Source organism: Chlorocebus sabaeus, chromosome 26 (genome assembly GCF_047675955.1).
Source record: "Chlorocebus sabaeus isolate Y175 chromosome 26, mChlSab1.0.hap1, whole genome shotgun sequence".
Taxonomy (NCBI): domain Eukaryota; kingdom Metazoa; phylum Chordata; class Mammalia; order Primates; family Cercopithecidae; genus Chlorocebus; species Chlorocebus sabaeus.
The window spans coordinates 2859517-3147874 of record NC_132929.1 but is presented as its reverse complement, the minus strand read 5'-3'; the positions used below and the strand labels follow the sequence as shown (position 1 = coordinate 3147874).

Below are 288358 nucleotides of genomic sequence, written 5' to 3'. Positions count from 1 at the left end.
GAATATAGTCTGAAATTGAACATCAACTCACATAACAAGAATTCTGGGGCAGATGGTTCCAGGTTTGGTTCATCTGCAAACTTATTTCAACAAGGGTTCAAGCTCTTTCTGTCTTTGGCATATGGTCTCAGCAATTAGTTTCATCCTCTAGTGCTCCAACTTGTTAAGGTTTCAGGCAACCTAATGTAAGCACAACAATATGCTGTCTAAGGGCGACACTGGAGCTGTGTGTGTGTGTGTGCGCACGCGCACACATGCGTGTGTCTTTGTATAAAAATAGAAATGCTTCCATTACACTTCTTTCAGGTACCATGGGCCAGGATTAGATCCATGTCCATGCCCTGGCTACAGGAGTGTGGAAGTAATTATTTGGTATTTTTATCCTCTGTGGTAGGAGGTGGCCTCTGACCGCTGGAAAGAAGTGAATGGGAAGATGGATAGGAGGTAGGCAATTAATCTTGTCCTCCCCACTTGGAAGATCACAGGCTGACCATGTGGTGGCGTGGGGCTGAGGAAGATGGTGGGGAGAGTGCGGCCACTTCACAGAGAGTTTTGTGTGTCAAAGGCGTAATCCAAGAATCATTCTGGTTCACTTAAGGACCTAAACCATCAGTAAAGTGACAGAGACAGAGCATTTCTGCCTCTATAGCTTCCAATGGTCACTTTCAAGAACCTATACTGGGGGTAAGATGGAATATTCTAGACTAGAGAGGGATAAGCTCTCTGACCAGTCTGTACAAGCTCGTCAGTTACTGGGCTCTGCAGTGTGTTCCACTGGCCTGCCTGTCCACGTCTGTACCAGCACCACACCATCTTAACAATGATGACTTTATAAAAGTTTGTAATAAGCCCAACTTGTATTTCTTCTTCTAGAGGGTCTGGGAAATTTTTGACTTTTTACAGACTGACATAAATTTTAGAATCTATTTGTCAAGGTCCACAAAAAACCCTTTTGGAACTTTGATTGCGTTTTCATTTAATGTATAAATTAGTTCAGGAAGAAACGAAATCTTTATAACATTTTGTTTTAAAACTCACAAACACGGTATCTATTTAAATCATTTTAGTGTCTCTCCATAAAGTTTCAAAATTTTCCCATAGTATTTTAAAAACACATTTCATTAAATTATTACTAGGTACTTACTCTTTTATGGTTTTGCTGTTAATGACGGTTTTTTAAAAGTATTTTAAAATTATTTCTTATAGAAATAGAAATACAATTGATTTTTATTTTTACTTAATATACAACAACCTTATTGAACTCGATTAATTCTAATATTTCATCTGTTATTTTTCCATACATAATCATATCTATAATGTCTTATTTATTTGTTTCTAATTCTTATATCTTTGGTATATTTTTCTAGATGGCTAGTACTTTTAATAGATACTTCAATAAAATGTTAAGTAGAGGGTGATAGAAAGCACCCTTACATCCTTATTATATTCACAATTTCAAATAGAAAACTTTCAATGTATCACCAATAAAGATAACATTTGCTGTAGGTTTTTTCTGTGTGTGTGTTTTTTTCTTTTCTTTTCTTTTCTTTTTGACACTGGGTCTCACTCTGTTGCCCAGGCTGGAGTGCAGTGGCAGGATCACAACTCCTTGCAGCCTCGACCTTCTGGGCTCAAGCAATCTTCCCAGGTCAGCCTCCTGAGTAGCTGAGACTACAGGTGTGCACCATTACACCCAGTTAATTTTTTAAATTTCTGGCAGAGACAGGGTCTCACCATGTTGCCCAGGCTAGTCTTGAGCTCCAGGACTCAAGCAATGCTCCCGCCCTTGGCCTCCCAAGGTGCTGGGGTTACAGGCGTGAGCCATGATGCCTGACCTTTGTAGGGTTTTTGGATATTCCTTTTTTATCAGGTTATCTAAACTTTTTCCATTTCTCATTTTCTAGAGGTTTTTAATCATCAATAGATGTCAAATTTTAACAAATGCTTTTCCCATGTCTGTTGGGATTTTTCTGTTAAATGATCATGATAAGGGGTAAATTATATTTCTTAGTTTTCTATTGATTAAAGCAATCTTGCATTCTGGACACAAACTCAACTTGGTATTGATATACTTGTATTGTCCTTTTTATATATTTTTGAATTTTCCTTGCTATAATGTTGTATAAGTGTGGGTGTGTGTGTATTCAAATGAGGTTGACTTATATAATTTTTCTGTCAGGCTTTGGAATCAAGGTTATGTGATCAAAAAGTCAACTAAAAACATTTTCAAAGTATATACTCTCCCACCAATCTTTGTGTAAGTAAGATTAAAAGAATAATTTCAATTTGTGCCTGAGATTTTCATTATGTGATGATTTTTAAATTTCTGATTTAATTTATTCAATGATATTAGGACAGTTCAAGTTTAGATGTTCCTCTGTCCCTACTTTTAAAGAATAAATTGGTTGTTAAATCCATAATCTTGATCAGACTCAGGGGTTTAGATTTTGGCAAAAATACATCATGGCGGAGTTGTACACTTCCTGCAGGAGGCACAAACATCTGTGTAGCTCTCTCATTGTGATGAGAGATGCCATTGGTGATACTTGCCTAGACCCAGCAATTTACTGGTAGTTACAAAATTATGATAATCTAAGTATATATTTTGCTTCTTCACATCCTGGATGGAATATTTCAATACAGAAAAACTTTCTGGCTATTATTTTGTTACTGTTATGTACAGTTTGTACAGGAAAGGCAGAACCAAAACTTTCATTCTTTCCCTTTATCACAAAATAATTAATTGCTCTTCCTAGCATCAACCAAATGACACCAGAGTTTTGCTATTGTCGTATTATCTTTATAAATTAATGGATTAATAAACATATTTGCTTTGTTTTAGTTTGTAGCATGATTGCCCTTATTAATGCTACAATTTCTCGTCTTGTCCACCAAGTGTTTCTTTAGGTTAACTCCTGAATCCTTTTGACACAACCTCAAGAATCTCTCATAACTTCCTTGTTTTCTAATGATATGGGTTCATCTAACACATTTCCTGCTCCAGAGCCATAAAAGCCATTTCTCTAATGAGCCCTGGTCCTTCTATTGAGAAATGGCATTTAGAGACCACAATCTGGGGATCAGAAGTGCTCATGGTTAATGGGTTGTCATTGTTTCTGTACCATTTCAGTGGAAAGGAGTAGAAATATGTGTTTTGTTTTTTCTTAAAGATGTATATACATCACGGATTCATATAGACCTTTCCAATTCAAATTTAACACTACAGAAGTTTTACTTAACCTCATTGATCTTACTTCTTTATCTTCTTTTTCTGTACGTAAAATTCCCACTAATCTGCTTTTCCCCAAAACTACATCTGTCTTGAATGTTAGCACTACTAAATCCCAATTTTCCAACTACCTGTCTGTGTTTCATTTACTTCGTTTAGATTTCGATTTTTAGAAATTACTTTTATTTAGTTTTGTCTTATGATTGTAGAAAATATATGGTTCAAAGCTAAATTTATAAAGCCTACTAAATTGAAAGAAATCTATGCTTTATTTTTTTCACTTTTGTATCAGTCTATTTTGTGTTGCTATAACAGAATATCTGAGACTGAATAATTTATACAGAAAAGCATTTTATTTTATGGCTCTGCAGGCTGAGAAGTTCAAGGGGGAATGGTGCTGGCATCTGCTGGGCTTCTGGTAAGAGTTTTCGTGCCAGGACAATACATAGTATAAGGTCAAAGAGGAAGTGAACATGTGCAAAGAGGGCTCAAACATGAGGAGGAACCTCCCTTTATAACAACCTACTCTCCCAGGAACTAATTCATTCTCATGAGAACTAATCCAGTACCATGGGAGTGAGAACTCACTCACTACCTCAAGAGGGGCATCAAACTATTCACAAGGGATCTGCTCCCATGACTCAACACTTTCCACAAAGCTTCACCTCCCAACACAGCCACACTGGCAGTTAAACTTCTACACGAGTTTTAGTGGGAATAAACCACATCCAAATGGGAAAGAATCACTCCTCATCATTTGTGGATTCCATATTTGCAAATTTGCTTACTCATTAAAATTTATTTACAACCCCCAAATCAATACTAGTGGCACTTTGGTGGTTATTCATGGCACAAAACAGTAAAAAATATGTGTCATTCAACCCATCCCAACTGAGGTGGAACAAGGCAACATTCTGCATTCTTATTTTAGCTCTCATATTGCAAAAAGGGTCCTTTAGTGAGTCTATTAGTGCCACATTTTTTGCATTTTGTGCTTTTCTGTTGGTGATTTCACTGTTTAAAATGGCCCCCAAGCATAGTACAAGAAGACTGTGACATACCTGAAAGAAAATCCATGTGTTAGAGAAGCTTTGTTCTGGTATGAGTTATAGTGCTGTTGACAATTAGCTCAATGCTAATAAATCAACCATACAGTACATTAAGAGAAAGGAAGAAGAAAATCTGATGCTTTATATATATGACACCACTCCGGAAATGGGCTAAAGTAACATCTATATGATGTGATGAAGCTATGGAAAAGACAGAAAAGTGGTTAAATTTATGTTTTCATGAGATGATGACAACGAATTTTAAAAAAAGCATAGTAGGCAGGATTGTGTTCAGTTGAAAACCAAAGGAATTGGAATTGGAAAAGTCAAAGGCTCATGCTACTCAAGGACAGGAAAGTAGTAACCCCTTCTCAGCTAGTGCTGGCTGGCTTGCACATTTCAAAGGGTGATATGGTGTGAAAAATGTTAAAATTGCTGTTGAGGTATATGAAGCAGGTCCTTCAGATTAGGAAGCTGCAGAAGAATTTTTATATGTTGAATGGGAAAAGGGTTATGTGGAAGACTGATGAGACAACAGGCTCATTTTACAAGGATGTTGACAAACAAATCTATAAACTGCATGTGATCTCCAAAGCCCCTGACTTGAAATCATTCAAACACCATGCGATTACTTACTTATTAGAAATGTATATATAATAAGGCACTTTTAAACAGAAATGCACATAAAACAAGGTTATGTATTGGTTGGTTGACAATAACGTTGTGACCAGAGGCTAACAAGAATCTCTGCATTTTTCCTAGAAGCAATGGTTCAGTATTTACTAATTCAGTTTTCTTGGTCGCTTTATAGAAGATAAATATCATGAATAACAGAACAATAAGATCTATCTAAACTATCATCCATCTATCTATCTATGTATCTATCTATCTAGTCTGATTTAGACCTTACAACAGGGATCCCCAATGCCACCCCCGGTTGCAGACTGGTATCGGTCCGTGGCCTTTCAGGAACTGAGAGGAGGAGGTGAGAGGGGGTGAGCATGACTGCCTGAGCTCTGCCTCCTGTCAGATCAGCAGAGGCATTAGATTCTCACAGGCGCACAAACCCTGTTGTGAATTGTGCATGCAAGGAATCTAGGTTGTACACTCATATGAGAATCTAATGAATGCCTGTTGATCTGAAGTGAGACAGTTGCATCCTGCAACTATCCCCTGCCCAGCTCCTTGTCCATGGAAAAATTGTCTTCCACAGAACTGCTCCCTGGCGCCAAAAAGGTTGAGGACCATGGCCTTACAATGTATCCTGGAGTTCACTCCCTGACAATATTCCTTTTAATCGCAGCATAGCATTATACCTTGTGCATGTACCATAGTCTATGGGTCAGGAGCTGGGTGTGCCAGTCAGCTAAGACTGCCCAAATCCAAGTTCAAGGTCTGAGGCTCCCTGTGCCACACAGATGACTCAAAACCAGGTTGCAAGTACCGGCATGGTTGGTTTATGTCCACTTCACCCTTTCCCTGCGTGTCGTTGGCCTTCAGAGTCCTAGCTTTATGTGAGCACGGTGTGCCAGTAGCCCCATTTCAGGAGGCCTGAGCATTTGACTTTCATTTCTTCTAATCTGATTTCAGTTTTCCTGCTGTTTCTTTGTTTATAGAGGAAATCCTCAGGGCAAAATTCGCTTTGAGCCTTCAGCTTATTTTTTCTGGCTCTTGTCTTCTTTCAAAGTGTAGTCCTGTGATTCTTCACTCTCATTGGCTCTTTGATGCTTTTAAGATGATACATTTTAACATCTCCCAGATATTTTCATTCTTCTCAGAGCAAGGATTGGTCTGAATTACCCAGCCTGCCATTACTAGAACCATTTGTTACTTTTACAGTTGGGGAAAGAATTAAAAAGAAACGTCCATGCATATTTGGGAGATCAGTGTCAGTTTTGACTTATGGATAGTGAACCAAGAAAAATATAATGTCAGTATTTTTGTCCTTTGGGAATAAAATAATTTTCTTTCTCATAGCATAAGCCAAGCACCTTGGAAGCTAAAACGACTATGTATGTCTCAGAATGCTCCCAGAGCAGTTAATGTGAATGGACTGTGATTTGTGGGGAAGGATTATGAATCTTTTCAGAGACACCTTTCCAGCCAGCACACCCACATCTCATTATCCCAAGTCACGGGAAAGGTTATGGAAGTAGTGTGGTCCCCAGCGCCTGACCTTCACTTCTCCAGTTCAATACAGCAGCAAGAGAATTAGCAGATAAACACATGAAAGAATCAGCAAATGAAGGAACAAAACAAAGATCATTGTTTTCTTTTTTTAAAATTTTCCAAAGTTTTTTGGGTTTTTTTGTTTTGTTTTGTTTTTGAGACAGAGTCTCACTATGTTGCCCAGGCTGGTCTTAAACTTCCAACAAAGGAATCCTCCCTCTGTGACCTCCCAAAGTGTTGGGATTACAGGCGTGAGCCACCTCACCCGACCATGGACCATCTGTTTCCAGGCCTGAGCTTGATAGGAAGCTCCGTGCTAGAATATCCAAAGACAATTTAAATCAGACTGTGGACGCAATTATCACGCGCCTGGTGAGGTGCCTCACTTTCTACACGGAGGCCCATTGCAGGAGATGCTGGACCTCCAGATCCTAAAATCAGGTAGATGACCTCTGCAGATCGGGCTGTTCCCAGGAGGGCTGAGCGCAGCAGTCAGAAGTTAGCACGGAGGGGAGAAGGCGGCCGATGGGAACAGCACTGACAAGAGCCTGTGGCGGGGCCGGCCCTTCTGTCTGCACCAGCCCTGCGCGCCGGGCTGCACAGCAGATGCCCCAACGCGTCTTCCAGACCTCGGCTTCCACACTGTGACGGTTCGCGAGGCTGACGGGCGTGGACGGCGAGGGGTCGGGGAAAGTGAGAACGTCAGGATCGTGCCTGTCTAATTAGAGCGAAGCAGGGGCCCATCTCGCTGTGCGGTGATTCCGTATGTCAGGCCGGGCGGCGTGTAGACGGCCCTGAGGTTGCGCCGTCTGTCTGTGCGAACAGGCGCTGCTCCCCGCGCAGTGCTCCAGCTGCTGTGGCTGCCGGGCTGGCGACGGAAACGGAAACAGCAGAGGAAGGCGGTGCTGACGTGTGCGCGGTTTCTCCTTGGGAGGAAAGCCCTCCTGGTGTTGAGGGGGTATTAGTGTGGGGGCCATTCTCTGCAAACCAAGGGCCTGCCGGGTGACTCCTGCTGTCAGTCCTGAAGCCACGCTTTGTCACGACGGTATGAAGAAAACCGCCCTGCCCAGCCCCGCCGAGAGCACGCAGCTTGGAGAATGTTTCTGAAATCCAGATTCTCAGATCAGGTTCTGAGCTGGGGAAAGCCCCGCGTCTCTGGACAGCTCTGGTTTCCAGAGTGAAGAATCCGTCTCCTATTCGCAGACACAGGGGTCTCACTGGGCTTATTCACTGGCCAGCAAGCCCTTGGCTTTTCCCGGCTGTCCTGGGGCTCCAGAGCCTTCAGCAGGCCTCCCCGAAGGACTGGCCGCTGGGTCCCAGTTCCTGCTCCACCAGCAGCGACTTTGGAGGCGTCCCCTAGCAGTGGGACTGCACTGATTCCAGACAAGGGAATATACCCCGTGCGACTGACGCTCCTCACTTCCTCAGTCACCACAGGTCCTCCTCCATCTCTTCTTCTCCTTCTCCTTCCTCTTTCAAATTTCAGTTTATTCTCCTTTTCCAGATTCCATTTTATTGCCAACATCAAACTCTTCTCAGACTTCTGGCACTTCTTTGGAAAGGCATAAAAGCCTAAAAAGGAATTAAAAACAAACAAACAGACAAAAAGTCCAGCCCAGTTCCTGCCTTGCTGTGTTTCCTGTTCCTTTGATTAAGAAGGTGGCCGGCACAGCTCACAGAGGTGCGTTCTGGGTCCTCAGGGCCAATGCGATTTCCTCCTGAGATAACATATCTGGGCCAGTGTTGAAAATTTACTTTTTTTTCTATTAAGAAACTCTTTCTGGAATTTGTGCCTTGCTGTATTTGGCAGCTTTGATGAATGTTTTTTTTTTTTTTTTTTTTTTTGAGAGGGAGTCTCGCGCTTTCGCCCAGGCTGGAGTGCAGTGGCCGGATCGCAGCTCACTGCAAGCTCCGTCTCCCGGGTTTGTGCCATTCTCCTGCCTCAGCCTCCCTATAGCTGGGACTACAGGCGCCCGCCACCTCACCCGGCTATTTTTTTGTATTTTTTAGTAGAGACGGGGTTTCACTGTATTAGCCAGGATGGTCTCGATCTCCTGACCTCGTGATCCGCCTGTCTCGGCCTCCCAAAGTGCTGGGATTACAGGCTTGAGCCACCGCGCCCGGCCTTGATGAATGTTTTGATCATCTGTTCTATTGGTTCTTATAATTTGCTGTTTGTGTGCCTGGATCATTCCTTGCAGACACCGCCCACTTTGGGAGTATTTTCACAGGTCCAACGAGGTCTATACAGGGTTTCATTGAGATCATAGTCTTGGAAACTGAGCTGCTTCATAGAGTCTATTTACTTGAAGAAAAAGGTGGCCTTCACGGAAATGTGACTTGATCTTGTGATTTCTTCCTTATTATTTATAGAGATTTCACCACACTTTATATTTACTTTCCTTAAAAATTATGATTATCCCAAAAAAGTTAAACATAGAATTACCATATGGTCCAGCAATTCCAACTTCTGCGTATATACTCCAAACAATTCAAAGCAGGAACTTGAACAGGAATTTGGCACACCCTTGCTTGGCAGCAGAATTCACAAAAACCAAAAGGGGGGAAGCAACTCAAGTGTCCGTCAATGGATGAATGGATACGCAAAATCTGGTATATCCGTAAAAGGGAATATTATTAAGCCTTGAAAATGAAGGAGATTCTGTCACATGCTGCAACATGGATGAACTTTGATGACATTATTATGCTCAGTGAAACAAGCCAGTCACAAAAGGACAGATACTGTATACGAGGTACCTAGAGTAGTCAAATTCACGGAGACAGAAAGTGGAGTGGTGTTGCCAGGAGCTCGGGAGAGGGGAATGGTGAGTTATAAATGAGAGTTTCAGTTTTGCAAGAAGATTTCTAGAGATGGATGGTGGTGATGTGAATGTACATAATGTCACTGAACTGGTTAAAATGATACATTTTATGTTTATATATATCTTAGCACAATAAAAATGTGGTTAATTTGGACTTGTATACATTAAACCATGCTCTACCTACAGAGCAAGAGTTTGCTCTGGAAGGGAAACGCACAGAGCCTTTGTAAAGGGAGGGTTTGGGGCCTGCCTGTAGGCACTGGGTTCCTTTTGTCAGTACGTCTACATTTGTATACAAGCATTAGCTTATCTGTATTGCCTTGAAAAAGCTGCTGAATAATTTTTTCCACTGTCACAAACCAGCCTAAGAGGCCACTGCTGAAACTCTCTGGACCCCATTGGTTTTTTATAGTTTACAGAAAATTAGTTGTGTTTTGTTTGTTTTCATTTTTGTTTTGTGTTTTTTGTAGAGATGGGGTCTTGCTATGTTGCCCAGACTGGTTTTGAATTCCTGGGCTCAAATGATCCTCCTGCCTTGGCCTCCCAGAGTGCTGGGATTACAGGTGTGAGCTATTGAGCCCAACCAGGAAATTAGTTTTTATATGCCTAGAGTACTTATTGCAGCACCAAAATAAAGGGTAAATTTTGAGTGGACTTTGATTGTGCTTCTTTAAGTAACCTTAGAAGGCATCAATGTAGAAAGAAAGAGAAGTTTCTGAAAAAGTTTTCAGCTTAGGGTTTATTGCTAAAGGAACTTGAACCAAAGTGCCAGACTGAAGCTCCAGGGTTATTCTGACCCAAAGCGTCTTCAGGGCATATCAGAAACATGTTAACTGCTGATATTCATGGATGGTTTAGTAAAGTAACCTCATAGTATTGACACCCAGACAAAGATGAAGGAATAAGGAGAGCCCTTCAATACAGTTGCAACATGACTTCATGGTATTTCTAGAACTATTGAGTCCGATTTGGTATGTTTTCAAAGCTTGGGAAATATTTTAAATAGTCAAGTTAAAGTACACTTGATGAAAATGTTTACACTAAACCTAACTGAATCTTTTCGTCTGACTTCTGGTTTATAGAAAGCACAGGGAAGAGAGCACCAAATTAAATGACGCCACAGATGACACTGCCCCATACAAATCCAGAATGCGGGCATTTCGTGAAACATTGTCCTGGCCTCTTCCAACATCATCATCAAAAGGGGCTAAGAACATGCAACAGCCAAATGCAATCTGTGAATCTTGGTTCTTTCCGTGTTTTTAAAAATTTGAGCCATAAAATCATTTCTGAGACAACTGGGAAAATGTTGATATATACCGGATATGAGATGATATTAGGAAATTGAGGTTAATTTTTAAAACTGTGATTATGCTATTGCAGTCACAGAGGAGACTGTTCTTTTTCCTAGAAAACACATGCTGAAGCAGTAAAGTGTCTTAACATCTGCTACTCAGTTTCTAATGATTCAGCAAACACACGGATAGTTGACTGGGGGTGGTGGCTCACGTTTGTAATCCCAGCACTTAGGGAGGCCAAAGTGGGCAGATCACTTGAGGTCAGGAGTTCGAGGCCAGCCTGGCCAACATGGTGAAACCTACCTCTACTAAAAATATAAAAATTAGCTGGGTGTGATGGAACGCACCTGTAATGTCAGCTACTTGGGAGGCCGAGGCAGGAGAATCACTTGAACTTGAGAGGCTGAAGTTGCAGTGAGCTGAGATTGTGCCACTGTACTCCAGCCTGGGTGACAGAGTAAGACTCCATCTCAAAACAAAACAAAACAAAACACACACAGATACATTAGGCAGATGGAGAGGTAAATATGACAAATGTGGAATGTTGGATGCTGTTGTGAATATGTGAACGTTCACTGTAGCAATCTTTCAGCTCTTTTTTATGTTTCAATTTTTTATACGAAAAATTTGGGCAGAAAATTAATATTCAAGTTACTTTTGTGTAGTCAGTCTAGGCTACAAACTTCTTGCTAGGTAGACAAGTCCAGGTTTGTTCTCTGGCCTCCTGAAGAATTTTTTTGCTGATATACAAAGGAACACCAGGAAAAGAAATTTAACTTGAGCAAGAGAAGGGAGGCCCATAAGAGAGTTCCAACACTTAGAACTGAACCTCAGCATGGAAAAGAGAATTTGGAATGTGGAAATGTGGGGTGCTACTCGCCTTGCTCAACTTGTCCTTTGAGTCTGGGTGGAAGGAGACTCTAACTGAGTCATGTCATTAAAATCTACAGAAGACTCAGCACCCACCATTGCTGGAAACAAGGGAGGAAGGCCCCGCATGGTGACTCATGTCTGTAATCCCTGTAATCCCAGCACTGTGGGAGGCAGAAGCAGGAGGATAGCTTGAGGCCAGGAGTTCGAGACCAGCCTGGGCAACAAAGTGAGATCCCTATCTCTACAAATACCGTTTTTTAAAAAAAGTAGCCAGGCAAGGTGATATGCGCCTGTAGTCCCAGCTACTGGAGATACTGAGGTGGAAAGACAGCATGAGCCTAGGAGATCAAGGCTGCAGTGAGCTGTGATTGTGCCATTGCATTCCAGCCTAGGTCACAGAGTGAGACTCTGTCTGAAAAAATAGAAAAAAAAAAAAAAAAAAAAGCTTTGGCTGGGTGCAGTGACTCATGCCTATAATCCCAGTGCTTTGGGAGGCAAGCAAGGCAGGAATGCTGGAGTTCGAGACCAACCTGGTCAGCGTGGCAAGACCTTAGTGTAGAGGCTAGACTGGGTCTCTGCAAACCTGCACAGGACCTACACTAAGACAGTCTTGTGACTGCTGTCAGGGTCCTTTTATACAAGTTAAGCTTTTGTGTTAATTTTACTTCAATTTCTCATAAACTTCTACCCTGAAAAAAATATATCTGGGAGAGTGTCATTTGTCAATAAGAATGGATAAAAAAAATTTTTTTAAATGAAAGTGTGATCTTGATTCTTTGAGAAACCTGTTGCACCTTTAAGCCATATGGTGTGCATTCTTTCTGCCCTGCTCTCCCTTCCTGCCCCTACTTCTCTGACCTAGTCATCCTTTCAAGGTTCCCACCCTGTTTCTGCTCTCTCCAGCTTTCTATCCTGGCCTATGGACTCATCTCCTGCACCCCTCCTCCCCAGTCTATCCAGCCCACCACATTCAAGCAGTCTTTCTCTGGTGTAATACCAACCATGGGTCTGCTCTCCTCCCCTTTTTTTTTTTAGCTTTATTGAGGTATAATTGGCATACAAGAAACCACACATAATTAATGTATACAGGCCGGGCACGGTGGCTCACGCCTGTAATCCCAGCACTTTGGGAGGCCAAGGAGGGCGGATCACGAGGTCAGGAGATGGAGACCATCCCGGCAAACACGGTGAAACCCCGTCTCTACTAAAAATGCAAAAAAATTAGCCGGGCGTGCTGGCGGTTGCCTGTAGTCCCAGCTACTCAGGAGGCTGAGGCAGGAGAATGGCATGAACCTGGGAGGCAGAGCTTGCAGTCAGCTGAGATTGCGCCACTGCACTCCAGCCTGGGCGACAGAGCGAGATTCTGTCTCAAAAAAAAAAAGAAAAAAATTAATGTATACAATTTGGTGACTGACTTATTTCACTTAGCATAATGTCTTCCAGGTTTATTCATGTTGTCACAGACAGTAGACTTTCCTTCTTTTTTTAAAGGCTGGATAATATTCTATCACATGGATATACCAATTTTTCTTTATCTGTTAATCTTTCAACAGACATTTGAGTTATTTTCATATGTTGGCGATTGTGAATAAAGCTGCAGTGAACATGGGAGTGCAGCTATCCCTTCAAGATCCTGACTTCAGTTGTTTTGGATGTATACCCAGAGGTGAGATTGCTGGATCATATGGTAGTTAATTTTTTGAAAAATTTTCATACTGTTTTTCATAATGGCTATACCATTTCACATTACTATCACCAGTATACAAACCTCACTAATATTTATAAATATTTTTATGATAGCCATCCTAATAGGTGCAAGATAATATCTGATTGTGGTTTTGATTTGCGTTTCCCTGCTGATGGGTAAAGCTGAGTATCTTTTTGTATACCTGTTGTCCATCATTTGTATGTCCTCTTTGGAGAGATGTCTATTCCAATCCTTTGTTCATTTTTTAACCAGGTTTTTTGTTTGCTTGTTTTTTTGTTTTTGTTTCTGCTATTGAGTTTAGGAGTTCTTTATGTATTTTGGAAATTAACCCCTTATCAGATATATGGTTCTCAAATATTTTCTTCCATCGTATAAGTTGGCTTTTTACTCTGTTGATAGTTTCCTTTGCTGTGCAGGAATTTTTTAGTTTGCTGTATGCCCACTTAAGCTTTTCCCTCATGTTTTCTTCTAGAAGTTGTATAGTTATATGGTTTCAGATATTACGTTCAAGTCATTACTCTATTTTGAGTTAATTTTTGTGTTTCATGTAAGAAAGGGTACAATTTCATTATTTTGCAAGTGGAGATTCAGTTTTCCCAACACCATTTGTTTAAGAGACTGTCTTTTCCCCATTGTGTATTCTTGGCATCCTTGTCAAGAATCCATTAGCTATGTATACCTAGGTTTATTTCTGGGTTTTTTATTCTTTTCTATTGATCCATATGCCTATTTTTATGCCAGTATCAAACTGTTTTGTTTACTGTAACTTTGTAATGTATTTTGAAATCAGGAAATGTGATTCCTCCCACTTCATTCTTCAATATTGCTTTGGCTATTTGAGATCTTTTCTAGTTCCATAAGAATTTTAGGGTTTTTTTTTTATTTCTCTAAAAATACCTTTAGACTTTCGTTAGGGATTGCATTGAATCTGTAGATTGCCTTGGCAGTATGAAAATTTTAACAATATTAATTATTCTATCCATGGACATGAGATGTCTTTCTACTTATTTCAATCTTCTGATGAATTTCTTTCATCAGTATTGACAGTTTTCAATACAATTCTTTCATTTCCTTGGCTAGGTTTACTCCTAAGTGTTATATGTATGTTAAACATATATTATTTATAACATATATATGCTCTGTTATAAGATTGTTTTCTTAATTTTCTTTTTGGATAGTTTGCTCTTAGTATATGGAAATACAACCGATTTTTTAATGTTGATTTTGTAACCTGAAACTCTACTGAATTTGTTTTATTAATTTTAATATTTTTTGTTGATGCCTCTAGGGTTTTCTATGTATAAGATCATGTTATCTGCAAAGATTGACATCTTAACTTCTTTCTTTTAGAATGGCATTTTATTTATTTATTTTTCTTGCATAATTGCTCTGGTTAGGTCTTCCAATACTATGTTTAATGCAAGTGGTGAGAGTGGGCATCCTTGACTTGTATTAGATCTTGATTATGATGTTAGTTGTTAACTTTTCATATATCGCCTCTGTTGTTTCAAAGTAAGTTTCTTCTACACTTATTTTGCTGAGAGGTTTTTTAATCATAAGTGGACACAATGTTGGATTATATCAAGTGCTCTTTCAGCATCTATTGAGATAATCATGTGGGTTTTTTCTTTCATTTTGTTAATATGGTATATCACATTGATTTGCATATGTGGAACAACCTTTATATTCCAGGGATAAGTCCCACTTGACCCTAGCATTTTATTATTTTAATGTACTTTTGAATTTGGTTTGCTATTATTTTGTTGAGGATATTTGTATCTGCATTCATTAGGAATATTGGACTTCAATTTTTTTCCTTTGGTATATGTTGCCTAGCTTTGGTATGAAGGTAAAGCTGGACTCATAAAAGAAGTTTGGAAGTGTTCCCTATTATTTCTTGGGAGGGTTTGAAAAGGACTGGTATTAATTCTTCTTTAAATGTTTGGTAGAATTTACCAGTGAAACCATCTGGTTCTGGGCTTTTCTTTAAGAGGTGTTTGATTACTGGCTTATTCTCCTTATTTGTTATTGATCTGTTCAGGTTTTCTGTTTCTTCTTGATTCAGTCATAGTAGTTGTATGTCTCTAGGAATTCATTCACTTCTTCTAAGTTATCCCATTTGTTGGTTTGTAATTATTCACAACAGTCCATTATAAACTTTTTTTTTTTTTTTTTTTTTTTTTTTTTTGAGGCGGAGTGTAGCTCTGTCGCCCAGGCTGGAGTGCAGTGGCCGGATCTCAGCTCACTGCAAGCTCCGCCTCCCGGGTTCACGCCATTCTCCGGCCTCAGCCTCCCGAGTAGCTGGGACTACAGGCGCCCGCCACCACGTCCGGCTAGATTTTTGTATTTTTTAGTAGAGACGGGGTTTCACCGTGTTAACCAGGATGGTCTCGATCTCTTGACCTCATGATCCGCCCGTCTCGGCCTCCCAAAGTGCTGGGATTACAGGTTTGAGCCACCGCGCCCGGCCTCATTATAAACTTTTTAACATTTCTGTAGCATTGGTTGTGATGTCTCCTCTTTTATTTCTAATTTTATGTAGTTTCATCTCTTTCTTCTTAGTTATTCTAATAGCTTGTTAATTTTATCTTTTCAAAAAACAAACTTTAGTTTTGTCAGTTTTTTTCTATTGCTTTTTTGGTCTGTATCACTTGTTTCTCTTCTAATCTGTATTATTTCTTTCCATTTTCTAATCTTACACTTAGTTTGTTTTTCTTTTTCTAGCTCCTTGAGGTTGTTTACTTGATACCTTTTTTGTTTTTTAATGTAGGGATTTATTGCTCTAAACTTCCCTCTTAGTATTGCTTTTGCTGTATCCTGTAAGTTTTGGTATGTTGTGTTTTTGTTCTAACTTGTGTGTTTGCATTTGAATTTCCCTTTTCATGTTTTCTCTGAACCCATGGTTGTTCAAGAGCATGTTTTTGAATTTCTATGTTTTTGTGAGTTTTTCTGACATCCTTTTGTTACTAATTTCTAGTTTTATTCCACTGTGGTCAGAAAAGGGACTTGGAATTACTTTAATCTTCTCAAATTTGTTAAGATTTGCTTAGTGACTTAGCATATATTCCATCCTGGATAATGTTCTGTGTGCACTTAAAAAGAATGTGTATTCTGTTACCGTCAGGTGAAATGTTCTGCATAAGTCTGTTATGTCCACTTGGTCTACATGTTGTTCAAGTCTGCTGTTTCCTTCTTGATTTTCTGTCTGGATGATATATCTATTATTGAAGTGGGTACTAAAGTCTCCTACTATGAAGGACGGTTAACATGGCTTCAAAGGGTAGTGGAGGTCTGCGTGGGGAGGCTTGGATGGTCAATGGGTACTAAAAATGAAAAAAGTGAGTAAGACTTTCTATTTGATAGCACAATAGGGTGACTATAGTCAATAATAACTTAATTGTATATGTCAAAATGACTTAAAGAGTGTAATTGGATTGTTTGTAACTCAAAGAATAAATGCTTGAGGGGATGGATACCCCATACTCTATGATGTGCTCATTTTACATTGTATGCCCTCACCAAAACATCTCATATATTCCATAAATATATGTATCAACTATGTATTCACAAAAATCCAAAAATATAAAAATAAAGAAAAATTTTAAAGAAATAAATATGACCTTAAAAAATAAAAAAGTATCCTACTATGATTATATTACTGCTTATTTCTCCCTTTAAGTCTGTCAATATTTGCTTTATATATTAAGTGCTTTAATTCTGGGTGCATATATATTTGTAACTGTTATATATTCCTGTCGAATCAATCCTTTTATCAATATGTGATGTTCTTTGTTTCTTATCACTGTATTTGACTGAAAGACTATTTTGTTTAAGTATGGCTACCTCTGCTCTCTTAGGGTAACCACTTGCACATAGAATGTATTTTTCCATTCATCATTTCTGTTTATGTGTCCTTAAATCTATGGCTGGATCTTGTTTTTTTTTTTTTGTCCCATTCAGTCACTCTACATCTTTTGACTGGTGAGTTTAATCTGTTTACATTTAAAGTGATTATTGAAAGGTAATAATTTACTATTGTCATTTTGTTCATTGTGTTCTGTCTTCTGTTTTGAAGTTTACTTGTGCCTCTCCTCTTGCCTTACTTCTTTGTGGTTTAAATTTTTTGCTGTGATATGCTTTGACTCTTTTCTCTTTATCTTTTGTGTATCTTCTATAGAATTTTTTCTTTGTAGTTACCCCATGAGGCTTCCATTGAACTTCTTATAGCTATAAAAGTCTATCTGATGCTGATAAAGACTTAAATTCAATTATATATGAAAGTCCTACCCTGTTACTCCTCCCCAACTTCATATTATCTATTTCCAAGTTTCTTTTTATATTGTGTATCCATTAATGCATTTTTGTGGTTTTAGTTATTCTTAATACTTTTGTCTTTTGACTATTTTGCTAGGGTTTAGGATGATTTACATGCCACCATTATTGTATCATGATATTCTGTGCTTGTCTATTTACCTTTTACCAGTGAAATTTGTAGTTTAATATGGTTTAATGTTGTTGTGTAGCCTCTGTTTCTTCAACTTGAAGAGTTCCCATTAACACTTCTTGCAAGGTAGTTCTAGTGGTAACAAATTCCCTTAGTTTTTGTTTATCAGGGAAAGTCTTTATCTGTCCTTCATTTTGAAGCACAGTTTTGCTGGGTGTAGTAGTTGTGCTTAGCTCCTTTTTCTTTCAGTAATTTGAACATGTCATCTCCTTTTATTCTGGACTGCAAAGTTCCTGCTGAGAAATCTATTGTTAGTCTTATGGGAATTGACTCGTACATCATGGTTGCTTTTCTCTTGCAGCTTTCAAACTTATTTTTTCTTTGACTTTTGACAATTTAATTGTAATATATCTATGTGCAGATCTCTATGGATTCAACCTTTTTGGAAATCTTTGGTCTTCATGAATCTGGATATCCATTTTCCTCCCCAGATTTGGGAAGTATTCAGCCATTATTTATTTAAATAGACTTTCTGCCCCTTTCTCTTTTCCTTTGGAGATTGCCATGATGCACATGTTGTTTCACCTAGTTGTGTCTCTTAAGTCCTGTAGGCTTTCTTCACTCTTTTTAATTTTTTTTTTCTTTTTTTTGAGACTGAGTCTCGCTCTGTCGCCCAGGCTAGAGTGCAATGGTGTGATCTCGGCTCACTGCAACCTCCACTTCTTGGGTTCGAGCAATTCTCCTGCCTCCTTCTCCTGAGTAAACGGGATTACAGGCGTGCGCCACTACGCCCAGCTAATTTTTGTATTTTTAGTAGAGATGAGATTTCACCATGTTAGCCATGCTAGTCTCGAACTTTTGACTTCAGGTGATCTGCCTGCTTCAGCCTCCCAAAGTGCTGGGATTATAGGCATGAACCACCACACCCAGCCCACTCATTTTTATTTTTTTAATGCTCCTCTGACTGGGCAAATTGTGTTCCTCTTAATGAAGTTTTAGATTGTTTTTAATGAAGTTTTTTTCAGTTTCTGTGCTCTACCAGGTGTTACAGCCTCACTCCTGGGTTCATTAGAGAGGATTTGCTTTCCAAAGCAGTGAGACACTGCTGTACACACAGGAGTGTGAGCACAGACTTAGGACCTGGAAAGTTCTGTGCTGGAGATTCATTAGACCAACACATGACTTCACTCAATTATGTGACTGACTAATGAAAAATTTATGAAAAGGAAGTTTAGTTTATGCTCCTGGTGTCCCTATCAGTGATTACAGCCATGGCTGATATTTTAATCATAAAGGATTTAAAAACCAAGACAAACTTCCTCCTTCCCATAAAACACTTCTCATTTCCCTTGTTCTGCTCTATCATTTTTCAAGGCACTGACCACCTCCAACACACTGTATAATTTACCATCTGTCTTCTCCCCACAAGAAATAGATTCATGAGGAAAGGGGTTTTTCTCTATTTTTGTTGTTGTTCACCAGCGTAACTCAAATGCCTGGAGCAATGCCTGGTGCCTGGTAGCTACTTAAATGTAGCTGGCTGTTCGTATCCACGGGTTCTGCATCTACAAACTCAACCAGCATTGAATTCAACCAATTACAGATCAAAAATATTTGAAAAAATAACAATACAACTATAAAATAATATAATTTCAGATATACAGCATAACCACTATTTGCATGGCATTTACATTATATGAGGTATTATAAGTAATCTAGAGATGATTTAAAGTAAATGAGAGGATGTGCATATATTATATGCAAAAACAGTGCCATTTTACCTTAGGGACTTGAGCATCCACAGATTCTTGTATCTGTGGGGAGTTCTGGAAACAATCTTCTGTGATACTGAAGGACGATTATATTTCTTGAGAAAATGAATGTATAAAAATGTAAACTAAGTGTTTAAATACCTTTAGATGCAAGAGCTCCCAGACTCTGGCCACACTCGGAAGGATACCCCATGAATACAGAGTGGCCATCCAGGCATCTTTGCACTCATAGCTTGGCCTAGGGAGGGGATCCAGCTGGCAATGCAGTTTGTGATTATGGCTCAGAGGCAAAAGCCAATGGAGCCTGGCATTGTGGACGGTGAAGACTTCCAACAAAGGCAGACACATGATCAGTCCCTTCCCTGGGGCATAGCTAACTGGCACTGGGTTCTTCTTAATCTGCATTAATGATGCAGATTAATGATTTTAGCAACATGTATACTAAAATTACAATGATGCAGAGAAGACTAGCTAGCATGGTCTTGACAAGAATGACACATTAATGACAGTCCGCATTACTGGAAAACTTTGGAAAACTGGAAAACAAAAAAGATTTTTATCTATCAAGCACAGGAACAAGAATGCCCAGTGCTTCTAGCAGCTTTCCTCTCCTCTAAATGTTCGTGCTGTTGTTTTCTTTTAGGACCTCCCTCATTTCCTCTTATGGATACTGTTAGGCAGTTTTTCAGTGAGCTTACCCGGCCCACCGCTCCACATTCTTACCCTGTCCAGCTTGAAAGGCTGGTGGGACAGGAGCACAAAGAGAGATCCAAGGCCATCCTTTTGCCCTGAGGGTAATGGCATGTGGATTAGGGAGCAGCTGCCTGGCGATTGGAGTGGCGGAGCACAGAAGTGCATTCCTCCCTGGGGATCAGTGGGGTCATCTGCCCTGCCTCCGGTGCACAGGGATCACCTTCTTCAGAGATGGCGGCCCAGTGGGAGTCAGACTCCCTCTCCAAGGGAGCATTCCCTCTTCCTCTCCTCCAACACAGAGAAAAGAATAAAAGTACCTCCATCTGTGTGAACCGGGATAACCACCCTTGTCCTTGTGGATTAACTACCCACACAGTGTTGAGTTTACTCAGAGATATGCTGAGTCAGCTTAGCCTGGCTTGGGAGGGCCGACTGTGCTAATCTCATCTCAAATATGCTGGCAGTAACCTCACATTGTGGCTTGAAATTGACCACAGCTGGTGTATTTACACCATGGATATTGGCAAATTCTGCAAATCAGAGCCGGTTTCCCAGAAAGCCACTTGCTAAAGACATATTGGCCCACGGCCTGTTTATACAGCACACGAAGTGTACTTGGTCTCACGGCCTGCCCTGTTCAGTGTCACATTACGGATAGAGTGACCAGGAACTGGAAGAGTACACCGTCCATGATTATACCAGGGCCACAGGCATAGAGTAGGACTCCTATGGGAGAATGTGGATGTGTGGTCACTCTAATCGTGAACTCTTTGCTAGATTTGAAATTATTATTCCAAAACATAATTATCTGTTGGCTGTATAACATTCCTTCATTTGGAAATTTAGAGGAGTTTTTTATTCTTCAACTGTTTGCAAATTTTCCTAATGTAAATGATATTTCAATAAATGTGTAGTAGAATAAATTCCTGAGGGTATATTTCTAGGGTAGAGGGTATAAACATTATTAAAACTCCAAATACATTTTGCCAGTTTGCTTACCCAGAAGGTTAGAGGCATTTCCACTCTCTCTGTAGTCAGCCCAGTTCACCAAAGCCTTTCCAATACTTGGAATAAGGACAGAGAACATTTTCTAACCACCTCTAGCTCCTCTCTGTGCTTAGTCAGCTTTCCAACTAAACTGAGTATATTCTAGGAACACAACCAACTCTCTTCTCTCTGGCCCTCATCTGCTCCTTTGCACCCACTGTTCCCTCCACACAGAGGCTGTGGCTCCAATTCCTCTCCTGTAAATCCTGTCTATTCTAGTTTTAGGCACGAATCCCAAAGTCATGATTAAAACAGTGCACTTGCCAGGTGCGGTGGCTCACTCCTGTAATCCCAGCACTTTGGGAGACTGAGGCAGGTGGATTACCTGAGGTCAGGAGTTCAAGACCAGCCTGGCCAACATGGCGAAATTCCATCTCTACTAAAAATACAAAAAATTAGCCAAACGTGGTGGTGGGCACCTGCAATTCCAGCTACTCAGGAGGCTGAGGCAGGAGAATCATTTGGACCCGGGAGGCAGAGGCTGCAGAGAGTCAAGATCATGCTACTGCACTTCAGCCTGGGTGACAGGGACTCTGTCTCAAAATAAATAAATAAATAAATAAATAAATAACAGTGCACACAGACACATACTCAAGTGTGTTTATTTATGACAAATTAGAAACAACTGGAAATGTTCAAATATAGGGATTCATCAAATAAATTATCATATCTGATGACAGAATAATATGCAGTTATGAATAAAGATTGTGCAGACATAATTGTGCACATGAAATCATGCTCACAAAATGGTCACTGGAAAAGAATATGTCATCAAACAGAATATTAGGGTGTAATCTCGTTTCTGTGTATTTAATTCAAAAGAAACTGGACCTAAAAATAATTTAAAAGTTTTTAATCTATATTTATGACTTTTCGACAGTGAATTATTGACAATGAATTATTTAGATAGTGAAAAGGCTTTGGGGGAGATTTTCACACGTGAAAAAACTCCTACCGATACATCAGGATCCATTCAAATACTCCCTCCATTGGAGGAATTGGGGAAAGCAGCTATGACAGCTCCTTTCTTTGTATCTTGGTCAGTCTTTGTGGCTCTTTCTGGATCCTCATATGTTAGCAAATCAAAAGGTGTTGGCTTGCTTGTCTTGTCTTTTACCGATTCTGTATGTTTTTGTTTTTACTTTCTGAGATAAGAGTCTTGCTCTGTCATTCAGGCTGGAGTGCAGTGGTGCAATCTCAGCTCACTGCAGCCTCTGTCTCCCACGTTCCAGTGCTTCTCCTGCCTCAGCCTCCCGGGTAGCTGGGATTACAGGCACATGCCACCACACCCGGCTAATTTTTGTATTTTTAGTAGAGATGGGGTTTCACCATGTTGGCCAGGCTGGTCTGGAACTCCTGACCTCAGGTGACCTGCCCACCTTGGCCTCCCCAAATCCTGGAATTACAGGCGTGAGCCACCGGGCCCAGCCTTGATTCTGTACATTTTAAAAGAAAAAAAAAATGCTCCATCCCATTTTTGCTCAAGAATATGCTGGTGCTTCCAGTTTGCTGCAGAGTTTCAACAAGTATTTGATAAATTGATAAAATTTAATTTTCCTGGGTGGCCCACACCCTAGTAAAAACCATGTTTGCTGGAAGGCTTGGAACACGTGTGTGAGGCAGTCTTAGGAACACATCACACACACACAGAATCATGACACCGGTGAGTCCCGGACGGCTGTGTTGGGTGGAAAGCTCATTGCTGGCTGCTTCCGGGGTTTGTGTTGCATTTTCCATGAGCAACCAGGGCCTGCTCTAGCATGTGGGAGGTCTTAGTGCAGCCAACACAACAGGCAGGATTGTTGGTCTTGCCCAGCACAGAGCACACTTGGTCCCATAGCTTCTGGGCAGGGATCAGATGAACTCATCCAAGAAAGCCGGCGCTGAAGCCCCAGCCAGAGGAAGCATGATCTGATCACACAGGATGCCACTGCACTGGACATCTTCTTAGTTGTACTGAAATCCCAGAATTGACCAGTCCCTTGTGCCTCCCACGCTCTGCTGGGATGGAAACTAAGCCAGCCAGGGCTAGAATCAGGATGAGGGCAAAAATCTCGTTGGTCTTATCTTTAGGATTGACAAAATATTTGGAAGCTGTTTGACAACTCTTTGCATATAATAGGCATTTAATACAGTCTTAATAAAAGGAGTGTATCAAATAAGAAAGCCCAATGAAAATCGAAGCATGGTTTCATAATTTGACTTCGGAAGTATCAATGCACCAGCCCCAGGGATTTGGGTAAATCTGGGCTGTTGTCTCCTCTCTTATTATTGGGTAATTTTCAAGCTCCTTTCACAAAGCACTGCAACCTTGATGAAGAGGCATTTCATGTGTGCAGAGAAGCTGGGAACCTTGGCGGTACTTCTCCCCTCCACAGGACTCCCAAGGCCTCTCAGCAGCCTCCTCCCAGCAGGTGGGTGTGGCTATCCCTCCCCAGAAACACCACCCACAGCCCCTGAAGCAGTGTGATCCCGGAGAAATGGGGCTGTGGCCTGACAGGCTGGGGCCGGCTGCCTCCCGGCCATAAGAGCCTGAGGCTTCTCCTACTTCCTGAGACTGTGTGAGTGGCAGTGCTGGGCCCAGGGCCGTTGTGAGGATGAGAGGGAATTCATACTTTTCCAGTTGTAACCAGTGTTTTTCCTGACACCCAGCAGAACCTGGAGCTCCCAGAAAGCCTGCCTGGTCCAAATAGGGAACTCTGTGCTTTGTGCCGCAGGCTCCGCACGTGCACACATCAGCCATGGGCAATTGTGAATGTACACAAAGGGTGGCAAAGCAAAGGCTCTGCAGCAAGGGGCGATGGCCCAGGGAAATGCATGGGAATCTTCACTTTGGTGGGACCCACACAGGAAAAACTGCCGGGTGACCAACCCTCCTGTCTTAGATCTGCTTTGCAGCTCTGAGCTCTGAGCGTGCAGCAAATCCTGAAGTACAGCCCTCTTCTGTTGAAACCTGCCTTGTAGCAGAAATATTTGTGGATCCTCCTCTCCACATGGGCAAAGGCCACTCCCCGGGGACACCTGCATCTCTCTCTCTCTCTCTGCCTGAGGCTTTCCCTTGGATTCCCCGAGGGGAAAATCACAGGCACATCATGCGGGAAGCAGTTCTCCACCCACTGAGAAGGGGGCTTTGGTGGCCCCAGCCAGGGCCAGCAGCAGGAGTACGAGGCCTGTGCAGGTACACGGGCCCAGCACTGAGAAGGGCCCTGCGCCTGGTTCAGTGTTCTCTGCTGTCATTGACCGTCTTGAAATTCTTTGTTGTTTTATGTCTGACTAGTGCTTTGTAAGTGAAGCCCGACGGGGCACTGGAGCATGCATGTCCGCAGAGGAGACTGGTGCAGTGTGTGTCCCGGATGCCCTTCCTTGCCCTCTGATTGCTGTAGAGCATTGCTGTGCCCCAGGAGCACGGAGTTTGCAGGGCCTGTGATGCATGAGAGTTCGGAGAGCCAGGGCAAGCCCAAGGTCAGTGTGCCATGGCTGTGACGGAGCAAAGGGGATGTGGATGCCCCCACACTTTCCATCACACCTGAACTCACTCCCAGAGCAGAAGGAAGACCCGGCCAAGCAACCCTATCACATCCCTTCCCACCCATATCACTCCCCTGAATCAGCCAATCACTCCAGCTGACACCAGCAAGACGGGAAAGGGAAAGTGGGACGGCCACTGTGCCTTTCCCTCTCATCCTTCCTTCCTTTCAGGGAGAAGGATCCAGGCGTTGTCGCCAGGAGACTGGGATGATGAGATGGGTGCCCGTGGAGAAGCGAAATAAAATCAGATGAGTGAGTTTCCCGCAGTCATCGTTCTGGTAAGAAACATACGGACATTCTGACATGCAAAATACAAATGGTATAATTTCCTTGACTCTGCCTAGGAGTTAAATGTTGATAGTTGCTGCCATTGCACAATATAAAGATGAATGGTGAATGTATGCTCATAATTTAAAACTACTTCTCACTGCTTGGTTGGAATAACTTTGGGTGTGTTCTCCATTGTGGATAGAGGACCCCAGGGAAACTGGGCTCCAGCCGTCCCTGCAGTTACTTGCTGGATGACACCTCCTGCTGCCTGTGTTTCCGCCCCCACTTGCAGTCTTCCTTGGGATCACCTCCCCAAAACAAGACTTGCACCAAATCCTTGAATCAGCTCTTTTTCCACGGAATCGATTGAAAGCACCTGCCTGCATTGGCCACCGCGGTGCAGGGGCTGCTGGCAGGAGCGCTCTGTGGCTTAGCCTTGGCGGGGGGGGTCATCACCGGCAAGGCAATGGCGGGCTCACAAGTGCCTCTGACCAGCTCTCCCTGGGGCTCACTCTTTCTCAGACAGGTCGGAAACTGCAGTGCTTTTTGAAGTTTTATTGATATTTTGAAGGAAAATGTTATGTTGTTAGTTTTAGAAATGTTGAAACCAATGATCAAAATATTTTTTCTTCATGTCAGACCATCCCCAAATAAATACCTTCTCATCATTTCACCAACTTGTGGAATTTGTTCTGTAGACACCTGGGGGCCTCATTTTCATGAGGCCCGTGAACTTCATGGGGCAAAGACAACACGAAGCCCGGAGCCTGTGTTGAAAGGGTGGACCTGTAGTGCCAGGATGCACCTGGCCACACCACACCTTCTCTCTGTTCCTTGTCATAATTCTTTTCTGAATTGCAAGGCCTTCCCTACAGTCAAATGGCAATGAGGAGGTGGCATTATCAAGGGAGAGGATAGACTGCTGTCCTTAGGTCAGGGGCATTTGTCCAGGGAAGCTCCTCTGTTGCAGTCTTAGCTCTCACATCAGCACTGAATTATTGAGTGACCGAGGTACAGTCATTCTCGGACAAAGGTCACTGTCAGGACAAAGGTACAGCGACACCTCTCTCATGTCGGGAATCAGAAGACGCAGTGAGCTCCAAGGCCATACCGAACCTTCACAGTCGAATCCTGGTTGAAGGGAGGGCCAGGTATCCTAGGTGGCTCTACTTCACAAATATGAAATGACAGAGATGCCGCCCTTCCTGTGTCCCCGAGGAGCAGGGGGAACACATTTCAGTCAGAGAAGGTTTTGCTCTCACTGGTGACACCAGAGCCCCATCTGGTCCTAACAGCTTTGACCCTCTGCTCTCTCTTTTGAGCAAGCACTGCAAACACCAGGACAAGCTGTTCCAGAGCACTCACCGGGTGAAGGCACAATTTTCTGGCTCTATCCTCACCCGACCTCTCTCAGAGACTTCCTGGAAGTCCCCAGGATACATTCCCATGGCACAAGACCCCTCCTCTGGATTCGTGGGGTGCCAGCTTTACCCTCTCTCCTGATCTGGTTCACGGTTGGGTCCAACTTGTCATTACTGTCATACTGACCCTCCTGTGCTTCCAACCATAGAGGGCAGATCACCTTTCCAGAAAAAGACTCAATGCAGCCTTCCTTCAGATAAGTTCTTTGCTTTGCCTCCTCTTTGGGAGAGATTCTTGGGCCTCTTGTAACAGGGGGAGTCCCCGCCCCCTACCTGGAAATAGCCTCCCGGGATGATTGACAGGCTTGGAGTGGGGCACATGTCACTCCCTTGTCATAGCAGCCACACAAGCACCCTCGGGGCTCAGGACAGCCCAGGGTCCACCCTACTCAGTCAAATGCCCATGCTTTCTCTGAGATACTCTAATGACCTCTGAGAATCACTAGGATCGTTTTTAAAATTATTCCCCAAAAGAGAGAAAAGTGGGGAAAGAATTTACCATCACAAATGATCTGTCTGTCACAACCCGGTGTTTGTTTCAAATGAGGATATTTTTTGGAAGATACGGTCTTAAGAAGACTTTGGCCTACACTTCAATGCAAAAGACAGGAGAAAGCAACCAAGAGTTAGAATAAGACTGTTGGGGTCCATGTGTTTCCTAAACAAAGGAATGAACACACAAGACAACACAAGACAAGACAAACATGGCGGCCGCCTCGAATGGCACACTCTGCTTTATTTTATACAGTCCTTTGTGGAATGATGCCAAGTCACAAGACACATTGTTGTTTTTCTGACCTTTCCCTGACTTTCTGGATTTTCAAGATGTTTACACATAAACAAGCCCCCAGGGTCTGCTGTTAGCAGCTGGCTCCTTTGTCCTCCCTGTAAACAAGGAAGGAATGCCCTGCTTCGTTTGCAAGAGCAGGACTTATCGGGAATGTCTCGTTTGAGAGCACGTAGTCCTCTACATAAGACCTCAGCTCTGAAGTAAAATGCGTGTCTGCGAAATCTCCAGGCAATCTCGCGTTCGGAAGTGTCGCGTGGTGCCTTTCTTGCTTGCCCTTGTGTGGTGGCTCCACTGATCTTCCACGTGGACGGCCACCTTTTGATGGAGCCTCACTGGGAATTGTCGAGGGATAAGAGCTAGAAGGGGAATATGAATGTGAGCTCCACAGTCTAAGGGTCACCTTTCATGGTTCGTATGGTTCATATTTTTCTTTTCGGTCATCACATTTTTATAAATCACCTGAAAACATTAACATTGATATAATTGCATTTTTAAAGTTATGTATCTGAAACTATTCATTTTTAACTAATCATTCATGTATGATTTTTAATAACCTACTTGAGAAAACAAGTAGGATTTTAAAACAAGAAGGATCTTTTCAAAGATTCTTCTTTTACTCATTGTCCTATTATATGTCATCTATTGCTTTATAATAAATTACCGTAAACTCAGGAAATAGAAAAGAACCCACGTTAAACATCGGAGCGGGTTCTCCCGATAGCCATATCCTCCCCCCCCCCTCCCCCCCCCCCGCCTCCATGTCAGGCCTCTGAGCCCAAGCCAAGCCATCGCATCCCCTGTGACTTGCAGGTATAGGCCCAGATGGCCTGAAGCAACTGAAGAATCACAAAAGAAGTGCAAATGCCCTGTCCTGCCTTAACCGATGACATTCCACCACAAAAGAAGTGAAAATGGCCGGTCCTTGCCTTAAGCGATGATATTATCTTGTGAAATTCCTTTTCCTGGCTCATCCTGGCTCAAAAAGCTCCCCCACTGAGCACCTTGTGACCCCCACTCCTGCCTGCCTGAGAACAACCCCAATTTGACTGTAATTTTCCTTTACCTACCCAAATCCTATAAAATGGCCCCACCCTTATCTTCCTTCGCTGACTCTCTTTTCGGACTCAGCCCGCCTGCACCCAGGTGAAATAAACAGCCATGTTGCTCACACAAAGCGTGTTTGGTGGTCTCTTCACACAGACACGCATGACACTCCACCCAGCTCTGAAAAGCTTTTCCCGGTGCCCTCATCACCAGCCCCTCCCCGGCACTCCTCATTCACTGGTTCTCTACCCCACTCCCCACTGCCCTCAGCAAGACCCTGCTTTGTAAAGGCTTGGGGACTTCATACGTGTCTCTGGTTTCTCCAGCTACTGGACAAACAAGTCCTGAAGGGCAGAGACGGTTCTTCAGCTTTCACTGTCACACGTCTGAGCACAGTCATAGATGTACTCCTTCTGGCAATGAGGAGTGGATGAGGCAGGTGTTTAGGCTTGTGCATTTGTAGGCAAGACCACCACAGTGCCTGGATGTGCGAGGCAGCATTTCAAGCCAACAGAAACTCAGCAATGGTTGGAGAAAGTCCAGGAGGGTCAGGCGAGCGAAGACTGAGTTACTTGAAGCTGCTGCGCACAGCCTGTAGGCAAGCGACTGACTCTGACTCAGAGCCCAGTAAGTTCTGGTTCATCTTCCAAGGTGGTGTGGGGAGGGGGTGACTGTGGCCCTCAAGAGTCCCTTTGCAAGGCCTCTTGCCCAGACTTGAGCTGCACAACACCAGCTTTTAGGTAGTATAATTTTACAGAGAAAGGTTCCTCTTGATATGACCGTGGTCTTGAGTTCTGTTGTCCTGGCTACTGTCTTGGGCATAGGGAAGGGCTCTGATTTCTGGGAAGAAGCCAGACAAGAAGAAGGAGAGCCCAACTGTAAGGAGGACTTGGGTCTCAGGCATCCTGGCCTGGAGAAGGAAATCTGCATCAGCAGCTCGGTCCAAAGGAAGCAGAGCTGGAGTTCCCAGAGAGGAACATCGCCTGGAGGAACCGTGCTAGGCGTGGAACCAGTGGGCGTGAGTGTTTTCCACTTCCGGTCCAGCTTGTCTCTGGGGCTGTGGTGGACTGAGCCCACAGCCGAGGACAGCTGAGCTCAACTCTGGGGAGCACAGAGGCATGTACACTGCCACAGGCATGCTGGATTTGGTTTGAACAGAAGTAGCCTCTGTTTTGTCTTCCCCGTGTTTCTCAGCATCACTACAGTGGAAGTTGTGTGAGTATGAAGCACACTGTTCTTCAGCTCTGCACAGCTCGCTGGGGACTCCGGATCAGCCGGGTCACCCCTGTGGCCTCAGGCCCACGGCCCATGCCATGAGGGGCTGCTCTCTTCCAGCTCAAGGCGGCGATGACTCGGAAGTGCAGACAGACAGGGTGTTGACTTTGAGCCCCCCAAGTGGCACCGGGCAGCTGAGGGGAAGGCTACAGGCTCATGATGATGGCCGTCTTCCCCGCCTGTTTAATTTACCAAGCAGCAGGGTAGAGTCTCCGAATGGAGCAGGGCGGGGAGAAGAGGTTTGAAAGGTCATCACAGTTTGAAATTAGCCTAGTGTGGCTGTGTATTATTTCATTTTCCTTCTTCTTTCTCAGGCAGTGTGGAGGGAGGCTTTGAGAAACACCAACTCATGTTGCTGAGTTTTCAGAGAAAGTTAATTTCTAGAGGAGACATTTCTAAGCATGAATGAGGACACAGAGAGTCTTGGCCTTGCCCTCCCCACAGACGCAGATCTGCCTCTCTGAGCCGTCTCGAGTGGGAGGAAAAGTCCATCCAGGGCCAGCTATGAGGTGTGTCTGGGGCCTCCATGGACTGCCCCGCAGGGCTGTGTCTCCTGGCTTTAAAGAGGTTATGTTCGCATTTTGGGAGGTGAGGCAGGTGGATCATCTGAGGTCAGGAGTTCAAGACCAGCCTGGCCAACATGGTGAAACCCTGCCTCTAATAAAAATACAAAAATTAACCGGGTGTGGTGGTGGGTGCCTGTAATCCCAGCTACTCAGGAAGCTGAGACAGGAGAATCACTAAAACCCGGAGGCGGAGGTTTTAGTGAGCTGATATTCCATTGCACTCACTCCAGCCTGGGCAACAGAGCAAGACTCTGTCTCAAAAAAAAAAAAAGAGGTTATGTTGGTTCCCCCATGCACCCCACACATGTGGGCTTGCTCTGAATCTTTCAGAAGCTGCCGCTGTGAAGTTTCCATTCCAATGCAGAACTAAGATCATTCTCTGGTCCAGATGCTCCGAGTGGCACAAATCTGAAGACAAGGAGGGTGGATGGTGGTAAATGAAGATTATAGGAGGCCATTCTCATGGACTAAGTCTAGAAATCGAAATAGAATCAGCCATGCCCAGCAAACCTAAAGTAAGTTGTTATCTGACCTTCTGCAAAATCATGAGTGACAGCACCCTGTTTCCCAAACAGACCAGTTTCCATCTTCTATTGACAAGGTCATGAAGCTGCCTCTGTGTTAATCCTCAACTGAAGTCACCTGCTGGCAACAAATAGTTGTTTTTTTATTATTCTGCCTCCTTGTCCTCATCTTATAAGACAAGTAACTGTGAGATGACCAATCTGCTTTTGTCCTTGTTTCTGCCCTCTTCAGCTCTTCTCTGCCTCCTCTGCTCAGCTCACTGGAGCACTGATCCCGCAGTATGGAATGAGGTGTTGCCCAACTCTGGAATTGCAAATAAAACCAGTTGAGATCTTTAAACTAAATTTGTTATAATTTTGTCTTTTGACAGCGGCTAGACTTTAACCCATGGGTGGCTGCTGCTGTGAGCAGTAATTCCCTTTTTCTGTCTGATCACTGGAAATAAACAGAGTTAATAGTAATAACTGGCCAGCCGTGGTAGCTCACACCTGTAATCCCAGCAATTTGGGAGGCCAAAGCACGGTGGTCCCAGCTAACTCGGGAGGCTGAGGTGGGACGATTGCTGGAGCCCGGGAAGTTGAACCGACAGTGAGCCATGATTGTACCGCTTGTACTCCAGCCTGGGTAACAGAGCAAGACCATGTCTCAAATTAAATAAATAAAAAATTAAAAGCAAAGACAAGGAATAAAATGTTAATGAATCCAATAAAAAAATTGTCCCGGGTGCTGTACTCCCCCTGATTCCTGGGAATGACACAATATTGAGTAAATGTTCAACTTCAAGATGAAATGGTGAGGTTTACCTTGAGGAATGGTGATGGAGGCTGGTGAATATTTAACTTTTTCTTTTAACTTTTAATTTAGGTTCAAGGGAACATGTGCAGGTTTGTTATATAGGTGAACTCATGTCACAGGGGTTTGTTGTACAGATTACTTCATCACCAAGGTACTAAGCCTAGTACCCAATAGTTAGCCTCCAGCTCCATCCATGTTCCTGCAAAGGACATAATCTCATTCTTTTTTATGGCTGTGTAGTATCCCACAGTGCATATGTACTACATTTTCTTTATCCAGTCTTACCATTGATAGGCATTTAGGTTGATTCCATGTCTTTGCTATTGTGAATAGTGCTGCAATGAACTCCGAGTGCATGTATCTTTAGAATAGAAAAACTTATATTCCTTTGGGTACATACCCAGGAATGGGATTGCTGGGAATTTACACTCCCACCAACAGTGTATAAGCATTGCCTTTTCTCTGCAACCTCTTCAGCATGTGATTTTCCTGACTTCTTAATCATAGCCACCCTGACTGGTGTGAGATGTTATCTCATTGTGGTTTTGATTTGCATTTCTCTAGTGATCAGTGTTGTTGAGCTTTTTCTTCATATGCTTGTTGGCCTCATGTATGTCTTCTTTTGAGAAGTGTCTCTTCATGTCCTTTGCCCACTTTTTAATGGGGTTGTTTGTTCTTTTCTTGTAAATTTAAGTTCCTTCTAGATCCTGGATAGTAGAGTCAAATGCATCATTTGCAAATATTTTCTCCCATTCTGTAGGTTGTCTGTTTACTCAGTTGATAGTTGGTTTTGCTGGGCGGAAGCTCTTTAGTTTAACTAACTCCCATTTCTCAAATTTTGCTTTTGTTGTGATTGCTTTTGGTATCTTTATCGTGAAATCTTTGCCAGTTCTGATGTCCTGGTTGGCATTGCCTAGGTTTTTTTCCCAGGATTTTTGTAGTTTAGGCTTTTACATCTAACTCTTTAATCCATCTTGAGTTGATTTTTATATATGGTGTAAGAAAGGGGTCCAGTTTCAATCTTCTGCATATGGCCAGCCAGTTATCACAGCATCATTTATTGAATAGAGTGTCCTTTCCCCATTGCTTCTTTTTGTCAACTTTGTTGAAGATCAGATGGTTGTAGGTGTGTGGCCTTATTTCTAGGTTCTGTATTCTATTCCATTGGTCTATGTGTCTGTTTTTGTACCAGGACCATGCTGTTTTGGTTACTATAGCCCTGTAGTATAGTTTGAAGTCAGGTAATGCGATGCCTCCAACTTTGGGTTTTTTGGTTTTTTTTCTTAGGATTGTCTTGGCTATTCAGACTTTTTCTGGTTTCATATGAATTTTAAGATAGTTTTTTCCAGTTCTGTGAAGAATGTCAATGGTAGTTTGATAGGAATAGCACTGAATCTGTGAATTGCTTTGGGCAATATGGCCATTTGAATGATACTGATTCTTCCCATTCATAAGCATGGAATGTTTTTCCATCTGTTTGTATCTTCTCTGATTTCTTTTAGCAGTGGTTTCTAATTCTCCTTGTAGAGATCTTTCACCTCCCTGGTTAGCTCTATTCCTAGGTATTTTATTCTTTTTGTGGCAGTTGTGAATGGGTTGTGTTCCTGATTTGGCTCTTGGCTTGATTGTTGTTGGTGTATAAGAATGCTAGTGATTTTTGTACACCGATTTTGTATTCTGAAACTTTGCTCAAGTTGTTTATCAGCTGAGGGAACTTTTGGGCTGAGATGATGGAGTCTTCTAGATATAGAATCATGTCATCTGCAAACAGGGATAGTTTTCTGTCTTCCTATTTGGATGCCCTTTATTTCTTTCTCTTGCCTGATTGATCTGGCCAGGACTTCCAAAACTATGTTGAATAGGAGTGGTGAGAGAGGGCATCCTTGTCTTGTGCCAGTGTTCAAGGGGAATGCTTCCAGCTTTTGCCCATTCAGCACGATAGTGGCTGTGGGTTTGTCACTGATGGCTTTCATTATTTTGAGGTATGTTCCTTCAATACTTTGTTTATTGAGAGTTCATTAAGCGATGTCAAATTTTATTGAAAGTCTTTTTTGCATCTATTGAGATAATTATGTGATTTTTGTATTTAGTTCTGTTTATGTAATGAATCACATTTATCGATTTGTGTATGTTGAACCAATCTTACATCCCAAGGATAAAGCCTACTTGATGGTGGTGTATTAACTTTTTGATGGGCTGTTGGATTTGGTTTACAAGTATTTTGTTGAGGATTTTTGCATCAATGTTGATCAAGGATATTGGCCTGAAGTTTTCTTTTTTGTGTGTATCTCTGCCAGGTTTTGGTATCAGGATGATGCGGGTCTCATCGAATGAGTTGGAGAGGCATTCCTCCTCAATTTTAAAAAATAGTTTTAGTGGAAATGGCATCAGCTTTTCTTTGTACATTTGGTGAATCAGTCTTCTCCTGAGCTTTTTTTGGTTGGTAAGCTATTTATTACTGCCTCAATTTCAGAGCTGATTATTGGTCTGTTCACAGATTTGATTTCTTCCTGGTTCAGCTTCAGGAGGGTGTGTGTGCCCAGGAATTTATTCATCTCTTCCAGGTTTTCTAGTTTGTGTGCGTAAGGGTGTTCATAGTAGTCTCTGAGGGTTATTTATATTTCTAGTGGGGTCAATAGTAATACTCCCTTTGCTGTTTCTGATTGTTTTTATTTGCATTTCCTCTCTTTTCTTCTTTATTAGTCTAGCTAGTGGCCTATCTTATTATTATTATTATTATTTTAAAACTAACTCCTGGATTCATTGATATTTTGAATGGTTTTTCATGTCCCAAGCTCCTTCAGTTCAGCTCTGATTTTGGTTATTTCTAGTTTTTTTAGTTGTGATGTTAGGTTGTTAACTTGAGGTCATTCTAACTTTTTGATGTAGGTGTTTAGGGCTATAAATTTCCCTCTTAACACTGCCTTAGCTGTGTCCCAGAGATTCTGGTATGTCATATCTTTGTTCTCATTAGTTTCAAAGAATTTCTTAATATCTACAATAACTTCATTATTTACCCAAAAGTCATTCAGGAGCAAGTTGTTTAATTTCCATTAACTTTTACTTCATACATTTTTCCTGCTGGGTCTCTTTTTATAAGAGGCATGCTTTACTTTGTTAAGTTAAAAAAAATAAAGAAAATTGAAGAGAGAGAAATAAACACCAATTTTGAAAAGAAAGAAGAAAAGTTGAAATGAAGGTGATTAGGCATGAGGTGTGGAGGGAGATGAGACAGCCAAGGGCCAGGGAAGACCGAGAGAACCTCTCTGGAGTCAGAGCTTACATGGATCTTCCAAGCTCTAGAACCCAGTTTGTAAATTGCATGTGCATAGCACAAGGACAGCCTGAAGTGCAACTTTGTCAAAACTAGGGGGTACAGAACCTCGTGACCCCCATCACCACAAGGCCATGGGGTGTTTGTTCCCAACAGTCAGGCAGCCCCAGCTGGCACCCATCCCTCCTCCTGGGCAGCGTGGCTGAGGGCACATGGTAACTGGGAAAGTCCCCAGCCCAAAGGCCGTTTTGAATTAGGACCAGCCAGTGGTGGCATCAGAGATGGACCCACCTCCACAATGGGCAAGTGGCATCATTCTTTGAATAACTGTTATTGAGTCTTTATTAAGAGAGATGTAATTGGGCACCGGAATTCACATGTGTGGGAGAAAAAGTTTGTGTTTATCTGATGACATGGTCTGGGGCCTAAAAGCTTTAATTAGCCACTATTTACAGTTCTTCCTGAGCATAAAAAAATCCCAGGATTTCCCACTAAAACTTTGGCTTCCTGAATACTCTCTTCATCCTAAAGTGGAGGAGCCTGGCGTTCTGAGGACAAGAAAAGAAGAAATGGGATGTGATAAGTAAAGCACTGGGCTTTCAATCCAGAGGCTTCTAGCAGCTGCTTTGGGACATCTTCCACAAGACACAGATGCCTTGTTCTAGATCTAACCCAATCAGCCTTTGTCATGGCCCCGGGATGTGCTGTCCAGAGTCCCTTCGACGACGAGCTCCCTGCCCAGCTCCAGGGAGTGCTGGTGGCAGGTGGCTTCCGGCTGCCAGACCCTTGAGGGCTGCCTCTGCTTCAAGCCAGCTTACCTTGTCCGGGGATGCCTCCCTCCCTCGGGTGGCCCACACCCAGTGAGGGATCCAGGTGTCCATAGGAAGGCCTGTCCATCTCTGTCCACCTTAGAAACAACACCAGCTAGCTAAGGAGCCCCCTAGGGTCAGCTAAAGCCACTTCCGGGTCACCCCTCAGCCCAACTTCCCCTGAACAAATCCTGCTTTTGGCTCCTCCTCCCATAGTGTTGATCCCCTAGTAAGCACCCTGTGTGCCCAGCTCCATCTCAGCATTGGCTTCCGGGGAAACCGGACTGTGACAACCATCTGACCTAAAAATGTTCAAAGGCAGAAGACTGAGGAAGCACAGAGGACTATGAAGCACAGGACTATGTATATATGCAAAAACATATCCAATATATGAAGTATATTTATACCAATGTTTAATGTATAAACATAAATATTCAAAATATGTATTTACATATACACACATATTTAATTATTTAAGTATTTTTAAAGTATTTAAAATATTTACTAGGAGCTCTCTTATCTAATTCCTGTGAACCCAGTAGTTAGTAAGCGTACAGCCAAAATTATTTAAAGTAGAAAATCATTATATATAAGCATATATATTTATATATACTGCATGCACATATGTATATATGTGATGTGTATATGTGTGTGTCTATGCAGGCATGTGCAGGTATGTGCGTGGGCACACATATGTGCATCACATATAAGCATATTCACATATATGTGTACATGCATATGTATACATGTGTGCACATGTGTATGTATGTGTATGTGTGTACATGTGTGCGCATGTGTCTACATGTGTGTGTATAACATTTTATTTTCACTTGAAGCCTAAAGACATAGATGTACATGTGGGTCATCTAGATCTATATCGACTTCCTGGTCAGAGCACACAGTTGTAATACGTTGTCCATATTTATCAGTTTCAACTGATTTAAAGTGACATGAGAGCTTAAAACTTTTGGACAGACTCTAAGCGTGGAATTCTTATGGAATTTTACTTCCCTCCATTTGTTAGAGTTTCTTCCCACACACTTAGTTGGACGTAATGTTTTTTCATGATTCACCTTTATTGAGTCTTTCCAAAGATTTGAACTTCATTTTCATAGAAACAGTAACTCTTCCCCACTCATATTGTCACGGGATTAGGTAATATTTCACTAAATCATGCAGTAACACTATCTGGGCGCACTGGGGCCGGGCACCAATGCCACCAACTCTAAGGCAGTGAGCATCTTGATGGGCCAGGCGTGCGGCTTGCTCGCTGGCGCCCAGGCCCTCAGCTGCAGCCCAGGAATTCCCTCGAGAAGGTTCAGGAAGCTGGGAGAGCCCTGCCAGCCCAGCAAGGCCATTGTGGAAGGTCCTTTAGGAGAGCTTCTCCTCAGTAAGTGTAAATGCAAAATGTTGAACGTCTAGCCACTGCGGCGTCATGTATGTTTTTAAGAGGTACACACGGTCACTCCCGTCACGCAGCACGTATCACCAGGTTCCTCTGTGCTGGGTAGTGAAAATACAGCCCCCAGAATGCAAAGTCCTTGCCCTACAGGGACTCACCAGTGCGCGGCACCAATCTGTAAATAGCTATCCCAAGCAACGAGATAGGTGCTATGAGAATGTGCAGGTGAGAGAGACCGCCTGTGCAGGCAGGGCACAGGCCAAAGGGAAGTGACATTTATTTGAGGCAAGTCTTGCAGAATGAATTTGAGGCAGATCTTGCAGAATGAGTAGGAATTATCTAGGTGAATACCTGGGGGAGGCACCTTCCCAGCCGGTGACATTTAGGCAAAGCCACTGATTCGTGGAAGAGTTGAGCTCTCTCTAGGAATGGTCAGCAATTCAGTGTGACTGATGGCCAGTGCGTAGAATCAGAGAGGCGGGAAGCACAGAGGCTGCGGAGGGAGAGGCAATGTGGACGGCGACACTCATGTGTTTGTATATTTATGTTCTGCTCATATATTAATTTTCCTGTGGAACAAACAGTAATACTTTTTTTTTTCTTTGGATAGAGTCTTGGTCTGTTGCCCGGGCTGGAGTGCAGTGGCACCATCTCGGCTCACTGCAACCTCTGCCTCATGCATTTAAGAGATGCTTCCGCCTCAGCCTCCCAAGTAGCTGGGATTATCGTCACCCAGCTAACTTTTGTATTTTTTGCAGAGATGGGGTTTTGCCATGTTGGCCAGGCTGGTCTTGAACTCCTGACCTCAGTTGATTTGTCCCCCTAGGCCTCCCAAAGTGCTGGGATTACAGATGTGAGCCACTGCGCCCAGCCAACAATGATACTTTTTAACAGATTTTTAGAAGTTTTAAAATTTTAATTATTATGGATACACAGGCACATTGGATACATGTGACGTTCTCATACCGGCATACGGTATGTATCAATCACATCAGGGTGATTAGGGTACCCATCGCCTCAAACATTCATCATTTCTATATGTTAGAAACATTTCAATGCCACTCTTTTCATTATTTTAAAATATACAATAAATTATTGTTGACTCCAGTCACCCTGTTGTGCTTAACTGAGATTAAATGCAGGTCTGAATAAATTCACCTGGAATTTATTTTGCATGCTAGAAGGCAGGCATCAAGTAGCTCATCAGATTTTCCAGCACCATTGGTCGCATTGTCTTCGTTTGTCCCCACTGAGTTGCAGAGGTTGGTCTGTCATGTGTCCTGTGACCTTGGTTCTGCAGTTTCTACCTTACAGGATTCCAGGGGCATTGCTTACATCACAGTCCCCAGGCTGGGCCGTGAGATGCCGTTGCACCCTATGAGAATGATGACAGTGACAAAGGCCAACCACACAGGTGAGGGTGAGATTGGGCAGGACTGAAACCCACACACGGCTGATGCAAATGTCACAGGGAACAGCCACTTTGGAGAACTGCCTGGCAGCCTCTTAGAAAGTTGAACATACACCTACCGTGAGATCCAGCCATTCTGTGGTACTTACCCAGCAGAAAAGAAAGCATAAGTTCATACCAAGGCTTTTACACAAACGTTCTCAGCAGCCCATTTGCAATAGCCAGAACCGGAAACACACAGTTTTATCCACATGATAGATGACTACTCAGCAATAAAAATGAATCAACCACTAATACGCTTAAGTATATGGGGAAAAATAAATCTCAAAATAATTACACCGAGTGAAAGAAGCCAGGCCCCTGCCCCCAAGAAAGGGGAGGGTGCTGTACGATTCCACATATTCTATAAATTTCTAAGATGTATATAAAATCCTAGAAAATACAACTAATTCACAGTGCCACCGTGTAGATATGGCAAAACCCATCAAATTGTATACTTTACATATGTGCAGTTTATTGTATATCAATTGTACCTGAATAAATGGTTGAGAGTGTGTGTAATCCATGCAGGTACCAGAATAAAGCTTCTTGATCAAGAGGTGCTTTGGAATAACAGTCATTTTAATTTAATTATTTAGTTTATTTATTTAGAGACAGAGTCTCACTTTTTTCGTGCAGTGGCGTGATCTTGGCTCACTGAAACCTCTGCCTCCTGTGTTCAAATGACTCTCATGCCTCAGGCTCCAGAGTAGCTATTTTTTTTTATTTTTACTAGAGACAGGGTTTCACCCTGTAACAGGCCAGGCTGGTCTCGAACTCCTGACTTCAAGTGATCCACCCACCTCAGCCTCCCAAAGTGCTGGGATTATGGGTGTGGGCCACCATGCCCTGCCAGTAATTTTAATTTTAGATTATATAATAGAAATGGATTCTTGAATCAACGTGGGAGAGGTTGAACTTTCTCTAATTGTTTCCTGTTTCAAATTAGAAAAAAAATCTTTTTCATGGATAGCATAGAGAATTTACAAGAAGTTTATGTGAGTTTCCTGGGGCTGTTGTAACAGAGCACCATGAACTGGCGGGGTTTAAACAACAAACACTGGTTGTCTCACAGTTCTGGAGGTTGGAAGTCCAAGGTCAAATTATAGGCAGGGTTGGTCTCTTCTGAGGTCCCTCTCCTTGCTTCACAGATGGCCACTTTCTCCCTGTGTCTCTTCACCTATCCTTCTCTCTAGGTGTGTCTTAGTCTCTTCACACGGCATTCTTTTCCTGGTCACATTACCAGTCATATTGGACCAGAGCTCCACCCTCCTGTGGCATGACCTCATCCTAACCAGTTATCCACAACTGCATGTTTCCGAGTAAGGTCATATTCTGAGGAACCGGCTGTAGAACTTCAATATATGAATGGGGGGCAGTGAATCCAACCCATAGCAAAGTTCTACCTGATATTTTCATTCTTAAAAGTCATCGAGGGGTTAGGTGTGGTGGCTCACACCTGTGATCCTAGCATTTTGGGGGGCCGAGGTGGGAGGATCATTCCAGACCAGGAGTTCAAGACCAGCCTGGGCAACAGAGTGAGATCACCATTTTCACAAAAACAGAAATTAAAAACTATTGAAAAAAATAGAACAAGAAAGAAACGGGCACCTCTGTTTCTGCAGTGCTGTACCTGGAAATCCACCAGGAAGGGAAAGAGTTTTCTGTGCAGCAGCTCAGTCCACCTCCTTGCGCTCTGGAGAAGATTTTCTCTCTGCCGCTCTTCGTTCTGCAGCCTGGGGTGCAGGTTTCCGCCAGGCTGACACTTCAGTTGCCTGCTTTGTTCCCTTGGGCGGGGCCTTTGTAAGGGTGGCACCTGTGCATGCCACGGTCTGCGGGGTTCTGGGGCGTTGCTGCTTTATTGAGGTTTGCTGGTTTGTTTCCATCCTTTCCTGACCCTCCTTTCCTTAGACTAGCATCAAGTTGTCCACATGAACTGAACTCACCAAAACTGGTGTGAGAGATCTGCTGGTAGCAAGCCTTAAGCCTGTCCTAAACAGGCCTTAAAGAAACCGGCCATAAACAGCATTTCTGCAGCAATGTGACATGTTCAGGATGGCTATTACGCACACTGCTAAAAGTTGTTGGTTTATTGGAGCAGGGCAAGGACAAGCTGGCCTGCCCAGAGTGGAAAACTGCTCAAACCACAAACAATAGCAGCAGTGGCCTGTGCCTTAACAACATGCTTTGCTGCAGATAATCAGCCAGAGCCTGTTTCCCTGCTCCTCACTAGGAATGCTTTTAGTTAATCTGTAATCTATAGAAACTATGCTCATCACTGGCTTTCTGTTAATAAATATGTGAGTCAAACTCTGCCTGTGGCTCTCAGCTCTGAAGGCGTCAGCCCCTGATTCCCACTCTGCACCTATTTCTCTGTCTTTGTCGTAATTCCTCTAGCGCAGCTGGGTTAGGGTCTCCATGACTGAGCTGGTCTCAGCAAGCAGCGCCCAATGTGGGGGCTCGAACCTGGGTCAAAGGGTCGCCAGAGCGACGGTTGGAGAACAGCTGGAGGACACCCGAGTACTCTTAAGCAGTCCCCATGGGGAGTAAGAAGGGCAGCTCGAAGCACCAGGGTAACAATGGGACAAGGGTCAAGCAGGCACGAGGCTTATTTGAGTCTGCTTTGGCAGCTCCTCAGAAAAGCAGGAGTGAAGGTTAGCACTAGCCGATTCATGCAGCTTTTCAGTGCATTACAGAACTATTGCCCCTGGTTTGTTTCCAGACCAAGGAACTATGGATGTAGAGGTCTGGAAAAAGGTAGGCAGCACACTGAAAAAGGCATATAAGGATGGTGCTGAGGATATTCTTCTGTCTGTTCAGGGTGGGCTCTGGTTCGCTCCACCTTGGAGCCTTCCACACAGATGACGAGGAGGAGGAATCAGGAAGAAGGAGAGTGTAACGAAGTAACAGAAGAGGTGACAGAGCAGGTTTGCTTGCCAGCTAAAGCAGCAAAGGAGGGAGAGGTTTGTCCCTACCGCTCCGCACCCCCTCATTGTTTTGAAGAAAAAGAGTGGCCTGACCCTCCAGATCTTTCTTTTCCGTAGGACACTGGACGAAAAGTAGTTGCCCCAGTGACTATTTGAGCAGCCCCTCCAGCGACCGCTCTCGGTTCTATTCAGGCAGGAATCCAGCAAGCTAGACGAGAGGGTGATATGGATGCTTGGCAGTTCCCTGTTAGAATACACCCACCTGATCAACAGGGAAATATTATACTACATTCGAGCCTTTTCCTTTTAAATTACTTAAATAATTTAAGCAAGTTAAGTTCTTCTGGACCAGGTTCTCCTTTTGTAATGGGACTGTTAAAGAATGTTGCTGTCTCCAGCGGGGATGGTAGGATTACTTCTAGGAAGGTCTAGTTTAAATTTAAAAGGAGTACAGGTACAAACAGAAGTCATTGATTCAGATTACAATGGAGAAACTCAAATTGTTATATCTACTTCTGTTCCCTGGAAAGCAGAGCCCGGAGAGCGCATAGTACAGTTCTGCTTGTGCTGTGTGTGGAAATGGGGAAAAGTGAAACTAAACCAACAGGAGGATGTGGAAGCACAAATAAACAAGGCAAAGCAGCTTATTGGGCAAATCAAATTACTGATAAACGTCCTACCTGTGAAATAACTATTCGAGGAAAAAAATTTAAAGGTTTGGTAGATACAGGAGCGGACATTTCAATCATTTCTCTACAGCACTGGCCGTCCACATGGCCAATTCAACCCACTCAATTTAACAGAGTTGGAGTTGGTAAAGCCCCTCAAGAGTATCAAAGCAGTTGTATTTTGCATTGTGAAGGGCCCCATGGACAACCTAGGAATATTCAACCAATGGTAACTTCTGTACCTATAAATGTATGGGGAGAGATTTATTACAACAATGGGGAGCACAAGTGTTAATTCCAGAACAATTATACAGCCCTCAAAGTCAGAGTATGATGCCAGAGATGGCGTGTGTGCCTGGCGTGGGATTAGAAAAACATTTACAAGGGTTAAAGAAACCGCTTCAAGTGGAAGGACAGAATTCCCACCAAGGTTTAGGATGTAACTTTTGATGGTGGCCATTGTTAAGCTTCCAGAACCTATACCTTTAAAACGGTTAACAGATAAGCCAATTTGGATAGAACAATGGCCACTGACTAAAGAGAAACTGGAGGCTTTAGAGGACTTAGTTACTGAACAATTAGAAAAAGGACACATAGCTCCAACATTTTCCCCTTGGAATTCTCCAGTTATCGTAATTAAGAAAAAATCAGGTAAATGGAGAATGTTAACTGACTTAGGGTCATTAATTCAGTTATACAACCTATGGGGACATGACAGCCAGGATTGCCTTCTCCTGCTATGATTCCGAAAAATGACCTTTAATAGTCATAGATATAAAAGACTGTTTCTTTACTATCCCCTTAGCTGAGCAAGGATGTGAAGGGTTTGCATTTACAATTCCTGCAGCCTGCTAAGCATTTGCATTGGAAGATGTTGCCACAAGGCATGTTAAACAGTCCAACAATGTGTCAGACGTATGTAGAACAAGCAATTGAACCTACTGGTAATAAGTTTTCACAGTGTTACATTATTCATTATATAGACGATATTCTTTGTGCTGCCCCCACTTAGGAAATATTACTCCAATGTTATGATCACTTACAAAACTCGATTTCTCATCACACCAGTTTAATTATAGCTCCTGACAAAATTCAAACTACTCCTCCTTACTCCTACTTAGGGACCTTAGTAAATGACACTACAATAGTGCCACAGAAAGTAACCATACGTAGGGATCAACTAAAAACATTGAATGACTGTCACAAATTACTAGGGGACATTAATTGGATACGACCTGCTCTAGGCATTCCTACCTATACCATGAGTAATCTATTTTCTATCCTTAGAGGAGATCCTAGTCTCACCAGCCCTCGACAATTAACAAAGGAGGCTGAGGTTGAGTTACAGCTGATTGAGAAGCACGTGCATAAAACTCAGATAAATAGAATAGATCCAAAAAACACTTTTGACTTGTTGATTTTTCTGACTCAGCATTCACCTACTGGTGTTACTGTCCAAGAGCAGGACTGGGTAGAATGGCTTTTTCTTCCGCATGCTAATTCATGGACTCTAACTCTTTATTTGGATCAAGTTGCTACTCTGATAGGAAATGGGAGAACTTGAATTGTTAAATTACATGGCTATGACCCTGGAAAAACTATTGTCCCTCTTACAAAGGCACAAATATCACAAGCCTTTATAAATAGTCTTACTTGGCAAACCTATTTAGCTGATTTCGTAGGTATTCTTGATAATCACTTTCTGAAAACAAAATTATTTCAATTTTTAAAATTAGCTAATTGGATTCTCCCTAGAATAACTAAATTTAAACCAATTGAAGGTGCTGAAAATGTTTTTACAGATAGGTCTAGTAATAGTAAAGCTTCTTTTCTGGATCAAAAAGTAAAGTTTTCTGGACGCCCTATACTTCAGCTCAAAAAGCAGAGCTCGTAGCTGTAATTGAGGCACTGACTGCTTTTGAGATGCCTGTCAATGTAATTTCTGATTCTTCATATGTGGTTCATTCCACACAGTTAGTTGAAAATGCTCAGCTATGATTCCACACAGATGAGCAACTGATGACTTTATTTACCTAGTTGCAAACAGCAGTCAGGAGTAGAATGCACCCCTTTTACATCACTCACATTAGGGCTCATACACCTCTTGCAGGACCCTTAACTGAAGGGAATCAAATGGCTGATCTCCTAGTTGCTACTGCAATATCTAATGCCAGACACTTTTACAGTTTGACTCATGTTAATGCCTCTGGTCTCAAACGGAGATACAGCATTACCTGGAAAGAAGCTAAAGCTATTACCCAGCGATGCCCAACTTGCCAAATGGTACATTCCTCATCTTTCACAGGAGGAGTTAATCCTCGAGGATTGGAACCTAATTCTCTTTGGCAAACAGATGTCACACATGGTCCCTCGTTTGGGAGACTAACTTCTGTACATGTATGTGTGGATACCTTTTCTTACTTTGTCTGGGCTATATGCCAATCAGGAGAGTCTTCTGCCTGTGTTAAACGTCACCTTTTGCAGTGTTTTGTGGTGACAGGCATTCCAGCTTCTATTTAAACAGATAATGCCCCAGGCTATACTAGCCAAGCTCTAGCTACATTTTTCTCTATATGGAATATTAAACACATTGCTGGTATTCCACATAGCTCACAAGGACAAGCCATTGTGAAAAAAAATGAATCTCTCCCTAAAACAACAGTTACAAAACCAGAAAGGGGGAACAGTGGTTATAGGACTCCACACATGCAACTAAATCTAGCATTATTAACTTTAAATTTTTTGAGACTGCCTAAAGGCCAGATGTTATCAGCAGCTGAACAGCATCTACAGAAACCAGCTGCAAAGACAGAAGCAGAATAACTGGTTTGGTGGAGAGATCCAATAACAAAAAGTTGGGAAATAGGTAAAATAATAACTTGGGGTAGAGGTTATGCTTGTGTTTCTCCAGGCCAAAACGAGCAGTCGATCTGGATACCACCAAGACACCTGAAACCTTATCATGAGCCAGATGCCAAGGAAGAGATTTTGGGAGGGATCCGAGGACACCCCCGGTTGCAGCCAAGTCAAGACTGACAATAAGGCCTCCTTTCCTGTTTGTAGTGGGTGATTTAAATCTTGATCTCCCTAGATCAAGTGTTTTTTTGAGCTATACTTCAGCTCAAAAAGAGGAGTTTTTTGATATGACTTGTCAAGAATGTAGATTATTTTCTTGTGTGAATTCTTCCTTGTGTAATGCTGATCATTCTATTTTAGTGGTTAAGAGCCCAAGAAGGAGTATGGACACCTGTAGAGCTTTCCCATCCTTGGAAAGCCTCTCCTTCTGTGCATGTTATTACGAAATTCTTCAAAAGATTTTGAGGTGCTGTTGGCATTAAATTGCCACTTTAATTTTAGTCATTATGGGATTGATTTGCTGTTACAGCTACTGCCGCGGCAGCTGGGGTTGCTTTGCATTCCACAGTTCAAACAGCAGACTATGTAAATAATTGGCAGAAAAATGCTACTCCGCTGTGGAATTTCCAAACTAATACAGACCAGAAACTAACTAATCAAATCGATGATCTCCAACAAACTGTAATGTGGCCAGGAGATTGAGTAGTTAGTCTAGAATGTAGAATGTAGTTACAATGTGATTGGAATACTTCTGATTTTTGCATTACTCCTCAACAGTAGAATGAAACAGAGCATGAGTGGCAAAGAGTTAACAGACATTTAAAGGGTCATACTGGAAATTTATCTTTGGATATTGCAAAACTGAAGGAGCAATTATCTCAAGCCTCTCAGGCATATCTGATGCTAATGCCAGGAACTGAAGTGCTTGAAAGAGCTGCAGACAGATTAGCAGCTATTAACTGGTTAAAATGGATCAAGACACTTGGAGGCTCTGATTTCAATGGTGATTGTGCTTTTAATCTGTGGTTTTTGTCTTTGTATAGTCTGCAGATGTGGATCCCAAATCCTGCAAGAAGTAGCCCACTATGACAAAGCTGCCTTTGCCTTTACCCCTTTGCAAAAAAATAAATAAATAAATAAAGGGGAACATGCTGGTAGCAAGCCCTAAGCCTGTCCTAAACAGGCCTTAAAGAAACTGGCCATAAACAGCATTTCTGCAGCAATGGGACATGCTCGTGATGGCTATTACACACACTGCTAAAAGTTGTTGGTTTACTGGAGTGGGGCAAGGACAAGTGGGCCGCCCGGAGTGGAAAACTGCTCAGACCACAAACAATAGCAGGAGTGGCCTGTGCCTTTACAACATGCTTTGCTGCAGATAATCAGCCAGAGCCTGTTTCCCTGCTCCTCGCTAGGAATGCTTTTAGTTAATCTGTAATCTAGAGAAACTACGCTCATCACTGGTTTTCTATTACTAAATGTGTGAGTCAAACTCTGTTCGTGGCTCTCAACTCTGAAGGCCGTCAGCCCCCTGATTCTCACTCTGCACCTATTTCTGTGTCTTTGTCTTAATTCCTCTAGTGCCACTGGGTCAGGGTCTCCACGACCAAGCTGGTCTCAGCAGAGTTCCGTATTCAAGGCTGAGTTGCTGTGAAGGTACAAACTCTTTTAACATCAAAAAAAGGGAATATCCTGCGAGGATCAAAACTCCAAGACAGAGTCTTGAATTTCAAAGCCTAAATGGTGTGTCTTTGGGGATAGAGAGAACTTTTTCCTTCACGTCTTTCACGTTCATCGTTACACATTGTTGCCCAGGGGAGCTTGCAGACTCTGAGCCCGCCCTGGCCTGTGGGAGCAGGAGGAATCTCTGGTTTGGGTGCTGAGGGTCCTCAGCAGGGTGAGTGTGTTGGGGAGATGAATGGTTGGCAGAACTGTCCATGGGCTTTTCTTTTCTGCCACTGTCCTCACTGCGGTGTCCTTGGGGAGGCTGTAGGAGTCATGGGACCGGGGACCTGCTCAGCTATCCGACCGCTGGCCCCACCACACACAGACACTTGTGCACAGGACATCACACATCCCAGGGATTATAACATATTAATTTTACCAACTCTTCCTTCCTCAGCATACAGATGTCCTTCCTGCCTGCAATTAGCACTTCCCAAAAAATTGCTAAGCCGCGTATCTACCTGCCTTCTCTTTACATCAACCCACACTTCTACTTGAATATTCTTTTTTCCCCTTCAATTTTTATGTTAAGTTCAGGACACATGGGGAGAAAAACACATACTGAATATTCTTTTTAAAAAACAAAACAATCAATACGTGCTATCAAAAAAGGAAGCTACCGCACTTAAATAAAAGATGTTGCCCACGGAGTCCCTAAAATTGTCCTGTGCGTCTGCGGTTGGGTGCGCACGGAGTCCCTAAAATTGTCCTGTGCGTCTGCGGTTGGGTGCGCACCACACTCTGCGAAATGGCGATGCTGTGCCTCTGGCCCTTCCCTGGAATTTGCAGCCTCTCATGAGGAGCCCTTTGGAATGACAGGGAAACAAGCATGTGGACATGCCCTAGTCGAGAAGTGTTCTTTTAGTATCTGCCAATTGAGAAAATACATAACATCCAAAGCTACTGTTCAGAAAGAATTCACCTTATGTTAATGAAACAGCAGTGCCTGCCTGCAGGCACCCTCCCTTCCATCTGCACAGGGCCTGGTGCACTAACTAATTTGAAGCCACTTTGCAATCTGTGGCTTCCTGGGGTCTGCACACTTACAGCTGGGAATCCCTGGTTTAGAGGAAAGAGCCAAGACCCTCTTTGTTCCATTGTGTGGACTTCAACATTTTGCCTTCTAGCTGGTTTTAGGTTCCCCTGACTCTGAAACAGGCATAAAAGCCCCCGTTTTTTCTTAAGCCTCACAGTCATTATTTTTGTGAAGACAATAGAAAATACTCTTTTTCTAGCCTGGGCAACATGGTGAAACCCCATCTTTACCAAAAACACAAAAATTAACCGGGCACGGTAGCACTCACCTATAGTCCCAGCTACTGGGGGGTGGGATTGGGGGGAGGGCTATTGAGGCAGGAGAATTGCTTGAGCCAGGGAGGCAGAGCTTGCAGTGAGCCAAGATCATGCTGCTGCACTCCAGCCTGGGTGACAGAGTGAGACTCTGTCTCAAAAAAGAAAAAAAAGAAAAGGAAGAAAGAGGGAAAAAAAAAAAGAAAAAGAGAAGAGAGAAAGAAAGAAAGAAAGAAAGAAAGAAAGAGAGAGAGAGAGAAAGAAAGAAAGAGAAAGAAAGAAAGAACAAACTATTCTTAAAAGGAGAAAAATAGTATTTCTAAATGCAAATTGTCAATATAACCCTTTCCATGAAATCTCAGAAGCAGCTAGGACTCCCAGGAGATGAAGAAGAGAGAAAATATGAATGAGACCGACACGGGAAGGCCAGTGATCAGTGATGGAGACACCGGCCACAAGGGCCCTGGTGACTCAGCTCCTTAATAATCACCAGGTCGAGGAGCCTGGGAAGTTGAGACCACGTGTGATGTGGAGGAAACTTGGCAGCGCTGGGCTTGGGCGCCTGGCTCCAGGCACTGAAGGGAGGGCTGCAGAGATCACGGGGAGAAGCCATTCCTCTTCTCCCAAGGCCAGTCTCTGTTACTGGGGAAACGGGCCAGGGCTGCCCTTGAAGTCCTTGGAAATCACACCAGGAATGGCCTGATCACACTGGGCAGGAGGGAAAAGAAAAGGAAGCCCACGGACTGGGCGGAGAGGGAGAAAGCCTGCCGCAAGGCCTGCAGGGCAGGAGGGGGCTTCTCATTCCCCCCAAGCTCCTAGAACAAAGGAAAGCCCGCCCCACCGCCCTCTCTCAGTCCTGTGTTCTATTTAAATCCTGTGCCCGTTGCAAGACTGCATTCAGTCTGCATGAGCCTTAGTGTCATAAAAGCCGCCTCGCACCGAGGGGACAATGTCCAGAACCAAATAACTGCAGGTGAGCAATTCTCTGTATTATACAAACTGGGACCAAAGATGACTTTATAATAATGGGAAGTGACAATCAGGCAGACTGGGAGGACCTTATAAATAGATTATAAGGCCGTGGTGAGTTTATTTTAACTTAAAAAAGAGAAAAAAAAAACCTTTTCTGGTACACCATAGTGAAAATGTAACAGTGTCTGGATGATCTATTGCAAAAAAAACATGATCCTTTCTTTCTTGATTTTTTTTTTTCTTTTTAATTCAAAAGCCCCAACTTTCTGAGTTTCCATGTTGAGGACAAAACTCCTTTTAGAAAAATTCTAAACTGGGCAAGTAGTGAGGCCCTGATTAAAATGGTGGCTCATTTGGAAAAATCCAGAAAACAGCCCATTTGCTCTCCTGATGTCATCATCACCAGCAAGCATTTCTTGAGCTTTGGTTTGATACACAGACTGGGCCCAATAGAGCTGGTGGGCATGGAGGTAAGGCCGGTCCTCTGCATCCCTGAAGAAAGCAGGCTGTATATGCACAACTGTGCAGGCAGCACACTGAGGACACAGTGGATCCTTTGGGATGTCTTCTGGGTTTTCCACTTTGGGTCAAGCAAAAAGGCAGCAGGAGTATAGAGAGCTGGCTAGTTCCTTCCCCTATGCGAAGACCCAGTGAGAAAGTGCCGTCTGTGGACCAGACGATGGGCCCTCACCAGACACCAAACCTGCTGTGCCTTGATCTTGGACGTCCCAACCTTCAGAACGGGGAGAAATACATTTCTGCTCTTTATAAGCCACTGAGTTTATGGTATTTTGTTATAGCAAATGGACTAAGATAATGACTTAACACTGGAACAAGTTGTCAAAGGTGTAGTGTGCATGTGTGTGCATGTGTTTATGTGTCTATTTGCATGTGTGTGTGTCTATGTGTATCTGTGTGTGTGCACACGTGTGTGTGCATGTGCGCTGTGTTTTGAGATGGAGTTTCACTCTTGTTGCCCAGGCTGCAGTTCAGTGGCGCGATCTCAGCTCACTGCAACCTCTGCCTCCTGGGATCAAGTGATTCTCCTGCCTCAGCCACCCCGAGTAGCTGGGATTATAGGCGCCTGCCACCACGCCCAGCTAATTTTTTTGTATTTTCAGTAGAGACAAGGTTTCACCATGTTGGCCAGGCACAGCCCAACTCTTGACTATCCCAGTGTCTGCTGGGCTGTCTTGCAGGACTCCAGGGTCCTATGACGAGCTTTGTGCAAAGGACTTCCACAACCAAGCACGAGCAGATGCTCCAGTGATGACGGTCTTAGAAGGTTGCAGTTGGGCTTTGCTGATAGAATCTCCATTCCTAGAAATGTTTTTCAGAACAACAACAAAACCAATAATCTGATTAAAAGGTGGCCAAAGGACTTGAATAGGCATTTTTCCAAAGAAGACATACAAATGGCCGACAGGCATATGAAAAGGTGCTCAACATCAGTGATCACCAAAAGGAAATGCGAACCTAAACCACGATGAGATATTACCTCTCATTAGAATGGACACTCAAAAAAGTGGAAAAAGTGTGGGTGAGGATATGAAGAAATTAGAACCCTTGTATACGGTTGATGGTCATGTACAATGGTGCCGCCACTATGGAAAATAGTATGGAGGTTCCTCAAAAGGTTATGAATAGATTTACAATATGATCCAGAAATCCACTTCTGGGTATATACCCAAAAGAAATGAGAGCAGGATCTGGAAGGGATATTTGCATACCCTTGTTCACTGCAGCATTAGGTATAATAGTAGAGAGGTAGAGGCAACCCAAGTGTCCACGGAAGAAGAAGTGGATAAATAAGATGTGGTCTAGCCATAAATAGAATATTTATTATTCAGCCTGTAAAAAGAAGGAAACCCTGTCGCATGCTACAACATGGATACGCTTTAAAGACATTATACTAAGTGAAATAAGTAAGTAACGGAAAAAGACAAATATTGTGCGATTCCACTTACATGAGTTATCCAAATTAGTCTAATTGGGCCAGGCACGGTGGCTCATGTCTATAACCCCAGCACTTTGGGATGCTGAGGCAGGAGGTTCACTTGAAGCCAGAAGTTTGAGACCAGCCTGGTTAACATAGCGAGACCCCATCTCTAAAAATAAAATTTTTTTAAAAGATTAAAAAGTAGTCTAACTCATAGAGACAGAAAGTCAGGCACTGGGAGAAGGGAAAAATGGGGTGTTGTTCAACAGCTATAGTGTTGGTTTTGCAAAATAAAAAGGTTCCAGAGATCTGTTGTACAACAATGTGACTATAGTTAACACTATTAAACTATACACTGAAAGATTGGTTGAGATGACATATTTTGTGTTGTCTTTTTTACCACAATCAAGTTTTTTAAAATTTAAATGCACAATGTGGTCTAAATCAGACATAATATTTTGGCTATATTTGAATTTATAAAATCAGAATTAGATCCCTAAATCTTAAATTTAGCCGGATAAAAAAATAATAATAATAATAGATTCCCTAATTTTAATAAAACTTAGGAGTGGTAAATTTAAATTTGGAAAATTTTGTCCACTAACTTAATTTTATTCTGCTTAATTTGAGGGAGGAAAAAGACTATTACCCATTCTAGTGGCAGATATTTTGCTCAAGTTCTCAGAAACCAGCTGAGAGCCGAGATAGGGAAGCCTTGATTTAGGGCAGGAATTCTCAACTTGCCAGGGGCCACCCCAGCTGTCTGTGGGGAACCTAGGCACACAGGCATTTTTAAACATCCTGGTAATTCTGACTGGCACTCAAGATTGAGAATCACTGATTTCCAGGAGCAGCATCTGCTCCTGCTTGGTTGTGGAAGTCCTTTGCACAAAGCTCATCACAGGACCCTGGAGTCCTGCAAGACAGCCAGACAGACACTGGGATAGTCAAGAGTTGGGCTGTGCCTGGCCAACATGGTGAAACCTTGTCTCTACTAAAAATACAAAAAATTAGCTGGGCGTGGTGGCGGGTGCCTATATTCCCAGTTACTCAGGGGGCTGAGGCAGGAGAAGGGTGGCAGAGGTTGCAGTGAGCCAAGATCATGCCACTGCACTCCAGCCTGGGCAACAAGAGCAAAACTCAGTCTAAAAAAAAAAAAAAGAGTCGGGCTGTGGAAAGAATGCAGGAGAAGAGGAGCAAGAAAAGAACGCCTGCCTCCACAAACATCACACATGGCTGTGCTGGGGCCAGGTGTGGCAGAAGAGAAGCTCACATTACCCAGGTAAGGGGAGACCTGTGGACAGAGAGGGGAAGGAGAAGAGCGCCCAAGCATCCTGGGTCCCTGCAGCAACGTCACTCTCACAAGGGATGGGTTAACTAGGAATCAATCTTGTCTCCAAATAAGGGCTCTCTCGGAGTGTTTTTTTTTGTTGTTGCTATTGTTTATTTTAGTTTAAATTCTGGAACTATGCAGAAAAATGTAGTAATTCTTAAAATGCCCATGGATTTGTCACCTTTATAACATTTTCCCAAGGCCTCATTCTAAGTGGTTCTAACAAATTCAACACCAGGTACAGAATTATTGCTGTAGCCCATACACATATACATCCTATTCCTTCCACAACAGAGTGTGAAATCTTTAATCATCATGAGTCACACAGCAGCTCCAGGTCTTTTTCCCTCGAGGCCCCTGGAGGAAGGAGGCGCAGTAGATTGGATCTGTGGATGAGCAGATACATTGACAGGTGGCGCTTCAGCAAGATGACAGATCTCCCAGGGCAGCCGAAAGCATTCAAGTGCTGAAAAATTAAGACGCCTTTTCCCTTGATACCTGCAAAACAGTTTATTAATCATATTGTTTTTACTTTTACTAATTCCTCTGACCGTGAGTGATAGGTTTATGCCATTGGACAAGTGATATTGCCCCCCAGAGCCTAGAGGCTGCTGTCTTCGGATGAATGTAAAGGCTAAGTGGATGGGTGGGTGGAGAGATGGAGAGGACGACAGGCAGAAGGATGGATGGATGTATACATGGATGCATGCATAGGATGGACACATGCATACATTCATACAAGCCTTCACACTCACACTCATCCTTCCATACACAAGAAAGAGGGATAGGTTGCTAGGTAGGTAGGCAGGTAAACAGATGAACAGATAAATTGCATTTGTACGGTCCACAAAGCACTCCAGCTTCACATGATTTTACTCAATCTTTGCAGTACTCTTGAACAGCTACTGTTATAATTACTCCTAATTTGTAGATGAGAATGCCACATCTGGGTTAAGTAACTTGCACAAAGATCACACCACTCACAAGAAACAAAGCAAGGACTCAGACAAGAGATTTGGTCCTTCTGCAGGCCCTTAAGAAAGGGACCCTGTCCTAAAAAATTGTTTCTTTATCTCTTCTTCCCAGATGCTCTCAGCTACCAGTGAACTACCCTGTCCACAATCAATGATGAGGTTTACAAAGAAGTACACCTGCACAAGGTCACATCTGCTGATACCCACGCCAAAGGATTAAGAACTCAAGTGAAGTTGTTCGCTAGCAAGTTGGTGGTTGACAAACGGAAAATAAGGAGAGAGCTTCAGACTGCCAAGGCTGCCTGTGTAGGGGAGAAGGGGAGGGTCTTCAGGGTCATAGGGCTGGGGACGTTCAGAACTATGATAATGGCCTTTTCTTGACCACTCACTCATCTACCACCAACCCTAGCAGAAAGACAGAGGAGGTGTTTCTCCATCCCTGCTGCTTCCTTATTTATCCCAGTCTAAATCCTTGACCAAGTAGGGCTGGATACCAGGATTGAGATGTCACAATTATAAGGGGGGTTCAAGGAGGGGAAACCACAATACTTCATCTTCTCTTGCCGTTATCTTTTTCTGTTAAAAATATGATGCTTAAAAAGTACGTAAACATCTATCTATTTATCATTTACTTTGAAATTCAGCCTTTGTTTTAGCCAGAACCAAATGCTGACATAGCATTCTTCTCCAGGCTTAATATGACGTACTCACTTAGGGAAGGGCTGGGAAGCTATGAACCTTCTGAAATTAGATGAAAGCTGTGTGCATATGCAAATTTTCCCAGGGACAGAGATTATCACTTTTATTAGATTCACAAAGGATCTGTGTTAGAGACCCTGGGAGGAATTAAACACCTCTGTGAGGATAACCCGTAGCGCTTTGCTGCACTGTCCTTGGAGGCTGTGCTGACAGTGACACCAGTGGTGACTCCCCCAGGGCCCCTCGTGGAAAGTTAGAAATGAAAGCAGCTCAAATAAGGAAGCCTGACTACCGAGTGAGGCCAATGGGAGAGAGAATTAGGTAGGGGAGGAAACCTCTAGACTACAGCAATTATCAATCAGCATGGGGAGTTGGGAGTCTGAAGAAAAGTTGGGAGTCTTTTTCTAGAAAAAAACAATTCTTTAAAAAAGTAAGGATTCTTCTAGAGGATGTGTACTTTAGAAGATAATTTGGCATGGCTTAGTGTCTTAGTGTGCTCGGCTGCCATAGCAAAATACCCCAGACGGGGTGGCATAAACAACAGATATTTATTTCTCACAGTTCTGGAGCCTGGAAGTTCAAGATCAAGGTGCCAGTATGGTCATTTCCTTGTGAGGACTCCCTTTTAGGTTGCAGACAGCTGCCTTCTTGCTGTGTCCTCACATGGGGAGAGGGGGGATGTGGGTGGGAGAGAGAAACAATGAGCAAACCTCTGGTCTCTTCTTATGCAGGCACTGATCCCACCACGAGAACCCTTCCCTCATAACCTCATCCAAACCCAGTGATCTCGCAAAGTCCCATCTCCAAATCCTGTCACACTGGGGCGTAGGGCTTCAACATCCACATTTTTTGAGAAATGATTCAGCCCATGGCACCTAGTAAGGTTAAAGATACATAGTGATGGTTAATTTTGCGTGTCAACTTGACTGGACCGCAGAGTGCCCAGAATAAACCTTATTTCTGGGTGTGTCAGGGAGGGTGAGTCCAGCACCCAATCCTTTGAAAGCCTGAATAGAACAAAAAGGTGGAGGAAGAAGGAATTTGCTTCTTTTTTCTGGCTTCCCGGCTTGAGCTGGGACATCTCATCTCATCTATCTCATCTATCTCATCTCGTCTCATCTCATCTCATCTCATCTTCTCTGGGCCTCAGACTGGGTAGCACCATCAGCTCCCCTGGTTTTCAGACCTTCAGGCTTGAACTGAATCATACCACCTGCATTACTGGGTCTCCAGTGTGCAGACATGAGGTCACGGGACTTCTAACCTCTATAGTTGTGTGAGTGAATACCTCATAATAAGTCTGTCTATCTATTATCCATCCATCGACCCATCCCACTGGTTCTATTTTCCTGGAGAACCCTGACTAACGTATGCACATAGGTTGCTACCCAGCAATTCTGACCCTCTATATATGCATTAGAGACACACCCGTACACGTGACCTAACAGGTGCATTGAACATTCTCAGCAGCACTGCTAGCAACAACAGCAGCAGAATGGACAGACACACGAGACACATTCACACGGGGGACACTGTGTAGCAGTGAAAAGAAATGAACCACATCTCCAGGCATGAGCCAGGAAGGATCTCACCAATGTTGGGCAGGAAGAACTGGCTGCAGAGGATACGTACAAGTGACCTGGTTTATACGAAGCTAAAAAATGGGCACAACTGAGTACTATATTGTCTGTGAATATACATATGTGGGACAGGGCTTCCAAGAAAGCCAAGGAAACAAGTAACCAAGCTCAGAGTATTTCCCTGGGGATGGGGTGGCAGGCTGTCAGAGGAGGGCACGTTGAGTGGGGCGTCTCTGGTATGGGTAATGTTCTCTGCCTTCAGCTTGGCTCATGGGAATGTAGCAGTTTACTTTATCATTATTTTAAAAAATATATGTGTGTATACATATATACACACACATGCAGTACAATACATATTTACATAATGTACATCACATATACCATATATCATATACAAAGCATAACATTCTTGTATGCATATTTCTTTTTTTAAAATTTCTTTTTTTGACACAGAGTTTTGCTCTTATTGCCCAGGCTAGAGAGCAATGGCACGATCTCAGGTCACTGCAATCTCTGCCTCCCATGTTCAAGCAATTCTCCTGCCTCAGCCTCCCGAGTAGCTGGGATTACAGGCATGCACCACCATGCCTGGCTAATTTTGTATTTTTAGTACAGATGGAGTTTCTCCATGTTGATCAGTCTGGTCTTGAACTCCTAACCTCAGGTAATCTGCTCGTCTCAGCCTCCCAGAGTGCTGGGATTACAGGCTTGAGCCACTGCACCCAGCTTGTATGCATATTTCAAATTTAAAAAGAATCTCATTAGAAAAACAAAATGTCAAAAATAAAAAAATTAAAAATTCTCGTTAGAAAAACAAAATAAAGTTTTAAAAAAGGGAGAATCAATAAACATTACAATAGAGTCACGCAATGGAATACTAACCAACAATAAAAATCGCATTACTCATATGTATTAACAGCATGAATGAATCTCCTCATAACTATGCCAAGATGCACACGTCTCACCGTGCTGAGCAGCAGGCACAAAACAATGTATGCTCCACGGTTCCGTTGATACGAGTTCTGGGACAGACATAACTATGGTGATAGAAATCAGATCAGTGGTAAGTGTGGGGAGAGGAATTGATGAAATGGGTGAGAGGGAACCTTCTGGGCTGATGGAAATGTTCTATACCTTGTTTAGGGTGGTGGTGATGTGGGTGTGTGTTTACATTAAAAACCCAATGAGCTGTATTGCACATTTAACATCTGTGCATTTACCTGCATGAGAATTATACCCCAATACAAATGAAAGTTGGGGATGAGAGTTTAGCTCCTCCTTTGATTCTGCTGACAACCTCAGGCCTTGGGCCACCCAAGGCTTGGAGAGGGAGGCTCTAGGACTGCTGGGAGCTGGCGAGGGCCGGACCATTGGCAGCTTGGCTATGGAGGGCAGGTGGGGGCTTCAGGCCAGCCAGGGTGTCACAGGCATAGAAGGTAAAAATGGCTGTCCCAGCAGCCTTCTCTTCTACATCAGAGCTAAGCAGAGTGGACAAACTGACTTTTGCCCCAGGATGAGGCTTCAGGGTGGCCGATCCACTCTAGAACAAGAATTCCAGTTAGGAGCCAGAACTGGGTATTGCAAGTCAGCCCCCAAGAGTGGAGGAAGCTTTGGGTTAGACAGAGGGCACACTCTAGGGTAAGGCAGAGGCTCCACTCCAGGCCTCAGCGCCTGGAGCAGCTGTCTGATCCTGAGTCCTCTTCCTCATCTGTGCAGCAGAAGCACTCACCGCCAGGCTGATGTAAGGCTCGTAGATTACAAGGAGAGGTGCCCCAAGGATTCAAAGCTCAGGAAGTTACAGCTTTTATTATGATTGCGCACGACCTGCTGCACCCCTTTCCTTGCTTATTTTCTTCCTGTGTCATATTTGTCATCCTCATCTTCTTCCGCTTGTCTTCTTTCTCTCCTCCTCCTCCTTCTCCTTCATCTTCTTCTCCTTCTCTTTCTTCTCCTCCTCCTCCCTCTCCCCTCATGTCTCTTCTCCTCCTCCCCTCCTTTCTCCTCTTCCTTCTCCATTTTCCTTCTTCTTTAATTGCAGCTCCCAAAGGCATTCAGCATACACTTTTGTTAACGGAAAAAGCCAACTCCGTAAAGTATTTTAAAGAGTTTTATTCTGAGCTAATATCAGCGACCATGGCCCAGGAAACAATTCTGAGAAAGTCCACCTGAGGTGGTCCGGTTACAGTTTGGTTTCATACATTTTAGGGAGACAGAAATTATAGGTGAAATAATAAATTCATGCATAGAAGGTACACATTGGTTCAGCCTAAAGACACAGGAGCTCTTGAAGCAAGGGGGTATAGGTCATAAGTGGATTCAAAGATTTTCAGATTGGCAATTGGTTGAAAGAATTAAGCTTTGACTAAAGACTTGAAGTCAGTGGAAAGGAATGGCTGAGTTAAGATAAGGGGGTTGGGGGCCAAAGTTCTTGTTATGTAGAGGAAGGCTCTTAGGTGTCAGCCCTTGGAGAGAATAGATGGTGAATATCTCCTCTCAGATCTTAAAGGTGTCAGGCTCTCAGTTAATCTCTCCTAGATCCGGGAAAGGCCTGGCTGCATTAAGGGCGATCTTCTACAGATGCAAACTTTCCCCACAAAAGATAGCTTTGTAGGGCTATTTCAATCTGTCGGCCTTGTGGCGACCATTTCATTTATTTTTTAAAATTTACTTTTATTTTTAAATTATTCTTACAGACAAGGTCTCACTATGTTGCCCAGGCTGATCTCAAACTCCTGGCCTCAAGCACTCTTGCCACCGAAGCCTCCCAAAGTGCTGGGATTACAGGTATGACCCACTGCACCCAGCCAAAAAAAATTTTTTTTTTTGCCTTTTTTTAATCTTTTCTTCCCTTCCTCCCTCCCTCTCTTCCTTTTTCTCTCTCTCTTTCGAGACAAGGTCTCACTCTGTCACCCAGACTGGTGTGCACTGGCATGATCACAGGACACTGCAGCCTTGAACTCCTGAGCTCCAGTAATTCTCCCACCTCCACCTCCCAAAGTGCTGGGATGACAGGTGTGAGCCACCACACCCAACCAGCCATTTCAGAATGTGTCAAAGAAATATATTTTGGAGAAAAATGTTTTGATCTCCTTCAGGTCGGCTGTCATGTGACACTACACCTGAGTCAGGATGGAAAGTAAGCCACATCATACTGGGCTAATAGACACCTGTCTAACGTGATTTCATGGTGTGTCGGGCATGACTGAATCCCTGACTTGCATGACTTCAGGTCTTGCTTATAATTTGGTATCTTACTGGCACAAGAGTCTGTTTTGCCAGTCTTATAATCTCTATTTTAACATAAACGCCAAAAAGCAGGGGGTGCAACAGGGTGTGTCTGACCTCCCTTCCCGTCATAACTGGGGATTCAGTTTCTCAAGTTTCTCTGGGGTTTTCTTGAGCAATGAAGGGGGCCCGTTCATTTGGTTGGAGGGCTTAGGATTTTATTTTTGGTTTACAATTTTTATAAAACAAGTAAGTCGATACACCCTCCCTGTATTTGGTTTCAGAAGTTAAAGAACAAAAAAGACTTTGTATAAGACTGAGAAATAAAATAAAATAAAAAGTCCCACAACCAACTGGACGGAACCTCCTCTTGGCCAAGGGCCCCCCAGAGAAAGATAACTGATTTCCTGGCTGCCCCTCCCCTCCTCTCCCCTCCCCTTCCCTCCCCTGCCCTCCCTCCTTTGTCATCCAGGTTGGAGTGCAGTGGTGCGATCTTGGCTCACTGCAACCTTGCGCCAAGCAATTCTCCTGCCTCAGCCTCCCGAGTAGCTGGGATTATGGGTGCACACCACCAAGCCCGACTAATTTTTGTATTTTTGGTACATACGGGGTTTCACCATATTGGCCAGGCTGGTCTCAAACTCCTGATCCCAAGTGATCTGCCCACCTCGGCCTCCCAAAGTGCTGGGATTACAGATGTGAGCCACCGCACCTGGGCACAACCAACCAGCATTTCTTCCTGAAAACAGACCACCAACGGCGGACTGGCTCTGGCCAGTCGAGGGAGGATGCACAGTGAGGAGGGGTCTTCTCTTCACCTTTTGACGTCAGAGGTCCAAAAGCTCCACCCCCGGATCATGCTAAGAACATGGGTCCTATGGAGAGTCACAAAGCTCAACTACACATGCGCACATTTCTTCTTTCATATTCATGACTCCTCCCATGCTTACTGAATATGCATATCTGGGCACGCTGCTTAGCATAAATCCCTGACTTCTTATTCTCACTCTCTAGGTGCCCGTTCTGGCTTCTGGCCAGAGGCTACCCTTCTCGGCCTGTCAGAATGACCACCGCGCAGGCTGCAACGCTGTATGAGAAAAAACTCTCCTTTCCAAATGTATGAACCTTGTCGTTCTTCAGTTGACTAGACAAAGCAGGCAGGTAGAAGGGAAAAGGAAGAGGAACTTCACTTTCATTTTTATAAGCCGTTTTTCCTGTTCATTAAATCTAATTCAGAAAATGTCAGCTGAGTACCTCCTCTAGCTTGGGCACTGTGCGAGCTTCTGGGAAGCAAACATGAATCAAATGCATTCCCTTGCCTGCCTCCCAGAGCTCGCCGGCTTTTGTATTATAATAGGCTCGAAAGCTTCTAGAATAAACCTTGGTGAAGAAAACAATTGTTATGTATATCATGCAATTTCCCCTTAATTGATCCATTATATAAAGGCAGAATTTTTATATTTTGAATAAAATTAGAAACAATCCATTTGGTGGGCCAGTTTTAGACTAACTGATGATTTCTGAAAATAATTTCCGGAGGCTTGAGAAGCTGGTTAGTCAAATTGGACAGAATATAAAGTTTTGAAAACAGGCCATGGTGCCTACTGGGTGGGGGGGGTCTTCTTGCACTCGGCAGGTTCTTTGTGGGCTGATGGTGAAAAAGAAGCTGCTCTCGCTCTTGCAGAAGTTACAGATGAGAAGGGGACACATGAAGGAAAGTACTCAAAGCGATACAAGATGAACACTGACGCTTCAAGTGTGGGCAAGGAGCTAGGGCAGCATGAGGGGAGATCCAGCCGTTATGGAAACCTCAAGGGGAGAGGGAGCTTGAGGAATGAGAGGGACTTTGTTATGAGGTGAGGATGGGGCTAGCAGACATTCCAGGCAGAGGGGACAAAGCTGAGTGCCGGGATTAATTTTATGTGCCAGCCTGACTAGTCACAGGCTGCCTAGAGAGCTGGTACAACACGATTTCTGGGTGTGTCTGTGAGGGTGTTTGAGAGACTGGCATTCGAATCAGTACATAGAATAAAGTGGATTGCCCCTACTAGTACAGACAGGTATCATCCCATCTGCTGAGGGCCTGAACAGAACAGAAAGGGAGAGGAAGGGCAGATGGGCTTTCTTTCCTCGAGCTGGGCCATCCCTCTTCTCCTACCCTCGGACATCAGTGCTCCTGGTTTCCGGGCCTTGAGACGCAAATAGTGAGAGACAGGACTAGCTGGATTTCCTAGGCTGACTAAGAATTCCTAAGCCTAGCTGGGGAAGGTGACCACACCTACCTTTAAACACGGGGCTTGTAACTCAGCCCACACCTGACCAATCAGGTAGTAAAGAGGGCTCACTAAAATACAAATTAGGCTAAAAGCAGGAGGTAAAGAAAGAGCCAATCATCTGTCACCTGAGAGCACAGGGGGAGGGACAATGATTGGGATAGAAACTTCAGGCATTCGAGCCGGGAGTGGGGGGCAACCCCCTTTGGGTCCCCTCCCATTGTATGGGAGCTCTGTTTTCACTCTATTAAATCTTCCAGCTGCACACTCTTCTGGTCCTTGTTTGTTCCAGCTCAAGCTGATCTTTTGCTCACTACCCACCACTATTGTTTGCTGTCATCGCAGACCCTCAATTGACTTCCACCCCTCCGGATCCGGCACGGCGTCTGCTGCGTTTCTGATCCAGCAAGGTGCCCGTTGCCACTTCCATTTGGGCTAAAGGCTCACCATTGTTCCTGTGCAGCTAAGTGCCCAGGTTTGTGCTAATCAAGCTGAACACTAGTCACTGGGTTCCACGGTTCTCTTCTGTGACCTATGGCTTCTAATAGAGTTATAACACTCACCGCATGGCCCAAGGTTCCATTCCTTGGAATCTGTGAGGCCAAGAACCCCAAGTCAGAGAACAAAAGGCTTGCTGCCATCTTGGGAACAGCCGCCACCCTCTTGGGAGCTCTAAGAACAAAGACCCACCCGTAACAATAGGACTTAGACCACGGCCCTCCAGTTCTCCACCTTTGGTCTCGGATTGGGATGTATGCCATCAGATCCTCTCAGGCCTTCAGGTTCGAACTGAAATGAGACTCCCAGCTTTTCTGGACCTCCAGCTTGCAGCAGGCAGGCCATGGGACTTCTTGGTGTCCATAATCACATGAGCCAATACTTCATAATGAATTTCTTCCTATATCTATATAAATGGGATATATATGGAGATATATATATATGGAGATATATATATGGAAATATATATGTATGGAGATATATATATATGTATATCCAATTGGCCTTGTTTCTCTGGAGAGCTCTAATACACTGAGACATCAGTGACTTCTCAGTCAGGGCAGGCTAGATAATGCTGAGTAACAGACAACCCTAAGGTTACCATGGCTTAAGGAAGCAAGGTGGAAGTATCTCTCATGCTCACGTCATCTTTATTGGCAGTGGGCTCTGCTCTAGGGTGTCTATCAGTGTCCCTAGACACTGGAACCACCATCTATGGCATCGCTGTCTCCTTGGTCTGGGAGAACCCAGGGAATCACATGCTGCTCTTCAAAGCTTCTCTGCAGAAGCCACACATGTCCTTTTCACTCACATCTTAGTAGTCAAAGCAAGTAACATGGTCACACCTAACTTCAAGGGCATGGGGTCCTGCCGTCCTGCCATATATACAGAAGGGGAGGAACCGCTATAGATGAACAGCCTCGAAGCGTATTGACCGTTCACGGTGGGTGTGAAGCGGCCGGGGTGGTTGGAAACAGGCGTGGTGAGATTGTGAAGTGCCCTGCCAGGCTCCACAGTTTGGACCCTGGAGCTGTGGAAGGCCTCTGATCAGCACAGACTCAGACACAAGGCCCGTGTAAGCTTCGGAAAGAGGATGCTGGTGGTGGCCTGGAGAGGGTCTGGGCAACCAGGGACAGGGAGGAAGATTCTGCATGGACTGCGGGACAAAGTGGAGGAGAGGTGATGAATTTGAGAGGTATTTCTGAGGTAAAATCAGTGGAATTTGGTGAAAGACTTGCTCTGTCAAGAGAGGAATCTAAGACGGGGTGGAGCATTTTCAGTTGGGAGATGAGGCCATTGATTTTATGACTAACAGCAACAGTTAAGCAGAAACAGAGGCTCCAGGGAAGACAAACTCGATCTGGGACGCTTGGGGTTTAAGATTCCTGGGGCATCCAGGACATTGCGTCTCCTCCACACACACGGCAGAAGCCCTGGAAGCTAGGTTGAGAGTTACCTTGGGGGCTGCTGAAGGGCTGGCAGTGGGTGGGCACCGCAAGACAGAGGGCACAGAGTGAGGGGGAGGCTCTGGCTGGAAGCCGGGCACGCACAGGTGGAGACCAGGGGGCAGCCAGCGGGCCACGGGAACACCGAGGGGAGGCAGCTCCCCCCGAGCAGCTTCAGTTTCAGCGACAGCCCTGGTGGACGCGGGGGAGCCGGGGGAGCCGTGAACTCGAAAAGGAGACACCTGTGGGATACTCCGAAGTCGCTAGCGATATTTGAGAGAGCGATTGCAGTGCAGCTGTGGGGGCAGACACCGCCAAAGGCAGAAGGGCCTTCTTCAGAGGGCTTCACACAAGCTCTTTCCTCCTGGGCTCCGTGGCCCAAGTTCCAATCCTAGCACTTTAGGAGGCCGAGGTGGGCGGATCACAAGGTCAGGAGTTCGAGACCAGCCTGGTCAACATGGTGAAACCCCCTGTCACTAAAAATACAAAAACTAGCCGGGCGTGGCGGCAGAAGCCTGTAATCCCAGCTACTCAGGAGGCTGAGGCAGGAGAATCGTTTGAACCCGGGAGGCAGAGGTTGTTGTGAGCTGAGATCCCGCCACTGCACTCCAGCCTGGGCGACAGAGCGAGACTCCATCTAAAAAAAAAAAAAAAAAGAAAGAAAGAAAGAAAAAGAAGACACTCCTTAGCTTCCTGGAGAGCGTTTCTCACTCTCCTGGGCTCTCGCCTGTGGAGGCCTCCCGACCCGTGGCGCCCGGGAGCCTCTGCTCCTGCAGCCCCGCGTGCAGCGCCCACTGTCTCCTGTGCAGCCGGGGCCTGGTTCTCCTGTCCCTGCCCGTGCTCAGCTGCCTCCGCGTCCGGCGGGGATCGGGCATGTGCGGTGGTCATCTGTGCAGCCTCAGTGTCCGTCTCGCAGGAGAGGTCCAGGAAAATCCATCACCTTTGAATGAGGGGAGGTGGGGGAGCCAGCATGTCTGTAGGCTGAGAAGGAGTCAGTAAAGAAAGACAGGTGTAAAACCAAAAAGAAGAAAGACTAGTCACCGGGGAGAGATGGGACCAGAGTCCAGGAGAAGGGATTTCCTGGGCAAAGGCCTAGGGATGCTCCTACCAGGGACAGAATGCAAGACAAAAAGAGCAAGAAAAGTGGTGGATAATACACGTCCAGTTAAAGATGGCAGGCTGAACACCCGTATTTATCTCAGCTCCTTTGGGAACCGCAGGAAGTTATAGTCACGGAGAGAACAGTGTATAGACCATCCTAGTGGACAAGAGCATCCGATGATCAGAGGAAAGGAAGGCAGCAGGGAAAGAACAGAGAGCGAGTCGCCAATGAGATGTGCGAACAGCCCGGAGTCTCCCTGCAGAGCCCCGGAAGCCTGGGCACAGGGAACCCCGGAACACCTGGAGAGGGGTGCATTGACTGCAGAAGCACATACCCTCCTCCCACACCGGAGAAATGCGTCCAGAAGCCTGTGGACTCTGGCAGCGGGAGAGAGGGGTGAGAGACTGCGGTGAGAACAGGTTACCTGTCCGTTGTGGATGGGGAGAGCTTCCAGCCCTGCCCCGGCTTCCTCCACAGCACAAGTAGACACACCTGTGCTGGGTCCACACCACCCCAGGGTGCAGACCGAATGCCTCATTACTGCAGTAACTACATAGCCCCAAAGTAAAGGCCTGCAGCTTCTCTAACTCGGGTCTCAGCTCAATCGCGCTAAGGAGAATTGTTATCTCCAATTAGATTTCAATCATTTACTTTTAAATATATACAAAGAATGATCAAACATTTGAGAAAGCATCATATGTGAAAGTTAGAGCTCAAAACAAACAGGGAAAAATGTAGTATCTCCCAAAGTACTGCACCTATGAAAAAATCAGGGTGCCATTACAAATAACAAAGAACAAGGAAGTGCTTTTAGTAATTAAAATTATAGGCTGGACACAGTGGCTCATGCCTGTAATCCTAACACTGTAAGGGGCCAAGGCAGGAGGATTGCTTGAGCCTAGGAGTTCGAGACAAGCCTGGGTAACATAGTGAGTCCCCATCTCTATTAATTAAAAGGAAAAAGAAAATTTTAAAATAAACTTAAAAAATAAGAAAAGTATAACAAATTTAAAAGTTTAATGAGTAGAAAAAGTCAATGAAATATCCTAGAAAATATTTATAGATTCCAAAAGACAAAGGTATAAATAGGAAGGAAAAGAGAAAAAGTACACTCTAAATGCACAAAGAATTATAAATTCCATAAAGGAATAACTGAAAAAATGGAGAGGAGAGGAATTTATCAATAGAATAAGAAAAAACTGTCAAGATGAAGGGACAAGAGTTTTCAGATTTAACGTGTCAGTTATGTTTCCCCGGAAAATACTGAAAATTGTTTTCAAGTATTTTTTCCAAGGCAACTCATGTCACTGTAAAATTTTTATAACACCAACTATAAAGAAAAGATCCTAAACACTTCCAGAAAGACAAAATAACAATCACATGCAAATAACTGGGAACAAGGATGGCTTCCAACCAACTTCTAAGCAGCAACATTGCAAGTTGGAAAGCACCGGAGGCCTTCAAAATGCCAAGGGAAAGTTATTTTCCACCTGGAATTTCATTGTCAAGCTATTATCAGTCAATTATGAGCAAGGACAAAGCATGCAAAGGACCTGGCCAATGCTCTTACCTTGATTTAACTCTAGTTCGGCTCCTGTGGCTTCTGACTGGGACCCGACCTTGGGCTCAGTTCTTGGTCCACTTACTCTGATCTCAGGAAGAATCCGGCTGAGTCACTCAGTGAAAATCCCCACCGTAAGTCTGACCACTCTTGCCATCTTGTCACCCTGGCTACCTTCAGCAAAAATCCAGATAGGTCATTTTAGCAAAGAACTGCCTTAGCAAAGAATGACTCCTGGTAATTTTCCACCCACCAGCCCTCCACACCTGCTCCTTGCCTACAAATCTACATTTTTGCTTATTATAGTCAGAGTTGAGCCAGTGTCTCTTGCCTACTACGAAACCCCATTGTGGTAGCACCCCTTGAACAAAGTCTTCCTTATCACCTTTTACGTAACAAGTGTCAGGAATATTTTTCTCTTTAATAGATCACACAATGTATTTCCAGTACACACTTGCTAAGGAAGCTACTGGAAGATTTCACCCAAAATCGGGAGTAAATGAGGAAGAAAGAGACATCTGACCAGGAAACGGAATGCAGTGCTGGAGAGGGTGAAGGGGACCCCTCCAGGTGGTAAGTGAAGGACAGGGCAGCAGCAGGAGGGGGCTAGAAGAGGGTCCTGCAGGGAAAGATGGAACTGATACCCTGCTGTGTGGGGAAACGGCTCCCTGGTAAAAACAAATCAAAACCTGACTTGTAGCATTGGCTGATTTCTGTACTGTAAAAGCTCCCAGCTTGCTTTTACTTTTACAGAGAACATAATGTTCTCGAGGCTCATCTCTATTGCTAGGAGCAGTTTTCTAAGAATCCATCACTTTACACAGGATGCGATAGCCCTGGCCCCATCACAAATAGGAGAGAGACACACAAGTCTCCAACTATGGAGTAAGAAACCCTTCTACGGTAACAGGGGGACCCTGAAGGCTGGCGTGGCCCCAGCCTAGGGGGACAAACTGCCTCTGACTGTCAAACTCACTCTGCACAGGCCTTGCCGAGAACTTGAGGGTTCCCCTGTGGGAATGAGAGAATGAATCTGACATTGGGTGTATCCTTCACAGGGCTAGTCTGTTGGTTTGGTAGTTAGCCAGATGGAAATGACCTGAAACGAAGTCTGAGTCATCTGTCTCGCCCATCTTTGAATCCATTCATTCATTTGCTTCATCACTCATTCATTGTAGAAATAATTATGGAACGCTCTGTGTGAACCAGGCACTGCTCCTGGCACTTGGGATACTGAAGTGAACAAGACAAAGACAAAGATAACCCCCAACTTCATGGCAGGGCAAAGACAAGAACCAAAGAGCATCGTGTAAAAGTGAATTAGAGAGTTTATCTGAAGAGGGTGGCAGGCATGGAGGAAACAGAAAAGCTTGAGCCTAGTAGAACAGGTGGGGTGACCATGAGTGTTCCATGGGGTGCAGGGGCCTCACAGAGCATGGAGGAGCAGGGCCTGCAGCTCCCTAGTGTGGCGTGTGCCCCGCCATATGCAGGAGGTCAAGGAGATCTGGCCCCTTTTGTTGGAAGCAAATGTCGGACTGTGAGTGCAGTCCCAGGGGAGTGAGTGCAGGGGTTGGAGGTGGCGGTGGGGAGAGGCAGTTGCATCTGGACACATTTTGAAGCTGAACTAAGAGGATTTCAGAAAGGATTGGATGGGGTCAGAGATGGGGACAGTAAGGGAGGGATGGGGTCGGGGTTGACCTGGGATGTGGGGCCTGTGAGCTCAGGAGGTGTCTGTGCAGAATGGAAAGGTGATTTCTCACTTCATCCAGGCCGCATGTGGTACCACGTCTGAAAGTCTGCACACTTGAGATTCAACTGGACCCCTCCGGGTTACCCAGAGCTTCTTTACGGCTGTGATGGTTACAGCTCCCTTTCATATGGGGCTCAGAGGTGTTGAATGGATCCGACTGAGGATCTGAACGAACAAAAACGATGATGGCACCGGAAAGGCAACTACTGCTGGAAAATCACGGCCTTTCCAACTTCAGCGTTCTCTGCCCCAGAGGCAGGTTTCCGTTTTAATGTGAAACTTCAGCTACTGTCTTGGAGGGGGTGGACTTTTCATCTTCCAGATTTGGGGAGGAAGGTTATATTGAGCATTATGGAAGCTGCTTCAGATGCAGATTTTAGGAAGACCCAAGAGAAGAAAATAGGTCTCTATGACATCACTTCCATATGGAAGGGAGCTTGGAACAGATTTCCTAGTGCACAGTAGTCTTGAGAGAAGTCACCGTGCTGTCTTCCTCGTTCCCACTTGCTCTGCCAGAAGTGATACCCAAAATACTCCTTCTCGATCGACACTACAAATATATCCCTCTCTCCCAAGAAGCTCATCATGGCTCTGAAGTTCCCAGTTCATGAAATTAAAATTTATCACTATAGTTTTTTTCCCCCGTTCCGAGACAGAGTCTTGCTGTGTCGCCCAGAGCTGGAGTGCAACGGCCCGATCTCGACTCACTGCAACCTCCATCTCCCGGGTTCAAGCAATTCTCCTGCCTCAGCCTTCCCAGTACTTCAGATTACAGGCACATGCCACCATGCCCGGCTAATTTTTGAATTTTTAGTGGAGGCGGGGTTTCACCACGTTGGCCAGGCTGGTCTCGAACTCCTGACCTCATGATCCACCCACCTCGGCCTCCCAAAGCGCTGGGATGACAGGCGTGAACCACTGTACCCGGCCTATCCCTACCGTTTTTAAGGCTCTATCGAACTCTATCGAATGGCTCCATTTTACCTCTCTTGGCACATTTTACACACAAATGACAAACATAGTCATAATCAGCAACATAATAAGAGGTCTGTGATTCTTTGTTATTTTATGTATTTGTTCAGCAAGTATTAAGCACCTATTGTGTGTAGGGCACTGTTTTAGAAGCTGGGAATACAGTGGTGGATCTAACTCCAGTCTTCATGGGACTTATAATCCAGAAAAGGATCCCAATAAAAGAAGAATCTCCGTCCGGTAGAGTGTTGGATGGTACAGATGAGACACACTCAGAGATGGCAGGGATGATGTCTTACAGGGACTGAGCATGGGCTTGAGGCCCCAGTAAGGAGTCAGCCCAACAGTATCTGGATAATCCCGCAGACATTTGGGGTCCAGGACACTAGCAAGACCCCAGGTGAGGCCAGGCCAACAGGTCAACAGGGTCTAGAGCCCATGAAGCATGATGGTGAGAACAGAAAACAGGTGCCTGCCGTGGGCTGATGCCCTGCGCCCAAATGTCTGGTGAGGGATGGTGGTGGGCCAGGGCTTCCTGACCAAGGGAGGTCCATACACTTGAGTGGGAAAAATATATTTATTGTCACTAATCTCTAACCAAAAGTTAGCATTTCTTTCTGTTATAAACGTGCACAATAAACGACTGTAACATTGCCAGTACTGGTAGGCAATGCTTGACAGATTCAGCAAATAAAAAATACAGGATGCCTAAATAAATTTCAGATAAACAAAAATTTTTAGTATATCTCACGCAATATTTGACACGTACTTACACTACAAAAATTATTCATTGTTTATCTGAAATTTAAACTGAACTGGTGTCCTGCATGTTCTCCGGCAGCCGCCTGTCCTGGGGACTCTGTCCCCACAGCCGTCAGCATTGCCATTCGCGCTACGCTTGTTGCGGTCATCCTGACACAAGTGTGTGCTCGTCACTGTCCCAAACCGCAGCGGCTGTGAAACCCGGTTCCAGATGATTTGATGCATTAATTATGCACGTACGTCGTCATAGAGCAAGCTGGCTTTTTAAAACTTATTTTGCTGTTTCAGTGTCATTGCTTTTCTCGGTCACCTGAAGTAGTTCATTTCATACACTTAGAAGCATGAGTGTGAGGAGTCCATGGTCTTCCACAGATGATCTTGGGGATCCACGGCATGAAGACAGGGAAGGCTCCAGCAGTGCAGCACCCGTCACCCCTTCTCCATGAGCTCAGGCCTGACTGCATCCACCACGTGCCCCCGAGGCCACACCCCCTGTGCAGTATGCTGGCCCTGGGGGAAGGCTGCCGGATTCTGTGCAAGCCCAGAGAGCCCACAGATTGACAGCCCTGATGTCAGCAGTCAAGGCAGTGGGAGCCTCGCAGCCTGCACACGTGGAAGACAGTCCTAGCGCACCTTCCAGTGGGTCCCCCACAGCCCCAGTCCCTGCAAGACCTTCCCCTCACAGAGTCAAGGTTCGTCTTAGAGGCTGGGCGGGGTGAAGAGACTTGGGGATGAGAGCAAGGAGAAGCAGCCCTACTGAGGAGTAGCCCCAAGAGGTGCCTGGAGGGGACGGGATAAACATTAAACTGTTCCTGCTGCCCAGTGGGTGACAGCAGACAGGCAGGAAGGGCAGATGATTCTAGAGAAAATCCACCACATTCGCTGGTCCCAGTTTTGTCCTCATGGCGCATACCACTGTGTGTATCTCTGTGTATGTCTGGAGCCCTGGGCCAAACCCGTCCCTCCCTCCCTCCCGCACAACTCCACAGTGCTAAGCCCCTTCTTGTTACTTTGCTTTGGGTCAAAGTTCAATGCCTTCTCCTGAGGCCAAGGTCACATTTGCAACCACTCTGGGTTAGATCCACCTCAGCCTGCCCTCCCTTCCTCCCCCATCCCCCCTTCACCGCCAGCCCCTGCCCCATGTGGCCCCTTCGCACCTGACACACCTGACACTAAGCTCATGTCTCCAGTATCGCACCAAACTTACCCAGGACAGGACAAGGCCCAAGTGCCCAAGTGTGGAGCCGTGAGTGCACTGAGGGTGCTGCAGGGGCACCCAGGCCTGGCACAGGCGTGCCGCTCAGTGCACATGGGTTGAACGCGTGAATGAATGGATGAGTGAATTGAATTAGACAGCGGGTGCTACATGAACCCTGATTTAGAAATAACACGGGTCCCCCCAGAATTACCTTTAAAGTGTTTGTTTAAATTTACTTTATCCCCAGAGGCCAGGATTTGAGAATGACAATCGGTATGTCTATGCAGAAATGGAATTCATATTTTTGACTTACACGTGGAAATTCCTGTTTGTGGAACCTTTCCTCCACCGAGATCCTAGAATGTAGTCATGAAGACTCATGCACCAGCCTGCCTGGGCTCTAGTCCCAGCTCCACCACGTACTGCCATGTGACCTGAGCACGTTCATTACCCTGGCTGGGCCTCGATGTTTCCCATCTGCACTCTGGGTGAAATTAGAATACGTTTTACAGGCTTTTATGAGGGCTGAGGCGCTCCATCTGCATAAATCACTCTGATGGATGTCTGCCTCCTCATGAGAGACACGTCAGCAGGTGCTTGGAGGATGCAGCTTCATTTGGTTTTGAAATGTGTGGGTGTCACATCACATTAGGTGGCTGATCTAATGGCCCTAATGGAAGGACCTGAATTCCTCTCCCCCGTCCCCACGCCCCAGTCAGCTGACTCCAAAGCACAGGGACGCAGCAGAGATGAAACCGTGTATAAAATACGTTTATTTAGATCCAAGAATATGGCTCGCATCCAGCTGCTCCTCCCTTCCCCTAACCGTGTAAGGACCAGGCTGCCACACAGAGAAACCTCGGTGCTTCTGCTTCCAGAGAACCAAGTTCATATCATCTCCATCTGAAACAGTTTTATTAAAGCCGCATACAGAGCCCACGTACAGTCATGGGGTGTGTGTGTGTGTGTGTGTGTGTGTGTTGAGGGTGGCATTTGTTAAAGCCCCTCAGAGGTTACTCACACGCACCTTCAGCCTGTGGGCACCCACTCACCATCACTTTGCTAGAGCGCGCTTTACACTGGGCGGTGCTTCATAAGAGCACATGGAAACAGCTTCTTCAAAAGGTGATTATATGTAACTACATATATATGTGTATTTAGGAAAATATGGGACGATTGTCTTGGAGACGACATCCTCATTTAAAGAGACGCCTCTGTAGCCCTGGGCTGGGGTCTCTGCATTTGATTCCCACCCCTGGCCGGATCTGGGGATCCCTGTCAGGGCTGGGGGAGGGAACGAGGGAACCTCCAGAGGGAGGGGACATGTGATCCTGGTTCCTTGTGCAGGATCCCCAGCAGGGAGGCAGCAGCCGCAGCCCCACGTGGCCAACCCGCGTGAGAAATCCAAGCTAAAAATAGCCCGGAGCCTCACACTCTCAGCTCAGGCAGGCACGATTTTCCCTCTAGGGTTCAGAGCAGCATTAGGAGTGCGCTGACGGTTTTGTGACACACCAGAAGCATGGCTTATTCTAATCTGTCACTGGAATACACCACAGGCTTGGTTTTCCTTTAACTCCAGTGCCGTCCGATAAATCTGGAATGTGCATTGAGGAACACCAGGGGGGCGTTTCCTGGGTTCGGGGGCAGGGTTTGAGGATGTGAAGACCTCTCCCCAAGCCCCCGGAGTGACCAGGCTTTGTGCACACAGCCTCCTCCAGGAGGAGGGCCCCCGGTCTCCGAATGTGTCACGTACACTTCCTTTCAAGGGGTCACTATGCGGCTGCTTAGGTGCCGCCAAGAATCGAGCTCCTTTTTCACACAGAGCAATATCATATTACCTTTCTGTTTTCAAAAAACAATGTGTATTATCTTCAGCAGTAAAACTGCATAGTTTGTTCTCAGGGCATGGTTCAAGAAGAGACCAAATAAAGGGGGGCCTTGGAGGATCTTTAAAAAATTCAAGTTTTAGTGTATAGACCTAATGGAACCTCCTTTTATTGAATCTATTTATAAATGCTGAACCCAGTTGCATGTGTTTGGAAAGCTAACGTTTTCCACAGGAGACAGCTGGTGGAATGTGTGCTCTTCATGCTAAAAATAGGTAAATCCCGAGGAACATATCTGCGCTTCCTGTTGTGAGATGGTGCAGATGTTCTAATATCAAAGATCAAAATGACAATTGCCAGTTAAGAAAATCATCCTCAATTAACCGTGAAAAGTACTGTCTCATCTATCAGATAATTTCTCCCTCTCTCTCCTCTCTCCTCATTTCTTCTATGGGATTTTTGAGATGGAAACTCCCCACCTTAGTGGGAAGGGAGGGATAAGGGGCAGAGAAATAAGAAGCAGGTAAAAACTAAACAAGACGCTGTCAAGAGGCAGTAATTCCTGCAGAGGAAATATAGTGTGTGTACAGCAGAAGTGTCTGGCTTAGGGTTGGGGAAGGTGTCCCGGTGTATGTCTGCAGAGGCCGGCTGGGTGCCCCAGGGGAGCTGTCCTGCCCAGCATGGCTCTTCTGATAGCTTCCAAGTCCCCAGGTGTCAGCCCCTAGCTTTCTCTGGGAGAAAGTGGGAGCTAAAAATAGCAGAATGACTTGCACTGGACCTCCACGTCCACGTGTTTCCTGCATCTCAGGCCATAACTCAGGGCAGAGATTTATGGCCACCTGGGTTCCAACAAGTTACTCAGGGCTTCCCAGGTGGAGCAGACACATTTGCTGTCATGTTGATTTTACAAGGAGATGAACTTTCAGAGGCTCTGGAAGCGAAGGGTGATGAGGCAAGCCCCTGCCGCCAAGCAGGCCCGGGCTGGAGGCCCTGGCAGCCTCTCCGAGCTCTGTCTCAGAATCGAGAGCTTTGAAAATATTTTAATCTAAAATTGTATTCCCTAAGGTGCTCTTGCCTTTTTTTTTTAATTAAAAAATTGTTGTGGTAACTTGCACATACATCGGATTTATTATTTTAACCAGTTTAAAGCATCTAGTTGGTTCCGGGGCATGACGTACCTTCACGCACTGTGCAACCACCACCACCATCCATCTCAGAGCTTTTTCATCGACCTCAATGCAAACTCTGTGCCCGTTAAATACGAACTTCCCTTCCCCCCTTCCCAGCTCCTGGCAACCCCCATTCTGCTTCCTGTCTGCACAACTTAGACTATTCTAGGCTCTGCATATAGGAGGAGTCACACCATCTGTCCTTTTTTTCTTTTCTCTTTTTTTTTTGAGACGGAGTTTCACTCTTGTTGCCCAGGCTGGAGGGCAGTGGCGGGATCTCAGCTCACTGCAACCTCCACCTCCTGGGTTCAAGCAATTCTCCTGCCTTAGCCTCCTGAGTAGCTGGCATTACAGGTGTCCACCACTGTGCCTGGCTAATTTTTGTATTTTTAGTAGAGATGGGATTTCACCATGTTGGCCAGGCTGGTCTCGAACTCCTGACCTCAGGTGATTCACTGGCCTCAGCCTCCTACAGTGCTGAGATTACAGGCGTGAGCCACTGCCCCCAGCCTATCCTTTTGTGACTGCCCTCCTTCACTCAGTGTCCTGTCCTCTAGGTTCATCTGTGTTATACACGTGTCAGAAATTCCCTCCTTTTATGATAGAATAATATAATATCCCATTCTACGTAGAGTCCAGATTTTTGTTTATTCATTCATCTGTCGGCGGACATGGGCTACGTCTACCTGTTGGCTGTTGTGGGGAATGCTGCTGTGAATATGGAGGTGTAAATACCTGTTTCAGTCCCTGCTGTGAACTGTTTGGGTAGATACCTGGAAGTATGACTGCCAGATCAGATGGTCACTCTGCCTTTAATTTTGGGAGGAACTGCTGTATTGTTTCCCACAGCAGCTGTGCCATTTTGCATTCCCTCCAGCAGCACACAGGGCTCTGGAGCTTCCACATCTTCACCAGCTCCTGTCGTTTCTTCACGTTTAAATGATCCAGAAAGCCTTCTTAATGGGGCTGAGGTGCTATCTCACTGCGGTTTTGTCTTTCTCTATTGATTAGTGATGTTGAGTATGCCTTGACTATCCTTGTTATGAGTGATGATTACCAAAACAATGGAAAAACTCCTATAGGTTATGTTCGATGGTTGTTTTCAAGGGTAGACTGAGGGTAAGGGAAACCATGGTGCCTGGGAAGGAGAAGGGGGTCCTAGGGCAAGATGAGGTGTGCAGAGAGTTACTAGTTTAAGGACCAACCTGTGGTCATCGCTCCTGAGACACTTGTACAGGTGTGTGCATGGTTACATCCCAAGCATAACACTCCAGGGTAGGAGGAGGAGAAGGAGGGTCACAGGGGCAAGGACCAGTGAGCAGGGCCGGTGAGCAGCATGCAAGGCCATACCCAGGGCCCCTCAGTGGCTCTGAGGGTGCAAGGTGGGCTGCCTACCCCAGCGGCCAGCCGTGAGGATGAACTGGAATCTCGTCCCAATGTGGAGGGTGGGTTTTAGCGGAGCAACCCACTCCGGTTGGGCAGGGCAGCTCGGGCAAAACCTGCCCAGCTCCCCCACGGCACTGGGCAGGGGTGGAGGAGGCCCCCGCTACCCACTGTCATGGACACTCCTTGGCAGAAATTTCAAACAAGCGTCAAGGAGAGGTAGGACTTCCCGGGTGTCAGTCTTATACAGCTGCTGCTCCTGTGCCAATGGCTTTCAGCTCCATCAGCTGGAAAAGAGGTACGTTTTTGTCAGGACTGTCCTCATTCTGCAATTCGCTCTCTTCAGTTTCAAACTACTCTAATGTGTCCTCATATCTGTGGCCACACACATAGGACTCTCACAGTCATGCACTGGACCCGACAGCTGGGGGACGACGTTGGCCTTCCAAATGACAGAAACGTCGCTCTGCACCGGGCCAGGCTTCCCGAGTGGAGTGTTCTGAAGGACTCGCCCTTCGTCACTGTCACCCAGAGAAGGCCTTGCACACCGTTTCTTGCCTGGTTTGGCTCATTTTTTGAGACTGCCATGCTCAAAAGTCCCGAGAACAATAAACTATTGAGATTTTTTTTCCTTGCATTTGAAGAAGGGAGGTGGTGGCAATGCTTCTCTCTGGGGGTCTTAGGTGAAACATACAATTTCCACGGGGCTTAAGAAGCCTGTCTTGGCAGCCTGGCTGGGCTGCCTCAGTGCCCCACCTGTCCAGAGCCGTCCTGGTCACCTGCATGTGCAGGGGCCGAGCGAGACAGCTGTGAGTGTGTGGCAGCCATGGGCATGTGCTTGGTGGATATTTCCTGGCTCCACCTGTGCTGTGTGTGGGCCAGGGAGCGTGATGGGAGACGAGGAGGTTGCGTGTCCGTGGACGGTCACCGCCGTTAGACTGATGAAAAGAACGTGACTGCAAGCCTTGGTGTGTGTCCCCAGCCCGGGGACGCTCTCCATCAAAGTGCATGTGGGCATGAGTTTCATGGTGCCCTGACGCCCCAGCAGGGTTGGAGGGTGAAGAGGAAGCTCGCCCAGGTCCCCTCAGGGCTGCTGGGTGATGAGGCAGAGCCACTCACGCACCGTGGGCTCAGGGCTCTGGCAGTGTTTTCCAAACAGAATAACCATGGCAGCTTCTTGTACCCCAAAGGCCTGAGAGTGAGACTTCATCACAGGCCTTGAGCTTGGACGAAGGAGATTCAGGGTGAGAAAGACGCGTGGCACTGACCTGTCTACACACCTCTGCTGTCTTCCCAGCGTAGGGACTGCTATTGACAATAAATGACTGGTTAACTCCAACGGCCCAGCTAGTCAGGAACCCCTTCTTTGTTTTATCTAGTGATTGTGTCCCTGGCCAGTCCCCTTTAGAATTCATGGCTTTGGGAATAATAAATAAATAAAAAGAAACTTGGCGGCTTCGTCCCGAAAGCACAGATGGGTCACCCTGGCTGTCCAGAGCATGTCTGCATTTCTCTGTGGATTATTTGCCGGAGGAGCAGGACTGGTCTGTCTTGCATTATTTATTATGTTTTTTTGGTCATTTAACTTTGAGATGCAAACATAAAATCTGTAAAACTAAAAGATAACCCTTTCTAAAATAATTACGAGCTAGGAAATACCACTTTCTGCAGTAAAGCACGAACCTGCCTGTAGCGTTAGAGAAGGTAGCTGTGCTGAAAGCTGGAAGAGAAACGGGAGGAAAGCCTGGGGCCCGGGGCCTCCCATCTCCCCACGGTTGCTGTTGCCCTCCAGCCAGAGAGGCTGGGAAAGGTGAAAAGCAGACAGGTTTGCAGTTCAGGGAACAACCTGGGCTTTGTGTGCTGTTTTCAATAAGAGCAGAGGACGCTGCAAAGTGCTCATTAGGAAGAAAACGTTAAGAGCCGGCCGAAGTCTGCCCTGGCTGTGGGTGTGGGTGCGCTGCTCAGGGAATTTTGGAAGCTGCGGATGGTCTCCCGGCAAAGTTGGAGGCACATGGTGTACTGGTTGGACCTGAGCCTGGGCCTGGCTCAGGAGGTGTTGGTTTGTGCCGCCCAGAGTCTGAGCCAGGTCGTCCACTTTCCAGCGAAGGCCTCCAGCTGTGGCTTGATTAATGAGGACCGGAGAACAGCAGAACCATTCTACATGTTCTGTCAACACTGTTGTCACTTCTGTTGTTCCAAAACACTTGCCCCAGGTTAGGTATAAACTAAGGTCAAATAGTTCCGAAGTATTTTAGTGCTTTTAAATACAAACATGAGAAGGGATTCATTCAGTAAGACACCAGGTTAGGTTGAGATAAAAAAGGAGTTGCAACAGGAAGATCTCTGGGTGGGGCTCGCAGGGCCCATGTAACAGTGGCCACGCCATTGAGAGGCCCCGGAGATGGCTTCCCTTCTGAGTGAGATGAACCCAGGGGCTGGGAGGGAGGGAGCAATGAGGCTGTCTTCCCCAGGGCTTGCTCAGACCGCCAAAAGCCATCATTTCATTAAAGGAAAACAAGGCCAGGCGGAGCTGGTTTATGCCTGTAATCCCAGCACTTTGGTACGCGAAGGCAGGCAGATTGCTTGAGCCTGGGAGTTGGAGATCAGCCTGGCCAACATGGTGAACCCCCATCTCTACAAAAAATACAAAAATTAGCCGGGCATGGTGGCAGGTGCCTGTAGTCCCAGCCACTTGGGAGGCTAAGGCAGGAGGACCCTATGGGCCTGGGAGGTAGAGGCTGCAGTGAGCTGTGATCGCACCCCTGCACTCCAGCCTGGGCAACAGAGTGAGACCCCGTAGGAAGAGGGTGTAAGGGGGAGGGGAAGGGAGAGGGGGAGGGAAAGGGACCAAAAAGCTGGTGCTGTCAAAGTTGACTTTGTGATCCACAAATGTGCTCTCACCCTGAGTGTGGGAAGCTGCCCTGGACATGGGCCCTGCAGCAGTGGCAGGGTGAACGCTTACGAAAGTCTCCGTGCCTTCGCGGTAACAGGTCCAAACAGGGGCATTTTCAGTAGAGATTCGAGGAAAGCAGGAGGAGGGCGGAGCTGAGTCCCAGCCCCTTACTGAAGGCACAGATACAATGAGGGCAGGTGCCTCCTGGCCGAGTCAGGGAGCCGGGACCCTCTCTGTGCTCACTGCTCTTCCGTGTCTCTCTTCCTGCTCCTCTCTGCACTCTGCACCCCTCCCTGCGCCTCTCTGGCCTTGCGTGGCTTGGGCAGCTTCTACGTGCAGGGGAGCAGCTCTGATTGTAGTTACATCCAAGCACTTGCCGCCAGGCACACTTAGAGCTGGGCCTGCATTTTCTAGTCACAAATAAAGACATTGCCTATGTCCCTCTAACTCCTACACCCACTTTTTTCTCTGTCTATTCTATAAATGACTGAAAGACAGTCTGGGTATATTCATGATTTGTCTATTTCTCCTTTTTGTAAATTTTAGTTTCATGTATTTTAAAGTTCTGGTTATTAGGGGTGTACCACTTGGGCAATTCTCATGTCCCGAGAAGCCGGCCTTTTTACCATGATCACATCCCTCTTTATGGCCTGAAGTCTATGTTGTCTGATATTAATATAATTATGTCTCCTTTCTTTTACATATTGTTTATATATTAAATTCTTTTTCATCCATTTATTTTCAACCCAGTGTCTTTATACTTCACATGCCTTCTTTTGAAGAATGCAAGTCTTGTTATATTAGCCAGAAATGACAGAAAATACTAAATCGTAATGGGTTACAGCAAGCAATTGTCCTTTACCTCTGATTATTACAGGACTGCCTTCAGCGTTTCAGGATTACCACTCATTCTTAGATTCTTCAAACATTTTCTCAGCGTATTCCAACTGGTAGGTTCTGTGCAAGGTGCCAGGGATAGGGAAGAGGACATAGTATCTGACCTCCAAGAACTTAGAATTAATTGATTTTGACTTTGACGAGTTAGGCACACTGTACAATGTCCAATGACTAACCCAGCTATTTTGTCACCAAGCCTTAGGAAGCCAGCCTTCCTACTTATTTTAGATTCGTTATTAGGATTTGGTAACCTATTTCACCTACTGTTTTTTTTGAGATAATCATGAAGTTCGCCCCCATATTATGTTCATTTTGACATCAAACTTAGTTGTTCAGCATGAATTGTTATAATTGTGGATTTCTGTGAATACTCCCCATCTTAAGAGGAGCTGTCAATGCCCTTTACAACATTTATTTCTCTCAACTGACTGTGGGATGCATATTCCTGAAGCCAGCGCCAAGGTCAATCCGTTTCCCAAGAGCAAGCATTTACTTTCCAGAGGAGAAAGACGTCCTCTGGAAAGAAGGTAGGTGTGTGTGCAGGATCGTCTGGAAGCTGGGCATCTGGAACTCTCAGATACACACGTAAATATGCGTCTAGTCCTTGTACTTGGTGCTCACAACCATTCCTTTAATTCAGAGAGCACTGCCACCTTCCCAAGGAGATTCTTTTCCTATGTGTTGTTCCAAGAACAGAGGAGGTGGCATCAGGCTGGGCAGGGTGGGGATGGCTGTCACCTTCAGTCCGAAATCACTGGCTGCTGAAGCCCCCACCACCCCTTTGTCTCCCCCATTTAACAGGGCACAGAGATTCCTCTGACGTCCACTCATGCAGCATGTCAGGTGTTCTGAGGGAAGTGGATTTCTCTCCCAGCTCCAGCTGGGAGTCCCAGTCAGGACGTTCCCCTCCATTTGCCAGTGAACGGTTCTGAGGATGTTGTGCAAGCTCTGCAGGGTGAGGCTGAGGAAACCGGGACTCTGGAATGTGGAGAGAGGGGCCCTCTGTCTCTTCTGAACAGTGATGCATGGATAAGTCCCGAGGGTGACTCCAGCCAAGCATCCCCAAGAACAGAGGCAGCCCCAGGACAAAGCTGTCCCTGAAAGCCAAGGGAGGGATAAGGGAGAAAAGCCCAGGTCTGAGTTGCTGAGTCCAGGCACCCTCTCTTGGGACCTGCAATGACCCTGTGCCTGCTTTTCTGCTGGACTGGAATGAGATGCATTTTCTGTGACCTGCAATGGTCCACACTCCTTGTGGAATGAGCCAATCTTTCCTGATATGCTGTGCTTAGGAATTTCTTTGTCTTCAGATCCTATGCCCTCTCTGCCTTGCTGTCCTTGAAGACAGGCATCCAAAGAGGCCCTAGGTCTCTCCCGTACAGCAGGAAGCACACCCTTCACAGCCCCAGTGCTGAGCAGAGCCAGCAACTAAGAACTGTTTGACAAGGAGAAAGGAGGACTCAGAAGAGGACATGCCACAGCATTGCCTGGGATTGTTATCATTTCCTTCTCTAGTTTTAGAGGGACAGAACTAACGGCTCATTAGAAAAATGCCTGAAGTTGGCCGAGCTCCTTGGCACGCGGTGCTGATGGCCTGGTGCAGGGTGCCGCGGTGGCCGGCTGTGCAGCAGCCTTGGTGTGTGCCAGGCAGCTGTTTTCTTCATCGCCTCCAAAAGGACTTGCCTTACGGAAGTGCCCTCACATCACACTCTGTGAGGTCAGCTATTAATCATTTCATACACCAGTGGTAACTGGACACACTCTCTTTGCAAAGTGAAGGTTGTTTATTGCTTGTTGATTAACAGGCAAAATACTACACCAGGCTGTAATACCTAAGTGGTCTTCGTGAAATGCCTGCCCGGAACAGAATGCTGGGACGCACTCAACCATGAATGTTTCTTGAGGTCTCCCTTTCCCTCACCTGGATAAAGCAGAGCCCAGCCCTCCCGTGTCGGTGGGACTGGAAGCCCGTGGGGGACTCCGCGTCTGGGGGCCACGTGCTGTGCCTCCTGCCATCTCTGCTCACTGCTCCCCCATGTTCGCACCTGCCTGCATTCACTATGCGTGGTCACGTTTGTACCCAGGGAAAGCAGGGCCATGCACGTTGAAGAAAACAAATCACACTGCTTGTTCTTAAAAATGAGATGAAAAAATAAATCTAAACACACTTTTCAACTGTCACTCTTCTTTAAACTTTTATATACGTTAAAGCTCTTCTTTTTCTTTTCAATATACTCTACTCAGAACTTTAAAAAATAAACTTTCTTTTTTGGTACCTCTTGTTTCCTGTATTAGCCTGGGAAACATTTAGAAATACATCTCCCTAGAACTCTTCTGTGCAAAAAATAAACATAAATAATATTAACATTTATTTATATATATTAAAAAAGGCCATTTCAAGGTTTTCACTGCGACCGCCTTGAAGATGCTCCTATAAGTAGTCTGTGGTCTGGCCCCTGAAGTCCTGATCGGCCTGAGTGGGGCTGGACAGCAAGTCCACGTCCCGTTTGTCCATCGGCAAGTTGCTCCATCCGGGCGAACTGTAGGAGGCTCCCCAGCCTGCTGACCAGTGACCAGGAGGAAATCCAGTTGAGTAAGCTGAAGGTGGGCAGGCTGAAGAGGGAAGACGGGGGGGTCACCCTGCCGGTGCTGGCAGCTCTCACCTTGGACTCCTCAGGACACCCTCCCGGGACAGCATCCCCTGGCGTGGAGGACCTGGGGGCCGGTGCACTCAGCCTTTCCAGCAGGGTGTGCTCCCTCAATGCCATGCTCATGTCCACCGTGCTGGGCTCCCCGCTGGCCTCTGGGGAGCAGGCTGGCTGCTGTGTGTGCCAAGAAGGCTGGGACGGGGGCACAGAGACGGTCCTCCCTGCTGAGTGCTCGGTTCCTGAGTCCTTTGGGAGGCATCCCTGAGCAAAGGTCTCTTTGGGAGTCCTGTGTCTCCTGGGGGACTTCCTGGCCAACTGACGTGCCAGCTGAAGTTGGGTGGGGAAAACGCTCCCCTGGAGGGATCTGAAAAACAATCTAGAAAGAGCACATTAAAACAAAAAGTTAAGTATTGCTGAGGGTGGTGTCTTTGAGCTTCCAGAGACCCTCACAGGGCAGAAGCAATGCTAATGCTGTCTGGGCTCACTCGGGGCTCAGCGGCACCATCCCCTCTGGCACCCACCTGGGCAGCAGTGCAGCGACAGGTGTCATCAGGCAAGTCAAGTAAAACACTGGGTCACCCAGCAAGGCTTGCATAGTCCAGTAAGGGTTGGACGGAGGATAGCACGTGGCACAAGATGCGTTGTAAATCAAAGCCACGGTGAAAAACAAAAGGACACTGAAGCCACACGTTATCCAGTTGAGCCAGGTCTGAGGGGGAATCAGAAAGAAAGGGCTTTTATTTCCACCTAAAAGTGACAACAATGACAATAACAAAAATGCGCCAGTCATCAACGAGCGGGTGTGAGGTTCTGAGGCTAAGACACGCTGCGGTCTATGACACGGGTCACCGGTGGGGCTCAGTGAGGCCTCCGGAACCCGTGGACCACCCTGGGAGATGCACAGGAGGTGAGATGGAGTCAGGGGCGAGAGGGCAAACAGGAGGGAAAGGAGAGAATGTGGTGGTGGAGGAGGGAAGAGGCGGGAGGCAGATGAGCATGGCCGGGGAAGTGCGAGCATCGGGCTGCAGCGGCTCCCCACACCACAGGGCTCGGGAACGTGTCACTGTCCTTCTCATCACACTGAGGTCAGCTCTGCAGTCTCCCGTCTACTCACATCGACCTCATGAATCTGCAGGGAAGTGTAGGGTCCACGGCATCAGTGCCCTTCTGAGACGTGGCCACGCAGGCGGCGCTTACCCAGGTTTTGGTCTCAATGCCGAGGTGCAGCAGGAAGGTGAGCAGTGCGATCGTCACGATAGGGGTCCCCCAGGTGAACAGGTCCACGTTCGAGTCATAGTAGGCCTAAAAGACAGTGGGGTCCTGGATCTGTAGGTCCCCGGAGGCAGCTGGTAAGAAAAACTGCGCCCGGGGGCCAACTTACCAGGTAAGGAATGGAAAAGCAAACCAGGCTCTGGAAGGTGGCGTCGGCCATGTTAAACCAGAATGTTCGCGGCCGGTATTCCTGGGACACAAAAACAATCAGTGATGTTACAGTGAAGTGCTGGCATCCTCTGTGAAAGCAGTTAGAATAAAAGTGGAGTCACTTGTGTTAAAAACAACAACAATAACAACAACAAAAACCAGCCCTGAGGAATAGAGCTGGGAAAGGCCATGAAGGGAGGGTTCTTACACATAAATGTCTGACAACAAAAATGATCATATCCACAAAAAATGTCTGTAAGGACATGTGCCCAGCAACTGTCTGTCCAACCTCAGACAGGCATCATTTTTGTCGTTTATCCTTGTAGCCAAGGAAAGAGCATCTCAAAACAATCGTGAAGTTTTTTCCTTTAAATACATACGTCTTCCTTTACCTCCCTAAATATGCACATAGTTTACTACAGCACACATATTCCCATTGCAATGCCCTATTCCCGAATAAACACCATTCTCTTTTAGAGAGCCTCTCTCTGTTTGCTATTTAGGTTGACACCTCGAATGACATTTCCTAGGATGCTACACATAAGTGAATGCACAAGGCAAGCAACCGAGGAAAACTCACTCTCTCAGGACTTTTGGAGATGGGAGGCCCCAGAGGCCTGATGAAAAGCACTACCAAACACCTACAAAACTATCTGCAGCCGAGTCACTGGGAACACGTGCACCAACAAGACGAGCTTCAGTAGCTCCAGGTTCACAGTAAAAAGATGAAACTGGCTGGGGGCGGTAGCTCATGCCTGTAATCCCAGCACTTTGGGAGGCCGAGGTGGGCAGATCACGAGGTCAGGAGATGGAGACCATCCCGGCTAACATGGTGAAATCCCGACTCTACTAAAAATACAAAAAAATTAGCCGGGTGTGGGGGCGGGTGCCTGTAATCCCAGCTACTAGGGAGGCTGAGGCAGGAGAATCGCTTGAACCTGGGTGGTGGAGCTTGCAGTGAGCCAAGATCGCGCCATTGCACTCCAGCCTGGGCGACAGAGCGAGACCCTGTCTCATAAAAAAAAAAAAAAAAAAAAAAAAAAAAAGATGAAACTGCTTTCTACATCTTCCCAGGGAACACGTCTCTCGAGTAGGAACAGCACCTGAAATTCCAGGCATTCTCCCCCAGTCTGAGCCCTTGCATTCCTTCCAGTTTGACCAGGTTTTGCCTCTCTTGGTGGCGGGTCCCTTAGAATGTTTCTTAAGAGCGATTTTAAAATCACACAATGGACGTGTCCCAATGTTAAAAGCAAAAAACTATATGCCCATGGGCAGAAATGAAAATAACCTTGATATAGACGAACAGTCTGTATTACCCGGGTGACCAAATGTGTATTTGACCCTGCCAAGTCCGAGAGCAGCTGGCACGGGACCTGCAGGACACAGACTGGGGAGGGAGCTCTGGCTGAGCACTCAGGGAAAGTGTTGGCTGGGCTCTCGTGGGCCACCTAATTCCACAGGACAGGACACACTCCCAGCGTCTTTGTTCCACAGGTGGCCAAGGAGGCTGAGGCCTGGCCAAGGATGGGAATTCCCCTGAAGCAACAGATAAGAAGCAGAGGCCCTGCTCCCCTCCCTGGCCCTCCGCCTCCCGGCACCCGTTGCACGCAGCCTGCTTCTGTGGGAACCGAATATTCACAGAGCTGGCCAAGGGAAGTTAACTCACCAGTGAATGAATCTGGAATTAGGGATTATTGCGGGAGAAATGAGACTCCATGTTCTTTTTACCCACATGGAATAATTCAAGGCAAAGAAAAGCACTTACTGTTTACTTTAATGGCTGGCTAGAAACAGCTGGTCATCAGTGTGTGAATCTATGTGGTATGTTAATGTCAATATGTATTTAAATCTAGTTGCTCTTTCAGTGGCTCAGTGGCTTCCCTGTGGGTTTGTCTTCTTGTTAATTCCCAAAGTAAGTCACATTTTCTTTCTTGCTTTAGAAAAATCCCCCCTCCAGCCTCAGTGATCCCCTGCGACTGACTTGGACTCTGGGCTTTCCCTGGGCTCCTGGGGACTCTTGGAGGGGGGACAGTTTTGCTTACGACACTCAATGCACCGCAGCCAAGCAGAGAGCGGCCCTTTTTCTCCTTCCTCTAGAATGGTGAGTTCTAGAATTTCTGTTTGTCCAGGGTGTCCATCTCCCCCAGGGAGGCTGGGGGACTGGCGCTTTGGAAGAGTGAATGTGGGGAGCAGAGCTCAGGAGGCGGAAGGCGGAAACTCCGGGGAACTTTACCTCCATGTTCTGGCCACTCTTGTAGAGCTGCGGGTTGGTCTGCAGCACGTTGGCCGGCACATCCCTGTCCAGCACCCCAGTCACGAGCGGGGGAAGCGACGAGAAGAGCAGATTAAAGAAGATTAGATACCACTGGTCAATCATGGCAGATGCAGAGAAGCCACAGAAAAACTGGAACCAAAACAGGAGGCCCACGAACATCTGAAATCGAGAAAGGAAGAAGAGGAACAGGCGAGTCTTCAGTCATCGCTGAGGATTCTCATCGAGGGAGCTGACAGGCCTGTAGCGTTTCACAGTCAAGATTAACTGTATTGGCAGCAATTCTTCCAAAGACAGCCGCGACCTTGAGTCCTGCTGCCGGCCTCCGCCTCTCCCTCTTCCTCCTTCCCTTCGCCCTCCTCACTCCCTTAAGAAAGAAGAACTGGCAGTGGGAATTGGGAATTTCCGGGAGCAGCCCTTGCGGGGATGAGGTTTTGTGCTTGACAAACTCTGGATCATTAACATAAAACAAAATCAAGGTTTCACAGGGCTCTAGGGCTGCTCACATTTCAAGAGGGCCAGTTGGGTATGAGCTGTGGCTTCTTCCCTAGCGGCCGTCCTCTGTCTGTGACCCCAGACAAAGCCTACCTTTGGCTATATCTCTGCTCCTGTCTCCTCTTTAGTGACCTGCATACTCTCTGAGGAGGTGCAGTGGGCAGTGACTGACTCCCACTGAGGGGAGGACACACAAAAGCACAATAGCAAAGCCAACGACCTCATCAGCGTCGCTGCGGTGACCTGATTGTCCACGGGGACCTCTGCTGGGGGGAGAGGGAGAGGCATCATCTCTGATCCTCATAGCTACAGCTACCCGGCTCAGCAGAATAGGAAAGCGAGATTCAGGGAGGTGGAACAGCCACCTCCGGCCCCTGCTCAGTGGGGTGGGAACAAGGTCAGATCTCTTCTCACTATTGCTAGATCCCTGAATATCAGCGACCTGAGTGCATTGATACGGTGGGCATGCCACTTTAGTGACTGCAAAGCATTCTAACACTCATGAGCTATGCAGCTGGGCACAGAGCATGAACCCCTCATTCTCGCTTTCCTTGCTCATGGCATGGACATACCAATGCCACTGGGCCAATGCAGCTGCTGTCAGCATTAAGAGACCCAATGCATTTCGAGTACTCACTAGAGTTCCTGGCGAGCTATCGGTGCGCACCTACAGTGTGTGGTGGAGAGTGGCATCGTTAGTTCCCTTGCTTGGGGCTCAGGCAGGGCGAGTGCTCTCACCCCACATACAGAGAGGGAATCTGAAGTTCCAAGACATCAAATGACTTGGCTGAGGTCACGGTGTGAGTAAGAAGCCCAACTTGTTCAACTGCGATGGGTCTTGGCCTGGAGGGCAGGTGCAGTCCCAGCAGGGAGCTCTGATGCTGGACGGACATTCTCTGCTGGGCACCGCAAAGCCTGGGCTTGGTGCTGGAGCTGCGACTATCTACCCTTTTGACCCTGACTCAGTCACTTCACCTAGCTGAGTTTTTGGTTTCTTGACTTGAAAGTGACTTGTGAAGATCATAAGAAACAACAGTTTATGTTGAAATAACCCACCATGCCACATAGCCTCCAAGTCGTGTGTCAGACTATGATTTAAATGTCTTAATCTGCAGCCTTTCCCCTACACGCTGAAAACTAACATTTGGTTTTTATTCATTGACTTTCTTCCCTTCCTCACTCCTACGGCTGGCTCTCGCTCACTCACCCCCACAGGCTTGGCCTAGTGAGTCATTGGTAGCAAATGCAGTCAAGAGAAAGAGAAGTACTCAGATAATTGAGATTTTTTTTCCTATAGCACCAAAAAGCTTTCTTCCCAAACCACTGTTGCTATGGAAACTTTTCTTCTCCGCTCTTTATCGGAAAGAAAGGCCAACTTCTTCCTAAAACTAATGAATTTCTCATTTCAGGAGGCAGAGTGATTATCCTTGAAGTCCTCGTGTAGATTAACGCTTGTTAACAAAGGTCTGGCGTTTTTATGGAATAAAAACAGGCCCCCTCTTCTCCTTTCTGCACCCTTCAATGGGGAGGGACTCATCGCAGGAAGCAGGAGGCTGTGCCCATTCTAGGCGGCCACTGGGGCCTTTGTTTGTATCTGAAATGTCTAATGCTTTGGCCTACATCATTCTTGCCCTCCCTTCAATCTGGGACATTTTAACTGGGAATTAGGGATCAGCTGGCTCAACTCACAGGCTTCATTTTGTTTTCTAAGATTTAAAAGAAGACTGGACATGGTGGTTCATGCCCACAATCCCACACTTGGGGAGGCAGAGATGGGACGATAGCTGAGACCACAAGTCTGACACCAGCCTAGGCAACATAGCGACACCCTGTCTCTACAAACTAGAAAAAAATAGCAAGGCATGGTGGCCTGTAGTCCCAGCTACTCAGAAGGCTGAGGCAGGGAGATTGCTCGAGCCTGGGAGTTTGAGGATACAGTAAGCTATAGTGGCACCACTGCACTCCAGTCTCGGCAACAGAATCAGACCCTGTCTTTAAGAAAAAACAAAAAAATCCGAAGAAGAAATTAACTTGCTCAAGATCTCACAGCTAATAAGTGATAGAAATGGCGCTTGGATTCTGCCCTGCCCACCCCCATTCATCCCTCCACTCCTTTGGGAGCTGAGAACCTCTAGGCTTACAAGTGTGCACTCGAGGCCTCGAAGCTCTGGGGATTCCATGCCAGGCTGGGAGAAAGGAGGCAGGAGCCGGCAAGCCCAGGAGTGGTGTGACACAGCTCTCCTCGGATAGTCCCAGGCACAACCTAATCTGAATTAATGTCGGACCAAACCGAGAAGTTAAACACGCCCTGATGGGGTCTGAGTATCTGGATGCATTTGCTAGAAGATGCTCTGAAAAATGAAGGGGGTGGGCATGAGGGGGAAAGAGAGGTTGGGAAAAGAAAGGCAGGTGTAGCCTCCAGAAAAACAATTAAGAACATGGAGAACCAGCTTGGGCAACATAGCGAGACCCTGTCTCTACAAAATAAAAAATAAAAATTAGATGGGTGTGGTGGTGCGCACCTGTAGTCCCAGCTGCTTGGGAGGCTGAGGCTGGAAGATCACTTGAGCCCAGGAGGTTGAGGCTGCAGTGAGCTATGATGGTGTCACTGCACTCCAGCCTGGGAGAAAATAGTGAGACCCCGTCTCAAAAAAGAAAAAGAAAAAGAACATGAACAACCAACGACAGTTTAGAGCTAGCTAACTGGAGAGTTTTTATATGGAACTGGAAAAAGAATACAGCTTTTATTTGTTTTTCAGAAGAGTACAGGATAGTCTTGACACTGGAGCTCTGGTGTTTAGTCAGGTAGATTTATGGGACTACCCTGGAAGATGACTTATCCTAAGAGTTTATTTTGTCTCCTGTTTGTACATTCAGCCAAAAGCAGCAGCAGCCCAGCAACTCCTCAGTAAAATCGCTTACAAATGGGGCAGAACCCTGAAGCGGCCATGTGGTCCATCCTGCAGGGCTGTGGAGGAACCCATCTGTCAAAGCAGCAGTGAAGAAGGAACTAGGAGTCCGACGTGAAGATCCACATGAAATGACCAGGCTGTCTGCAGAGTCCCCAGCTAGACAGAAATGTCTGCAGCCAATCTGCCCTGGGTGTGACTTTACAGCAGGGTCAGTTCAGCTACAGACTGAGCTCATCCGAAAGGGGTGCGTCTGCTCTGCAAGCCTGGGAGGTGGGAGAGAGTGGGAAGGCCCCATGGGCACTCCCTTCCTGTCGGGTCTGAGTATCCCTGACCTGGGGGCTTGCCGCCTGTCACCTGTCCTGGTGTGGGTGTGTCCCAACAGAGGCCATTCAGTATGGGAATCAGAGTGTGGCTGAATTCCCTTATGCTGATCCCAGACCACAAAGCACACTTTTACTGATTGGATTTTTCCTGTCTACGCTAGAGAAAATGCTGACTAGAGGACTCCTGTTTGGGGATACCTGAGAAACCCACGGACAGAGTGGTCAGGAGCCTGGAGCCTGGGAGGAGGAGCTGGGCGGCCTGGGGTGAATGCAGCCTTGAAGGTTTACCAGCTGTGTGCCCCCGTGCAAACTGCTAGCCTCATAACTACACCCCTTCTCACTCTGCAGCCGTCAGTGGACTTGCTAGTGTTATCTACCTGTTTCCACCACCTCTCCATAGAGGTGCAGCTGCTTTCATGCCCCTGAATTAGACTCTGAGCCTGCAGAGTGCAGAGCCAGCCCAGGACAGGGGGCACTCACACAGGCAAAGGAGGATGGAGCAGGTGGGAGGCCGTGGACAGCCCGCTGGCCTCATTCAGGCGATAGTCCTAAGAACTGAATCTTCCAATCCCAAAATTCTAGGCAGGTATCCAATACCTACTGTGTTTTTGTAGAAGAAGTACAGCACCATGTTGGCAAGTCGGGAGTAGCACCAATGCCCGTGAAGAATCAAGAGCCTCTCCAGGTATCGGAATTTCGGCACTGCAAAGTCGCTGGCCATCACTGCCTTCAAAGGGAGAAGGATTCCTGTTACTGGCGATGCCGACCTGGTGTAAGGTTTGTCTTCTCTTCTCAAAATGCAAGGTACACAACAGGCAAGGAAAATTCCCGTTCCGATCACAGTGGGAGCATAGCTGGCCAGGGTCTCAATTGCTGTCATCTCCCTCAACATCTCCTTCCATTACAAAAGAGGCAATCTCGCCCAACACGCTAGTTCAGGGATGTCACCTTATAGGATTCATTTAAGCTTTCAAATGTGTGTCATTAATGGGGTTTAAAATGTTTTCCTTTTCCTGCTGTTTTCTCAACAAATGAAAAAACACAGAGATGCATGGAGTTTATCTGCCTTTCTTCACCCGTGGACGTCATTTTCCTCTAAATCGGTCCATGATCACAACCCAAGGATGACCCAAAGCTGCTCCTGCCATATGTATCAGAGACAGACATTTCCTGTCGTGGGAGGTGCATTTTGGGCTGTTCTCCCCAGGAGCCTTGGTGATGGGCAAGGCCAGGCCCACGGCTCCACTGGCCTCCCACATACTCCCAATCCAGGACGCTGGGTGCAGGTGGTGGCTGTGTGCAGGAGGGAGTGGAGAAGACGTTTCCTCCATGGACAGGCAGGACCCTGCCGTGGAAGATTCCCCTGCACATCATCAAGCAAGGTCCCTACACGATGAAGCCAACTAGGCTGGAAAATGCCACCAAATGATACCTTTTGTTCCCAGAATAATTTGAAACCCACTGTACAATAAATATCTTCGGGAAAAAAAAATCAAACAAAATGGCAGAAAAAGTTAGATTTCTCCTTGCCATCAGGTTATTCTAAACAAAATGCCAATCTGCCTTTAACATCTAACTGATTTCCCTATACTCAAATAATATGTAGAAAGCAGTAAATTATGCCTCAAGTGGTATGCTTGAAATGGAATAGTGTCATGATACACAAAACCTTAGAACATCAATTTTCTGAACCAGAAGTTAAGGATTTCACAGCAAACGTCTCTCTGCCTCTTCCTGTCAACACATAGGGGCTTAAAAGTCTTTTCGTGTTCTGTAATGCTTTACTCATTAACCCCACGATTCATTCTCTCAAAACTCATCTCTTAGGACTCCACTATTGCCAGCCACAGACTTGGAGAAACAGATACCATTAGACACAGTCCCCGTCCTCCACACAATCTGTCTGAAAAGTTCAGTCAAAAGGGACAAGTGTTAAAAAGAGGCTGATGGCCTGCAAGGCCGAACTCTAGGCTGCCTTTGAAGAAGAAACCCCTGCCCTTGAGAACCACAGTCAAACCCCTGCTGAGGTCGCCTGGCTTGCCAGCCTTCTGCAGCCCCTTCCTCCCCTAAATCCAGGCCTCAAATACAATGCTTGTCCTTCCGTCAGAGTGACCTTTCCAAAGCCTCCCAGCTTTTCTGGGAATTTCAGGAGAGCAGGATCGGAGATGTAGGGGTCATCTTGTACCCCTGGCTCCCAGCCAGCCTTGGTTCTAGAGGGTGCAGGAGCTCATGAAGGGGTGCAGGAGCTCACGATGGTGAGCCCGAGCTCACGAAGACAGAGCTTCCTGGGAGCTGGGAGATCTCCTCTGCTCCTCCTGCCCCCTGCCTGGGACAACCTCCCCACCTTGGCTGAGCTGGGGAGCACCTACTCCTCCTGTCTGACTCTCCACGGCTCAGCTCCGACAGCTCCGGCATCAGCATCCCACAGCTCGTCTCTCAAAGGGCTCAGCAGGGACCGACTAAAATGCAAGCAACAGGGTCCCAGTGCTGGAAAACCCAAGTGCATAGCATGGTAAGGAAAGGTATCAAGCCTGGCCCCATCTCTCCGAACACATCCCCAGGGAGGATGCGCAGCTTTACATACGTGCAGAAGTGCCCAGTAACCTCCTCCCCAGCAGCTACGCCTGTTCAAAGCTGCACCTCCGGGCACCTGCCCTGTGGCTCAGCCGTTCCCATCACCTCTCACGTACAGCCCCAGGGCCTGGGCTGGTGTTCCCACCTTGAGGAGGGGAGCAGGCATGGCAGCTCTGGCCCCTCCCCAGCCACCTACTCAACATTCAAGTGTCTGATCCAGAAGATGTTTACTAGTCGAGTTTCCAAGCATATGAGGCCAACAGGCAGTGCCCCCATCAGATTTCCAGTAGAGGAAACCGTGAAAACAGAAGCAATGCCAAAAAAGTCAGAATGAATCAACTACAGTTGACCCTTGAACAACACTGGAGTTAGGGGCGCCCCCCAACAGTCAAAAATCCACATGTAATTTCTGACTCCCTCAAAACTTAATTACTAATAGCCTACGGTTGATGGGAAGCCTTACTGATCACATAAACAGTTGATAAACACACACAACGGAATCTACATGTATTTCACATATTCATGACATACCTACCTTTTCCTTAATGTTTTTTTTTCCTTAAAAAAAAAGAAAGAGAGAGAGAGAGAGACTGGGTCTCACTGTATTGTCCAAGCTGGAGTGCAGTGGTGCAATCATAGTTCACTTCAGGCTCAACCTCCCAGGCTCAAGTGATCTTCCTGCCTCAGCCCCCTAAGTAGCTGGGACTACAAGCATGGGCCACCATGCTGGGGTTTTTGCATTGTTAGTAGAGATGGGGTTTCACCACATTGCCTCAGTGGTCTCAAACTCCTGGCCTCAAGTGATCCTCCCGCCTTGTCCTTCCAAAGTGCTGAAATTACAGGCGTGACCCACCACACCTGGCCCTCTTTAATTTTTTTGAAATTTTTATGCTATGTAGTTCATCTGCAAGTTTTTTCAAATTGTCACAAATCTCCAAAAAATTTCCCAAATATTTATTGAAAAATGTCCCCATATAAGTGGACTCACACAGTTCAGACCTGTGTTGTTCAAGGGTCCCCTGTATTTTGTTCATTTATTTAGCAAATGTTTCTGAGCTTCCCCTTGTGCAAGGTGCTATGCTGGGCACTGTGAAGACACAAAAGTCTTCACACCATTTTCAGTTTTCTGGAGGAAGAAAAATGTGTGAGTAACATAATGCAGAGATTCCAGTCAGAGGACGGTGGGGGGAGTATGGCAAGTGTCAAGGACCAGCCATGATGGAACTACGGTGCATCTAGCTTAGGACCCTCCCTCTGAGGGCGGAACGTCAGCTAAAACTACTAATGAGCTCTGCACAGATCTGGCACGAAGTTCGTGCCCAACAGATAATTACTGATCGAACCACTGAATCAGCGAATGAATCAACCAGTGAGTAAGTGGTGTCTACATCTTGGTTTTCAGAACATCGGATAAATTGTTCCCTAAAATCTCCACCAATCCAAAAAAGTTGTGATTCATACTTAACCAAATGCTGGACACCGTTGTAATACTTAATCTAAAAGCAGCACATTTTTAGTGAAGTCATTTGCTCACTGTCTGACTCCCAGACCGAGAGTGAACACAGTGGTAGAGGAAAGATGCAGAGGTGAACTTCCACGTGAGTGAGGATGGCTACGTTCCACCTGTACAGTGACGCCAGGCTCCACCTACATCAAAGGCATTTTTTCAGATGGTATTGCTCAGTGTTCACGGACAGTAAGACGTGCCTGCTGGGACTGAGCCATCGAAAGCCAGACGGAAGGCGATGACTCACCTTGCCTCTCTCAGAACCACTTATTTCACAAAAATAGACTTGTGACATGGGAAGACATGCTTATTGCACACTGCTTCATACACAGGAAGAGTGGTATTTCCCCAGACCTTCCACTATTGGCTCAGCAGCTGTACTGAGCATCAGCTGTATCGAGGGCAAACTCTTTAGCCTCGTTCAACAGAGCCCAGAGGAAGGTGGGGACAGCCCACAGGGTGATAGGACAGGAGGCCAGTAGGGCCACTTGGTCCCACAGAATAGCCTGATTGGTCTGTACCTGCATACCCTCCTGGCCGGAGATTCCCACACCCACATCTGCCACCTGGATCATGCTGACATCATTGGCTCCGTCACCTAGAAACAGCAAAGGCAGGAAGAATTGTTTGATTCTAGAAACAGCACAGGATCAAATCAATGTGCTAGATTTCCTTGGGGGTCCCCACTGAACTCAGTCCTGTGAAAGGGTCCTGGGGAAGATGGGGGAAAAAGGAGTAGAGCACCCACCCTGGGAGAATAGAGTTAAGCATTCGGAATAAGCCAGACACACCAGGAGATGTTTCAGAAAGCAGGCTAGAGCTGAGCCACCTGGGACGCGGTGCCCGCTCTGCCGTGTCACTCTTACGCCAGTAAAGCCCTCATCCTACTGCCTGGCACAAGGAAAGATGCCATCATCATCTTCATCATCATTAGTTACCGAACCACACCAGCCAAGCAGCCAAGGCTACTCCCAGGCACGCTTCCCCGGGAAGTTTCTAAACTAAAGGAAGGAGGTTAAATTGAGTCCAGCATATTGTGGAGCTCTTTTTTTTTTTTTTTGCACTTGGATTGCCACAGTATTAGCCATTGTGCTCACTTTGGGGCCCTCTAGGGGTGCAATAAAGGAGAACTTCTCGTCATGCTGTCAATTTTTTGATAGAAAATGTTTAGCAACACAGGTCATAGGTCAGAGCTCTGGACACCTTCGGGCAAAGGAGAGCAGAGACATAAAGTCGTTATCACTCTGTGACGGTCACCATTCTTGGAAATGGACAGCAGAACAGCCCAAATCAGGGCATACATCCCAAGTTCCACAATGAGAAAATGTGCAGATACACAAAGTTAGAGTGACTCATAGTGTGACTACAGGATGTCTCTTCCTTGTGATTTTCCTGTTCTTTATAATGCTGAGACCAATATTAAGCGATCAGTCAATATATATCAAACTGGACTTCTCTGAAGTAATAGAAATCTGTACAGCTTTCCCCAGAATGTCCCATTTAAAATGAGATATGGCATGCAACAATACTGTATATTATAAACCACTGGGCACTAGGAGTAGGTCACATTGGTGCTTTAACGCATTCTTTCTTTCTTTCTTTTTTCTTTTGAGACAGGGTCTCACTCTGTCACCCAGGCTAGGTGGGAGTGCAGTGGCATGATCATGGCTCACTGCAGCCTCAACCTCCTGGGCTCAAGTGATCCTCCCACTTCAGCCTCCTGAGTAGCTAGGACTACAGGTGCATGCCACCACACCCAGCCAGGTTTTGTGTTTTTAGTAGAGATGGGGTTTCGCCCACCATGTTACCCCAGCTGTTTTGTTTTTTTTTTTTTTTTTCTGAGACAGGGTCTCTTGCTCTATTGTCCAGCCTGGAGTGTAGTGGTGTGATCACGGTCCACTGCAGCCTTAACCTTCTGGGCTCAGGTGAGTCTCCCACCTCAGCCTCTCAAGTAGCTAAGACTGCAGGTAGGTGCCACCACACCCAGCTAATTTTTTTTATTTTTTGTAGAGATGGGGTCTCACTGGTGTTGCCCAGGCTGGTCTCAAACTCCTGGGTTCAAGTGATCTTCCTGCCTTGGCCTCCCAAACTGTTGAGATTACGGCTGTGAGCCACGTGCCCAGCCATGCGCTAATGTTCTTACGGTCACTGCTTTCCCTTTTTCTTTTGAGATTCCATTTTGTGTTTCCTTTTCTTTTTAATCAGCCAAGGCTTTCCTTCCACTTCTTAAAGGAATACCAGACACCAGTGGCTACGTGGCTGAGCTGGGCACTGGCCAGGCCAGGAAAACATCATTCATGTCTTACTGTGGCCTTTCAGGGTTGACGTTGTCCTCGTGCTCCCAGGGAGGACACTGACGCTCAGAGGAGGAGGCTGGGATGGGGGCGGTGCAGGTCAGCCTGAAGACCGTTTCCAGCTCCTCAGGGAAACCTGAGGGCCACCCCAGGCACATGAAGGCAAGGATGGCCTCAGGACAGGACGTGGCTGTTAGGCTCCCTGGGCCTTCTGAGCGCGTGCCCTGTGCCCACTCTCCTTAGCAGTTACCGGCCTCAGGGTGCATAGGACAGGGTCCCCATGATGACCGTGTTCAGGCCAGCACTCGCTCTCCTCACTCCCACCATGACCCAGGCTCAATAGCAGTCTCCTCTGGCCAGGTGAGGTGCCCACTGTGAACAGGCAGGTGGCAATCCCCAAGTCAACAAGCAGTGGCTATCACAGACCTTTTGCAGAAAATACTGCCAACACTGGCTGATGGATTAGTGAGGGTACTTTATTTCTGAACCAATTCTCACCTAGGCTTCTATTTACAGGGAGATTCTATTTATGGTAGATTCTATTTACAGGGAGGTTCTATTTATGGTAGATTCTATTTACAGGGAGGTCCAGTTGTTGGCATGTGGGGATCACGGCCACCGCTTCCTTCCTGGCCCTCACCAGGCGGTGGTGCTGCTGAGCCCCTGAGCCCGTGCTAGAGACTCTGCCTGCCCAGAAGTGGGCACAGAGGATGGCCTGGAAGGAGGCGAGTGGCCACCATCCCATCCCTGGAGAGGAGCAGACAGGGCTCTCCAGGTCAACAGTGTCTGCCAGGAAAAACTACCATGAGACACACAGTTCTTTAATAACTGATATTAAATAACTGGTGAGCAGCGATGCATATCTGAGGATGGACTTATTTACTCAGAAGCCTGTCCCAGAACCATCAGCACAGCTGACGGGAGGCAGTGGGAATTCTGGTCACCAAGCCTCTGGACCCTTAGGCGTTACAAAGCCTTGGACACCCAGGGGCTCATGGTGACCAGAAGCAGCTGCAAAGGGCCTTCCTTCTAAGTTGGCCTGGGTAAGGCTGAGTGTGCAGTACCCTCTGCTGTGGCCAGCACAGCCTGGGACAGGCAGGTCTCTAGTGTGCTGTCTCCAGAGAAACAGGGTAAGCGCCACCTTGTCGCCGTAAAGCAGCACTCTTGTTGCCGTAAAGCAGCACTGGATTACTGACCTTACAGCATGAACCTGTCACTCTGCTCCTCTCTTTTGTGGCTTTCCAATGTGAGCTTTACCTTCGGAACGTGCTGCCTGCTCTATCGCGCTGGGTGTGGTTTTACAGACAGAAAGAAAGGTGAGGAAGTGTTTGCCCATCTCGTGGTGCAGCACGGAAGGGTAGAGGAAGGTGGGGTCGAGCCGGGAGGAGGCCGTCCGGCCAGCTGGGATACTTGCCTATGGCCAGGGTCATGGCCTTGAGCTTGCTCCGCACCAGCTTCACCACCATGCTCTTCTGCAGAGGCGTCGACCGGCAGCAGAGGACGGAGCGGCACTGCTTGGCAAGAAAGAGGAATTTGTCCTCCAGGTTTTTCTCGAGAGCGTAGGCCAGGCTTCTCCCATCGATCACGAGGCTGGGACTGCGGCCAGAGGCAGTGGACATGGAGGGTGGGCAGAGAGAGGAGAACCTCATGCTCACTTTGCCCTTGGTCTTCTCAGGGGCTCTCTGGAGGCCTCTGGACTGCACGTAGCGTAGGCACTGGTCTAGCAGGGCTGCACACGCCTCCTGAAAGGGACGTGAGAGGACAGCGCAGTTCCCTCAGAGTCCTGCCACAAACATCCCTGCCCTGGCTCAACACCCCTGGAGCTGACATCTTTCCCTGGGCTGCAGTACCTGCCTGCCCAGAGGCCACTCTCCGGAAATTCAGCCAGAGAGGATGACTTTCCCCATAGAAGAGACTGAACTGGTTTAGGTTTCTCTAGGATCTTACTTGATCGCCCATGATACAGTGCAGAGGTTGGAATGGACCATCTTCACTTTGGGAGGCTGGACTGTATATTGCAAAATTGCTGGATAGTTAGACTGAGGGCCCTCCATGTACTTCCTGATGGTTCTTGGAGGCCCTTACCTAACCCACCAAGGACCAACTGCAGGACACAGAGCTCTGCAAAAGGCTTTGTTATGATTAGCCCCTAAAGAAATGGACTTTTCAGTATTCTCCTTAAGTTCTCCAATTCTGCCAGGAAAAGAGAAAAAGCACAATTACAGAAGCTTTTAATAGGCAAACTTGATGTGGATTCCAGAAAGAGGAGGAAAACCTATGGTGGTAGCAGCACTAGGGACCAGGGGCAGGAGCAGGAGGCACAGGAGGGTCCACGGTCTCCAGGGACAAACACGCTCCAACGAGCCTGAGCAGCCCCCGATCCTCGGCAGACGGTGAGTCTGCTGACTCAGTGACCAGATACACCACGGAAATCCAGCTGCGTTCAACACACGCTTACTGAGGATCCTTTGTACTCAGAAAATGGAGCCGGACTAGAGAAAAGAAGACTGAAAAGACCCAGTTACTGCCATAGGGGCAACAGAGAGTTGATGCATACATACTCATGACTGCAGCAAATCACCAGCTGGGATGTGCGAAAGTGTGGAGATGGACAAGAGAGGGCGAGCTTTGCCTCCAGGGCGTGGGGTGGGATACGGCAGTAACTGGGGAGGGCCTGCAGGAGAATGCAGGATGCCATCACAGGAACTACATGAGCTCCCTGGACTCGCACAACAGTGGAGACGACTCCTCCATCCCGAGCTCCCACTGACTGCAGCTGGCGTGCAGGCAGGACGCACCGGGTCACTGCCGTGGAGCTCGGAGAGCGAGCAGCAGCCGAGGGACTGGGAGAGGAGACAAGTGTGCGAAGGACACTGACTGGGTGGTGGGTATGTCACTGTTACTCTGGTGGCCCCTGGCTTGGCCCAAGGCACCAGGGAACCTGGATGTGGGCCCCAGGGCAGGGACAGAGAGAGCTCCAGGAGACACCTTCTGGCTCTGGCTTGAGGAGTGAAAAGGAGGTTCCCAATGCTCTGAGAAGATGAGGAAGTCTGCAGTTTTATTTATTCTTTTTCCTCTATTATTTTAAACCCAGTCCCAGGCAATTTTGCTACCGTGGCTGTGCAGGAATGGCAGTGGCAGAGCCGTCTGCTGCCGCAGACTCCAAGGGAGCTGGATCCTCCTTTCCATCACAGCCTGTGGTGCTCTGTCTTCTATTCTGCCCCTACTTGGTGCTGGATGCAGGGGAAAGGCAGGAAATACGGGAAGAAGAGGGTGATGCACTCCAGCTTTCCTGCCAGAAGACTGAAAAGGGGATTCCTGGGGAACCAGAAGGCATTGGAAAAATTGTAAAGGAGAAGCCTGGCTAACTGACCCCATAATGTTGTTTATGAATTCCTGGGCTCACCCATAACAAAGCCTTTGAGAGGCAAACTCTGCAACAGACTGCCACCCAAGTTCCAAGGTGACCTCTGGAGGGCAAAAATGCAAGACTAGGTCTTATAAACACATCTGCCTTTGAAACCAACACCCAGAGCTCACAGCCCAAACCCCACAGGGTTGATCACCTGCTTAAAAAAATCCACATTCTCCTTAGAAATGAAAAATGGCCAGTGTCATAACATAATATTCAAAATGCCCATGATACAATCCAAAACTTCTTAGCATACAACCAACCAGGAAAATCTTAACTCTGGAAAAAGACAATCCACAGAAGCCAACGTCAAGATGACACAGATATTAACATTATTAACAAAGACGAAAACAGCCATTATCCAAATGTTCCAAAAAGTAAGATTGAATGTGCTGGAAATGAACAGAAAGTAAGTCTTGGCCAAAAAGAAGGAAGATATTTCGGAGAATCAAATAGAAATTTTAGACAGAAATAATTAACTGAAATAAAAAGCTCACTGGATTCTAAATCATCTATGTAGATACTCTGCCCTCAAGAAGAAAACTGTAACTCCACACTCTTAACTGTGAGCTATGCACAGTGACTTCCTTCAGAAGAATTCAGTATGGAAGAGGCAAAGAGCACAGTGAATAAACCCGACAATCACAAGGCCAAGCCCAACAGTGGCATGGTGTTGATAGCATGTACCCTCGACAGGATATGATGAAAATGGCACTTGGTCTCTGTGGCTGTCCTCCCTAAAACCCTTAGCTCCACTTCAGTGATAAGAAAAACATCAGACAAATCCCAATATAGGGGCCTTCTACAAAATACCTGGCCAGCGCTCTTCAATATGGTCAAAATGATTAAAGAAAGTTTCCAGAAGTGTCACCGCCAAGAAGAGTGTAAGGAGGCATGATGACTAAATAAATGTAATGTGGTGTTCTGGATGGGACCCCAGAACAGGAAAAGGACACTAGGTAAAAACCAAGGCAATGTATGGACTTTAGAAAGTAATAATGTATCAGCATTGCTCCTTGATGTGATAAATGTACTAGGCTAATGCGAGATGAGGAACAGAATAAATTACATATGGCAGATATGAGAAATAACTCTGTACTCTCCTCACAGTTTTTCTCTAAATCCAAAACAATTCTATATATAGACTTTATTTTTAAAAACTCTCTGGATGGGCTCAATGGCAGAATAAAGATGACCAAGGAAACAGCCAGTGAAGATCCGCTTCTACTTAATGAATAGTAAATATGTTTTCTCTTCCTTAAGATTTTCTTAACATTTTCTTTTCCCTAGCTTACTTTATTGTAAGAAGACAGCATATAATACATACAATATACAAAATAGGTGGTAATTGACTATTTATGTTATCAGTAAGGCTTCTGGTCAACAGTAGGCTATGAGTAGTTAAGTTCTGGGGGAGTCAAAAGTTATATGTGGATTTTTGACCACACAGAGGAACTGGTATCCCTAATCCCTCTGCATCCAAGGGACAACTGTACCATAAACAGATGGAAAATAAAAATTTAGAAATACTATTTACAAAACCTCCAAAAACATTGTACAGATGGTCCCTGATTTACAATGGTTCAACTTACAAATTTTCACCTTTTGGATGGGTTTATTGGGGGTATTAAATACATTTTCAACTTATGACATTTTTGACCTGTGATGGGTTGACTGGGACATAACCCCGTCATAAGTTGAGGAGCATTGGTGCTTGGGTATGTATCTAACAAAACATGTATGCGATGTGTATGCTGTAAACTATAAAATGCTGATAAAAGAAATAAAAGGAGACCTAAAAAATGTAGAGATATACCAACTGTACAGAATGGAAGATCAACATAATAAAAACATCAGTGCTTCCCAAATTGGTTCATAAATTTAACAAAATTCAAATAAAAGTTCCAGCAGGAATTTCTGTATGGGAAAATTAATTTAAAATTCATACATGAAGGCAAACAAGATGACTAGCCAAAACAATTTTGAAATGGAATAAAGTTGGAGGAATAACACTACCAATTTTTAAGACTTAAAAATTTTTTTATACAAAAAACTACAGTAATCAAACTACTACAATGAATCAATACACACGGTATTGGTGAAGGGACAGACAAACAAATCAATGGAACAGAATAGAAAGTCTAGAAACAGACCCACACAAATATAACGAATTGATTTTTGACAAAGACACTTGCAACCAAAAAAAGACGCTTTCAACAAATGGTACTGGAGGAACTGGGCAGTCACATGTGGAAAGACGAAGTCTAAGCAACCCTCACACCTTTCATGAAATGTGATCCAAAATGGACTGCATCTATAGACAAGATGTTAACGTGTAATGCTTTTAGAATAAAACATAGGAGAAAATATTCGTAATTAGGCACATCTAAGACATGACACCACATGCATGATCCATAAAATTAAAAAAAAAAAAAAAGAGGAATCAGACCAGGCACAGTGGCTCAAGCCTGTAATCTCAGCCGAGGCAGGATGATCACTTGAGTTCAGGATTTCGACAGCAGCCTGGCCAACATGGGGACACCCCCTCTTTCCATCTCTTAAAAAAATAAAAAAATTAGCCAGGTATGCTTGTGCCCGCCTGTGGTCCTAGCTACTCAGGATGCTGAGGCAGGAGGATTCCTTGAGCCCGGGAGATTGAGGCTGTAGTGAGTCATGATGGCGCCACTGCACTCCGGCCTGGGTAACAGAGTGAGACCTCATCTCCAAAAAAATAAAATAATAAAATAAAAATTAAATCTAAAAAGAATAACAATTTATCAAAACTAAAAGCTTTTGTGAAAGACAATATTAAGAAATAAGACAGGGATGGAATATATGCAAATCACATAGCTGACAAAGGACTTGCATACAGAAAACACAAAGAATTCTCAAAACTGAACTTTAAGAAAACAACTCAATTAGAAAATGGAAAAATACTTGACTAGACAATTCATCCAAAAGGATATATGAATGGAGAATAAGCACATGAAAAGATATTCAACTTCATTAGACACTAGTGAAATGCAAATTAAAACCATAACAAGATACCATTACACACCCATTAGAGGGGCTAGCAGAAGAAAATCAATGTCAATGCGAAGTGCTGGAAAAGATGCTGAGCGAAATAGTACAGCACTTTGAAAAGCAGGCTGGTGTCTGCTGATGGTGCAGGTGTGGACCTAAGAGGGGCTGGAGGGACTCTAAGTGTGACCCCAGAGAGGCTGTGGTGGCCTTGGCCACACTGGGGAGGAGCAGATCAGCCACAACAAGACGGTTCCCTGCTCCATTCAAGAAGCCTGAAAGCCAGCGCAAGAAGTTTTGAGTGGGAACTCCCGTGAGAACTCAGAGCCCAGACCAGGGCAGTATATGAGGCAGCTATTCCCCACAGCCTTAGGGATTTAAACAGACAAATCCGACTGGATAAGGAAGTCCTCAGTGCCTGCAACAGTCCTGAGGTGGTCAGTGCTAAATGGACTACTGTCCTGGCTCCACTGTAGAAGCACATGGGACCTCACGAGAAAGTTCTCTGATGACTTGGACAGTATGTCAGGAGAAAGCAGGCTGAACTTCGTATTAATAAAGTCCAGATGTGCATTCCTTTGGTACTAAGAAATTCCAGCAAACTTCACCTCTTCCAAGGCAATAACATGCACGTCCTAAACCTGAACGCAGAGGGTGAGGTCCTTCTCACAGCAGCTGCCAGGAATGTGAGTCTCTGCCAAGGGGACCACGATGAACATGGACCACCCCAGGGGAAGGAAGCAGAGCCACTTGAAGCCCACCTACCTGGGACGTGGCGTTCAGGGTGATGACCTCCTCGTCATGGTCCAGCAGTTTGCAGGCATACGCAATGTTGACGGCGGTTTCTTGTTTGTCACCAGTGAGAACCCAAATCTGCAGGCCCGCTTGACGCAATTTAGAAATAGTTTCAGGGACTCCGTCCTGCAGGCGGTCTTCAATCCCAGTGGCACCTGGTCAAATGCACAGCAGTGTGAGCGAACCCGCTTCTCACGTGCGCCCCCCATCCTGCTGGGGTGCAAATGGCATGCACCAGATACACCGAAGGCAGGCACTGGTACAGTCCCTGTTGCCTGGGCCTTGCCTGGGGCTGGGCTGCCAGTTGCCTGCCATGCAGTGACAGGAAGTCCTTTGTGGAACCATTTCAGGACAGTGGTGGACGCTTTTGACAGCTCTCTCGACGTGACTCAGTCCAGAGTGCGTAGGAGTAACTGTGAGTCACTGAGGATAATTATATGTACTTACACCAAAGTACCTCGACTTTTCTCTAACTTGTAACTTTACAGATAACCTGAAAGCAAAGCGTATGGGAAGGTGTTGGGAATGACGATATTTGGAGGGATAAAAATACAGCCTTAAAAATTGCCCATCCCATACAAAGCTTCTGGTGAATGAAATTCAGAATGTCCAGTCTCAACAATGCTTATTACTAGTCACTATAGAAACAGGCTTCACAGGCAAGCCCTTTATGTCTTGAAACCAAGATTATCCTAAATATGCTTTTTCCACAAACACAAAGAAGTCGAGAGGCGGGTTTTGCCTTTTTGATCTCAGTATGTTGGGAAAAATCTACTATTGATGGCAGAAATGTGCTTAGGCCTGCCTCGGGTTTTTTTTTTTTTTTTAAATCTGTTTACATCTTGGTGAGATGGTTTCTGTCTTCCCCGCTCTGGAAGTGAGCTGCAGCCCCCAGGCCCCGGGTTCGAGCCCTGACTGAAGCTCCTTTACTGCTCGACACCATGCTGTGCCCTGTGCTGGGATGCTGCTATGGACTGAGCGTTTGTGTCCCCCAGATCCACAGGAGGAAGCGCTAATCCCCAATGTGATAGTATTAGGATGTGGGGCCTGAAGGAGGTAATTAAGTTCAGATGAGGTCATGAGGATGGGGCTCCCATGACAGAATCAATGTCCTTATAAAAAGAGGCACTGGGGCTGGGCGTGATGGCTCACACCTGTCATCCCAGCACTTCCGGAGGCCAAGGGAGGTGAGTCACTTGAGGTCAGGAGTTCCAGAACAATTTGGTCAATGTGGTGAAACCCCCTCTCTACTAAAAATACAAAAATTAGCTGGGTGTGGTAGTGGGTGCCTGTAATCCCAGCTGCTTGGGAGGCTGAGGCAGAATTGCTTGAACCCAGGAGGTGGAGGTTTCAGTGAGCTGAGATCACACCACTGCACTCCAGCCTGGGACACAGAGCAAGACTCTGTCTCAATCAATCAATCAATAAATCGGCATTGGAGAGGTGATTTCTCAATCTCCCCATCGTGTGAGGATACCACAAGGAGGAAGCCGCCTGCAAACCAGGAGGAGATCCCTCACCAGACATTGCAAGCTGTCACGGCCTTGATCTTGGACTTTCGGCCTCCAAAACTGTGAGAAGTAAATGTCTGTGGCTTAAGCCCCCAGTCTGTGGTACTGTGTGACAGCAGCACAAATGAACTAAGCCACCCTTACCCCTTCTTCTAGAATGACGGGGTGGCAGGCATGGGGAGGGGAAGGCGGAACTGGCTCATCCTGAGGGTCACTTGCACTGTGACAGGTTCCTTCATGTCTGGGGAGGGCAGAGGGATGGTCTTGCCTTCCTCTGTGTGTTCACAGTAATTCATTCATACTTAATGACAGTAATAGTGATTACAGAGTAAGCCTAATAATGGCTAACCTTGATGGATTACTGACAATTTGCCAGGATAACGCTTCCACTACAGTGCTTGAAACATAACCCAGGCAGTTGCCCACTCTTCTCTAAATGGCAACTTCCAGCCGCAAGGATCTTGTACGTCCCACCTTCGTATCCCAGCTGCCCAGCTAGAGTCCCTCAGTGAAACGTCTGCCAAGAAAGAAAGCAGGGAAGGCTTTGCCGGAAACTCCCATACGGAGGGTGTCTGTTGTTTCACAGGGAAAAGCTAACACCTTGAAAACAGAACTTCTTAGTTCAGGAGCTAATTGGTCAAACTCATGGGCCTCCCACTGGGTCACCCCACAACCCTCACCTTTATAAGGTGTGAGCCTGAGTCAGGTGCAGACTAGCATTGAACTGAAAAACGGAGTTATGGGAGGGACCCCCACCTCGGCATGAAATACGGCAGAGGAAAGAGTGCCTGCAGGGAGCAGCCTTTCAAGATGATTTGGGGCACAGTGGCTTTCTTCAGCTTTCCAAGGTACTTGTTCGTGATATAATTTGTGTGACTCTGAGTAAATGCCACTGTCTTTACGACCTGACCCTTGGGAGGGCCTGGCATTTCTGAGTATCATAACACAGGAGTTGGTAGTGTGCAGAGCCCACTGTCACTGTGCTTGGTGCCACACAGCTTTGAATGGGAGGGGAAAGGATTTCACCAACAAGGAAGTTTAGACATTTAGAGAAACTAGCAAGGACGCCAAGGAAAATGAGCAAGACAGTGTCCTTTGAATTTAGGTTCCTGCCCAGAGCCTTAAGAAAAAGAAAATTTCAAGAGCATGGAGAGCATGGAGACCTTTCTGCCAAAGATAGTCATGTATGGTTCTCTGATGCTATTTAAGATAAGCACCTGGGCCTGGTGCAGGGGTGCACACCTGTAATCCCAGCACTTAGGCAGGCTGAGGCACGAGGATCTCATTGAACCAGGAGTTTGAGACAAGCCTGAGTGAGACCCCATCTCTACCAAAAAAATTAAAAATTCATCTGGGCCTGGTGGCCCACGCCTGTGGTCCCAGATAGTCAGGAGCCCGAGGCGGGAGGATCACTAGAGCCTAGAAATTTGAGCTCACAGTGCGCTGTGATCGCACCACTGCACTCCAGCCCAGGTGGCAGAGCGAGACTCTGTCTCAAAGCAAAAAAAAAAAAAGAAAGCACCTTTATGGAAAGATTTAGAAAGGAGTATTTGGCTTTGGAATAGTAAAAATGTAAGTGGCTGGCTTCACTTTTCTCAATGAAGCCGAGGAGCTGGAACACAGTGCCCGCGTTTGAGCTGTGTGAACACTAAGGTGGTGGGTGGCTCTCGTACTCTCCGGCTCAGGCCTCATCATTTGAAACATAAACATACCAGGTAGCAGGAGATGGTAAGTGGTTAACAACCGGCCTGTGGGAGGGACGCCGACTGACTGCATTTGCTCATTTCTGTGGTGTAAATACTCCCACCTTGGCTGACTTCAATCTACTAACATAGCATCAAAAGACAACGTGAGATTCCTGAACATTTATGTGGGCTACTGCAAAATGCTTCAAAATTTATCCACGGGCTCTGCCAGCAGGCGTGAGCAGGCTCTGGTGCACGGCTGGCACCCATGTGGGCAACCCAGGAGTTCCATCACCAATATCACCAACACATCTCAGAGCCATCCTCTTGTGCACTTGGAGGGAATTGTCACCTGAGGATGACAGCAGGACATGGTGGAATCAGGGTTTGGAGAAACGCTGATGGCCAGGATCCCTACTCCAACCAAAGGAAGCGGAACAGGGGATCAGAAAACTCTGATTTTAGATCTTCAGACAGTTGCCCAAGTAAAAATTACAGAATCCAAGCAAGAAATCCCTGTGAAGAAGACCTAAGATGACTGGATCTCAAGTTCACTATGAGCCTCGGTGCAGCAGGGGCTGTTAACAAGTTAGGATATGTTAACAGAGCTACAGCATCCGGGCCAAGAGAGGTGACAGATGCACCATCACCAGAGAGAGCTGGCAGAGGAGAGGCCAGCTGGGTGCAAACGGTGTGGAAGCACCAACAGGAGACTCATCACCGCACAACCGCTCAGAGCCAGGCCCTGTGCCTGCGCCACGCTCAGTGCCTCCCGTCATCCCTTCCTTTCATCCTCATGGGAGCCCGAAACACTGGGATTACCAGTCCCACAGAGCAGAACTTGGATGCAAAAAGGACTGAGCCACAGGCTGCCCAACCAGCCTGCACGACCAGCCTGCCTGGCCAACTTGCACAACCAGCTTGCAGGGGCAGAGCAGGGCTGGACAAATGAGTCAGGGCTCCTGGGCTCTGAGAGCAGGGAAGATGGAGAAAGGGCAGGCGGGGACTCATAGCCATGTCCCCAAATAGTCAAGGTTTCATCATGCGGAAAAGGGAGGAGATTCTGTCTGCATGACTCCAGGGGTGGAACCAGCACACACTGTGAAAAGGCACCGGACGGCCAATTTCCCTCCATTGGAGAAGTTAGTGCTGTCCGGGGGAAAAGCTGCTCCCTGGGGAAGGTGCCCCACAGTGAAGGGTTAAAAGCCAGGCTGGTCAGTGAGGCTGGGTGGGCGCGTCTGGGAGAACCAGCAGATGGCTCCTACCCCACAGGCCTGCACAATACCGTCTTCTGCGGAAGCCCAGTCAGTCCAGACAACAGCAGCCCTGTTTTAGTAAGCCAAAACTTCGGGGCCTAAAACAGGCACAGCCATTTCTCAGGTGTTCCATTTAATTCACATCCAGGGCTGCCACTCGTGGTGCCATTGGGCTCCTGGATCCCAGGGCTTTCCGAGTAATGTGTGGCCTTCTATAAGATACTGTGGGCAAACAATATATAAAATGTGTGCAGATATATGTTATGCCTAGCGTACATTACGCTATTAAATGCAAACCTTAACTATATATTATGCTAGAAATATAGATATAAATATATAGCTATCCCAACTCCTCTGCCCAGAAAAAGAGGGCAAGTGAACACCGCCTTTTTGTGTTAAGTGAAGATGAACTCCTCAGGGCTTTGTGTTCGAGAGGTACCACCTGACCCACAGCACCTGGGATGGAGGTGGGGGCGCAGCACCCTCAACACCAGCTCCTCGAGGACACACAGAGCACGTATACAATGACTCAGCTAATTTAATGAATGCTTTAATAAATAGGAAAATATTTTAAGTATTAAAGTAAGCAATAACATAAAAAATATCTTCATTTATCACTGATACTAGTTAGTATTTACTAAGTACCAAGATGAACACAGTAGGAAATGTGGACATATTTCAGAAAAAAATGAGCCCATGTTCTTTTCATCCACCTCGAATCTGTGAAACATTCCTAAGATGCAAAATGCAGCAGTCTCTGGGTTCCAAAAGTTTCCCTGTTTCCCAAGAGAAAAATCCTTTCAACCCCCAACTGTCAGGAACCTCACTCCTTGTCTCTATTTTTGGTGGGAAAGCAGGTTAAGGGGAAGCATGGCAGCTGCTGTCTTGGGGTGCCTGGCGGGCAGCAGCTGCGGCTCACAGAAACGACACTGGGAGAAGATTCAGGCAAGCACCCTCCCGCCTCAGCTGCACCAGCGTCCGGCCAGGCAGCTCCCTAACCAAGGCCAGCCTGCGGAGCAGCTGCTGACAAGAGCTCTCACCCCTCCAGGGCTGCCCCTGCAAACTCCACACTGCTCTTAGGCATGCGGCTCGCAAGTTAATTACCTAACAGGTGCAGGTTCGTCTCCAGGCGAATGGCAGACTGGAAGAGGAGCTCCTCACTGTTTTCCAGGGAGGATTCTGCTTCTAGGTGGCCTTGCAACCAGCAGGCATACTCTTCTTTACTCAGAACCTGTGGGAGATGCATTGCTGAGTGCTGCACCAGGCGCTGCTCACTGCGGGGGCCCACCTGCACAGGCACCCTCACGGGGCCGCCCCCACTCACCCTCTTGGCGATGCACAAGGTGCGCAGGCCTTCCGCCGCATACAGGTTGAGGTAATTCTGAGTTTTGCTCCGGATCTTTTTTTGATGCCTCCCTCTCGCGTCAACTAGGTTGGAGAATAAGCAGAAACATGGGTAAGACCTGGCATCTGCAGAACGATCTTCAGACACTCTGAGATTTACCCCGTGTCTGTTCGTTACTTGCGAATACAGCTCAAGTTTTCATATAGAATTCAATGCAAAAATGAGCTGTTACGTTTAAAAAAGAATCTCATCAATATGCAAATGTTTGGCTGTTTATTTTATTTTTTCATAGAGACAGGGTTTTGCCATGTTGCCCAGACTGGTCACGAACTCCTGGGCTCAAGCCATCCGCACACTTCGGCCTCCCAAAGTGCTGGGATACAGGTGTGAGCCACTGCGCCCGGCTGATGTTTGGCTGTTTCTAACAACCTTTGTTGAAATCAGCTCATGAAAATAAAAACTTCATCAAAAGCAATTTGACATCCTTTTGCCCAGCCTATTAAATGGAGGCTCACGTTCTTCCTGTTAATGAAAAGTCTTACTTAATGGGAAGTGCACTTTCTATCCTCAGAACAGTAGGATCCTTACAAGTAGCACTGCCAGATATAACAAATGATGTCTAAATATGGCATAAGACATACTTTTACTTAAAAAATGATTTATCTGAAATTCAAGTTTAACTGGACATTCTATATATATACATTGTTTGTGAAATCTGGCAACACTACTGACCAGTTATGAGGCCCCTGGCCCAGGAAGGCTTATCTACTAATCTAAGTCTACCGCCTGACAAAGCAGACCTGGTAAGAGACGCCTTTACATGCCTGGCCATGCTGCATTCTCCATGGGGGTGACGGAGCCTTCAAGGGAGTGATCATTGGTTCTTGGAGGTGGAAGAATCTTACTCCTTTCTATATAAAGTCTAAGTACACATATAGAACATAAACAGATACACAGCATATCTATGTTATTAAAAGGCCATGAGGGGACAATTGAAAAAAAGTCTGAAAAGGCTCTTTATGGAGTTGATAATGGGGAAGAAAAAAAGCTGCCGTAGGATCCTTTGCTTTAGGTATTTACATTTCCTGAAAGGATGATGCTCAAACTCATCTTTGTATTCCTGGTATCATGGTAACACTCTTAGAAGACGCAGATAACCTTTTCCCAGAATCAGACTGTTCTTCGAGCAAAGCCATGCCTATCTGAGGGGCTTTGGAAATGAAATACTCATGATAAAGCTGTCCCATTGTTCCGGGCAGAGGCGACATGTGGTGTGCACTGGGACATGTGGTGGTACTGGGTGTGACACTGAGATTAACCACACTTTCCAAAAACGAAACGAACTGAGCCCACAGAGGGGGGATGGGCCACTCGGGACCCTGGGTGCCCCAGACGAGGAGATGACCCCACAGGCGTCTGCTTCTCAGGTAGACACTGGGGTGTTTCTGTGCAGGGCCATCTGTACACAGCCTAGTGACAGGGAGCACCTGGCCCTGCCAGGCAGAAGCAGCTGAGCCCGTCGTCCCCTCCTGCAGACATGGACACACACCTGTGCCCCTTCTGGCAAGATCTGCGCCTCGTTCTTGGGTGACTTTTCCCTTACACGTCTTGCTGCACCTACCACTGAGCAGTCACTGCAGAAAACCGAGGCTGGACTTTGGAGGGTGGGGCCCTTGTGGAGGCTGGGATCTGTCTACACTCTGATGGAGGGTAGGAGAGGATGGGAAGAACTCAAGCTCCGAGGAGACCATCACTGAGGAGCTGGGGGAACCTCCGAAGGAGAACGTACTGGGGAACAAGAGTGCGGATCCCCAGAGGCATTCAGTCAGACCCGCTCTTCTCCACTTGCTGGAGTGACGCTGGGGGTGGCTGATTTCAAGCTGGAGGCATGGCAATGTTCACACTGCATTTTTGGCGATGGTCATGCAATATTAGCCCCTTCTTTCTGATGTTCCACAGCCACCCAGGTCCTGTGTGTCTTGTCTCCCTACGGCGACAGGAGGAATTCTGTGCCTGGAACTCAGCTCCTTGGGTGAGGAGTGACACCGCCCGCAAGAGTGGGACCAGTGCTGCCCAGTGCCCCCTGCTGGGTGGGGACAGCCGAGAGCTCTGTGCCGCAGCCCCCTGAGGCCGCATCTGGGTGGGGGTGGATGGGGCTAAGCGCACAGCTCCAGGCACAGTCTGCAAAGATGACTCCAGTGCCCACCGACCGCAGACACAGCAGGGCCGAGACTGCACCTGGCAGTGGGCTGCACCTGATATCCCCACCAGGAGACAGCTGGTGAGCAGTGCTTGCAGCCCTGCAGAGGCCCTCAGAGGGATGAGGGTAGCCTCTCTTTGTGATTTTACCATGTGTTTTAACGTTGCTCCAAGTGATATTTCCATTTCTTCTAAGCTTTACAAGCGATATTTCCCCAACAAGGAGTTATCTGATTAAAATGGTAAACTAAGGTGCAGTCCCTGCTTGTACATGCATGTCCTCATCATAAAAAAATACGTACTGATTACTGCACGGCAGCAACGTGTGAGGCCCACACCAGGCAGTGGGCTAAGGCCAACCCTCTGTCCTCGCTCTGGGAGATGGCAGACTGGCTTGAGGTTTACGCCTTAAAGACCACACGAAGTAGCAATGCCACCAAACCACAAGCAAGTGAATCTTAACGGGAAGGAGCCAGAGACTTGGGAAGGTACCGAGTGGATGCTGGACATCTACGTGACAGAGGGCACTCAGCTAGGGGCTCGTGTGGGGACTTCCCGTGAGAGGTAGGCACTGTGATTTCCTTTGTAGATGGGAAATGGAGGCACAGAAAGAGTGAGTGACTCGTCCAGGGTCATCCCAGCCAGGAAGTGTAGACCTGGGATTTGAACAGAGATCTGTGAGAATGGGTTGCGGTGGAGTCCCTGCTTGTTGCCTGACACCACACCTGCCAGGGCAGGTAAGCCGTGGCCGCATCCTCCTGATGTAATACAGTCACGCCCACTATCTGCTCAGCCAACTCGGGCTTCGTCTGGTGAAAATGTTTTGAGCCCTCTAAAGAGGACATCAGATTAAGTCCGGAGTGGGACAGCTCTGTGCCCTCCTCAGTTTGTCACCTACACACAGGTGATAAATTGATCTACGTAGGTGGTAAGTTGATCTGCACAGGCAGAGCGATCGCCAGGCACAGTGAGTCCTCTGTAATGAGTCTGCATCTGTCCACATCCCTCCACCACTCCCCAAGTAAAAGGCAAACGATCTGTGCATAAGGGTGGGTGGTCACAGGTGGGTAACTTCAAGGGGACTCCAGGGCCATCCTATAGTCATTCTCTTGGGAAACCGCTGGGATCTCTGAACTTCCTGAACCTTAACCTGCCCAGTGTTGACACGCAGATCTTCCTTATCCGAACCTGACTTCGTGCACTGCTTGAAAATTCCCAGAGGAAGGCAGAGATCAACGCAAGCCCTTGATTAATTTTCCCCATCAATGTCATGGTTTTGATAAGGAGAGAGCTGTGACAATGTTGTTACCTGGCCTTTCCACGATGCCATGGATTTCAGGTCCATTTTCTTATGTGCGGTTACCTGGTTATGGGAAGCTCCCTTCCTGAGAACCACAGCAAAGGCATGCTGACGATGCCAGGCCTGAGAGGCTCCCCGGCCTGGGTAGGGGCTCCGCGACCCCAACTGTGAGGTCGATTCTGAGTCAGAGGAGAGCAGCGTGGATGGTCTTGTAACCGGCATCAAGGGCCTTCCCAACTTGCAGACGAACGAGGAAATCCCTGGCTCACTTAGGGGCCCATGGAGGCCAGGCCGCCACTGCTCCTTCTGCCATGGCCTCGGTGCCTGCCAGTGAACAGGGAGGGGAGCCTGCCTCCTGATAAGCTCTATCCACCCTGATAAGGTACCAAAAAGCAGGAGTAGAAGAGTGAGCAGGTCATGACGCTAAATTTATTCAATCTAAAAGCATCCAGTTTTCTGGGACATCCTTGGTGATTTTTTGGGGGGGACAGGGTGGATGTGAAATATCGTCCTCCTTTTATGAAGTGATGGCTGATGGTATTAGCGAGACGTAATGACAGCAGTTCTTTTTGTCTGTGTTCTGCTTTTGAGGTTTTCTACTCATGTAAAAAAACATGTTGCCAGCAAAGTACAAGCCTGGCAACTGCTGCGGCCTTCCTCACACAGCTTACAGGGTTCCCTGCTCTACAGGATGGGACAGGCCTCACCTGCCAGCGCCAGGCAGCCCCCACATGCCAGGGCCACTCCATGCCTTCCCCTTAGACATCACCCGTCATGCTGTGAAGTCTAAAGCCCAGGACCCCTTCAGTTGTCTTGAACCCCAGGTTGTGGAGTAAGACAGACAGATTTTCTGCTGTAGAATGAAATCACTCAGGTAACTGCCCTGTTTATGTTTTTCTCTTGTGTGGATGTAAACAAGAATTGATTTTCAGAGGAAGAAGCTTCCTAGAACTCAAAATCTGTCCATGAATTGGATTCTTTGCTGACTCCAGGGCAGAGGCCCTGCAGCAGGAGAAAGGCGAAATCTCGCCCCGCAATGGCTGTCATCGTGGAAGGTCATCCAAACTCCTCTCAGAGACACATCTGCAGATTCAGCTCAGCTGCCTTTTGGAGGTCACAGCTCTGTGATAGGGACATGGATTTCCTGTATGAAGCTCTTCCTCCCATCCAATTCTCCATCATGAACGGTCCTGGGCTTCTGTGCCAGGGGTCCTGTCCTGGGGCACTGAGATGCTGGCAAGAAAGGCCAGTGGGAGGTGAAGTACTCCCTAGCTCCAACTCGGAGCTCCAGAAGGGAGCATCTGGCTGATAGCGTTTCCCAGCAGCTGCTGCCCAGAGCTGCTTCCAGGGTGCAGAACACGGGAAGCCTGTAGCAGGCAGTAGAGCCTCCGTGGGGCCCCTAGGCTGCTGCAGCATCCTCACCTCCACCCAGTTCAGTTCCCCGGAGCTGAGGCTGCACTTCTCCATCCTCTGAGCGCAGACGGAGAGGTGGGTGGCCAGGTTCGCTTTCTGAGAGGGGCTTGACCCTTCCCGTCCCAAGTGCCAGAACAGAGGGCAGTGGGTGAGGCCGGCATCCCTCACTTCCTGGGCCCCCACCGTGGCTCCAGGCAGCCCACAAACTGTGGCCTGGATCTCTGAGCTGCACCAGGTCCACAGGGCAGGAAGAACTTTCCAGAGCTACTATCTAGATTCTCACCCTTCGTCGTTCAAATTTAAAACCTGACACTCTCCAAGTATCCTCTGTCCCCCTAGTTCTTGGAGGTGGGGGTGTCCAGGCACGGAAGCCCCCTGAATACTTTCTAGTCCAAACCCTTCAAACAGGCAAACAGTGATCTGAAGAAACCGTGCAATTCTCTGATGGGCACTGCTTTTGGAAAAGGATGAATGAAAATCACTTTACTCAAGAGAAGGAATTGGGTGGGGATATTTATCAGGACTTCCTCCCCAGAGCTGGGGTGCAGCTGGGCAGGGGTGGGGGTACCTGAAGAGCAGGGCTGCAGGAGATCCATGACCACTGAGTCGGCCCCCTTGGTGTAGACGTTGATCTCATTGGTAAGCGGGTGCCGGATCACCACCGACATCCTCTTGCGGATGGAGTCGAAACCCAGTGTGTGCAGGAGGTCAAAGGTGAGCCTGCCCAGGTGGGGCAGCTCCACTGACACTTGGTCGTGCAGCCGCTCCACGAGCACGCAGTTGTAGGCTCTGGCCGCATACACCAGCGCCGCCTCATCCGGGCTCTCGGCCTCATACCGCAGCTCACGCTCTGGCTCCTGCTCCTGGGCAAGCTCCGAGGCCCAGTCATCCGCCTGGCTGCTGTAGCCGTTGCTGGTGATGGCCGAAGTGGGCTGGCCCAGCCTCTCCAGCCTGAGAAGCATGCCGTCGCTGGATGGGGTAGACAGGAAGCTGGAGCCCGACTTGTGGCTGGACTTGTTGGCGGCCAGGCTCCCGATGCTGCTGCAGCCTGAGGTCAGGCAGCTGGGTGTGAACCTCCGCAGGAAGTCCTCTATCGTCTTCACGGGGGACTTCAGCTCAAACCTCACCCTCACCTGCAAGACAAATGGTCAGAAGGCAGGTGAGGGAACTGCTATGTCCCCCAGAGGCCCCACCGATTCCCACAGGATGCTCCAGGCACTTGGAGGAACAATGGTGTTGACTTCCCCACGGGGTCTCAGAACACACATTTCCTATTTCCCAGATTTCAGGCATGCATTGAAATTGCAGGCAGAGACAGTATTCCTGCCTTGAGATCCTCCGTTGGCCTCTTCCACTTCTCTTAAGCAAAGGTTATGCAACATTCTTTCAGAACGTGATTGCTGAGGGCCCATCAGTGAGGCCCTGATGTATGCAGGGGAGTTGCAGCTGGTGGCATCTGCTGGCTTCGTTTGGGGCTGTCCCTGTACTACAGTGTCCCCTTGCTTTGCAAAAAACAGCTCAGAGGAGCAGGCTCACCATTGCTTGGCACAAAACTGGGCATTTTTTTTCCAATTAAAAAGCCATTTAACAAACCATCAGCTTATACTTCCTTTGAATTATGTCTATAAAAATTTAATATACAAATCACATTTCCAGTCCCCAAGTAATCTTTCTAAGCACATGAAATACACTGACAAATTGAGGATCCCAAACATGGAAACAATATTTTAACCACCACAGTAAGAAACAAAATGAGTTATACACACACACACACACACACACACACACACACACACACACACAGTTAAAGTTTCAAAAAGCTCAATGATAGAGCAACAGAGCCATGTTTTTTTCTTGCTCTTTATTGAAAGAGCAAATGTCAAAACAACCAAAATATTGAATTAGCAATTCTTAAAACCGCAATTTTACCATTGCATCCTAAGTTCTGAATTACAGTAACAGCGTCCAGAAAAGTCAGGTGTTTGGTAAAGCAAGGTGCACAGAGCCAGATTTTGATACAGGTGCTTTTCCTTTGGTCTTGCCATGACTGTAAATACGCTACATAGCCAGCTGGGAGACACAGACACCCACATGGCAATCCCTGCTAGCTCCAAATGTCCTCGAAGGTGGTGCTCACCAACCAATATGTGGGAACAGAAATGCACCCAGAGACATATTCACCTGCAGCCTGAGTGTGGGTGATTGATAGGCTATTCCCTAGGTGGAACTCAAGTCGTGTAACCTTCAGCATAAGCCTCAATGACGCTGTGGTCTCCCACCCTTCATTTAACATCTGTCAGGCAGGGTCTAACCCGAAAAGGGGCACTTCTGCAGGGATACACACCAGAAGCGTTTTTAATGCTGAAGGCAGAGCCCAGAGGCCAGATGGGAGATGCTGAGGCAGCCAGGAGATGAACTGTGGCTTCTGGAAGTAGCTCCAGCCCAGGGCTGCCGGCATAAGCCTCAAGCCTGCTGGTCTCTGAGTGGCAGGCCTGTCCATTGGAGTCACTGGGTCCAGGTACCACCAGACACGCTGCCGCAGCAGAGAAAATACAGGCCACCTTGTTCACCCCACATCACCTGCTGAGGAACCTACTCGAAGAGCTGACCCAGGAGGCTGGGAAGGGATCCTGGGAGAGGCGGGAGCTGGGAGGTCTATGACACACACGCACCCCATTCAAACATTCAAAGTTGCCTGGTTCCATATGCATATCGCTTCCGTGCCCCGCACACTGCCTAGCCCACCGCAGGGCTTTCTGGGGTGCACTGGGTGATAGAGGAGCCTTCACACATACACCCTTTCCTCTCTCGGGAGAAAACCTTAATGTCAGACTGAACCAAAACCAATTTGAGCATTGCTATATTTCTAGTATCCTAAGTAGCCTCTCATCGATTCTCGACTGCTTCTCGTTGAAGAACAATCTTTGATGCCCCCATAAATCCTCCCCATGGCCCCATGGCCCAGGCAGGCACCCCGGGCACAGGGAGGAGGCCGATGCGTCTCCGCCTGCATGGCTGGTAGAGTCAGGGTCCACGTGCAAGTTCCTCATCCCAGAAGCTGGGACCCGGCCTGTCTTGTCCTCTCTCCTGTGTGGATCTGGGACCCTGAGGCTCAGGGAGGTTGTCCTGGGCAGCCTCTCTCCGGACCTGCCCCAGGCCAGGCAGCGAAGGAAGGACCCAGGCAGGCAGGGCCTCCACACATCCACCTGCCTACCTGAGGCTGGCCTAGCTGGCTGCCCTGTGTCCCTCCCCTCCCAGGCTCAGAAGGCATCTCAGGTGGGCTGTCCCCTCCCACTTGGCCCCAACCAGCCCCAGCCCACCGCAGCCCGGGACCGACGCTGCAGAACCACAGCGCCGTTTGGCTCAGTATGAAGCGTCCACTGCATCCGCCCTAGGTCAGGATGTGCTAAGAGCACTTGCTGCAGGAAAGGGCCGGGCGCCTGCCCTCAGGAGGACTGACAACCATGGCCCGCAGCGCAGAAGGTCAAGGTCAAGGTGAAGCTCAGGGACCCTCCAGAACTTGCCTTTGTTCGTGGCTGATCCGGGCACGTGACGACGACTGTGTTGCAGATGGTGAGTGCGATGAAGAAATCAAAGACGTCAGACAGCTCGGGCGAGAGGTGGGCCAGCGGATGCTCCTGGTGCCTCGCCACGGCTAGGCTCTTGTCACACTCGCTCACTTTCTCCAGCAGCTTCGGGTCAGGCGTGATGTCCTTCTCCTGGGGAGAAAGGGAGGCTGGCAGTGAGTCCCACCCAGTAGTCTACGGAGGGTCTTGGGGCGTGACTATTTAAGGTGCTTTGATTTTATCATAAGCTGTAAACAGAACTTCATCTCTAATATACATATATGTCGTTTTATAATTGTAAATTACTTATGATTTTAATTGCACAAAATATACATAACTTCTATCTACTTTGTGAAAAACAGGCTTCAGCATTGCCCTCTAGTCTTTTCACTCTACATTTAAATTTTTCATAATCAAAATATTTTATGTACATATCGGTGGTTTCCATTTTCTCCAAAACATTATTAATTGTCTGAAGTTTTCCAGGCTTTTAAAAATCATTTAAAAACACATTTAAATGGACATGTCATCATTTATTTGACCATCTCTTTATCACTGGATACTTAAATTTCTTTCAGTTTTGCTGATGTAAATTACACATTGATAAACTTCCACATGTAGCAATCCTTGGCTGAATCGCGAAATTGCTAGACGAGAAAGTTTGAATACTTTAAATACTCTTGACTCATATTGAAAAATGCTGTCAGGAAACCTTGTTCCAATGCAGCCTCCCTCCTGCCAAGCGTGAGAGCCCCGATCCGAGGGGACAGCGTCCAAAACTCTAGATCACCCCTATTTAGATGGCAGCTTCTCTGTGGGTTTAGCAGCACATGAGAGAATGAGGCCACCACAGAGTGAGCCAGGGGGATTCTTCCCCTCTGCTGTGCTGGTAAAACATGTCGGAAGTGAACGCCTCTTTCAGAGGTCATTGCTCACTTCTGTGCCTCTCCCTGCTGGATGAGGGTGGTCCATTCATGTCTGGGCGGCTGACAAGGCGAGGCAGAAAGTATTTTATGGATTTGGGCTCGTCTAATTAAAACTCCCTCGGGAGGGGTTGGCTTTGCTTTTTAGCAGTTGTCATCTTGTCCTGAGGTTTTTATTTGCTTCATTTGGCAGCACCGGCTTCCTCTTTGTCACCCTTTCTGGGTGAGTCGCCAGCAATCAACCAGCCTTAGAAGCCGTGGCAAAGGGGCCCTGTCAGTGTCTTGGAAAAGACAACGGTGGAGAGAAAGTGTTGGCCAGAAAAGCTTCTGCTGAGTAGAGCCAAGCCGCCCAGCGACAGGGTATTTGTAGGATTAAATACGGACACCTTCCACGAGTGGGGGATGGTGAAAATGGGGAAGAGGTGTGGCAGTGCCCTAGCAGGAGGCCCCGTACACTCACCATGGGGCTGCTGAAGGCCGTGTGCTTGGACAGCATGCTGGCCCTCTTGGCCTCGGCCCGGCTGCCCGTGCGCCGGTGGGACTTGGTACTCTGGGTTCTGTGCACCACCCGGACACTCTGGTGGCTCCCGATGCTGCCGCGCTGGGACACCGAGCCCCCTCTGGGCACCACCTCCTCCTCCTCCGAGTCAGCCTCCTGGTACCTGGCCAGTCGCTGCGCTGTGGGGAGAGGGCGCAGGGTGAGGCATCGTGGGGGAGGGCTGGGCGGACAGAACCCATTCAGGGTGTTTTAGGTTCCACAAGGCTTCCGGCAGGGCAGCCCCAGAGGATTCACCACCCTTGATCTCTAATAGCAAGGGACAGAGAACATCTTCAGTTAGCTGCAACCTGGGGAGGTTGATATTCTCAACTGTTTCACAAATGAGAACACTGACTTTCATCTCAGAGAACGCAAGGAGCTTTCTAAGGTCGCATGACTTAGGGGAAGGGGAACGGGTTGACGTCCAGCTGGTTTGTTCAGGTACAGCCAGGTGTACATGGGGTAGGGTGGCGGGTGGCTGGAGGAGGGAGGCGGGACAGAGGGTGGCAGGCCTTCCAGTCATGCTGGAATGACTGTGCTCGCTTGGTGCTGAGCTCCTTGCCCATATGGATGGTGGGCACCATCTGCCCCTGTCTGGATGAAATGCTGTGGCACCGGGGGCTCACTATCCTAGACTGCACAGCTTGGACCCCTACAGCCAGCCAGCGTTTGGACTCAGCTTTGAAATTCCATCCAAGGGGATCTTGACTGTGATGTCGCTCAAAAGCCTGTAGAGGCCCCTGCTGAGCAAATTCCCCATGACCCCATGAATGCAGGGCGAATCCCCTGCAGAGGTGGCTGCACCGTGGCTTCTTGCTAACCCATGGCTCTGAACCAGTCTTCTGGGTTTTGCCCAGTGAGGACAGCTTGTTTCACCGTGGATGAGCAAAAAGAGGACCATTCATGAGCTTTACGCATCAGAACAAGTGTTTCATCAGAACGTCAAGCACAGGCATGGTGCTGAGTTAAAGCTGCAGGGCCTGTCAAGAGGCCGGAGAAGGAGATACCTGTGGAGCTGGCCAGCCGCGTGGACCAGGCCCCGTACCGCACATCTCTTAACAGACCCTCTTTGAGAGCTGAGGAAAATGGGGGATAAAAAAGGGGAAGTCACCTGCCCACTGTCACGAGGCCGAGTACTTTGCCAATGCCAGGATTCCAACTCAGGGAGATCCTCACTCCAGGAGCAGACGCCCTGCAGATGTCTCACCAGCTCTCGGGTGACATCAGCCCAGTGCACCATCAGCAAGGACACACAAAACCTGGACACATGACTCTGTCCAGCATGAAGTGAGGGGCTGGGCTTCAGCCTCCGGGAAAACGGACCAGCCCGTCCCACCCTCCCCCAGCAGCGGTCCCGCACATCCGGAGCTCCATGGAGCCATCCTTCAGGGCCCTCTCCTTCCCTCGGAGGCTGTGGGGGCCATGGCTGGTGTGTTGGTGTTCTGATTGGCAGTGGCCCCAGGGATGCCTTCCATGCCCTCAGGGAAGATGAGGCCCAGGAGCAGGTAATGTCCCCTCCTAGGCATGCACAGCCGGCCAGCTCCAGGTCATCAGGCCAAGCCGTCAGAGGGGGTACACCCAGGACTTCCACAGCCGGTTCTGGTCCATGAGCAAAGCTTGGGGTTCAGAGTCCATCTGAACTCCTTTATGAGTGAGATTCGGAGAGGTCAGATCATAAGATAACTGGCTGATGACGCTCCTTGCCTGGGTGCCTGTCAACAGCTGATCCAGGCACTTCTCTAAAACACGCTGCTGAGACCCACGTGGTTTCATTCATCACCAGGAAGCCCCCCGTGTCTTGAGGCAAGGAAACCCTCTGGTTTTACGGTAGCATTTGGCAATTGTCAGAATCTTTCTGTAATCTTAGTTGGGATCCTATCCCCGGGAGCCTGAGCTTCCAACTTTATTATTATCTTTTAAATTTATTATTATTATTACTAACGGATAAATCAGCATTGTATACATTTATGGGCTGCAATGTGACGTTCTGATATATGCGTACAATGCGGCATGATTAAATCACGCGAATTAACAAATCTGTCACTTTACTCACCTATCATGTTTTTATGGTGAGACAGTTAAAATTTACCCTCTCAGTCATTTTGAAATGTGTAATACATTCTTATTGCCTCTGGTCACCCGGCTGTGCAACAGATCTCAAAACCTATTCCTTGCGTCTGTCTGAAACTGGGTCTTGGCTTTAAGGGCTGCTGCAGAACCTACTGCCCGGATCTCTGATCCCCTCAGGACCCTGCTGAGTTCTGTTTTTGAGAAGAGCACACAATGCACTGTGCTGCACCAGGTTTAGTAACTACGGGAGGGGAAGGGGAGGAAGGAGGGAAAGGAGAGGAGGGTAGAAGAAGGGTAAAAAGCAGGGGGAGGCCGAAGGAGGCTGGTGGGAGGGAGGATGGGCGAGTGGATGGAGTACTGTCACCGATCATCTATTTTGGGTGGCAAATAAAACTTTAAACAAAGTGGGTAATTTCCTCTGCCTTCTGTTTACTATGACTGCTTCACTTCATGTTGAGGAAGACGGTGGCTATCATGATAATCCTTGGTTTTATAAAACTCACAAAAGTGTCAGGTATTCGACAGAGGCCTCCCACTAAATCCTTCTAAAGAGCAGCTTCCTAGTCACGCCCGCTTGCATTCCCTCTGCCCGGTTTTAATTTGCTGTTTCCGTAGCATGCACTCGGTTTCCGTAGCATGCACTGGGTTTCCGTAGCATGCACTCGGTTTCCGTAGCATGCACTCGGTTTCCGTAGCATGCACTGGGTTTCCGTAGCATGCACTGGGTTTCCGTAGCATGCACTCGGTTTCCGTAGCATGCACTCGGTTTCCGTAGCATGCACTGGGTTTCCGTAGCATGCACTCGGTTTCCGTAGCATGCACTCGGTTTCCGTAGCATGCACTGGGTTTCCGTAGCATGCACTGGGTTTCCGTAGCATGCACTCGGTTTCCGTAGCATGCACTGGGTTTCCGTAGCATGCACTGGGTTTCCGTAGCATGCACTCGGTTTCCGTAGCATGCACTGGGTTTCCGTAGCATGCACTGGGTTTCCGTAGCATGCACTCGGTTTCCGTAGCATGCACTGGGTTTCCGTAGCATGCACTCGGTTTCCGTAGCATGCACTCGGTTTCCGTAGCATGCACTGGGTTTCCGTAGCATGCACTCGGTTTCCGTAGCATGCACTCGGTTTCCGTAGCATGCACTGGGTTTCCGTAGCATGCACTCGGTTTCCGTAGCATGCACTCGGTTTCCGTAGCATGCACTCGGTTTCCGTAGCATGCACTGGGTTTCCGTAGCATGCACTCGGTTTCCGTAGCATGCACTCGGTTTCTGTAGCATGCACTCGGTTTCCGTAGCATGCACTGGGTTTCCGTAGCATGCACTCGGTTTCTGTAGCATGCACTCAGCTTCTGTCACAGGCAGGAAATGGACCCCAGGCTGCAGTGCAGGGTGCACATTCCCAAGGCGCTGCAGCCCCAGGCATAGCCGTGGCGGGGACCCTGGTCCGCACCCTCTCCTGGCTGGGGCGGGGTGCTGGCTGCAGTCACACCCTGGGTTTCGGAAGCTGGTGTCTCCCCAGAGGCACCAGGTTGGAAGGAGGCAGCCACAGATAAGGAAGGGAGAGGTGGGAGTGGGGACCGCTTCAATAATTGGGAGTGAGGCGATTCATCTTTCCAGTTCCCAGGAACACTGTTCCAGAGGAGAGAATGAAACATGAATTAGCCGGTGCCCTTCTGAGGATTTTATGACTAGAAAATGGATGGGTGACAACAGAGACACCTCTTTGTCCCTTGGTGTGGCAGAGCAAGGGAACCGGATGCCTTGGAAGGTGGCAGAGCAAGGGGACCAGATGCCTTGGAAGGTGGCAGAGCAAGGGAACCGGATGCCTTGGAAGGTGGCAGAGCAAGGGGACCAGATGCCTTGGAAGGTGGCAGAGCAAGGGGGCCGGATGCCTTGGAAGGTGGCAGAGCAAGAGGGCTGGATGCCCCGGAAGGTGGCAGAGCAAGGGGGTCGGATGCCCTGGAAGGTGGCAGAGCAAGGGGGCCGGATGCCCTGGAAGGTGGCAGAGCAAGGGGGCCGGATGCCCTGGAAGGTGGCAGAGCAAGGGGGCCGGATGCCCTGGAAGTGAGCTCCTTGCAGGTGGTTTGCCTGGTTGCTTGGCGGATGCCTGGCACCCCAGACACTGCAGGAACAGGACGGGCGGCCGTGCCAGTGCCTGCTCTATAAATAGCACCAGGCTTCAGGCATCTGAGCTGCTCTGACAGCCACGTCTTTATACTCCCTTGAAAATCAGTAATCCCTGAAGCCTGTGGGGTGTGTGTGAAAGTGTGTGTGTGTGAGAGTGTGTGTGTATGTGTCTCCAAGCAGCTCTGGATAGAGCAGCTTTCTGGTTCAGCCCGGGTTGAGAGCCCCACACCTCCAGACTCACCATTTGCATCATGAGAATATTCTACACCAGACACGGTGCACCTTCGGAAAACCATCTTATTCTCTGTCAGAGTGCCGGTTTTATCTGAGAAAATGTACTGTATCTGCCCTAAGTCTTCCGTGATGTTCAAAGCTCGGCACTGCAGCTGCGAGTCTGTTTCTTCGTCATACAACTGTATGTCTTGGTTAATGAAGTACACTTGGCATGCTTTAACAATTTCAATGGAAACGTATAAGGAAATTGGGATCAAAACCTGGAAGAGACAAGGTACACAGGATGAATGATCGTGAGGACCCGGGAGCCGGGAAATTAATCTATTTAAATAACAAATGACTACAACTGCAAGGAAGTAGGGACTATACTGTACCTTTAAGAGCTTAAATAGCTTGGTTTAGAGTCAATATTGGAAAAGCATTAGAGTATTGGCAAAGAGAGTAAACTAGGACAGCTTATGGAGCAGCTGCAGAGCAGGGATCCACTATCGTGTCTGGAAGTATGGTACCCATGGCTTGGATAGAAGCAAGCAAGTTGTGCTTGAGAGAGGCTAGGACAGGAAAGAGAGAAAAGAGAAAAAAAATCATGGCACAGTCAGTCCTCATAAGCAAGGTCACCTCACACCACACTCCACGGCGGCATTCAACCCCCGAGCTTTCCCTGTGCTCCCATCTCCCAGGAGTACAACCCCAAGTTCAGGGGACAGTGCAAACACAGCACAGTCTTCCTTCAGATGCCGGTTCTGTGCTCTTCTTGTACAATGCAGAGGAAAGGGAAAGAGGCTTTGAGAAAAATATTCAGTGATGCCTTCATAATTTAAGAACTATTCTCCTCGAAAATAATGTTTACTTACTCATTTATTTTGGTAGAGTAACAGTATTGAACTAATGTTTACAGACTCAGAATATCATCCACAGACTAACTGGGTTCTCCTGGGAACTGAAGTACGTTAATGAAACACCAACTGCAGTCCTAACTCAAGGCTAGAACAAAATTTGCATTCAAAAAAAAGCTAATTTAGACAGTTAAATAAGACTGTTTCCTGTTGTATGAAGCACATATAAGCGACAGCACAGGTTCCCTCCTAGGCAAAGCCTGAGCCAATGTCCTGTGGTCACTCAGTTCCCAGGAAGGTTGGTGGTGAACTCACTGCCCCCTCGTCCTCTGGACTCTGGGACCCTCCCCACTCTTTCACAGACCTTTCTGGGCATAGATAGCCAGTCATTGACTGGGAGGCATCAGGGAGGCGTGCAAATTAATAATAATAGTAAGAATAACAAGTGCAGACAAATGCGGTGTGGATAACCGCAACTAAATCCCAGAGCAGAAAAAGCATATTTATGGAAGGACTAGTGGGATCTGAAAGAAGTCTGGAGTTTTGTTCAAAGCAAAGGACTAGGCCAGGTGCAGTGGCTCACGCCTGTCATCCCAGCACTTTGGGAGACTGAGGTGGGTGGATCACTTGAGGTCAGGAGTTCGAGACCAGCCTGGCCAACATGGTGAAACCCCATCTCTACTAAAAATATGAAAATTAGTCAGGTGTGTGGTATGCCCCTGTAATCCCAGCTACTCTGGAAGCTGAGGCAAGAGAATTGCTTGAACCCAGGAGGCGGATGCTGCAGTGAGCCAAGATCGCACCACTGCACTCCAGCCTGGCAACAAAGCGAGACTCTGTCTAAAAAAAAAAAAAAAGAAAAAGAAACAAGAAAAAAAAAGAAGCAAAGGACTAGAGTTGGCTTCTTAGTTTTCACAACGTACCATGACAATGTAATATGTTCACATTAGGGAAAACTCTATGGAAACTCTCTGTAAAATTTATTTAGAAAACTAGATTTTATTTTGGAATAATTTGAAGATTTACAGAGTCTTTGCAGCTTTTCTGTAAATCTTCAAATTATTCCAAAATAAAATTATTTTTTAAAAAAAGTAACTGAAAGGAAAAACAACAAAAGGAAAACAATGACCCAAACCACACCCTCAAAGTACAAGAATCTTAAGAACAGAAAAGGAAAATTTTGACTTAAAAATCCCCCAAGGAAAGATCCCATAGATGATTTAGGCTGAAAAATAAAAAGCAGAATCCAGGCGGATATATTTGCTGTCCTCCCAGATGCAGAATTTATAGGAAATTCTGAACAGAGTATGATGATTTTAAGTTCTCTTCATAAAAGTAAAGCAATTATTGTACAATACTGAGTATTGTTACCTGCAGGACTATTATCATTGTTAAAAATGAGTAAACTGCAGCTGTGACTGGGGATAAGGAGTTTCCATCAGATGTGGGGACATAAAATAATGACTTCTTCTCTTGATACCGCCATATCCACAGTCCATGTCCTGTAGTAAAGTTCAAAGAGAAATGTCATTCATTCAATGGAAAAATAAGAACATTGCTAGCGTATATTAAAGCAAAACTTTAATATTTGTTACCTGATGCAAGCACATTTGGTTTTCTTAGTCATCTTTGCCATGTCAGAAAGCGAAAACACACAATGTTCTTGGCACCTTCGATCCAACTTCAGGAAGGAGGTGGGACTTGGTCTCTTCCTCACACTGAGAGTTTCCCATTGTTGGTGCTAAGTGGCACCACTTGTCCCAACACAAGCTACCCGTGTGTTGGCAGCTGACAGTGTGAGGCACCAAGACGGAATTTCTTAACACACATCTCACGAAACACCAGTCTCATGAAATGTGCAGCAAAAACAGTCAGTCGGCTCGGACACTGCCCTTATTGTCCTTTCCTGAGATTCACAATTCACATATGGGAGGCTCTGGGAAGCCAACAGTAGTGTACATTGCCTAATCCACTGGACCCGCACCTGTCTGGTCATGGAGCCTTTTTCAGGTCCCGTACATCTGTATCTCATGCCACTGGGCTAAGACCACCTCACACCCACTTGGTGTGGCCCCACATGGAACCTAACTGCTAGCCCCTTCTTACGATTCAAAGCTATTTTTTTGTTTCTCTTTTCATGAAGTTCCCATTAGTAACATTTGTGCTTCTCCAGCTCTTAGCCTTAGTTCGGCACCAGCTTACTGATACTTCTTCCCCTGGAATTACCACCACTGCTGTGACGAAAACATTCTTTCACTAAGAAATCGTCAATTCAGAAAATAACGTTACAGTCAGCCCTCAGGATCTCCTGGGTTCCATATCCATGGATTCAACCAACCGTGGACCAAAAATATTAGGAGAAAAAAATTCTATCTGTGTGTATTCCCTAAACAACACAGTATAACCATTATTTACATGACATTGACATTGTGTTAGGCATTGTAAGTAACCTAGAGGTGACTGAAAGCAGGGGTCCCTAACCCCAGGCTGCGGACTGGTACTGGTCCACGGCCTGTTAGGAACCGGGCAGCACAGCTGGAGGTGAGTGGCAGGCGAGTTAGCATTCCCCGCTGAGCTCCGCCTCCTGTCAGATCAGCGGCAGTATTCGGTTCTCACAGGAGCATGAACCCTGCTGTGAATTGTGCAGGGGAGGGATCCAGGCTGCACGCTCCCGATGAGAAGCTAACTGGTGCCTGATGATCTGAGGTGGAACAGTTTCATCCCTAAACCACATCCCCTGCTACCCCCATATCCGTGGAAACATTGTCTTCCAAAAAACCAGTCCCTGGTGCCAAAAAGGTTGGGGACTGCTGATTTAAAGTCCAGAGGAGGGTATAGGTAGGTTATATGCAAATACTCTTCCACTTCTTATCAACGACTTGAGCGTCTGAAGATTTTGGTATGGTGGGGGAGTCCTGGAACCAACCCGCCATGGATGCCGAGGGACAGCTATCCTCTGCCATGCCCATTCACCCCGGCATTTCCATGTGGCCTGTGCTGATGCAGGCTGCCCTCGAGTTCAAGTCGGTGAAAACCGGGGTTTTAACTTTAGAGTGCTAGGCTTGCATGTTTGGGAGCAGCCCACCGAGCTCACCTGGAGCCCGCTCATTTCTTTTTGTTTTTTTTTTTTTGAAACAGAGTCTTGCTCTGTCACCCAGGCTGGAGTGCAGTGGTGCGATCTTGGCTCGCTGCAACCTCCACCTCCTGGGTTCAAGCCATTCTCCTGCCTCAGCCTCCCGAGTAGCTGGGACTACAGGCCCCTGCCACCTCGCCCGGCTATCTTTTTTTTTTGTTTTTTTGTATTTTTAGTAGAGATGGGGTTTCACTATGTTGGCCAGCTGGTCACCAACTCCTGACCTCAAGTGATCCTCCCACCTCGGCCCCCCAAAGTGCTAGGATTACAGGCGTGAGCCACTGCGCCTGGCCCCCACTTATTTCCGATCTGTCTAGGAGACTTACCGACTGCTGAAAACAGAGACATGCAAACAAGGAGGAGGACACACCAGAGCACGTCGCAGTTCATCTGCCTCTCCAGCTTGCTGCGCTTGTAGCGGGGCCCGCTGTTGTTCAGCAGAGCCTTGGTTTCATGTCCTGTTAGGGAGGACACAGGACACGGCAAGTCAGAGCCCAGAGCTAAGGGACCAGCTGCACAGACGGTGTGGAGGGAATTCCACACTGCCATTCACTGGTGCTTAGGTGAGAAGCTCGGTCAAAAAAGCAGGGTTTAAAATTAATCTTCCTTCCTGTTGAACAGGTTGGAAAATAAATAAAATAAAATGAAATTAATCTTATATGTATAATGATTGTGGAGAAAGAAATGGAAAGAAATACTCCACCGTGCCAAGAAAGAAGGCTTTGGGTTGAGGTACTATTCAAATAATTTTTGCTTTTGCTTCTTTCCGTTTTCTTAGTTTTCCAAACTTTCTACAATGGGGATATGTTACGCCTTTTTTTTTTCTTTTCTTGAGATGGAGTCTTGCTCTGTTGCCCAGGCTGGAGTGCAGTGGTGCAAACTTGGCTCACTGCAACCTCCCTCTCTCAGGTTCAAGAGACTCTCCCGCCTCAGCCTTCCTAGTAGCTGGGACCACAGGCGCAGGCCACCACGCCCCACTAATTTTTTGTGTGATTTTAGTAGAGACGGGGTTTCACTCTGTTGGCCAAGCTGGTCTCAAACTCCTGACCTCATGATCTGCCCGCCCGTCTCAGCCTCCCAAAGTGCTGGGATTACAGACATGAGCCACCGTGCCTGGCCACGTGATTCTTAGGAAGCAGTGAGGGAGAAGGGCTGGAGAACACAGGGCCGCCTGGCGGCAGGTGGTGCCAGGTGCCCGAGCCTACCTGCATAGATGACGATGCCGACGACTGCGTCCGTGTTCCTGAGGGTGCAGCCCCGCAGCAGCAGGTTTTCTTTATACAGCCCAGCTTTTTTCCCGTTGTCATGTATGCTGTGGAGGGGCGGTTGGCACGTGTCACGTGGTTGCAGGCATGTACCTCATGTCTTGGGCGGCACTGCCTTGAGGAAGGAAGGCCCTGACACAATGAAAGCTTGGGGATGCCGGAATCTGGACTGGGAAGGGGACAGGGGGTCCCGAGGGTGGGTGACTCGCCCTGTGGGTCTCTGCAAGAGCTAAGATGGGACTGCTGCTCACTAGTCACTGGGCATCCAGAAGCAGCCCCAGGGCCCGGCGTGTGTTTGTTTTGCAGACGGAATTGTTTTCACTCCAGGACTGACCACCGCTAGGAGGGGCAAACCCCCAACCGGCCAAGGAAGGCCTTGCTACGTGGTCTCTGCACATCTCCTGCTCAACACAGGAAATGTTACTCCTAATCACAGCCTCAAGTTGTCATAAAAAAACAAACACCTTTCTACAAAGGGGGATGATATTGGTTTCATTTTTAACATCCTTTTCTCTTACAAGAAGTTATAAAGTTATTAGAAATATTAATATATGTGGTCTGAAATGTGGTAAATTCCATGAGGCAATTCTATACATTCTGTTTTACTACTATTTAGATTCAGAGGGACAGTCCAAGCTTAAGCTACTGGTTTTCAAATTTGTCCTCCTGGCCCACTAATGACCCAGGTTGGCTGGGCAGCCTTGGGCTAGGATCGCACTGGGACAGATGAGGCCCCAGGAGCCAGGGGCACAGGTCACAGTAGGAGGCCTCATAACCGAACTATGGCCCAGGCCTGCTATAGTTTCAGGTTTCCAGAACAACAGCAGGGGCCCAGCCTAACCCACCCCAGGCAGGGCCACCAAGGGAGTGCCTTTCAAGAGGCCACCTTTTCACACCTACACCTGCTCCACACATATTCCCCACACTCTCACGGCCCAAATGCTTCCTGTGTGGCTCTTAGCGGCTCACCAGGGACCCCTGCAGGGGTTTCCCTCCAGCCAATTCTTAGCCTCCTGACCAGGGAAATAAACCTATGCCCTAGTGAAGAAGAGAAGCTAAACAGTAAAGGCAAGGCTGAAATGCAAGCTGGGAGGATACATTTTCTACAAGTCAGTTATTTACCCACAGCAAGGGTTCTTCGCCAGAGCAGACACAGGGGGCCGCACAGGGCTATTCAGCCAACGCTATGTCTACTGCTCCCTTGGCAATTTCAAGACGGAGTAAGGTTTTCCTTTAAAGAGAGATTCGAGACCACAAACCACTTTGGCAGCCACAGCACTGATAGCCTGACAGGTATGAGACATCCTTAGGTACAAAACCCGGCTCCACACTTCTGGAGTGAGGTCCCCCCCACCACGTGTCTCCCATGGACTTCTCCAGCGACAGCCGGACAAAGACACCACTGCACTGGGACAGCAGAAAATAACAAATCGTCTCCAAGTTCAGGTTATGCTTATTAAGGACGAACGATAAACTTAATAGAAACAAGAAAAATGTTCTACATTAAATGTTCTTAATTGTGACACTGACTTTTGAGCAACTACTGTGATTTCTGATGAGTCCAAGCCAGACGGAAACTCATGCAAACAAGGAGGAGGACACACCAGAGCTACACTGACCTACACAGGTCCGTGCCAGAAGAACGAGGGAATGTGGGGGACGGGAGCGCACTCCTGCGTGAACAGCCCCACATCAGAAAGGGGAGGCTGGAGAACAACATCACCATCAGGTGCCTGGTGCCTGGGCTGGAAGCTGCCTTGGGCTTGTGAGAGAGAGGCGCCCGGCCGAGGGCAACATAGCCCCGGGACCACACAGGCACGAGGCTCAACTCCACAAAGATGCACACAGGAACGTCATCTGTCAGCTCCTTTGTCATGGGCCGAACTGTGTCCCCTCAGAATTCAGCTGGTGAAACCCTAACTCCCAGGACTACAGAATATGGTTGTATTTGGAGACAGCATCTTTAAAGAGATCATTAAAATGAGGTCCTTTGGACAGGCGTGGTGGCTCACGCCTGTAATCCCAGTACTGTGGGAGGTTGAGGCAGGCAGATCACTTGAGGTCAGGAGTTTGAGACCAGCCTGGTCAACGTGGTGAAACCCCGTTTCTACTGAAAATACAAAAATTAGCTAGACATGGTGGTGGGTACCTGTAACCCTAGCTACTCGGGAGGTTGAGGCAGGAGAATTGCTTGACATAGAGGAGGCAGAGGTTGCAGTGAGCCGGGATCATGCCACTGCACTCCAGCCTGGGTGAGAGAGCAAGACTCTGTCTCAAAAAGAAAAAAAAATGAGGTCCTTAGTGTGGGCCCTACTCCATAGCACTAGGTCGTTCTAAGAAGAGAAGATCAGGCCACAGAGACACACAGAGGGAAGACCATGTGAAAACACAAGAAGACATCTTGCCATTCATAAGCTAATGAGAAAGAGACTCAAAAAGCACCAGTCCTGCAGACACTTTGATCTCAGATTTCCCAGCCTCCAGAACCAGGAGACAACAAAAGTCTGTTGGTAAAGCCACCCAGTGTGTGGCACTGTTTCAGCGGCCCAAGCACTCACACACATCCTTTAACATTTAATTAAGCCACTGAGAAGGCCTCGTGCAGTCCAAGCCCCCAGGTCTGCTGACTCATCAGACCCACGTCTTCCGAATCAAAACTGGATGAGAGAACCGTCTGGTGAGAACACCAGCCATCCACTGAACAGTGCCCCGTGCAGGCTCCAAGGGAAGTGGCCGTGTTCGCCTGGTACCTTCTGCCCTGTGTTTCTTCTCAGAAGATATTACGTTTTCCTGACCACACCTGCTGTTGGTAACGGGTCTCGTTCATCTGAGTCCCAGCACATTAACAAAGGTGAGGGCCCGCAACCAGGGTGGGAATCTTCCCCTTCCAACACAGCGGTGCAGGGCAACAGTGCTCGGTGTCTCCTCCACGGCCACAGGCAGCAACGTACAAGCCCGGCACCAGGGACAGCAGTCTCCAAGCCAGTTCCTCCCCAGGTCACATTGCCTCCAGCAACCAGAGCCCCAGACCCTCCTCTCCGCAGTACCCAGGTGATGGCTCCACGCTGGCATGGTCACTGGCTGTCCTTGACTCCTCCCTCATTTTTTACATCCATTCAACCTTATCTCCACGTTAACCTCTCTGGCTGTGTCTTTAACCCATGTCCCCTTCTCTCTATCTCCATGCAGCACTGCTGATTTAGGCGTCTGCATTTCTCTTGCTGGAGCCTGCAACACACACTTGCTGGCCTCAGCTCCACCGGCCTGGGTTCCTCACACAGGCACCGCAGCAATCTTCGAGTGTGTGCATGTGAGTGTCCCCTGCAGGGTTCCTCATTGCTCCAGCTTGATGCGGGGCCCAGCCCGCTCCACAGCCCCTGCTTGGCCCACGGAAGGGGTGGCTTCTGTGCTTTTCTGCCCCAGCAACCCCACACAGCAAGTTCTGTGGACTCTGTGCTGGCCTCTGCCTGAGGGAGCCCGGCCTTCCAGCCTGGGCTCAGGTTCTGCCACCTTCAGGGCAGTCCTCCATGCCATACTCCCAGGCCCTCCAGCCAGGCCTGCTGGCAGTATTCCTTCCAATCCTCTGCTTCCAAATAGGAGCTGCTCATGTCCTATCCATTGCACACCCCAGTGCCTACCTCAGAGCTTGGCAAACATTGAAGGCTGCCTGGCCCTTGGCTTTGAGCTGGGTCCATCCAGTGGGGATGACGGGAAGGACACTGGAGGAGTGCCTGAGAGCAAGAAAAGACAGGGAGTAGGCTGGGCGTGGTGGCTCACACCTGTAATCCCAGCACTTTGGGAGGCTGAGGTGGGAGGATTGCTTGAGGCCAGGAGTTAGAGACCAGCCTGGCCAACACAGTGAAATCCCATCTCTACTAAAAATACCAAAAAAAAAAAAAAAAAAAAAAAAAAAAAATAGCCAGGTGTGGTGGTGCGTGCCTGTAATCCCAGCTACTCGGGGAGGCTGAGGCAGGAGAATCACCTGAACCCGGGAGGTGAGGGTTGCAGGGAGCCAAGATTGTGCTACTGCCCTTCAGCCTGGACGACAGAGTGAAACTTTGTCTCAAAAAAAAAAAAAAAAAAAGACAAGACAGGAAGTTTATTCCCTGCTCCCTCCTAGAGAGGCAATACTACTGGCTGGCAGTGCCCCCTGACCGGGGCTATGAGTCTCCCCAGGCATCTCCCTGGTCATGAGTCCCCCAGGGCCACTCTTGGCAATGACCTCATGGCAATGACTGCGCAGCGGCTACTAATCCAGTGTCTGCTCTGTCCCCAGTACGTCCCCTACACCCACCCACGCCTGCAGTTTAAATACCTTAGCAAAGATGTGCCCTTAGCAAGCATCCTTCCTCATCTGTATGAATTCGGGTGTTCAGTCTGCTTCCTAAGTGGATCCTGACTGACATGAGTTGGGAGGAAGGAATGACAGATAATTGCTTCCACTGGCAAATCCTGGGCAGAATTTTCTTTAAAATAATATGTTCAGATTTTTGTTTATCTAACAAATTAAGTATGGAAATTACCAAACTGTTTTGTGCTGATGTTCAATATTTTTAAGCTATAAATATGTCAACTAAAGGTGGCAAGGTGAAATTAAAACATTCCAGTTTGAGTGAATCTAGTTGACGCAGTTTATTTAATGCTTGGTCACTGGCAGTAAAAGGGCATTTTGGATACAGCCCGCACAAGGCTCCCACCAGATCCCAGGTAGGAGGGGACAGGGACCGTGACAGCTCTGTTGTTAGTGACAGCTCTGCTGCCTTTACTAACCATGGTCTTTGGAGGGTGTCACCCACCAGGGCAAAGAGTTTACCCCAAAATGCAGCTGTGCTCGTGCCAGCCCGATGTGGTTGCAGAAGGCTGTCAGCTCAGAGCCCTGCTCTGTGGGGTAAGAATGGTCACCAAAAGAGAACACGGCTGGCTACACTTGTAGCCGACAAAATAGACTAAGTCGAAAACTGTCCTATAAGACAAAGAAGGGTCAATTATGCAGGAAGACATAACAATTATACATACGTATGCATCCAATATCAAAGCACTCAAGAATCTAAGCAAACACTGACAGGTCTGAAAAGAGAGCTAGCGAACCGGCTTTACAGAGTCAAATGGAATTTTACATCGGATGACCAGTTAACCAGACAACCTCTTTGCTTGATTCTTTAGGGGAAAATGCAAATTTTTGATTGGTTTGTGGCTTCAGAGGTGACTGTGCCATAAAGTTGGCTGTACCTAATCAGCAGGGTCAGGCTGAACCAGGTCTCCATTCCCAGGAGGCCTCTCTGGGCGAGGACACCTCAGGGCAGGGGCTGAGGAGTGAGTGCCGGGAACAGCTAGAGAAGGTGGGGAACGATGTTACTTCCAGATCCTAACTCTAAAGATCTCATTAGGGTTTAACTATATGAGGATCCTTCCAAAGAATGCAGCCTTAAAGGGCACTCAAATAATGAGGCTCCTAGCACTATTTTTCTGCCAGCTTGAGATATATTTCACAGACTACAATGTTCACTCATTTAAGTTCATCCAGTTCTGTGTTTTGATTTGATTCAGACAGGGTCTCTCTATTGTCCAGGCTAGAGTGCAGTGCTGTGATCACAGCTCACTGCAGCATGGATCCCCTGGGCGTAAGCCATCCTCCCACCTCAGCCTCCTGAGTTTCTGTGATTACAGGTGCGCACCACCACACCAGGCTAACTTTTTTTGTGTGTGATTTTTGTAGAGACAAGGTCTCACTACATTGTCCAGGCTGGTCTTAAACTCCTAACCTCAAGTGAATCTCCCATCTAGGCCTCCCAAAGGATTACAGGCCTAAGCCACTGCACAGCCTAGCTTTTTTTTCTGTTTGTTTTTGTATCATCAGAGTTGTATAACTACCACCACCAGCTAATATGAGAACATTTTCTTCTTTCTTTTTTTTGAGACTGGGTCTTGCTCTGTCTCCCAGCATGGAGTACAATGGCACAATCATGGTTCACTACAATCTCTGCCTCCCCTGCTCAAGCGATCCTCCCACATCAGCCTCCCAGGTAGCTGGGACTACAGGAGTGCACCACCACACCCAACTAACGAGAACATGTTCATAACCCTAAAATAAACCCTAGACCCATGGGCAGTCCCTTCCCATTCCTATCTCACTCCACACCCCCAAACCCTGGCCACTGCCAATCCACTTTCTGTCTCTAAGATTTTCCTACTGCGAGCATTCCACACGCGACACCTTCTAATTCATGTCGTACATCACGTACATTCCTTCACTGGACTCTCACGTCAGCCTATGAGGTTGCCAGGCAGCCGATGATACCTCCAGGATTCGGAGAAGGCCAGGGCTCAGGAAGACAGAATCACTTTCCTAAGGCCACCTCCCAGGGAAGAGGAAGAGCCTCTATTCAGGCTAGGGTCTTCTTGCTACAAACCCAAGCACAGTTCTCTTCTCCAAGTGCAAACGGTTAATGTTTCAAGTTTGGAATGGCTGGTCTTAAAAGAGGCAAATCTGCCAGTATTTCTGGGCTGTGTGGTGTGAAGGTTACGGGGCAATTTCAGTGGGTGACGGGGTCAACATCTGGCTGCAGACAAATTTCAGCTTTTGCTGTGCACAGTTCACTTCTGTTGAGTCATCCCCAGCCCTACCGCCTGCCACTGTGTGCTGGGCACAGGCAGCAATGCTGGAGGTGCTGGCAAATCAGAAGACTCAAACTCACACTGAAAGTTCTCAGAAATGGGGCCACTTTCAGAAGCAGATCGTCCCCACACCTCCGTGTGTCTGCGGGGTGCGGTGGGGGGAGACCACTGCCTGGGCCATTCAGCGGCTGCAGGCATCAATGATCCCTCCCCAACTCCAAGTACGACAGTGCCAGGAGGCGGCCCCTTGTACTGCAGGGGAGAGGGCTGAGCCCACAGGAGGTGGCTGAGGCGTGATAGCTGAACAGTGCTTGAGGGCAGTGGAACGTCATGTGTGTCATGCCCCTGTCACAGGCTTGTTCTCCAGGAGACCATCCCCAAGGGCCCTAGCAGGCCACTCAGCACCTCCGTCCTGACACTGCCTATTCTCTTCCATGGTTTTCCCCACACCACTGACCACACACACACACTTGGATTATTATGGAAATTTCCAAACAGACATGAAGGTTGTCTCTACTACTCCCCATCACGCGGCTTCAGCAAGTGCCAACACAGGGCCAGGCCTGTGCCCTGATCCACCTGTCTTTCTGTTTTGGAGCAGGAAGGGGCTGGCCTACCAGACACACTCTAGGTTATGCTTATTTGTTTTAATTGTCTTTCTTTCCCCCTAACTAGAATGAAATAAACACAAAGGCAGGAACTTCTATTTATTCAGTTTACCACATTACATCCAGTGCCTTGAATGCGCCCAGCATGTAGCAGGTATCAATAAATACTTGTTCAGTGACTGAGTGGAAGCACACATCCACGAAACTCCACCCGGCCTACTCCTGCTTCCATGTCACGGGGCCATGTGTGGTCAGCGACACGTCTCTGCTCACACCCATCACCTTCCCAGTGCCTGCTAGCGGGAGGAAAAGCGGTACCTCCTCCTTACAGATGGTCGTGGCGAGCTTCTACTGACAACAGGCTCTTATCCATCAGTTCCAAAAGCAGCCAAGAAGGCTCAGGTGCTGGGCCACATTCCCGAACAGCTACACCATGTGGCAAAGAGTATTAAATGCATACTTTATAACTGAGCGAGTGTATGCACCTGCCTATATAGTTATCAAACAGAAGGATGCGTGCGGGCAGACGCACGATACTCACATGCAGCCGCGAAACCTACTCAGGTCGTTGTTTGGCTTCTCGCATTCGATCACGCTGGTGAACGTCAAAGGATTGAATTCGGAGACCTAAAATAACAGCACGTATACATTAGAGAAATCCGGGCTCAGGCTGCTCCATTCCAAAAGGCACGTGTTTTTCTGTCTTGCATCTGCGGCAGGCAAATTTCATGGGGGAAGAACTCAGCCTATGAATCTGTGGAAAGCCGAGGCACCGCCTTCTCCACTGTATAATAAACAACAGTTAATCATTTGATAATGAGTGGCAGTTGGGGGACTGATGCTGGTTACTGGTTAGTAAGTGAGCAGACATGACTGCAGCTCTATTGCAAAATGAGGGAACAGGCGATCAAGCAAAGGAGGCCATCAATGAAGCAAAGGGATGAATGAGTTTTTTAAGACACACGGCACTTGCCCATTTTTACAGACTTGGAGAAGCAAATTCCACCTGGAGAACAGGAGCTTACAATAAATTCTACTTTTTCAGCGTACACTACACGATCTTCATGGATCTTCGATGAAAAAGATTTACATAACCAATGAGGGAGTCAATGAGGTAGTCAACAATTTCTTTAGTATTCTGCTCAATTAAAAAAAAAACCAAAAAAACCCTGACAACTCACCACAAAAAAGTCTTTTGAATTTTTCCATTGATAGATAGAACACAGCCTGGGTCATACAAAAGACTTAGGAGTCGGGGGAAGGAGGAAGAAGGGAGAGAAATGGAGGGAATAAGCTTTCAGTATAAATGAGTACAATTAGTGGATTTCTTTTTTATTAGCTCTCTGGTCAGGCCTGTCATTCTAATTAATCTATCAAGTGTCATAACAAGGTAAAAAACTGAACTATCTTTGTTCACACACACAAAAAGTAAAGGTGGTTAGAAATCAAGAAATGGCATAAACACGCCTGACACCACGCCAGGTGACTATGGCTCTGCCACAACCACACATTTCCCTGCACAACCACACATTTCCCTGCACAGAATACAGCCATAAAGGTAATTACTCAAAACTCACTTCCTACTGTTTCCCAGTGTAAAGTGTACATTAAAAGGGGCGTGTGTTAGATAATCGTAGCTCGATTCAATAACTGAAACTGAAATGCTATTTTAAAAGGCACTTCTTGGAGTTTAATTTGCCATCAGTCTCTCTTTTCCTTGGACTGAAACGGCCTCTCGCTCTATTTCCAGAGCGAGGCTCTGTTTCAAGGAGTCTTGTGTTTATTTAAAGCCTGCGGATTATCTTGAAACCAGTGGATGGCTTTTTCCAGGGCAGACATTTACAGATACAAAGTACAGGATGGCCATGAAGGCAGTGAGTTCCAGAGAACACCAGGATTATTCTTGGCAGACAAGGAGGGTAGGACTTAAAAATATTCTGTCTCTGTTTATTATTCTTTCTCTCTAAGAAAAATGTCATGGACATGGCTCAGAAACAGCAGGACATTCTGTCTCTGGGACTTCAGAGTTCTGTCTGTAATGTTCTACCAACAATCCTGTGCCCTGGGGAGTGTGCGCAGGGGCGGCCCCAGGCACAGGACGCCTGGCTTCCTCTGCTTCCTTCTGGAACTGGGGAGGATTTGGAGGAGTTTTAGAACTGGAGGGATCTCTAGAGACTGGCATGGGCTGACCTGGAGCCCCTCATCCACCACTAGAACTCATATGTTGAAGTTCTAACCCCACGTAGCTCAGAACGTGTCCTTATTTAGAGATGAAGTCTTTAAAGAGGTAACTAAATTAGAACGAGGTCATCAGGGTGAACCCTAATCCCACATGACTGGCGGCCTTATACAAAGAGAAAATCAGGACACAGAGACACACGTAGGGGAGATCATGCAAGGACACAGGGAGAAGCCAAAAAGAGAGGCCTCAAAAGAAACCACCCTGCTGACCCCTTACTCTCGAACGTCCAGCTTCCAGACCTGCGAGAAAATAAACTTCCGCTGCTCAAGCAGCCCAGTCTGCGGTGTTTCATTACAGCAGCCCCGGTAAACGAACACAGGGACCAACTTTGAGTTTCTCATTTAAAAAGCATTTCATGTCCACAGCACACCTTCTGAATGAGGAAAATCCTGTTTACGGTGTTTATTTCTAACAACAGCCAATACAGCAACACACTCCTCACTTAGGAAATATATTGATTTATCCCTCCATGCACTCATGTCTACCCCTGCCTCACTCCAAATCAGCTTTGAAGTCATGCCTGAGTTATCCATCAGTCAGACTTGTCAACCTGCCCCCTGGAGCATGGACAGAGCTGGAGGCCCCCGATCCACCCTTCTGCTCTGAGCACACTAACTCCATTCTTCTTAAAACGTAGATATCGAGCTAGGGAGGAGGAAGCAATTGTAGAGATGGATGGTGGTGACGGCTGCACAACAATGCGAATGAGCTTAATGCCACCGAACTGTACGCTCACAGATGATTACAATGGTAAATTCTATGTTATGCATATTTTGCCGTGATAAACAATTTCATTTATGGCCATGCCACCCTGAATGCATCCAACCTTAACTGATCTTGGAAGCTAAGCAGAGTCAGTACTTGAATGGGAGACACAATTTAAAACTTTTTAAGTGGATGTAAACAAACTCTGATAATTGACTGAGAAGAAATGAAATAATCATCAAGTTGAACATAGACCAGAAACCTGGGACTTTTCAGTACAAGTACATAAAGTCTCCATCACCAGTAATTCCTAAGGGCACTGCCGTTCTCATCGTCGTCACCACCAACATCATTACGAGTTTTGGGAGGCGTGCCAAATGCCAGGCGTTGTGCTAAGTGCCCTTCAATGATCACACAACCCTGCCAGAAAGTCGGTTTTCGCACCACCTTCAACTTAGAATCTTTAAGTATCATGCCCAAGGTCACAGTGGTCTTGGAGTGATGCACTGGAGCTTTCTTGGCCTCTGAGCTATCAGCTCAACCATCAATACCCACAGAGACAATCTGGCATTAACAGAAAAAGATTGTGGAAATAAGCCAGAAAATGTGTAACAGATTCTACAGAAATATCCCCCAAAATTTAAATTGCTTTTTATTTTTTATTTTTGAGACAGAGCTTCACTCCTGTTGTCCAGGCTGGAGTGCAGTGGCATGATCTTGGCTCACTGCAATCTCCGCCTTCTGGGTTCAAGTGATTCTCCTGCCTCAACCTCCTGAGTAGCTGGGATTACAGGCACCCACCATCACGCCTGGCTAGTTTTTGTATTTTTAGTAGAGACAGGGTTTTGCCATGTTGGCCAGGCTGGTCTCGAACTCCTGACCTCAGGTGATCCACCCGCCTTGGCCTCCCAAAGTGCTGGGATCACAGGTGTGAGCCACCACGCCTGGCCTTAATTGCTTTTTAAAGTTCTAAGTTTCCAAAATTTAAGTTTTAATGTTTTGAAAACATGCTTCAGTTCAACATACCTTAATCTGATCGTAGATACCCTCTTTCCATCTTCAGCAATGCCCGTGGATGTGGGCTTACCAGAGCCCACTCAAAAACAGAGTAAAAAGTCAGGAGTCTGGGGACTTAGTGCTAGTTCTTCTGATTAATAAACATGAGACTTTTGGCAAGTGAAGAGAGGGCATTTGGACTCGGATCTCTGGGGTCTCTGTTGCCCTATAAGTCCACAGTTCCGTAGGATGCAGAGGTGGTTCCAATTAATCCCTGTGCTTGGGACGACAGACTCACTATTGTGGAAACAGCATCACCTGCAAGAGTGCTGCCACACATGCCAGCCTCAAGCTGAAGCACTGCCCTCTACAGCTCTGCCGCAGCACCCCAGCATCTCAGACAAAAGGAAGCTGACAATGCAAAGGGTTCGCCCACTGCAGAGCAACAACATGTTTAAATAAATATCTCACTGGCAAGAAAGAAAGTGCTCATCATTTCTGTCGCTGTCTTATAAATATTTCTGAAGCTTCTTTGGGCAAAGTGATTTGACCTTACTAGGTGGAAAGAAAGAAGCGGGACAGTGGTGCAACAGAGAGCCCTCCAGCCCTGCCCCTGAACTTGCGTTTCTGCTAGAGACCACAGCAGAGGCGCTCCAGGGATGCCCAGAGCCCTGCGGCATGCTTCTGCTTCCTCCTGATGCCTGGGACCTCCTCCAGGTAGAACAGCTGCGTCCCCTCTTCAACCACATGGGGGAGGCGTGTGTCTAATTCAGCAGTGCCCAGATTGCTGCTTGAATGAATGGTTTGATTCACAGCGGAGACCTTATTACCAACCTTGTATTTCACATTTGCATTAAGTGAATTGCTACTAAGTAACTCAACAAAAGCAAACACAGATGTCCTCCATCTTGAAACAGAAGCAGTGATGTTGGAAAGGGCATTTATAGTCCATTAAAGAGGATACTGTTATTTTTTTCCTATCATAAAAAAACTAAAGTAAAGAGGCTTATATTGCTTCAGCAATGGGGTGGGCACACAGCACAGGTGCACACTTGGGTCATCTGCAGGTTGGCTGCCAGCAGGGACCCTGCCTAATGCTCCAGGTGGAAACCTCTGAGTGAGGCCTGTCTGGGTCTCTGGATGATGTGGGCAGAGAGAAGCCTGGTGAGATAATGCACAGAGCACAGAGGCGGCACCTGCCAGCCAGGCAGGGCCACCGGCTGCACCAGCGAGAAGACATGGAGAACACGCATATTCCCGTCCTCTGCATCTGGACCCCGTTCTGAAAACGCCCTTTGCGTTCCCTCTCATGATACTCCTATCACAAGGAGTATCATAATACTCCTAGGTCACAAGGAGGTTGAGGTCCCCCTGGTTCACCTCCAGCCTTGACATCACTCCAGGACATGGTCCTCGAAGGCTCTCAGTGGACAAACACGATACCTCTCACTGCCTACCTGGCTTTGGTCTCGCCGCCTCCTATGGGCCTATTTGTCCCTGGACTGAATGATCCCCGTCTGATCACAGAAGTATCCCACCTTAGCGAAGCCTTGGAGACAGCTGCTGCCCTACAGGAGGCAATCCTCATCCCATGCAACAGCAAAGTTCTGCCCAGGGTCGCAGTGCTGAACTCCTCGGCTGCCACCCCTCCCGGCACCCATTCCTGCACACAGGGAACCCTGAGGAAGCCCAAACCTTTCTGCATGGCTTCTTTTGTCTTTCCATCCTGCAGCATCAGGCGAAGTGCCCATCATTTAGCATTCAGGATGTTGTCCTTTCTGGAGAAGCCTTCCTGACAGCCCCCTGGGAGGGTAGGCAGGTGTCACAGCTCCGAACTTGCTTGGTCCCCACGCAGACATCAAACCCTGTGCTTCCCGGGTGTGGCTGGAGCTGGCTCCCATCCCTCCTTCACTAGACTACAGGTTCCCTGAGCCTGGGTGTGGCTGGAGCTGGTTCCCATCCCTCCTTCACTAGACCACAAGGTACTCTGTGCCCTTGAGACCGCAGTGCCAGGCACACACACGGTCAGAGGGTGATGAATGCTTATTTCAGACGGATCTCATGTGCCACAGGCTTCCGAATCACCCCAGAACTCCGTGCTGGGCTCTTGGGGACCTAGCGCCCCTGGCTGCTGCACCATCTGCAAGAGGGCCTGGCGAGGCGTCTCTGTGGTTCCGGAATGCATAGTTCCTCTTTTTAAAGTGCGAGCACGTTTCCCCTGGCAGCAATATAAAATGATTTCTTCATAGTCCCTAATCTAGCTCCTTAGCTCCTTACTTATTGATCATGGGTAGAGAATACCTTAATTAAATTAAGCCAAGCATTTTCACCCAAATTAATGGAATAATTACCCCCAACTCTTTTGTTTTGTACTTTCTTTATTATTACTATTATTATTTTGTATTTCCATCTAATTTGTATTTACCACTTGACGGTCAGTGCTGTGGAAATTCAAAGGAGGGCAGACGGCCCGATCCCAATACTGAATGAATGAGTGAATTCACTCGTTCACAGCCAAGACTGTATTGTCAGGAGAACAGTTTCAATTTGCTCAACTGAAATAGAAAAGTAGTCTGTTTTGTCCACCCCGGTGTCTCCTGACACGTAGTGGGCACTCAATCAGTTATATACCCAAGTGAAAGCGTCCTGGTGGCAAGAAACACCAAACATAACAAGGAAACTTAACTCAGAGTGATAATTTCTCCAAGTTCTACAGATTCAGTGTTACTCTAGGGGTTTATGTCCCAAGACAGATACTGAATAGAAATGACCATGAAACCCATTTAGACAGCAATGTAATCTACAATAGCGGCTGTGATTGTAGTATTTAAGGTATCCTACATGTGGAGGTGATAAGTAGGTTGGCCCAGCCGCGCATGGCAGGACACTCCACTGCACGTCACAGAGCATGTGACAGATTCTGTGAGTGCTGCGTCCCTGCCTGACGTGGTCCTCGTCTCCACGGTGACAAGGTGACGGGGACAATGAGGACTGGCATCGGGGCCTCCGCAGTCCTCTTTCAGAGTCAACTTCACACAGGTCCACAGGTGGCTTCTGGGAGGCTCACGCCTCGGAGACACTGATCAAGGGGTGTCTGGGTTCTGCCTTCTTTTTCTAACTGGAGATTTTCCTGCCGCAAGCACGAGTGTTAGAGATCAAGTGGTCCTCCCTCAGTTTCTGAGCAGTTTCTGAGCAGAAAGGCAGCTTTTCCCTTGCTAAATTCCAGTTGAGAATGCAGGCGCCAGCCCCGCCTTGCCTTTCCTGCCTTTCATCTTTTGTCCCCTTGCCTCCTGACTGTTTTCACAGTCAAAAAGCCTTGGTAGATGGTGGCAAAATTCAAAGGTTCACAGTGCAGGGTTAGAGTCTGAAGTCTCAAAATCAAAACGCTTTCTTTCCCTGCGGGCCCCAAGCGCTCCACGCTGTTTCAGTGGGCTGAGGCTGTCAGCAAAGCCTTGCTTTCTCCTCCACCAAATGCACCTAAGAGCACTAAGAACTGGCTGTGCGCTCAGACAGTCGGTAATGAGAGCTGTTTCACAGAACACCAAATTCAAACCTAGAGGAGGGCTGTTCATTAAAATTGCCCTCTTGAACGTATGTGTACTTAATCCAACAGGGTGCCCCCGCATGAAACCCGCCTGCAGCCGCTCTGCTGAGCTAATCCGCACAGTCGAGTCCACATAAGCCAGTCTGTTTCCACTGCCACAGGCCACTTGGTGCCTCTTCCATCACTCCAGGTGGGGGTGATGGTGTGAGCAGAGGCACACCTTTGGGGTGTGAACGTGTCATGCTTCGGAGATCACTGAGTAGACAGCCTTGCTGGAGGAAAGGTGCTCTCTCTGCACAGCATAATGGGTCTGGAGCCTCTGTATTTATAATAAAAGGGACCCTAAAGGGAGAGTTCCATGGACCACTGGGCCATTGGTAGCCACGTAGAGGAAGACCATACGACTATTTTAGAGGCCAATCGGGATGGAGAATACAAAAAGAGGAGTCAGCTAAGAAGAAAGCTCTTGTGCTAATCTGGGGAATGATTCCAAGACTAAAATGCCAACAGAAATATGAAATTCTAAAGCACAACCAGATTAGCTCAGTCATCAGATTCCAAAGAAAAGTTAGCCAGCACCAGCCAACTGGACAATTTGGACCAAACCTCCAGTTACTGGCAAACAGAGATGCTGGACAGAAAATTGAAGACAGCTGCCTGGAGGTATGAACAATTTAACAGGAAAGTGAAGAATAAGCAAGCCAAGAAATAAAAAGACAAAAATCCAGAGTTGAAGCTGGGCTTTGAGGTTTCTTTTCCCTGCGGAGGGTCTACAGCTTCTGCAAGATGTAGTTAAGAGGCTGAGTGGAGCTCGTAGACACACGTTGGTGCTCCGGGTCCATATGAGTTGCCTATGGCTGCTGTGACAAATGACCACAAATGTGGTTGCTTAAAACAACAGTCATTTGTTACCTCGCAGTCCTGGAAGTCGAAAGTTGGAAACAGGTCTCACCGAGCTACGGTCAAGGAGTTGGCAGGGCTGTGTTCCTTTTGGAGGCTCTAGGAGAGAATCCATCTCTTTGCTTGTTCCAGCTTCTGGAGTCACATTTTCTGACTTCTGGTTTCCTTCCATTTCTGAAGTTATCAGTGTGTGGGGATTGAGTGTGTCTAACGCTGCATCACTTTGATAGTGAGGTCTGATTAACAGCCTTAATTCCACCTACAACCTTCATTTCTGCTTGCTATGTAGCACAACATATTCACAGGTTTAGGGGATTACAATGTGGGCATCTTTCGGGGGACCACTATTCTGTCTACCATAAAACCTACCAAGAGAGGGGCCTGATAAACTCCTATGCTTTCTAACACAACCAGGAAGAACTGCATCACAGAGAAAGTGAACTGCAGGAAAGAGCATCAACATGGAACTTAATCCAACATGATGTCACTGCATCAAACACATCCAGAACACTGCTGAGCTCCTTTTGTGCAGCTGCTACCCAGCTTAGAGTCAACCGAATGGCCCAGAAAATTCTCAATGTAAAATATGGAGTATAATAATTCTAAATTGCTAGATCCCCTAGGTACTAAACAAAACCAGCAAAGCCTTCTTTATATACGTGTGCATGTGTGTGCCCGTGTGTGTGTGTGTGTGTGTGTATATATAACATATGTATATGAAATACAAGGCCTCAAATTTTTTGTAAAAAGTCAATTTCCAAGTACAATGTCAGACACAGACTCAGGGATAACCAGGCATAACAGGATGTAAAGCATCATGGAAGAACCAACAAAACAAGAATAGGAATAGACCCACAGGAAGTTTAAAAGCATGCTTGCTGTGAGCATAAAGCTAAAGATGCACCTGAAATTTTAAAACAGCTAGAAATTATAAAATGTGACCTAAGAGATTTGGAAAAAATAGAGCCTGCATGAAATTTTCAATTAAAAGCTGACTGCATGACTTATTAGCAGATTTGGCAAACACAAAGAGAAAACTAGCAAACTACAAGAAACATGAGAAAAATGTTTTGAATAAAGCATGGGAAGATGAAAGGATGAGAGGTGCAGAAGAGAGGGAAGAAACCATAAAGGATAGAGGGAAGTCTAACGTGTGTGTAATCAGGGCCCCAGAAGAAAGAGAGAGAGAGAATGATGCAGGAGCAATCACTGAATACATAATAGCTGAGAATGTAGTAAATCTGACTAAAAAGCAACAAACCACAGATCCAAGAACTTTAAATAGGGTCAGTGAAGAGAGATTATACCTAGGCACATGACACTAAAATGATGAAAACCAAAGAAAATAAACTCCTAAAGGGAAATTGAGGCCAGGTGCGGTAGCTCACTCCTGTAATCCCAGCACTTTGGGAGGCCGAGGCGGGCAGATCATGAGGTCAGGAGTTCAAGACCAGCCTGGTCAACATGGTGAAACCTCGACTCTACTAAAAGTACAAAAATTAGCTGGGTGTGGTGTCACGTGTCTGTAATCCCAGCTACTCGGGAGGCTGAGGCAGGAGAATCGCTTGAACCCAGGAGGTGGAGGTTGCAGCTTGAACCCAGGAGGTGGAGGTTGCAGTAAGCAGAAATTGCACAATTGCATTCCAGCCTGGGCAACAGAGCAAGACTCTGTCTCAAAAATAAATAAATAAATAAAAAAGGGAAATTGATAAAACTTGTTACTAGTACACAAAAACTAAAGAAAATACTAAACAGTAGTGTTAGAAGAGAAGGAGGCCAAGCACAGTGGCTCATGCCTATAATCCAAGCACTTCAGGAGGCCAAGGCAGGAGGATTGTTTGAGGCCAGCAGTTTGAGATAAGCCTGGGAAACAGAGCAAGACCCCTGTCTCTGCTATAAAAGAGAGAGAGAGAGAAGGAAATTGGCCCTGATGAAAGGACTAAGATGCAGGAAGAAATGAAAAGCAACAAAAATGGTAAATAAGAAAGTAAATATAAAAGCATGTTGACTGTATTAAATAATAGTGTCTCTGGCAATTCATAAACTGATATAATTACAACACACACGAGTATATAAGTTGGAAGAGAATAAAAAGATGTTTTTTGTTTAAAAAGGGTCCTTGCATTATTCAGAAAGGGAATAAAAATCAAATAACATTTAATACTGATAGTCAAAGATGCATGTTGTAATCGCTCATGTAACCACCAATATTACAGTAAAGAAGCATATAATTTCCAAACCAACCGAAGAAAGCATGATAAACTCAATGAATCAGAAAGAAGGTGAAAATGGAGAGAAAAAAGAATACATCAGGCAGGACAAATAAAAATAAGAAATGTGTGCTTCACACTCAAATATACCAGTAGTAACTTTAAAAGTGGATCAAGAAAAATATTTTAATGAAAACCCAAAGACTGTGTCAGACTGAGTTTAAAAACTCAAAACTATATTGATAAGAAAGAAAGACCTAAAGTATGTAGATACTAGAAAACAGTGTGAAAAGCTGAAAGAGATATACATGGCAAAGAGTAACAAAAAGAAAGTTAGTGTGCCTGTATTAATATTAGACAAGGTAATATTGAATCAAAAAGCATGTCTCTCTATAAAAAGCATGAATTTCATTTGAAAAGTTCAACTCATTTGAAAAATAAAAATGTCTAAATGTATATAATCCTAATAGCATAAACTCAAATTATAGATTACAAAAATGGACAGAAACAAAGGAGACATAAATTCACAAACTTGGTAACATTCCTAATGTATTCTTTTTTCTCTCCATTTTTGCCTTTTTTCTGATTCATTGAGTTTATCACATTTATCATCAAGTATCATTGAGTATTTCATAAAACAGTCAAAAAATCAGGAAGTTACGTAAAATTTGAATGTCACTTTTAATGAACTAACCTAATGGACACGTATAAAACACTGCACACAACAGCTGTAGAACGCACAGTCTTTTCAAGTACTCACACCTGGGCACGGTGGCTCATGCCTGTAATCCCTACACTTTGGGAGGCCAAGGCGGGTGGATCAACTGAGGTCAGGAGTTGGAGACCAGCCTGGTCAGTATGATGAAACCTCGTCTCTCCTAAAAATATAAAACATTAGCTGGGCATGGTTGTGGGAGCCTGTAATCCCAGCTACTCAGGAGGCTGAGGCAAGAGAATCGCTTGAACATGGGAGGTGGAGGTTACAGTGAGCCAAGATCGCGCTACTGCACTCCAGCCTGGGCAACAAGAGCAAAACTCCACCTCAAAGAAAAAAAAAAAAAAAGCATATTCAACTTGTACTATGTATCAAAGATTGTGGGATATTGCTTGCTTTCAGGGAAATTAAAAGTCTACTTGAATATATTAAGGAATACTAAAAGGAGAAATTAATGAGCTAGGTACCTATCTCAAAAATTAGGAAACAGCAAATGAAACAAAGTAACAAAGAAGAGTATACTAAACACAGTAGCAGAAAAAAAAATAAAAATAACTAATTAAAAGACAAATCTAGGAAAAAAGGAAAAATTATATAATAACAGAAATAAAAAAGGGAACATCAGTACAAATCCTACATACATCAACAGGTTAAAAGTGTTATGTGCACAACTGAATGCCAATACATTTGAAAATTTAAGTAAAAAGGACAGATTAATAGAAAAATACAAGTTTCTAAAATTTAAGAGTAGAAAAAACCTGACATATTCTCAATAGTTCTTTAACATTCAGCAAATTGAAAGGTAATTTGAATCTTTCTGCAAAAAACACTTCAGATTCAGATGGTTTCCCCAGTAAATTTGCCAAAAATTTGAGGAAGAAATAATATTCACTTATATAAACTCTTCCAGTAGTGAGAACAAATACTTCTTAATTTATTTTATGAAGCTGGCATGGGCTTGATACTAAAACACAATAAACACATTAAAAAACACAAAAGTACAAGTCTATCTTACTTAGGCAAAAATCCTTAATGAAACAGTAGCATACGAATCCCAGAAATACATAAAAGATAATACATTAGGAAGATGAATATAGTTCAAGAATTCAAGATTGGTATAGCATTAGAAAAATCAATGTTATTAGACACGTTAACACAAAAAGAGAACAATCATATGATCAAGTCAACTGAAGCAGAATATGCATTTGATTCAACATCTATTCATGATACTTTCTCTTAGCAGACTAAGAATAAAAGAATCATTCATTTGTAAAGGCTATTCACCAATATTCTAATAAGATATCATATATAGTGGTACAAAGTTCAAATTTTTCCCTTTACATGTTGTACCAGGGAAAGAATGTCTGATATCACCATTTCTATTTAGGACTGTACTGGAGTCCTTGCCACTGCAATTAGGTAAGAAAAAAATAAAAGTATAATGACTAAAAAGGTAGAAATAATGCTATCATAATCCAAAAATAAAACGACTGTGTAGAGGATCTAAAACAATCTTAGAAACTTATTAGAATTAATACATGAGTGGCCAGGTGCAGTGGCTCACGCCTGTAATCCTAGCACTTTGGGAGGCCGAGGTGGGCGGATCATCTGAGGTCAGGAGTTCAAGACCAGCCTGGCCAATTTGGTGAGACCCCATCTCTACTAAAAATACATAAAAAAAAAAAAAAAGAAATTATCCAGGTGTGGTGGTGGGTGCCTGTAATCCCAGCTACTCAGGAGGCTGAGGTGGGAGAATTGCTTGAAACTGGGAGGCAGAGGTTGCAATGAGCCAAGATAGCACCATTGCACTCCAGCCTGGGCAACAGAGCGAGACTCTGTCAAAAAATAAAAATAATAATTAATACATGAGTTTAGCCAAGTTTCTGGATACAAGATCATCCACTATGTCTCCATAGACTGTATGAACATACATACACATGCATGTATACTATATTTACTACATGTAAACACATTGAACTCATAAACACACTATTTGTAATAAGCTAACAAAATCACTTTGCTAGGAATACAAAGTTATAAGATCTCAACAAAAGTGTATAAGATCTCAATAAAAGTGTATAAGATCTCAACACTGAAAACCATAAAGTATTATTGAGAGATTAAAGATGATGCAAACAAGAGAGAAATAGTGGGAACTGTGTACTGTGTTACACAGATCTGGGGTCAGTGCCTGCCTCCACCTGCTGCACTGTAAAAACTAATCATAAATCCAATATCTGGCATCCTATTAAAGATTATCAGGCATGCAAAGAAGCAAGAAAACCAGGCCCATAATAAAGAGAATAAGTATGTCAGCTTAACCTAACACAGAAGAGCCATGGATGTTAGAATTTGTAGAAAAGGACATTAAAGCAGTAATTATGCTGGCTTTCCAATAATCAAAAACTTCAGTAGGGACATGGAAGGTAAAAAAGAGACCCAAAATTGAACTTGTAGAGATGAAAGCCACAATATCTGACACAAAAAATAAACTGAATGAGATCAACAGCTGATTAGAGACTACAAAAGAAAAATATAGTGAACTTGAAAAATAGTAACCAAAACTATCCAAACTGAAATACTAAGAGAAAAAAGAATCAAAAGAGAGGATTGGTAAGTTGTAAAACAATTTCAAGAAGCCAATATTCTATTACTTAGAATCTCCAAAGAAGGGGAAGGGTATGAAGGAAAATTTGAGTAAATAATAACTGAAAAGTTTCCAAACTTAATGAAAACTATAAACCTACAGATCCAAGAATCTCAAACACCCAAATTATGAAGAAAATTACAAAGCACATCATGATCAATTTGCTTAAAACCAGTAATTAAAAAAAAAAAAACAACTTGAAAGCAGCTGTGTTATGTACAAAGGAACACAAGTAAGAATAAGAACAGATATTTCATTACAAACAATGCAAGCAAGACGACACTTGAGCAACATTTTTAAAGCCACAAAGTGTAAAATACGATCAACCTAGAATTCTGTACCATGTAAAGATATTTTTCAATTTTAAAAAAGGAGGGTGTAAAATAAAGATGTTTGCACATACACAAAAGCTGAAAAAAATCCACACCAGAAAAAAAATGGTAAAGGAAGCCATTCAGGCAAAAGGAAAATATCAGTTGGAAATATGGATCTACACAAAAGAATAAAGTGCACAGGAAAAGGCAACTGTGTTTGTTTGTTTGTTTTGTTATTTGACAGCAAGCTCACCATTAAGCTCTAGGTGACTTTAGTGCTCTTTTCATGAGCATGGGTAAGTATGTAAGACTTTTTCCTATTATCTCTGCAATATATAAGCAAAATGTATAATCAAAAATAATAACATTTGTTTACTACATATGATGATGATGACGACAGTACAAAGTCTGGAAGGAGAGAAATGGAAGGACTCCATTGCAAAGTTCTTTTACTATATGTGAACTGAAATAGTATCACTGAAAGGATAGATCAGGATGAATTAAAGATGTATCCAACAAACCTTGAAGTAACCTCTAATGAAGAGGTACTACTAATGAGAGAAAAAAGGAGGAGAAAAAGAAGAAAAGGGTCGCAAAGAGAAGATGGGAAAACAACTAGCAAGATGATAGGCTTAAATCTAATAATGGCATTAATCACATTAAATGCAGAAGCTTTACACATTTCAATTAAAAGGCAGAGACTCTTTAAAAAAATAAGCAAAACACTCAATTTCTTGCTGCTAAAAAAAATGCACTTTAAATACAAGATGCAAATATGTTATGTAAGATTATGCAGAAACTAGTCAAAAGAAAGCTAAAATGGCTATATTGCTATCAGACAAAGTAAGTTTCAAAGCAGAGAATATTGCCAGAGATTTTAAAAAGGGCCAAAATGCCCCTAAACAACAAAGCTTCAAAATAAATGAAGCAAAATTGATAGACCTGCAAAGAGAAATACACATATCTGCATTATGTTCAGAGGTTCAATAGCCCTTTCCAATAATTCCCAGAAAAAAAAAGGCATAAAATTAGCAAGAACACAGAAGACTTGAAAAACACCATCAGCCAGTGTTACCTGTTTGACATCTACAAAATACTCCACCTAAAAACAGCAGAATGCACATTATTCTCAAAAGCACATAGAGCATTTAGCAAGATAGACCAATATTTTAGGTCCTAAAACAAGTGTCAACAAGTTTACCATAACTCATATTATATAAAATACTTCCCATTTGTCTGGGTAATACTTTTTTTTGATTTGACCCCAAAAGGACAGGCAACAAAAACAAAAATCGACAAGTTTGGTAATATCAAACTTAAAAGCTGCACAGCAAAAGAACAATTAACAGTGTGCAGAGACAACCTGCGAATAGGGAGAAAATATCTGCGAGCCATATATTCATTATTGCAAGCTATTGTTGAATAATAATGGATTAATGTCCAAAGTATGCAAGGAGCTCAAACACCCAATAGCAAGAAAACAAAGAATCAAAGTAAAGAATGGGCAAGGGATCTGAATAAACAATTCTTAGAAGAAGACATACAAATGGCCCAAAGACTTATGAAAAAATACCCAACATCACTAATCATTAGGAAAATGCAAATTAGAACCACAATGAGATATGCTATCATACCTGTCAGAATGGCTATTATAAAAAAGATAAAAGATATCAAATGTTGGTGAGGATGTGGACAAAGGGAACACTCATACGCTGTTGATGGAAATGTAAATTAGTGCAGCCGTTACGGAAAACTATATGGAGGTTCCCCCAAAACTAAAAATAGAATTACCATATGAATCAACAATCTCACTTCTGGGTATTTATGCAAAAGATTTGAAATCAGTTTGCCAAAGAGATGTCTGCACTCCCATGTTCATTGAAGCATTATTCACAATAATGGAATCAACCCAAGTGTCCATCAACAGATGAATGAATAAAGAAAATGTGGTATATATACACAATGAAATACTATTTGGCTTTAAAAAGAAGGAAATTCTGTCATTTGCAACAACATGGATGGAATTAGACTACATTATGCTAAGTAAAATAAGCCAGGCACAGAGACAAATATTTCATATACTCACTTATGTGTGGAATCTAAAGCAACCAAACTGAGACGCAGAGAGTATTACTGGTAGAACTGTGGTTACAGAGGCTGGGAGTTGGGGGAGATGGGGAGATGATGGTCAAAGGGTACAACATCTCAGGTAGACCACACCATTTTGACTACTGTAGTCTTGTAGTAAACTTTGGAGTTAAGATATGTGAATCTTCCAACTTTATTCTTCTCTTTCAAGGTTGTTTTTGCTATGTGGGGAACCTTGTAATTCTACATAAATTTGAGGATTGCCTTTTTTATTTCTGCAAAAATTCATTATGGTTTTGACAGAGATCACATTGTAACAGTAGATTGCTTTAAGTAGTATGGCATCCTAACAATATGAAATTTTCCTATCCACGAACATAGGATGTCTTTTCATTTATTTAAGTCTTTTAAAATTTTTTCAGCTACATTTTATAGTTTTCAGTATATAAGTCTTTCACCTCCTTGCTGAAATTTCTTCCAGGTATTTTATTATTCTAGATGCTGTTTTCTCTAATTGTTTATTTTATTTTATTTTGTGATTTTTGTTGTCAACTAATCACTTATAATTGTATAAATTTATGGGGTACAAAGTAATGGTATGATTTGTGAATACAATATAGAATAACTAAATTAAGCTAGTTAACATATCTATCACTCCAAGTACCTGAAGATTTTGTGGTAAGAACGTTTGAAATTTACCCTCTAGGTAATTTTGAAATGTACAATATTCCATTGCTAACTATATTCACCACACTGTACAACAGAACTCAAAAAAATGTATATTTATTCCTCCTGTCTACCTGAGATTTTGCTCCCTTTGACCCTCATCTATCTTCCTATCTCCCCCATTCCCCAGCCTCTGTAACCAGAGTTCTACTCTCTGCTTCTGAGTATGGTTGCTTTGGATTCCACATGTAAGTGAGTACATGAGATATTTGTCTTTCTGTGCCTGGCTTATTTTACTTAACATAATGTTGTCTAACTCCATCCATGTTGTTGCAAATGACAGAATTTCCTTCTTTTTAAAGCTGAATAGTATTTCATTGGGTGTGTATACCACATTTTCTTTATTCATCTGTTGATGGACACTTAGGTTGATTCCCTGAGATTCCCTGAGGAACACAGGAAAAGGCACCCCTAACTGCACCCCCAAACAAGTCACTCTTAAGGGCAGGGCTGTAATTTTTGCTCCATTTTTCAGGACTTCTTGTGTTTAGTTCCATAAAAGACTTGAGTCAAGTTCCCAAGAATATGGCTGCACAGAAGTGTACATTGCCCCCCATCCGTGGCTAGCATAAAGGGCTGAAGTTTATATATATATATGTTAAAGACAGGGTCTCTGTCACCCAGGCTGGAGTGCACTGCCGTGATCAGAGCTCACTGTAACGTTGACCTCCTAGGCTCTAGGGATCCTCCCACCCTAGCCTCCCAAATAGCTATGACTACAGATGTACACCACCACACTCAGCTAATTTTCTGTTCTTGTAGAAACAAGATTTAAAAATGCTGTAGAGATAGGAGTCTTGCCATGTTGCTTAGGCTGGTCTCAAACTCCTGGCCTCAAGCAATCCTCCTGCCTTTGCCTTCCAACGTGCAGAGATGACAGGTGTGAACCACTGTGCATTCATGGGCTGCAGTTTTTTATTTTGTTCGTTTTGTTTTTGTTTGTTTGTTTTTTTAGATGGAGTCTCGCTCTGTCACCAGGCGGGAATGCAGTGGCATGATCTCGGCTCGCTGCAACCTCCGCCTCCTGGGTTCAAGAGATTCTCCTGCCTCAGCTTCCCGAGTAGCTGGGACAGCAGGCGCGTGCCACCACGCCCAGCTAATGTGTTTGTATTTTTAGCAGGATGGGGTTTCACCGTGTTGGCCAGGATGGTCTTGATTTCTTGACCTTGTGATCCGCCCACCTTGACCTCAAAAGTGCTGGGATTACAGGCCTGAGCCACCGGGCTGCAGTTTTAAAGGGAACTGACAGCAGTTGTCGTAAGTGGTTACTACTGCAGGAGGGCGTGAACTCCAGCTTTTGGAATTCACAGATTTAGGTCTGTGTGTTCTTTTTTCTTACACACGTAGGTAAGACAGCCTTAGGTATCTGGGTCAGACAGAAAATGGAAAATCATTGGCTAAGTTGGTCAAGGCGATCTCAGAGGCAAAGTCATCCCGGCCCTGAGAGACCCAAGGTCCAACATAAAAGTGGGATCCCTCGTTTCTCACACTCTGAGTACTTGCCTTCTAGCAGACCTGCCTTTTTCATGTATATTTGGCCCTGTAACCTGCAAATATTTACAGAAGTGGAAAAATCTTCCTAAAGATAATTCAGAATTACAACAGCCATTATGTAAAACATTCCAGATGAACAAAACTATTTATTGAAGAAGTGCACCTGAGTCCTGGGCTCCGCAAACTGGGCAGAAGGAATGGGATTCTTATTGGCATTCAGGATCCTCGAAGAGACAACAGGATTCCAAAATAGCCTTTTATAAAGATTCACTACAAAAAGCTAATGAAAAGCTAAAAATGCAAGAGATTCCCCATACCCTATCCTACTTTATCTGAATATTCATGATCTACTCCTGAATATTCATAGGCTAACACTCTGTCTGAATTGCCTTTTTCCTTTGAAATAGCAGTTAAACAGTTTCCTTATAAGAACTACCCAAAAATTCAGGAGATAATCCCCAACGGACTTACACTCCCTAGACAGAAATAGAGCCAGGGCCATAGTTCAAACACTTCCTAAACCTAGGAAAGACCTTTGAAAGTTTTCTAAATAATTCAAGGTCTTAATTGTGACATACGACCTCTGGATACCTGACTGCTGCCAACTAATACACGTGTTGGTGGGACCTGGGGAGGCCCAAAAACGAATGAAAGAGGCACACTGATATTTTCTGAGAATGAGAAGAACCTGAGAAGCCTCACTGGACTGCTTATGGGCCAGGCAGTGCTGAAACAGCACGAATGAGCTTTTGAGAACCATTCCCAGTGTTTCAGCTCCATGGTAACCAACAAGCTAGAATGGTTTGGGGACTGCCCTGGAGCACTTTCTAATAGGTGACCCCTAAACAACAGTTTCCAAAACATTGTTGCCACTTGTGCAAACAACCAGGACACTAGAAAAGGGCCGTCTCAAAGATTCCCAAGAAAGCCCCTAAGAGCAGTCTGCCCAGCCTCTGAAAACGGCCTCCATGTTCACCACCAGGACAAATGGGCCTCTGAGGGAAGCACCAGGAGGCTTCTACCTAATATTCTTTGCCCATTCATTAGCAGGCTCTACGCCCTAAGTCAATAATCTAATTAAGAAACAAAGCTGAAAAGTCCACCTCTGGAACTAAACCTGTCTTTAAAATACAATTTTCTGACATTCAGTTAGCTAATTTTGAAACTCTTTGTAAAAGAAATTTACATCTATAAAGGAAACCTCCATTTGTAAGGGTGTCTCCTTCTCTGTACTTAAACCACTAGAAACTTTTACTTTGGGAAAGACATCGGCTCAACCTTTACATGACAAACCTTACCTTTCTTTAATGTACATTTCCTGCCCATCTTGCCTTAACTGGGCCTTTATCCCTTCTTTGTTTTGGCAAATGATAGTATCTAGATCTAAGTTCCGTTCATTGTTTTCCTTGTTTCGTTTGGGAGCCATCCCTTTGAGAGTGCAAATTGAGGGTTGCCTAGCTAGCAATTGTTGAGGACAGTGGAACAGGGAAGCAGAAGACTGACAGTCAAAGGAAGGAGAGAACCCTGGCAAATGAAGACTCTTGTCAGATCTGCTTCTATTTGTGTGTCTGTCTATATGTCTGTATGTGTTCTATGTATGTGATATTTCCCTGCCAAAATATGTGAGAGCTCTGATTAACTGGCTTAAAGAAAAGTGAGTGCTGGCCGGGCACGGTGGCTCACGCCTGTAATCCCAGCACTTTGGGAGGCCAAGGTGGGTGGATCACGAGGTCAGGAGATCGAGACCATCCTGGCTAACACGGTGAAACCCTGTCTCTACTAAAAATACAAAAATTAGCTGGGCTTGGTGGTAGGCGCCTGTAGTCCCAGCTACTTGGGAGGCTGAGGCAGGAGAATGACATGAACACAGGAGGCAGAGCTTGCAGTGAGCCAAGATCGTGCCACTGCACTCCAGCCTGGGCAATAGAGTGAGCCTCCGTCTCAAAAAAAAAAAAAAAAAAAAGAAAGAAAGAAAAAAAAGAAAAGTGAATGCTTAAATCAAACATTCTATCAGAAAGAAACAACAACTCAAATGACTTTTGATTCACACTACCTGGGTAAATCTTTGGGAAACAAAACTGGTTTAATATTGCTGGTTTAATGAAAACAGTTGTGTCTTGGCGACAGCAAAATACCCGTGTATTTAACTTCAGGGTTTTTGCTTAGGTGCTGACTAACATTTGCATATTGTAAAAATGGTTCACAGGGAAAACTTGAGATGATGGCTAGTTTAGTTCAATATCTCATAAAATTTTCATGAACAGCTCAAATATAACTGTTAAAATGAGTAAATTAGGTACATTCAAACAGCTATAAATATTTATAAATGAATTCTTCATAGTTTAAAAAATCTTTTTGGTAACTTAAAACCTTAAAGTGAAATTAAGTAATAGATACTCATTAAATGTTTAGGTCATTTCTTGATAAGTCAAAATACTAAGCATTCATCATTAAGCATAAGTTAAAAGTTTATATACTTTGACATCTTATTTTTATATGGTAGAGAGTAGATAAATATATCTGGGTCTGTTAGTAAACATAAAACAATTGTTCTGTGATGAAGTTACATGTTTCCAGTAATTATAAAATGTAAATTCATAAAATGTTGGTATGTGACAAATAAAAATTGCATATTTCCTAGGTTTTCACAAATCATAAAGGTTAAAATTCAGGTTAAAATTCTAATTAATGTATCTAATTAGAACTACTAGAGAAAAGGAAAACAATTTTGTATGCAAAATGTACAAAGAAAGTAAGATGTGTTTTTGGTGAGAAAAATCTTGAGAAGATAGGAGGATGTATTTTATGTTTAAAAAAAAGCAATTCTATCTAATTCAAAGGTTATTCAGAGATTTTTTTATCAAAATACAGATTTAAGAAGGAAATAGAAAAAAGGCAGAAAGGAGCAGTAAATAGGAGAGATGTGAAAAATGGTATAACTATAAGGATTTATTTTTGGTAAAAAGATTAAAAAGTTGAAAAAAGAGTAATTTATTTCTTTTGCATGACAGATAACTTTGTGTGGTGAAGATTGTTAGATATGAGTTCTAAATTTCTTTTCAGAGTTAGTATGTCAGTATGTTCAATTCTTTGCCTTCTACTTTTAAACTTAACATCCTCGTAAAGCAACCTTTTTCGATTACCTACACCACCCTAACTCATTCCAATTACCTGCTACCTGCTCCGCCCCCACCCCATCATTCTCTTTCAATTAGCCAATCGGAATTAGCTTAGCCTGTGCGGTCTAACCCTAGCCAATAGGGGAACGACACAGCAGCAGGGGCCCCGTGTGTCAGGGATAAGAACCCCTTCCCCTCCCTTGTCAAAATGTGCGCTCGCCATTGTTCCATCTGTAAGGGCACACCCTTCTATACAGAAGTAACTTGCCTTGCTGAGAATTAAAAGGAAAATTTTATTTTCGAGTGCTATTTATTTTGCAGCACCGAAACTTTATATATAACAAAATGATAAAGGGAAAAGGCAAGTAAATTTTTATCCTCAGGTAGAAGGCATAGGACAAAATGGAAGGTTTAAGCAAGATGTAGGTTTGTGCAAGATTAATCTCATGAAAAGAATTTTATGTGTGATCAGATTGACTAAAATTAGAAAATTTAAGTTTTTAAAAAACTGAGCATTAATATGAAAAGTACACTGACGGGAGGGAGGAGTTTGAGCCTCTGTGTTAGAACAAGGTTTTCTTGGAGCATTCCTCTGCCCTTAATAGAAAACTGTGGGCCGGGTGTGGTGGCTCAGGCCTGTAATCCTAGCACTTCTGGAGGCCGAAGCGGTGGATTGCTTGAGACCAAGAGTTCGAGATCAGCCTGGACAATATGGTGAGTTCCTGTGTCTACAAAAAGTTTTCAAGAAAATTAGCCGAGCGTGGTGGCACATGCCTGTAGTCCCATCTATTCAGGAGGCTGAGGAGGAGAATCGCTTGAACCTGGGAGGTGGAGGTGGCAGTCAGCCAAGATCACACTACTGTACTCCAGCCTGGGTAACAGAGTAAAACCCTCTCTCAAAAAAAAAAAAAAAAAAAAGTGAAATGTTTTTCTTTACCTTTTAGGTAACTGGCCTAGGAAACTGATTCTATGTTTAATCAAGATAATTTCTTGTGCTTTGTGTCTTTGAAATCTGACACTTTGGTTTTATTTCATAAGATCTATGTTCCTATCTGATCATGTAATTTTTTTGTTGTTGTTTGAAATGGAGTCTTGCTCTGTCACCAGGCTGGAGTACAGTGGTGCGATCTCAGCTTACTGCAACCTCTACCTCCCGGGTTCAAGCAATTCGCCTGCCTCAGCCTCCTGAGTAGCTATGTAATTTAAACCTTGGATATTTGACAAACTTTTCAAAAAACTTTTGACCCAAATTAACTTTAGGACATTCCAGAAAGCCCTGGAACTTCTAAAAGGAACTGTAAAAGAAAGCGACTAAGCCAACATGGGCTTATCGAATATTTTAAATTATATGGGAAGCACTTTCAAAATATGGAATGATGTTTAGCCTTCGAGTTAGTTATATGGATGTGTTATTAATAGATGTTCCAAAATCATATAAAGTTCCTAGAAATCTATGTCTTCGTATAAATGCTATCAGTCATAATTTTGGTTCACGAATAACCAAATTTCTTTGTCAACTGCATTGCCATGGCCATTTTAAGCCTTGGTGTTCACAGTAATTGCTTTATTCAGATGCCTTTCTGGAAGCTTCTTGCAAGCACTGACAGTCTTAAAGTGTTATGTCTTCAGGGCAGTTCATGAAAAGAACGGAAGAATGAAAAAACTCTGACAAGTATATAATTTCTAATAATTTTGAGTTCATAGCATTGGGCTGAATTTCCAAAACTAGAATGAAGAAACTGATGGGTTTGTACTAAGCAAGATCACAGCAGGAATTAATTACATGAGGCTGGGCACGGTGGCTCACGCATGTAATGTGAGCATTTTGGGAGACTGAGGCAGGAGGATGGCTTGAACACGGGAGCTTGAGGCTGCAGTGAGCTATGATCATGACATTGCACTCCAGCCTGGTGACTGAAACATACATACATATATACCTATATACATGCACACATACATACATAACACATGTGCCTACCATGTGTTTCAGTCATTCCACCTCTGGATTTATCTAAGAGATGTGACTAAGAGAATGAAAGACTATGTCTTTGCAAAGACTTTTATATGAATTTCCATAGCATATTTGTTTATCACAACCAAAAACTGTAAACAACCCAAATGTCTATCAACAGATGAATGAATCCAAAAGATACATAGTTGAGTTATACTATATATCTCAACCAAATACTACTCGCAATAAAGAGAAAGAAACTATGAATACCTACAACTTGGACACATCTCAAAATATTTACACTGAGAGAAAAAGGTCAGACAAAAAAAAAAAAGGACACACTGTATTATTCCATTTCTACCTCTTAAAAATTCGAAATAATCCACAGTGCCTGAAAGAAGATCAGTGGTTGTCTGGGGCCGCTCTCGGTACCAATTTACTGTATGAGTCTGTTCTCACACTGCTAATCAAGACACACCCAGCCGGGCGTGGTGGCTCATGCCTGTAATCCCAGCACTTTGGGAGGCCAAGACGGCGGATCACGAGGTCAGGAGATCGAGACCATCCTGGCTAACACAGTGAAACCCCGTCTCTACTAAAAATACAAAAAATTAGCCTGGCGTGGTGGCGGGCGCCTGTAGTCCCAGCTACTCGGGAGGCTGAGGCAGGAGAATGGCGTGAACCTGGGAGGCGGAGCTTGCAGTGAGCTGAGATCGCGCCACTGCACTCCAGCCTGGGCAACAGAGCGAGACTCCGCCTCAAAAAAAAAAAAAGACATACCCGAGACTGGGTAATTTATAAAGGAAAGAGGGTTAATTGACTCACAGTTACCACACAGAGTCCCCACAGGGGCAGCTCCTAGTGGAGCTATGAGAAGAGGGCCGAGGTCCTCCAGACCCCAGAATGGTAGATCCAACGAGAGCTTGCGCTAAGCGCCTGGAAAAGCCACAGACACTCAAGGCCAGCTGTGAAAGCAGCCAGGAGTGGGGCTGTACCCTGCAAAGCCACAAGGGTGGAGCTATCCAAGGCCGTGGTAGCCCACCTCTTGCATCAGTGTGACCTAGATGTGAGACATGGAGTCAAAGGAGGTCGTTTGGGAGCTTTAAGATTTAATGACTGCCCTGTGGATTTTGGACTTGCATGGGGCCTGTAGCCCCTTTGTTTTAGCCAACCTCTCCAAATGGCCGTATTTACCCAATATCTGTACCCCTATTGTATCTAGGAGGTAACTAGTTTGCTTTTGATTTTATAGTCTCATAGGCAGAAGGGACTTGCTTCGTCTCGAATGAGACTTTGGACTTGGAGTTTTGGGTTAATGCTGGAATGAATTGAGACTTTGGGGGACTGTTGGAAAGGCATGGCTGTGTTTTGAAATGTGAGGACATGAGATGTGGGTGGGGTGGAATGATACGGTTTGGCTGTGTCTCCACCAAAGTCTCATCTTGAATTGTAGCTCCCATAGTCCCCACATGTTGTGGGAGGGATCCAGTGGGGAGTAAATGACTCAGGTGTCGGTTTCCCTCATGCTGTTCTCGTGACAGTGAGTTCTCACGAGATCTGATGGTTTTATAAGGGCCTTTTCCCCCTTTTGCTTGGTACTTCTCCTTCCTGTCACCATGTAAAGAATGACGTGTTTACTTCCCCTTCAGCCACGATTGTAAGTTTCAAGAGGCCTCCCCAGCCATGCCAAACTATGAGTCAATTAAACCTCTTTCCTTTCTTAATCACCCAGTCTTGGGTATGTTTTTATTAGCAGTCTGACAGTGGACTAATACAGGAATGCACTGGCACAATCATGGCTCACTGCAGCCTCGATCTTCTGGGCTCAAGCAATCTTTCTGCCTCAGCCTCCCGAGTAGGTGGGACTACAGGAATGCACCACCACGCCCAGCAAATTCAAAAGGAAAATGTTTGTAGAGACGGTGTCTCACTGTGTTGCCAAGGCTGGTCTCAAACTCCTGGGCTCACGTGATCTTCCCGTCTTGGCCTCCCAAAGTGCTAGAATTACAGGCGTGAGTCACTGCGCCCGAGCCTATTTATTTATTATTTTAGAGACAGGGTCTCACTCTACGGTGTGGGCTAGTGTGTAATGGCACAATTGTAGCTCACTGCAAACCAGAACTCTCAGGCTCCAGGGATCCTCCAGCCTCAGCCTCCTAACCAGCTATGATTTGGCATGTGGCACCATGCCCAGCTAATTTGTAAATTTTCTGTAGAGACAAGGTCTTGCTACGTTGCCCAGGCTGGTCTTCAACTCCTGTCCTCAAGTGATCCTCCCACCTCGGCCTCCCAAAGATTTGGGATTAAAGGCATGAGCCTGGCCAAATTATACATTTTAAATATGTGCGGTTTATTTTACGTCAGTCAGACCTCAATAAGGCTGTTTAAAAAATGAAAGAATGGCTAAAGTTTTCAACTGATAATTAACTAACGATGCTTTTTTTCAAGTGGCACACATTTTCCCAAACTTTTGATTTTCTGAAAGACTCTTACTGAGCAGCTAAAAACAACCAGTTAATGAACTGCCTGTCTTTAAGAAACTACTGTCATCTGACTTATCCAAGGCTATTTTCAACTTAGGGAAAGCGAAGCTTATTTTTGTAAGATAATAATTGCTCCTCCACCTGCACTCAATTCATTCTCGAGCAAAATTAACGTGCTGAGAATAAGGGTGTTATTTTACATCCCTAAATTGCATGCCCATGGAATTCTTGAAATAAATTATTTTCAGTGGGACTGGGCATCCTTTTAATTCTAGATCACTAATTTAACATCCGCTCATCTGTTTGTCTTGAATATCAGCAACCAGTGAGTCCGACTCATCCCAGACGACAGCAGATGGCCAGGCTCCTCCCCCTGCATCCAGACTCACTTCCTCCTGGTGAAGCTGGCTCTCCAGCATCCCTTCCAGCACTGGGCTCCCAGAAGGACGCCTCTGAGGCTTCCATGCACATGATTGTTAATTTTATGTGTCAACTTGAGTGGGCCACAGGGTGCCCAGGTTAAACATTGTTTCTGTGAATGTCTGTTCTCGCTCATTATTTGGGAAAGCTGGAGGAACACAGGCTGCAGGTTAATGAAGACCAGGACACAGCAAGACACTGATTCTGCAGCACCTGCTGTAAAATGATTCACTCCAGGAAGCACAGGATCAGTGCAAATAAGTGCTGTTAATAATTAACTACTTTGCAGATGAAAGCTGGCCAGCTATAAGCTCCTCCCCTGTGGATCAATCAATAGGCAATGGGAAAAAAGCATCCCTAAAATTATATCTATAGGAGAACACTGTTTATTTTATTCAGAGCTTTTCAGAAGTACACTGTTTGTAAAAGATAACCTCTCTGTGTCTTCTTTTAAGTGCCCTAATTAATGAAGTATGAAAATATCAACTATGTCAGGAGAGCAAGATCACAGAAGCTGATTATCCCACTTGCATCCAAAACCAAGGACAATTAGAGAAGAATATGCCTAATTATGTCCAGGTGACACCCATGCAACACAGGGCTTCTCAGTCTCCAGTGGGTACATCAATCCTCCAGGATCTTGTCAAAATGCAGATCCTTGTCTCAGTAGATCTGGGTGGGGCCTGGGACTCTGCATTTCTTAGAGGCAAGGGGGGAGGCTGTTATTCCACTGACCCGACAAAGACTTACGAAAACCAGGAATCCTGGGCAAAGAGCTTTCCAACCTAAGATGCATGGTGCAGCATGGGCTTCCAGGACTCAGGATGTTCCCTGCTGCAGGTGGCAGGTTTGAGTCCCCCAAAATGTATATGTTAAAACTTAGCCCTTAAAATGTATGTGTTTGAGTCCCCCATGGATATGTTAACCTAGTCCTTAATTTGATAGTATTTGAAGGTGGGTCCTTGGGAGGTGATTAGGGCATGAGGGTGGGGCCTCATGAGTGGGATTAGTGCCCTTCTAATAAGAGACACTCGGCCGGGCGCGGTGGCTCAAGCCTGTAATCCCAGCACTTTGGGAGGCCGAGCTGGGCGAATCACGAGGTCAGGAGATCGAGACCATCCTGGCTAACCTGGTGAAACCTCGTCTCTACTAAAAAATACAAAAAAAAACTAGCCGGGCGAGGTGGCGGGCGCCTGTAGTCCCGCTACTCGGGAGGCTGAGGCAGGAGAATGGCGTAAACCCAGGAGGCGGCGCTTGCAGTGAGCTGAGATCTGGCCACTGCACTCCAGCCTGGGCGACAGAGCGAGACTCCGTCTCAAAAAAAAAAGAAAAAAAAAAAAAAAAAAAAGAGACACTCACTCGAAGCTCTGCCTCTCTCTCCGCCATGTGAGGACACAGAGAGAAGGGGGCTGTCTGCAGGTCAGGGAAGAGGGCCTTTGTCAGATGCCAGATCTACTGGCGCCTCAATCTTGTACTCCCAGCTTCCAGAACTGTCAGAAATAAATGTCTATTATTTATAAATGACCCAGTCTGTGGTCATTTCATTACAGTATTAGGAACAGACCAAGGTATTCCCTTTCCAACAATCTGAGCTATCCTTCACTTCTTCCCATCACCTGAAATACAAAGGGTTATCACTCAGCCTATGATGCTAGAAACCGCAGAGGCTCCACCTTTGGGTGTAGGAGTGCCATAAGCTGAACACTCCAGCCTGCTAACGGCAGAGGGTAATTCTGGCTTCTATTATTGGGCCCGGGAAATGAGTACCATTGGGGCACTGAGACTGCAGGGAAAGGTAGGGAAATGCACTTCACTCTATTAAACCTCCCGGCGGAAGCGTCTGCCTGCTAAATGCTAGTGAGGAGGCAGGACACACACCAAACAGCATCAGGGCTTGCTTCTAGATGATTTTCTCCTCGAAGCCCAGACTTTAAACAACCCTGATGTTTGAGGTCAAGGGTCTCTGGGGAGCACCAGCAGCCCTGCAGAGCCCTCGTGATGAAGTCAGCACAGCACACGGGGGGTGTTGTGTCTGGCTGGCACGGCCTGGCGGCTTCGTGGAGAGACTATGTTTAACAGCCACTAGCATAGTAATCCAATATTCTCCACTCCTCTGTAGAATACCTGCCAATAACGACAACATGTGATCAAATAATTCCCTTTCAGCATCAGAACTTTCCATTAGAAACACGTCTACCTGCCCCTGCCGCTGGTATCTCAGAAGCCCCCAGAACATTTGGCACCTGCCCCTGCCGCTGGTATCTCAGAAGCCCCCCAGAACGTTCAGCACCTGCCCCTGCCGCTGGTATCTCAGAAGCCCCCAGAACGTTCGGCACCTGCCCCTGCCGCTGGTATCTCAGAAGCCTCCAGAACGTTCGGCGCCTGCCCCTGCTGCTGGTATCTCAGAAGCCTCCAGAACGTTCGGCGCCTGCCCCTGCCGCTGGTATCTCAGAAGCCTCCAGAACGTTCGGCGCCTGCCCCTGCCCTGGTATCTCAGAAGCCCCCCAGAACGTTCGGCGTGTCCAACTTGCTGTGGTTTTCTGGCACCAAGAAAGCTCAGGTTAAAGTCAGAGACTCAGCGTTGAACACCCACATTCCAGAATTCTGCCTGTGTAGAGCCTCTGATGATGTCACATCCCTCACTGCGGCTCTACAGCTGTCCCGCTCTTATGTGCAGGTGGGCAGGTCACTCCTGAAGTCCTGGGCAAGGAAGAGATCACTGAGACGCAGCTTCCTCCTTCCCAGAGCTCAGGCTGGAAGCTCCTGGCCCTGGACCGCCAATTCTCATCTAACACCCAAACTCTCCAGCCTCACCTTAATTCTTCCAGCTCTGCGGATTAGACAGAGGTATTGTATTCATGATCAGGTTCTTCTCACAGAAACACAAGCCCTTTTCTCTACAACTTCACTCCTGGTGCCGGCCTCGCCTTTCCTCCAGGAGCCCGCCTTTCAATGACAGCAGCAGCAGGGCAGTGCCGAGGACGGCCACCCTTTTGAGCACTCACCACCTGCCAGGTGCAGTGCAAAGGGCAGGCTAGAAGGACCTCTGACATTCCCATTTTGCAGATGTATTAGTCTGTTTTCACATTGCTAATAAAGACATACCCGAAACTGGGAACAAAAAGAGGTTTAATTGGACTTACAGTTCCCCACAGCTGGGAGGTCTCAGAATCACGGCACAAGGTGAAAGGCACTTCTTACATGGCAACGGCAAGAGAAAAATGAGGAAGAAGCAAAACTGGAAACCCCTAATAAACCCATCAGGTCTAGTGAGACTTATTCACTGTCACGAGAATAGCACAGGAAAGACTGGCCCCCCTGATTCAATTACCTCTCCCTGGGTCCCTCCCACAACATGTGAGGATTCTGGGAGATACAATTCAAGTTGAGATTTGGGTGGGGACAAACTGTATCAGCAGATATTGAAACTGAGGCCCAGAGAGGTCAAATGATGTTCCTGGATTACAAGCTAGTGAATGCAGGAGGCAGACCCCAAAGATCACTCTCCATGCCACACTGTAGCCTGCCTGTATAATCAAGTGCCTCCCTGTGCTGTAGCCAAGCCCTCAGACCCAACATCCTCAAGCCCCCAAATGCTCCACCAGCGTCTCCCTCCCCAGGCCCAGCCCAGCGGCCCACACCCCTCCTGAAACAGGGCTTCCCTCTGAGCCCGGAGAAGAAGTGAGGAGGGCAGGAAGCTCCACCAGCCTCTACTGTAATTGGATCTTCCTCCTGGCAGTTCTCGGTGACAAGAAAGGGCCATGAGGTACTCACACGCACTGAGGAACCACGTGTTCAAACACTGCCTCCAGGCCCCAACCCAGCCGCTTCCATTGCAGCACCCCAAGCTCAGCGTCTGTGCCGCCTGCAAGCGCTCCTTGGGCCTCAGCAAAACGTCCTAGAACACAGCCAGGTGCCATGGGACTAGAGCTGCAGCTTGAGAAGGTGCCAGTCCCAAAAAACTCCTGAAAAACACTCTAATTGGGGTTTTGTCAATACTATAAACTAGTGGAACCCTTTCTAAAAACAAAAAACAAAACAACTTTAGTGGGTCCCACATAACTGAGTACATGGACATGCACTGGCAGACACAGACACATACACACACTTTGCCCTGCTTGGTTTCTTAGCATCAGCAGTTTCAAGAGGGCTGCTACATAGCACATTACAGTCAGATGTGTGGGCAGCAATCAAATTCCCTTCTGCCTGTTCTGGTCTAGAGAGCCATTCCTTAACTTTACCATGGTGTTCAAAGGCGACACCCACCACTGCAGGCTTTTCAGCCTGAGAGTGCCGAGGTTAGAACTGCAATTTTGGCGCATCATTCTGGCAGGTGCTGCAGCAGAACGTAGGGTTTCCTGCAGAGGGGAGATGGGTGGACACGCTGTGGCACCCCTGAGAAAGTGAAGGAGGTGATCCTCCCTCCTCACCTGCCCAAGTCGCTGGGTTTTTTTTTTTGTTTTTTGGTAGCAATAGGGTCTCAATTTGTTGCCCAGGCTGGTCTCAAACTCCTGGGTTTATGTGGCCCTCCCAGCTTGGCCTCGCAAAGTGCTGGGATTCCAGGTGTGAATCACCATGCCTGGTAGAGCCCTCTTTTCACTACTGGTGTGAAACAAGTCTGGATTACTTTTATAATGTTAAACAAGCAGGGAACAGGGAGAACACTACGTATTGCTTCCAGTGGAAAATTATATCTTCCTTGAAGGAAATGCTAAGAACTTTTAAAGAAGATTTTAGTTAAGGGTTAAAAGGTTTTCCCTCACTATTTCTTTTCTTTTTTTTTTTTTTTTGAGACGGAGTCTCGCTCTGTCACCCAGGCTGGAGTGCGGTGACCGTATCTCCGCTCACTGCAAGCTCCGCCTCCCGGGTTCACGCCATTCTCCTGCCTCAGCCTCCTGAGTAGCTGGGACTACAGGCGCCGCCACCACGCCCGGCTAGTTTTTGTATTTTTTAGTAGAGACGGGGTTTCACCGTGTTAGCCAGGAGGGTCTCGATCTCCTGACCTCGTGATCCCCCGTCTCGGCCTCCCAAAGTGCTGGGATTACAGGCGTGAGCCACAGCGCCCGGCCTTCCCTCACTATTTCTAAAGGAAATGTTTAGTAGAGTTTCTGTCCTGACATTGCTTATTAATGCCTTGACTCTCACACGCACGTGCATGCACACACACTCCGATGCTGAACACTCCTATCAGATTTTTGAAGTCTGCCCCGTAGTAAAATCCTCATTCCTTTTGATCCACTGTGGTCCACAGAGCTTTTACTTTTACATGCATATAGGCTGGGCGCAGTGGCTCCGGCCTGTAATCCCAGCACTTTGGGAGGCTGAGGCGGATGGATCACAAGGTCAGGAGTTCAAGACCACCCTGGCCAACATGGTGAAACCTCGTCTCTACTAAAAATACAAAAAAAAAAATAGCTGGGGGTGGTGGCAGGTGCCTGTAATCCCAGCTACTCAGGAGGCTGAGGCAGAGAATTGCTTGAACCCAGGAGGCAGAGGTTGCAGTGAGCCGAGATGGCGCCACTGCACTCCAGCCTGCGTGACAAAGCAAGACTCTGTCTCAAAAAAAAAAAAAAAAAAAAGGACATGCATATACTAACCATAACCATCAGCTTCCTTGAAGGCTGCAGCCAGCCAGCCGGGGAAGTGGCCATCCTGCCCCGGTGCCTCAGCCTTCAGCTAACTTTCTGGAGCTGCAGTTTCTAGCTGTAGGTTCATCACGAGAAAACATTTTCCTCTTCCTGATAGTGGAGAGAACTGAGATGCAGTGAAATGGATTGATCTGAGGTGATCAGCATGGTGACGCCACCATCCAGGAATCGGGGTTACTTTCACTCTGAACCTGCACTGCGAGCGGTCGAATTCTACCCTCCCCAGATTCATGTGTTCAAATCCTAACCCTGGATACCTCAGACTGTGCCCTGATTTGAAGACAGTTTTTACAGAGGTAATAAGGGTTAAATGAGGTGACTAAGGTGGGCCCTGATCCAACAGGACTGGTATCCTTAAAGAAGAGATCAGAACACAGACATACACAGAGAGACGACCACCTGCAAGCCCAGGACAGAGGCCTCAAGTAAACCAACCCTGTCGGCACCTTGATCTCAGACTTCCAGACTCCAGAACTGTGAGAAAATAAATTTCTGTGGTTTAAGCTGCCCAATCCACGGCACTTTGTTATGGCAGCCCAAGCCAACTATGAGGTACGCATTTAAAACACGACCTGGGCGAGGTGGAGAGGGGCCCCACCCATGTTTTCAGCCGTCCCTGCCTGTGGATTTCAGCCAGGACACCCCCCAGGGCTTAAAGCTGAGACTTCGTTTGGTGTCCGCATTTGGACTCCTGCAGACTAAAACCTCAAGCGAGCAGAGATGACCCCAAATTGCTGGGTGGGTCCCAAGGACACAGAGTCATCACGGGGTGGTCCCTTCCTCCTTGCCCAGACACAAAGTCTACCTTTCTTTCTGGTTCCTCAGGGGATTTCCATGCTGGGGTGGAAAGGTGAGTTCCCGAGTGCCAGACCCAGCAGGAACGGCTGGTGTTCCTGGCTGCAGTGATTTAGGGTCACGGGACCATGTGTTCTCTGGGGACTGGAACACCAGCCTGACTGTCACGGCTCAGGGACACGTCTTGACCTGTGCACCAAGCTGCCACCACTACAGGCCTGTGTCCTTATTGGATGAGAGGCAGATCCCCTAATGTGACCTACAGGAACCAGGGACTTAAGAATTCCCTTCCCCCAACACGTGCAGGCCAGCGAGTGCAGGTGGGCAGCCAAACACTGCATTTACAGCATACATTTTCAAAACCTTCCAGCCCATCAAATCGACCCACGCGTGCCAGTGCCTGGGATGTCAGAAATGCCGCATGCCGCATGTCTGGAGCACCCACCACTAATACTAACAGCAGGAGTTCAATTCGGAGGTGCAGAAATATTCTCGGCCACCTGTGATTCCTTCCCGACTGGACCGCAGCTGCAATCGGCCCAGCCCAGCCCAATCAGCCTCAGCAGTGACAGCAGTGGTGATGCTGCTCTGCGGAGATGGCCCTGAGGGGCTTCATAGCCAGGCCCTGTGCCCCAGCTGTCGGCCGCGAACCTGGCCCACCACTCACTTGGGCCCCAGCCGGCCAAGGGGCTGACTCCCTCTGAGTCTCAGTGGCTCCTTTGCTAAATGGGAGTAATAACAGCACCTTCTCAGAGCTGCCAAGAGAACTAAAGGAACGAAGGCCTGACACACTCGAGTGCCCAGTGTCAGCTGGCACTGTTACCCAGCCAGGAGAAGGGAGTAGTGGGGGTTGTCACTCTCACCAGAGGGTTGCAAAGGAAAATAATAAATCTCAGGACCCCCAAACTTAGGCCCAGAGGTGGAGTCAGGCAACACACTGCTCCAGATGAGCGGCTGTCACTGGCATTACGCATCATCCAACGCCCCAGGGACAGGAAAGAGGCATTTCTGCAGGGCTGCCTGCAGGGCAAACCCACCTGACAGCAACACCTCCAGCCTGCCCTGAAGGTGACTGCATGGCAGATGTGCCTGTGTGTGTGTGCTGAGCTAGGACATCTGGGCGTGGCCAACCCAGAGATTTGTTCCTCGTCTGTGATAAGCATCTGAGCCCCCACCTGTCCTGTGGAACTCGGGCCGCACAGGGGGTTGAGGCCCTGAATTTCGGGTTAAATGAAGGCTTCCAGGTGGAGGTCGCTCAGGTGAGGGTGTCAAGTGAAAATGCTGTAGAAAGTGCATGCTGTGATAAGCGGTAGTGGTTTTCCTGTTCAGCCTGTCACCACCGGACTCTCTCCCGTCTGTGTAAGCCCCTAATCAAACCCCGTGTCACACTTCCTGGCTCTGGGTCTCTCCTTCCGCCTCTTAGACCTGTGCCTTCCCCACTGAGGTTAACAGGGGTGCAGCACAACATGCCCCACAAGATCACACATGAGGACACTGTTTGCTGGCCACCCATAAACAAACACGTGCCAGTCATAACATGAAGAGCCCGGCACGGCAGCTCACGCCGGTCATCTCAGCACTTTGAGAGGCTAACACAGGAGGATTGCTTGAGCCCAGGAGTTCAAGACAAACTGAACAACATAGTGAGACCCTCCTATCTCTATAAAAAATAAAAAGAAAAAACGTTAGGTCTGCGATCTCAGTCTAGCTGCTAAAACTAAAGTCTGTTGGATTCCACATTAGTAATGTCCACTACAAGCTTATCTTCCCAGGTACAGAACAAAGACAAAACTCCTTTCTCCACCCACCCAGAGATGTCCGCATAATTGATTCTGTGCTCTCTGTTTCTCTTCACACATTCACTTTGTCTGATGGAAAAATGTGGATTTACTGAACACCAACTGAAGTCTAAAGGAAAGTGACCATTCCCTGGCTGCCTGCCTTGCCCCTCTTCCTGCGTGCCTCCTCCTGCTTTAAGGAAATGTATGAATACCACACCTCTTGAAAACCCCCCTAATTTTTTTTTTTTGACACAGAGTCTTACTCTGTCACACAGGCTGGAGTGCAGTGGCATGATCTCGGCTCACTGCAACCACCTCTGCCTCCTGGATTTAAGCGATTCTCCTGCCACAGCCTCCTGAGGAGCTGGAATTACAGGCGCCCACCACCACGCCCGGCTAATTTTTGTATTTTAGTACAGACGGGGTTTCGCCATGTTGGCCAGGCTGGTCTCGAATTCCTGATCTCAGGTGATCCACCTGCCTCGGCCTCCCAAAGTGCCAGGATGACAGGTGTGAGCCACCACGCCTGGCCTAAAAATCTCTCCAGAAAACAGCCACAGGTGTCTGTGGTTCCTATTTTACCGGGACACATCCTAAAGCTGGCTTAACAAACCTCAGTTGATTGACACTTCTGCCTCAGTCACTCATTTCAGTCGTCAGGGATTACTGGCTTTCTGAACACTGACTCAGAGCCACCCCAATTCCAGGTTCTGGGCTGGGGCTGAATCTCTGGTCCACAGGTGACTTGCAGAAAAGGTAGGGCTCTCTCCTCCCAAAGTCCCCCACCCACCCACCAGGCCCTGACGGCTCTGATGCTTGCAACAGTCTGATCTCAGCTTCAGAACCTGACTTTGCACCCGAAACCTTTCCATGCCCACTTTTAGCCTTAAAACAACACTCAAAATCCCTGAGGGTGGTTTCCGTGGCCTGTGCAGGCTTGCTGGGCCGAGGTGGAGCTGTCAACCTCAGAGTCTGTCCTCGCAGAATTTCCTGCCTGGTGGCCAAGGCTCCAGAATGCTTGATAAAGGCCGGATGAGCAAACCAGCTATTTGAAGTTTTGTCCAAAACAAACCTAGATCCATAGTGCTTTGAAGTTGGCCTTCTTTACCACACCAATGAAAGGGCTTGTTTCTCGCCAAGGGCTGGTGCCAGTACGGCAAAGGTCAGTTGTGACAGGTGAGTGGAACGACCCTGAAGCTCTGGCCCAATTCCTAACCTTGAATCCCCCGGCATGCACCCAACCCCCCCACTCCAGAACGCCAGGGAAGACGGCTCACCACCAGCAATGACACCCACATTACTTGTCCTTTTACAGTTTTGGGGGGTGGGGAACATAAGGCATTCGGACAGACACACTACTGAAAAGGGCTTTGTAAAAACTGACAAACTAAAGAAGTTTGCCTTAGGCCTGATCTCAGCTTGTTTAAAAGTCTCATTGGGGTTCCTGAAGTCATTTCCTTGGCACACGGATTATTCATTAGCAATGGTGAAAAAGCCTTGAATTAATTTCAACATTAAACGCAACTGAGATGTCAGGAAGGCCAGTTGCATCCACATCCCAGGAGGTAATGGTGTCTTCTGAAGTCGAGTTCTTGCTTTCTTTAAAGGTCGATTCCCTTTTAAGTTCTGGTTTACGTGACTATATGAAACCGCAAATGTGCCCATGAATCTCTGCTGCTGTGGACGCGTGAAACTCTGAGGAAGCCCTGACACCACAGTGAACCAAGATACAGCCTTCCACTGGAGGAGCACACGCAAACCGAAAGCGCGGCGTAGGCTGAACGAGCGGAGCCGGCTCCTACCATTTCACAACATGAGGGTAACTCACACGTCTGCGGGGGCCAGGGGCTGCCGACGGGTCTTGTGTTGTGCTCTGTGGACGCAAGGACGTTCCCTCTTGTTGTAAGCCGTGCTCGTAAGACAAGCAGAAGGGAAATGACACACAGCACAGGGCCTCCACCAAGGGAAGAAGGCTCCAGAGTCCAGTCAGCAGAGGTGGACCACATGGGCACCCCTCACCTAATGCATGGGCTCACAGCAGGTCCTCAACAGCGAGACTGGAAACTCCAGATTCCCCCGGGGAGCACTCTCTTCAGAGCAATCCACTTCTACAACACTCTATCTCAGCCCGGGAGGGAACGTTTATCCTCTCCTACATTTAGAGATAATACAAAGTGATAACCTAATAAAGCAAAATCACTTCATTTTGCTTTCTTCTTTGCACACTCTTGCACTTACTTGCACACTCACTTGCAAGAATGTTTGCACTCACACCTGTCTGCATACACACTCACACAAACACACACACCTAAACATCCACACACACACACACACACACTCACACTCACTCATAAGGAGACGCTTACTGTTAACTAAGTCAGTCTCACATTGTCAGCTCTTCTTACTGGTAAGGAAATCCCTGCTCCAGAAACACACATACACACAGAGAAAGTTTCAAACCCTTTGCAATTGCTGATGCAATTAAAGTGCATTTAGGAAAATTGGAGATTTTATTAAATTCCCCCCCTTTTTTTTTTTAACAGTGAAAATATAGTCAAAGAGAAAAAAGGCATTTCACATTATATGCTGCCTTGAACACAATTAAAACATCTTACTGCTTTGGTTGTCTTTTTACTTCTGGAATAAGAAATCATTTCCAGTCACACAAAACTTTTTAAGTTTCCACACAATATAATAAGATCTTTTTGGATAAATATTTCAGACTAGTCAAATTATTATCAACTTCATGGCATTAATGTATTCATTTAGATCAGAGGTCCGGGCGCGGTGGCTCACGCTGGTAATGCCAGCACTTTGGGAGGCCGAGATGGGAGGCTGAGATGGGTAGATCACCTGAGGTCCGGAGTTTGAGACCAGCCTGACCAAGATGGAGAAACCCCATCTCGACTAAAAATACAAAATTAGCTGGGAGTGGTGGTGCAAGCCTGTAATCCCAGCCACTTGGAAGGCTGAGGCAGGAGAATCACTTGAACCCGGGAGGCAGAGAGGTTGCAGTGAGCCGAGATCGCACCATTGCACTCCAGTCTGGGCAACAAGAGCAAAACTCCGTCTCAAAAAAAAAAAAAGATCAGAGTGCTGGTGCTGTACTCTCTGTACATGGTGATTGAATAGACTATAAATTAAAGGCAAAGAATCCAATGTGAAGTCACCAGAAATAAAAACAAAAATCTTAGGACCAAACTTATATTGCCATGAAATAAACACAGTTAATATGAGAAAATGTGGTATGTCTCAAGTAATCATATCACCTACCAAACTGAATTTCTTTGAATATCCACACTTGCTGGAATTAAAAATTTAATCTAAATAAAGCTATTGTATTGTCAAAGTCATTTATTTCTGTCTTTCCTGTTACCAGATTTAATGTCCTTTAAGAAAATTATGAGATTGTTAAATTTAAAAACAAAAATGTCTCAGTACAATTTATGAGCTTGTTGACTATCCTTCAACATATAAGAGAAAAAGATGTAAGCCTCTTCGTCAAGGCTTAAAATTGATCGATCTGGTTAACACACCCAGGTAGCTGTCTTTGTTTTCTACTTCGATGACAGATTATCCTGCCTCCTTCAATCCCATGGCCAATGGAGCTAAATTTCATGAAAGACTAGCAACCTGAAAAGCGCAGGGAAAAGAGACTTGGGTACGAAAACTACCTTGCAAATTGTACTTTTTCACTTCTAGTCTTCCTGTGATAAAGACAATTTTGGAAGCATGTGTAGGTAGCAGTTTTTTTTAAAAAAATATTTTGTCTTCTACATATTTGGACTTTTAGAGTCATTTTCTAAGCTTCCGAATTCTGTCAAGTAACTTTGGGCAGGACTGACTCTCCTCCGTAAAGAAAACTGCCGAGTCACAGCCTGAATACACCGGGCCCCCAGAGACTGGTCACAGGGTATTCACAAAGTAGAGGGGAAGCTCTGTCTCCGCCTTAGCATCCTGCAGACCTGACTGTGAAGGTACGTGTTTAATAGTAGTGTTTGTCCAGCCTAGGAAGTTTCCACACTCCTTTCATCTTTCTTCCTTATTTGGAACATACACCAATGTGCACAGACACACGTGCACACATTGCGCAGGCCTGGGAAGAATCAGCAGCAGATCTTCCTGCAAGCCTGACAATGACTGCTCCCCACAGCGCTGCACAGAGCACGTGGGTGTGGCTGGGACTGTGGGCACTAATCCAAACAGCTCCACCCAAGAGACAAACTTGGAAACTATTTTCTCAGTAAATTAACCCACACGGAAGTCACCTCTGGGACGGCTCTTCCCGACTGACGTGTCCTCTGGGTCTGGACTCTCCAGCTGTTCTCAAGCAGGCTGGCCCTGTCCCCGCCTCACCCCGGCTGAAATTCCAACACTCATCTGACATTTCATATCCCTGTTTCTGCTTTCTCGTCTACAGTGAGCACCGAAGACTCCAACCGTCCATCTAACTTTTCACCCAGATCATGTAAGCGCCATGAGAGGAAAGATGCTCCCAGTTTTCATCAATGCCCCTCCTAGAATGGGGTTAGAATGCTCAATACATATATTAATAAATGCTCAATACATATCTGCTGAATGAATTAAAACTTACAAAAATGAGTCTTTGAAAACACTGAGTTTTATATAAAATTATCAGTCTAGGGATCTCCGAGTTCTGCAGAAATGACAAATGTTACAGAGGAACTAGAAACTGCTCCCCGCAGAACGTCTGAACGTACGCACCTTCGTGGCACGGCTGCAGGGCTGTGCGAGTGTGCAGGTGACAGAAAGCAGACACCCCACGCAAAGCGGAGGCACCCGCTCTGAATCCACACTGGTGGACGGGGTGGGGGAGGGGAGGCACCTTGGGAGAATCTCCTGACTTCACTTTTTCTGTTTCTCATCTATAAAATGGTGTGATAATCATTATCTCACAAGATTTATACTTAAAACTCTGTGAAACTGTGTTTAAAAATGTTTGCTCTACTACAGTTGTGGGAGATACAGCAGGCCTGACACTCAGGAGGTTAAACAAATGTGAGTCGTTGCCTCAGAGTGTGATGCTCCACACAGGGGCCTCTCTCAATTCTTGGATAACATCCATTCAACTCCAACCTTTACATCAAATCTTTACGTCTGAAGATCTCTGTTTCTTTTTCCAGAGGTGAAATAGCTGGGTGATTTAAGGTCCTGGAGCCATCAGCCCAGTGTCCAGGCCTTGTCTTCGGATTCTGGGGTCTGGGTGGGCCATGCCTTCAGGCTTTTGTTGTAGCCCCTCAACGCTGCACTTTTTCCAACGCTCTTCATTAAATACAACCCTATTCCACCTCTGGGGCACCTTCTGACCGACATCATTCCCTGTAGTGCCTGGCACCTGAGACCTCTCCATCCTGGTCCTCAGAGTCAGTTTCAAGCTCCTCTTTCTAGAACCTCCCTTGACCTCTCAGATGGCCCTAAACCCCTAACAAAAGCCCCCTGGACTCATCTCACTGCTCCGTACTGGGCATTGCTGGTGAATAGGCCTGAGTCCTCCAGGTATTGGTCCTGGGGCTGGTCTTCAGGTGAGGTGTGTGTGTGCATGCGTGTGTGTGCGTGTGCGTGTGTGTGCGTGTGCGTGTGTGTGCATGCGTGTGTGTGCATGTGTGTGCATGTGTGCATGTGTGTGTGTGTGTATACCTATTCTGCACTGCCCACCCCCTCCACGTTTCTCCAGGGCTTGGCCTGCTCCACACTTTCCCCACCTCTCAGTCTGGGGTACCCAGGACATGTTCCTGCAGACAACATGGGCCCTCTCGAGCCTAGGCTGCTGCTCCATGCACCCTCTCAAAGGTGGGGCTCCGTGGCGCTGCTGTCCAGAGAGCTGCCACCAGTCTTCATCCACTGCAGCGAGGGCCTGGCTCCAGCAGTGTCCAGGGACCAACAGCCCCTGGCATCTAGCAAGTTCCCATGCTTGGCACCTCCCTGGCAATGGCCGCCCCGGCCCCCAAGGGAAGGCTTCCAGCAGGTTCCACCAGTGAAGCCCCTAAGTAACTTTTCTGCCATCCCCCAATTTGAGGCTGTGGCCGCTGCCATGGGTCAGGTGTTGGGAGGGCGCTATGAGTAGGAGAACACGTCTGTCTCAGAGCCAGGGGCAGTGGCTGTCCCTTCATCAGCTATTCCCCGTATACATATATATTCGAGACAGAGATAGGGGCTCTGTCCCCCAGGCTGGAGTGCAGTGGCGTGATCACAGCTCACCACAACCTCAAACTTCTGGTTCAAACCATCCTTCCCACTCAATCTCTGAAGCAGCTAGGACCACAGCTGCACACCACAGTATCTGGCTATTTTGTTTTTGTTTTTTGTTTTGAGATGGGGTTTCCCTGTGTTGCCCAGGCTGGTCCGGAATTCCTGGCCTCACACAATCCTCCTGTCTCAGCCTCCCAAAGTGCTGGGATTATGGGCGTGAGCCACTGTTCCTGACTCCTATATTCTTCAGAGTCCTCTTTACTTCTTATTTATTTATTTATTTTTTAAAGATAACAGCTTTATTGAGATATAATTCACTTATCATTACTTCTTACAACTCAATCCTCAACTAAGAATTCTTCACATTAGACTTTCCCTGATTGAATCATGTGTGATTTCTGTCTCCTGATTGGACCCTGCTGTATACACCAAGTTCCTGCATTAATGCCACTTCTAATTTAAGTGATTTGCAAAAGGGCTCCCACTTCCAACTGACCATTCATTAAACCAGTAAAATATTATATTGTATTTCACATAAGTCAGTACACAGATTATTACCAGTTCTTAACCTGTCTGAGACAAGCTAACTCGATATTATAAAAAAACTAATTGAAACACAGAGTACTTAAATGTTCTTGGCATTTGTGGTTTGTCAATTGCTGGGGTTTAAAAGTCAGAGACTTGCTTCCTTTATTTTCAGTGGGGTGGTTCATAGATTTCAGAATGTAATGCATAAATGGGAATTTGGATACCAAAAAAAACGTCTTTGGACCTTTAGGGAAAGAGGAAAAAAAAAACACCCAAAAACCAGAAAGTGGGGGAAAAAAGGTAATTGGGACCAGAATGTGCATGCAGGTAAAGAATTTTGGTGCTAATAATACCATTTTTAAAAAACCTTCAGAATTGTTTAGGCTGTTAATTTGGTCATTTTGACCAGATCATGGCTCAAAGCTACTTCCTCAGCATTCCCGGGGCCCTGAGAAGGGTGACGTAGATGTGTCTGTCTGCAGCCATCCTCGAGTTTTAAACATCCAACTTGTAAGCAGCTCATTTCTATAAAGCACCACTGAGCTATGAAGTGCTGTGGTTATTGTTTGGGAAAAAAGCGAGCGGGGGAGGATTGTAGATATGACTGGGTTCAGAAGTTGAAGATCAGAAGATAGGAAATGGGCAAGTTCTTTTTTTTTTTTTTTTTTTTTTTTTTTTGAGATGGAGTCTTGCTCTGTCACCCACGCTGGAGTGCAGTGGTGTGACCTCGGCTCCCTCCACCTCCCGGGTTCAAGCGATTCTCCTGCCTCAGCTTCCCGAGTAGCTGAGACTACAGGCATGCGCCACCATGCCCAGCTAATTTTTGTATTTTTACTAGAGATGGGGTTTCACCATGTTGGCCAGGATGGTCTTGAACTCCTGACCTCAAGAGATCCACCTGCCTCGGCCTCCCAAAGTGCTGGAATTACAGGTGTGAGCCACCGCGCCCGGTCGAGGAAGTCATTCTTGAGAGTTGATCAAGGAGCTCTGTCTGTGGCGTTCCCCTACCTGCCATGCCAAGCATGCATGCCCCACCCTCCAGTGCTTCAGTTCTGCAGTATTTTCCACCTGTGTGAGGTTTCACCAGTTAGATACTCATCTGCATTTGTTTAAGTGGCTCTCACCCTCTGTGCACATGGGCTGCCCCTTTCAGAGGTGACGTTTGAGCTGTCAGCCCTCTGCCTGCCCCTAACTCTAGCTTGGACCTCGGGAACTGAGGGGGGTGCTGTCCCTGGCTGATGTCAGCGTGAGTTCACATCCCTGCAGAGGAGACGGGGCAGGTCTAGGGGAGAAGCTGAGAGTGAGGCCAGCTCACGCCCATGACTTACTGAAGACAGCGGGGGTGGGGGGGGGGCGGGGAGCACGAGGGCCTGGGGCGAGGGGGTGGCAGTGGATGGGGCCCTCACTTATCACGAAACCCTGGAGCGCAGTCATGGAGAAGCCGGGCGTTGCCGGGCTGTGCCTCGAGGGTCCCTAACTCTTTCACCAGCTCTCCTGATCTAAATGAGATCACTTCATTAACAACAAAAAAATACTGTTTTAAATTTTTATGTCTGTGTTGCCTTATTCCAAAAAGATTTGAGGCAGTTCACAAAAATACACTTGGCATAAAAGAAGGTAAAAAGAAAAAAAGTAGATGAGGAAGTCACGGCGGAAGTCAGCACGGGTGGAACACTCAGGCAGATGCTCGTGCGGCAGTGACACCTGCCGCAGGCGGGCTGGGCGGGTGAGGCGCGGAGTACCTGGTCTGCTGCAAGCGTGTCAGGCGTCTCCCCCTGTGACAGTGGCCGGGGGCATCTAGAGCGGAGGCAGGGATGCTAGAGCCCCCCACAATCCCGCCCAGCCGATCGCTCACCCCCCACTCCCTACAGTGCCCTCGCTGAGGTCCACAGAGGGCAGAGCCCACTGCCCCAGGGAAGCCCGATGGGCTGGTGCTGAGGCCGATGTGGGAGGGCACTGTCTGATAGAGGAGGAAAACCCCAGCGGCGTCCTCCCTGTGAACCAGAGGCCGGCTTTCCCACCCTTCAAGGCCAGAGCAGGGCTGGGAGAAGGGGGCTCAGGAGGAGAAGGCTCGGGCCAGGCCCATTTCCTTCTAGGGTCTTCCTGATCTCTGAGGGCTCCTGCCCTGTCAGTTCACCTGGCATTAGCACCTCGCACCCCGGGACAGACCTGGTGAGTACGGCCCTTTCTCCCCAGGGCAGGCACAGAGGTTGGGCAGCCCCATGGAGTCGGTGTGTGAGTGCAGCTGTCAGATCTGTTTCCGTCCAGCCTCTCACCCCTCACGCTGCTGCACGGTGGCCGGGGCACACCAGAGGCAGGATTCAGCTACGAAGACCTGGCGCTGAACCCAAACACCCTTGAGGAGAAAATGTTCCTGAGCATCCTGGTGGGGACAGGCCGTGACTCCTGCTGTGTTGCCATTTAGTGAACCGGTGAAACTGCTAGGTACGTGTTGACCATCAGCTGGTCATAAATGGTCCTTGTAACTTTACAGGAACAAATAACATTCTGAGAAACTTAGACATGGACAGGGGAAACCAGAGTCAGAAAAACTGAGTCCTGCTTCCCACAGTCACAGGCAGGTCATGGGCTCACGTAGGTCAGGGGTCCTCTCGGACCCGCAGACTCGTCTACTAGGGAAAACAACCTGGTCTGACAGAGAGGAAAATGCAGGTGCTCTGAGCCCCGGAAGGCTGTCACGGGGACGCTGTGTGGCTGTGATGCCTGCGAGGCCCTGGAAACGTGGGTCACTTACAAGCTCCGAGAAGCCGCGGACCACCTGCCGCCGCTTCAGGTTGGTCTCTCCGTCCAGGTTGGCGGTCTCGATGTGGCACAGCCCGTCAGGGTCACTGGAGGAGAGCAGCAGAATGTCCGCAGGGAAGATTTCGTTGCAGCGAAGACGCACAAAGTCTCCCACGTGGATTTCTTTCCAGAATCGGTTCACGTACTTTTTTTCTTCCCTGGAAAACAGACTTTGATTAATGAAACTCACGAGACATCGGTCATGGCTGGATCTGGGTGATGGGCACGTGGGGCTCATGTGGCAATTCTTTCTACTTTTGTATAGGATGAAAATTTTCATAATAAACAGGTGTTTTAAAAAGAATATTTGGCCGGGTGTGGTGGCTCACGCCTGTAATTCCAGCACTTTGAGAGACCGAGGTGGGCAGATCATGAGATCAGGAGTTTGAGACCAGCCTGACCAACATGGCAAAACTCCGTCTCTACTAAAAATACAAAAATTAGCTGGGTGTGGTGGCGCATGCCTGTAATCCCAGCTACTCAGGAGGCTGAGGCAGGAGAATCACTTGAACCTGGGAGGCGGAGGTTGCAGTGAGCTGAAATCATGCCACAGAACTCCAGCCTAGGCGACAGAGTGATATTCTGTCTCGGAAAAAAAAAAAAAGAAAAAAAAGAAAGAATATTCATACCACTGAAGCCCACTCAAAGTAGAAGAGTATCCATAAAGGCCACATATTGTATGACTCCATTTACATGAAATATACAGAACAAGCAAATGCATAAAGACAGAAAGTGGATTTTCGGCTGCCAAGGGCTGGGGGACAAGGGAGTACGAGTCACAGCTTAAAGGTAAGAGGCTTCTTTCTAGGAAGATTTGAATATTCTGGAATTAGTGACAGCTGTACACCACTGAATGCACTTGAATTTTTCACTCTTAAATGATTAAAATGACCACTCCTATTTCTACACTCAGAAGAGCCGAACACAGTGACTCGACCAGGCATAGCAAGCCAATGTTCACGGCAGCATCACTCAGAATTGCTAGGAGGCGGGATAATCCACGTATCCATGAACAGGTGAATGACAAACAAAATGGAGTATTATCCTTTATGAGTATTATCTCATAAAGAGAAATGCTATAATACTGAAGACACTACGCCAAGTAAAATGAGCCAGTCACCAAAGGACAACTCTTGTCGGTTCCGCTTAATACCAGGTGCCCGGAGTGGGCAAATTCAGAGACAGAAAGTGGATTAGGGGCCACCAGTGGATGAGAGAGGCACAACAGGGAGTTATCGTTTTATGGACACAGAGCTGCTGTTCGGGGTGATGGAAAAGTTTTGGAAATACATCGTAGTGATGATTGTACCACACTGTAAGTATCACTAATGTCACTGAATCGTACACTTAAAAATAGTTAAAACGGCATTTTATGTGCATTTTACAATTTAAAAAATGTAAAATGGTTAAAATGTTAAATATTATATTTTGCGTGTTTCATCATAATAAAAAAACATAATTAAAACACGTGAAGCCATGGGAAACGGGACTTACACTGCAGCAGGTAAGGGAGACACTTGGCAGTTGGAAGGACCCCTCACCTCCCAGGGACACATTCCAAGCCACCTGCTTAGAACAATGCCCAATACAGTCAGCCTGCAGAACCTACGAGTCACTATCAACAGATATTTAGATTAAAACATAATTTTTAGATTTCTTCTTTAATTTTTTTTCCTGGAATAACAGGCTAACTAATGCCACAAAGGTCATTTGTAAGAGTTCCTTGAAGGCAGTTTTTGGCCATCTTTAAATAAGTGGAGGGACACAAATTTATCTGAACAAGATGTGTTACAACAGGAAATCTCATCAAGAAATTCTCTGGGTTGCTGGGTGCCATGGTTCATATCTGTAATCCCAGCACTTTGGGAAGCCAAGGTAGGAGGATTGCTTGAGGCTGGGAGTTTTAGACCAGCCTAGACAACATAGTGAGACCCCATCTCTGCAAAAGAAAAAAATTAAAAAATTAGCTGGGTATCGTGTCATAAGCCTGTAGTCCCAGCTACTTGAGAGGCTGAGGCAGGAGCCTCACTTAAGCCCAGGAGATCAAGGCTGCAGTGAGTCGTGAGGGCACCACTGCACTCCAGCCTGGGTGACAGAGTGAGGCCCTATCTCAAAAACAAACAAACAAACAAACAAACAAACAAACCTACCCTCTGGATGATACTGTAAAAGAGTAAAAAGCACTAAAACGCATTTCATGTTAACCATAACCATCTTACTAATCCTCCCACCCTACACCCCCCATAAAACTCTACTCTCGCCTGAATTCCAAAACAGCCAGGAGTTGGATCTGGAGGTGGACTGTGTTGGCCACATCTGTCAGGGGCCTGAGCATTGGATGAGAAGTTTGGGGAGTCTGCAGAGCTAGGAAGCCACGCACCAGTTTTCTCACTTCTATTTTATTCCCCTGTGTGGATTTGAGGGACCCCCTGGCAAAGTTCAAGAGGCTCCTAGGAAGCCATCGGCTGCCCTAGAGGCTGAAGGGAGAAGAATCCCCTTTCATTTTAAATCTCTATGTTCTTAAATCCTCTAATTCAAGATCCACCAAATCACTTACGTACAAAGCAGAGCTCGGGGGCGCTACCGTGGGAACAAAGATGCTAGATGATGCAGTTCTGTCCTCAAAAACAAACGCAAGGCAAGCTGTCGCCACCAGAGAGCGCCCTTTGGGGGTTCTGGAGTCAAGCCCCTGAAAGTGGTCCCAAAGTTGTTCTTCCTGGGCTCACGCAAGCGTTCCTCAGAGCTGCTTCTCCCACTGCGGCAAGCTCGGTCACCTGCAGGCCATGTGGTCCCAGCATGGTCTGTCCAGGGAACCATGGGGTCCTCTGGCCATGCAGAGGCTCCTTCCTCAGGCCCCAGCCCGAGGTCTGAGAGGAGGCATGGCAGTGACCCCCAACCCCGGGCCGCCCAGCTTGCGACGGCCAATCTGACCCCTTTCGAGCACAGACAGGAAGCTTTGATGACTGAGACACTGACACGTCTAGCCATGTGCCTACTTGCTTTTCCAAAGGTCAAGCCTTGACTTCATGTCATTACAAGCTTTTTCGTCCTTCCTTCTCACAAGCACCTTCTGGGCTCCTACAGAGGACACGAAGCCATTTGAAAGGGCCTGTCCCTTTGGAAGAACGTTACCCAATGCTCAGTCACAGTTCGCTCACAGAGGAGGAAGGCAGCCTGTGCCTGAGCATCGGCGGGGCAGGCTTTGTGGCGATGGGGTCCCCAGGAGGCCGGGCAGCCCTGGGCCTTACTCTGGGCGGAGGAGGAGAGACACCACAAGGCACTGTCTCTGTTCAGTTTATGTTAACTACATTCCATGTATAACCCTCATCCAAAATAAAGTCGGTTTCCATCTGCTTTGTAATCATAAAACAGTAGCTTGCCTGCCCCATCCAGGAGGCTTTTGAAACAGAAACTTCAGGGGAGGCATCTGCGCTCTGCAGGAGATTCCCCCCAAGGACCCTCCACACATGGAGAGACCGGGGTGCCACGTGGAGACCTCAGGTCACTGTCCTGGTTTGCGGGGGCGGGGGAGAGGGTTCCTCATGGGCTGCAGAAAGGACGCTGGCTTCTAAGAAAAGGCCCTGTCCAGGTGCAGTGGCTCATGCCTGTAATCCCAGCACTTTGGGAGGCCAACGCAGGTGGATCACAACGTCAGGAGTTCAAGACCAGACTGACCAACATGATGAAACCCCGTCTCACCAAAAATACAAAAATTAGCCGCGTGTGGTGGTGCGTGCCCGTAATCCTAGCTATTCAGGAGGCTAAGGCAGGAGAATCGCTTGAACCTGGGAGGTGGAGGCTGCAGTGAGCCAAGATCGCGCCAGTGTACTCCAGCCTGGGTGACAGAGCGAGACTCCATCTCAAAAGAAAAAAAAAAAAAAAAAAGGCCCTGCCCCTGCAGTTCACAGAAATCCCTACCAGGGACGGACCCTGGAAGACTCAGATTCGGGAACCCCTTATGAAGGCACAGCGGGACAGGCCCCTCATTACTGCAGCAGACCAAAAAGGCAAGAGATGCCTCAGGGGCCCAAACCCTGCAACCACTCCAGCTGGAGCACCCGGCAAGGAGCCTGGGCCCACATCGACCCTGCCATGTCATCATTGGCTGCATTTCCCTGATTTTTAATCTTCTTATGATACAGATATATATATAGATATGTGTTTGTATATATAACTATATCATAGATATATATCTCATGATATAGGCAGATATAGGTATGTGTTTGTATTTACGTATGTGTAGCCCTCCTTTCCATGGGGGTATATCTTATTTCTTTTCCAGCCTTTCCTAATGTTCCGTGAACTGTGTCTCCCCAGAGACTACTTGGGGAGAGAAGCTCTAAAGAGGATTCAAGTTAGAATGAGGCATAAGGCTAGGCCCAAATGCAAAGTGGCTGGTGTCCTTATAAGAGAAAGAGGCAGCAGAGGCGTGCACACACAGCTGTGAGGACAGGGAGAACACGGTGAGGGAGTGGCCTCAGGAGGATCCACCCTGCCCACACCTCGGTGTCTGACTTCCGGGTTCCAGAACTGCGAGGTGATACATCCCTGCTTTTGAAGTCACCCCATCTGTGGTCCATTGCTACAGCAGCCCGAACTGACGAATACCCTTAATAATGTCCATTCTCGTGACTCTGGCTGGAAGGAGCAGCTCACAGCCTGTAGTGACAGAAACTGAGGGGCAGGCAGAAGCAGTGGGTGGCAGGAGGGGCATCTCACCCTGCAATTTATCCCCACGTGCAGGTTCTACACACCCCCAAGACAGAAATCAACCCCACTGGCACAACACTCTAACACCAGCCGCTCAACGCGCCCTGCTGGGGGTTTTTATCAGCGCAGACCTCTAGAGACAGGAAGAACGGCTGGCCGGGGAAGTCTGCCTGTGCTACTGAAGAGGACATCGCGGAGTGGGTGTCCGGGTCTCCGGCCCCGGTGGCTGGAATGGGGGCACCACCCACCTTGCCCAGGGGCAGGGTCTGCTTGGAGAAGGGACAGAGTCCAACGGTGACCAACTTTGAGTTCAAGAAGCTGGTGGGGCTGTGCGAGGCGGGTTCTCAGGTGGTGTCTCCAGCTTTGAAGACAGGCACATGGAGACAGAAATATTTGGGGGTCTTAAGCACAGAGGTGACAGCGGCCCCCACTGTGGATGCCGTCACTGAGAGCACCAGGGAGAAGTGTGGGGAGAAGGAGAGCTGAGGGCTGAGGACAGGCCACGCAGGCAAGGTCGTGCCCAGGCAGGGAAGCTGGTGGAGTGGCCGGGGGCAGAGAGGCACCACGCCAGCACACGGCATCGGGGTGGGCCAGGGCTGACCACACAGGGGAAAGGGGGGCACAGGGTTCCTGGGTGCTGCCACCCCCGCCGGCAGCCACAGGTCTGCCTCCACACCTCGGCCTTCACCTCCCACGGCCGAGTGAACATGGCTGGAAGGACATCTCGAATGTGTGCCTGTCATCACCGCAGTTTTACTCCATTTTTGGAGACAGTAACTTCCAGTGGCACATCATGAAGATAGACGGTCCTCTTATTCACCACTCAGGCACATTTCATGCCCAGCTGTAGCGAGACCATGTAGTCTTTTGAAAGACAGAACTGTTCTTCAGAAGTGGACCTCCCCTACAAAGGCCATGGATGACTAAGAGCTTGGGACAGGTCTTTAGGCCACACCAGCAGGAGCTCTAGACGTTAATTCCTCTCAGCATTGAGACATCATTATCATCTTAATAGTAATAACAACACTAAAAAATCGGCGAAGCTGTGCTAGGTATCCTATCATGACCCAGGCCTGCACAGAACATGTCACAGTCTACCTCAGTGAGCCCTCCCGCGATCCTGACAGTACGGTCCCACTTACAGACATGGAAACCAAACATGCAGAGACTGACCTCCCCAAAGTCACACAAACCTGGGTGACTCCAGAGTCTGGAACTCTTAGAGAGATATGGTTTTGAAAGCACATCTGATCCGGTAGCCTAAAGGAGGAATATCTCATGAAGACTGTAAAATGCTAAGCAAAAAATTCTTCCATTTTTCCCTTTTAAATTATGCAGTGCAGAGACTAATGTGGTCTGAGATAAAATATCACTATGTTTGAGAAAGGGTGGAGGCCAAGCGCAGTGGCTCACATCTGTAATCCCAGCACTTTGGGAAGCTGAGGTGGGAGGATCATTTGAGTTCAAGAGTTCAAGGAGTTCAAGACCAACCTGGGCAACACGGTGAGACCCCATCTCTCCAAAATATACAAGAATGAGCCGGGTGTGTTGGCACCCCTCGGTCTGAGCTCCTCAGGGAGCTGAGGTGGGAGAATGGATGAGAGCCTGGGAAAGTCGAGGTGGTAGGAAGCCCTGATCGTACCACTGTACTCCAGCCTGGATGACAGGGCAGGACTCCTTCTCAAAAACAAAAACAAAAACAAAAGGTGGGAGGAAAGGCAGACAGTTCCAGATGTGTGCCAGTGTTTGACACAGACATCAAGTAACACAGTTCAGTCCATTTGCCAAAACCACTGCCAATGTGCAAGCAACTGAAGGGGGCTTGTCCAAGATCAGGAGTCACCAAACTATGGGTTTTTTGGCTACAAACTGGGACATGCCCCCTACACCGGCCTGCGTAGATGAGGGGTGAGCTCCTCCCTCACTGGGACCACCTGCAGTCGGGACCATCTGAGCTGTGGCCACAGAAGGACACTGCCCTCCCCCAGGCTCACCTTGGGGACTTCCCTCTGGGCTAAACAAGCCTCTGAGAGAGTTCCCGCGAGGGCAGGAGAGGTGTTGATTCTCCTGGCTTCAGGCTGCTTTGGTGGCTCCCGACGTGGGCAGGGCACACTTGACAACTGAGAGGCCCCAGTTGGGCCACCTGACCGGTTTCTTCTGCACAAAGCCGCCAGACCCTTCCTCACAAAATCCTTCCTGCAGGAAACGTGCAGGAGCAGCACTAAACAGCTGTTTTTGGAGTGATCAATAATTAACAAGGATGCTTCGCATCTGGCCACGACTTTCATTTAGGGTCACAAAACCACGGTGCACACACAGTCTCAAGTGCGTTGATGACTCACCCCCAGCAAGACAGGGCGCTGACCCAGAAGCCTGGACTCTGAGTGCCCAGGTTCCTGATCTGCAAAACGGGGGTCTACAGTATCGCTACAGTCTCCCCCAGCAGATGCTAACCCATTTCCCGGTAGCCCTCTGCTCCTGTCCCACCTGCTTCATGCTCTTCCGGCTGTCACCGGACGGTCAACAGTGACTGCTCAATTAAGTGAGAGGCTGTGGCCACTATTTTGACTTCACATCTCGTGTTTTCTTTTTGAGCATGGTTTTTCCTCACCATTACTGTTGAAGTGAGTGTTTGATTTTGACTAATACAATCAGAAATAGTACAAATGAGCAGCGTGCTACATCTTATATTTGATTTGTGGTTTGGAATTAAAGCAAGAGCTATTATTTTGATTTTTTTAAAATTTGAAAGACGGTAAGATTGCTCACAGGATTTCCATGAAATGGAGAACACAGACGGTACTGCTTGAGGTGCAGTGGTATATAAAATATGACTATGTGTTTACTATCATTCTGGATTATTTCACTGGTACAGAACAATTAATCCCTACAAAGAGAAAGCTTCAATTAAACCTGTGTTATATTTGACTAAACCTAGAAGAATCTGGATGCTCTGTGCCTTATAGACAAAACAGGTAATGTGTTATTTTGTGGGGCTTTTTGTTTTTGAGACAGGGTCTTGATCTGTCATCCAGGCTGCAGTGCAGGGCTGTGATGATAGCTCACTGCAGCCTCTAACTCCTGGGCTGAAGGGATCCTCCCTCCTCAGCCTACCAAGTAGTTGGGACGACAGGTGTGCACCACCACACCCAGCTAATCTGTTTTTTATTTTTTGTAGAGATGGGGTTTCGCCATGTTGCCTAGACTGGTCTTCAACTCCTGGGCTCAAATATCCACCCGACTCAGCCTCCCAAAGTGCTGGGATTACAAGAGTGAGTCCCCACGCCTGGCCAGAATACATTTTTTAAGAAAAAAGAAGACATGTTAATGAACCTAACATGCAGACCAACTAGATTGAGGCCTCCCGAGTGAGGTCAGCCTGGGGGACTCCTTTGCCCAGCTAACAGGAGAAGTGCGTAATACTTTAAACAAACAGAGCAAATGTGAAACCAGGACACAGTGAGATGAGCCCTAGATCACCACAAGAGATCCAAGAATCTTGTGGAATAATCATTAGTGCCAAGGCCTGATGCCTTGGGAATAAGAAAACCCTTCATGGAATTCATTTTTCAGATGGTGGACAAATAAAGAAATGTGCTTGTGTGTGTGTGTGTGTGTGTGTGTGACAGAGAGAGAGAGAAAAAATAATTTTACATCACTTTAAAAAGACCAAACAAGACTCTAAAATTACTGCAGATTTAATATACACTCATTATACAACAGGCAGAGAAGCAGAAAGCCCAGAAAGCCAGCAACAGTAGCTTTCAAGGGTTTCTCAGCCGTCAGCGCTGTTGAGATTTGGGGCGGGATATCCTTGATGGTGGACGGCTCTGGGCTCTGCAGTTTGCTGAGTACCATCCCCAGCCTCTCCCTATAGATGCCAGTAGGGCCCTCTCCCAACAAGTCATGACAACCTAAAATGGCTCCAGATATTGCCAAATGCCTCCTGGGGGGCAAAATCGCTCCCGGTTGAGAAATGCTGCTTTAAAACACCCAGGACGAACATTCTGGAAAATGGATTATTAAGTAAATGTTTACAGAACCAACATATTTTTAAAATCGCGAAGGTGAGAACTCAGCACTGAAACAGGAATGGCAAAATCCGCAGCGGGACCGTGGGCCAAGGATGTTGCGTAATGCCCAGAATGTGTCTTCCTTCCACCATAAACTGAAACATCTGCGCCTTCAGTGAGACGTGCTAATGGATTCTGAATCTAATACCAAAAGTGAGAGGCAGGGAGAAATGATAGTTGGAGTGCTTTTTCTGGAGCGAATCTTCTGATAGCAAAATTGCCAAAAATATGGCAGTGTAGACTAGATGCACAAAATGTATTTTCTGAACTACTTTCTATTCTGCATGTCTCCTCGAGGTGACGTGAGCTCTAAGCAATGTCCCGGATGTGTGGAAGCACATGTGTGCATGGAGCAGACTACTCAAATGGATCAAGCTGAATGGAAAATACTGGTCGCTGAGCGGTCAGTCGGAAAGGGCTGAACGTTGTCCCAGCAGAACTCACCCCCAGAAGGCAGGGCCTCTGGCCTCTTTTTAGAATGAAGAAAGGATGCAGAGTTTCTCAGCCCAGAGAAAGTGACACACCATGCTATGCTCACATCACACAATTATTCACTACAATGCAACACTGAACACCCAAATTAAATCTATTTCCCCAGGAAACACTAGTTTGCGAAAGCAAAATGATGCCTAAAAACAAGATCACTTACAAACCTCTTAGTAAGTTTTAACATGAAACTTTTCTTTGCCGACAAATCATTTCTACTGTGGTCTTTTCTGGATGTAATGGTACATTCTCAAAGTATCTTAGTAGACTTCAAGACATCTCGATAATACTGGCCACTAGTAATGGATGCAAAACACTTGGGGGCACTTCCAGCGTTTTCAAGGTAATTTCTTGAAATTACCTTGAATGCATTAATTTATTTATCGGTATGACAATCTCAGGAAATGGGCAGGAGTCGTGCGCTCCTTATGCCTATGGAGAAGTTTTGTGTTTTAAGTATTTTTTCCTAAGAGGCTATAGCAATTCCCACTCCTCCATCAGTATCTCAGAGTCCCCAGGCCCCTTTTTCTGCAAAACCAGCTGCTTTCTTCTGTCTTTTTAAAACCTCCCTGCAAGTGTGTGTGTGTGTGTGTGTGTGTGTGTGTGTGTGTGTTTTAAACAAAGACAGGGTCTTGCTCTGTCACCCAGGCTAGAATGCAGTGGCACGATCTCGACTCACTGCAACCTCCAGCTTCCGGGTTCAGCAATTCTCCTGCCTCAGCCTCCCCAGTAGCTGGGATTACAGGTGTGCACCACCACACCTGGCTATGGCTGGACATCTACTCTACTTTTAATGTGCATCTCCCTGCCACCCAGACCACTTGGCAGGCTCCTCTGTGAATTAACCCTGCATGTTTCCCCTTCAATCTTTCTTTTTTTTTTCTTATTTATTTGTTTAGAGACAGGGTTTCACTCTGCTGACCGTGCTGGAGTGCAGTGGCACAACCTAGCTTACTGCACTGGCACAACCATAGCTCACTGCGGCCTCGACCTCCTGGGCTTAAGCAATCTTCCTACCTTGGCCTCTGGAGTAGCTGGCAGTACCTAGCACGCACCATGCCCAACCAACAGTTTTTTGACTTGGTTGTAGAGATGGAGTCTTGCTATGTTGCCCAGGGTGGTCTCAAACTCCTGGGCTCCAGTAATTCTCTCGCTTCAGTCTCCCGAAGCACTGTGCTTACAGGTGTGAGCCACCATGCCTGGCCTCCTTCATTTGTTCTACTGTATTCTTTCCTCCCTTCCTGACAACGAAACCTGTGAGAGCGTTCATACTGAAAATGTTAACCCCTTTTCTGTCTTTTGCCTTGCAAATATTTTTCTCTAAGAGCCATGGTTTGTCAGTTTTAAAATTTCTAGTTGTGGCGTAATTTTGTTTTATAATCCTTTCAGATTTTTATATAGTTAAATATAGCTGACTTCTCCAGGCCTGGCTAAGATAGTCGCCTATGTCCCTGTATTATACATGTTGTTTCCAAGTATTGCTTGTTTGGTTTTTGTGGGAGGAGTGCAGAGTATTTAAAAAAAAAAACATTTAAATGGTCAAACCAACTGATGTTCATTTTCCTCTGTTACAACCTGATCATCCAATGCTGTTTCTTTCAGACAGCCAATTGTGTCAATATTGCTGACTATAGTTCTTTTCCCACTGAACCTACATACCTACCCTGTTATAGATAATATCATTTGATTTGGGCTTACTAGGTTCCAGTAATCTACTTGTCCTCTGTCATGTCAACCCCATATGTCATGATAGTACAGTATGTTGGATCACTGCTACCATCAGCCTCAGCGCTGAGAGGGGTCTTCAGGCAAAGGTACCTGCTCAGGGTGGAGCCCAGAGACAGGGCCCTGTGGCAGTACACTGGGGAGGTCCTGCTCTGCTCTCTGCAAAGACAGTGGCCACCAGCCCTTCCCCTGTCCCAGCCAGTCTGAGGTCCCATAGCCATCAGGAGGGCTCAGACGGTATACCCCAAAGCCTCAACAAACACCCATGCAGGTCGTTTGTCATAGAAAAGGGGGCCGACCCCAGACCCACGTGGGTGACAGATGCTGCATGTATTTAAATGACCCTGTAAACGCTCCCAGGGGGTTAGATGACCTACTGCAGCCTCTGTGTGGATGTCCAACCCCAACCCCCAAAGCAGCGGCCTGGGGAGGACGAGGCCCGTGTTTAGAATTCAGATCTTAGAGCACGAATCACACACTGCACTTCAGGCGCCTCCAGAGTGTTAGTTCACCTCCAGGAGACTTGTTTGGAGTTTGAATTTTGTGGCTTTGGGGTCTATCAGGTCAGGGCTCTGATTGCTGAGACCATCTTTACCTGTACAACTTCACCTGCAGCCCCAGTTCCAATATCTGGTACAAAAAGTTGCTCTTTTCAATCTTTTTTTTTTTTTTTTTTTTTTTTTTGAGATGGAGTTTTGCTCTTATTGCCTAGGCTGGATACAATGGCACGATCTTGGCTTACTGCAACCTCCACCTCCCGGGTTCAAGTGATTCTCCTGCCTCAGCCTCCCAAGTAGCGGGGACTGCAGGCATGCACCACTATGCCCAGCTAATTTTTGTATTTTTAGTAGAGATAGGGCTTCTCCATGTTGGTCAGGCTGGTCTCGAACACCTGACCTCAGGTGATCCACCCACTTTGGCCTCCCAAAGTGCTGGGATTACAGGCATGAGCCACTGCACCCGGCCTCAATCTTATTTTTAAGACTGTCTTGGCTATTTGGAGGCATCATAAACTTTAAGGCCATTTTATTCAATTCCAAGAGAAGCCTCCGGATAGAAATGTGTGCTGCTTCTGGGAGAACGGGTACTGCAATCACACCTGCTCTCCCGTCCCACCCAGGACCCTGGGAGATGCTGCACTGCCTCATGCATGCTTACACCCTTTCAAAAGATATCGCCACTTTCTTCACAAAGGTCCTAAGCCTCTTGTTAAGTTTCTTCCTGAGTACTGTGCAGTTTTTGTTCCTATTTTTGTGGACCACCTTCCCCACTTCCCCTTCTAAGTGCTCATTGTACTCCCTGAGTGATTATAAGTAGTTCTCTGTAAGTGGCCACAGGTCTTCCCTAGCAGCTCCACTTCGCTGGGTGTGAGTTCTGTTTGTTCGAACCGTCTTCCGCCCCTGGCTGCCAGGATGCTGTGGATGAATGGTTACTCTTTTGGTTAGCATAGCACGCTTGGGTCAGCTTTCTAAAGTGATGGCAGATCCCTTTTTTAGAAAAGGTGAAGCGGCCTCCCAAGGGTTGTGAGCACATAGCTTTCCCCAAACCCAGCTCAGGAGCAAGGGAAAATCAGCCTGGGGAACCAGGGCTTGCAGTTGCCTTTGCATACACAACTGACCTCCTTTCCACTGGAGGCCCACAGACCTCTGCAAGCCCAAGTTTTCTCCAAGATGCTCTGCTCTACAGGACTCACCCCAGGGTTCTTCAACGCCGCACCAGTGCTGTCCAGGGACCCAGGGAACCCAAGTCCTGCCCCAGATGCCCGGGGATACGGCAGCTACCTCATTCAGGACGCGTACGGGAGGGAGAGAAGAGTTTTGTCCAGGACACCATTTCCCCAGAGCCCTCTGATTCCTCTAAATCAGAATTCTGAAGGTGAAAAGGCTCCACTGATTATGAGGTCCCTCTCTCTCATTTTTCATTATGAGGGGATGAAAAACCAGACAGGGAGATTGATTTTCTCACTTATGTGAGGGTGGCAGCCTGGGTCAAAGCCCTCAGATGTGCCTTTCCCTGAGCCTTCCCTCGCAACAACTTACCGAAAGCACGCACCCTCCTATCAGTCCCTTACTAACATCACCCTGCCCAGAGGCTAGCTTCTCCTACCACGCAGAATTAGAAATCACAAAAGCAACCTCTTTAATAAATAAACAAATACAAGCAGACAAAAAAAAACTCCAGAAATATCTCCAAAAAATATTATAACAGTAGATCTCTGTAACATATTTACTGCAAATATCCCTAAGTTGTAACGGGCTACAGAGTATGATCAGTGAAGTGCCTTAAGCAAACAAACACTGCCCTGTCTTGGAAGACCCAGCCCTGGGAATAGAGGGGACTTTAACATGTGGATCAAAGTGTACTAGGGAGACACGATTTCCCTGAGCACAGTGTGCAGTGAACTAAGACACCTTTGTGAATCCCGGCTTGGAAGCCAGCATCAATTTTCCCTGTCAAGCATCGACAGCAGCAGTACCCTGGCGAAACTGACTTCATCCAGTAATATTCCGAGAATGGACAACAAGGCTGAAACTCAGAACTAACTACAAACTGAGTTTTCCTCCTTGGGTAAAATACGGTGAGAAGGGCCATGCCGATGGTCACCTCCTCTGGAGGCCACACATGCGGATTCCACAAAGGCCATCGCAGAGTCATTGTCACCAGTCAGTCCCTGAGAGGTGTGCCATTCCCGTTATCAGGATGAAGACACTGAGGATACAGGGGGTTGAGTCAACGCCCAAAGACTCACAGCTGGAAGTCAGAACAGCAGTTCTAAGGAAGGCCCAAAACTCAACTGGCTCATGTCGCCCAATTTTAGAGTATCTGGGAGGCAGGGAGTACTGAGAAACGGGCATTGCTGAATCACAGTGGTTCTCTCCCATCTTTACTTAGGAAAAAAAAATTTTTTTTTTCTTTGGGAAAATTGTGTAGGTTACAACTGGTTATATCCCAGGTATCTTATGTGACCACACAAACATACAACAGTGAGCAGGGCTCCCTCCCGAGGGGCTGAATCAGCCAGGGCATCCCCACCTTAGCACGAATCACGGCCACACAGCCCAACCCACCCGGGGCCTGGGGTCCACCCAGGACAAGACTGTCCATGTGACTACGACACAGGCCCACGGAGGGAAGGCCTGTGCCAACGTGGCACCTCCAGTCCGATGTTTAACCCCTAATGAACGGCAACCTTGGGCTTTTCCTACCACCTGCTGAGAGAGTGACGGCCCCTTCCCTGCATTCTGCCCAGTGATTTGGGATTGAACACCTTTCCTATTGTCAATACGAACAAGAACTGTCTTAACGTTTTTGGATTTCTGATGAGGAGAATAGCAACCCAATGCCACTGAACGAGCTGATTTTGGTTTTAGTCATGTGTTACGACCCTTATGCTTTCCTAGCAGGAGTACTTGCTTTCCCAAAGTGTGCCAGACAGGTACCAGCACGAAGACATCTCTCCGGAAGTATTTCTTTAGATATCAGTTTATTCCTTCACTCTGCAGTCCTGTGTAATAACACACTGGGACATTCTGGACATGTGCTGTAGTGCGGATGTTTGTCCCCTCCAGACCTCTGCTGAAGACCGATCCCCAGCGTTGGAGGTGGGGCCTCATGGGAGGTGTTGGGTCATGGGGCTGGATCCCGCATGGAGAGATGACTGCCCTGGGGGTGTAGGGGATGTGAGGAGTTCTGGCTCTATTAGTTCCTGTGACAGCGGGTTGTTAAAGAGAGCCTGGCACCCCCCTCCTCACCCTTTTGATTCTGTTCCCCTCTCCCTTCCCCTATGTGTGGAAGCAGCTTGAGGCTCTCACCAGAGGCAGATGCTGGTGCCATGCTTCCTGTACAACCTGCAGAACCGTGAGCCAAACCTCTTCTTTGTAAACTACCCAGCCTCAAATATTCCTTTAGAGCAACACAAAATGAACCAGGACAATATGTGAAAATAGCTTGTTTCAGGGCTAGGGGTGGTGGTTCACACCTGTAATCCCAGCACTTTGGGAGGCCAAGGTAGGAAGACTGCTTGAGCCCAGGAGTTCAAGACTAGCCTGAGCTCTCCAAAAAACAAAAACAAAATTAGCCAGGTGTGGTGGTGTACCCCTGTGGTCTCAGCTACTTGGGAGGCTGAGGCAGGAGGATTGCTTCAGCCCAGGAGGTTGAGGCTGCAGTGAACCACAATAGCACCACTGCACTGCAGCCTGAACAAAAGAGCGATACCCTGTCTCAAAAAAAAAAATAGTTTGTTTCAGAGCTTATAAATGAGTGTGGCATCGGCCTCTTTCCCGCACACTGCCATGGTCTAATTATGGCCTGTGTGCATGCATGCAGCAATGCCCAAGCAGCTAGAGTCGGAAAAGAAGCCTCCATTCATGCACAAACGTGGTGCTCATGAGTCATCAGGGAGCTGCCAACCCACCTCACAATGTGGCTTCTTCCCACCCACACTGGGGGACCTTCTCCCATAGTCATGGACCCTCCACAGGTGAGGCAGGCATCTGGAGTGTCATCAGAGCCACATGTGTCCTAGGCAGGTGCTACCTGCCTGGAACCTGCCTGATATCCCTCTGGGATGGGCCAACTAGGCCACAGGACAATATGACACTTGACAGAAGGTGGTGACAGTGGTAATTTGAGCTGGCCTTGTAGAGGCCTTCCTCCTTCCGTAGCTTTGGAGATGTTTAAAAAATTTAAATTTTAATTGCCAAATAATAGTTGTATATAGTTACAGGACACAATGTCATGTTTTGATACATGTATGCACTGTGGTGTGGTTAAATCAAACCATATATGTCTCACATACTCATCTTTTTTTCTGATGAGAACATTTAAAATCTACTCAGTTAGCAAGTTTGAAATACACATTGCTATTGACTATGGTCAAGGTGCTGTACAACAGATCCTAAAACGACTCCTCCTGTCTAAGGGAAACTTTGTATCCTTTGACCAAAATCCCCCCCTGTCCCCTCCACCCTCTGGTAACCCCCATTCTACTCTCTGCTTCTATGAGTTTGACTTTTTTAGGTTCCACGTGTACGTGAGATCACGCGGTATTTGTCTTTCTGTGGCTGGCTTATTTCACTGATAACGTTCTCCAGGTTCATCTGTGCTGTTGCAAGTTCCAGTAAGTTGGAAACGTAATTTTTTCGGAAAAGAATTCACAAAGTACACGTCTTTGTGAATGAGGACTCCTCAGTGGCATGAGGAAAGGCCAGCCCCCTCAGGGAGAGGCCCCTGAGGCCAGTGCTGTGGTGACTGCCCTGGCCCCTGGCCCCTGCCCCCACCCTACCCTTTCAGAGGTTCTCTGCTCCTTTGAACTCAACTCTCCGACTTTCCACCACACTTTTCCATTTTGTGCTAGGTTTTCTCTTTGAAATTACAGACTCTCTACATATGGAGACATGACACGCTCTGGGCTCCAGGTGCCAGTGCTGCAGCTCCGGAGTGCGGGCAGCGGGTCCTTGGGCCCCTCTCGGGGGGACAGCCTTCCAAGAAGGGCAGTCCGGCTCCACAGCCCGCAGATCCTTCCCTGTCACCGAGGTCAGAGCTGGGCTCCTCTGGCTGGCACTCTTTTGGGGCAGGCAGATCACCAGGAGACTGCCGTCCTTGGGGGTGAGGATGGGGAGGGAGACCTTCAGCCCTTCCTTTACCCTCCACGTGCCAGCACAGCCACGCCACCCAACCTCACCCTGGGCTGGTTCCTCATCTATGTCACACCCTCCAGGGACGTCTACAGGGATTAAACTGAGAGTGTGTTACCCAGCGAGCACAATAAGACATTTTCCAAGAAGAGAGTTAAGTGTAAGACTTCTGTGTTATTATAGACTTCATTTTAAGCTTCTTAAAAATATAACCCTTGCAAAATTCATCAGGGTCACAAATTTGGAATCCTGCCTAGTTAACGGGAAGAGGGAGGGGGGCCCCGGGTTGCATTCAGCCGGCTTCTCCCATCACCGGAGTTAAGGAGCTCCTCAGCTTCACTGACATAGGCAGTCTCAGCAATGAGAGCCCTGCCCTGGCAGGGGAGATGGACCCCAAAGCAACAACATCAAAACTCCAAACAAGTCTCCTGGCGGCGAATCAGCACCCTGGAGGCGCCTGGGGCAGTGTGCGCTTCACTGTAAGGTCTGAATTCTACAAACAGGCCGCCCCGCCAAGCCAGTGCTGGGGGACGTGGGGGAATCCAGTACCTGCCAGTCCTCCTCCTGCCCCAGGCAGTCTGAGGTCCCATAGCCACCAGGAGGGTTCAGGCAGGAATCCCAAAGCCTCAACAGACACCCATGCAGGTCATGTGTCATAGAAAAGGGGGCCACAGCCCCGACTCCCCTGGGTGACAGGTGTCGTGTGTAATTAAATGACCCTGCAGACGCTCCTGGGGCTTAGACAGCCTACTGCAGCCTCCACGTGGATGTCCCACCAAATGGCCAGGGCGGCGCAAGGCAGCAAAGATTCAAGTTCAAGAGAAGGCACGCTCTTTTCCCCTCACGCTCTGCTGGACTCCCATCTGGTGAAAGGGTGCCCAGGTCTCTACCGCTGAGTGAACTGGGCGATCTTCGACACTGAGCGGGAGAACAAACTCCGCAGACCATGGGGCAAAACCAGTTCCGTGATTCTGTGGAGCCGCCTGACAGCTATGGCCTGTCCCTCCGCTCCTCCTCAGCAGGGCACCGTGCGCCGCCCGCACCCACCAGCCTGGTACAGGGATCCCACTCGGAGACCCCCGCACTGGCTTGAGTGGTTTGCTCTGTGTCCCCCATAGAAGAGACAACCTCCCCCGTCCTCACGTAGCAGAGCCTATGTGACTTTTTAAAAAAACAAGCCACAGGCCGGGCGCGGTGGCTCACGAGGTCAGGAGATCGAGACCATCCTGGCTAACACGGTGAAACCCCGTCTCTACTAAAAATACAAAAAAATAGCCAGGCGAGGTGGCGGGCGCCTGTAGTCCCAGCTACTCGGGAGGCTGAGGCAGGAGAATGGCGTGAACCCGGGAGTTGGAGGTTGCACTGAGCTGAGTTCAGGCCACTGCACTCCAGCCTGGGCAACAGAGTGAGACTCCGTCTCCAAAAAAAAAAAAAAACCAAAAAAAAACCAAAAAAAACCCCACCAAAAACAACCCCATAGGGTGCCTGTTTGGCCGACCTCCCTTTCTCTGTGCCGTTCCTTCCTCGCCCCATGCCTGCTTTCCCGCAGTTATTTTGGTACAGGGCATTACTAGTCTTCCATAACTTCACATCCCAACTCGGGGACCATCTGAATGGTTACGGAACTTGTTTTTCTTTCAAAGAACAATGATCCTTCCATCACGCAGACCTCCCTGATGGTGTCTGGCTTGACTGGCCCAGGAAGGCGAGCAGCTTTCATCCTGGGCTCCTCCCTCTCGCATCCCTGCCTTCCTCATAAAAGCCTCAGTTACGTCCAAACGCAGGTCGGATTTGGGAGCTTGTCTCTCCTGCCCTCACACTTTGGCTGAATCAAATAAACCTTTTTCTGCTCCCGAGCGCTGATGTGTCAGCGTGTGGCCTACGGCATCTCAGGTGCTCAAATGTAGCTTTTGGGAATTTACAGCCTCTAAAGGCTGGCACTACAAACTCAGGGCTGGGCAGCCCGGCCTAGGCACCCTAAACTCAGAGTTGAACCAAAATGGGGTTCAGCCAAATTCTTCACTAAGAATAAAAACAAAACAAACAGAAAAAAGACAAAGTTCAACTAAACAACATTCACTGGCATGTTCCACAAAGAAATAAAATTCAAGACAGGCGTGGAAGTGCACGCCTGTGGTCCCAGCTACTCGGGAGGCTGAGGTGGGTGGATCGCTTGAGACCAGGAGGTTGCGTCTGCAGTGAGCTGTGATCACGTCACAGCTGAGTGTCACTCTAGCCTGAGTGACAGAGCTGGACCTGTCTCAAAAATAAATAAATAGAAGTAAAATTCAACAAACTCAAAGTGCATATAGCTTCAGGGCATCACTGCGAGGGAATCCAGTTCAAAAACATCAATTTGTAATTAAGTATTTATAAACTGGTACATTTACAAATTAGGTAAAAGTTCTGAAATGCAATATATCTCTTCCTGGCCAACAACAGCAAACCCAGAAACCCAACAGAGCAGAAACAATTCTTCACTAATAGGAACTACTGATGGATGCCTCTAACTCCTCCTCAGTCTCAGGAATTCTGAAGGAGGAAAAGCGACGACCAAGAACCTTATCATCAGACACCAAACTCGCCTGGGGGCCAGGGTGAGGCAGGAGAGGCGCTCACGTCAAGTGCAAAACGCAAGGGTGCACGCAACAGCTCAGGGATCAGGATGAATACTATTTTAATGCAATATTTTTTTACAAAACAAAACGAGTGAAAGAATATCCCTGAGGAAGAAACATTGAAATTTAAAATAAAGACAGAATCGACATTGCTGAGTTTTCTCTGGCTGCAGGCTCCCATGGGGCTTCAGTGAGTTTTCTATGTCCTGCACAGATAAGGTGCTTCCCTTGCTCTCCTTGGCCCACCCTACAACGGCTTAACACCCCAAGAACCATTTCCTTCCTTCTCCGATATCCGCCTGTCCCCTGCTCCTTCCTTCTCCAATATCCGCCTGTCCCCTGTTCCTGCCTCCCCAGGGGACACAGCACAGATCTCTGCCTCCCAAGAGCCTCTCCTCTCCCGCCTGAGTTCTCACCTGCCCTCCCCTTGTGACACAGCGTTTGTAGCGGGGAGCTGACCGCGCTCCTTCACTCCACACATGCCTGCTGGGCGCTGCTGCTCCCTGGCACTGTTCCACTGTGCGCCTTCCCACAAGAAGCTACGTTCTGACACGGTAATTTCAAATGGAGCAAATGAAGAGTGAGTGTGCCGAGGTACAAGCACCAGGGGGAAACACGAACACTTGAAGATGTTCATGCAAACTCAGCTTAGCTTCGCGTGGAAAGCTGTGTTCGGCAGACCACTCTGGGGGCCCCGAGGCTTCCCACCTACCCTAATTTCAAAAGCTGGTGCTCACAGTAACTATTTTAACCATGTCTTTCTGACTTCATTTCATCTGTTATTTTTTGGTTTAACTTTATTACCAATATTACAACAGCATCAGGAACCGAATTCCCATAGAAGTCAAGCCTGTCTCTGTCACATCTTCCTGGTGTTTGATGAACCCGCTGCTACCAGATGCTGTCGCTCGCTGCTCCTGGCTCAGTCACTGAGTTTGGTAAGTCTGCTCCGGATGAAGGGAAAATATGTTTTCCTTTTACAAAACTAACTCAAGAGAGAGACCTCTGGGGTGACAGCCTCTCCTCAGCAGAGGACAGCAGTTAGGTGCACAAAGGGTGTCCCAAGGCTGGTTGTGGGGTCTATGTCCCCATGTGTATTAACCCACAGGCTGTCCTGTGCATGCTGGAATTTGAGGACATGTGCTCTGAATGCCCAGGGCCACTCAGCCAGCATCTCCTCGAGGCCCAGGGAGAGCTGATGCAGGTGTCCAGGGGCCCTTCCACTGCACTTGGGCTCGGCGCATGAGGTGGATCAGCAGAGAAGAGGAGTGAGGGGTGGGAGCCAGACCCCCAGGATTATGGCTGCACCAGCACTTAAGAGCTCACAGCCAATCATGGCTCTGAGCCTCAGCGTCCCCGTCTGCAATGTGGGGATAACAGTGGCAGTGCCTGGGTGGCAGGTGGTAGTCAGGGGGACTGTGTTAAGGTGCATGCAGTGCTTAGCACCCCACGTCAGGCAGAGCACTGAGAATGAGGGTGGATGAGAGTCCTGGGGGCAGGTGCGATGCTCACTCCTGGTCAACTCTTGGGCAACCAGTGGTCACTACGCTGAGACCTCAATTTGCTCAGCATGTTACAGTGGTTCAGTTCGGTGTGGGACAGCTTCATTTCAGGGAAAACACACTTTCCAGCTTTCTCAAGCCTCCTGATGCTCATGTGTCTCTGACTCGCCTGGCTTGCTCTGGCTTTGCTCGGCACTGCTGGGCAGGAACGGCATCGCAGCCCACCTGCCGGAAGGCCCCTGTGCCAGTCTCTGCACCCCGATGGATGTATCTGACAGCACACAAAAGCCCCGTTTCCGTAAACTTCCCCAGTTACTGACTCGTCACACAGATAACGGATTCAGGTGGCGAACAGCTGGCCACCCGCACCGCACGGAAGGTTCCACACCTCCCCGTGTTCCGGAGCCGAGGAGCTCCGCAACTCCTTTATGTTAACGCGGAGAACATGAGCTCTGCAGGACAAGGGCATGTGGCCCACTTGGGTTCAGCACCAAATACAAAGCCATCTTTCTTCTCCCAAGAGCCTTTTAAAATAATTTTCCTGTGTTGACTCAGTAAAATGTTGCTTTTGGGCCAAAACTCTATCCGGGAACTCTCCGTCTGGATGCTTTTCTCCTTAGAACAGAACAGAAACTGGGCAGAGTGCACCGTGGAAACACCTGCGTGTGCCTACACCGCAGCACACACTGGGCTGTTCTTAACATCGGAATCTCAGCACCAGGCTGTGGCACCCAGCTTCAGTCCTGGCAGACCTCGAGGACCATGTTCCTCGGCACCTCCCACCACAGGCTTTTTGTTGATAAACGTCCAGCAGGTTCTCTCAGGCCCGTGAGCTTCCCTGTTGTAGGCTGGGGCTACCCAGACCTTGCGTGCTGTGTTCTGACCACTAGACCCATGAACTCGCTTCCTGGGGCTGCTGTAACAGGTTGCCGCAGACCGAGTGGCTGAAAACCACACACGGTTATGGTATCATCGTTCTGTAGGTCAGAATTCCAACACAGGGCCCACTGAGCTAAGGTGTCGGCAGGGCCACGCTCCTTCCTGGAGGCTCAGCGGATAGTCTGCTTCCCTGCCTTTCCTGGTTTCTGCAGGCTACCTGTGTGCCTCGGCTCACGGCCGGCCGCCTTCTCTGTCTTGAAAGCCAGCAATGGTGGCAAGTCTTGCGCACTGGGCTGCCGGCACTCTGGTTCCCTCATCTGATCCTTTCTTCCACCTTGAGGACCTTGTGATTACACTGGGCCCACCAAGATGATCCAGGAGACTCTGTCTTGAGGTTATTGAGGAGCTCCTGACTTCCCCTTTGCCCTACAACCTAAAACACCCACAAGTTCCGAGGATTCGGATGTACACATCTGCAGGGGTCATTAATCTGCCTAAAACATCATGAACAGAATGTAGGTGAAACTGCATTTTACAGATGAGGGTGAAACTGCATTTTACAGATGCGGGTGTGGCCAACACCAGTAAGGGCTGCCGTTTTCGGGGTTTTGCCCAGAACCTAGTTTCCTCCAGGTGCCCTCATGGCCAAGGTCTGTGTCTCTGAGGGGTGAGATAATTCCTAGCAAAGCCGGGTCACGAGGACACAGCCACATCTCACCCTGGGATGTAGCAATCTTGGCACTTGTGGGGAGGGAGACGGTTAGTAAGCAGACAGCTGGCCTGTGACCCTGTGGTCTGTGCTGGTGCCTCCTTCCCCGTCCCGGGCACTTCCGCCACACTGTCCTCTCTGACACCTGAATTACACTTCACCTGCTGGGCTCCTCCATTCATTCATTCATGCGTTCATTCAGGAAACATCTGTTGGTTCTGCTGAGCACACACTATGTGCCAAGGATACAGTGGGGCACAAGGTGGGCACTGCCCATGTCATGTGTCCCCTGGGTGCTGGGACATTTTCTCTCCTGCTTCTCAGGTACAAGGACTGAATGGCTAGGACAACTCGCCCTCTACCAAGAGCTCGGCGAAGAAAGTGACAGAATTGAAATGAGGAGCCCAAGTTGTTCTGTCTGAGTGAGTCCGTGCGAACCAGGGGCAGCTTTATCCCCAGACGCAGCCTCAGGTGGGCCAGTCCTGTCCTACTCCTAAGTATCTGTCACCGATTCTTGTTCTACACACGTGTACGTTCCCCGGGATCCAAGGCCTGTGGACATCCTGCTTGCACTTCTGGGACAGTCTGCAGTGGGCACTCCGGCAGGGCCTGTGGAACTCAACAGTGGATTCAGAAAACCTGAGAATGACCCTCAGTCTTTACCATGATGGACAACTCGCAAACCTCCGTGGGCCTCGGCTTCTCTGAGTGTAACCGGGAACCGCCGCTGTCCTCCCAGGCACAGGCTCCCATCACCTCTCCTGGCATGCCCGTGCTGCTGCTGGTCCGCCTGCATAGTGCTTGGCCCCAAGACACATGTGTGTGAGGTATTCATACAAGTGTGTGTGTGTAATTGTGCTTCGTGTGTGATGTGAGGTGTGTGTGATGTGAGGCTGTGTTTGTGAGCATGCAGCATGCACACTCTGTGTGTGTCTGTATGTGTGGTGTGTCTATGTGCATGGTGTGTGTGTGGGGTGTGTGTATCTGTGTGTGTCTGTATGTGTGGTGTGTCTATGTGCATGGTGTGTGTGGGGTGCATGCGAGTGTGTGGTGTGTGTGTGATGTGAGGCTGTGTTTGTATGTAGCATGGTGTGTGTGTGCATCTGTGTGTGTGTCTATGTGTGGTGTGTCTATGTGCATGGTGTGTGTGTGGGGTGTGTGTATCTGTGTGTGTGTCTGTATGTGTGGTATGTATATGCATGGTGTGTGTGTGGCGTATGGATGTGTGTGGTGTGTGTGTGAGGTATAATTGTGCTTAGTGTGTGATATGAGGTGTTTGTGATGTGAGGCTGTGTTTGTGAGTACGTAGCATGGTATGTGTGAGTGCATATGTGTGTGGGGTGTGTGTGTGTACCTGTGTGTGTGTCTGTATATGTAGTGTGTGTCTATGTGCATGGTGTGTATGGGGGGTGTGTGAGCATCTGTGTGTGTATGTGTAGTGTGTGTCTATGTGCACGGGGTGTGTGTGTGTGGTGTATGGATATGAGTGTGTGGTGAGTGTCTGTGTGTGACGTGTGTACACACATGAATGAGCACATGTGGCTAAACACGGAAAGGATAAGTGACAGGCAGCGGAGTGGAGTGGAAAGAGCTGAGGCCTTAAACAGGTGGTCAGGTCCAGGTCCAGCTCCGCCCAGCCGCCCACTCCACACATGTGCCTGGAGAAGCAGCTCACTCCTGTGAGCTGACCCCGAGCCATCTCATCTGTGAAATACGGTAACATCTGTGAAATACGGTAACGACAACAGGCCAGTCACCTCTCGGCACCGTCTTTAACAATCAAATGAGCCTTTCGTGACCTTTACCGGGAGGCAGAGCTCGGTGTCCCTAATTTCTCGTGCTGCTGTGGCCCGGACATGGCAACTCCCGGCCCTGTGATTCCGGAGGTTCCCTTTGAACCATCGAAGCCTCCAGTCATTGAAGGGCTTAGCCCCACTGTTTACAGGGATCCAGAGACTTTCAAGGAAAAGTTCCTTCGCAAGACCCGCGAGAACCCGGTGGTACCCATAGGTTGCCTGGCCACAGTGGCCGCCCTCACCTACGGCCTCTACTCCTTCTACCGGGGCGACAGCCGGCGCTCTCAGCTCATGATGCGCACCCGGATCGCCGCCCAGGGTTTCACGGTCACAGCCCTCTTGCTGGGTCTAGCTGTCACCGCTATGAAGTCTCGACCCTAAGCCCAAGGTCTGACCTTGAAAGCTCCGCAGAAATGATTCCAAAACCCAGGAGCAACCACTGGTCCTACCATGGGACTTACTGCCTCCTCTCCTCTGAGAGGCCCATGTGTCGTTGGGGGAGGAAGTGACCCTTTGTGTAACCGTAACTGAAAGTTTTTCAGAAATCCTAGATTCTGTTGTTTGAATGTTACATACCTCTATTTGTGCCACATCTCCCGTCCACTCCCCTGCTTAATAAACTCTTAAAAAACTCTTAAAAAAAAAAAAAAAAAAAAAATCAAATGAGAATTCTTCCAGCACAAAGTAGGCCTTTGCTGAATATTTAACATATTTCAAATAAGTATTTGTTGAATAGCTGAAAAAATTGATATGAAAGTTCTTTTAGAAGTAAAAAATAAAATATTATAGAAATATGAGAAATTTTAAACATTGGCATTTTAGATTTACTTAAATTATAATAAAGCCTTGGTAGGCAGAGGCACTTCGTTTGGAAAATAGAAAGGCGGGTGTGGAGGAAAAGGAAAAATCATTTTGAAATAAAAGGCACATTGCCAGAATGAGACCTGTGGCAGCCATGGTGAACTGATAGGCCATCACCGGGACAATTCTTCTAGGAGAAGCCAGTCCAGCGTCCACACACGGGGCCCGGCAGCCTGTTGGACATCACGGGGACAATTCTTTCAGGAGAAGCCAGTCTGGCGTCCACACATGGGGCCCGGCAGCCTGTGGGACAGCCCATCTGCCACGTGGAGAGAGGCTGCACCCAGTGATCCTTCTCAAGTTTGTTTTTGAATGACTGGCTGGGTCCGGGTGACTCACTGTGTGCCAGGAGCCCACGCGGGTCTGCGGCAGCTGGTGCCTCCAAGGGACTGGAGCGATGCCACCAGCCACACAACTCCAAGTTCCTTCACTATGCCTACGGGTCTCGATCCAGGAAAAGAGATGCTGTCTTCATTGTTGAAAACAAGGTCCTTTACCACAATGAATTTTTTCAATGGCAGCACTTAGCAATATATGTACCCACTCACGGCAGCACGCTTTACATACATCTTTATTTTTGTGCTATCTCTGAGTGAGAACAGAAATGAACTGGCTACTTATACATTTTGATGGGGAACAGAATGCACTAAAATCTAAGTAGGTCTCAGATAAAAGTCACAGTTTTTAGCCAAACCAACGCGGGTGGCATTCCTTTCTGGCACTTTCTGGGCCCTCAGATTGGAGGGGTGTGTCTGTCTTACAGGGGAAGAACTTGAGGAAATGCTGAACCCATATGTGAAACACAAAGGCTGCGCTGTTTTCTTTCCCCCAAAATTAACTTAAGTCTAGGGAACGCCAAACATTTTACAATTTGCTTCAGGAAAACAAGGTCTTGCCTTTACTTTAAAAAAAAGAGAAGAAAAAGTAAACCTGCAATTCCCACAATTCCCAGAGACTAAAGGAAAATGTATTTTGAAATCAAAGATGGCAGGCACATCTGCCATTTATTTGGAACAGTTTTCCCAAGCCATTTACCTTAATGATTACAAGCAGCCCCTTACAATCTTGAGAAGAAACAGAAAAGTGCCAAATTTTTAGCACTTTTTATTTTCTAATGCAGAAAATTAAATATCCTTTTGGTCATGCATTGAACAAGTGATTTTTTCATTCATTCCATGTAGTACATGAAACAGCCACAATTACACAGGTCCACATACATGTGGGTTTTTTCTAACAAAAGTTACACCAAGTGTGCCTGGCTCTCCTGCCTCCCCTTCCACCTCCTTCCACCTCTCTGCCCCCCTGAGGCAGCAAGCTGCCCTCCACTCCCTCCTCAGCACGCTCAATATCAAGATGATGAGGATGAAGACCTTTATGATGATTGACTTTCATGTGATGCGTAGTAAATATGTTTCCTTTGCCTTAAGGTTTTCTTTCTTTCTTTCTTCCTTTTTTTTTTTTTTTTTTTTTTTTTTTTTTGAGATGGAGTCTTGCTCTGTGGCCCAGGCTGGAGTGCAGTGGCGCGATCTCACTGCAAGCTCCGCCTCCCGGGTTCACGCCCTTCTCCCGCCTCAGCCTCCGGAGTAGCTGGGACTACAGGTGCCGCCACCACGCCCGGCTAATTTTTTTGTATTTTTAGTAGAGACAGGGTTTCACCATGTTAGCCAGGATAGTCTCGATTTCCTGACCTTGTGATCTGCCCACCTCAGCCTCCCAAAGTGCTGGGATTACAGGTGTGAGCCACTGCGCCCGGCCAAGATTTTTTTAATAGCATGTTCTTTTCTCTAGCTTACTTTACTGTAAGAACACAGTATATAATGCATCCAATGTACAAAATACGTGTTAATCAACTGTTTATGTGATTGGTAATGCTTCTGGTCAACAGTGGGCTATCAGCAGTTAAGTTGCGGGGAACTCAAAAGTCAAACACAGGTTTTCAGCTGTGCAGGGGGTCAAGGGTCAGCATCCCTAAGCCCCACATTGTTCAAAAGTCAGCTGTACATTTTATTCTCTTTCTCTCCACCGTAAATGTTCACTTACTTCAAACTATAACTCCTTCCCTTTCTCCAGAAACTGAAGGGCATGTATTTTTCTCTAGCGCATGGAGATCGCACTGTTCTGACCTCAGCTTATGCTTCCACTCATGCATGTGTTTCCATCAAAAGGAGGGGCATCCGCCAGGGTGGAGAGAGCAGCTTTGGAGGAGCAATAACAGAGCACAAGCGGGAGGAGTGAGAAGTTCATGGCTTTTAAGGAATGGCTGTGATGGCTGTGAGACGAGGAAAACAGCCTTCACTCTTCTCTCCCCTGCTGGTATCCTTACATTTTTCAAGTGTCTGCTCCAATGCCATCCTCTCTCCTCCCTGGAGCGTCACTGGCTGCTCCACCCGGTCCTGAGCACCCTGCCCCAGGCAGGTGGGGCAGCCAGCAGGGTGGTCCCCCCGCCAGCCCAGGGCCCTTCCTGCCTACCCTTCTGCGGCCAGGGGCTGGCTTCAGGCCGCCTGTCTCGGTGTCCAGCCATGGGGGCCTCCCAGGGATATTAAAGTGAGCTTTGCTAGCTCAGTGAATGAAGGCTTTGAAAGTTCTTGTGACGACAGGTGAATACTCCCTGTGAAATAACACTTTTAAATGAAGTCGTCATTCACCAAATATTTTTAAAAGAAAAACACATGGGGCTGGGTGTGGCGGCTCACACCTGTAATCCCAGCACTTTGGGAGGCCAAGGCAGGCGGATCACCTGAGGTCAAGAGTTTGAGATCAGCCTGGCCAACATGTGAAACCCCACCTCTATCAAAAATACAAAATTAGCCGGGCATGGTGATGCATGCCTATCATCCCAGCTACTTGGGAGGCTGAGGCAGGAGAACTGCTTGAACCCAGGAGGCGGAGTTTGCAGTGAGCCAAGCTGGCACCATTGCACTCCAGCCTGGGTGACAAGAGTGAAACTTCATCCCCCTGCCCAAAAAAAAAGACAAAGAAGAAAGAACTCAACATGTATTGCTGATGACTGTATAATTCTGCCCCTGTTTTATAGTGGAGGTGAAGATCCATTGAACAATTTCTTTGAGGAAGACCACAGTGGAACATACCACTAGAAAAAAAAAACCCGATAAGCAATCATGAAAGAATATTTAAAGTTAAATCTGTCATATTTACTTTCCAAAAGTGACAGATGTGCCACTGGCTGATAGAACACACCTTGAGATTCAACTCTTTGTTTTCATGCTGGACATAATACATGTCCTTAATTTTGCAATATGAAAACAGCATTGCCATGAATCTTCCCTGTTCCCCAAGGTTATTTTCTGGGTCTAAGGCTTGTTCTCGTTGTTGCATTTGTCTTTGGTCAAAGGCTCATCATGGGTTTACTGTCCTGCAGGGAATTTTAGATTAAGCAGCTGGCCATAAATTAATGGTTCCATGAGGAACAGCAAGGAAGGATTACCTCAACACAACCCACAACAGCTCTCACAGAAACATGCTCCAGTTTACCTCATTTTGCAGGTATGAGAACAGTTTTCTTTTGTTTTTTGAGATGGAGTTTTGCTCTTGTTGCCCAGGCTGGAGTGCAATGGCACGATCTCGGCTCACTGCAACCTCTACCTCCCGGGTTCAAGCGATTCTTCCGCCTCAGCCTCCGGAGTAGGTGGGATTACAGGCATAAGCCACCATGCCTGGCTTATTTTTGTATTTTTAGTAGAGACAGGATTTCACTATGTTGGTCAGGCTGGTCTCAAACTCCTGACCTCAGGTGATCCGCCCACCTTGGCCTCCCAAAGTGCTGGGATTCCAAGCGTGAGCCACTGTGCCTGGCTGAGAACAGTTGTATAAGTAACTACTGATTCCCAACTTAGGTATTTTTACCCCCCTGTTTTCCCCCATTGGGTGGCCGACCTGGATCTATGTTAGTACACCAGTTTTATGCCAAATGCCATACATTCTTTGAGGGGACCCGAAGCAGGTCCTTGAGTGAGGTGGGATTTGAGTTTAGGGTTAGAGGATGGGGAAGATGGACAGGCGTTAACATTAGAGTAGGGTTCCCTGGACTTTGAGGGAAGACTGGATGTAGTTGGGAGGGTGTGATACTCTCACTGTGTGGTCACGAGATGAGGGTGGGGCATGTGGAGAAGCCAGGTACAGGCAGTAAGGGTCTAACGGAAGAGGGGCCACATGGTGGGGAGAGGGGACATGATGCCTAATCGAGAGTGTCCCTCTTGCGTCCCTGAAACCTGAGCCCTACAGATGCTTCCTGAAGGACAGAGGAGTCTACACTGTGGGTCAGGGCATCCCCAGTGGCCGTGGGTGGGATGAAGCCACCACCAGTAAGAGCCCCAGTGAGTGTGGGGTGGGGAGGGCCCTGCAGGGTGTCACCTGAAGAGCCCCCGAGACGGGAGAGAGGAGCATACATCTGGGGCGGGTGAGACATGACCCAGGCACGCACTCCTCAAACCTTCAGAGATGGCTTACTGCATAGTGGAGGAGTGGACAACATGCCTTTTACTCTGATTTTTCTCTAAGGAATGAATTTTATTTTAAAATCACAGACAAGGAAAAAATCAAATGGAGTATCAAACCTTAATTTAAGAAATCCATCTGCTCCATCAAAAATTTGCTGTGAGCTTTGAAGAATAAACAGGGCAGATTTACTTTATTCAAGAATGGTATTCTTTTTGTAAAGCCTATCTTCAAAGTCATACATAATTCAATTTCTGCTTTAAACCCTTCATTTTTATTCATTTTCCTTTTCTTCTTGAGAAAACCTCAGACTCACTCATGGCTCCATGTATGTACTATGTGCCTGAGAGCAGTGCCGTTCCTCACGGAGGGGCTGGGAAGGCGGGAAGGCAGCCCCACTCCTGCATTTAATCTCTGGTCTCCAGCAACATACTGTAACCTGAGCATGGGAAGATCCTGAAACGCATGACAAGTGAGGAAGGGATTGGAGACACCTAGTCCTGTTTCCCACAACCTTCATTCTCAGTTCCACTTCTGGACCACTGCTGCCTGGGTCACCCATGGGGAAGTGGCCTGCCCTGGTGGTTGCGGGTTCCGAGTCGCCCAAGCTGGGGAGCTACAAGCACTTTCAGAAAATCTGGGATATGCATGGTGAACCATCCAAACATAAGAAAGCCATTACAAAAAAAAAAAAATATGACAGAACGTTCATTGTGGAGCCAATCTTAATTAGGATCACCACCTAGCGATTGGAACCCTTGGTGAGAGTTTCCACATCACTTCCTGATCACTCCCAGTGACCCAGAGTGGGGACGCGTCAGGGAGATGATGGATGCGGGGCTAGAGCAGCAAAACCATTCTCATGCTCCTCATTTCCCCCAGACCTTCTAATAAGATCTGCTGTCAGAAAGCCTGAGGGCCTGGCTCAAGATCCCCTAATGTTCCCTGTCCCTGGTCACCCAAGAGGGCAGAGCCCACAGGGAGGACGGCTCTGTGGGTCAAAGCCCGAGGTACCTGCACTGCTCAGCAGTCACCACTGCTTATCAGCAGTTCAAGCCCAGCCCGAGGCTCTTATGGTTCCTTTAAATCTGAGGATGTCCTAGGAAAGGGTATCATGTGTTTAATTGCTTATTTTCAAAGTGTCGCAGTGCCACTGGGACTCTGGGCACGGGGGACTGTTTTCCAAAAGTTGAAAACACACATGGATGAAAGCCAGTCAAAGAAAACAGTAGCCAAACTAAAGTCAGGTTATATATTGAACAGGGCTTTACCTCATATCTGCCTACAACAGGCACAAGATCAATAAGGTCTGTTTGTACCACAGTCTGAAAAACGAGCCAGCATAGCCCTGGGCAGGACCAGGAGCCCAGGGCTGTCCAGGTTCTGAAAGTAAAAGCCTCCATTGGAAAATAGCACTCCAGGGATTCCAACGCGAGGAATCGAGGTGGTTAGTGACTCATTTTCAGAGCCAGGAAAGTGAGGTGCAGCCAAGACCCAAACACCATCAATTACATCTGGCAGCTAAGAGGAGGGCAGCCGCATCCTCCGGTGCAACCACAGCCTTACAAAGGCACGCAAAGCCAGGAGGGTCTGATCTGAGTGTCAGCAGAAGCCTAGCTTTACACATAACAAAGCTGGGGCTAGAAGGAGGCAGAGGGATCATATTACACATCATCTGGGTCTCCCCCAGATGACCTTAAGTGCAGCTTGGCTGGAATTTTACTTCCTTGGATTGATTAAAGCCCATGAACAGCCTTAAGTCCCCAGACAAAATAGCAAAATAGGTCCTGGATGGTTCAGCGCGGGTGGGACACAAAAGGGAGGGGGAAGTCAGTATCTGGGGACACTAAGGCGGTGGCTGCGATGTCCCCAGCAGAAACAGACCTCCCTGGGCTCCAGCAGACTCTTTGCAGATAAGGGATTAGAGTGAGTGAGAGGAAGGAGGAGGACAGAGGCAAACCTTGCTTCCTGCCCAGTTCTAGGCCATCAAGGGAGTGAAGGATCCCCAAAGACATAAGGCAGAGCTGGGAGAAGAAAGGAGAAGAGGAAACAAAGAAAGGAACAAGAGGTAAAGATGAGGAGACAAACCAAATGGTATGAACCATGCTAGAAGCCTTCCACTGACTTCCCCGTGTGGAAACTGCACACCCGGGCGTCCCTCCCGGCTCTCTGTGGATGGGCCCATCGCAGCTCCTGTTAGAGGAGTGCACACTCCCCTCTACTATTTGGTAAGTGTTTGCAGCAAGATCAGTGCATAAGTGGGATGTGATCTGAAAGTTTACAAGAAGGAAGTGAAAACCACTTGTGAGATTGTGGGGAGAAAACGCTGGGAGCCCAGAGACACCACAGGCGTTAGGAGTCCAGGGACCACGCGTGGTGGTTTATCAGTGGCAAGGAGACCAAGGTCTGACCCAGCCTGACCTCGTAGCGCTTCCTCGTCCAGAAGGATGTGGGGTTGTCCTTCCACTGTGCATCTGTCCAAGCTGGCTGCACCTGCCTGGACTGCTCTTCACTCTGCAAGGGCCGACACAGCTCAGACCCTCCCTGATGCCAGAGGAAACCGAGGCACATGGCTGGAAACTGCCAGGGGGCAGAATGCCCCAGCCCCAGCTGGTGCAGAGCATTGCGGAGAGACTGCTGTGGCTCTTACCCAGCACACACTCCCCGTTCCACCCTACATGGCACAAACACGCTCCCCTAAAATGGAGTGAATGTTTACAGCAGCAAAGATGGCAGCCAGTGTTTGGGGTTGGCACTCGAAGAAACTGACGCCTTGGAGTTACATCAACCAAAATGACTTTTAATTTAGTTTAGTTTTTCTGTTGCTAACAGTTTCCTTAGTTCTGACTTTTCTCTGGTGAAGAGCACAGAATCAATCACACTTCAAAATAACAAGTCAGGAAACAGGAACCTCTCACTCAGATCCTCACCCTGTTAAAAAGACTTTTGTAGTTTGGGTATCATGACCTGTACTAAGTACAAAGCTCTATTTGTTTCTGCTTTGTAACATAGAGTGTTATGTTCTACGGTTGCTACACAATCACTTTGAGGAAACATTACTATAAAAATAAATAAGTTTCTTTCTTCATTCAAAGCGAGGGAAAATAACAAGGACGCCCTAAGTACACCCACAAACCCTTTTCCAAGAACAGTTGCATTTGTTCCTGAACTGGTAAGAATGCTTTGCTGATGATATCAAAGCCCTTTAATTTATCTACGATTGACCCAACTTAAACAGAAAGGAAAAAAATAATCATTTTGTTCTACTTTAAATTAAAACAAGCTATTTTTGTTGTTGTTGTTACTGGGCTGCCTCTTGTTTTTCTCTGAACGCAGGGGAATACAGGATTCCAAAACACTGCCTGATTATTCTCTCTTGGCTGTGGAAGGGTGACCAAGCATGCTATTGATCTCTGAGTGAGATTTTTAGAAAGACAAAGTGTGATTTCACTTTGAAAAAAACTCTACTTCTCACTAAGATAGAATGAAAGTGCAGGATTTACTCTTCTGCACCCAATAAGAAATGCATATTAAGAAATGATTTTTAGACAGCAGGAAGTGAAGGACAATGATCCTACAAAAAGGTAAAACAAGGTGAGCTCTCTGTCCCAGTTCATCGTCTGAGGAGCCAGGCAGAGCCTGCGGAGCCCTGAATGAAGCCCCACGGAGGCAGGGGCCGCTCAGGTTTGTAAGGCAGTGCCTCCGGAGGACAGCTCTAGTTGTCTCTGGAGGGTACACCTTGAGATTGTCCCTGAGGCTTGATCAGGGCACGCATGTGAGGAGACTTCCCCAAGTTCAGGGAAAGACCCAATGGTAAAAAGCAAAGGAAAGTTTCTCTGAAGCTCACCAAGACCCAGGAATAGTCCTTGATCTCACCATTCAAGGTAGAAATTCACAGGCCATCAGGTAGAGTAATCTAAGGGGTATTATCTCAGTGGTAGGGGAAAATGCCTGGATTAAAGGCTGCTTTGATTCCAACTAAGAAAGGTGAAAAGTAAGGCTCCACAGGGCCCACCTGTTCTGAATAACTTCTCTGCATCCTAGAACAAAGCTCAAGAATATTTATATCAACATAAAAATGTCCAGCACTTTGTAAGATGAAATTCACAATGTTAGATTTCCAATGGAAAAAAAAACAGGCATGCAAAGAAGCAGAAAAACACAACCTAAAATAAGGATAAGTATCAATCAAAAGAAAAAGATCCAGGAATGGTAGTGATGATAAAAGGAATAGACAGCAGATAAAACGCTTGTGAAATATCCCTGTGTCCAAGAAGCTAGAGGAAATATTAAGTTACATGGAGACATGGAATGGATTAAAAAATAAAATTTTTTAAGATCCAGATTGAACTTCTACAGTGAAAACTACAATGTCTCAGATGAAAAACCCACTGATGGGATTAATGACAGATTAGACATTGTGAAAGAAAAAAAAGTTAGTGAACTTAAAGACAAACCAATAGAAGCTATCCAATATGACAGACATTTTTTTAAAAGATAAGGAAATGAAAAGTGAGTCAGTAATCTGTGGGACAACTTCTAGTAGCCTAATCTATCTGTAATCCAAGTTTGGTGGGATGGGAAACAGAGAAACATGGTTAAAGAAATAATGCTCAAAATGTTTCCACATTTACTGAAAACCATACAGCCACAGACTCAAAACACCCAATAAACCCCAAGCACAGGAAACAAGAAGAAAACTACACCCAGGCTCACCATATTCAAATTGCTTAAAACCAGTGATAGGAAAAGTCTTGAAAACTGAGAAAAAATGATATTAATACCTTATATATACAGAGAAGTAAAGGTAAGAACTATAGCAAATGTCCCACTGGAAACAGTGAAGCAGAAAGACCGAGGAGCACCACATGTCAGCAACGGAAAGAAAACTGCTTGCCCTGAAAAAATGTATTTTAAAAACGTAGGAAAAATAAAGACTTGCTCAGACTTAAAGACATTCCTCATGCACAGACCTGTACCATGGGAAATGTTCAACGAAGTCCTTCAGGCAGAAGGAAAATGATGCCAGACAAAATCTGCGTTACACAAGGAATGAAAGGCACCAGAAATGGCAAGGATGCCCCTCTGCCTGGCTCCACCAATGATATCTGCAGACCACCGTGACTGGGACTGGAATCCAAATCCCATTTTCCCTTTTCCTCAGTACCTTCTGTGATGACAGGAACCTCATCTTCCTCTGTTTCTTTAAAATCGCTCTGGAATATACCCCCTTCACTGTGATCCCTGGAGTCCCCACAGTCCTAAAGCTGGGCAGGTGGGAGTCAGTTACGTCTAAAGACAAGTGAATAAGCCTTCTTTAAGTTAACTTAAGCTACTGTGCATTGCCCTTGGAACCATTCTGTCTCATTTGGGAAGTCATTTGGTGTATAAAAAGTGCAAACACTTTTTTATTTCCAAATCTGAGGACAGACAGAAGAAAAAGGCAGAGCTGCCTGGGCGTGGTGGCTCATGCCAGTAATCCCAGCACTTTGGGAGGCTGTCGGTGGATCACGAGGTCAAGAGATCAAGACCATCCTGGCTAACACAGTGAAACCCCGTCTCTACTAAAAATACAAAAAAAATTAGCTGGGCGTGGTGGTGGGCACCTGTAGTCCCAGCTACTCGGGAGGCTGAGGCAGGAGAATGGCATGAACCTGGGAGGTGGAGCTTACAGTGAGCCGAGATCATGCCACTGCACTCCAGCCTGGGCGACAGAGCGAGACTCTGTCCAAGAAAAGAAAAGAAAAGAAAAGAAAAAGGCAGAGGCAGCCACATAATCTGGTACTGCAAAGCTTGTCACAGCCTGGCACCAATGATGAAAAGCCAGTGGGGAAATGCACCAACACATGCATTTTTGTGTATGGTGTGTACCTTATATACAGGAAAAATCCACCTGGCCTATGAAGAATGTATACACAGGAAGATTCTCTCAAAGAGTCAGAATGTCCTTTTAAGGAAGAAGATGCACAACTGAGTGTCCTGCTGGTTGTTAAAATCAACTTGATTAGATGGATCTCCCTCCATCCCCTAAACCCACTACCAGGTCGACGTCACACCACCAGGCACTCAGAAGTTACGTTCCATGAAACCCGACTACTATTCTCTATCATAAGAAAAACAAAACCACAAATAAATGCCTACTCACTTAAACAACCCAATTAGCTGAAATTACTGATAAATGGAGATCATCAGTGCTCAAAATGTTTCACGTGACTTCCAGTTTCAGAACATGCATGGGCTTCTTGGGATGTAACCACGGGCAGGCCGCTCATAAACTCTAAGCCTGTTTTCTCATTTTATACGCGCACAGACTTCTCATTGTGTAAAGGAGGAATGATAGCTCCTTACCTGCCTCAAGAGTCTATTCCGGACACTTTTAAAATAGCATGTACACAGTGCATGGGCGGTCTATTCCATGAGGGTGTCCAGATGCCAACTAGTGATTCTCAAAAAAGGAGACGTATGAAAAAGACAGTTACGAAAATCTCCACGTGCACCTTGTTGTACACCTCAGACAGCACTGGACTCCATGGGCTCCGGGCCCCCTGGGGCCAAGCTGCTCTGCAGCTACACAGTGGCCTCATCCCTGGAGCTCCAGTACCCCTGCACCCAGCAGCATCTCAGTGTGGACACGCCCTTCTTCCGGCCCCTCAATGTCCTCAGCCCTCCCCACCAGCTCTTCCTTACTTTCCAAGCCGGGAGAGAACAGGCACACAGAAGATGGAAAACTGAAATGTATCGGCTTTGCTACTTTCTAACAGATGTTCTTCAAGTTGCAGAATCCTAAAGAGCAAACAAGCTTGAGAGTTCACCTCTTATCCCAGCACTTTGGGAGGCCGAGGTGGGCGGATCACGAGGTCAGGAGATCGAGACCATCCTGGCTAAGGCGGTGAAACCCCATCTCTACTAAAAATACAAAAAAAAAAACTAGCCGGGCGTGGTGGAGGCGCCTGTAATCCCAGCTACTCAGGAGGCTGAGGCAGGAGAATGGTGTGAACCCGGGAGGCGGAGCTTGCAGTGAGCTGAGATTGCGCCACTGCACTCCAGCCTGGGCGACAGAGTGAGACTCTGTCCCCCCCAAAAAAAAAAGAGTTCACCACTTGAGACTGTTAGGCATCCACGAGATTATGTCTACTGAAACACAGACAAAAACCAAACCCAAAAACGAACTGTGCAAAAAAATCTTTTGTTAAGCTTATTTAATCATTGCATTTTCTGCACATGTGAAAAATTGATTTTTCCATGAAAATAAAATGTTGGAAATGTTAAAAGACTTGCTATTTGTTAGCCATTTTAGAAGAAACGTTAACTTTATTAAGCAACTAGCTCGCCTGCTTAGAATAACACATTTTTGCTTTATATAGAATATCTTTGTGTTTTAATTGACTTATTTTAGTTCCAACTCTTGCAAATGTAAGGAAATTTTGCCTTTCTAACTCTGTGCTAATAATCTGAGGGTTAATCTGACAATTGTCTAGGGTGGAAAGTTTTAAGAAAAGAAATTACTTAAACATTTTAAAATCAAAGATTTACAGGGTAGAAGATCTAGAATGCCAATAATAATTGACTTATATGAAAATTAAGAATATTTTAAAAAGTGAGATATACTTATTTACTATCAATAATATTTGAAACTTAGAATTTAGAATATTTTAAGTTGGTAAATAGAACTTGGAGAACAATAAAAATTATTATAAATGAAATGAAAGATCTTATGTTGCTTCTCTGGGTTTTGTTTTATTTTGCTTTGTTTTCTGTAGATGAGGGTCTCACTTTGTTGACCAGGCTAGTCTCAAACTTCTGGCCTCAAGCTATCTCCTCACCTTGGCCTCCCAAAATGCTGGGATTACAGATGTGAGCCACCACACCCAGCTGCTTTTCTAGTTCTGCTTTTAAAATTAAAGGTGGAAAAATATGGAAAGCCAAATGAAAAATTTTTTCCTTTCTGATGGTGCCTAAATAATAAAATTGGTTCTACATATGACATAAATTCAAGTTTGTGTTAAGTGATGGGCCTAGTAAAAATATGAAATACAGAACTGTGCAATTTTTAGAGTGATTTTTAAAAAATATTTTCAAAAGTACTGCCATTCCATTCACACATTTTAAAAAGTAACAATCCACCATGCGAAATATTTGTGTACTTGTTTCCCTAACCTTGCAGTGTCAGTGATAATGCTATTCAATTAGGAGACAGTATGATATTGTAAGGAATTAAGAAATGAGAAAAAATAATATTTTTTTTGTCTTTGTCACATTATTTTTTAAGGTATGACCCATCTGCAAAGTGAAAAGATCTAAGATCTCCACTTTCAATGTATTATTCTCCTTGTCAGGGAAAGAAGAGGCTTACAAAGAAAAGTCTGGAGTAAAAATGGATCTTAAAAATCCAGTTGTAAAACAAACACAATAGTTCTGTTGTATCTTACACTCTTGGCTGTAAAAGGTGTGGGCCTCTAACCTAAAATTTGTTAATGTGTAGGAAAAAAAATTCTGCCTGAATTTTACAATTTAGCCAGTCTATATAATATACTATCTATAATGCAACTCTCTCTGCTTTTTGTTTTTTCTTTTTTCTTGAGACAAGTCTGGCTCTGTCGCCCAGGCTGGAGTACAATGGTGCAATCTTGGCTCACTGCAACCTCTGCCTCCCAGGTTCAAGCAGTTCTCCTGCCTCAGCCTCTCAAATAGCTGGGATTACAGGTGTCTGCCACCATGCCTGGCTAATTTTTGTATTTTTAGTAGAGACAGGGTTTCACCATATTGGTCAGGCTGGTCTCAAACTCCTGACTTTGGGTGATCCTCCCACCTCAGCCTCCCAAAGTGCTGGGATTACAGGTATGAGCCACCACTCATAGCTTCTCTCTCTTTTAACAAACAATGCGGTTTGTATGCAACTAGAAGGTAAGATTCTTATTTAAATTAGATCAGTTTAACAAATCGATTTCCAATTTGGATACTATAAAGACAACGGAAATGCAAATATTAGCAATATGGGAAATACGACTTCACTTAGCATATTGAATCCTATAAAAGGGTCTAAATAAGACTGATAAAATAATTTACATAAGTGCAGACAACAACTGCCCAAATGCACATAAATTATTCTTTCCTTTCCCCCAAATCTCTAGTCTACTCCGATTATAGCTGGGAGGACACTGGTCACCACCATGGTTTAAAAGAAATATCAAGGTTCAATGGTCAGTTCAACTCAATACATGGATATCCACCTCTACACATTATTTAACCTTTCCTGGGGTCGTATTTCTTGTCTCTAAAATGGACACGGGGCTCTTGTTAAGATGAAATGGTTTAAAGAATTTGAAAGATTACATGTAATAATAGGATGATGATAAATTAAAATTCTATTTGCAATGTACATTCCTTTAGAGAGAATATACAACGTTGTATTCGTTTTTATTTTTCACTAGAAATTAGTTTTAGTATTCTAGTTAATTTTTGGCTGGTCAGATGGTAGTGGGTTATCAAAACTTATTAACATTAGTGTCACTGAAGTTGGCATTCAATCCCCACTGCTAAATTTGACTGGCTTTTAAAAAATTATTTTTAAAAAAGCGATTTGCATGAAATTTGTTTGAAACATCTGGGATATACATTTACAAATATATATTAAAAAATCTAGAAACACATAAATATCTCATACTATTATTTATTTGAACTTAAATCCCACTAAAGTGATCTTTAAGGAAACTTTTCAATTTCCAATTTAACTTGATTTTTATGCAAACAATATATAAAAGTCAAAATATTTGCTCTTTATAGGAGATACTCCTAACGCAAGTTAAATCTAAAGTAAGTTTTTAATATGAAAAATATATTAAAAGCCAAATATATAAGAATAGGTTAAAAAGAAAGGTAGTAAGTTAACATTTAACAAGAATTTTTAGAAAACTACAAAACATTAATAAAATAAACTGTAGCTCACACAAACATATGGAAAACATTCCATGTTCCATGCTTGTGGATCAGAAGAATTAATATCATTAAAATGACCATACTGCCCAAAGCAGTCTACAGATTCAAAGCAATCCCTATCAAAACACTAATATCACTTTTCACAAAATTAGAAAAAAAAAAAACCATCCTAAAATTCATGTGGACCCAAAAGTGAGCCTGAATAGCCAAAACAGTCTTAAGCAAAAAGAACAAAGCCGGGGCATCACATTATCTGACTTCAAATTATACCTCAAGGCTATAGTAATCAAAACAGCACAATATTGGCGCAAAAATAGACATACAGACCAATGGAATGGAAGAGAACGCTGATACATTCAACTGATCTCACAAAGTCGACAAAATCGTTAACACTGGGAAAAAGGACACCCTTTTCAATCAATGCTGCTGGAGAAATTGGATTGCTGTATGCAGAAGAACGATACTGGACCCCTATCTCTCACTGTATACACAAATCAACTCAAGATAGATTAAAGACTTAATTCGAAGACCTGAAACTATAAAAGTATTAGAAGAAACCCAAGGGAAGACTGCTGGACATTGGTTTAGGCAAAGAATTCATGACAAAGACCTGAAAAGCACAAGCAACAAAAACAAAAATAAAGAAACGGGACTTTAAAAAAGCTTCTGCACAGCAAAATAAATAATCAACAGAGTGAACAGACAGCCTGAGGAATGAGAGAAGACATTTGCAAACTATGCAGCTGATAGGGGATTAACATCCAGAATTTGCAAGGAACGTCAAACAAATTTACAAAAACCAAGTAACTCCATTAAAAAGTGAGCAAAGAACATGAATAGACATTTTTCAAAACTAGACGTATAAATGGTCAACAAGCAAATGAAAAATGCTCAATGTCACTAATCATCAAAGAGATGCAAATTGAAACTCTGATGAGATGCCACCTTATACCAGTCAGAATGGCAATTATTAAACAGTTAACAAATAACAGGTGCTGGGGAGACTGTGGAGAAAAGGGAACGCTTAAACACTGGTGGTAGAAATGTAAATTAGTGCAAATCTATGGAAAACAATATGGAGATTTCTCAAAGAACTAGAAATGGAACTGCCATTTGACCCAGCAATCCCACTATTGGGTATGTACCCAAATGAAAAAAAAAAAAAATCATTATATCAAAAAGACACCTGCACCTGTATTTTTATCACTGCACTATTCACAATAGCAAAGATGTGGAATCAACCTAAGTGTCCATCAATGGATGATTGGATAAAGGATATGTGGCATCTATATACTGGAATACTATTCAGCCACTAAAAAAATGAAATCATGTCTTTTGCAGCAACATACATGGAACTGGAGGCCATTATCTTAAGTGAAACAACTAAGAAACAGAAAGTCAAATACCACGTATTCTCACTTATCAGTGGGAGCTAAATAACGTGAACACAAGGATATAGAGTGTAAAATGGTAACACTGGAGACTTAAAAAGGTGGGAGGGGGTGAGGGATGATAAATTACTTAATGTACATTATATACATGTGGTAGATACATTAAAAACCCAGGCTTCATCCCCAGGCAAAATACACTTGTACCCCTTCAATTTATACAAATTTTTAAACATTTAAACTTTTAAATGGCACTGAAAGAAGGAACACATTGTATTATAGATATAAATAGAAATACGTATAGATAAATAAAAATACGATAGAACTACAGGATCATAATTTCAAACCTTCAACAAATAAGCCAGTTTCACATGAACAGTATGCATCGGCAATAACTAGCTCAAAAATCTGGGAAAAGGGGTTTGTCCACGGAAGGTAGGTCCATTCACCATAACACAAAAATTGCAAAAGTTAAAGAAGGAAATTTCAAAACAAATGGACAGAATGTCTATGGAGAAAATGGCAGTACTTTCTGAATGACTTAAAAAGGAAAACTTGGCTAATACAAAGACCTACCATGTTTTAAACAGAAACACAGTATACCATACTGATGTTGATAATCCTGACCGAAGACCAGTCCCAACTAAAACTCCAAAGTCAGGGAGAGAACCTGACAATAATTCTAAAACTTACATGGAAAAATAAATAGGTGAAAATACACAAGAAAACAATTTTAGAGGGGGGTTTTCACCACTGTGTGTTGAAATGTTTATAAATGTCCAGCATAGCGTGCAAGATAATAGCAGTGGTCTGGGGAAAAAAAAGTTTTATAAAGAGTACAATAAAGGTAGGATTTTACATTGGTAAAGAAGAGAAAATTCAAAAATGCTGCTTGGGAAAATGTATTATATGAAGGGAAAAACAACACCTATATCCGAACAGAATACACATTTAAAAGTTTCAGATAAATTAAAACATAAAACCATAAGGCAAACAGAAATAAATGTAGGAGAATATTTGCATATTTCAGGGTTTGAAAGAACTTTTTAAGTTAAAAAGTACTTAAAACGGAAAAGGTTGATATATTGGAAGGTATACAAGTTTTCAACTTTACGTGCCAAAAACACTCTAAACAAAATTGAAAGTAATGATAAAGTGGGAAAAATACTTGACACATAAAAATAAACATACATTATAGTCATATCAATATATCCTATAAACTTTTTAATTAAAAAAAACCTTAATTTTTAGAAAAACTGGCAAAGACACAGGTGATTTAAAGAAGAAACAGACTGGGCACAATGGCTCATGCCTACAACCCCAGCATGCTGGGAAGCCAAGGCAGGTGGATCCTTTGAGCCCAGGGGTTCAAGACCAGCCTGGGCTACATAGCTAGACCCCTACAAAAAAATTAAAAACTATGTGGGTCTCATAGCATGAGCCTGTGGTCCCAACTACTCAGGAAGCTGAGGAGGATCACTTGAGCCCAGGAGGTCGAGGCTGCAGTGAGCTGTGTTCTCACCACTGTACTCCAGCCTGGGTGACAGAGTGAGACCCTGTCTCAAAAAAAAAGCATATGGCTAGCGACCTTAAAGAAACAACATTAAACCATAGCTATCCAATAGATAAAAACTGGAAACAAAAAGATGCCATGTTTGCCTACCTTAAAGGAAAGACCAAATTTAAGGGGGTGTCCCAGTGTCACTGAGAGTGGGGAGGGCCTCTGGGTGAGCATTTCAACTGTGGCATCCAGTTTTGGAAGGGGCTTTGCTTGAAATCACCAGAAGAGTGCACAAATTTGTCTACAAGGATCTACGCCCAGGTCAAAACAAGTAATGAAGTCAATGGTCACAATCTTTATAGCAGAAACACTGTAGTCTTTAGAAATCAGATTTTTGCAGAATATTTTATGGCATAGGAAACACAATATTGCTGGGACAAACATGGGACACAAAACTACGGCTATGTCAAACTGGTAACAGCAAAGAAGTCTGCAAATGACGGTTGTTTTCCTCCACATTACTCTATGTTCCAAATGATCTATAGTAAATACTGTGTACCTTCTAGAATCATGAAAATTCAGTCAACCCTCCAGTATGGAATCCTGTGGGAAACTGGTTCCAGGAGTCCCCCTTACCAAAATTCACAGATGCTGAAGTTTCTGATCTAAAATGACTGCATATAATTGATGCACACCCTCCCATATACTTTCAGTCATCTCTAGATGCTTATAATACCTAATACAATGTAAATGCTATGTAAATACTTATTATACTGTACTGTTTAGAGAATGATGACAAGAAAAAAAGGTCTGTACGTGTTCAGTGTAGACCCAGTGATTTTTGTCTTTAATACTTTTGGATCTGAATCCAGGGATGCAGAACCCATGGATATGGAGGGCCAGCTGTATGTCTTATTCACAAATACATGTTGTATGATGCTAAGCTGTTCGGTAGTACTTCTGAAAACACAAACAATGATAAATAATAACCTATGTTTTTTCAGTATTTCATTAACATTCTAGTCTGGATATGTGACTTTGGGACAGGTGTGAATGTTACTGATCTGACCTATGCTTTGCCCTCCCATTTCCGCTGGCCTAATGATCAGAGTGGCGGGCAGACCGCGGGGTCCTGCCACACCTTTGCCTATCACACGATAAGGCTAAACGAGGCAAGTAATATTCCCAATTTACAGGGGAGCACAAAGTGTCGTGCCCAAATTGACACAACGAGCTTCTAAGAGGAGCAGAAACAAAACCCTGACCTGTCTCACTCCAAGGACAAACCTAATCACATGCCCTCTGTACCCTTCTCTCTCACACACATACAGAACTTACTGCTTAGAAAATAATGTTATTAGAGAAAATTACCTTAGAGATAACTATTTTCCCTCACCTTTTATACCGTATACAACACAGTGTATCATCAATTCACCGTTGAACAATGTCTAACTGCGGTAAGTCAAAGTTTTAGCCACATAGAATTGCTAATTCCAACCTAAAATAAAAACAAGCTAGATTCCTATGTAATATTTTTTCTTAGACTTTCCATCTAGGATTGTAAATTCTACCTTCACTAAATTATGAGTCATTTAACCGAAATAAGAACTCTTTTTTTTTTTCAAGGACATGAAAAAATAAGAACTATTGATGCTTCTGCAATGTGCAAACTTTCAGAAATTAACTATTTAAAGAAGCAACATTTTAAAATTAAACTTGTTTTATTTTTGAAAAAAAAACTCAAGAGTGAAACAGAAATTGGGGTTTGGGCTTGGAAAGCGCATAGTGTTTTTAAATTAATGGAAGGTTTAATATTTTAAAGAATCTGTCTTCAGTGGTATGGCTAATGGCATCAGCAACAGAAAAAACCTTCTGCATCTTGATTACACATTAGTAACAATATCGATAATAGTAACAGTACAGACAATTATTCAACTCTTATAGTTTATGAGGAATAGTCACACATAACCTCATTTAATTCATACAATGTTTTCAGAAGAGTTATATTACACCCATTTAATAGAGGATAAAATTGAGACCAGAAAAACAAAGTGGCCTGCCCAAGTTCAAATAACAACTGAAAACTTGAGGACATCCCCCCGGTGCCCTTTTGTGAGGTCACTGCCCTTACACGGGCATTCCTCCTGCTTTGGGGTCAGATATCCACGATGCTGTATTCCAAATGCCAAGATATAAGTGACTGGACCAAACTGTTTCCAAAAAGAAGTTTTCCAAGGAAGTTACTGTACAATTTATTCAGAGCACCAAAAGCATTACTTGAATTAATTCAACTATTGTTGATCTTTAATTTCTATAAGACAAGTAAAAAATTTTCATAGCATAACATTGCTCACAACCAAAGTGTTCTAATAAATTCATTCTTGACATTAGAGTTTTTAAAATAACCATGTAGAAATAAGCAAACTGCAAGTTAACATATTTCCCAATTCATTACTATACTAAAAAAATAGCTATTTACATCCCTATGCATGAGGAGTTGGCAAACTATTTCTGTAAGGAGCCAGAGAGTAAACATATTAGGCTCTGCAGATCAGGTGAGTTCTTTTGCACCTATGCACCTCTAAAACCACAGCATGGTTGCAGCCACGGACAGTGCACTAGCAGAACAGCATGCCTGCATGCCAGTAAGACTGAATTTACCAAAATGGGGGCTGTAGTTTACCAACCTCCACCACTTACTAAAAATTTGCTACAAGGCAAACTTACTTGTGCATGAACATAACATTTATAGATTACACGTCCTACTATTAAAGAGAAAAAAAAAATTTCGCTGAACATAGTAATTAAAAAAACATTTCTCAGCCTAGCAATGTGGCTCATGCCTGTAATCCAAGCATTTTGGGAGGCCAGGCAGGAGGATTACTTGAGCCCAGGAGTTCCAGACTAGACTGGACAACACAGTGAGACCTCTACTAAAAAATACAAAAAATTTGCTGGGTGTGGTGGGGTACGCTTGTGATCCCAGCTTCTAGGGATGCTGAAGCAGAAGGGTTGCTTGAGCCCAGGTGGTTGAGGCTACAGAGAGTCGTGATCACACCACTACACTCCAGCCTGGACAAGGGAGCAAGACCCTGTCTCGAAAAAAAAAAAAAAAAGAAAGAAACAGAAAAAAGAAAAAACATTTCTCAGCTCATTCCTCTTTCTTACATTTTTAACATTCTCACTTTTTTTTTTCTTTCATTTTAACGAAACACGTGTAATATCCTAAGTTTAGGAAGTCAATGAAGATGGTGTAGTGAAGGACCGCCAAAAATTCTCTCCTTCATAAAAGCAGTGAGAAAGAACAAAGGCAAAATATTGTCAAAATCCACTTTTTTCGGGTCTCTGAAAATTAATCCAATACTAGCAACAATCCAAGAACATTTATTCAAGAAAAATGGCTGAAACTCAGTAAGAACAGTGAGCTTTGTGGTGTTTTACCTTTCCCTGTTTCCTATTCTCTTCACTGCAGCTCCAAGGTAGCCTTTAAAACCAGCCACTGGGCCAGGTGCTGTGGTTCATGCCTGTAATCCCAGTGCTTTGGGAGGCTGAGGCAGGAGGTTCGCTTAAGCCCAGGTGTCTGAGGTTACAGTGAGCACCATGCACTCCAGCCCAGGTGACAGAACGACACCCTGACTCTGGGAAAACCAAACCAAAACAAAACAAAAAACCAGCTACCGAAGGGCAAAATATGAGGTTGGAGCTCCTTCAAAGACCGTAGCAGAGAACCATCATTAGTTGACCAGGCTGCTTTTCCCTGGAAAATCCCATTCACAAGTCTGTCTTTATTTAACCTGACTTGGAACTCACTCATTAGGAAAAGCATTTTCACTGGATGTTTGTCAAATTAGAGGCAGTTGTTTAGGACATCTGAGATAGTGGCTATGAAGTGGGGCAAACAACAAGCTGATCAAAATCTTAAAAAGAAAGCCTGAGGAATGTGATATTAACAGAGGGCTTTGAAACTCCAACGTATTCCTGGGAATCTCTAAGGTCACACCCAAGTGTAGGAATATGCACATGCTCAGAGCTATGCACGTACTCAGAAAGGACATGAGAAGGCCATGAGCCCTCGTCTTTGGCAGACATGAGGTCCTGCACAAGCAGGAATGAAGGCTAAGACAGAGAAGTAACCACCTGGCTCAGAGTTCAAGGTGTGCCCAATACATGCACACAAAACATCAGCAAAGATTAGGAGACTCCGTCCATCATTATCTGACCATTATTATCTGACCATTAAGATAATCAAGCACAGGCTGCCGTAGGACAAAGAATACAGACCTAAGATAACTGGTTCATACAAGTCAATAAATAAACAACAACAGCAACAAACACTGGGGAGAAAAAAATTCAATTTCCAAAGTTTCCACATTGTTTTATTTTAAATGTCATTTTCTACAACAAAAAAATTATGAGACATGCAAATAAATAAGAAAATAAAGCCTACGCACACAGGAAAAACTGTCCCCAAGTAAGCTCAGATGTTGGAGTTACTAGAAAAAATAAATATTTCCAAAAAATGAAAGAAAACCATGTCTACGGAAAAGTATGATAATAATGTGTCATGAAATAGAGAATACCAATAAAGAGATACTGCAAAAAAAGAACAAAGTACAAATTCTGGAGTTGAAAAGTACAATAAATGAAATAAAAAACTGAAGGTCTCAACAGCAGATTTCTGAGCAAACAGAAAAAATAATCAGAAAACTTGAAAATAGGTCAATTGAGATTGTTCAGTATGATAAACAGAAAAAAAAATGAAGAAATATCAACAGTCTCAGAGTCCCATAGGACATCATCAAGCAAACAGATGTAGAATAATGGGAGTCCCAGAAAGAAAAAAAAGAGACAAAAAGAAGAAAGTACAGCTGAAAATTAATGACTGGGTTGGGCATGGTGGCTCATGCCTGTAATCCCAGCACTTTGAGAGGCCTAGGTGGGTGGATCACTTGAGCTCATGCGTTTGAGACCAACCTGAGCAAGAAGGCAAAATCCCATCTCTACAAAATAAAAATACAAACATCAGCCAGGTGCGAAGGTGCACCTGTAGTCCCAGCTTCTTGAGAGGCTGAGGTGGGAAGATGGCTTGAGGCCAAGAGGTGGAGGTTGCAGTGAGCTGATATTGCACCACTGCACTCCAGCCTGGGCAACAAAGCCAGACCTTGTCTCAAAAAGTGGAATCACCTGAGCTCAGGAGTTTAAGACCAGCCTGGCCAACATGGTGAAACCTCATCTCTGCTAAAAATATAAAAATTAGCCAGGTGTGGTGGTGCACACCTGTAATCTCCAGTACTCAGCAGGCTGAAGCAGGAGAATCATTTGAACCCAGGAGGCAGAGGCTGCAATGGGCCGAGATCATGCCACTGTACTCTAGCCTGGGCAACAGAGCAAGACTCTTGTCTCAAAAAAAAAAAAAAAGTAATAATAATAATAATGACGATAATGATAATGGCTAAAAACTTCCCAAATGTAATGCAAATCATCAATCTGCACAAGTAAGAAGCTAAACAAACAATTTCTAGTTAGATAAACTCAAAAGAGATCTAAACTTATACACATCATAATCAAACTGTCAAAAGCCCAAAACCCTACATTCAGTAATGAACAGTGATGCACCTCGTACAAGGGATCTTCAATAAGTTTAACAGCTGGCTTCTGATCAGAAAACATGAAGGACAAAAGGGAGTCAGGTGACATCTTCAAAGTGCTGAAATAAAGACTGCCAGCCACTAATTTTATATTCAGCAAAAACTACTCAAATACGTAAATTGGACATTCCCAGATAAACAAAAACAGAGAATTCACCACTAGCAGACCCCTCTCTTACAAGAAATAATAAAGAGAGTCCTTCAGGCTGAAATGAAAGCACACTAGACAGTAACTTGAATAGACCCGAAAAAATAAAGAGCACCAGTAAAAGTATCTACTAAGTAAATATAAAATGCAAATGTAGTTTTTCTTTGTAACTCTTTTTTCCCCTTGATTTAAAAGACATAAAGCAACATTTACAAATCTATGTTGATGGGCATACAAGGTATAAAAGATGTAATTGACAGGCCATGACAACACCAGCACAATGGAGGGAGGATGGCGGAGCTACACAGGAAGGAAGTTCTCATGGCACTGTAATTAAGGTGGTATTAATCTGACCTACATTGCTGGAAATTTAGATGCTAATTAAAACCCACAAGGTGATTACCAAGAAAATAACCCCAAAAGTGATAAAATAAATGACAAGGAGATAAAAATGGCAAACAGAAAATATCTATTTAACAAAAAAGGTGGCAGTAAGGGAGGAGTAGAAAAATAAAAATACATAAGACATAAAGACTGCAAATAGCAATATGGCAGACTTAAATCCTACCAACTCAGTAAGTACATTAAATGTAAATGGTCAAGTTCTCCAATTAAGAGGCAGAACTGACAGAATAGATTTTTTAAAAAGCACAATCCATCTATATGTGATCTGTAAGAGACACACTTTAGATTAAAAAACACAAATAGGTTGAAAGTAAAAGGATGACAAAAGTTATCCTGTGCAAAAAGTAACCAAAAGAGAGCTGGATTGGCTACATAGTATTAGAAAAAAAATAGACTTTAAAGCAAAAAAATGATACTATAGATCTAGAAAGACATTTTATAATGAGAAAAAGGTCAACCCATCAGGAAGCCATAAAAATTATAAACACAAATGGAGCTAACAATAAGTTCCCAAAACAAATGAAGCAGAAAACGACAGAACTGAAGGATGAAACAATTTAACAATAATAGAGAATCCAAGGCCCCACTTTCAGTAATAAATAGAACTAGCAGAAATTAACAAGGAAATAGAAGACTTGAACAGTATTATAAACGAACTAGACCTGACAAACAAGTGTAGAATACTCTGCCCAAGAACAGCAGAATAAACTTTCTTTTTTTTTTTTTTTTGAGACGGAGTCTCGCTCTGTCGCCCAGGCTGGAGTGCAGTGGCCGGATCTCAGCTCACTGCAAGCTCCGCCCCCCGGGTTCACGCCATTCTCCTGCCTCAGCCTCCCGAGTAGCTGGGACTACAGGCGCCCGCCACCTCGCCCGGCTAATTTTTTCTATTTTTAGTAGAGACAGGGTTTCACCATGGTCTCGATCTCCTGACCTTGTGATCCGCCCGCCTCGGCCTCCCAAAGTGCTGGGATTACAGGCGTGAGCCACCGCGCCCGGCTAGAATAAACTTTCTTCTCAGGTGCGTGTGGCATGTCCTTGTAGTACAGACCATAAGCTAAGTCATAGAACAAACCTCAGTAAGTTTCAAGGATTGATACCATCCTAAGTAGGCTCTTGGAATAAGCTTAGAAATGAAATCAATAACCGAAGCAAATTTGAGAAATACATATATACGTGGACATTAAACAATCCACTCTTAAATAACCAATGGATCAAGGAGGAAATCACAGGGGAAATTAGGAATACTCTGAGACTAACACAAACAAAAATGCAACACAGCAAAACATACAGGATGCAGCCAAAGCAGAGCTTAGAGGGAAATTTAACATCCCATATTTGATATCACTTGTACTGCTTTATCCAGTCATAAGCATTTCCATGTAACTAGAAAGTATCTTAAAATAGAGTTTAATAAATGCACAGTATTCCAGTAAATGAACTATGACATCTAATTATTATGTGGATCTGGCGGCATTCATGTTGTGTTCTACATGTGCTGTTGTAGAAACTGATTATCCTTGGGTACTTTAATCTTTGCATTAAAGATTATCTTCCCAGGAGAGATTTCTAGAAATGGAATTGTTCACTCAAAAATGTAGGTATTTCTACGGCTGGTGATTCCTGGCAACCTTATTAGTAAAGCTTTGTTCCACATCAGGCGTAATGCTAGAATGTGTGCGAGAAAGGAGGAGTAACAGACACACGACTCCAGTCAGTTTGCAAGAACCAACATGGTGTAAGGAGGAGGAAGTCGATGCAAATTTTATTTCCTGCTTTCCCATTTTTCTGGTAATAACACAAGTGTATTAAAACAATATGGTGAAAAGTGCCTCTTTACAGAAAAGTTTTCATAAAGCCTGGTCACATCTGTCTGGGAGAAAGGGGGAGGGTCCGTTCAAACGTCTCCGTGGCTGAGTGGAGATGTCACCTGTGATGATGTCACCTCTCACAGCACCTAGATCAGTGACTATCAGAGCTTTGCATCCATTTTCCCTGAACTTAGGCTAAAGAGGCAACATCAGTACCATTTTAAGGATGAATTAAAATGGAATGCCCAGTAAAAATGTCTTCAATATGTGAATAAACGAGTATTGAGTGTTGATGTTATTTTTCTTTCAAAAAATTTTTTTTCTTGAGCAGGAACCACGCATGTGGCCACACAGAACACAAAGCTCTTGCTCCCAAGAAGTAACGTTCTAATGTGGAGGAGGGCGGGTAGAGAAACAGCTAAATGCACAAATCCGTACGTGGATCAGACTGTAGTAAGTGCGTCAAAGATAAACAGAGTAGGGACAGAGATGAGGCATTTAGGATGGATCTCCCTGGGAGCGTGACACTGGGACAGGTGTCTGAACCAGGCGGGAGCCAGGAGAGAGCTGGGGGAAGGGGCAGCAGCCCAGGGCTCTGAGGCAGGGCTCGCCCCGGAGTCCTAAGAGGCCAAGGCGTGGTGGGATGGGAGGCGGAGAGTGAGGGCGTGGGGAAGAGACACAGTGGGCCACCAGGTACAGGGCCCTGTGGGTCAAGCAAAGACTTTGGATCTCACTCCCAGGGAAGGGAAGACAGGGAGGCTTCCAAGAAGAGGGGGGTCCTGGTCTGCTTTATATCGTAAGGAATCGCTTTGGCCACTGGGTGGAGGATACTGAGGATGTGCTGGGGCCAGGGTGGAGGCAGGTGTTTAAGGTAAGCTAGGAGGCCTCGGTCACCGTCTGGAGAGAGATGGAGGTGGTGCAGGCGGGGAGAAGTGCGGTGGGCAGCCAGGTTCAAGGCCTCGGCCAGCAGGAGCTGTGGATGGAGCCACAGAGAGGAGGAGGCCTAGTGATGTGCCGCGGCCAGCACAGGCACCTGGGGGTAAATGCAGGAGCGGCATGTGGCCATGCAGCGCTGGCCTTCTTGGGTCATCCCCACCTTCGCCTCACTCAGAATGGCCTCAGAGGCCAGGCCTCTGCTCCCCTAAGGGGTGCTCTGCAGAGCCACCTTGGGAAGTCATTGAAAGGGGTGGAAGTGTCCCTCTATTGTGTCCTGAAACTGGCAGCCAGCCTCTCCAAAACCACACAGTTCTGCTAGAGGGAGTGGTGAAGGTTAAAATTCGCACCACACTGCCCCTTTGCAACAGTATTTCTCAAGCAAGAAACTGGCTTGGGCTTCTTTACACCTTCCTTCCTTTCCAAAGAAAACCACGCTACCGGTTCAGGAATCTGGAGATTCCCGAACAGGCTCTCAAGAAGAGACCCAGACCCCTTCTCTCCAGTGAGGGGGGGCCTGTGTCCCCGCACCAGCCACATGATCTCTAACAGCCCAGGTCGCCACGGCCCTCTTCCGTCTTCCCTCACGGTGGCTCTGGGGTCTTCAGTCCCAAACTCAGAGGTGACAACTTATTTCTGTCCCCCTGCGTTGTCCCATGAGGTCATGACACTTCGAGATGGTCTATATTAAACCCTTTTCCAAAGAAACAAGTGGCTTTAGTAAACGTGCCGCCTGATGAGGCTTTCGGCACTTACCCGGGAACCACTGTTTCCAACCTCAGGACTTCATTTCCTCAGACTTTGAAAGGAAGCCAGAAAAGTGATTCACTGAACTAACTCTGTTCTCAGAGGGGGACAGCAACACTTCCCAGGCTTCAGAGCTTTGGCTGTGCCGGGCCTCCCTTCGTCTGGCTGCTTTGCTACATGATTCAAGGCCAAAATCATATTTGCAGCAAATGACGAGTCTGCAATGAAATGCAAACAAAAGTCCCAGCCGCCAGCCCCACCTTCCCCACCATGCCCTGCCCGCTCCTCAGTAGACAGGCTGGACCCCGTGCATACCCAGCACCCTCCACCGCGTCTGGATGTCTGGGACCGCTGCCCGTGCCCTCTCCCACCTCATTCCAAAGCTGTGTGTGGCTCGGGGGCCTGGGGGGCTCCTCCCTGTATGAGATTCTCTCCATGCTGCAATTACACATTGTTGGGCAAGTTCTGGGACTGTACTGGGCTCTGCGTGTTTGTGCTACCTCAGAAAAATGCTGGACTCACCCATGTAGACAGTTAATCTCCTTGACAACGTTTTCCTGGAGAATGCTGCGGGCAGGGAATTCCTAATAGGGGATGGAACTGCATTTAGTCATTCTCTAAAAATATGCGTTCAGTGTGTCGAGATGTGAAAATGGCTTTTCGTGGAGTGTAAATGACTGCCACTGACTTAGCAATATCCTCAAAAGTCTTGGCAATCAATGACAGTCTTCACAGATTCAGCTAAATGCCATATGGATCAATATTTTGTGTTTCCTGAGTTTCCATCTATCCACAAACTCTGAGCTCACATGATGTGCAAGGCATGGTACCATGGAGAATCTGCACTTACAGAGGCTCCTGCTGGCACCACCTCACTGCCTGACCCAGGTGAGGGGATCTAGAAGATAGCATTGTCACCTATTTCCAAAGAGCCACACCACCTTCTGAACCTCCTGCTCTTAATAACTCATTATTCACGAGCAAAATGGAATGCCTAAAACAAACAAGCAAACGAAAACCCTCCAGTGCCAGGAGGACAGTGCCAGTGAGTGACTGGCAATTACACTGTGTTGAATGAATAGTGTCCTCCAAAATTCATGTCCATCCAGAGCCTCTGAATGTCAATGTATTTGGAAATAGGATCCTTGCAGATATAGTTAGTTAAGATGAGGTCACACTGGAGTACGGTGGGTCCTAACCCAGTGACTAGTATCCTTGTAAGCAGAGAAAACAGAGACAGAGACTCATGAGCGAGAGGACAGCCACATGAAGACAGACAGAAATCAGATCAATGCGGCTTCGAGGCAGGGGACACAAGGACTGGCGGCCACCACGGACGCAGGAAGAGGCAAGGAAAGCTTATTCTCCAGAGCCTTCCACAGGAGCACGGCCCGGCCCACACCCTGGTCTCAGCCTCGAAGCCTCAGAACTGTCAGAGAAGATACTTCTGTTGGTTTAAGCCACCTGCTGTATGGTAATCTGTTGTAGAAGCCTCAGGAAACTCATTCAGCAATGGGCGGAAAACCCGAGTGCTACTCTCCTAGCAGACACAAGGCCTCATCTGAGCAAAGGCAGCTGCCTGTGAGTGTGCCGGGCAAGGCAAAGACATCACGAAGATTTGTCACGTGCTGGTCGCACGTGCTATACAAAATTGGCATCTTTATATCTAAGGTTGCCAATGACCAGATTCCATTTTTTTTTTTGTCTTATGCTTATGGGTTCTATGTAAATTTGTTTCCTTTTTTTTTTTTTCAAACACATTTCCTTTTTTGAATACACTCTGCTTTCATGTACTCTATGTGAAGCAGAAAAATAAAACAAAAACAGGCATCATCTAGCCTTCTGCCCAAAGAAAGGAAACTAAAAGAGTATGTTACCAGATACTAAATGACCACCGGAGAGGAGGGATCACTTGTGGTGTTCTACAGCACCACAGGGGGACTATAGTGAACAGTAATTTAGTGTGTATTTTCCAATAGCTAGAAGAGAGCATTCTGAATGCTCCCAATAAGAAGAAATAAGTATTTGAGGTGATAAACATGCTGATTATCACACTTTGATCATTGCACGCTGTACACATAGGCAATATCACTCTGGGCCCCACAAATATGTATAATTGTTACGTGTTAATGAAAGTTTTAAAATCTATGTTATTCTTTTTTTTCGGGGGAGGGACAGAGTCTCACTCTGTTGCCCAGGTTGGAGTGCAGTGGCGTGATCTCAGCTCATTGCAACCTCTGCCTCCTGGGTTCAAGTGATTCTTGTGCCTCAGCCTCCCAAGTAGCTGGAATTAGAGGCGGACATTATTGTATGTGGCTGATTTTTGCATTTTTAATAAAGACGGGGTTTCACCATGTTGGCCAGGCTAGTCTCGAACTGCTGGCCTCAGGCAATCCGCCCACCTTGACCTCCCAAAGTGCTGGGATGACAGGTGTAAGCCACTGTGCCCGGCTCATATTTTTTCACTTTTATCTTTAGTTAAAATAATAAAAAGCATGCATGCATGCTGGCCATGCTCCCTAAAAGACCTCACTGAAATGCAACACTGAGGTCTCTAAACAGCCAGAGAAGCCTGGGCCCGCAGAGCCGAAGATGACTGGTCTGAGGCCGGCTCACCATGAACTTCTTGAGATAACCCTCACTTTCATTTATTTAAAGGGCAGTTTGACAGTAGAGTAACCCTACCACACTTCTCTTCACTCCGGAGTGAAAAATTATTACACAATGGATCACAATGGAATGGCTAAATCAGGCTGATTAACATGTGCCGGGCAGTATTCCATTTCCTTTTTTTCTTCTTCTCAGTTCCTATGCTATTCCTGCATACTTCACAGAATTAATTTTTTTTGTGCTAAGAATACTTAAAATCTACTCTTGGCCGGGCGTGGTGGCTCACGCCTGTAATCCCAGCACTTTGGGAGGCTGAGGCGGGTGGATCACGAGGTCAGGAGATGAGACCATCCTGGCTAACACGGTGAAACCCCGTCTCTACTAAAAATGCAAAAAAATTAGCCAGGTGTGGTGGTGGGCGCCTGTAGTCCCAGCTACTCAGGAGGCTGAGGCAGCAGAATGGCGTGAACCTGGGAAGCGGAGCTTGCAGTGAGCCGAGATCGCACCACTGTACTACAGCCTGGGCGACAGAGCGAGACTCGGTCTTAAAAAAAAAAAAAATCTACTCTCTCAGCAAGTTTAAGTATACAATACATTGTCATTATTTATTATTATGCTATTATATGCTATTAACTGTGTGCTTTAACTATTCATTACTCCACAATGTATATATATTTCAAAGCATCATGTTTTACTCCATAAATATACACAATTTTTTGTCAATTAAAAATAATAATTTAAAACGTTTGTGCTTCAAAGGACATAATCAAGGAAGCAAACAGACAACCTGCAGAATGGGGAAAGGTTTTTGCAAGTCCTATTATCTGATTGGAACTTGTATCTACTAAAAACTACAACTAAATAATAAAAGGCCCAATTTAAAAATGGGCGAAAAATCTGACTAGACAATTCTCCAAAGATGATACACAAGTGGCCGATAAACACATCAAATGTCATGTGCTTAACATCAGTAGCCATCCGGAAAATGCAAATCCAAACCACAATGAGACGTGACTTCACACCCGATAGATGGCTAGAGTCTGAAAGACAGGTAAGCATTGGAGGATGTGGAGAAAGTGGAACCCTCGCAGGACTGCTGGTGGGAATGCAAATGGCTCTCCAGTTAGACCTGAAAGGGATCCTGTGCTCCAGCAAGTGTCCTCCTACGGACATACACAAGAGGAACGAAAACACATATCCATACACTAACTTGTACACAAATGTTCACAGCACTGTTATTCATAGCAGCCAAAAGTAGAAACAGTCCAAATGCCCATCAGTGACAAATGGATAAATAAGATGTGGTACATCCATACAAAGGGATACCATTCAGCAAGGAACAAAACTCAAGTACTGATACAGGCTACAGCTACAGTATGAATGAGCCTGCAAACATGCTATGTGAAGGAAGCCAGTTACAAAGGACTATGTATTATATATGATCCATTTTTGTGAAATGTGCAGACTAGGCAAATCTGTGGAGGATTAGGGGGTGACAGCTAAGGAATATGGGGTTCATTTTTCTGCTAAAAATGTGCTAGGCCAGGTGCCATAGCTCACACCTATAATTCCAGCACTTTGGGAGGCTGAGGCAGGATGATCACTAAGGCCAGAAGTTTGAGACCAGCCTGGGCAACACAGTGAGACCCAGTCTCTACCAAAAAGTTTTAAAAAAATTAGCTGGGCATGATGGCATGAGCTTGTGCTTCCAGCTATACCTGGGAGGCTGAGGTGAGAGGATCACTTGAACCCAGGGGTTCCAGGTGCCAATGAGTGATGATCATGCCCCTGCACTCCAGCCTGAGCAACAGAGCAAGACCCTATCTCTTAAATATTAATTAATTAGTTAAAAATGTTCTAAAGTTGACTGTGGCAATGGATGCAAAACTCTTGCAGATACTCAAACATATTACAAAGCTACTGAATTATATACTTTAACTGGGTGAATTGTACGGTATGTGAAGTGCCTCTCAATAAAGCCCCGCAGGAGCGGCAGCCCACGAAAGCAGCTCCCTCCCCGGCCGCAGCGAGGGCAGGGCCACAGCTGCTTTCCTGGCTATGGGGTCAGCACAGGTTTTGCCAACTGTCCTGAACAGGGGCCAGAGGCTGGTCCTTTGCACACAACAAGGCTGGCCATAGGGACCTTCATCCTTGGGCACATCCTCCTCTCTCCCAATCAGTATTCCACTTTTATATTCTCTTTAAGAGACAGGGTTGTACTCTGTCACGCAGGCTGGAGTGCAGTGGTACCATCATTGCTCACTGAACCTTAAACTCCTGGGCTCGAGCGGGTCCTCCCACCTCAGCCTCCCAAGTAGTTGGAACTACAAGCTCGTGCCACCATGTCCAGCTAATTTTTTAATTTTTTCTTTTTTCTTTGAGACAGAGTCTCATTCTGTCACCCAGGCTGGAGTGCAGTGGCACGATCTCGCCTCACTGCAAGCTCCGCCTCCCGGGTTCCCGCCATTCTCCTGCCTCAGCCTCCCGAGTAGCTGGGACTACAGGCACCCGCCACCATGCCCGGCTAATTTTTTGTATTTTTAGTAGAGATGGGGTTTCACCATGTTAACCAGGATGGTTTCAATCTCCTGACCTCATGATCCACCCGCCTAAGCCTCCCAAAGTGCTGAGATTACAGGCGTGAGCCACCGCGCCTGGCCTAATTTTTTAATTTTTAGTAGAGACAAGATCTCACTATTTTGGCCAGGCTGATCTTGAACTCCTCACCTCGAGTGATCCTCCTGCCTTAGCCTCCCAAAGCACTGGGATTACAGGTGTGGGCCCCCAGCCTGGAAGTATTCCACTTTTTCTTCTTCTCAGTTGCTATGCTATTCCTGCTCCACTTTCCCAGCCACAGGTCTTCATCTCTCTCTTTCTAACCTTTCCTCTTTGCTAATTCTCTTCTCTTTCCAACTTCCTTTCCACGGGCTGTCTGAACCCACCATCCTACAGGTCCAGTTTGAGAAGCGAAACACACCCGACAACAGAGTGGCAACACTGGCTGCAAAGCGAGAAGCATTTAAGGCTCACGGTGCAGGCCGAACACCAAAGCCAGGCAATCACGTGTGATGATTTCATCAAACTCCTGTCTACCTGGGTGAACATCAAGACTGGTCAGGCCCAGCACCTTCTGGAAGGTGTCTTCCAGGCAGCGCGGCCAGAGCTGAGCAGCCTCCCTGTTCCCTCAGGCAGCTTTGTCCCTACCTCTAGCAAACACACACACAGTGCCAACCATGTGCCAGGAGCCGTCCTGAGTCCTTTGCAGCTATAGGCTCATGGGTGCCAGTGCCCATAGCAACCCTAGGAAGCGGGCACTATTGTTACTCTCGGTTCACAGGAGATGAGGGCTGAAGTCACTTGCAAGAGCCTCACATCCAGCAAGACCGTCTATGCATGTGCTGTCCCTCTCCCAGGCCCGCAAGTCCCTGGAAGGCAAGAGCCAGTATTTACCTTCAGGTCCACACACCACTTGCCATGGGGCTCTCTTTACTTAAAAAATTATTATATACATATATGGTACAAAACATAATATTTTGATATACATATAACATAGTGAAATACATAGAGAGATCATCACTACAGTCAAGTAAATTCACATATCCATCATCTCACACAGTTACCTCATTTGTTTTGGTGAAAGTGTTGGAACCTAGTTTTTAGATTCCTTCCTGGGCAGGGGTCGCCGCGAGAGACCACTCGACACGGAAGTCACAGCGGAGAGATTTATTGCTAGCGCGCTAGGGTCCTATGTCCGAAGTTGGCCACAGGACCTCGAATGCCTAGTACAGACAGTTTATAAAGGCAAAAACCACAGAAACTCACAAAGCTTGAGGCGCAAGATGATTGGAGCAGGTTATGGCCTGAGCAGGGTGTCTTACTCTGATTAGTTGGTTTGAACCCGCGCGGGGTATTTCTTGGACTCGTTTTTCTGTTTGAGTTCCGGGAATTTTGGGTGGGTGTTTTGGATAGCCACATGGACGTTGGGCGGGTGCTTTAGATGGCCACCTGGTCATTGGGTGGGTGCTTTAGATGGCCACCTGGTCATTGGGCAGGTGCTTTAGAGCCTGGTGTGGCTTTTCTAAGCTTTCTAAGTTTCTAAGTCTCTAAGTCTCTAAGTTTCTAAGTCTCTAAGTTTCTAAGTCTCTAAGTTTCTAAGTCTCTAAGTTTCTAAGTTTTTATGGCCTATTTTCAAAAGCACCCAAAATCTACTCTTAGCCAATTTCCAGTATGTGATACAAGAGTAACTACCATATTAGCCTCAGTCGTCATGCTGTGCATTAGATTTTGAGACTTATTTTTCCTACCTGCCCCTTCAACAGGGTTCACAACAGCATTATTCAAAAGAACCAGGATATGGAAGCAACCTAAGTCACTGAGGAATGAATGGATAAAGAAAATTGTATATACATACAATTGAATACCATGCAGCCTTTAAAAAGAAGGAAATCCTGCCATTTGCAATGACCTGGATGAACCTGAAGGACTTGAAGTGAAATAAGCCAGACACAGAGATGCCGCGTGATCTCACTCTAACAAACAATCTCAAACGCCTGGACAGAGTAGAAAGGAGGCTCCCGGGGCAGGGAGAGGGAGAAATGCAGAGATGGTGGTCACAGGGCAGGAAGTTTCGAGGCTGCAGGACACACAAGCCTAGGGCTTTCCATGTAGTAGATATTGATGCTGACTGGTCCTGCGGACCTGAAGATCAAAGCCAAAAGCGTCTTTCAGCCCTCAGAGGATTTCCCATCTAACTCGAACGAGCGCCACTGGGTAAGGGACCAGAAGGCAGGCATGTCCACAAACAGCAAACTGCCCGAAAGGCACCTTCCTGCTTTGTGCTGGCTGGCAGGGTCCTGGGAAACAGCTCGAGGGCATGGGGGAGGCTCTGGGCTAACAGACGGGGAAACTGTTCAGCAGCATGCGGCAGGCTCTGGTGGAAGGGGAGCCGGGCAGTGGGGAGGACAGATGGGGAGGGCTGACCCGGCGACAGTGCTCTTAGAAGGAAGGTATGCTGGAGCCTCTCACTGCCCCTTGGCAGTGTGGAGGATGGACGAGGGACAGCTGAGCTGCCAGGGCTCCGGGCCACGGAGCTGGTTTGCATAATTAATGTACAAGGTTCATTGTTTTACGAAAAACTAGCGTATCCTGGGATTTTTAACTTTAATACATTTTATTAAAAATGAAACAGCATCCAATGTGGAGAGCAATGATGATGACAGGTAGGAGCAGTCCATACCCTGTCTGGACAGCACTTGTTGGCCGGATTTGAACATAACAGAAATTGTGATGCTTTGATTTTTCTATGTGAAGCCAACACACTCAAATAAGTGCTTATTATGGCCGGGCATGATGGCTCATGTCTGTAATCCCAGCGCTTTGGGAGGCCGAGGTGGGTGGATCACAAGGTCAGGAGATCGAGACCATCCTGGCTAACATGGTGAAACCCAGTCTCTACTAAAAATACCAAAAAAATTAGCCAGGCGTGGTGGCGGGCACCTTTAGTCCCAGCTGCTGGGGAGGCTGAGGCAGGAGAATGGCGTGAACCTGGGAGGCGGAGCTTGCAGTGATCCGAGATCGTGCCACTGTACTCCAGCCTGGGTGACAGAGCAAAACTCTATCTGAAAAGAAAAGAAAAAAAAAGAAAAGAAAAGGAAAGAAAAGACGTGCTTATTACTCAGAAATAAGAACCTAGGAGGCCTAACACACTTTGGAATATACCGCCCATCTCACCCAGGACTTGCCTGCACCTGGCACCCTAGGTGTCTGCCCAACCCTTAGATTCCTTCAGGGAGACAGGTGTGAAAGCTCTGGGGCTGTCCATTCCAAGTGCCTTGCCTATGCCCAGCAACGTGACAGTGACACCTTCACATTCCCAGCAAAGCCACCCTTGGCAACCTCCCTAACCACACTGTTAGTATGAAAGTCCAGGGGCCTCAGGGCTTGGCTGGGAGCTGAGGTGTCGCCCTTTAATCTCCATCCTAGAATCACATTTCAGTAATCCAGCAACTGAGTGTTATTACTCAAGTGCAGATCAAGTTTTGATTTTCTGCATCTTTAAACTCACTCTGCAACAGAGTCCCTTGGGGCTTTTTAAGAGAAGCAGCCCTTTGAGAGTTGTGGCGCTTGATGATGACATCGCATGTGGCACTTCCTTAGCACTTATGTCCCCTGAGAAAATGGGGAAAGGACGGGCTGTACTCCAGGGTACTACTGCAATGTTAGAAGCAGCCTTTCTTTATGGTGAGCGAGCGGTGTGTTTGCAGAAGCATTTCCTATTGAGAGCTTCCTCGTCTTCCCATATGACTGCAAGACACCTGCCCCGAGTTCACTGTAAACTTGTCTGGTGGAGTGATGCGTCTAACCGCAAGCTGGTTCATTCAGGAATATCCCATCGCCGTGTAGTATTTATTTCTCTATGGCGTCCATTTCTCATAAATGTGTTACAAAGGCATGTTTACCTAGGGGACAGCAATGACTTAACAGCGGGCTTGTATCCAATACCCATTCTGTCTAGACGACACTGGCTACACCTTAGCTCCAGTCTAAACTCCAGTGTCACAGGTGAAGGGCTGTGATATTCCGAGGGTCAAGGCAGTGATAATAAGTAACTCCAGCGTATGTGCATCAGCACATCCCTTCCAACTCTCATTATCCAAATTGTTCATAACTACAAGAAGAAGTACATTAAAATAAAGTACTTTTGGTATTTCCAGGAGTTAATGTAACTAATCATCGAGAGCATTTTATGTACCCTTTGTAACTAGAGAGCCAAGCCTCCTTGGAGGACAGGTCCGGGGAAAAAAAGCAACATCCTCCCACTCGCCCTCAAGTTACTCATAAATCTTAACGTGTATCCTCACACCCGTGAGAGACGCCGTTGACCAAGATCTTCATCTCTGCTGGAAAGAGGGTAAATCTACACTAGCCCTCCTTGGCAAGGCAGCAGGCTCATCCTCTCTCCTGCTCTGCAGAGCGTGCCGGGTCCCGAAAGCCTCACATTCCCACCGCCGGGCACTCTGTTGGCAGGAGCCCCACCTGGGCAACGTGTGCGCTGGGCACACCGAATTTCGGTGTCTTCTTCTTATACTGGCTCATTACCATTAATAACTCAATGGTCATATTTTAAGGTTTTTATTTTGGAATAATTATAGATTCATAGGAAGTTGCAAAGAAATGTACAGGGAGGTCCCACGCACCCTTCATCCAGCCTCCCCTAAGGCTACCACACCCCAAAACCAGAGGACAAAATCAAAACTGGGAAATTGACATTGGTACAGCCAACAGAGCATATTCAGATTTCTCTAGCTTTAAGTGCATTCGTGTGCATGTGTGTGTGCACGTGTGCATCTGTGCAATTTCTCAACCAACCACAACCAAAATAGTATCCACACACAATCAAGACGGTACCCAGGGGACAAGGCCCCTCATGCTATCTCTCGGGGGCCACGCCCACCCCTCCTGCATCCCTAACCCCTGGCAAACACTAAGTTGCCCCCCATCCCCCTAAGTATGTTATTTCACAAATGTTCTATAAGTGGGATCATGCAGTAAATATCCTTTCGAAATTAGGTTTTCTTAACTTTTATTTTAGGTTTGGGGGTTTGTTACATAGCTAACCAACCCATGCACATGTGAAGGTTTGTTCCATAGGTAAACTCACGTTATAGGGGTTTGTTGTACAGATTATTTCATCACCCAGGTATTAAGCCTAGTACCCAACAGTTATCTTTTCTGCTCCTCTTTCTCCTCTCACCCTCTACCCTCAGGTAGACTCCAGCGTCCGCTGTTCCCTTCTTTCTGTTCCTAATTCTTACCATTTAGCTCCTAAGTTTTTTCCATTCACCAAAATCTCCTTGAAGCCCATGCAAGTCGCTGTGTTTATCAACAGTCTGTTCCTTTTTACTACTGACTAGTATTCCACCGTATGGATGGATCACAGTTTCTTTAACTACTCACCTTTTGAGGAATGTCTAGGTTGTTTCCAGTGTTGGGTTATTATATATATATACTTTAAAAAAGCTGCGATGAATATTTCTGCAAAGGTTCTCTGTGAAAATAAGTTCTCATTTATCTGGGGCAAATGCTCAGGAGTGCACCTGGTGGATCATATGACAATTCTGTTTTTAGTTTTGTGAAGGGACTATTTTTCCAGAGTGGGTGTGTTTTACATTCCCACAGCAATGTAGGAGAGACCCCGTTTCTCACACCCTCAGCAGCGTTTGGTGGTATCACTTTTTTATTTGTGCCATTCTGACAGATGTGCAGTGGTATCTCTGAGTGGCTTTAATTTGCACTTCCCTGTTTTGTAAAGATGTTGAACATCTTTTCATGTGCTTACTTCCCATCTGTGTACCTTCTTCAGTGAATGTCTCATGTCTTGCCCATTTCAAAACGGGATTCGTTGTTTTGTTAATGTCCGATTTTGAGAGTTCTTTACATATTCTAGACATTAGTGTTGTGTCGGGGATGTGATCTGCAAATACTCTAAGTCTGGAATTTGTCTACTCTCGTTCATTTGGTCTTTCCCACAGCAAAGGATCATGCTTTTGGTGTCAAGTCTATGAACTCTTTGTCTAGTCTTAGATCCCCAACATGTTCTATGTTTTCTTTTAGAAGTTTTATCATGTTACGTTTAAATCTATACTCTTTAACAAGTTAATTTTTATATGAGGTTTGTGAGGTTCAGGTTTTGTTTTTTCTAATGGATGTCGAATTGCTCCCACACCATTTATTGGAAAACTAAACTTCCTCCATTGAACTGATTGTCCAAAACTAATGGGGCCTATCTGTTGGGACTTATTTCTGGATTCTTCACTCTGGTTCATTACATATGTGCCCTTCCTTTGCTGATCCCACACTATCGTAAATTCTGCAGCTCCACAGTAAGCTTTAATATTGGGAAAAGTGAGTGCTTCCACTTCATTATTCTTTTTGAGAAAACTTCTGGATATTTTTGGACCTGTATTTTTCCACGTAGAATAAGCTTGTCTATGTCTACAAAAAACGTTGCTGAGGTTTTGATAGGAGTTATGTTAAATCTACATATTTTTAACAGATAATTATAGAGAAAACCAACTCACTTTTAGGTTTATGTCTCCGATCCATGAACATGGGAAGTCTCTCCATTTATTCAGATGTTCTTTGATATTTTTCATCAGCATTTTGTAATGCTCATCCTGCATCCTATATGAACACTGTGAAATTTATATGTAAGTATTTCATTTTCTAGGTGCAACTGTAAATGGTATTATGTTTGTGATTTCAGTTTTCACTGGTCCATTGTGGGGATACAGAAATGCAGTCAATTCATAGCCATGGATCTTGTATCCTGTCATTGTAATGAGCTCATTTTTCAGTTGTAAAAGGTTTTGGTTTTGGTTTTGTAGAATCAGTCTTTCACCCTTAACTGTGAAATTGGTTGTCGGCTTTTTGTAAATGCTCTGTATAGAGGAGTGAAGGCAGCTCCCTGGGCCACCTGTTGCTGTGGTGTGGGTAGGTGGGCAAAAGCCCTGGGCCTGGGTCTCTTGGAGCCACTGGATAGGGAGTGTTCCACACAACGATATCAGGCTGCCCACTGGTGGCTTGGGTGTGGAGCAGGCCTTGGGCTCCCACTAGGTCTCACTGAGCTTCCCCTTTGGCCTGACAGAGCCTTTTGGTTTTGCTTTATTTTGTTTCCTCTATACCTGTTGGCGGTTCTGGTTACAGGCCTTCCTGTGCCCAGGCTGGAAGGATATGGGAGATAAAACAGAAGTCCAGGGACTCACGGTGTTGATACCCTTCATGTCCTGAAGCCCCAGTCAGTCTGCCTGCTTTTAGTTTTCAGTGTCCTTTTACTGTTGCCTGTCGAATTATTTACTGTAATCACAGGGAGGAGCAGGGAAAAATAAATCTACACCATCTTGTTCTAAAACCAGAAGCCCCTGTTTTTAAATTTTTCTACCATGTTTCCGTGCACTGCCTAGAAAATAAAACACGGTTTTCTATTTCCTTGTATTTGAGGGGATATTTCTATAGGAGCCAAATGATTTTCATACTAGGATGAACAGAATGAATATGTCAAGAGTCTTTTAGGCCTCGGTCATAAATATTATCTCTGATTGTATGGACAGGTAAACGTCTTGGACTCCATAATCAAGCAGACTTTTCTTTTTTTTAAGACAGAATCTCACTCTGTCTGTCACCCAGGCTGAAGTGCAGTGGCACAATCATAGCTCACTGCAACCTTGAACTCCTGGGCTCAAGCAGTCCTCCCACCTCAGCCTCCAAAGCCGCTGGCACTACAGATGCACATCACCACACCTGGCTATTTATATATATATATTTTATAGAAACGAGATCTCACTATGTTGCCCAAGCTGTTCTCAAACTTCTGGCCTCAAGAAATCCTCCTATCTCAGACTCCCAAAGTGCTGGGATTACAATGGTGCCTGGCCACGCAGGCTTACTTAAATATCAAAATGATCACCCGCCATTATCCAGAATTTCAAAACCTATTGTTCTGAATGGCTGCCAGGAGGTGCCAACAGTTGGCATGACATTAAGCTAAACTCATGTCCAGTGCAGTTACTTCATGTGCCTCCTCCCCGGCACCAGACGGTTGCCATGAACCCTGGGAGCAGCAGGCCCACCCTCTACCCCCAACCCCCACCGTCCCGGGGTGTGACCTCGGCACTCCACCTATACCCACCCAAACCCACATCAGTGTGTGCAGAGGCTTCCGGGAGCACACCTCCACAGATGTCAAAGTTCAGAGATGGAAGGAAACTCCTCAGTGCAAGTGGAGAGAGACAGATGTGATTTAAACAGGGACTGGGGAGCATCATAAATTCTCCAGGAATCTGGCTGAACTGTGCTTCTATATAGACAGGATGATAGATTTTCCCAAACCAGAGCCCAGACTTGGTGCAGAAAAGAGTTACTCCTCGCTGTGCTGCAGGAATTCATCATTTGCATCCTACACCAACCACAGCAAAAGCAGCACACAGGCTCAGAGCCCTTAGACATCTACGAGTGAATACAGCTTCTTCCAACACCCCTCCCAGACTCCATCTACTCAGAGTTTATCCAGGCATCCAGAGTAGAAAAGGTCCGTTGGGGATATTTGAGGAGAACTGGTCCCAGTATAAAGACAGACTTTTGGCTGCCACAGGGAAACTCCCATCTGAGCTATCTGGGAAAATCACGCCATGCCCACAGCTCCCGCCACAGACCCCACTAACTCTAGGAGCTATTTTTGGATGTGCTTTCCAGTTAACACAAGAAACTAAGTTCAAGAACACGGACCAGGCACTGGAAGGGCTGGAGTTTCCCTTTTAGCCGATTTCCTGCTTCCCGTGGTCTCGCAGAGCTGTTTCAGAGTACTTGTCTGAAATGACAGTATTACCCACAGCCAAAACTGAGACAGCGCCCACCACACTGGATACTTGTGTTCGAGATAAATCAAATAGAGATATCACCTGATTTTACCGTCACCTCAAGAACATGAAGGCGTCAAAATTTCAGAAACAAATGATACAAGGCCACAACGCACACAGGTATTAAAACACACCTCTGTCATACACTTTGCTCATGTATTTGTTATTTACGAGAGGTGTGTGCCACAACATTGCAACCTGAACATTTTCATAAAGACGGGAGGAGAATCTGCCATTCAGCAGAAGGGACCCTGAGGGAACAGGTCATGCGTTTCTCTCCACCGCATATCTTTGCCAGCTGGAGCCTCTTCGAAAGGGAGGACTCGTAAACTGCAACCTCAGGTTAAATTACAAGGCAAGTAAAAGGGAATTTTATGGGTCTTCCTAAACTGAGGAAGTTTAACAGATATTTTTCTATTTTATCACCATGTTCCTAGTCTATTTGATTTTATGAGGTCACATTTTAAAATAAAGGGATATTAATTGCCCAGGTAATCCAAAGTAAATCAAATAATTGAAATTGTTTTCTTTCAAAAAAGTTCTCCATTTTCCTGTGAGCTTTTAAAATGTAGGGAGAACAAGCACTTACTCAGGGTGCAGCCCCCCGTCTGATCCTCCTGCCCGCCCCATGCACCCTGAGTGGCAGAGGAAGAAGAGGGCTCCTGCCCCTCCTGCCTGGACCACTCCGAGAGGCTGCAGTGGGCAAGCAGTGGGGAGAGAAGACCTGGCCGTGCACCAGCTGCCAAACAGTCAGGTCTTGTGGACCCTGTGGCTTGCCGTCTGGGGACACGCTTAGCCTCCGTCTGCAAAATGAGACAAGAAGGGAGCTGGCACCCTGTACCACAACCTGGGAGGCACATGAGGTGGCTTCAGCTTGTCTTAAATGACAGGTTTCAGGCATGGTGTTCCCCCTGTCCCTCCCGTCCCCAGTCACTTTACGCCTCCAATTTTACTCAAGGGGCACCGGCCTGAACAAGGGCCATAGCAAAGGGAAGAATGAAAAGGTTTTCCATAAACTCCTACCAAACACCAGGAGAAAGTGGTTCTCCACAAACCCCTACCAAATACCGGGAGAAAGTGTGACGAGGTGGACACTCACCAAGCAAGACCTCGCCTCTCACAGAGCTGGTGCCTCTCCGGAACTGCAGGGAGCGCCGGCAGCAGCTTCTCACTGCTGACTGCCAGGAATCTGGGCACTCACAAGGGACACAGACTGAATGTATTAAAGAAAGGTGGCAGTGACATATTCAACAAAAGGCCAAGAAGACCAAGTGAAGCCTTCAGAATCAGGAAATCAGCATGGACCGTTCGTGTGTGTGTGTGTGCGCACGCGTGTCAGACACCACCTGGGTGATGGCTGAGGTTGACTGTGATGAGGCCCGGCCACCTCCACCAACATACACACTGAGCCTCCCCGGAACTGTTTCACATACTGTGCCTCGAGCTCACAGTCACGTCCCTGTCACCAGAGAGCAGGACCTTACAAGGAGCGTCAAGCTTGAGAGAAAGTGTGAGATGACATCTAAGCAACAAGACCACAGACAGGGCACCTGACCCCGCCCATGCTGACAGCAACTCTCCTGGGCTCCCTGGCCAGAGTGCTGCAGGGAGGGGAGTAAACAGCCAGCCAGGGCCCGACACCTCTCCACTGGCAGCAGCAGCACTGTGAGTTAAGGGGCCACTTCCGTAGAGGTCCTGAGAGCAGCACAAATGCGACCGTGGGAGGGTCCTCAGGGTGCATGCTGCCCTAGGTATCACCCCAACGAAGCTGTCCGGGAATCCATGCAGAATGTCTCCATGGACGAAAAGGGCAAGATACTCAAACAGACACCGGTACCCCCATGTTCACAGCAACACCGTTCACAGTAGCTAAAAGTGGAAGCGCCCAAGGCTCCATTAACAGATGAATGGATAAACAAGATGTGGTGATGGATTCATGCAATGGAATGGGGTCCGTCTCAAAAAGGCGGCTCTGGCACACGCTACAACACAGACGAGCCTTGAGGGCAGGATGCTGAGTGAAATAAGCTGGTCACTAAAGGACAAGCACTGCGTGATTCCGCTCACATGAGACACCCAGGGCAGTCCGCTTCCTAGAGGTGGAATGCTGAACGACTGTTGCCAGGGGCTGGGCGTGGGGGAAGGGAGAGTTAGTGTTTCACAGGCACAAAGTTTCCATTTGGGAGGATGAAGAGTGTTGGAGAGGGTGGCGGTGATGGTCACCACAAGGTGAAGGTATTGAATTCCACTGAACTGCACACTTAAAAGGGTTAAGTGGCTAATTGTATGTGATGTATATTTCACCACAGTAAAACAATTTTCTAAAAGTAAAGCACAAGAAAGAACACGCTTAAGGTTATAAGGCTGTGTGTGCCAGTGGAACACAGCTCGGCAGCTCAGTGTGACAGTGGCAAGCCCCGGGTCAGCACGTGCTCCACTTCCAGGAAGTGGAGGAGTCAGGACACCCCACGCCTCATGCCTCGGCCTTCAGAACTGACACCCGTAGCACAGAAGGGCCCATCCCTGGTATGCAAGCAGACCGCGTGGCCCCAGGCTGCTGGGCGTTCTTTGAGACTTCCCAAATATCCCTGGATAAAAGAGACAGCAGGAGAATCAGCTAGCCTGACATGTGCCTGACACATGCAGGGTTCCTTCAGGGATCTCAAACGACATCACAACATAAAGCTCTTGGAAGATGCTCTGGGCCCATACACACAAACACACACCATCACAGGGGTGCAGAAAAATATGACCACCTTTGTTTGTAATTGGGGTTTATTTTCTTTTTATGTATATTTTGTATGTTTCAATAAATGTAAGATATTTATGCATCACATGCCTATAATTTATAAACAAATACACACCCACCCACATTGGATGCACATGCCCACTTTTTACTGGTAGAGGTGTGAGATCAAAAACATGTGAAGACTGTGGCTGTAATGAACCAGCTACACTAAAAAGGATCAATAACATACATTTTTCTAAAAAGCATCTGTACAGCGTCTTTGTCAGCTATCCTTGTTAAATTCTGGGTATTGGCTTTTATCAGGATAACTATCTGGTGTTAGGCACTTTCTCAAAAGCCAGAAATATTTAAACAACTTGATCTCATCCACACACATGTCAAAGATCAAATGGACACAGGAGGCTCTGACTGGGCAGCACGCGCAGGCACTCAGCCAGTGGCCCTGAGTAACATCCCTTGGGACCCCAGAGCCCCAGGGCCACCTGTTCTGCTCCCAAGCTCTGCCCCTTTTGGACTGAAACCTCCCTCTCTGGGTTCCCATTTCCTCACAGGAACAATGAAGGATTTATAAGCACCTCACAGAGCTAGCTAGGAATGGTACCACATAAGTTCAAAACAATTCCGGCAAGTACACGGTGCTGGAGAAATATGTGAAGTTTTATCACTAAGTATTTGAACAACAATAAAAAAAAAAAGCACCTTTTTTCCACCGTATCATGATCTTTGGAGGTCATGGGGTCTTCATGATCCCACCAAGCAATTTGGAGCTATTCTGCATATTCCTAGCTAATTGAAACAGCTACAGGCTTTTTTTTGTTTGTTTGTTTGTTTGTTTTGAGACAGAGTCTCACTGTGTCACCTGGGCTGGAGTGCAGTGGTGCAACCATAACCACATCTCACAGCACTCTCGACCTTCTGTGCTCAGCAATCTCAGCCCCCCAAACAGCTGGGACTGCAGGCATGCACCACTATGTCCAGCTAATTTTTCATATTTTTTTGTAGGGATGAGGTTTCGCCATGTTGTCCAGGCTGGTCTCCAACTCCTGAGCTCAAGTGATCCACCCACCTTGGCCTCCCAAAGTGCTAGGATTACAGATGTGAGCCACCACACCTGGCCTACAGCCATTTTTTAACTGAAATGATCTTAATCAATATTAACACACAAAAAGCTGTAGTTAAGAAGGTGGTTTCCGCCAGGCATGGCAGAGAGAGCCTGTATTCCCAGCTACTTGGGAGGCTGAGGCAGGACTGTGTGAGGGCCAGAAGTTCAAGACCAGCCTGGCAACATAGCAAGACCTGGCCTCTAAAAAGTTTTTTTTTAAATCATCTGTAAAATGAGGATGCTAAACAAACAAACAAAAAACATGGTATCTGTTAGACTCCGCTGTGAACACGTGTATTAGCTTCCCGCTGCTGCAACAAATTATGACAACTCAGTGGCTTGAAGTAACACAAATTTGGGGAGTTTTATTTAATTTATTTTATTTTATAGAGATAGGGTCTTGCCCAGGCTGGAGTGCAGTAGCGCAATCGCAGCTCAGTGCAGCCTCAGTCTCCTGGTCTCAAGTGATCCTCCTGCCTCAGCCTCCTGAGGAGCTGGGGCTAGAGGCTTGTGCCACTGCACCAGCTAAACAAATTTGTCATTTCACAATTCTGGAGGTCAATCTGACATGGGTCTTACTGGGTCAAAACAATGGTTTCAGTAGGGCTGTGGGAGAGAATGTTTCCTTCATTTTCCAGCTCCTAGAGGCTGCCCACACTCCTTGACTCTAGGTCCTCCACTTTCAAAGCCGACAATGGCAAATTAAGTAGTATTCATATTGGATCTCTCTGCCCGCTCTTCTTCCACTTTTACAGACTTGTGATTACACGGGGCCCACGATTCACTCCAGAATAATCTCCCCATCTTTTTCCATGAGAACGGGGAATTAGAAACGGCTGCAGTTAAGGTAGCTAAGCATCATCAGCTGATTAGTGAACTTAACTGCAGCCGACTTGCATTCCCCTTTCTCATGGGACCTAACGAGGGCAGTAGCTCCAGCAGTGTTTTACAATTTAAGTTCTATTATTATTCAAACACTGTGGGGCTGACAGGTCAGGAGAGGACTGCCATTGAAAAGAGGATTTGTTACTCAGAGTCCTCCAGAGAAGGAGCTGGCCACACCTACTGCTGTGGGAGGGGCAACATAGAGGAGACCAGGGTCCTAGGAGGCAAAGACTGGGGCGAGATGAGGGAGAGTCTTTTCTGTGCCTTCCATGGGAAAGAACAGGAGAAAGTGGGTAAGCAGGCGTAGAATCCATTAGTTGGAATAACCTCTCGGTGGACCCTGGGACAAAGGGCTGTCCCCTGGTGACTGGACCTGGGGTGATGAGAGCAGGTGCACAGTGGATGAAACATGGAGGGGGCCAAGGGTGTGGACGTTGGATTGGGTGGCTTGCACACGGAAGGCATGCTGCAACAATGCTGCTTGCTATCTCTAGGAATTATCTAGCCCTGGGAGGGCCTGTCCCTCAGGAGGCAGCAAGGCTCCAGATGTCAAAGCACCAGAAAACAGAAAATAAAAAGACATCCTTAGTGCAGGACTGAATAAGCAGGAACTGACTTAAGATGTCACTGCTTGCAGTAGTTGGGAACAGAGCCAAGAATGACAGACACCACCCTCCCTCCTTCTATGAGTTCTCCAAGTCCCAAGGGCGCATTATGAAAGAATTCCCATTAAGTCTGGCCAGACGCTTTACAGAGAAATTAACACAGGATAGGAAACTGAAAGGAGAAATAGAGCAAAAGACCAGAAACGGAGGAATTGAACCGTGATCAAGGAGCAGCGAGGTGCAGCTGCAGGACTGAGCTCAACTCTGGCTCTCACCTCCATGCGAGAGAGAACCTGAGGGTCTCTGTCAGCGTGGCCTCCTGGCCCCCAAACATGCTCCCCGTGGATGTGAAAGACCACAGGCAGCAACCAGGCTTCTACGGAATGAATCAAACTTTCCATCCTGCTTAAAAGCAATGATTTTCTTTCCAAAAAAAAAAAAAAAGAAATGTGTACATGGAAAATATTACAATGCAAGTCACAATGAGAGTTAAATGCCGGGAAAAGACACACACATCTGGTTTGACTAAAGTGTGTCCTGGCAAAATGAATAAATAAAATAATGACAGTGATAACGATGGCACTATGAAATATCATTACCTAGGTTTCTACCAATTAATTATGAAGGACAAGGCATACATAACTAAATATAATTAAATCATGCAGGTCGATAAGATTACCCTTTTTGAGAAAATAATTACATGCCACGTATATTTTGAAACTGTTCAGTGAAGGTGAACAATTGTAGCCCATTATGTATATGAGACATTCTGGAAAACATCGCTTTGAGTTATGTTCAAAAAATGGTTGGTTTGTTCAGAGAGAGGCAGAGTCAGCGGGGGGCACCCAGCAGGACAGGGGCCTCCCCAGCTCGCTCTCGCCCTGCCTCGTCTTTCCTCTCACAATGCTCTTGGTTTTCGGAGTCAGCCATGCTCGTGGGCCACCGTGCAGCACTGGAGATGACCGAGACAGACGGTGTGGATGCGTTTTGTAACTGAAACAAAACTGATTTCCAACTTGGCAAAAAGCAGCAGGAGAGGCCCCGGCTGTGTCTGCTACCGCCTCAGCCGAGCCCTGGAGGGAAAGGCCCAGAAAAAGCGATGTGGCCACACCCTGGGGGCCAGCCCACAGGCGAGGCGAGTCCCCAGGCGCCATCCTACGCGGCGGCCAGTTTTGGAGAACTGGAACCGTAGGGCGCCCGGCTGCAGCGGACCCAGCGCTGCTCCTTCCTCCCTCCCTCCCCCCATCCCCCGCCCCGGTGACTCACTCCGCGGCCCGGGCAGGGCGAGACCACGCCCACCGCCCCCCAGGACCGGCCGCGCTCACCTCCCCTCCTGCACAGAGCACCTAAGGACTCCAGGGTCACATCTGAACAAAGGATGGAACTTGGAAGCTACATTTACCTTTCCTGCCCCTGACTTTTTAAACTGTTGTTAGAAGTATACAAAAACAAAAGGCAGGACACCATAGTAGTGAAATGTTTCAAACTCTGCAAATGACTCAGTTCAAATGTGCGGTGACAGCTCCGGTTTCCTGCCGTTTCGTTAACCCCTCGTGTGCTGGATTCTTTTAGAAGCAGTAGTTTCCATGCCAAACATCACTTCTTGGGGGAAGCAAAGCAGACAGAGGCTGGGGAGGGATGAGTAGGGATCTCTCGGGGACTCCGCCGAACTCGGGGAGGAAGCCTTGTCAGGCCTGGCCTGGCCCACGCTGAGGTCCGTTCGCACCCCAGGACCTTTCTAGAAAAGTCCTAGATGCCTGTACAAGAGGCAAATCTGATGCTGAAACAGAAATACGGCAGACCCCTGCGCGGATCTGAAGTTCCCTACTATGCAAAAGCTCACGGGCCTCCAAAGCACCCACTAAGCTCCTTTCTGAGAAGACTCGCATGGAGGCGTTTGTTCCAAGGTTCTCCATTCCTGCCACAGGTTGAATTTCCTTTTGAAAACCAATACTCACTTTAGGTTTTTTTTTTTTTAATTGTTATAACTGTTGATAAGCAAAAATGAATCAAATACATCATTAAATGAGCCAATGAATTTAACTCATTTTATGTTTTCAAAACAAACCTTCCTCCAAAAAGGTTATTATCAAATCCAATTTCATTTACAATATACGCCACATTGTCATTTAAACAAAGAATGCTTTAATTTTACCATTTCCCCAGAGTGCTGCTTCTAGTGAGGTACATTTCTCAGAAGACATTTGCGCCAATAGAGGGTATCTCTGGATCCTTGGTGGTGCTTAAAATTCTCAATGGGGGTCGGATCTATTCCCAGTATTTCAAAATTCTTTCCAAAAGCTGTCCATTTACTCATGGTACAAGTACACAGCTAAATGACACCTAAAGTTCTTTAGGCTTGGAGGTACAACTCAGTGTCTTAGCAATGTGGACAGGCCAGGTGTGGTCCCAGTATTTTGGGAGGCTTGAGGTGGGAGGATTGCTTGAGGCCAGGAGTTCGAGACCAGCCTGGGCAATATTGCAAGACCTCATCTTTAAAAATAAAACTATTTTAGAAATTTTAAAAACTGAGGAAGTTTATTTTGATCAAAAGATCTTAGTAGTAATAATGATAGCAGTAGTAACAGTAATAATAATGAGTTGCAACTAACCTTTTCAAATTCTTACCTGCCTGCCTGGCATCGCATTATTTCACGTATTCCTCACAGCACACCAGAGGCTGCTATCCTTTCTCTTCCCCTCCCTCTAATTAAATGCCATTCTCCCTCCTGTTGAATGCCACCCTCCTTCCAATTTAATGTTATCCTCTCTCCAATTTGATGCCACCCTCCCTCCAATTTAATGCCATCCTCTCTCTATCCTCCCTCCTGTTAAATGCCATCCTCCCTCCAAAGTAATGTTATCCTCTCTCCTATTGAATGCCATCCTCCCTCCAATTTAAATGAGAACACTGGGATGAAGAGAAATGCATTCTGCCTAGCATCCAACTGCTGGCAAGGGTCTGACCTCATTGAGGGTGTTGGGGCTCAGGAACCAATACCCCAAAATATGGCACTTTGACGTGCTGAACGGAAGACTCCTCAGTGGCTCTCTAACCACCCCCCCAACCCCACCTCTCAATCCTCTGTCTCACCCAAAGCCCAAGATGAACTTCTCTGAAGTTCCCTTCTCTCCCTAAAATCCAGACACTCCAAAGAGGAAAACAAGTTTCTATTAACTGAATTCATATTGTGGGAAGAAAAACTGAAGTCTGTCAACACAGCTGGACAGGTTTTTGTCACAAACCACTGTGTGCTCTGCAGGCCTGAAAGACTGTGGCCCAGACTCTGCTGTGTTCTTCAAGCACAGTGAATTCCCCTAAAACCCATTTACTGCTCCCCTAAAATCATCCCCACTTCCCATCTCCCTTTCTCCTAAGAAAGAGGGTATATAACTCTCCATACTCCACTGAGATTGGGCAATCATTCTCCTACAATTCTTCTGTGCTATGCATGTTAATAAATGTGCATGCCTTTTCTCTTATTAATCTGACTTTTGTCAATTGATTTCCAGCAAACATTCAGAGGACAAAGGAAAAGTTTTCATTTAGGCCCTACAAGGGCGTTTTCATTGTCTCTAACTTAAAATGAGGATAAAAATTCTTAATTGCCTAATAAAAATAGTTTGGTAGGCAAAGTATTCCAAAATATAGTATCCCCAGTGGAAAAATAACCACAAGGTATGTGCAGGGTAATTCGTACAAACTGCACTCCGGGAAAATGCAAAACAAGTAAACATAGAAAGTCAGGCTAAGAGTCTTCTAAAAAAGCAGAAATCAAAATAGCTCTTCATATTTCCTGTAAGTTCTGTCACTGTGCTAAATATGGCAAGGTGAGTTTTATACAAAGGTGCACAGTGGGCTCCCCTGCTGCAGGAGTTCAACAAGAAGCTGGAGCACCACGTTGTGACCAGCAGGAGTCTAACAGTCACCCTGCCCCTTCTCAACCTTCCCAAAACGTGGGGAAGCCCTGTCTTTAAAAGGTTCTTCCAAACATGCTTCTCGGTGAAGGCCTGACTGGCCTTTCGGAAAGGCAGTTGGGGGCATCACATATCAACCAGCAACCCCGGCTATGAGTACCAGTGCCAGGGACACTGCCAGTCACTGTGATTGTTAAATGTCTGCCAACACATCAAAAAGGAAGTACTCCCCCCCAGATGAGACCCCTGACCACTACCTTGCAGGAAGGATGGAACCTGAGAATTGACAATCATCACAATGAATGACCATTAAATGAGCACCATGCAGGCCATGGGATAGCACCTGGGAACAGATAGGTGGGGCTTCAAAGGCCACTGAAAGGTACAGAAGAACTGCATTAAAAATAGTAAGACCTGGTGGAATCCAAAAGAATCAGCTAAAACAAAACAAAACAACCAAAAACAAGACGACTTGTGGTTCCAGTGAGCTATAATTGCACCAGTGCACTCCAGCCTGGGCAACAGAGTGAGACTCTGTCTCAGAAAAGAAAAAAAGACTCGGGAGACAACTTGATTGGTTCCTACTGACCAAAGAAATCAATTACAATAATAACTACAATGAACCAAAACCAATAAATTATATTTAAATCCACAAATTCATAATAATATTTTTTTAAGAAAAGTTATATAGCCCGCAGGAGAAGTGGTTGATTCTAGAGCTGGGGCAGCCAAAATAGATGAGCCCGGAACATCCCATGTAGTCAGAGAGTAAGGGAGAGTCAAGAAAGAAGAAAGGCTGGGGCCTGTGAAGGACAGGAGAGCCAGCCTGAAAGAGCTCCCAAAAGCCACAGCTGGAACAGTGTGAGCAAAAGGATCAATTACATTCATATTCACTGATCATCCCCAGAATAAAACAAATTTCCATTAGACTACAATGACATCAGTCATGGAGTATACTAATCAATGAGAAAGAAAAGCAGCTGTTCTAAGAATTCTAGTTAATAATAGAGAAGGAATGGGGGGAAAGAAAATCGCTATTAGACCACATCACAATAATTACTACAGACTTCATGGAAATAGGATTACAAGCGCATACCATCAGCAACTCTACAACAAATTATGTAACTCAATGAAATGGACAACTTCCTAGAAAGATACAACTATCACAACCGACTTGAGAAGAAAGTAAATCTCAGCAGACTCATAACAAGTAAATGGGTTGCAATAGTAATTTTTAAAACTCCGCACAAAGAAAAGCCCAGGCTCAGACTGAAGCTATCTTCAATGGTGAATTATTCCAAGCATTTAATGAAGAATTAATACCAAATCTTCACAAAATCTTCCAAAAAAGAAAATAGGCCAGGCGTGGTGGCTCACGCTTGTAATCCCAGCACTTTGGGAGGCTGAGGAGGATGGAACACCTGAAGTCAGGAGTTCGATGCCAGCCTGATCAACATGGTGAAAGCCGGTCTCTACTAGAAAAATACAAAAATTAGCCAGGCGTTGTGATGTGTGCCTGTAATCCCAGCTACTCGGAGGCTGAGGCAGGAGAATCGCTTGAACTGGGGAGGCGGAGGTTGCAGTGAGCTGAGCTCGCCCCATTGCACTCCAGCCTGGGCAACAAGAGTGAAACTCCATCTCAAAGAAAAAAGAAAATAGTGGAAACACAAATAATGGAAACACTCCCCAACTCATTCTATGGGACCAATGCAGTACTTTTCTGATATCAAAACCAGACAAAGACACACACACTGCCCCCAATCCCAAATATCACATATGAATTCAAACACAAAATTCTCCAACACATTCTAGTCAATGGAATCCAGCAAAATATAACAGCAGATTGTACACACCATGACCACGTAAGTTTTATCCCAGGAATGCAAGATTGGTTTAACATTTGAAAATCCATCAGTGAGTATATGTCATATTAATTGAACTACACATAAAAGCCACATGATCATTGCAACAGACATAGGAAAAGCCTTTGGCAAAATCCAAAATCCTTTCATGATACAAAAACACTCAATAAAGTAGAAACAAAAGGGAAATTCCTCAACCTGATAAAGAGCATCTATAAAATCCCACAGCTTGAAATCTCGATATTGGTTAAAACACACACACACACACACACACACACACAGCTAGCATCATACTCAATGGCAAAAGAGAATGCTTTCCCCCTAAGATCAGTAACAAGAGGAGGATATCCATTTTTGCCATTCCTATTCAACATTATACTGGAGCTTCTAGGCAGGGTGATCAGGCAAGAAAAAGAAATGTAAGATATCAGGTTAAAAGGGAATACGTAAAACTATCTCTGATTACTGATGAATGGTTCTATATAAAAAAGGCTAAGGAAGCCACCAAACAATTATTAGATATAATAAGTGAGTTATCCAGGTGACAGGACACAAGACCAACACGTAAACATACTGACCAAAACTTACAAATGCATTAATGGAAAACCGTTTAGATCTAAATAAAGAATGTGACTTAGTGAATAGTTTTGTATTCATGTTATTTTCTTGGTTTTTGAAAATTATAGTGCAGTTAAATGTTCAAATTAAAAGAACGTGGGTAAGGGGTATGCATCTGTGCATCTGTACTATTTTTGTAACTTTTCTGTTAAGTCTAAAACGATTTCAAAGTAGAAAGTTTAAGAATTTTAGAAAGCTAATTGGTTACTGATACGGTCTGGCTCTCTGTCCCCACCCAAAACTCACCTCGAATTGTAATAATCCCCACGTGTCAAGGGCAGGACCAGGTGGAGGTAACTGAATCATGGGGGCGGTTTTCTCCATGCCATTCTCATGATAATGAGTGAGTCTCCCGAGATCTGATGGTTTTATAAGTGTCTGGCATTTCCCCTGCTGGCACTCATTCTGTCTCCTGCCACCCTGTGAAAAGGTGCCTTCTGCCATGATTGTAAGTTTCCTGAGGCCTCCCCATCCATGCAGAACTGTGAGTCAGTTAAACCTGTTTACTTTATAAATTACCCAGTCTCGGATATTTCTTCATAGCAACCTGAGAATGGACTAAAATACAGTTAGCGTTAGAAGATGTTAGTGATCCAATATCAAGCACTTATTTCTCTTTTACTATATAGGCTGGACCACTGCAAAACCAGGTAGTAGATGAGGGGAAGTGTCTCTTTATAAAAGTATTTCCTATCATAAATTAGGACACCACCATTTTGCACCCTCTAATAAATCAATGGATATAGGCAATGATCATCAATGACTGTCAACATCACAAAAAGACAAGTGAGCACACGTGTCTCCTAATGGAAGTGCAGAACACCACCTACGAATGCGGAGACCAAAACAACAACAACAACAAAAATTCAAACCTGAGCCTGATGAAACGCTGAGGAAGTGTGCGGCCCGCCTACCAACTCACAGGAATTACAGTAGAAAAGAACATGTTACCTGAAACCACACAGAAGTCATCAGCAGTATTCAGGCCCTGGAAAACCCCACAGGACAAATAACCCAATTTCTTCAAAATAAATTGCAAGGGGAAAAAAGAAAGAGAATATAGAGTTTTCTGGGGGAAAAGTCTATAGATTAAAAGAGACTTAAAACATTTATCAGCCACTTGCTGAGTAGGCCTTATTTATCACTAATTCAAACGTGCACATTGAAATGCACACATCCCATTTATGGGACAAGTGGAGATGTGAACACAGACTGAGTATTTAACAATATTAGGAAAGCAGCCCGGCGCACTGGCTCAGGCTTGTCATCCCAGCCCTTTGGGATGGAAGACAGCTGGATCTCGGGAGTTGGAGACCAGCCTGGGCAACACAGTGAGACCTTATCTCTATGAAATTTTTAAGAAAAATTAGCCAGGTGTGGTGGTGTGCACCTGTGGTCCCAGCTACTCAGGAGGCTGAGGCAGGAGGGTCACTTGAGGCCAAGAGATGGAAGCTGCAGTGAGCCGTGATCATGCCACTGCACTCCAGCCTAGGCAACAGAGCAAGACTCTGTCTTAAAAATAATAATTTTTTTTTAGGTATGATAATGGTATTTACAGTTTCGTTTTAAGAAGAGTCATGCTTTTCTAAAGACAAATACCAATGCATTTACAGGCAAAATGTCATGATGTCTGGAATTTGCATCAGAATGACAGAGGAGGAGGGAGTAGGTGGGAATACAGATAAAATAATGTTAGCCATGAGTTGCTAATTGTTGAAACTGGATGATGGTACATGGCGGTTTGCTACATGTGCACATTTCTATGTATGTGAAATTTTCTAGAATAATTATTTTAATGAGGCCTGTTGTTCTTGGGGTGGGAATAGCAAGTAAGGTAATAACTGTGAACACGGGATCAGAGCAGTGTAGATCTGGGCTCAAATCACGGTACTGCCATCCCCTAAGAGCGTGACCTTAGGCAAGCTATTGAACCTTGAAGCCTCAGTTTCCTCATCTGTGGAATGGGGATGTGGAAATGACATGATCGTTGGGAGGATGAAAAGGAATTGTGCATATACAACATTTGGCTCATATTAACAAGCAGAAAAAGAACTGCCTCACGAACCAGCCTGCCTTTGGATGGCAACCAAGGTTTTCGGAAAAGAAACGTTCTTTTTCCACTGCAACGTGACCTCATGAGCCCAGTAATATATGACATGTAACAGGTACCAAAAACTATTTCCAACAAACATGTGAATGGCAATGTTGAAATAATATTCCGCAAGCGCCCAGTGCTCTAACTTACCTACAGGAATGTCAACCCTGCTTAAGAAGAACTGGCATAGTCCCTGCGCGTTCCTAACTCCTGGGTCTTGTCCTGGTGTCTCTGCTTTTGCAAACCTTTTACTCAAATGACAGAGATGCTGTGCTTCCCAGGGGAAAGATGTGTTGAATGCTGGCCTCTTGTTGCATTAAGAGGGAGGGATGGAGGGAATATGCCCCGAAAGAGCCAAGGATGCTGCAGAGGAAGACACGAGGCTCACCTGGAAGGGAAGGGAAAGAGGCACGGAGGAGGAGTGGGAGAGGGGAGACAAGAGAAACAAAAGCCCCGGCAGAAAATAAAACAAAAGGTGGACTTTGTTCAGTGAGAATCTCACCATCTCATCTGCTCAGCTTTTCCGAAACAACAAAGCATGAAGGGCAGGGGACACAGGTTGGATAAATAACCCTGGTGGACTGGGAAAATGGAGTGAAAATCAGAGTGAGGGGAAGAGACCAAAAGTAGGGTAATTCCAAAATAAGCAGAGAACACCTCCTGACTACCTGTTTCCCAAAAGATGACGGAAAGACACTAAGACACCGCCCTCAGACCCAAGCACAGAGCCCAGAAGATTCAGGGAAAAGTTGCCTCCGGTTATTTCCTGCAGAAACACTGCTGGTTACATCATCCTGGAGACAGACACTGAAAGGTGTCAATAAGGTTATATTCAAGTCATCACAATGGACATATAAGCAAAAGGGAGAAAATTGAAAAAAAAAGATAACAATAGCCCAGGCAGGCTTTGGGGGAGAGAGGAGGTCACTGGCCCAGGTCCTCCTCCAGCAGCACCCTTGCCAGGCACACTCCATTTCTGGGAGCAGGCCGCCAGGTCTGCTGATTGAAGGTTTCCCCCTCAACACTGCTGTGGAAGAGGTGGATGAGAGTGCTTTCTGCAAGGCACACAGTCTTCCTCTGATAGGAGATCTCTGCTTCCTGCCTGCAGAACGGCCCGCCACCCTCCCAGCCTGGGCTGAATCCCTGTGCCCTTCTCCTTCCCCTCTCCTCCTCCAGCCCGGCCCAGCAAGAGCCCCAGGTTGCTCTGCTGCCCCCTCAGCCCTCAGCCCCCAGGGATACGCACCCTGTTCCAGCTGCACACTCAGTGCTGGACACCGATGTCAGCTCACGGGAAGTCTGAGCCCCACACGAAAGCCGGAGAGACATCAGCCCAGACTCTCACCAGGGCTCCCTGAGTGGCAGGGTCTCAAGCGCAGGGAGCCCCTTTCTTCCCACCTGGGGCTGTGGGAAGATGGCTTCTCTGAATGGCCTTAGCCAACACCGAGGTCCATATGACCAGAGGGGCTTCCCACACCCTCCTCATCCCACTGGACCACAGCCTAGTGATGCTGGATGACCCTTCCCCTCCACAGGCACCACAGGCAGGACCTAACCCCCAGAATCGCCCAGCGCTCCTCCATCCTGCTGAGTGTGGCTCACGAGGGTTTTCCTAAATAGCGTGTGAGATCCATTAGGAGAAAATGGGTTCAGAAGGAGGAAACAGAGCACTGCTTCTCAAGCACCCTGGCCTAGGAAGCTACATTTCTAACAGGCTCCATAGGGGATTCTCACAGAAAGGGGCCCAAGGATGGTGTCACTGAAAAACAGCACATAAATAATAACATAGATGATGACACACTACAGGCTGCACATCCACATACAAGGGAATGTCCAAGAAGTCACTTCTGGGACAGTGGCAGCAGGTAAGACTTCTAGCTACAGTCTGCTCATACTCTCCGTGAACGACGCGTTGCATGCTTGGACCGACACTCCTATACACAGCAGCTAGAGCAGCAACACTTGGAGGAGGCACCACACAAAACAGACCTAGACAGTTCACAGTCCTGCTTCTGATCTTCTCTGCAGTCAACCAAAGGCACTGCACAGACCTTGGCCTGACAAGAAGTCATTTCCTTGGCTCCTCTGTGCTGTCTGGGTGCCAGGTCCTGAGAGCCAGGGCTTCATGTCGATGCTTCACCCCAGTGTACCCTAGAACCTGTTCTCTAGCTCTGTGCCATGACCCTGTCAACCCCCCGCCCCCGATCTCTCACTGCAGCACTGGGCCTCTGCCCCACCTTGCTTGGCAACATTTTCCTGGCCTCACACCACCGTCCCTGACTCTTGTCCTGCGCTGGGAGGCCTCACCTGACATGGAGCCTGCATCTCAGGGCTGGGAGCCCCATCCAGGACTTCACCTGGTAGACATGCCCTACGGTGCCATCTGTCCCTACAGTAAACTCTGGGTGAAACCAGCCTCCTCCTCCTTCTATTCCCAGGGCCTGGCACCACCTCTTACAGCCTTTCTGGGACTGGAAGAATTTGACCTGCCTTCCCAGGGAACAATAAACAGAAATGGGGCATTGGGGCCACTGTCCTCAAGGCAGCTGGGAAGTAAATGAAAAACACTGGCAGTTCCTTCGCTAGGGAAAAAGACAGAGTCTGAGGGAGAGTTAGGATGCCTGGAGTCAAGGGCAGAGTGGAAGGGGACGGGGACGTATATGGGTGTAGTCTAAGTGGAAGCTGAAGTTTCAAAGTCCCATGAAGCCTTACAAGGTCATAGAGGCAAGAGAATAGCTTTTAGATCCCAGCCTCAGTTTCCTCATCTGCAAGATGGGTGTGATAGTTACTGTAAGGATCAAGTGACATAATGGGTTCAAAACACTATGCCAACCGAAAATAAACTATATTTCTCTTGAGGCATAAGTATTTCTATAAAGGAGGCTACAGGAGTTACGGGCTCAGTAATAACAGGAAGTGGTATCTGTGCAAAGACTTAAAACTGTTGAGCCCCAACAGGGCTATGTGGTGGAGGCCTCACGCGGGGGACACTGAGGGCATTTGTGTAAGGGGTGCCACTCTTGTCCCTGCTCAGGCTTCTGGTGAACAGGTGCCAGGAAATCCCACAGCCCGCTCTAATGACAGTGACGCTTGCTGACTGGCCAAAGGGCAAGGCTTGGGAGCAGGCAGAGAGGTGTTTCTGAAAGTGTGAGCCATCATATAAGAGTCACCTGCACACTAATCTAATACATTCCTGGGCTCAATCCCAGGCCTGCTGAGTGAGACACTTTGGAAAACTGTAATTTTCACAAGCGCCTCCAGTGACTGTTAGAAAAGTTTCACACGAGCACAGAAATATTCGGAAAGCTGTGCAGTCGGGAAGACCTGGGTCAAATCTGAGTACCACGACCTTGCTGCTGTGTGACACTGGGCAGGTTTACTTAACTTCTCTGAACCCGTTTACTCTGTTTACATAAATATGGAGCATAACCACTGCAGTGTTGCTGGGAGGGAGAAAGGCATTCAGCTACAGGGGCAGCATCCATGGCTTCATCCAAGCCCTGAATGCCTGTGTCTAATGCATTCATGAATGCCTGCCTCTAAGAGGCAAGAACCACTGTGACCCTCCTCTTTTAGGGGAACAATCTGCCACTAAGAGGGAATAGGGCTTCCTAGGGTCTCCCCATGCATGGTGGAAGCCAGATACCGCTAATGTTCTATTCAGAAGCCCATCTCAGTCCCTGTACCGGGGCCAAGCAACGTGAGGCAGGAGGTAGCGATGGGCTGAGCTTTGGAGGAAAGCTAAGACAACCAACGTTTCTCAGGGACAGGGTCTTGAGGTGGTCCAGGCTGCTGGACACAGCTCCAAGATGGATCTACCAAGGGCTCTCTTGGGGTGGAGAGCATAAAGGCTGGAAAGGCTGCAGGCCTCTGGACAGGCCCGCCTGAGACTCTAAAACTCGGAGGGAAGAGCAGGAGAGGTCCATCGCAGGGTCACCCCGGTACTGCCTGTAGCAGGGCTCACAAACCCCCCACAGCCTCTTCCCTGGAGGAAGCAAGTTAAGATGAAGAAAATTAGGCAGGCAGCTATTGGGCGGTGCCTGGCTGGCGGCTCATGGCTCACAGTGGAGGATGACCACTGCTGTTATTTTCCCTGCCCTGGTACCTGAGCTGTGCCAGGCACATCAGGACTTGGCAGCAGTTTCACTTTGCTGCTGTCTGAGCCGAGCTGTTATCAGACTGAGCTCTACTGTCCGCTGCCGGCTGTTCCCAGACCACTGTGCCCGGCCGAGGACTGAGGCAGGGACTTGGTGCCGGCTGTTCCCAGACCACTGTGCCCGGCCGAGGACTGAGGCAGGGACTTCAGGCCAGGGGGCCAGGCTGGCTTTCCCTGCCTTTCACTTCAGATGGGGGCGGCTGTGGATGAGGATGCCCAGCCGTCGGTTTCTAGCCCTGGGATCATTCTGACTCCGACACGGAGTGACAGGGGATTCCCCACGCGTCCCCGCATCCAGGGCATCCCTTTAGCCGCGGCCGGGGCGCAGAGGGGCCTTGGCGGCGCTGTGGCTTCGGTTGGCACCAGGTCCCGCGCAGCCGGGCCCTCCACCCTGAGTGGAGCTGCCCTCCAAGCACCCAGCCCCTGCCAATCACCGCGCCCAACACCAAGTTCCCGGGGCGCCCTGCCTCGGGCCACTCAGCGCTCGCCCGCCCGCCCGCCCGACTCACCTGCTGAAGACCAGGCAGCCCAGGTGGTTGATCTTGTGGTCGGAGCGGTGGCGGCAGTAGTCCTCCCATAGGTCCCTGAAGGCCGTGATGGCCAGGATGAAGAGCACCGGCGCCAGCGCCAGGCCGGGCTGGAAGGCGTTCACCGCCGGCACGAAGTTGAGCAGCGCGATGAAGACAAAGTATACGTTGGCCGGGCGGTGGAACTGCTCGAACAGGTTCTTGGGCAGGAAGGACAGCAGCGTGTACTTGGTGGTCTTGAGCCGGTTGTCGGCCAGGTGCTGGGCGCACCCGCGCCGCCGCCGCTCGCCCTTGGCCGCGCCAGCCGCAGGGTCCTCGGCGCCCGGGGGCGGCAGCAGGTTGGAGCGCACCGTGCGCGTCCTGCCCTCCCGGCGCCGCCGCCGTCCCGGAGGCCCGGGCTCCTCGGTCCCCGCCGGTTCCCGCTCCATGGCCGCGTGTCGCCGCGCTCAGCTCCTCCGCCGCTCACGCCCGCCTGCGCCGGCCTCTTAGGTGATCATCACTCGCTGCCCCGGCGCGGCGGTGCGAGCTCCCCGCCTGCGGGACGCACGGAGACCGCGTTCAGCGCGCCCGGCCCGCGCCCAGCCCCGTCCACTCCCGTCCAGCCCCGCCGCCCGGCCGCAGTCCCCAGGGCGCAGGCTGGGCGGGTGCCGCACAGGGCCCCCTTGTCCGCGCCGCCCGCCCCCGGCCCGGGTCGTTTCCGCCGCGGTGGCCACGGCCCCGCCCTCGCTCCGCGCCCGGACTGGGCCACGCCGGATAGCGGGAAACAAAAAAAGCCCGAGCTGGAAACTTCAGAGAGGTTTAGTTTCGTTTCCCAGAAGCATCAGTTCGGTCCCAAAACACTGCAAACGCGCGCTGGCTGCAGTAGGAGAGAGGAAACCGCGAAGCGCGAGAAAAGGCGCCGCCGTCCTCAAGCGCCCGCGCGCCCTTCCAGGGGCCAGATCTGCTTCATCCTGGACGGCGAAACGACCTGGGAGACCCCGGTTAGGACCCTACTCCGGGGATCAACTGGAATCAAAATCCAAAGGAGCCATGGCATCCAGTGCTCCAATTTTTAAAGTCTTTTTTACGTAGGACCTCTGCTCCTGGAGAGCCCCGGGAAGGGCGATTCCGCGTTGCCTCTGAGACCTTCTTCCCTACCCCCCTGCCCAGCCCCCACCACCACTTTCAGATTCCGTTCTGGGTGAACTAGACAGTTTCCTTTCCACCTTTCCTTCTTCTCCCAAATTCTTTTTCTTTGTTCTTTGTTTCGTGGAAAGGAGAAATATATCGCTATAGCAAAGACAGGATTTGGTTTGCAGGTATTTGAGTCTATTTCCCTCCCTGGGAAATCAAAAGGACCTAAACGATCCTTGTACGCTGTAGCTCTGAGGTGGCTGTCATGGCCCAGACGGCGGGGGAGGCGAGGATGGTCGTGGGGAGAAGAGGGGAGGGTCAGGAGTGTGTCCCAGAAGTGTGGGGCGAAGGGCTTCCCTCCATATCATGGGGCATCCGAGAGGGAGCAGGAGAATAAGCTCGGCGTGGAAAAAGGAGCTGGGAGTCCCCCATGTCCGCAGTGAGACCCCACAGATGTCCCACGGCTATGACTGTTTGCCTCCCACTCAAGAAGTACACAGATGAGAGGCAGTTATTTCTTGCCCAGGAGGCAGTGGCTGGAGGGTTGGCCCTGGTCCCAGGCTCTTCCTGGGGGTGCCTGCTAACAAGGCACTGCCTTGGATGGACTCAAATCACTTAAGTCTTCCCCAGGATCCTGGCTTGGGGAGGCCCTCTTCTCCCGCACCCTGGCTTACCCGGGTCCAGTTATGACATTCTTACATCTCTACCCAGTTTTGCCACCGTCCACAATGTTTCCCAGAACCCAGTGTTAGAAGGTAGAGTGGTGACAGGTATGAAGAAAATAATCCAGTCCCCCAGTCACAGGGGTGTGCCTTTGAGATGCAGAGGCCCAGATCAGGGAAGAGTTTGGCTGAAGTCTGCATTGTCAGGGAAAGGAGTCAGGTCTCACAGTCAATCAGCAGCAACCCAAACGGAGCATCAACTGCGAATGAAGGCCCACGGCACCCGCGGCACCCGCGGCACCCGCAGCCTCGCAGCCTCGCAGCCTCACCTCTCATGGCTCCCTGTTTTCCTCTAGCAGCCCACCGGGTGACCCCCAAGGCCTTTGGCCTCCCTGCACTTCCACAGTGGCCTCCTGTCTTCACAAGCATCCCCTGTGGACCCTTGGCCCAAACCCTCCAGGGGTGTCCCCGCCTCCCAGACTGTTAGCTTCAGCCAGTCCACACTGTTGCCAAAGTAATTGCCGCCTCATTCCATTTGCTTACCCTGGAGCTTCCAGGAGTATCCTGATGCTTACAAAGCCAAATGCCGATTCCTCAGGCAGAGGTCCCTTGAGGCCCTGAGGGGAACTGGCACCAACTTGCTGATTTTCTTCAGCCCCTCCCTGGTTCAGACCCAGCCCCAGGGCAAGAGATCTCCTTATCCTTCTTAGAACAGTCCTTGCTCATCCCATCCACATTCCACCCTAAGGTTCCAAGATTCTGTGAGTCACAATGCTCCCCAAGTCCGGAATATTCTTCCACCTGCTCTTCCCCAGTCCAAAGTCAGGATTTCCAGGAGGGCCTAGCTCAGCTGCTCACCTCCGGAAAGGTCTCCACGCTGTGTGATCCAGGGAAACTTGGAGGGGTTTTGAGCTCAGGTGTCTTCTGCCAGCTGGACTCTAAGACCCTGGCCTGTCGGGACGAGGACAAGGCTCTGATGTGGTCTGGTCAACTCAGGGCTGGCCATTTGCACCACAGGGCTCTAACAAGGGCTTGCTGTAGGCCCTGCGAACCATTGTAACTGTCCTTGTTTGGCAAATACCTACTCATCACCTGCCTTGTGCCCGGCAATGTTCCAGGCACAGGAATTCATCAGAGGGCTAGGGAGGACAAGAGGTGGTCATGGAGCTACAGCAACCGAACGAAAAACCATGAGACCCTGTGGAGGGCTTAGGGAGGGATGAGGGAGGGTGTTTCCAAAGAGGGGCATTGGAGTTGAAACCTGAATGGGACAAGATCAGGTGGAAGAAGCTTTCAGACAGAGGGGGAAGCTCTGTCAAAAAGGCCCCAAAGAAGGAGAAATTGCCGTATGTTTAAGAAACAGGTGGGGCCGCTGCCTCACACTCATTCCAAAACCTTCAACCCCACAGCTTCTGCTTTAGGCGATGGGGACACCTGGGAAACATAGCGTGTCTCTGCTCCCCAGAACGCTAAGTCCTCACCTGGGAATACCAACAAAGATGGCTCAGAAACTGAAGGGACACCTGCAACCAGGGCTGGGAGGGGTGGGCTCCTGCTCCTGTCAATAGGGTGGTCCGAGGAGACTTCCTGGCAACACGGGTGGAGGCCTGGGGACACAAGCCGTGCAGGCATCTAGGGAAGAAATGGCAAGCACGGGGCGGGGTAGGGGGTGTGTTCAGGGATTTCAGGCTCAGCAGGGAAGCCGGGGTGGCTGGAGCTGAGTGGGAGATTGGAGACGTGGCCTCGAGTGGGGTCATGTGGGGCCTTTTGGATCCTGGTGAGGATTTTAGCTTTTGAGTGAGAGGGAAAGCCTTGGGAGGATTTTGAGCAGAGGCATCAAGTGGCTTTACCGAGGTTTCCAGAGATCACCCCTGCTGCACTGTAAATAGAATGTAGAGGGCCAGAGCAGAAGAAGGGAGACGTCTTGGCGAGCGGTCACTGCAGTGATCCTGCAAAGGCACCGAGGCTCAGGCTGGGTGGCCATGGTGGAGGTGGGACGTGGCCTCAGAGCATGCGAGACATGCCGTTGGACTGGTTGTGAGATGTGCAAGAAAGGAGGTGAGGGAGGCCCAGCAGCTAAAAACTCAAGTTTCATCTACTGAGATGGGAAGACAGAGGATGAGGCAGAACTGGATGTGCTCACCAGCCCTCGGGAGCAGGAGTCATGTTGGCAGTGGTGCAGGAATCTGACATCAGGGGAGAAGCTTAGCTGGAGATGTAGTCTGGGGTCAAGAGCAGGTCTGGGTGCAGGAAAGGGTAGCCATGAGGGACAGTGGAGTGGCCAGCGTTTGGGGCTTCACTAGCCTTTGGAAGGAACAAGTCTCTGGATTTGCTCCAAGTGCAATAGGAAGCCATGGGCTGCCCCAAGCAGAGAGGCATGAGATGAGAGGATCTTATATTCTCTTTTAATAGATAGAAAATTGATTCAGAGCAGAGTTGAAGCAGGAGAGGTGTAAATTAAGAGGTGGCTTAGACCTGGCAGTGGATAGACACACATAGACAAATTGGAAGTACGTCTTCCAAGTAGAGCTAATGTGACTGGCCAATAGGTTGGATGTTTCAGTGAGGAAAATAAACAAACAGGTTTAAGGAGAAAATGCAAGCCCAGCATAAGCCATGTTAAGTGTGAGACGGCAAGTGGGCAGTGGCATATTGAAGAACAGACATGACAGCAAAGGTCTGCACTGGTGACACAGCTGTGGGGGATGCTGGGAAACACCTGCGGTTTAGAGCTATGTGATGAGATCACACCTAGATGCACCAGATGCACACAGGGCATAAACGGAGCGCAGAGAAGAGACTCTGGGTGTTACTTTCCAACTAAGATTGAATGAGACAATCATCAAGATTGTTTCCAGTTTTCAGGTACCAAGAATCAGTACCTCTAATGGCTGGTGAAATAAGTAATTATGGAATAAGTAAGATTCACAGTCTAAAACATTTTAACCTGACAGCATTGTTTAATATTTACACTAGTGATTGCCCTTACAAATAGGCATAACAGATTCTGACATTTTAAAATTTTTTATTTTAAATGTTTTTAATTTTTTGGCTGGGCATGGTGGTTCATTCCTGCAATCCCAGCACTTTGGGAGGCCGAGGTGAGCTGGATCACTTGAGGTCAGGAGTTCAAGACCAGCCTGGCCAACATGGTGAAACCCTGTCTCTATTAAAAATACAAAAATTAGCCTGGCATGGTGATGCACACCTGTAATTCCAGTCACTTGGGAGGCCTAGGAAGGAGAATTGCTTGAACCTGGGAGGTGAAGGTTGCAGTGAGCCTAGATTGCGCCATTGCACTCCAGCCTGGGTGACAGAGCAAGACTTCATCTCAAAAATAAATAAATAAATAATTTTTATTTTTAAGTTTTAGAAAGAGACAGGTCCCCCTATATTGCCCAGGGTGGCCTCAAACTCCTGGGTTCAAGCAATCCTCCTGCCTGGTCCAGCCAGATTCTGAAATTTGTAATATGAAAAAGCAGGCACAGATGCTATCTATTAATTAATATGACCTCTGCATCATTCAAAAAGTTCCAAAATATAAAGCTGTGAAATTTTAGATAAAAGTAATTGACTAATGATTGAATAAGCTGAATCTATGATTATGTACATAATCCTAGAAATACAAATTCTGGCTGGGCACAGTGACTCACGCCTGTAATCCCAGCACTTTTGGAGGTCGAGACAGGCGGATCACCTGAGGTCAGGAGTTCAGATTCGCCTGACCAACACAGAGAAACCCCATCTCCACTAAAAATACAAAATTAGCCGGTGTGGTGGCGCATGCATGTAATCCCAGCTACTCGGGAGGCTAAGGCAAGAGAATTGCTTGAACCAGGGAGGTGAAGGTTGCGGTGAACCAAGGTTGCACCATTGCACTCTTGCACTCCAGCCTGGGCAACAAGAGTGAAACTCCATCCAAAAAAAAAAAAAAAACTAGAGAGATAAACAAAGATTTATATATTTTATTTTTAAGCTTTTCCTTATCCTGCATACCATCATTTCTAAGGAATTCATATTTTGAAATGCCTGCCTGAGATAATTTATTCTCCCTTTTTCCAAACTAAATTTCCTTTAAAAAGACACGATATTTTCCAGCTGCATCTATGTCCCTACAAAGGACACGAACTCATTCTTTTTTATGGCTGCATAGTATTCCATGGTGTATATGAAACCATCATTCTCAGCAAACTATCTCAAGAACAGAAAACCAAACACCGCATGTTCTCACTCATAGGTGGGAACTGAACAATGAGATCACTTGGACACAGGAAGGGGAACCTCACACACTGGGGCCTATTGTGGGGAGCGGGAAGGGAGGAGGGATAGCATTAGGAGATATACCTAATGTAAATGACGAGTTAATGGGTGCAGCACACCAACATGGCACATGTATACATATGTAACAAACCTGCACATTGTGCACATGTACCCTAGAACGTAAACTATAATAAAAAACAACAACAACAACAAAAAACGATATTTTTCAAAAAGATAAATACATAGTTGTGCTGGGGAACTGGGGAAGAGCACCTTCAGAAGATGAAAAGATATCTCAGAAGATATTGAGGGATATCAGGAATATGTGAAACTGATGAATGTATTAGCGGGAAAGTCTAACACGTAGAAGAAAACATATTGTCAGCGCACGGTGGCCCACGCCTGTAATCCCCGCACTTTGGGAGGCTGAGGCGGGCGAATCACAAAGTCAGGAGTTCCAGACCAACCTGGCCAACATGTGGAAATCCCGTCTCTATTAAAAATACAAAAAATTAGCTGGGCATGGTGGCGGGCGTCTGTAATCCCAGGTACTTGGGAGGCTGAGGCAGCAGAACCTCTTGAGCCTGGGAGGCGGAGGCTGCAGTGAGCTAAGATCGCACCACTGCACTCCAGCCCGGGAGGCAGTGCGAGACTCTGCCTCAAAAAGGAAAAAAAAAGAAAAGAAAAGAAAAGAAAAAAGAAAACACATTACAGAGTTAAGTAGACAAGGACGCTTTTTTTAAAAAGTGAGTTTTTCCAGTAGATCCTTTGAGAAGGCTCAAAATCAGAGAAAGCCGGCCGTTCTAGGATGAGGCGCAGTTGGGAGAACAGGGAGGCCGCTATGTTGGTACATCCCGGATGCCACTCCAAGTCCCATGCTGGTCATTTCAAGTAGTTGCTCTTGAGACCGGCCACTCCTTAAGGTTACCTGATGAGCTTCTAATGCCCAAGCAATGCCCAAGCCTCGCTCCAGACTCAGTACACACGGGGACCTGGACCCAGCACCCAGAGTTTTTAAAAGCTTCTTGCGTGATTCCAATTGCAGCCAGGTTTAAGGACCTCTGGTCTCTATCTGCCATGATACGCATGAATCTGTATTATAGTCAAGAGTCACCGGATTGTTTCAGAACAACTGGTGGCATGAAAGAAAAAAGCAAACTTCACCCAAGTGAATTCCCCCTCTCTGAGAAAAAAGAGCCAATGCAGAACGCAGACAATAACATTAGAAATCACCATTATTGTCCTTAGATATCCAGCAGACCAGCCCATCCATAAAATTGCCATGGAAAAGAAGTAAATGAGGAACAGCCAAAATTCTTGGAAGTAGAAAGCACAGCAGGTAACAAATTAAACACACACACACACACACACACACACACAAAGTGGCAACATTAACAATCTAGATGATCATATTGGGGAATTCTTTCAGAATATAGGGCATAAAATAAAGAAACGAAAATATATAGAAGAGGCTGGCAAAAATGAGAGGGTGGATCCAGAAAAATCCCTCTCGCTTTTGCCTGTGCTAATAGCAGACCAAGAAAATTGGGATAACCCTTCAGGAGACATCTAGGAAAGATGGACAAAATGCTTACAAAAAATATAGTTTAAAGCCACGGGGAACTAACAGGGCAACTAAGATGATGAAACCAAGACCTGGCAGAAGGAAGACACCAGAGAGCTGAGCCCAGCGGGGGTTGCAACTCTCCAGGCACCTCTTCCTACACCACCCACCCAGGGCTCCACATCCACTTCCAGGCAAGCAAAGACTCAGAGAGACAACACTTATGCTTGTGTGCTGAAAGAAAAAGTATTTACCTTGATATCACGATCACATGTATTTATATAATAAACAAAATATAAATTAATAAGGAATAAGCACATATTTTGAACAGATTAACAATCTCCAGAAGATCTTGAACGGGTCCTCAGAATCTCATCCTCCAAAACCACACAATGAAGAACATTTGCCAAAGTTTACAAAATGGTTTATTCCTCAATTTTATTTATAATGCAGTATAGAAAGATATTGAAACCCTCTCAATTGATTCTGCAAGGTTAGCAAAACCTGCTATTAAAACTGGATAGCATAATTGCAAGGGAAAATAGTTTATTTGTAGTTTTCTTTTTTATTCTATAGTAATATTTATAGGTATAAAGGCAAAATCTATCACTGTTTACAACTTTGTGAGGTTTTTTTTTTTTTTTTTTTTTTTTTGAGACAAGATCTGGCTTTGTCACCCAGGCTGGAGTGCAGAGGCGCAATTACGGCTCACTGCAGCCTCGACTTTGTGGGCTTGAGTGGTTCTCCCACCTCAGCCCTCCAAGTAGCTGGGACTACAGGCATGCCACCACACCCAGGTAATAAACTGTGGTTTTATCAGGGAAGTGGTTAGTAATGAGGCTAACTATATGATAAAGATGTACAAATCAATAAGTTATTCCCATGCAAGCAACAGGCAATTAGAAAATGCAATAAATGAACAAAATGGTCTCTTTTTCAGAATAAAATATTTAAGGAAAAATAACAACTAGTTCAAGATGTTTGCAAATAATTATAGCAAACAACAGCAGCAGTAATATTTGGCCCGTGTGGCACATGTAACACCAGCCAGGCATGTGCTTCTCATTTTATAGTCATTTTCTCCACCCTACTGGCCATTCGTTGAGGCAGAAGAATGTTTATCCCAATATTATAGATGAGAAGTATGTTGTCACATGACTAGTCAACTTAAAATTTTACTGAATGTGATAAAGATCCCAATAGTATCTATAAAATATGCCATGTCCCTAAATGGAACTCTGAAAGTAACCAGTTCATTTTATACATTTTCCAAACTAATATTCCAGCTAGATTTATTTTTTCAACTCAAGAAATTAACTATAAAATAGCTGTATTAGTCAGGATTCTCCAGATAAACAGAAAGAATAGAAGATAGATATTAATAGATAGAAAGAAATAATAGATGGATGGATAAAAAGATAGATGATAGATGGATGGATAGAAATAATAGGTAGATGGATGAATAGATTAGATAGATAGATAGATAGATAGATAGATAGATAGATAGATAGATATTTAAATGTATGGATAGATATGATAGATGATAGATGGATGGATGATAGAGACGATAGATTAGATAAATAGATAACAGATAAATAGATAAATGATAGGTAGATAGATGATTGATTGATGGATAGAGATGTTAGGTAGATGGATGGATGGATATATAGATAGATAGATAAATATTTAAGTGGATGGATAGATATGATAGATGATGGATGGATGATAGAGACAATAGATGATAGATTAGGTAGATAGATAACAGATAATAAATGATAGGTAGATAGAGGATGGATGGATGGACAGATAGACAGATAGATAGATAGATAAATAAAATAGGTAGATGATGATGGATAGAGATGATAGATGGATAGATGGATGGATGGATGAGAGATGACTGACTGTGGGAATTGGCTACAAGGATTATGGAGACTGAGAAGTCCCATAATGTGCCCTCTGGAGAATGAAGGGAGCCGGTGGTGTGGCTCAGTCCAAGTACTGAGGTCTGAGAGCCAGGGAAGCCGAAGGTGTAGCTCTCAGTCTGAGATCAAAGGCCTGAGAACCTGGTGGGCCACTGCTGTAAGTCTTGGTGTGTGAAGGCTAGAGAACCTGGAGTGCTGATGTCCAAGGCAGGAGAAGATGGATGGCCCATTCCAGAAGAGAAGGTGATTTGCCTTTCCTCTGCCTTCTTGTTCTATCCAGGTCCTCAGCTGATTGGATGGTGCCTGCCCACATCAGATCAGGGCAGATCTTCCTTGCTCAGTCTGTTGATTCAAATGCTAGTCTCTTCTGGAAACACTCTCACTAAACAGACCCAGAAATTGCATGAGCATCATGGTTCATGCCCGTAATCCCAGCACTTTGGGAGGTCAAGGCAGGAGGATGGCTTGAGCCCAGGAGTTTGAGACTAGCCTGGACATTTTAGCGAGACCCATCTTCACAAAAAGTAAAAAAATTAGCCAGGTGTGGTGGCATGCACCTGTGGTTCAGGCTACTCAGGAGGCTGAGGCAGGAGGATCACTTGAGCTCAGGAGTTTGAGGTCATAGTGAGTCATGATTGCACCACTGCACTCGAGCCTGAGTGACAGAGTAAGACCTTATCTCAAAAATCATAAAACATAACATATAAAAATAAAATAGAAATAATGCCTTTCCAGCTATCCGGATATCCCTTAATCTAGTCAAATTAACATTTAAAATTAATCTTCACAAATCTACCCCTTGTCAGTTTAGCACCCATATGCATTTCCTTAAACCATCCCTTCTCCAGAAGAGGAGGTAGAGTCCTCGAGTAATGTTTACTCTTCTCCTGATAACCACGTATGTATGTATGTATGTATGTATGTATGTACGTTTATAGAAACAGGGTCTCACTATGTTGCCCATGCTGGTCTTGAACTCCTGGGCTCAAGAGATCTTCCTGTCTCAGGCTCCAAAAGTGCTGGGATTACAGGCATAAGCCATTGGGCCCAGTCAATATCCCATAATTTAAATAGTATTATGTAAAATTAGCAATACTTAAATATTGATATAAAGTCAAAATATTTTTTCTTCTTAATAGAGATAGGGGTCTCTCTAGGTTGCCCAGGCTGGTTTCAAACTCCTGACCTCAAGCAATTTGCCTGCCTCCATCTCCCAACGTGTTAGGATTACAGATGTGAGTCAAGGCACCTGGCTCAATATATCTTATAGTTACATGATAAGAAAATAAGAGAGGAAAGAAAACAAAGATATGTCATTTGCTTGATATATTTATATATACACACAAACATGTTCTTCTTTTTTTTGAGACGGACTCACACTGATGCCCAGGCTGGTGTGCAGTGTCATGATCTCCGCTCACTGCAGTCTTGACTGCCTGGGCTTAGTACAGATGGTGTCTCAATATGTTGTGTTATACACGACAACATGGAGAAATCTTGGAAACATTATGTTGGATGTAGGTCCCAGATGACCACATGCAGTACAATACTATTTTTGCAGAGCACTAATACTACTAGCAATATGAAGCACAATATTGTTAAGCATACTTATGTATGTGATAAAGTAGTTTCTTGTAAAACTAAACATGTGCTTACCGTACAACTCAGCAATTGTACTTGTAGGCATTCATCCTCGAGAAATTAAAACACATTCACACAAAACTTGTACGAAAATGTTTATAGCAGCTCTATTCATAAGAATCAGAAACTGGAAACAAGTTAAATGCCTCCAATAGGTGAAAGGATAAAAAATTATGGTGCATCCACACTGTGGAATTAACTACTCAACAATAAAAAGACATGGTCTATTGAGGCACACAACTTGGATGGATCTTGAGAGACTTGTGCTGAGTGAAGAAAGCCATTCTCTAAAGTCTGCATATCATACAATTCCATTAATGTAGCATTCTTTTTATTTTCTGCTTTTTTGAGACAGGGTTTCGCTCGGTTGCATGAGGGGGAGTGAAGTGGAGTGACCTCAGCTCACTGCAGCCTCGACTTCCTGGGCTCAAGTGATCCTCCCGCCTCAGGCTCCCAAGTAACTGGGACTACAGATACAAACCAACATGCCCCGCTAATTTTTGTATTTTTTGTAGAGACAGGATCTTGCCATGTTGCCCAGGCCTTTCTCAAACTTCTGGGCTCAAGTGATCTGCCTGCCTCGGCCTCTCAAAGTGCTGGGATTACGGCATGAGCCACGGTGCCTGGCCTAATGTAGCATTCTTGAAACAGCAAAACAACAGAGATGGAGGGTAAATTAGTTGGTGGTGCCAATTTTCACAAAGTGGGGAGAGAGGGAGATGGCTGTGGCTATAAAGGGTGGTGGTGTACATATACACATTTATTATGTGTATATGTACACATAATAAATGGTGAAATCTAAGTTATTTTATTAATTTTAATGATTAATTTTAATGATTAATTTTATTAATTTTAATGATTACTATTTAATTATATGTTTATATTTTAAATAAATTTTGATATAAAATATGTTATTTGACTATAATTATTTAAATATATCAACATTTAGTATATTATAAATTATTTGAAAAATCAGCATTATTTTATTAATTTAATGGTAATTTTCTCATTGTAATATATTTGTATATTCATATGCTTTATAACTAGCATATATCTAACATATAATGTTTGTATTCCAAATGATGTATCTTAAAGGTGGGCCCCCCCCCCCCCCCCCCCACACACACACACACAAAATTTAAATTCCACTATCAAAATATAATCATGAGAGAGAAAGATCTACTCTGTCAATTAAAGATATTACTTCTGATGGCTTTCACACAGGAATTAGACAGGCATGATGGTATGCCCCTGTAATTCCAGCTACTCAGAAAGCTGAGTTGGGAGGATCAGTTGAACCCAGGAGGTTGAGGCTGCCGGGAGCTGAGATTACACCACTGCCCCCTGGCCTGGGCAACAGAGCAGGATCCTGCCTCAAAAAAAAAAAAAAAAAAAAAAAGAAGAAGAAGAAGAAGAAATAAAAGCAAAAAGAATTTTCAAATGTTATTTACCTTTAATATGATAATATGTTAGGCTTTCATGCCACGGAAATAGGACGTTTTTATGTTGTTCATTTGCTGTTTGTGGCTTCTGGGTTTTGTCCTTGTTTAGAAAAATCTTAGGCCGGGCACGGTGGCTCAAGCCTGTAATCCCAGCACTTTGGGAGGCCGAGACGGGCGGATCACAAGGTCAGGAGATCGAGACCATCCTGGCTAACACGGTGAAACCCCGTCTCTACTAAAAAAACACAAAAAACTAGCCGTGCGAGGTGGCAGGCGCCTGTAGTCCCCGCTACTCTGGAGGCTGAGGCAGGAGAATGGCGTAAACCCGGGAGGCGGAGCTTGCAGTGAGCTGAGATCCGGCCACTGCACTCCAGCCCGGGTGACAGAGCAAGACTCCGTCTCAAAAAAAAAAAAAAAAGAAAAATCTTCCTCCGCTAACACAAATACAACACATACTTCTCTGGTATTTCCCCTTGTTAAAATGTTTTAATAATAAACTCCCTAGGTTGTATTTTAGTTTATGATGTGAAATAAGCATTTGACTTTTCCACCCAAATTGTCCATATTTTCAATGCCATATACTATACAGTACTTTCTTCACTCCATTGATTTCAAACTCCACGTTTCATCACAGACTAAATTTCCATACACACAGAAATGTTGCTGAGTTCTTATTTTTGTCCCTGGTGTGTATTCCTGCGTGAAAGCCACCAGAAATAATATCTTTAATTGACACAGTAGATCTCTCTCCCTCTCATGATTATATTTTGATAGTGGAATTTACATTGCTTCTGTGTGTGTGTAGGTGTGTGTGTGTGTGTGTGCGGCCCACCTTTAAGATACATCATTTGGAATACAAACATTATTGTATGTTAGATATATGTATAATATATTTATATATACATATATCTATATTGATAACATATCTATATACATATAACATATGTTAGATATATGCTAGTTATAAAGCAAATGACTGCAAATATATTACAATGAGAAAATTAACAAAATTAAAATAATCAATGATTTTTCAGATATTTACAATATACTAAATGTTAATATATTTAAATAATTATAGTTAAATAATATATTTTATATCAAAATTTGTTAATTATTAAAATTAATAAAATAATCAACTTTACTTAGGTTTCACCATGTACTCTGTGTGTGTGTATATTTAGTTCTATGTAATTTTTCCTGTGAACACCACTCAGATTCAATACAGGAGTCCATCATAGGGATCTCTTTTAGGTTTTTTTAGTACAGACAGGATCTCACTATGCTGCCCAAGCTGGTCTTGAACTCCTGGGCTCAAACAATCCTCTCCCCTTAGTCTCCTACAGTGTTGGGATTATGGGCGTTTGCCACCTCACCTGGCCACAACATTTTAACAGAGAAAAGATAAGTCCATACTATGTGTCCATTAAAATGTTTTAAAAATAATTGGCACATAATTGTACATGTTTATGGGGTACAGAAAAATGAGGTAGAATGGAATGTGCTGGCAAAGAAAGATGTCCACACATTCCTGAGTGAAGAAAGGAAGCTGGAAAAGGATAGGTGTGGTCACATGTTAGGCCCCACTTGTGGGATATGAACCAAGTGTGTAGAATACACTCCTATATCGTTCACCAGGGCTGCCGTACGAAGCACCACCAACTAGATGGCATGAACAGAAACGAGGTGTCTCACAGGCCTGGAGGCCGAAAGTCTGAAATCCAGGCTCCAGCAGAGTTGGCTGCTCTGAGCACCGGGAGGGAGACTCTATTCTTGGTCTCTCCCCGGCTTCTGTGGTGTGCTGCTCATTTTTGGCATTTCTTGTCTTGCAGAGACATCACTGCAGTATCTTCCCCCATGGTCACATGGCATTCTCTGTGTGTGTGTGTGTGTGTGTGTGTGCGCGCGCGCGCACGCATGTATGTGTCCACATTCCCCCTTTTTGTAAGGACACCAGTCACATTGGATTAGGGCCCACCTGCTCCAGCATGACCTCATTGTAACTTAATGAATTACATCTGCAACGGCCCTATTTCCAAATAAAGTCACATTCGGAGACACTTGGGTTTAGGACTTCAGCATATAAATTTGAGAAGGACATAGCTGAATCCATAGTAATCCCTAAGAAGCAGGACTGATTAAGTCATTTGTTGAGTCAGTGTTGCCATGACCAGTTGCAGGAGGATAGTGGATAGCAAGACAAGGAAGAAAAAAGGCACATTCAATTTTATCTTATTGAATAACCAAATCATATTTGGACAAATAATACATTATTAGATGTGTAAGATAGATGGAGACAGAGAAAGAGGGTGATAGCAAGAGACAGCAATGTGCTATTATATTTTACTGAAGAAGGAATTAAGAAAGGAAAGTGATTACTGATGAGAAGAGAGAAGATCCACTCTCCCGAGAAGGCCTGAGTCCTCTCATGATTGTTCTAAACCTCAACTCGTTCACGAAAATAACTATTTCACAAAGAGAATGCCATGAAGCGCCCACTATGTGCCATGCTGTGTAATAACCACCAGGAGTGCAAGGATGCACACAGTCAATGCTACTTCAGGTGTGGTCTGCAGACCACTTGTGACTGCTTGTTAGGAAAGACACTCTCAGGGAAGGAAGCAAGGAAGCAGTGTGTTTGTTCGCTTTACATTCTGAGAAGTTCCTTATCTTGTTGCAGACAAGCAACAAACAGTGGTGGATCTGCTGCCTCAGCCGTGCTGAACAGGGCTATGTCTCTGCCCTCTGGAGCCATGTGGAGCGGAGGAGACACATGTATTACAACAAAACATCACCATCGAGACTATCCTGGCTAACATGGTGAAACCTCGTCTCTACTAAAAAATACAAAAAAAAACTAGCCGGGCGAGGTGGCGGGCGCCTGTAGTCCTGGCTATTCGGGAGGCTGAGGCGGGAGAATCGCTTGAACCCGGGAGGCGGAGCTGGCAGTGAGCTGAGATCTGGCCACTGCACTCCGGCCTAGGCGACAGAGCGAGACTCCGTCTCAAAAAAAAAAAACAAAAAAACATCACCCTCCCCAGCCACATTCAAGTGTGAAGTCTGAAATTTTCCCTTCACACCCTCTGTTGCCCCTCTAGGAGTCAAGAAGCCCATGCCTGTTTTAGAAAGACACAGATGCGTTCTGGGCCGTTGCCCGGGAAGGGATGTCTACCAGGGCAGTTCTGAGAAGGCTCAGCATCATATCTAAACACAGGAAAGGAATTCCCTGTCGGAAAGCTCAGGATGACAACTGCGGGCAGCAAGCCAAGGAAAAAGGGCAGAACGCGGAGCAGCATTCGAGGCTCCAGCCAATTCCGGCCTGTCTGCAGGCACTGCCTGCCTCCACGGCTTTCAGGTGTCGCCCCCAGGAGCTACACAGGGTGAGGCTAGGCAGGCTTTCAGTGCCAGCTGTGGTCTCCTCAACAGCCCACGGGCCAGAGGCCCCGCCCAGGCCACCTCCTCTAGTCCCCCTGCCGTGGGGTGGTCTTGGGTGGTCTCGCTCTCCCTCCCACTGCATTTCCATCTCTGCTGTAATATACCACCTCAGCCCTTCCTTTTTGATTCCCAAGGGCTCTGGAAGTCAGAGAACTGTTAATACTACCCAGAGAGGGCTGGGTGCAGTGGCTCATGCCTGTAATCCCCGCACTTTGGGAGGCCGAGGCGGGTAGATCACGAGGTCAGGAGATCAAGACCATCCTGGCTAACATGGTGAAACCTCGTCTCTATTAAAAATACAAAAAATTAGCCGGGCATGGAGGTGGGTGCCTGTTGTCCCATCTATGAGGCAGGCTGAGACAGGAGAATGGTGTGAACCTGGGAGGCGGAGCTTGCAGTGAGCCAAGATCTCCTACTGCACTCCAGCCTGGGCGACAGAGCGAGACTCCATATCAAAAATAATAAATAATAAAAAATAACAATAATATACCCAGAGAGAGGTAGTCGAGAGGCCATCCTTGACTGGGTTGTAAAAGGAGAGTAGGAGCTTGCCACTCAGAAACAAGAAGGAGGCGCAGCAGAGAGAGTACTGGAAGCAAAGCATAAGATCACCAAGTATTTTCACAAGTGTTTCAGTGTGTCTGGAATTTAGGTGTGGTCAGGAATAAGCACGGACGGAGGCAGTGGGCCAGGTAAAAGAGGCTCTTGTTTGAGTTATGTCAGTGTGTTAGTTCTGTATCCTAGATGTGGTGAGGCGTTACATGATTCTACCAACTTTCTTTGCTCTTCAGCTACCCAAACATAATTTTACACCTATTATCTGACAAGTTCTAGATCCTAAATGCTTTCCCCATCTGGCTGCAGATAATCTAGACATGAAACATGTTTGCTTCGTTAGAGGCAGTTAGAATAAAGAGAAATGGCTTCCATACCGCAAAGGCAACTTTGATGCAACTTTGAGCGTGGGTGCCGTGGTTCATGCCTGTAATCCCAACACTCTGGGAGGCTGAGGCAGGAGGATCACTTGAGGCCAGGAATTCAGAACCAGCCTGGGCAACAGAGGGAGAACCTGTATCTACAAAAAAAATTTTAAAAACAAAGAGACTAGCTAGGCATGGTGGCACACATCTGTAGTCCAGCTTCTTAGGCTGAGGCAGGAGAATTGCCTGAGCCCAGGAGTTGCAGGCTGCAGTGAGCTATGATTATTTCACTGTACTCCAGCCTGGGAAACAGAGCAAGAGTCTGTCTCTATAAGAAAAAAGTAACTTTGAGTAAAAGTAATCCACATATATTATATACTTTAGCTACTCATGTAGAAAACTGAATATTTCATGCTCTTTTTCTTTTGTCCGTAGTTATGATCTTCTGGCTTGGTTGAAACTTTTAACTTTTTTTTTTGAAATAAAACTTGGGTTACAAAGAATTATAAATCATTCTACTATAAAGATGCATGCACACATATGTTTACTGCAGCACTATTTACAATAGCAAAGACATGGAACCAACCCAAATGCCCATTAATGATAGACTGGATAAAGAAAATGTGGCACACATACACCATGGAATACTATGCAGTCATAAAAACGAATGAGTTCATGTCCTTTGCAGGAACATGGATAAAGCTGGAAACCATCATTCTCAGCAAACTAACACAGGAACAGAAAACCAAACACCACATGTTCTCCCTCATGAATGGGAGTTGAACAATGAGAATACATGGACACAGGAAGGTAACATCATACACCAGGGCCTGTTGTGGGGCGGAGGTCAAGGGGAGGGAGGGTATTAGGATGAATACCTAATGCATGCAGGGCTTAAAACCTAGATGATGGGTTGATAGGTGCAGCAAACCACTATGGCACATGTTCATCTATGTAACAAACCTGCATATTCTGCACATGTATCCCAGAACTTAAAGTAAAAAAAAAAGAACCTTAGGCTATATTTTCCAGTAGAATTCAGAGGGCTTTTTTTGTTGTTTGTTTGCTTGTTTGTTTTTTGAGACAGAGTCTTGCTCAGTCACCCAGGCTGGAGTGCAATGGCGCGATCTCGGCTCAGTGCAACCTCTGCCTCCTGGGTTCAAGCAATTCTCCTGCCTCAGCTTCCCAAGTAGCTGAGATTACAGGCAGAATTGAGAGTTTCAGTTAAAAAAAAAGTGAAAGTTTAGATTTAGCACTTTTATTATTACAATGATGACTCTGGCAAGTGCAATAATTAATAAGCTCCAAGGAAATGAGAGAGCTGCAGAAGACAAAAATACAAAAAACATAGGCACAGACTGGAGTAAATCATGCATTTTAAAACTGTTTCTTTTATTAACATTACACATCTATTTCTCAGCTGTGTCTGCCAAATACGCTTAGATCCCAGCACCCAGGGACTCTGCCGGCGAATGCGCTTAGATCCCAGCACCCAGGGACTCTGCCGGCGAATGCGCTTAGATCCCAGCACCCAGGGACTCTGCCGGCGAATGCGCTTAGATCCCAGCACCCAGGGACTCTGCCGGCGAATGCGCTTAGATCCCAGCACCCAGGGACTCTGCCGGCGAATGCGCTTAGATCCCAGCACCCAGGGACTCTGCCGCCGAATGCGCTTAGATCCCAGCACCCAGGGACTCTGCCGGCGAATGCGCTTAGATCCCAGCACCCAGGGACTCTGCCGCCGAATGCGCTTAGATCCCAGCACCCAGGGACTCTGCCGCCGAATGCGCTTAGATCCCAGCACCCAGGGACTCTGCCGCCGAATGCGCTTAGATCCCAGCACCCAGGGACTCTGCCGGCGAATGCGCTTAGATCCCAGCACCCAGGGACTCTGCCGCCGAATGCGCTTAGATCCCAGCACCCAGGGACTCTGCCGGCGAATGCGCTTAGATCCCAGCACCCAGGGACTCTGCCGGCGAATGCGCTTAGATCCCAGCACCCAGGGACTCTGCCGGCGAATGCGCTTAGATCCCAGCACCCAGGGACTCTGCCGGCGAATGCGCTTAGATCCCAGCACCCAGGGACTCTGCCGGCGAATGCGCTTAGATCCCAGCACCCAGGGACTCTGCCGGCGAATGCGCTTAGATCCCAGCACCCAGGGACTCTGCCGGCGAATGCGCTTAGATCCCAGCACCCAGGGACTCTGCCGCCGAATGCGCTTAGATCCCAGCACCCAGGGACTCTGCCGCCGAATGCGCTTAGATCCCAGCACCCAGGGACTCTGCCGCCGAATGCGCTTAGATCCCAGCACCCAGGGACTCTGCCGGCGAATGCGCTTAGATCCCAGCACCCAGGGACTCTGCCGCCGAATGCGCTTAGATCCCAGCACCCAGGGACTCTGCCGCCGAATGCGCTTAGATCCCAGCACCCAGGGACTCTGCCGGCGAATGCGCTTAGATCCCAGCACCCAGGGACTCTGCCGCCGAATGCGCTTAGATCCCAGCACCCAGGGACTCTGCCGGCGAATGCGCTTAGATCCCAGCACCCAGGGACTCTGCCGGCGAATGCGCTTAGATCCCAGCACCCAGGGACTCTGCCGGCGAATGCGCTTAGATCCCAGCACCCAGGGACTCTGCCGGCGAATGCGCTTAGATCCCAGCACCCAGGGACTCTGCCGGCGAATGCGCTTAGATCCCAGCACCCAGGGACTCTGCCGGCGAATGCGCTTAGATCCCAGCACCCAGGGACTCTGCCGCCGAATGCGCTTAGATCCCAGCACCCAGGGACTCTGCCGCCGAATGCGCTTAGATCCCAGCACCCAGGGACTCTGCCGGCAAATGCGCTTAGATCCCAGCACCCAGGGACTCTGCCGGCGAATGCGCTTAGATCCCAGCACCCAGGGACTCTGCCGGCGAATGCGCTTAGATCCCAGCACCCAGGGACTCTGCCGGCGAATGCGCTTAGATCCCAGCACCCAGGGACTCTGCCGGCGAATGCGCTTAGATCCCAGCACCCAGGGACTCTGCCGGCGAATGCGCTTAGATCCCAGCACCCAGGGACTCTGCCGGCGAATGCGCTTAGATCCCAGCACCCAGGGACTCTGCCGGCGAATGCGCTTAGATCCCAGCACCCAGGGACTCTGCCGGCGAATGCGCTTAGATCCCAGCACCCAGGGACTCTGCCGGCGAATGCGCTTAGATCCCAGCACCCAGGGACTCTGCCGCCGAATGCGCTTAGATCCCAGCACCCAGGGACTCTGCCGGCGAATGCGCTTAGATCCCAGCACCCAGGGACTCTGCCGGCGAATGCGCTTAGATCCCAGCACCCAGGGACTCTGCCGGCGAATGCGCTTAGATCCCAGCACCCAGGGACTCTGCCGGCGAATGCGCTTAGATCCCAGCACCCAGGGACTCTGCCGGCGAATGCGCTTAGATCCCAGCACCCAGGGACTCTGCCGGCGAATGCGCTTAGATCCCAGCACCCAGGGACTCTGCCGGCGAATGCGCTTAGATCCCAGCACCCAGGGACTCTGCTGGCGAATGCGCTTAGATCCCAGCACCCAGGGACTCTGCTGGCGTGGCGGAAGGCAGTGTAGCAGCTCCGCCAGCAGAAGACCTTTCCATGGCTCTGCTTTCCTCGAAATGAATTTTTTGAAAACCAAGCTACTTAAAAATCTGTTTCCTTACTTTATATTTGTTGAAGTGTTTTTTTGTTTGTTCTAAAAGTTGGACAACATGTTGTAAAATATAACCAGTATATGATGATGTTTGTAAATCATTAAAGTACAAATTTAAAAAGACAATGAAACTCTTGGCAATTTACTTTCATTTCTTGCCATATGATGGAGTCACTGATACCAGACTAACCTTTCCACCACCGACAACTATAAATATGGGCAAAATAGATGAGACATTTTGTTTCTTTGAGACAGGGTTTCACTCTGCAGCTCGGGCTGGAGTTCAGTGGTTACGATCACAGCTCACTGCAGCCTTGACTTCCGGGGCTCAAAGGATCCTCCCACCTCAGCTTCCAGAGTAGCTGGGACTACAGGTATGTGCTGCATACCCACCTAATTTATTTATTTACTTTATAGAGACGAGTTCTCACTATGCTGTCCAGGCTGGTTTCCTGGCCTCAAGCAGTCCTCCTGTCTCAGCCTCCCAAAGTGTTGGGATAACAGGCATGAGCCATGGTGACCAGCCAAGGCAATTGTTTCTGAGCAAACAAGAAACAAAACCGGGCAACAGCAAGATTGAACTGTGATCCCTGAAAGAGGAAAGTATAGGGTGGGCACCAAAATTGCCTCTGTTTGCCACCTGAGGGCATTTTCCAAACTGCAGCTGGAGGCGAGAGGAAGTAGAATCCACCCAGAGCATGATCGATGGTCTCACAGCATAATAGAGGCCTTGCTTGGAGCTCAGGGTGGCTTAGGCAGCTGCAATTTGCAGGACAGGGTATCAGAAAGAATGGGGAACTGCGCAGAGAAGGAGTTTAAAAGTCCGCACACTGTCCACTTAAGTGTCTAGATGCTAAGCTATGCTTATGTGTAGGTCAATTGCAAGACCTGGCAGTGAGCAGTTGCTAGATTGAACAGAAATTCCAGAGACTGTGTAGTGCTTGGAGAGCTGGGAGACACAGGAGTTCTGCCTTGCCAGAAACAGAATGGTGAACACTCTGAGTATTCACGTGAGACCACAGCAAGGCCATGCCTGAGCGACAGGACTACATCAGTCAAAGAGTAAAGGCTACTCAGCCAGGGGAAATGGCTCATGCCTGTAATCCCAGCACTTTGGGAGGCCAAGGCAGGGGGATCACCTGAGGTCAGGAGTTCGAGACCAGCCTGGCCAACATGATGAAACCCTGTCTCTACTGAAAATATAAAATTAACCAGGCATAGTGGCACGTGTCCGTAATCCCAGCTACTTGGAAGGCTGAGGCAGGAGAATCACTTGAACCTGGGAGGCAGAGGTTGCAGTGAGTCAAGATCACGCCACTGCAATCCAACCTGGGCAACAGAGTGAGACTCCGCCTCAAAAAAAGAAAGAAAGAGAGAGAGAGAGAGAGAGAGAGAGAGAGAGAGAAAGAAAGAAAGAAAGAGTAAGGGCTACTTTAGACCCACAATATCAATATCAAATCCAGAAGCAAGCCTCAGCTGGATCAAGCTGAACCACTGGTACATTAACTGACTGCCAGAATAAAACATACAGATCTAAAAGAAGACCAAAAAGAAAAAGACTCTCAGCAACCTAGCATACATAATGGTCATAATAAATTTTAATAAAGGGGACATCAGTGGAAAAAGTAGAAACTGTAAAAAGAACTAAATGGATATTCTAGAACAGTAAAATGTATGAAATGAAGATTTCACTGGATGGACCTAACAGTAGATTGAAGATGATCAAAGCATACTCTGCTTACATTCATATAGATAAATGCGAACTATCCAATCTTAATATTAGGGAGAAAAAGTATGCAGAGATTCATTGATCTGTAGGACAATATTCAATAGTCTAACATATGGAGAGATGGAGTCTTAGGAGGAGAACAGAAAGAGAATGAGTCAGAAACATGTTTTGAGAAAACAATGGCCAAATATTTCCCAAATTTGGTTAAAATATAAGCTTCCATAAGCCTCCAAGGACCTCAGAAAACTCCAGGCAGGATAAATAAAACAAAAATACAACTAGGCCCAGTAGAGTCAAACTGCAAAAAATCAAAAGAGGAGAAAATCTTTAAAGTAGCCAGAGAAAGCCAGACATGTTACATAGAGAGGAATGATATATAAACTCAGCTGCTTCTCATCAAAACCCATCAACCCATAATTCTATATCCAGGAAGAAATATCTGTCAAAAATCAATGTGAAATAGGACAGTTTAAGATAAACAAAGCTGAGAGAATTCATCACCAGCTGACCTGAATTAGAGGAGAAGCTAAAAGTTCTTCAGGTGAAAAGAAGTGGAGAAAACTGGACATTATAAATATAAAACAAAAAAGATACTGTATTATATTTCTTAATGTCTTTGAAGAGCAAACAATTGCTCAAGCAAAAATTATACCAATCTATTGTGAGGTTTCTAACTTATGCAAATTTAAAATATATGACACTGATAGCAAAAAAGTGGAGGTTGAATGAAATTACACTCTCACTACAACACTACAACATATAGTTATTACAACAATAACAAGCCAACATAGTGGAGACTTCCAATACATTCAACAAATTAGATGTTACGGGATATTTCCTTGAAAAACAGAGTTTACCAAAACCAGTGCAAGATGAAGAGAAAATCTGAATAGCTCTATATCAGTTAAAGATATTAAATTCAAAAATCTAAGTCCTAGGCCAGGTGCAGTAGCTCATGCCTGTAATTCCAGCATTTTGGGAGGTCAAGGCTGTAGGATCACTTCAGCCCAGGATTTCAAGATTAGCGTGGGAAACATAGTGAGATCTCATGTCTCTTAAAAAAAAAAAAAAAATTAGCCGGGCATGGTGGTGAACACTTTTTAGTCCCAGCTTCCTGGGAGGCTGAGGCAGGAGGACTGCTTGAGCCTGGGAGGTTGAGGTTGCAATGAACCATGATTGTGTCACTGCACTCCAGCCTGGGCAACAGACCAAATGTCCATCTCAAATTTAAAATGAATAAAAACAGAAATAAAAACAAAATCAAAGTCCTTCCCCTAAAGGAAACTCCAGGCCCAGGTGGTACAACTACACACACATTAGAATGGCTCAAGTGAAAAGGAATGATACCACCAAATATTGGCAAAGAATGTGAAGCAGCTGGAAGTCTCATGCATTGCAGGTGGAAGTGTAAAGCTGTTACTGAGGTGGGAGGCGGGACTTGACTCCAGAGGCGGGGCTCAGACTCAAGACCAGATTGAAGACTAGCCAAAACAGGCAAGAGGCAAAACCACCTCTCCATAAGACATGCCCACCAGTGCCATGTCAGTTTACCATTGCCATGGCAACACCCAGATGTTACCACCACTTTCCTTGACAATGACCTGACAACCCAGAAGTTACCACCCTTTCTAGAAATTTCTGCATAATCCACCCCTTGATTTGCCTGTGATTAAAAGTGGGTATAGAATGACTGCAGAACCCCCCGGAGCTGCTACTCTGGGCACACTACCTGCGGTTAGCCCTGCTTCACAAGGAGCAGTACCCCTGCTGCTGCTGTACACTGTGCTGCCATCAAAGTTGCTGTTTAACACTGCCAGTTCACCCTTGAATTCTTTCCTGGGTGAAGCCAAGAACCCTCCCAGGCTAAGCCCCAATTTGGGCGCTCTCCTGTCCAGCATCAGCACAACCACTCTGGAACTATGTGTGGTAGTTTCTGTTTTAATGAAATATATTTATCTGTGATCAGCAATTCTAGTCCTAGTCATGTACTCTAGATAAATGAAAATGTATGTACGTAAAAGGGTTGTTTATTGCAGCTTTATTCAAAATAGCCAAAAACTAGAAACCACTGCAATGTCTATTGACAAGTGAACAGATAAACAAAACGTGTTATTTCCATACGATAAGACTATTATTCAATAATATTAAGGATACACTCAAGAACATAGATGAGTCACAATGCATTAAGCTGAGTGAAAGAAGCCAGAAATAAAAGACTCCCTAATGTTTGATTCTATTTAGTTGAAGTTCATGGATAGGCAAAACTAACGTAGCTTGGAAAACAGCCTATAATGGTTGCCTCTGGTATTGAGGGGTGGAAGATGATGGGAAAGGGTCCTAAGGAAACTTTGTGGGGTTTTGTAATATTCTGTTAGCTGAATAGCATGCATTATCTGGGTTTTTGCATTTCTTTTTACTTTTGTGGTTACCTTTAAGAAAGAAAGGTGTCAGTGGCTGGGGAATGCATAAGGGATTTTCTGTAGTGTTGGCAGTGCTCTACTTCTTGGCATGACGGTACTTACTTTGTGGTAATCCTTTAACTGTACATTATGATGTGTGTACTTTCTGGAATGCGCAGTATACTTTTATAATAAGTCAAAAATCAGAAGCCCTTTGGGCGACTTACTGTCCATATATGCTATCCTCCCACAGTGTAGTTACACGTGGCATCTGCACGGTCAGGCTCAGACACTCTTTAGCCACCCCTGAAA

General features: G+C 46.3%; 2 protein-coding genes and 3 long non-coding RNA genes across 6 annotated transcripts; 3 read left to right on the top strand and 2 right to left on the bottom strand.

The window, feature by feature from the left end:
* The first annotated feature begins 24395 nt into the window (after positions 1–24395).
* On the top strand, positions 24396–28487 carry LOC140710367 (uncharacterized). Its single transcript, XR_012091346.1, has 3 exons — positions 24396–24566; positions 24804–24910; positions 27924–28487. It is a non-coding gene; the product is annotated as an uncharacterized lncRNA (long non-coding RNA).
* Positions 28488–48312: 19825 nt separating this feature from the next.
* On the top strand, positions 48313–61643 carry LOC119619365 (uncharacterized). The gene is made up of 4 exons (XR_005235796.2): positions 48313–48692; positions 53050–56279; positions 57910–58000; positions 59456–61643. It is a non-coding gene; the product is annotated as an uncharacterized lncRNA (long non-coding RNA).
* Positions 61644–61843: 200 nt separating this feature from the next.
* LOC140710416 (uncharacterized) lies at positions 61844–65478 on the bottom strand. Its single transcript, XR_012091381.1, has 2 exons — positions 65330–65478; positions 61844–63638 (listed from the first exon to the last, which is right to left on the bottom strand). It is a non-coding gene; the product is annotated as an uncharacterized lncRNA (long non-coding RNA).
* A 14454-nt stretch (positions 65479–79932) lies between these two features.
* Positions 79933–264190, bottom strand: ATP10A (ATPase phospholipid transporting 10A (putative)). Of its 2 annotated transcripts, XM_008017346.3 has the most exons (21): positions 263269–264188; positions 178738–178942; positions 135008–135093; positions 127184–127290; positions 126305–126436; positions 124217–124347; positions 122017–122269; positions 117501–117718; positions 116076–116270; positions 113120–113684; positions 107619–107722; positions 107399–107525; positions 101813–101997; positions 96029–96356; positions 92842–92918; positions 88841–88966; positions 84471–84671; positions 82197–82277; positions 82013–82117; positions 81337–81524; positions 79933–81191 (listed from the first exon to the last, which is right to left on the bottom strand). In XM_008017346.3, exons 1-21 carry the CDS (start codon positions 263712–263714, stop codon positions 80573–80575), a joined length of 4479 nt encoding a protein of 1492 aa, XP_008015537.3. In that variant the 5' UTR covers positions 263715–264188; the 3' UTR covers positions 79933–80572. The 2 variants fall into 2 exon arrangements, with proteins under 2 accessions (XP_008015537.3, XP_072868083.1); XM_073011982.1 differs by lacking the exon at positions 79933–81191 and having other exon boundaries at positions 81399–81524; positions 81930–82117; positions 263269–264190.
* On the top strand, positions 202899–203577 carry LOC140710415 (HIG1 domain family member 2A, mitochondrial). The gene has a single exon (XM_073011983.1). The coding sequence runs from the start codon at positions 202979–202981 to the stop codon at positions 203297–203299; it is 321 nt and encodes a 106-aa protein (XP_072868084.1). The 5' UTR covers positions 202899–202978; the 3' UTR covers positions 203300–203577.
* Positions 264191–288358: the final 24168 nt, after the last annotated feature.

Excerpts from the sequence above, each read along its gene's own strand:
- LOC140710415 (XM_073011983.1), top strand. The coding sequence starts at position 202,979 with ATGGCAACTCCCGGCCCTGTGATTCCGGAGGTTCCCTTTGAACCATCG.
- ATP10A (XM_008017346.3), bottom strand. The coding sequence starts at position 263,714 with ATGGAGCGGGAACCGGCGGGGACCGAGGAGCCCGGGCCTCCGGGACGG. Across the intron at positions 117,719-122,016 it reads ATATTCTCATGATGCAAATG|CGCAGCGACTGGCCAGGTAC; the intron begins GTGAGTCTGGAG and ends CTCTCCCCACAG. Across the intron at positions 116,271-117,500 it reads CGGCCTTCAGCAGCCCCATG|GAGAAGGACATCACGCCTGA; the intron begins GTGAGTGTACGG and ends CTTTCTCCCCAG.